The sequence below is a fragment of the Plecotus auritus genome, assembly GCF_963455305.1.
Source record: "Plecotus auritus genome assembly, chromosome: 15".
In the NCBI taxonomy this organism is placed as follows: Eukaryota; Metazoa; Chordata; class Mammalia; order Chiroptera; family Vespertilionidae; genus Plecotus; species Plecotus auritus.
In genome coordinates, this window is record NC_137781.1 from 2,425,204 (window position 1) to 2,646,482 (window position 221,279).

Below are 221,279 nucleotides of genomic sequence, written 5' to 3' on the forward strand. Positions count from 1 at the left end.
CGAACCTGGGACCCTTCAGTCCACAGGCCGACGCTCTATCCACTGAGCCACACCGGTTAGGGCCCATTTATTTTCTGTAAGATAAAATACATCAGTCCAGCCAGCGTGGCTCAGTGGTTGAGCGTCGACCTAATGAACCAGGAGGTCGCGGTTCGATTCCCGGTCAGGGCACATGTCCAGGTTGCGGGCTCGGTCCCCCGTGTGGGGCGTGTAGGAGGCAGCCGATCCAGGATTCTCCCGCACCATCGATGTTTCTATCTCTCTCTCCCTCTCCTTTCCTCTCTGAAATAAATAAAAACAGATTTTATTTTTTATTTTTTTTAAATATATTTTATTGATTTTTTACAGAGAGGAAGGGAGAGGGATAGAGAGTCAGAAACATCGATGAGAGAGAAACATCCATCAGCTGCCTCCTGCACACTCCCCACTGGGGATGTGCCCGCAACCAAGGTACATGCCCTTGACCGGAATTGAACCCGGGACCCTTCAGTGCGCAGGCCGACGCTCTATCCACTGAGCCAAACCGGTTTCGGCTAAAAACAGATTTTAAAACAACATAAAAGAAATACATCGTTTGAAAAAGCCAGTAATTGAACTGTTGATAATTACAAGGCCTTGCACTGCGTCTCACACACCAACCTCGACCCACCCTGTTTCAGGACTCCATGGATGAGGACTGCCGCTTCTCACCTTGGTTTAACAAGCGTACCAACCTTCAGTTCCGGTGTCTGTCGATCGCACTCAGGTGCACCATTCTCCGGAGCTGCTCCAGAATGTCTGGGTAAGCATGTTGGGGGCAGCAGTCTGGTTATACACGAGGCCCAGAGATTTGTCTTGAAACTGCATGTGCACAGCAGACCCAATTCATCCCTGAAAATTTGGACGCTGGTGGGGGTTGGACCCGAATACAGTTTCTGGGTGGTCTCCCCCTCCGCTTCAAAATGGGCCAGGTGGAAATGGGCTATATTCTTCATAAAAGTACACACCGAGTGGCCGGATGATGATGATCTCTGAACGCATAATCATCTGGCCACTCGGTGTCTATCCTATAGAATAAAAGGCTAATATGCAAATGGTCCCCTTGACCAGGAGTTCGACCAGCAGGCAGGCCGGCCAACTGCCCATGTCCCCTCCCCCTGGCCAGGCTGGCGGACCCCACCCATGCACGAATTCATGCACCGGGCCTCTAAAATATATATATATATGTACACACACACACACACACACACACTGAGTGGCCAGATTATTATGCATTCAGAGATCATCATCATCTGGCCGCTCCGTGTATTTTTTTAAAATTTGATTTCAGAGAGGAAGGGAGAGAGAGATGGAAACATCAATAATGAGAGAGGATCATTAATTGGCTGCCTCCTGCACGCCCCACACAGGGGATCGAGCCCGCAACCCGGGCATGTGCCCTTGACCGGGAATGGAACCGTGACCTTCTGGTTCATAGGTCGACGCTCAACCACTGAGCTCTGCCAGCCGGGCGGGCCGATATTCTTAAAACCTGCTTCATAGTTTCAAGGCTCGTCTGTGTTCTCAGGAAGAAATTATTTTTGCAACGACATTCTGCCTTTCTAAATAGAGCACGTTGAAAATGGACCAAGCTTCCTAGCAATGCCTGCCAACAACAGGATTTCTTTCTTCGTGCTAAAAATACCTACCGAGGGTTTTCATAGGGCCACTTTCAGATTCTCCTTTCAACTTACCCTTTCCTTCCCAAGTGTTGTCATTTCTCTGTTTGGAAATCGTGACCGTAAAACCTCGAACATTTATGGGTTATGCAAACAGCTTCCCTTGGTATATTTTTAATAATCTCCGCTCTTATTATTACCAGATGTTGAAATCCCTACGGATAACAGAATGACAAACGTTAAGGGTAAGATTGTGAGCCGGAGAAATGTGATGTTTCTTATTCTGTGATAACAGGTGTCGGGCCTCGGTTTGTTTGAAGCGTGTTTCCCCACTTTTAGCTGAGACGCCGTAGAGAAATTCTCTAATTTCACGGACCCTCTGTGTCTGTGTGGGTCAGAGTACTGCTAGTGCCTTCCTTATAGGGACCTGGTGACAAATGGGAGAGATCATACGTTGTATTGGTTACCTATCGCTGCGTAACCAACTGCCCCTGAAATGTAGCCGCTTGAAACAACATTTAATATCTCACACGGCACCTCGGAGAGAGGAGTCATGGCGGGGCTCAGCCGGGTGGGTCCGGCTCAGAGCCGCTCCTATGCTGGCCAGAGCTTCGGCCTCTGGAGACGCCCGTGGGACTGAGGACTAGTGTCCCAGCTCACCCACGTGCTGGTGACAGCAGACTTCCGTCCCTCACTCCAGGGACCTAGCCATATGGCTTCCCCCAAAGGCTGTGGTCAGAGACACCAGCAGAGAGAGTCATAAGTTGCAGCCTTCTATACCCTAAACCAGGGGTGGGCAAACTTTTTGACTCGAGGGCCACCATGGGTTCTTAAACTGGACCGGAGGGCCGGAACAAAAGCATGGATGGAGTGTTTGTGTGAACTCATATAAATTCAAAGTAAAGGAGCGGAGGGGAGAGCAAGAGAACCCCCCCTGCTCTTTCAGCTCCGCGGGCCGGATAGAACAGCCGAACGGGCCGGATCCGGCCCGCGGGCCGTAGTTTGCCCACGGCTGCAAACTCAGCGGTGACATACCATCCTGACCGCTGTATTCCACTGGACACGCGAACCGCTGCTGATACCGTGTGGGCGGGGACTACCCACGGGTGAAAATGACACAGCCAGGGAAAATGCAAAGCCATCTTGGGGGCGGGCGGCCACCTCGGGATAAAATAGGCACAGTCCTTGCCCTCAAGGGCTTCCGTTCTCGAGGCCCATAGTAGGTGCTCAGAAAAATGTCTTCCACTGGCTGTAAAATCTTAGATAAAATCTTAGCAATATTTTTTATGACCTATCCCCTCCGGCCAGGGAAACAAAGGAAGAAAGACAGAGAAACGGGACCACATCAAACTAAAACCTTTTGCACAGCTAAAAAGGGGCTGAAGAGACACTTCTCCAAAGAGGACATGCAAATGACCGATAGACATACGAAAAGATGCTCAGTATCACTAATCATCAGAGAAATGCTAATAAAACCACAATGAGATACCTGATCGCCGCGCGCCCCCCCACCACTGCCCGCGGCCCTTCCCACCTGCTGTCCCTGCCCCCGATCAGTCCCCCGACCCTGATCAGGGGTGGGGCTGGCTGGCCAACCACCCAGGGCCCCTCCCCCCGGCTGGACCTGCTCCCCATAACCCCCCCAATTGGGGGTGGGGCTGGCTGGCCAACCTCCCATGCCCCTCCCTCCCCCCTCCCCCCGGGCTGGCGTGGCCTCAAATTGGCTCCTTCGCCGGCCCAGCCTGATCAGCCCCCATCGGGGAGGGCCAGCTGGACCCCACCTGTGCACGAATTCGTGCACCGGGCCTCTAGTCATTAATAAGTCAGCAAACAACAAGTGTGGGCAAGAATGGAGAGAAAAGGGAACCCTCGTGCACTGTTGGTGGGAAGGAATGCAGACTGGTGCAGCCACTGTGGAAAACAGCATGGAGGGTCCTCGAAAAGTTTAAAATGGAACTGCCATATGACCCAGCGATTCCACTTCTGGGTATATATCCAAGGAAATCCACGGCACTAATTTGAAAGAATGTATGCACCCCTAATGTTCGCTGCAGCATCATTTACAACTGCCGAGATATGGGTGGATAAAAAAAGTGGTGGGTGCCAAAACCGGTTTGGCTCAGTGGATAGAGCGTCGGCCTACGGACTGAAGGGTCCCGGGTTCGATTCCGGTCAAGGGCATGTACCTTGGTTGCGGGCACATCCCCAGTGGGGGGTGTGCAGGAGGCAGCTGATCGATGTTTCTCTCTCATCGATGTTTCTAGCTCTCTATCCCTCTCCCTTCCTCTCTGTAAAATGTCAATAAAATATATTTAAAAAAAAAAAAGTGGTGGGACACATATACACTGAAATATTACTAGGCCATAAAAAAGAATGAAAGTGTACCGTTTGTGATGACATGGCTGAACCAAGAAGGTATTGTGCTACATGAAATAAGTCAGCCAGAGAAAGACAAACCCTATATAATAAAAGACTAACATGCAAATTGTTCGACCGGGAGTTCGACTGGGAGTTCAACCAGGGGGCGGCCGGCCAGACAACCACCCATGGCCCTCCTCCCGGCCAGCCCTGCCCCCGATTGCACCCCCCACCACCATCAGGGGCTGGGGCTGGGCTGGCCGGACCCCACCCATGCACAAATTCGTCCACCGGGCCTCTAGTGCCATATAATTTCACGCACATGTGGAATCTAAAGAACAAAGTAAATAAAATTGAAACAGACTTATACAGAGAACAGCCTGAGGGTAGCTGGAGGGGAGGAGGGTTGGGGGTGAAAGAAGTGAAGAGATTAAGAAGTACAAACTGGCAGTTACAATACAGTCCTGGGATGTACAGTACAGCACAGGGGACATCCTATATAATAAAAGCCTAATATGCTAAGTGTCCGGTCATCTATTCAACCAATCAAAGCGTAACATGCTAATGATATGCTAAGGCCGCTCAACTGCTCGCTGTGACGTGCACTGACCACCAGGGGGCAGATGCTCTGACTGATAGGTTAGCTTGCTGCTGGGGTCCGGCCGATCGGGACTGAGTGAGATGGGCCGGACACACCCTGGAGCCCTCCCACAGTCCCTCCCCGGCTGGCCAACCTCCAGCGTCCCTCCCCGGCCCCGGTCATGCCCCAGTAGGGTCCCTCGGCCTGGCCTGCGCCCTCTCGCAATCCGGGACCCCCCGGGGGGTTGTCAGAGAACCAGTTTCAGCCCGATCCCACAGGCCAGGCCGAGGGACCCCTCTGGTGCACGAATTTGTGCACCAGGCCTCCGGTAGTCAATAATACTGTAATCACTATGCTTGGTGACAGGCGGGTGTTGGAAATATCGGGGGGTGGGGACACTTTGTAAGGTATATGGTTGTCTAACTACTATGCTATATGCCTGAAACTAATACGCAATAATGCTGACTGTAAGCTGTAAAGTGAAAAGTAACACTTTAAAATATAAAAAAACATTTCGCTGTTTAAAAAATATATGTTCTCTCCCCAGTGAAACAAACAAAAAAATCTTCATAAAAGAAGACTCTGCTGCCCTGGCTGGTGTGGCTTAGTGGGTAGAGCGTCGGCCTGCGGACTGAAGGGTCCCGGGTTCGATTCCAGTCAAGGGCACAGGCCCGGGTTGCGGGCTCGATCCCCAGTAGGGGGCATGCAGGAGGCAGCCGATCGATGATTCTCTCTCACCACTGATGTTTCTACCTCTCTCTCCCTCTCTCTTCCTCTCTGAAATCAATAAAAAAAAAAAAATTAAAAAAAGAAGAAGAAGACTCTGCTAACCAGAGATACAGACACAATCCAAGGAACGCCCACGTGGGAAAGTAGGGAAACCCACCCCAATGAGACAGTTACCAGCTGGAGCATTCTTCGCCATTTCCGGTTCTGAGGCTGAGAAGTCACACTAAGGATCCAGCTGAAGGAACTGCCTGTGAGAAAAGTGTACCAAGCAAATGGGCGGTGTCTGCGGCCACCCAACGGTGGTGATTTCCCCCGATCACTCGCTCAGACCTTGGCTGCACGTACAGGCCCACTCACCCCTTTGTGAAGCGACTGAGGTGGGACCTCTATTCGCCGATGCCTCACCGCCGTCGCTTCTGTTCATGTTTAAAGTCATGTATGTACCGCGTAGGTGACCTTGAGTTTGACCTTGTCTGGCATGCACTCGGACCGTCTCCTGGTGCGCCCCAATTCGTGACAGCTTGCTCTCCGGATGCTGTCCATGCGTTAAAATATTCATATTCCTGCCCTGACCGGTTTGGCTCAGTGGATAGAGTGTCGGCCTGCGGACTGAAGGGTCCTGGGTTCGATTCCGGTCAAGGGCATGTACCTTGGTTGCGGGCACATCCCCAGTGGGAGTGTGCAGGAGGCAGCTGATCGATGTTTCTCTCTCATCGATGTTTCTAACTCTCTATCCCTCTCTCTTCCTCTCTGTAAAAAATCAATAAAATATATTTAAAAAAAAAAAGAAATCAATAAAATATATTTAAAAAAATTCATATTCCAGGCTCTCAGAGGAGACGTGTGCTTCGTGGGAGTAACGGCCAAGGAGCTTGCCTACATTTTCAGATGAACCCTGTGTCCCACGGGCCTTCGTCACGCTGAAGTGAAACTGGAGGTGGACACGCAAACACTGACGTGCCGTTCTGAGCTGGAGGAAACACGCCTGTCTTCGCAGACACCCGCGGACGGGCATGGACGCCAGGACTTTCACGGAGGCAGGTGCCCGAGAGGCTGGCCTTCCCTCCAAGGCCCTTGCCCAGCCTTCGCAGGGCACTGAGGCCTGAGTGATTCGGGAGCTCCTGGCTGAGGGGGCGCTGAAACCACCGCTGGCCTCGCCGATTGAATGAAGGACACACGTGTCCTTGTAGGCTGCTCCTCTATGGGAAAGGGTGGGGGTGATGTCGCTTCACTCAGGGCGTAGAAGAGGGGGTTCAGGTGATGTCCAGGAGGGAGTCCCTAAGAACGAAACTGTGGCCCGGCCGGCGGGCCTCCGCGGCTGAGCGTCGACCTAGGAACCAGGAGGTCAGGGTTCGATTCTCGGTCAGGGCACAGGCCCGGGTTGCGGCCTCCATCCCCAGTAGGGGGCGTGCAGGAGGCAGCCGATCCGTGATTCTCTCTCATCGTGGATGTTTCTATCTCTCTCTCCCTCACCCTTCCTCTCTGAAATCAATTAAAAAAATATATATTTTATTGATTTTTTCTTTACAGAGAGGAAGGGAGATAGTCAGAAACATCGATGAGAGAGAAACATCGATCAGCTGCCTCCTGCACACCTCCTACTGGGGATGTGCCTGCAACCCAGGTCCATGCCCTTGACCAGAATCGAACCTGGAACCCTTTAGTCCGCAGGCCGATGCTCTATCCACTGAGCCAAACCGGATAGGGCTAAAAATACATTTTTAAAATTTTCTTTAAAAAGAATGAAATTGTGCTGAAACCGGTTTGGCTCAGTGGATAGAGCATCGGCCTGCGGACTGAAAGGTCCCGGGTTCGATTCCGGTCAAGGGCATGTACCTTGGTTGCGGGCACATCCCCAGTGGGAGGTGTGCAGGAGGCAGCTGATCGATGTTTCTCTCTCATCGATGTTTCTAGCTCTCTATCCCTCTCCCTTCCTCTCTGTGAAATATCAATAAAATATATTAAAAAAAAAAAAAAAAAAGAATGAAATTGTGCCCTAGCCGGCTTGGCTCAGTGGATAGAGCGTCAGTCTGCGGACTGAAGGGTCCCAGGTTTGATTCCGGTCAAGGGCACAGGCCTGGGTTGCGGGCTCGATCCCCAATGGGGGGCGTGCAGGAGGCAGCCAATCAATGATTCTCTCTCATCATTGATGTTTCTCTCTCTCTCTCCTTCTCCCTTCCTCTCTGAAATCAATAAAGAAATATATATATATATATATATATTTAAATATATTTTATTGATTTTTTACAGAGAGGAAGGGAGAGGGAGAGTTAGAAACATCGATGAGAGAGAAACATCGATCAGCTGCCTCCTGCACACCTCCTACTGGGGATGTGCCCGCAACCAAGGTCCATGCCCTTGACTGGAATTGACCTGGGACCTTTCAGTCTGTAGGCTGACGCTCTATCCACTGAGCCACACCGGTTTTGGCTTTTTTTTAAAAAAAAGAAGAATGAAATTGTCGCTGGTCCCCAGGCATCTCCACACGTAACCACACCCACATGAAACTACGATGAGGGTGCTGGGGCCAAGCGCCCGCTCCAGACCTCCCGCGGTCCCCACGTTTGGGGCTCAGTCCCGCTTCCCCACGTTGCTGCCAGGTTGCCTGCTGCTTCCTTCTCATTTCCAAGACTCCGCCCCCGCGGTTCCCGGCCTTCGGACCGAGATGAAGTTCTCAGCGTTTTGCAGCCAAAATGAGAAAAAGCAGGATGATGTCATGCGTGTTTGACTAAGCCTACCGGGAAGGACTCTCTGTTCGGAAAGCGGGTTTTTCCTCTTCGGTGCTCATAGGTTTCCTGTCCTGTGAAATGATGAGGATAGGTGGGATTGGTTTTCTCCGTGTTTGTGGGGGGTCTCCCTTGGCATCACGGAGCCGTGGCGGTCCCATGTGATGTCCCGTTGCTTTTCTCTTGAATTCCAAAAGTCTGAGAATCACTGTCACGTGAGCCACCACACCCGGGAGGCCTCCCCGGGTCACGCAGGGCTCAATTTGCCTTTCTTTAAAACAAAAATATCAGCCCTGGCCGGTGTGGCTCAGTGGATAGAGCGTCGGCCTGTGGACTGAAGGGTCCCGGGTTCGATTCCGGTCAAGGGCATGTACCTTGGTTGCGGACACATCCCCAGTGGGAGGTGTGCAGGAGGCAGCTGATGGATGTTTCTCTCTCATCGACGTTTCTGACTCTCTCTCCCTCTTCCTTCCTCTCTGTAAAAAAATCATTAAAAATATTTTTAAAAAATAAAAGAAAACAAAAATATCAGTTTGAGTGTTTTCCCTCTAAAGTCAGAGTATAGTCACCACAATTGGTAAATTTAAAAAAAAAAAGTGCAAAGAAGGAAAAAGAAAACTGCTCTAGTCCCACTTCTCAGAGAAAATAAACTTAGAGATGGCCTTCTCCTCCGTTTTTTAAAAAAATGTATCATTTAAGTTTTTCACAAAAATGGAGTTATTTTGGGTAGGCTGTTTGACTAAATCGAACCCTGCCTAGTTCACGGGAAAATCTTCTCTGTGCTCGACTGTCTGAGCCTCACCCCATTGCCTTCTGTGGGGACTGAGTCTGGGCCAACACTTCATCTAGAGCAGTGGTTCTCAACCTTCCTAATGCCGCGACCCTTTTTTTTTTTTTTTAAATATATTTTATTGATATTTTACAGAGAGGAAGGGAGAGGGATAGAGAGCTAGAAACATCGATGAGAGAGAAACATTGATCAGCTGCCTCCTGCACACCTCCTACTGGGGATGTGCCCGCAACCAAGGTACATGCCCCTGACTGGAATCGAACCCGGGACCCTTCAGTCCGCAGGCTGACGCTCTATCCACTGAGCCACACCGGGGCTGCCGCGACCCTTTAATACAGTTCCTCATGTTGTGGTGACCCCCAACCATAAAATTATTTTCGTTGCTACTTCTTTTTTTTTTATTATTAAATATATTTTATTGATTTTTTACAGAGAGGAAGAGAGAGGGATAGAAAGCTGGAAACATCGATGAGAGACATCGATCAGCTGCCTCCTGCACGCCCCCTACTGGGGATGTGCCCACAACCCAGGTACATGCCTTTGACCGGAATCGAACCTGGGACCCTTCGGTCTGCAGGCTGACGCTCTATCCACTGAGCCAAACCGGTTAGGGCTCGTTGCTACTTCTTAACTGTAATTTTGCTACTGTTAATGAATCGTAATGTAAATATCTGTGTGTTCCATTGGTCTTAGGCTCTACAGCAGCGGTTCTCAACCTGTGGGTCGCGACAGACCATCGGAACACACAGATATTTACATTATGATTCACCACAGTAGCAAAGTTACAGTTATGAAGTAGCAACGAAAATAATGTTATGGTTGGGGGTCACCACCACATGAGGAGCTGTATGAAAGGGTCGCGGCCTTAGGAAGGTTGAGAACCAGAGTGAAACCGTCGGGGCCGGGACCACTCCGTAAGCATCGGGCACCCTCCGCTACCAGCCAGGCTCAGCCCCTCGTCATGTTCAGTCAGTGCTGGATGTCTACCAGCCTTTTAAAAAAATATGTTTATTGATTTCAGAGAGGAAGGGAAAGGGAGAGAGAGAGAGAGAAACATCCATGATGAGAGGGAATCATGGATCGGCTGCCTCCTGCACGCCCCTCACTGGGGACTGAGCCTCACAGCAGCAGAGGCAGCGGTTCCTCTTACCCCAACAACCGGGACATGTGCCCTGACGGGGAATGGAACCGTGACCTCCTGGTTCCTAGGCTGAGGCTCAACCGCGGAGCCACGGGGCCGGCCGAGTGCACCAGCCTTTGATGCCTTCTCTCCCTCGCTGTTTGCCGCGGTGGGCACCAGGACTCAAGCTTCAGTGAGATCCCTACCTGGACGGCACGTTATTATTTTGCTCTGAAGGTCTTTACAAGCGTAAGGCCTGCCTAAAGTGGCTATAAATAATTTACACTGCCCATAACTCAAGCCGATCAAAATAGACCTCATCACGGTGATGCGGCAAAATCTGGTACAAGCTGCTTTTCTGCTGCCTCCAAACCAATTACACATTCTGAGATGAAAACCTGACTGGTCCCCTCCCCAATCGGATTAAGGCCCCTCTGCCCTGCCGTCACATCGATCGCAATCTGTACACGATTAGACATCGGATAATCCCGCCGGACAAGGGCTGACAACCCAGATTCTATCGTCTCACTTGTTATCTATTTTTGGAATCTGCTGGTAGCTCTCGCCTCCCTCCAGAAGATGCTGCCGGTGAAAGAGGATCTGTGGTAGGGTCTCCTGAAGAGGTGTGGCCTGAGGGGCTTTGGCTGGAGGCAAGCACGGGAGTTATTTATAATCCCACTTTGTTTCCAGGTGACAAAGGGTCCTCTTTCGTGAAGAAAAACACACATGTTGAGCTTCTTATGAATGTGTGTTAGGAAGCATAAAGGACCTCCTTCTAAACCTCTCAAAGATTCTGACCATGGCCCGGACCGGTGTGGCTCAGTGGGTAGAGCGTCGGCCTGGGGACGGAAGGGTCCCGGGTTCGATTCCGGTCAGGGACATGCACCTTGGTTGCAGGCACATCCCCAGTGGGGGGCGTGCAGGAGGCAGCTGATGGATGTTTCTCTCTCATGGTTGTTTCTAACTTTCTATCCCTCTCCCTTCCTCTCTGTAAAAAAATCAATAAAATCTATTTTTTTTAAAAAAAGATTCTGACCATGGCCCTGACCGGTGTGGCTCAATGGATAGGGCATCGGCCTGCGGACTGAGGGGTCCCGGGTTCAATTCCAGTCAAGGGCATGCACCTTGGTTGCCAGCACATCCCCAGTGGGAGGTGTGCAGGAGGCAGCTGATGGATGTTTCTCTCTCATCGATGTTTCTAGCTCTCTCTCCCTCTCCCTTCCTCTCTGTAAAAAAAAATCAATAAAATCAATTTTTTTTAAAAAAAGATTCTGACCATAACTTTATGAAGAGACACCTCACATTTGAGGATCTAGGATAACCCATCTCCACTTGTTTTAGGATGAGAAAGGAAAGCATCTAATGTTGGTAACGGGGCTGCAACCGGCCCCAAAATCTGCACAACCTAATAACCCCACAACAGTCCACACATCTGTGCCGATGCAGGGAGCTGCCAGACTCCTCAGAGCCACTCCCAGACCAGGCCAGCTGGCCGGCCTCCGCCTTCTGGAAAGACAGGGAAAAGGAAAGTTTATCGGAGGCTACCAGGCACAGCTCCTACCCACGGCCCCTCCTCTCCCAAGATCCAGGTTTGGTGGGTTATCCAGGCAGCTCCCTCCAGCGTGGGATTTAGAAAGAAACAAAGGCATATCTCCCATCTCCGTGGTCGGCAAACTGCGGCTTGCGAGCTACATGCGGCTCGTGAGCCGAGGTTTGCCGCTCCGTTGACTAATGAGTTTGCCGACCACTGTCCTATCTAATAAAGAGGGAATATTGACTGCCCCACCCTCAAAGATGGCAGCGCCCACAGCCAATAAGGAGGGAATATGCTAATTGACTGCCCCGCCCTCAAAGCCTCAAAGATGGCAGCGCCCAGGACCGCCCAGGCTCAGGTAACCAGGGCCGGCTGAGGCTTGCGCTGCCGGCAGTGGCAGCAGCAGAGGTGTGACAGGGCCTCGCCTCCCACCCCTGAGGGCTCCCAGACTGTGAGAGGGGGCAGGCGGGGCTGAGGGACCCCCCTCCAGGGCATGAATTTTCATGCACCGGGCCTCTATACATTTCAGAGAGGAAGGGAGAGGGAGGGAGAGACAGAAGCATCAATGATGAGAGAGAACCATCCATAGGCTAACTCCTCCACGCCCCCAACCTGGGCAGGTGCCCTGACCAGGATTTGAACTGCGACCTCCTGGTTGACACTCAACAACTGAGCCACGCCAGCCGGGAAAAGGCTCCCGTATCTTAAAAGGGGGGATTCATTTTGTCACCCTTGTATAACGACCCTATTGATCCCCCAAGTACAGAAGTGCTATAGACAGAACACACACGGGCCCTGCGCACGGGAAACACACACATGGGGCCCGCGCACGGGAAACACACACATGGGCCCCGCGCACGGGAAACACACACGGGGAACACACACGGGAAACACACACACGGGCCCCGCACACGGGAAACACACACACACGGGCCCCGCGCACCCCACACCGGGGCTTCCAACATGGAGCCGCAGCCGCGATGAGAGCCTCAGAGCTGAGGCGGATGGCGCGCTCCAGAGCGCCAGGGCCTGTCCTGAGCCCCGTGCAGAGGCCGGTTCAGTCCTCACAGCAGCAGAGGCAGCGGTTCCTCTGACCCCATTTCACAGATGAGGAGACTGAGGGAGAGAAAAGGAAAATGAGATGCCTGCGGCCACAGCCCTCTGCGCAGCCAAGCGCACAGATGCGCGCCCCCGGCTCAACCCCGTTGTCCGTCTGTCCGTCTGTCTGTCTGTCCGTCTGTCTGACAGACAAATCCCTTCAGACGCTGCGCTCTCCCCACCCCGACCTGCAGCAGCAGCCAGGAGAGCGCCGGTGGCCAGGGACGCCGGGAGCGGCCTGCTGGCACCGCTGGGACGCCATGCGGAGAAACGGGCCCGCGAGGAGACAGGGGCATCCAGAGGCGCGGGCGGTGGTCAGAAGCCTTGAGCGCCCCGACCACCCCCCCCCCCCCCCCCCGCGTGAGGCCCTGACATAGCGCCGGCGGGTGGGCGCTCAGGGGCTGCGCGGTGGTCACCGCGGAGCAGAGGTTTTGTGCGCAGAGGCCTGGCCGGCTCTCCGCAAAGCTTTCCCCTGCGTCCTTGGCTGCAGCCATTCCGGGCGCGCAGCCCAGAGCTTGAGGCCAACCAGCCTGGGTTTTCGGCACAAGGGCCAGGGCCGAGGGGCCTGCAGAGACCTGGGCGGATCCCAGGTCCGGTGGACACGGTTCAGCTCCGGGCGCTGACCGCGCCCAGCCCAGCGCGCACCGACCCCTCCGCACCCCACTCACGGGCAAACCACAGCAGCCACCACGGGCCGGTCCTCCGAACCCTTTCCGCCCAAACCCACAGCGATTTCTCGGAAGGACATAAATGCCCGCACAGTCGGTCCATTTTCCAGCGTGCCGCGATTGTGTCTCGATTATTTGCTTTTTAAGTTGGGCTGTGAGATGAAACGTAAGAGTTGATAAAAATGGTTCATTCTGGAGGTGGGACACTCATTGGACCCCAGCCTCGTTTCTAGACGGAGAGGGGAATGAAGGGGAGTGGGAGGGGTGGGTGGCGGGGAGGGGATCGGTGTCAAAATACGTCCCCTCCGAGGAAAACGGGCAAGTCCAGGCTCGAATCCGGATCCGGGAGCTTCTCTGGGATTCTGCGCCGCCGCGCACCCCACCCAGGGCTCCCACTTGGATAAGTTTTCCGGGCGCAGGGCGGGGAGTCTGAGAACAGTTTATCCGAACCGGCGTCCCTGACCTCTCTCCCTAGCTGGACCCCGAGGACAAAGGCGCAGGGAGCAGAGGGGTGACGCTGGAGGGTGATGGTCCGGTCCAAGCAGACCCTCCCTCCCCAGCTCTGCTCCCCAAAGAGTGAATTTTTAATTTTAATTGATTGACGAACGGGAGCATTTAAAAGCATTTAAATACCCTCCCCTCCCGGGGATCCACTCGGGCCGCCCCGAAAGTCCAGGCGGCCGTGCAGAGCCGTGGGGGCCGCGGGACACGGGCGCGCGGGGACTGGGGTCGGTCCAGCGCAGACGCCCGGCCGCAGCGCGGAGCCTCCCGGCAGATTTCGGGGAGGGGGCTGCGCTCCATTGTTCACTCCGGCCAATCAGGGTCGCCCCTTTCCGTGCAGCCAATCCCGCGTCGCCCCCGCCTCCCACCCAGCGCGCCCGCCCACCGGCTGCGGGTCCCCGTCGCCTCCCCGGCACCCCGGGTTCTGGGGGAGGCTGGTGACGCCGCAGGTCCCGCCCCCGCCCGGCCCGGCGACGGCGTGCTGACGTCATGCTGCGTGCGGGCCGGTGTGGTCGGTCCTGCGAGTCCGCGGGGCCCGAGTTAGTTCGCAAAGAGCCGGCGGGGCGCGCGACCCTGGTCCTCCGCCCGGCGCGCACGGGGCGCCCGCCGCCGCCGCCTGCATGGTGGATCTCCTTCTCCGCTGTCCTGCCCTGGGTGCTATGGGGGATCCTGCCAAGAGTGAGTCTCCCCGGGGCGTGGGCGTGTGCGCGCTGGAGGCGCGCTGCTCCTGCGGCAGGAGGATGCCGGCCGGGTTCCACAAGTGGCTCGTATTTGACAGGACCCGGGGCGACCCGGAGCAAAACGGACGCCTCCCCCTCCACCCCCCGCAGCGCGGCCCCCCGCTGCTTCAGTTCTGAGCAGTTCGGCCCTGTCTCCAGCTCGCGGGGCTGGCCTCGGGCTGCGGGACCTGCCGAGACCATTCGGTGGGACTCAGGGCGGGGGGCTCGGCTGCTCGCTGGCCTTGGGTGCGTTCGGATGCAGACCGTTTCTCTGGCCTGACCTTGAGGATGCGAGGCGCCGGGCTGAGCCAGTGTGCGGGGTGGGGGGACGGAGGGGGGGGCTGCCGGGGGAGGGGGCCGGGGTCCCGCTCCTGTGGACGCGGTGGGTCCGCAGAGCCCGAGTGTCCAGTTCCTTTCTCCGCACCCACGACCTTAGCCTTTGGCTCCAACACACACATCGATACAACGACGGTCCGAGTGGATGTTTTTTTAAGTTTTGGGGTGCGGGGCGGAGGCGAAACGCCTTTACAAACCCTGTTTTTTTTGTGTGTGAGTTCCCAGTCGCCCGGAACCTTTAGAAAGTCCGCTTCCTTTTTTTCTCGTGGCGCAATTCTCGCCTGAGAGCAAGCGGGCCGGGCCGGGCCGGGCCTGACGGGTGTCCTTCCCGGCAGAGAAGCCAGGCACGGCCACGTGCGTGGGCTGCGGGAGTCAGATCCACGACCAGTTCATCCTGCGCGTGTCCCCCGACCTGGAGTGGCACGCCGCCTGCCTCAAGTGCGCCGAGTGCAGCCAGTACCTGGACGAGACGTGCACGTGCTTCGTGAGAGACGGGAAGACCTACTGCAAGCGGGACTACGTCAGGTGAGGCCCGGCACCCCTCCCGGCGGGCACGGGCCGCGGCCCCGCGCTCACCGCCCGCCCCGCGCCCGCAGGCTCTTCGGCGTCAAGTGCGCCCAGTGCCGCGTGGGCTTCAGCAGCAGCGACCTGGTGATGCGCGCGCGGGACAGCGTCTACCACATCGAGTGCTTCCGCTGCTCCGTGTGCAGCCGCCAGCTGCTGCCGGGCGACGAGTTCTCGCTGCGGGAACACGAGCTGCTGTGCCGGGCCGACCACGGGCTCCTGCTGGAGCGCGCGGGGGCCGGCAGCCCGCGGAGCCCCGGCCCGCTCCCCGCGCGGGGCCCGCATCTGCCAGGTGAGCGCGTCCGCGCGCGCGCGCGGGGTGGGCGCAGGGCCGACGCAGGGACGGGAAGTTGTCGCTTGCGTGTATCTGTGTCTGCGGAACTGCGTGTGTGCGGGGGAAACCGTCTGCGGGCCTCCGGGAGCCGGGACGGTGTGCGTGCGTTCGTGCGCGCGGGGAGGGCTGCGGAGATTTGTGTCCCCGTGATCAGGACACGGGGGACGCGGTTCCAGGAGCAGGAGCAGGAGCAGGGGCTGGAGGAGGAGGAGCGCGGGCCCGGCTCAGGCGGCGCTGAGGACCAGCCACCAAGGAAGAGCGGTGTCCGCGTCGTGTTTTGAGGCCCAGTTTGAGGAAGGACGTAGCCAAAGGCTCACCGGCGGGGCGGGAAGGGGCACACTCCCGCGGGGGACGCCGTGGGTCCTGCGGGGCTGAGTGCGCGGTCGGGGTCCGTGTGCCGGGCGGGGGCCGCAGACCCGAGCGCCGGTCCTGGCCCCTGCGGTGCCGGGAGGCCTGGCCGTGTCCCCGCTCCCACCACCCCGCCTCTGGCCCTCCTTCCCCTATAGAAGGAGCCACCGAGCTGGGGCGGCTGTTCGTAAATATTTACCCAGAAACTCCTTGGAGGGGGGTTACATGGAATCAGGGCGCAGGAATTCGGGGTGCGCAGACCCCGTGGGGACGCGCGAGTGAGGCGGGATGAAGCCAGTTCCGGGAACCGCGCCCGCGGATCTCCCTTTTGTTTGTCGCGGGGCCGCGGGAATCGGGGCCTATTTTCCCGGGTGGGGAGAACGCAGGGCCGGCGAGGGCCGCGCTGGCAGCCGCTGGGCCGGGAACCCTGGCCGCTGAGGGCGGAACAGCACCCAGGCCCGTGTGCACAGCCTGGTCCGAGTGACCCCCCCGAGAGAGGGGGTAGGGCTGGAGGGGCCCGCGGCGCGGAAGGTGAGCCCCCAAATTCGAGCAGCTAGGCGCTGGGGGTCCTCCCCCTCCAGAGGCCTGGGCCCCCCTTCCTCTGCCTCCGAAACGTGGACTTTTCGCGGAGGCGATTCCGTCTCCCGTTCAGGTCACGCGGGCCTCCTCGGTCCAGTAAGTGCAGGAGGCTCGGTCGGGACCACTCCCGCACTCAGGCAGGTCGGGGGCAGCCACTCCCGCACTCGGGCAGGTCGGGACCACTCCCGCACTCAGGCAGGTCGGGGGCAGCCACTCCCGCACTCACTCGGGCAGGTCGCTGCGCGCGGAGGGTCGGGGGCTCGGGAAGGGGCGACCATGCGCACCGCCCTCCTCCGAGTGGGGCGGAGAGAGAGAAAGGGAGGCGAATGGTACAACGAAATCAACGAATAAAAGAGAAACGAAGTCCAGGCGGAGGGCTCGACGGGGCGGGTGCGGGCGGCGGCTGCGGGGGCGCACCGGCCTCTCGCTCACCGAGCCCTTTGCTCCCCGCGCCCCCGGTGCGAGCAGAGCCCGGGTCCGGCAGGCAGCCCGCGCTGCGCCCGCACGCGCACAAGCCGGCGGAGAAGACGACCCGCGTGCGGACGGTGCTCAACGAGAAGCAGCTGCACACCCTGCGGACCTGCTACGCCGCCAACCCGCGGCCTGACGCGCTCATGAAGGAGCAGCTGGTGGAGATGACGGGCCTGAGCCCGCGGGTCATCCGCGTCTGGTTCCAGAACAAGCGCTGCAAGGACAAGAAGAAGTCGCTCCTCCTGAAGCAGCTGCAGCAGCAGCAGCACAGCGACAAGACGGTGAGGGCCGAGCTGAGCGGCGGTGGCGGGGGGCCGCGTCCCGCACCCTCCTCTGGACGGGCACTGGGGAGACCGGGGAGTGGGCCTCTCCAGACGGTCTGTGCTTGGGCCTTCAGAGTAAGGCTCTCCGTGGGGTTCTGGGCTCCCTAATTATTGTATCTGAGCTGGGGTCTCCGCCCCCCAAAAGGCAGATCTGAGTTGGGGGTCCCTGGAGCCCAAGTCTGGCCGGTCGTGTCCTGCGTTCCTGGCGAGGACGGGGACTCAGGCCTGGGGTTCCCTGGCCCTGGGGCTCCCAGCCCTGAGGCCGGGCTGTGGCGGAGGGTTGGCGGGGTTGAGGCCCCCGAGTATTCTCTCTGGGGAAGGAGAGCCACCCCCGTGCGGTCGCGTCAGGCCCCGGGCCCCGTCTCCAAGGTGGAGGGAAACGCGAGAGCGAGACCTAACTCGGAGCGCCCCACGCATCCTCTGCTTGGTCCCCCAGAGCCTGCAAGGACTGACCGGGACGCCGCTGGTGGCGGGCAGCCCCATCCGCCACGAGAGCGCCTTGCAGGGCAGCGCGGTCGAGGTGCAGACCTACCAGCCGCCGTGGAAGACGCTCAGCGAGTTCGCGCTGCAGAGTGACCTGGACCAGCCCGCCTTCCAGCAGCTGGTGAGGCCCCGGCCTGCCCGCGCGGCCGCGGGGCGGAGGCGGCGTTTAGCCGGGGAGCCGGGGAGCGGGGCCTTGCGCGGGGGGGCCGGCGGGGACAGCCCTAGGCGAGCGGGGGGGGGGGTGTTGGTGTTGGGGGGCAGGGGTGCTGCGACCGCACCCCCTGCCCATAATTCGCTTTAAGCCAGGTCTCCCTGGATGAAGGCGCGCGTAGCGGCGGGATGACCCGGCATTTGGGGGGACCGGGCCCAGGTCTCTGAGGGGCTCGCTCGCAGCCAGAGGCGCGTCCCCAGGGGCATCCGACTCGGAGCCCCGACCAGGCGCGCCTTCACGCCCCTCCCTGCGGCCTCCAGGTCTCCTTCTCCGAGTCCGGCTCCCTGGGCAACTCCTCCGGCAGCGACGTGACCTCCCTGTCCTCGCAGCTCCCCGACACGCCCAACAGCATGGTGCCGAGCCCCGTGGAGACGTGAGGCCCCAGCCCGCGGACCACGCATGCTCCCTGCATGAGACTCGCCCGCGCTCAGCCCAGCCCAGCGCCCCCGCCTCCGTAACTGTCACGATTGTTATTTAAAGAGAAGGTTCGCCGCCGAGAGGCGTCCCGAGGGCCGCGAGCCCAGGGCGCACCCGCTTTCCCGGGCCGAGAGCCCCGCTCCGAGGACTGGCGTGCGCTCAGAACCGAACTCGGGGGTTGCCGCGCGTCAGCCCTGCCCTCTCCTCTCCCCGCGGCTGCGGCTGCGGCTGCGGCTGCGGGGGGGCCCGAGGGGCTCCGGCGGGGAGAGGACGGAAGGAAGGCCGCGAGGAGCAGACCTCAGCCCCGCAAAGCGCATGACCGCCGGGGAAACAGAAACGGGACTTACCTTGAACGCGTTTAAATTATCCGTCGACGGAGGACAGAGCGTGTGCGCCTTTGCCTAACAGAACGTAAGTTATTGTTATTTATTGTAAGGACAGTCCGTTCATAGTGGGACGAATATTTTCATCTTAATAAAAAAAAAATAATAACCGGACGCGAAGCTGCTCCCGTGTGTGCGGGCGCCGCGGGGTCGGGGCCTCGCGCCCGCGCCTCGTGCGCCGCCGCCCCGCGTGTCCGCGCCAGGCCGGCCGGGCGGGGATTGGACGCCGCGCGGGGCGGGGCTGCGACCGATGGGGTCCGAGTGCGCGGGCGCGCGAGGCGGGCCGGGGAGCGGCGCGCCCCCTCCCCGGCCGGCGGCGGGAGGGGCGGCCCCGTTTGCGCGGGAAGCTGCGACTCGGGCGGCCGGCGTGGGGCGGGCTCGGGCCTGAGGTTCCCGCAGCCCCTCGTGGGCTGGCGCCCCGGGGCCCTCCCGTCTGCCTGGGCCCCCGCGGGCCGGGCGCTGCGGGTCCCGCCGGTTATTAATTCCCGTCTAGACGGAGGACGGGCGCTCGGCGGCCCCTTATCTGCGCCGGCATCACCTGCAAGCGATACAGCGCGGGAGCCGGGGCCCGCCGCCGCGAGTCCCCCAGAACCAGTCTGGCGTGTCCTCGGTTTATTTTCTTTCCAGACCCGAATGCAGGGGCGGGGATGGCCCGGGTCACTCGGTGTGACATTTCAAACCCTGCCCCTTGTTTTCTTGAAAACTGGCTTTGGAGGTCGCAGGAAATAAGCGAGAGATACCGAATCTCCAGCAGCCCCGGGCGAGCACACAAAACGCAGGCTCAGGTTTTACCCTCGGATCGTTAACCCTTTGGCGGCCGCGCCGGGGGACGCGGGCTGCCGACCGCCAGCCCACCCGCTGCCCTCGAGGAACCTCTGGGTGCCCGTTCCCTGTCCCTCGAGGGAAACGACCCACCACAGACCCTTCCGGCCCAGGGTGGGTTCGAACGGCGGCAGCGCCCCTGCGTGGGGCATGGCCGCCCTCTCGGCTCAGGCAGAGTCTGGCGAGGAGAACTGAGGGGCCCTGTGGTCGCGGGACAGGAGTGGGTGCCTCTGCTGAAGGGCGGGGGCTGCTGGAGGGCCGGAGGCCGCTGTGGGTTGCCCGCGGAGCTGGGAGCACTCCGTCCCCCCCGCGTCCTCCTCCCCGCGAGGAAGCTGGAGGTGCGTCCCCCTGCCCGCGAGGAAGCTGGAGGACTGGCCGGCAATTACTGAAAGTGGGAGGAGGTGTGGACATGGAGCCACATTTCTGCTGCCTCCCGAGAGCCAAGGTGGGGCTGGCACAGGAAGGAGAGAGGGCTTGGGAAGCGGCGCCGCAAACTCGCAGAGGCGGGGGGAGACGCGGGGTAAGAGGACCCGCTCTACCTCCTCCTTAATCGGGGCGATTCTTGGAGGCTTCGCTCCCTGAACTCGGGCCGTTCCCTCCCCAACAGAAATGTACGCATTTCTTTTACCTGGTGGCTGGCCATTGAATAGGTGGCTACACTTCCAACTTGAATCTTACTTTTTAGAAAGCGTCTGATTTATCCAGAATACCGGCTTTTGTCATTTTGAAAAAAGGAAACAGGTTTTTGAATAAAGAATTTCATTAACGGCGGTTCATTAGCTCCGAATTTTTGCTTTTGACAAACGGCAGTGTGGAAACATCCAGTTGCAGCCAATTCTTCCCTTATATCAACTATAATCAAACAATCTAATGCCTGCTTTTGATATTCATGTGCGCCTGTTTGCTTTGAATGTTGGGAAATGAAGGAAGTGGTTACTGTATCAGGTTGCCGGCATCTGCCTGTTACTGTATCAAACAGCGGCTCTTCTCCCCCAGGCACATCCTTTCCCACGTGGGTTCCAGGGAACGCGTTTAACTTGGAGGCTTTATTACAAAGGTCCCTGGTGAGGTGTCATATCTACCGCTCGTTAGTTACATTAATAAATATGTTTTCATGGTTCCCAGGTCATCTTTAAACATCTCCTGTAATACAGTAGGGATTTTCTTGTAAATTAAATTGCCTGTAACAATTACAAGTGTTGTATTTTATGTTTACTCAACTCTTACCCAGTTGTGTAGCAAAAAAGTCAGTTAAGAGGCCATAGGTGCAAAGTGGGAGTTAGTTACTTAACTAGGTTCACGTTAGAATGAGACATTGCCAGAGTATTTATCTAATAATTTGGATAGCTCTCTGAAATTCAGGCAGGAAAGGGATTCCCAGAGTTGGAAAAGTGTATGGCTATTACACCAGAAACTTTAATACGTATTGAAGGACGGCATACTTCTGAGAAATCAGAGCCCCTGAGCCAGTATTCCCAACAAACGTTAATATTTAATGGATTGTGGGACAGAAATCAGCCTTTCAAGTTAAAATATGGACTAGCTTGAATTTTTCAGAGCTGCAAACACTGGGTTAAAGTGAGACACTGTCTAAAGTTGTTCTCAAGAAAACAAGGATCTGCTCCTGCTCCATGGGGGAGGGGCATAGCTCGCCACACATTTCGTTGGCCGTTTCCCATGCAGGCAAGTCCCCGCAAGGGTGGGGGGAGGACACCACGAATGAATAATAAACTATTTGCAGAGACGTTGCAATCAAGCTGTGATAAAAGCAGGAAATTCAGAGTTTATTAAGCTGATGCAAGAAAGATTAGAGGCTTTTAAATGCGGGTCTGATTGATGTAAAGGTAAACTTGCTTGGAGATACAGGGGTTCCGCGCAGTCATGAGGACTGTGTAAGCCATTGCAGACTAGCACCTTGTTGATAGAGGCTGTGCCTGGAGATGCGGACAAATGGAGTCAGACGGGTGATGGGAGAGGAAGGGGCACCAGGACTTGGGTGGGAGGGGGCCCCAATTGAAAAGGCAGGTTGGGGCCCCTCGGCAGTCGTGCCAGGAAGGGCGGGCGCCAGGTGAGCGCAGCCTGCAGGAGGCACCTGCTGGTCAGGCAGGTCGGGAATGCGGGAGCGAGGGGCAGGCTGTTTAGGGGGTGGTTCGGTAGGAAGACAGGAGAACCGAGTTGGGGTGAGAGAGCTGGGAGAGGGGAGTGGTGGAGGACAGGTTACCCAGAGAGGGCTCAGAGCTGGGGAGGGGGGGATCGGAAGAAGCGATCTGAGGGTCTGCGGCTGCCTGGGAGGGAGGGGGGGCGGGGAGGTGAGCTGGGGCCCAGGCTCAGCGGGAGGCCGGTCGGTCCCCGCGCCCGGGGGAGGGAGGAGCACCCTCTGGGGAAGGTTCTGGTGGCTCCGGGGCGGGCAGGGAAGCCATGGATCCCATTTCCTTGATGCGGTCGGTGTGCACGGCTTCTGGGAGGGTAACCGGGCTGTCTCCGTTACGTGTGACTCATTCGGACTAGATGAGCACACGGAAGTGAAAGGCGACTTGCAGCAAACCCTAGCATTTCCCTCTGGGGCCCTCGGTCCGGCGGCACGGGGATGGGGTCGCCTTTTGGTTGGTTTGGAAGCTGGGCCTCCACTTCTTCTCTGTAAAACGGTAAAAAACCATGCACGCGGCAGCTTGGGGACTTCCGCCCGAACGTCCGTAGGGGGGTTTGCTCTAAAAGAGAGAAGAAACCTCTTTCTCAGCGCCCACCCCCGAGTCTAGAATCTGATACATATTCGGAACAATTTTCCAACCGGATCTTGGTTGCTGGCAATGTCCGATCCTTATCCGACAGAAGCGATTACCGCTGTCACTCAGCGCCCGGCCGCGGCCGCGCCTCAGGTGCACGAGCCCCAGGGCAGGAGCCAGGTCAGCGCCTGCGGGGTTCGGGGTGCGTGCGGCCCATCTTCCTGCATCTGGACTCCATTCCGGAGAACAATTCAGTTCGCACTGCCCGGGAGGGAGGCTGTGCTCCGTCTGAGGAAAGTTAGGTGGCGGATGATCCACGCTCTCCATGCACTCCCAATGGCCCCGGAACATGTATGTAATTAGAATGTACCCCAGTCCCTAAAGAGGGGAGTTCAGAGCTGGTTAACTTTAATTAAGTCTTAGAGTTGGAGTTAGCATTTTTCTTTCAAATTTGAATTGTCTTAAGAAAAGCCACCATTACAAACAGAATAAGTTATTTTATTACAAGAAGAAAACAGACTTGCTAATTTTGTGCCTAATTTCACCCATATTACAAATGCAAAGTATGTAAGATGGAAGTTACCAAAATGCAAACTATTGTGCATAAATGAAATAAACTCAACTTACAGAGTTAGCAAGTAGAAGTATCTACAGCCATTATAAATAGTTCAAAGTATATACCATATCTACAGTACGGGGAGAGTATAAACATGTGAAAAAGTTTCTTAAGGAACAATTAGAACGTTTGTTTGAACAATTTAAATTATTAATGAGGGTACTCAAATACAGAACCAACCAAAACATTTTTTATTTTTATTTTTTTAAGAAAAACTGTCGAGCTTCCTCCCAGGCCTGCTGAGGAAATCTGTTAGCCAGCTCAAGATAGTCTTGGGATCCAAGGCATTTTCCTGAAAGAAAAATGGAAAAGAATTAAATGTAAAAGAGTTCTGAGTATTTTGATATCTGACAAAATGGAGACATAAAACTTCAGATAAACCATGACACAATTTATGCAAACAAGGTAATCGATCTACCTATAGTATGAAATATACAATATATTTGAGTCACAATCTGTTTTATGCTTCTAATGTATTTAGACATTAACCGCTACGTAAAACATGGTGAAAATTCCTCTCGGATCCAGAGCAGGAAATAGGGTAAAGTGAGTATAATAACAAAACAGAGCGACAACCCTAATCTGCCCGTAAATTGGACTCGAAAGGGTAACTAGTATGTAACCCTGACACGCTTTCTAACACCGTCGATTTAGTGGAAAACACACTTTCAGTTTACATACAACTCTGCGTGACAGTCACCTATGTAACCGCAGGGGACGTAGGGGCTTCACTGACTGCGGGGAAGCACAGCGGGGAGCGGGGAGCGGGGAGCAGCGAGCACCCGGCACCAGGACCTTCCGCTGCGCAGGGGTGTGCTGCCAGGGCTGCTTACACTTAGGGGTGCACTTGGGCGACCAACTCCAATGACCTGACATGTTTATGGGGACAACAGAAAGCTCCCCTAAAGGGAACAGGTCTCACAGGACAACTCAGTGGGGTGCCGAGGTTCTCGTGTGCTCACGGTTGGTTGTGCGGATTGAACGCACTGAGTGGGAGAGCGTGGGAAGAAAGAAGGTGGACTCCACAGGCCTCAGCCCTCCGGGCAGACAGAGGCAGCTCCTGGGACTCTGCCGGCCAGGCCCTCGCCAATGGTGACTCCTCCTCAGCCGGGAGGAGGGGAGAGAGCGCCCGCCCTTCTCACTGGCAGAGAAACGGCTGTCCAGGTACAAAGGCAGGCACAGATTTCCGTGGGTATCTTCACATCTTCAAACACCTCCAAGTTCTCTCGTGAGAAACAGTAACCAACGATGCTGACTCCCCCCAGGAGCCTCCACGGCTCTCCTCTCTTCAGCTGTGACCGAGTCAGGGCAGAAGGGAACTCGCAGCTCTGGCTTAGACAAACGGTACCAACTGCAATGCTGACTTTATTCTAAAGGGGCCAGCTCTCTGTTTACTCATCCGAGTACCCGAGTCCCTAAACATGACCTTTTTCATGATAATGTTACAAGCTTGGTTATATTTTCATCTTTGTACTTTTCAACACTCACCCACTGTGTGTGTGTGTGTGTGTGTGTGTGTGCGTGTGTGTGTGCGTGTGTAACAATCCAAGATGCCCCCCAGGAAGGACTACTTGGTGGGTGCCCAAGGGGGTCCTGCTGCGAGGGGCCCTGACTGGCCACTTTAAAGACGATCACACTGATGGGAGAATTAGGGTCTCAATCAGAGACGCTGTCTCGACAGTCACAGAGCAACGTGCACCCCTCAGTGACTGTCTAGGTAGCAAAACGTTTTAAAAAGTAAAGATGACTTTAAACTCCATGTCTCTGGCGTGATCTCAGGAAACACCTCAGCAGGAAAACTATAGGGAAAAAACCCTTGTAATCTGACGGCCTTTTCTCCATGGAGAACAACTTTACGTCTCTTACTTCAATTAGAAAAATTCAAGTACTTGAATTTAGGTTCAATGTGGGTTACTATCACTAATAATTTTGTTCTGAACATGTACAGGGGACCAAACCTATGTGATTTCAGTATTTACGTGAGTAACATAGGCCAATATTAATGATCTGATTGTCTCCTGTATTGCTAATTTAGTCATTATTCACCATTTATTTTATCTTGCATGAGGTGAGTATACATTTCACAAAGATATTTCTTTTACTTCCATAGATTTCTCTGTATATTCTTGTGTTTTTTTTTTAGTTATTTTATTTTTTTTTGAGTTTGAGAGAGATTGGAAAAAAGAGGGAGAGAGAGAAACAGTGACTGGCTGCTCCCTGCACGTGCTCCCGCTGGGGATCAAACTGCAGCCCGGGTACGTGCCCTGACGGGAACTGAACCAGCCACCTGGCGTACGGGATGATGTGCCCATCGACGGAGCCACACTGGCCAGGGCTCTGGTACGTTCATGCTGATGACAACACTGTTTTCTCTAGTGACTGAAATACACTTGGTATCTGAATCTCAAATGTTTTAGGCCAAGTAAGAAATAATTTCTCCAAGGTTCCGAAGATGAAGTAAGAAACACGTCCGTTCAGCTAACAACATGACCGTTGGTCTTAAGAGACATACCTCTGGGCTGGTGAGACTGGTTGTCTGCGTGACCGTGGTTCTGTGCAAAGTCCTGTGCAAGATGAGAAAAGCGTTTTTATACCAAAACTACAAGCAGGGAACCTCACTGAGCGCGGCTTTGAAGCTGCTGAATTCAGAGACGACGATTTTTGCACGAATATTTTGGAGCCCAAATATTAAAGCTGAAGAGACGGGTGCCGTGCACTCCAGGTTCTCGTCCTTTTAAACCAGACAGTGACGCCTCTTCGCTTCTGCTCCACCATCACAGGCCCAGGCTGCTGCCGCCACGGAAACGGCAATCTTACTTTATTCTAACCAGCTGAACACTTTGGTCACATTCCCTGTCTTCAACAGATTATTAACGTTTTTAAAACACAACTATTAAAGCTTGTGGGTGTTCAGCTAAATTTTAAAGTCTGCTAATTTTACTTTCACGTGGAAAATGTAGAACATACAGAATTTCAGAAACTACCAGCTCCGACCTTTAATATCACTTTCTAGTAATTATTATTGATCTAAAACACAGGGACCCTGCAGAACCATTTTATAAGCTAAAATCTAATACATATTAGTTCCCTTCAGCACAATTATTTATAGAAAAAAATTACTTGATTTAAGCCCAGCATTTTATCTCAAATAAGCATTCTAAGATATTTGTGTAGCATTTACAGAATTTGTGTTAAAATATATGTGAAATGTGTTAAATTTATATTCACTTACATTTGAATGTGTGTTGAATGTAATAGAGCAGAGTAGATTTAGAACTAGTTGGAGATGAATATCAGATGAAAACAAGTAATATGTTTATATTTACTACTTTAGATTCTGATATCATTTGTATTTTTACAAATTGTTTCCCAAGCAGTTGAAAATGTAATGGATTAAGTTGGGACGGATACAAAATTTGCTCTTTGCTCAACTATCACTGTCTTGGTTGAGGGCCCTCTGTTCGGGCCAAACACTCTGCACCCCACGTCCCTGGCAGCCCCTACCCCTCTCCTGCCTTACTTTCCTGCTCAGCATTAACACCAGCGGGCAAGGTGTCTGTTTTCTGTTGACTCCCCCCTCAGTGAAAAGTCTGTGGGGGCAGGGTGTTTATGTTTCATTCCTTGCTGCGATGCCAGTGCCTAGAGCAGGGTGTAACCTGGAGGGACCACAGAGCACCGAATGGAAGAAGGAACCATCAGCGTTTAAGATCACGGTCTTAAATGTAGTTCCTATTGCATTCAATCCCAAGGTTCTAAGAATATATGTAGAATCCTAACTTTTGCTATGATGGTTACAGGAGACTTCATTAAGACTTTGATTTAACCGTAAGACACCTGATGAAAATTCGTACCTGACCTTCCGATTTGAGTATCTTTGAACACTTTTCCAGAAACTGAAACCCAGGCTCAAACCAAACAACTAAACTGAAAATAAAGGATTTCTAAACGTAATTGACCCAGTTGTGTTATATTCGAAGTAAGATGGAGCGTTTGCAGGAAATAATGGTCTACAACGACAGGAAAACCACAGGCTCGCTATTCACACGTAGCAAAGAATAGCCAACCTGGCTTTTGTCCTGCCAGCGACCGAGTTGGTGTCGATGTGAAAACACCGCTTTGCTTAGCTACACACTGGTTACAGACTAACTCAGTCAGAAACACAGGAGGCCGTTCTTAAAACGTGAAGCTTTTTCTAAAGGCCATATAACAGGTTTTATACACACAGACGTGTGTATATATATGCATAGTATTTATTTAAACATTTACCAATACACTGAAGTTCCAATTGATCTTCCCCAGCAATCATTACCTGTCCCTTACAGCCAGACGAAGTGTGAAGTGAACGTAACTGGTAAAGCCTTAATGAGGCCTGGCCGTCCTTGGAAAACACCTCCGCGGTGTGGCCGTGCCGTTCAGCACTTGGAAAAATGCCCCCCTTTCCCTGAAATGCTCCCGTAGAAACTATACAACACTCAACCCCGTTTTACCTCCCCGACCTTTTGTGAACGATTTCCAAGCACCGAAGTATGTGAACTCCCTAGAAGGCGTGTGCACGGCGCCTGCCCTCTCCGACAGCGGCCGGGCCAGGCGCACGGAGGTACCTGGATGAAGGAGGCCAGCAGGACGCAGCTCATCTCCTGCTCCAGGATGACCTTGTTCTGGCCGTTGTTGTAACACGCGGCGATGAGCGAAGGGAACAGCACTCGGACCAGCCGCGGGTCGCTGAAGTACTGGAAGGGCAGCTGGCACAGCTTCTGGAGCACCGTGGGGTGGCGGCCGGACTGCACGATGACCTGGGACAGAGGAGCAACCAGGTCAGCCGCCGGCCGGCCCTGCCCTCTCCACGGCCAAGTGTCGGGAAGAACCACCAGGACAGCGACAGGAGTGTGAGGAGGAGAGGCTCCGACTCCTGACCTGACCTTAACTTAAGGGACACTGGGAAGGAGCGGACAGGAACCTCACCTCCTGACTCCAGGGAAAGATTCCAGAAGTTCTGCAGCCACTGAAGTTACTAGAATCGTGATGAAGGTCCCGCGGCCGTGGAGGCCTGTGACGTGGGCCAGGACCTGCAGCTGTAACCACGCACCAGCCCACCCCCCCCCCCAACCCCGAAACAGAGCAGCCATTTGCCTTAAACCTGCGCACAGCTCCCCTCCCAAGCAGACAGCCTCTGGCAGCCCTGCCCACTGCAGTCCCTGACCGGCTCACATGCGAATGCGGATAAATCTGTTCCGCGTGCCGACAGCCCTGGAAGAAAAGGGGAGGGTAGGGGAACGAGCAGCTTTGGCCCAGGCGGCGAAGATCCCTCCTCCCACCCGTCCTCCTCGTCTGTGTCCATCAGCGCCGCGGAGACTGAGAGGGGAGCTGTTTAGAGGACGCGGCCGTGGTCGTGACGGGGGAGAGGCTTACAGCTGTGCACGTGCTCGGGAGCGGGCAGTGCAATTAACGGGCGGGTGGGGAGCCCTCCTGACCCACTCCGGGGCCTTCGTGACAAACTCAGAGATGTCAAAATCAGACCTGTTTCACGTAACCCTGACTGGACAGTCCTCACAGATAAAAGGTTAGGGACACTGAAATCCAGGTCGGGACTGTACACTGTACTTGGAAAAACACAATCTTACAGGCACACACCCAGACAGGCCTGCGTGCAGATTACAACCCGAGGGAAAGAGGCAGGAGAGACATAAATTACAGGGATTTACACGTTTTCAAAGCGCCCCTAACAAAGCTTTAGGAACTCGCGCGCAGATGATAATGCAGTCTGGTTTAAGAAGAAAATCAACAAAGCAATAGTTCACATATTTCAGTTCAATAGCTAAAACGACATCAAAAACCTTGAGAGAATGCTGAGAGGGGCTTGCTAATACCTACAAATCCAGCAGGAATTTTAAAGACGCGCAGCGTGACCATTCGGCACATGGCTGTGTGCTGCCATCTGCGACACGGGCTCGGAAACGCGTGTCCTATCGTCCGCTTTATTGATAAAGCATCCACTCACATCTTTATTTAGTCATTAGGTACAAGCTGTGGCACAGCCCGTGGTCCCCACCTTAGAGCTCATGACGACCCGTTACGCGCAGTCTCCCCGCTCCAGCGTTCTCTGTGGAAGGCGCCTCCCTGATGAAGTGCTGTCAGCAGACACTCCCTGGCCGGCCTGGCTGGCACAGGCACAGTGACAAAGACGGCCACGCCGGGCGCTTGGTAAACCACACGGAACAGGAGTGCCCGGCGGGACCCTTCCCCCTCGACCCCTGCCCCTCGCTGAGGTGGGCAGAGCCCTCGGGGCCTGTCAGACCCGCCAGGAACAGGGCAGAGCGGCCGGGGAGGGAAGGCGTTTACAGAGGTCACACAGTGCCGTGCGATGACCTGCCGGCGGCCATGACTTTTAAGCCTCTTGACGGTGTAGGCAGTTACCTGGGGGCGAGGATTCTACCCACAGGGCCACCTAGGACAGACCCCCTGGGTACAGGCCACCTAGGACAGACCACCTGGGACAGACCCCCTGGGTACAGGCCACCTAGGACAGACCACCTGGGACAGACCACCTAGGACAGACCCCCTAGGACAGACCCCCTAGGACAGACCCCCTGGGTACAGACCACCTAGGACAGACCACCTGGGACAGACCACCTAGGACAGACCCCCTAGGACAGACCACCTGGGACAGACCCCCTGGGTACAGGCCACCTAGGACAGACCACCTGGGACAGACCCCCTGGGTACAGACCACCTAGGACAGACCACCTAGGACAGACCCCCTAGGACAGACCCCCTAGGACAGACCACCTGGGACAGACCCCCTAGGACAGACCACCTAGGACAGACCCCCTGGGTACAGGCCACCTAGGACAGACCCCCTAAGACAGACCACCTAGGACAGACCACCTGGGACAGACCCCCTAGGACAGACCACCTAGGACAGACCACCTAGGACAGACCCCCTAGGACAGACCACCTAGGACAGACCACCTGGGTACAGGCTGGGGTGCACGAGAGCGGTGGGAGCCGCACCCCGGCTTGGCTGGGCCAGAGCGGGACATCTGGTCGGCACTGGGCTTCGAACCACGTGTCACACATTGTGGGCAGACAGGGTTTGGAGGTCTGGGACGGGGCTAACGGGCAGCACGGAGACTCGGGCAGACCACCGCGGGGTGAGTCAGGCGGGCTTGTGGCATCAGCAAGCTGCACCGCTGGCGGGACCGGGCTGAGCACCCCCTCGGGTAGGAACAAGACTGGGATGCCAGCACCCGACCCGGATGCTCAGGGCGTGGGGCACCGGGCGAGAGATGCCCGAGAGGCTTTGGACAGGCTGCGGGGCGAGGCGCTCCGCTGGGTTCTGTCCAGTCCCTCCCCCCGGCCACAGGAGGTCACATCCCTGGGACTGCCGAGGCGTTCCAAGGCAGGAGAACGTCCACGGAGAGGCATCGGCGGCATGAAGCGTTGCTGAAGGAGAGGAACGTGCACCGTCAGGGGAGCTCTGTTTATAAGACGCTGCTCTCTCTCTCTCTGCATTCCCGACGGGGCTGGCCTGGCGCCTCTGCTTACCAAGGTGGGCCCTACCCTGAGCCTGGCCAGGCCACTGCCCTCCCTCGGGCACGCAGGCCAACACCAACCCTGAGGCCTTCTCTCAGCGAGCTCTGTGTCGCCGGGAGGGCTGGACGGCAGACCGGGACCAAGATCGGCCCCACACACCGAGAAACGGCCGCTCCAAGTCGTCCACTTCACTCGTCGTGTGATCCTGGGCAAGTTGCCCCAATGCTCTGTGTTTGGAGGTGGAGAATTCCTTCAGAAGTAAACTTTTTAATGACGTATACAAACGATTTTCAACTGGTATGCCACAGCGTTTCTACAACATGCGATACCGGATGTCAGGGCAGGGGCCCTGACCGCTTTTCCCTAAGATTAAAAAAAAAAAAAAAAAAAAAAAAAAAAAGGACAATAGACATCCGGTGCGAATGAATCAAAATTATACTTTTTTTTTTCAAATTGGCAAAATTTAATATATCTTTCGGTGTGCTGCAGAACTTCAGCAGTCAGTGTATGTGTGCCATGAGGTGGGAAAGGTTGGAAATCACTGTCAGGGGTCCTCAAACTGCGGCCCGCGGGCCACACGCGGCCGCCGAGGACATGGATCCGGCCCGCCGAGGACATGGATCCGGCCCGCCGAGGAAATGGATCCGGCCCGCCGAGGACATTTATCCGGCCCGCCGAGGACATTTATCCGGCCCGCCGAGGACATGGATCCGGCCCGCCGGGGGCCGCTGCCTGTCCTGCTTAGCAGCCGACGCGTCCCGGGCCCGCAGTGCGCATAGGAATTTGTTCATCGTTTTTTTTTAAACGACAGTCCGGCCCTCCAGCGGTCTGAGGGACAGGGAACTGGCCCCCGTTTAAGAAGTTGGAGGACCGCTGCTGAACAGCCGCATGTTCACCAAGGGAACATACCTGTTGGCGCCCAAACAAAGAGCAGACAGGACCACGGTGCTGGATCTCGAAACAGACCCTGTCACTGAGAAGGAGATGCCGTGTCTTGAATTTGAGGCGGCGAGCAGAAACTACCCGACTACTGGAACGTGACGGAGCTTCCTGCCTTCGCCGTCCATTCTTGGTCCTTCTCTGGTCGGTCGGTACGACCCCCGGAAGAAGGGGGTCTTTTGCCCAACGCCCTGGTCCTCACCACTTCTGTTAGGATCACGGGGTCGGGAAAGAGAGGGGAGGAGAGGGGGAGAGACACCCCTCCCTCTTCTCTCTGGAGGCAGGGGTTCGAGAACTGGGAGGCTGCATGCTGGCAGTGTGCCGCGGCCTCGCGGAGAGAGGGCCGGGGGACACGAACACGGGCGTTAAAGAGGAATCTGGTTAAAAAAAAGGAGATGGAATGTGGAGTAGACACGCATGCTGGTTCTCTCATCTGCTGGCCCCTGGCCGCCCCGGCCTCTGGCTCCAATCTGTGTGCCTTCCCCCAGGAGCAGGATGCCTGGTGCTCCGAGGGGTCAGGTGAGGTCAGCAGACACTGACCGAGTCTCGGGTCAAGTCTGTGGGGACAGAAGGCCATGACTTCGCTCTCAGGAGACGAAGGACAAGAATCACAGGGGCCTGAGGCATCCGAGAGGGAAGGACGAGGCCCCAGGAGAGCCACGGAGGACTGCCCTTCACGCAGGGAACGCGGACCTGCCTGCAGGGCGGCGTCCAACCTGGCGCCTGGGAGTCTGAGGTCGAGGGGCCGCAGGGCCGGTTCCGGGGAGAGCCTCCTCCTGGGTGCAGACCGACCCCCGTCTGGCCTTTCCTCGCGAGAGCGTGTGGACAGACCGGCCTCTCTCCAAGGCCACCGGACCTGCCACATCAGGACCCACCTCTATGGCCTCACTGGACCTTAGTTACCTCCTAAAAGCCCTCTCGTCAAGTGCGGTCTCGGGGGTTAATGTTCAACACGGAACGGGGAGGGGGGTGCTCACAGCTGTGATTCCTCCTCCACTGGCCAGAGGGACGTCTCACCCGAGAGGCTGCCCTCACACAGCTGTGTCAGCCGCCCCTCGGCGGCCACAACCCCGCCTGCAGGCTCCAGGGGACGGTTAGGCAGCTAACCAACTGGAGCTTCAGGGTCCTTTCTATAAGTGGGGGGGGGGGAGGGGCAGGCTTCAGGGCTTAGATGAGGCACCAACGAGGGCGTCTGTGACCAGAACGTAGAAGCCAGTGCAGCGACGGGCACTGCTGTCTGTGTCCTCTCTGGTGGCACCTGCTCCCACACGCCTGCAGGACCGCGACCCTCCCAGGGTGAGGCCCAAGGTGGGTTTCCATCCTCCCAGCCGCCTCCCCATGAAGGCCACTCGCTGGGCAGATCAGGCAGCCCTGCCCACAGGACCACCCGCCCACAGGACGGAGCTCTGCCCACAGCGGGTGCCGGCCAGGACCTGGTGGGGTAGGACATGTGTTCTGACAGCTCTGAGGAGTCCCAGAAACCAAGTGCAGAGGCTCGGCGGCGGCGTGCTGCGGGGCTGCTGTGCTCACGTGCCAGGGAAACGGAGCCGAGGGCAGAGCTCACAGACGGCGCCGAGGGCCGAGTCCTGCAGCACGAGCTTCCTGTGAGCCCAGGAAGTCTTCCAGGCAGCACCGCCAGAGATGCCTCTCCTTCCAACCAGAGACAGGGCGGCAGCCGCCACACGTCCTGGTCCCGGACGGCAGGGGCCGCGTCTTCCCTCCCGCCCTGTGCTGCTCTGCTGGACGGTGAGGCTCGTCCATGTCACCGGGGGATCAAACCGCATCCTCTCGTGAGCCTGATGGTCTGCCTCCGCCTCCCGGCGCCTTGGCCGGCACAGCCAGCCCTCGCACACGGCGTGTCCAGGGGGAGGGCATTGGGGCCCTGGCGGCTGGGACCAGCTCCTCGTGAAGAGACCCGAGGCTCCCAGGCCTCTCTGCCACGACGCTGTGAGGACAACGAGAAGGTGGCCGTCCGCAACCTGGAGGAGACCCTCCTGGGCCCCCAGCCTGGCGTCCCGACCTCGGGCTTCCAGCCGCAGACGTGAGGACAAGCGTGTGCTGTTCACCCAGCCCCGGCCCCTTGTTTCTGCAGCCGAAGGGGCTGCGACGCCGGCAGGATGGGCCGCACGTGGAACGCTCCGGGCCTGGGCACCGCCGCAGGGCCCCCGGCCGGGTTTACGGAGAGTCCTGGGGAAGAGCCGTCTTGGGTGGTGCGGGTGGACGCTGGTCTCTCTCGTGGAGGCCGTCTCCAGGACACTGCAGGCAGCACCCCCTCACCCGCAGGGCAGAGCCGTCCGGGCACACAGCACTCGGCCGTGTGCAAAGGCCCCTCCCTGCGCCTCTCTCTACGCACTCTCTGTGGTGGGCCGTCGGGGGTGGGTGACCCTCCTCTTTCATAACAAAAAAGATGACGCTCCAAAACTTCAAAAGACTGTCCCATGTCCCCAGGCAGCCCCAGGAGGGGACGCTGAGTGCTGGCTTCCCTCTCACCCTCGGGCCCCTCAGACGCGAGGCGTCCCTCCTGGCACAGGGCTGGCTCTCTGTCGCCGCGCCCAACCTCGTCCCCTGCTGTGCCTGGCCACCAGCCAGCTTCTCGCAGTCTTGCCCATCCAGATGGAGATGAGGATGACACTCCGCCATCCAAACAGACACCGACCGGCGGACACAGATCCACCAGCACGAAGGCCTCCTCAACACCTACGTTCTGCTGGGCTAGGCATCCAGTGAGCGGCTCCCGGCCTTGTCTCAAACGATCAGACGTAAGAACTGAACGAGAGGAACGGAGGGGACAGGGCCGACGCTCAGGAGGGAACTGCTGGGCACGCGACTGCAATGAGCTCCGTCCGGGACCGCCTGCAGTCGGCTGCCTGGGGGTTTGAGTGCCTGCAATCTGGCCTGACGCTTCCGAAACAAACACTGCCGTGTACAGCACACCGATGATGCTGATCTGCGGTAGGACCGGAGTACTTTTCCTAACAGCTACACTGAAGGAAGAAAAGGGGAAGTGGAGGTGACGTGCCGAGTAGCCGTAGGTCTGGTCTGGAGGTGCATCAGGCCGGGGAGAGGGTGCGGATCACACGTCTGAAAGCGACGACGCGCACTCGCTTCCTGGGACCGCAGGCCTGCCGAGGTTCTAGAGGCCGTTACATCAACGGAAACCGCCAGCCTCTCCTCGCCCAAGGGGCCTCTCCTCCAGCCGTGACCCGCCCGCCTCTCCTCGCCCAGAGGGGCCTCTCCTCCAGCCGTGACAGCCTGGAGTGCTGCCAGGAGCCAGGAAGGGAGCGAGCAGACAAACCATCCATTCATCACATGTTTACCGACCCGTCTGCTCCGGCCAAGGGGGACGAGGCACCTGGAAAGGGGTGGTGACAAGCGAGAGCCATCCCTGCCCTCGAGGAGGACCCAGTCTTCCCACAAAGCCCATCTCCACTCCTCGCAGGGAGTTCTGCAAGCTCCAGCTCAGTCTACCGATCCTCATGTCAGAAACACGGCTACAGAGGTGAGTCCATTTCCCAGTCGCTCGCTGTCAGCTCCACGGGGACGGCCACGTCCTGTTAATTCCCCGCTGGACCCTAGGACCTCGCATGGTGCCCGTCGCCGTTCCTGCAAAGAGCAGGTACTCATGCCTGTGGGGAGGGAAGGGATGCGGACCCCGCTCAGGTTCCCAACCTGCCGCCATCCGGTGCTGCGATGGCCATCTTGGCATTTGCAAGAACAGCTGGCTGGCTGGGTACCTCGCCAGCACCCCATCGCATCCCAGGCTCCTGGCACTGCGGTCCGAGAGCAGGGCAGCTCCTCCCGGCCAGCCCTGCGAGCCGGCCTCTCCACCCTGAGGCCACACAGTTCTGTCGGTCAGTGTGGCGGGGCCAAGTCAGACAGAATGTGTACAGACAGCTAAATCTCGCCGAGGCAAAGTCTTTATGCCCAAGAATTCTTGTTTTGTTTTTCCCTTTTCTTGTCAGAGACAGGATGTCCTCAGCCAAGGAGTACAAGTAGGTGTCTAGACACCTGAATTCACGGAGAGAGACAGCGAGAGGGTCCGCAGGTCATCGGAACAAAGCATATTTTTGTAGCCGAGCAGAGACAAAGTCGCGCTGCATTCCTTCCGCAGAACAGGTCCTGCAGCAGAGCCCCAGCGAGGGTGGCCAGCCAGCGCATCGCTCCTGACAGGTCTTGTCGCACCTGAAGCCCGGCCGGGCCTGGCAGCAGTGACCTTCATGAATCACGACACACACGCACGCACACACACACACACACACACACAGACACACACACACACCCAGCTTCTCTAATCAGATGCCCTGGGGGCAGGGCAGGGAGCGTGCAGAAACGGCTTCGTTTATAATCGCAGGAGAGACATCTGGAAAGCCCGTCCACTTACAGAACCCAGCCCGGCAGAGAAACGAGGTCCCTGTGGCTGGCACTGCAGCGGGTCCCTCCGCGTTTCCGGCCGAGCCCAGGGCAGAGATCCCGGCGGGGTGGGCACAGCTCAGGGAGGGAGCACAGCCGCCCGGCCGTGGGCACGGCCACAGGCTGAAGCCGGAAGCAAGGGCTTGGCCTCTCAGGCGCTGGAGAGCACAGGGGTCCAGGGAGCCGAGGGGGAGTGGCTGCCCCGTGAGCCCCGGGCACCTGGGTGGAAGGCCAGCCTTGCCGCTCTCGGCTTCCTCTGGGGAACGGGCTGTGAGCTGGGACCAGCACAGGGAGGCAGAGGTGGCCCCTGGCAGGCCCCCCGCCCGCCCTCTTCTGTTCAGCGAGGAGAGTGACCACGGAAACGGAAGCACGTTCCCAACTCCCTTCCCACACGTCGTCGTGCAGCACGAGGAGGCTGGGCGAGATGATCCCCAGCACTCGCCTGTGCGAACGTCAGGCTCTGTCATTTGTCCGGCTGGACACCAACCCTGTCCCCGCGGTGACTCGTGTTTGAGAAAGAGCCTCGGAGCACGGGCCTTGGCCACGACAGGCTCGCCGATCACCACACGTCTGAGGGACTGCTCTCTTTTGGGTTTTCTGTTTATTTGCACTATCTGTGTCCCATCCACCACAGGGCGGGCTGGGAGGAGGGAGGGCTGGTCACAGAAAGCCTAGATCATGTGTCGAGAAATACGTGCTCTCAGCCATGAGCACCTTGTGCTGCCTCCGCCTGCACAGGTAGTACATTTACATGGGGTGAGAGCATCACACAAGATGCCCCGAATTCTTCACGAGCAGCTGTTCTCATCCTCTATCCCATGTTCTTAGGCAAAGAGGACTCATGCGTGCACACACACACACACACACACACACACGCACACACGTGTGATGCCGGGAGGATTAGGAACGCTATGACAGGACCTGTGGGCAGGAGTGGGTGGAGGGGGAGCAGACCTACTATGCCTGAACGTGCCAAGATTCCCAGGGGCTTTGGTGAGCTGGTGCCCGACCCCCTCCCATGGAGCCCTGGGGTGAGCGAGGGTCATCCACGCACGCCTGGCGGGCCTTCCTGGCCACCTCCCAGCAGCAGGCGGGGAATGTGGATGCATCCCCGGAGCGCTTACCGGCTCCCCACACTCGTCTCTGACCATTTTATTTAATCTTCAGGATATAAGAGCAGTCACATCTCTTTGTAGTTCCGTTTACTGCTTTCTCAAGTGAAATAAATGGTCTCTCGGATTTCCCCGCTTTCATCTCTGCTCTAAGCACAGGAGGATAAGGTTCCAATTAGGGACCATGAAAGGGGCCCCGTGATTCATGCCCGGCGTTCCCGGCGCTCCCTCACACCATCTCAGAGCACCCCTGGGCTCCGTGGTGGGTTCAGTGAAGTGTTCCATGCAGAGAATTCCTCGGGTGTGAGGTCTCCCTTCCTCCTCCTCCTGGGCCCACGGTGCTGAGTGGAGACCCTCTCACTGCCTTCCCGACAGCATCTGGTGAGCACCGGGCAATGTGTCCTGCTCAACGAGGCGTGGCCCTGGGAAGGAAGGGGAGGGGCGGGGGCCGAGCAGCCGCCCAGGGACCCCACAGGAGCCCCGGTGCTCCTACAGCTTTGGGCCCCGCGAGGCAGGGCTGGGGCGAGAACCGTGCTGCCTCGGGCACTGTTTGCTCACAAGAGGATTTTCCAAACACTGAACAGACGTTTCCTTGGTTCTCAGAACTACTGGCTCCAGCAAAACAAAACTAAGGAGTTTCTCTTAGAATAGATTCGAAGATAAGTTATAGCGCCAGAGAAACGGCTCCTACGTTTTTAGCTAAAAGTCAGTTCAGGAGGTTTGGTTGGTGAAACGGAAGTGCGGTATCTTTCAGAACCTGGGGCCGCTGTAGCCTCTTCTGCAGTATCAAGCCTCAGGGTGACGTGTCATCTTCCCGTCGGACCATCACTCAGCAAATATTTACCAGGTACTGCTGCGTGCGTGGCACTGCTCCCGGCACCGGCATGTAGTGGGGTGGCTGGGAGTGGGGAGACAGAGTCAACAGGGAGGGGTCAGGGGCGGGTGACACCAGGGGGAAGAGAAATGGAGCGAGGTGAAGAAGCTGACCATGGCCGACAGGAAAGGACGGCCCTCCGGGAGCAGGACAGGTGGCAACCACGTCCCCCACCTGCTGGCTTCTGAGGGAAAGGCGTCCCGGGGAGAAGGCAGCAGGGACAAGGCTGTTTGTGGGTCAGCAAGGAGCCCAGTGGCCGAGAAGTGAAGACGACTCCACGTGTCTGCGTGGGCTGGGCTGGCCGTGACCGCCCACGCGTCTCACGTGGCACATTCATCCTCCATCAGAGCGGCAGGGCCCAGGGCACCAGCCTCACGCTGTGCAGACAGGAAGGCAAAGCCCAGAGAGGGAGTGACTCCCCACGCACCCAGCTGTGCAGCCGGGACAGGACCCAGGGCCCTGACGGCCGCCCCACTGGCTGTCCCACGGCATCGGCTTTCAGTGACCCCGGGTTTTACGCTCCCTTTCCCATCTCAATGATGATTAAAAAGGCCCCTCTGTACCCTGGCCGGTGACTCGGCCGGAGAATCGTCCTGTACACCCGAAGGCGGCGGGTTCGATTCCCGGTCAGGGCACAGACCTGGGTTGTGGGTTTGATCCCCAGTCGGGGCACATATGGGAGGCGACGGATCCATGTCTCTCTCTCTCTCTCTCTCTCTCTCTCTCTCTCTCTCTCTCTCTCTCTCTAATTAATGAAAGCATATCCTCCTCGGGTGGGGTTAAGAACAAAGGCGCCTCCACGGATGAAGACTAAGGCAGCCCAAATTCAGCACGGGTCAGGAGCTCACCTCCGACAGAGCGGTCCTTCTGATCTCATTTCCTGTGCACGCCCGACGCGCCAGGAGAAGGTTTCCCGGTGGGCAGGGACGCGAGGCCTGGCACCCCTGACCGGAGCCTGTCCAGAGGACCCCTGGGAGGGGGGCAGGCCGCTTCCCCGTGCGCCTCCCGCCGCTCCGCCCCGTCTTGTGATGGAGCTTCACGGCCCGTGGCGCAGGCAGGCCTTCTCTCGTGCTCTTGGTCTCACAGCCACCGCGGAAGCAGCTCCGTGGACTCCCCTTTCTCAGTCCACCTGAGATGAAGGTGGCTAGAGTTCCCCCTCACGGCTCCAACGCTGGGTCTTTTGACAGTGTTTACTGGGTGTTCGGAGTGTGAGCGGCTGGGGAGGCCGGTGAAGGAAGGATGGCCGATCCGTACAGCCCTGAGCATCGCCGGCGCTGGGACTCCGGTGGGGGGGGGGGGGGGGGGCTCGGTGCCATGGAGCTATGATGCAGGGCGTGACGAATGGGCAGCAGCTGCCTCCCGGGCATCCCTACGCCTGCCCCACGCACTCCACACTGCACCTGGGTGTCGTGGCCGCGTGGCCCTGCTTCTCAGGTGAGCAGACCGAGGCTCGGCGCTCGGGAGCCCGGCCAAGGTCACAGTGCTGGCAGCAGAGGGCGTTCCAAGCCGCTCACCTCAGAGCCCACTCCTGTCCTCCGTGGCATCTGACGTTCAGTACGTCAACCACCAAGTTAAAACTTCAGCTGCAGACGGATTCAGGCGATGACTGCCTCAGGCCCTGAACTACTGCCCCGTCCGCAGGCAGGAGGGTCTGTGGGAACACGGTGCGGGTCAGCCGCCGGGGAGAATGCCCCTGTCTCAGCCAGGTACCCCAAGGGCACTGCCAGTGCTGGTCCTGGGAGGTGCGGGCTCCGCCGAGGCGGCGTCTGCTCCAGGGGATCGGGCCCGGCGCCGCAGGGTAAAGCGTGTGGCTCCCGACAACTTGCCGGTGGTCTGTGCGGTAAAAAGGGCACCAGACGTGAGCACGTGTTGGGAAGTTCACCAAAAAGATGAGGGAAGTAAAAAGTGTCTTCTGTTTGGATTTGGTGATATGGGTGACGTTCACTGCCATCAGCCAAAATTGCTAACTGGCAAATGCCACTCTCACACCAGCCAGGTCACTCACTAAAAGTCTTAACATAAATATTTAAGCAAAACTTATTTTTAATTAGGAAATTTATTGGGCAACTGATTAAATTTTACTTTTGAGGGGGGAAACACCCTATTTTTCTCTGTGCTGTAATATTGAGAGTAACTCCAAAATGGTTATATTGTTGAAATTCTTAGGCTCATCCTTAGACATGATATTAATTTCATAAGAGGAAGTGTATGTGCCACTCAGAGAGAGGACATACAGAACACCGGATGCCAGCGTGACAGCTACAGAGCGAGCTGCCCACACTCACTGTGAGAGCAGAAAGGCCTAGGACCCGGGGTCCCCTCTGAGCCCACAGGGAATCCATTCATGGGCGACGGGCTGGGGCGTGTACATAATGGGCGTGACCGAGGAGCCGCTCCTTTGAGAACAACAAACAGTAAGAATGTCTGAGCAGGACGTGGGCTGCACTGGAAGCTCGGAGCTGGAACCGGCTGGAAAGCAGTGCCCTGGGACGCACGGGTGACGACGGGGAGCAGCCCGCTCTCGTGTGCGGGGACACGGCGGAGGGGAGGACGACAGACAGGTTTGGGGATGATTCGCCAGTTAATGTTTGGGTTTCTGACTAAACCACCAACTCCCACAAGACCTGGAAAACGCAGGTCACAGCTCAGGCCGGTCTGGTTTCAAGCGCCTCACTGTCTGGCTCACGGCCGCTCTCCCCGGGAGCCCGCGGCACGTGCAGGGCGGACGGTTACGTGACGGCACGGCCTCCTCCACAGGCCCTGACGGGGACGTTGGGCCAAAGGGACCCTTCCCCTCAACGCTCATAAGAGACCCGGGCTCTGGCCGCGGCAGTCTCTGGGGTCTTTCCAAATGAAAAGCCGGTCACTAACGGAAATGAACACGCAACGGTGCTCACTCCCCACGCGGCAATATGCAGGCAGTCCGATCATCTGTCACGTAGTTAATTCAATTATCAGGGCACATTTAATCATCCCATATAAAATGCAAATAAGGTGAAGGGCCCGCAGCACATGCTAATTGTGTTCATTATCCTAATTAAATGGGAAGAAAGTTAGGAAGAGTCCTGATGTGCCACACAATGGATGGATGCTTCTGACTTGACCCAACATTTTAATTAGAGACGGCGACCCTTCGGAAAGATGGCTGCCCCACGCGCGGGGCACCACGTCCACGCAGGTTGTCTGCGGGAGTCGCCCTGAGCGTGAGGGCTCGGTCCTGCCAGCTCATGGACTGAACGGGTGCCGGTCCTTCAGGCAGAGCCGTGAGCTGACAGCACAGCTGGGCCTGGCTCACGGGAGATCATCAGCACCATCCACGTTTTCGAAGCTCTTTGTTGTGGCAAATACATACAACGTGGACCTATTCCAGCCATTCTAGGCCTACAATTCAGTGGCTTTAAGTATAGCCACAATATTGTGCAACCATCACCGTTATCCATTTCCAGAACCGATCTACCACTTAGTGGAGCCACGGAGTTCCAGCCCCAGAGGGAGATGCTTCTTGGAGATCACACAGCCGTGACGGAGCGGGTCGGCTCAAGGCTTGTTTCCTAGCCTGTGGTCCCTCTGGTGCTCATAAGGCACGCACTCACAGCTTCCCGGGACCTTTGCGGCTCCGGAGACAGGCACACAGATGTCCAGAAGTTTCCAGGCAGCAAGGACTCACAGCGTGGCAGCGTCTCCATGCCTGGGTACCCTCCCCGCCTGGGTACCCGTCAGGGATCACCAGTAGATGGGGCTGTGGAATCTGGTTTCCTTAAGCAACATGAAATGAAATGGAACGTACACGGGGTGCGCTTTGCAGCACCTGGAATCTAGTCCTGGTCTTAGTGGTTCTCACGTCACCTCAGGGCTGGCATCACTTCAGAACCCCAGTTCCTCACTGTCCACGAGGCAGGATAATTCCTGCACTTACAGCCACACTCAAGGGCTAAGGGTGTCCCGGAGCAGCAGATAGGAAGAATTTATAAAGAATTCTGCAAATATCAGGGATTATGCTTAGAAACAGCATTGCATAAGGCCCAGTGTCTCAGTGACGTTACTATCATTTATATTTCTGGTGATTTCTGATTTCTGCTTTATTTTTATCTTATTCTTTCTTCTCAGAGATTGTTGCATTTCAACCACTGCCTTGGGGCTGAAGTGACTTCTCTGACCTCCCCCTGAATCGGAAGTGGATGTCCAGGTTCGTGTTCAGTCCTGGGAGGCAAGGGGTTGACACTGGATGTCCCACCTTTCCGATTTCTTCCTCACAGCGGCTCCCTCTCAACAATCATCCGCCAACGGCACCCGACCGGCACCAGGCCTCTGTGGCCTCGCGTTGCTCATTTAATCTGTGTGTTCTTGTTCCCGTGTGCTCACTCGTGCCTCTGCCGCAGGCCCAGGTCGGGTGTCACATGCCACCTGCAAGCACCACCTCCCCGACCCCATTTCCCATCCTGTCTGGTGAGCCCAGAGACTCAGAGCAGGTGTTTATCTGCAGGAGAGGATTAGTCCGTGACCAGCATCAGCAGTAAACTCTCGGAAAGCTCACACAATTCTGAGTTCCGTAGTTCTTCACCACAGAGTTGGTTTAGCAGAGCTAGAAACTATCCCTCAACTTGGCTGCTGTGAAGAAACCGCCTGTGCAATGGAGTCGGGCCTGAAGGGGGAGTGCTCAGCACCACCCAACATCAAGCACACACCCTCAGTTCCAGCAAGAAGTGTCTCTACCACAGCAGCAAGAGGAAGGGGTTTTCTCCTCACCCAGCCACACACCAGCCAATGGGAACCTGGCAACGCAGCCAATGAGACGCATCACCACCATGAGCGCTCACTCTCCTCCAGTGGACTTTTCTTCAAAGCACCCTCTGGTCTCCTCCCTTTTCTCTATACAGTAACGTTCTCATTTGTTTTCTGGACTCACCTATATAGTCTTTTGCTATAGCATGCTTATCTAGAATTGCAATTATCTGCTATTTCCAAATAAACGCATTTAAAAATATTTTTTATTGATTTCAGAGAGGAAGGGAGAGAGAGAAATAGAAACATCAATGATGAGAGAGAATCATCGATCGGCTGCCTCCTGCACACCCCCTACTGGCCATTGAGCTTGGAACCCAGGCATGTGCCCTTGACCAGACTCGAACACGGGACCCTTCAGTCCACAGGCCGACACTCTATCTACTGAGCCAAATCAGCTAGGGCTAAACACATTTTTGCTGATAAAATAACTAGCAGTTTTATTTTTAAGGTCCACAGAACTGAACGTTTAGCTGTTGGACTAGACACAGCCAATGTTATCACACACACATCACTCGCCTCTGTAAGTGCAGCAGGTGGTATGGTAACATGTAAACACCTACAACAGGACACTGTTCGGTCACCCACGAGCTGTCTACACAAGATACAGCCATTCAGACATTGAAAACGTACTTGTAAAGAACGGCTCTGTTATAGGGTAAGTGTCTAAAGCAGGGCAGGAGTCTATGAACGGCATGACCGCAGCTATGTAAATACATTCATAGAGGGGTGACGGGTGGGGGAAAGGTGCGACCTTCCGCTATACGATGAAAAAGAGAGAAATGAGGTTGTCAGGAATCACTATGTGGTATGTTATTTATGCCACAACTCTGGTTTCAAAAATAAAGTGAAATACAGTGCTTTGTTATTTTTTCACAAAATCTGTAACAGAAACCTCCCAACTCCTTAAAGCAGCAGAATCTTATTTACAAATGAAATCTTGCTCGAAAACCAAATAATCGAAACAATTAAAAGCAAAACTACAGGAGCCTGGCCCAGGCCCCCTCCACCACCAGCGGGCAGGCCGCCGCTAACTCCGCCGGGTGGGAGAAAAGCACCGGGCCAGGAGCAGCGTCCGAGAGCACTGGCTGGAGTGCTGGCTGCGCCGTGCCCAGTACAAAGAGGCTCTCTACCTCATCGCCACAGGAGGTCTGCGGAGAGCACCAGAATCCACGCGGTACGAGGGCAGATGCTGCTGTGTGGCTTACAGTATTTCATTAAAATATGTTAATTTTGCAGCTCTGCAAGAGGCCCTGTTAATCCAATGCTGATCCAATCTCTGGAGAGAAGTCAGACTTCCCGACTTCCCTGGGGCTGCTGGAGGCCCTTGCCCAGGCCAGATGGGTCCCAGCAGCCAGCCTGCCTTATCTCGCCCCAACACCCACACTCGGTGCGGCGGGGGGACGGCCTCAGGGGCTTCCCGGGCCTCTTACCTGGTTGTCCGGGTGGTTGACAGTGAAGTAGCCCACGCAGACGATGACCTCGTGAAGCAGGCTCTCGCAGGAGACGTGGCTGCAGTGGCCCAGGAGGGAGCTGGCGATGTGCCGGAACGCAAGGGACAAGCCCTCTGCCCCTACGATGGACTGGCAAAGGCAAGGAGCGGTTAGCACGCCCCCAGCGGGAACCGGTGCCGCGCCGGAGAAGCACGTACAGCTTCTGGAGCACAACGCTTAGCAGCCCCCTCGGGGTTCTTGTGCTAACAAGTGACTAACAAATGCAAGGTGTGACCTGAGGAGGGACAGAGGACAGAGCAAGCAGACCAAATGCCTGTCCCACACGGGTCAAGATACCGAAAGCAAGGTTATTTCTTCCGTTTTAAGGGAGTTATTTTTTCTCATTGTACAAATAGTCTCACTGTGAAAAATTTGGAAAAATATCAAAATATGAAAAATCGCCCGGAAATCTATCATTTAGCTAACTTCCAATACTTTTTTTCCTGGAGAAAACATTTTCTTGTACACAGGGATACAAATAGAATTCTAGTTATTTACTTATGTTCAAATAGAAAGGAAATATAAGTAACTAATTATTATTCAAATACACAGCTCTGTAAACCCAAGGCTCCCAAAAGAATGTAAAACACCCAGCCATCAGCCCCTGTCCCCCAAACCGCCCCCCCCCCCCCAACTCCGAGGCTTGCAGGGCCTCCGTGCAGGGCTCAGGGCGGTGGGCACGCGGGAGAGCCGGGTCTGCCTGCACAGCCGGAGCTTCTATTTAATAAACATGTCAGACAGACAGAGTGACAGGAGGGCAAAGGGGAGAGCGAGCCCGCAGCAAAGGCGCGCAGCCCACACCGAGGGAAGCCCCACTGCGGGCTGCGGGGAAAGGGGCGCTTTAGACGCAGCTCGTGATTGGAGGTCTTGGCCGCCTTGAAGCAGGCCGGTATGTGGCGGCTTGGAAGTTCCCATGAACGCGCTTTGCCCGTTAGCAGTGAACAGCCCTGTTGGTGAGTGCTGTCGGCACACAATTGCTGCTAATGTCAGAGTCTCTGTCTCGGTGTCACTGCCCGGAGACAAAATGTTTCCGCCCAGGGAGACTTCGGAGCCTCTGCCCTTTAAATCAGCAGTGACATCTTCGCGCTCAGCCCTACTTAATTAGCTGCGTCCAGCAGGCTGCGGCCCCGTGCCCTCCGTTTAACCTTCACCGATAAGTGCAGGTCAAGGGGCACCTAAGTTTGAATATAAAAATTAAACCAATTTTTCAAGGAGCCTATATTTCCTTTTCAGCCAGAATTAACTGCCTAGTCAGTACATTGATTTGTTTCTTGAGACCACCTTCAATTGTAAAAAGTGTCAGACTAGACGATATACAATATCCGGGACCTCAGGGCCATCTGTGCCAACATGAATTCAGAGCGAAACCACACTCTATTCTGAAGGGATAAAAATATTTTGACAGCCTTATTAGTATACACTGAGATGGAAACTGGAAAATATTCTAATGAAATAGGAGGCTCACACAATAGCGCACAGCTTGGCCGCTGCAACACTGAACTTCCCACATAGCGTGTGACTCGGCCCTTCATCTCCACAAGCTGTGTTGGTCCGCATTTCTCGAGGGCCTACTGTGTGCTGGCTCGCAGAGCCCTCCGTGTGGCCCTCAGGCTGGTGAGTTATCGCTTTATCGTAGTTTATCCCTCATGCCCAGTCCGGGAGACCCTCACCTCCTATCTACACTGGACACGAACTGGTGGTCGGTCACCAACGCCAGCCAATGCTTCGTACCTGAAAAGCAGGCAGATCAAGAGCTGCGAAGCTGTTGAAGAAACGTAAGCTCTGAATGGCCACCTGGACCGTGTTCTGAGAGTAACTCTCCTTGGGGCTGGCGGTGCCGGGGTCCGAGATGGTGCCGTGGAACAGGATGCAGTAGAGCATGTGCAGGACCCCCGCGAGGTCTGTGGCCTGAAGGGCAGCTGTCAGTCCTGTGAGGTCCTGGCGATTGCTGTCAAATATGCTGTACGACCTGACAAAGAGACATCCAGCTCGTTACCTCTGCCTCCAGGGTGGCGGCGTGTTCACCGGTCGCACGGAGCACACCCTCTGCGTTGTGATAGGAAGCACGAGCCCTCGAGGCATCCCTGCCGCTGTGGACACAGCACACGCGGCCAGGCTGAGGTCGAAGCCGGGGTAGCCCTACTCTGTTTAGGCTCCAGGTCTGGACAGGGGCCCCGAGCACTGCTGGCACCCAGAGACCCACACCAGCACGGCCGCCTCAGGATGCACCAAGGGACCCCGGGAGCAGCTCTCGGGCAGCAGAGGCCTCACGGCCAGGGCTGTGCTGGGACCCTGAGGGGGGCAGACATCGCACCCCCTGGGGCAGTTTCCTCCTCAAGGAGCCGGGCAGGGCAGGGCCAGGCGCCCGAACGAGCCATCTGGGTGAGCGTCATGCCAACGACGAGGAAATCGCTGAGCAGCCACAGGGCACAGGGCAGCACGTGGGGGGCCAGAAGCAAGTGCTGGGAAATGAACTCCTGGAGCCAACGTGAAGCCAGGCTTTGCACACCCACCTCACTCCTCAGCCGGGTCCAGGAGGCACCACTGACCACGACCCTGTGGTGCCGGTGCCCATGGCTGCCACTCCTCCCTCCCCCTCCCCCGGGAAACGGCACCCAGACGCTCCCTGAGGAGGCACCTCTGAGACCTAGTGACTAGGTGGCATGCTCTAGGTCCGTGGTCGGCAAACTGCGGCTCGCGAGCCACATGCGGCTCTTTGGCCCCTTGAGTGTGGCTCTTCCACAGAATACCACGGCCTGGGCGAGTCTATTTTGAAGAAGTGGCTTTAGAAGAAGTAGAAGTTTAAAAAATTTGGCTCTCAAAAGAAATGTCCATCGTTGTGCTGTTGGTATTTGGCTCTGTGGACGAATGAGTTTGCCGACCACTGGCCTAGGTCATACAAATGTGCTGGTGGCACGGGCAGGGGACCCCAAGGGCTTTTAAGGAGGACCTCTTCCTTCCCCTCCGTGCCTCCTCCTCTGACGTCAGATCTCGGACGAACTGAACACGGTGAAACAAGTACACAGGCTGAAATGTCACCTTGCAGCATCGTGGAGAAACACTTTCTATCTCACGGACTCAGTGAAAACAAAAAGTTAAGAAATCGCATCTGTTTGCTCCTGGGCACCTCGGAACCTTGACGCTGTGAGCGTGTGTCCGCGGGCCCTTCCTCCCCCTACAGCCAGAGAGGTGGGGGTCAGACCCCGACGGGAGACGGAGCGCAGACTAATGCGTCTGAGTTTATTATATAGGTTCCAACAAGGGGTCTGTGTTTGTTTAGCACCGACTGCCGCTGAGAGCCAGTGACAAGTCAGAAGACATTTCTCCCTGAAGCCTTGGGGATGACTGACATTACCCTGCTGAAGTCCTGCTGCTGTGAACGAGAAGGCTGCCCCCCGCCCCGTCTCCACCCCTCCCTTACTGCTGGCGCTGGTTTTAAAGGGACCGTCAGAACGTCCACATGCAGACATTCAGGAATATGGCTTTAACATTTAAGGCGCCTTCATACCTAGACTTTCCAAGAATTTTTCAAGTGACATGGATTCACTGCTATTACTTTTTTCAAAAGAATAAGTATAAGAAAAAAAAAGTCAGTAAAGTCATCAGAACACGTCCCCCTCTCCTTACCCCACTCCATTATTTAGGGAAACCCTAATCATAGGTCATAAAGAAACACATCCCAAGATCTTCGGCAACATTCTCCTGATGGACCGAAAACCTTCATTCAGAAAAATCCGTCCAGTGAGCGTCCAAGAACTCAGACTGAACGGGGACGGCTGAAGGCAGACACCACTGCCTCCTGGAGAGAACTCCTCCCTGCAGGGCGGAGGGCCAGGCCGGCTGCGCACGGGTGTCCCAGGCCTGAGGGGACGCGAGAGCATGTTTACTTCTGATTCAGGCTGAAATGCAGATCATTTGTCCACGAACAGGCCACTGGCTGCTGTTGGTCTTAACTGTCAGCTATAATCACTTTAAGCCTGAATGTTTATAATAAAAAAGGTAAAAGGCCTCATTCATATCGGGCATCAAGTTTTCTTTTAAAAATACATGGAAAACCTAAAAAATCAGATCTGAAATGTTGTATATGACACGCTGAGATCTTCTCAATTTTATCCGATTATATTTTTTTGTTGTTATTACTCACCTGAGGACATTTTCCCATTGATTTTTAGAGACAGTGGAAGGGAGGGGGAGAGGCAGAGAGAAACATCGATGTGAGAGAGACACATCGATTGGTTGCCTCCCGCACACGCCCCGACCAGGGCCGGGGATCGAGCCTACAATGGAGGCCCGTACCCTTGGCTGGAATCGAAACCGGGACCCTCCAGTCCGCGGGCCGACGCTCTATCCACTGAGCCACACCAGCCAGGGCTGGATTTTAAAGTGTTTTTGTTTGGTCTCTAGGACTAGAGATCTCAGTGGCGTAGTCATTTCTGTTCATTAAAAAGCTAAGTTCAACTAGGAGGAGCTGTCAACACGCCTGAACAGAACCTGAGTGCCTTAAAGGACAGCGCAGCGGGGCGAGAGCTGCCGTCACCTGTGAGGGCATCCACCCCGCCTGGTGTTCAACCACAGCAGCGGTGACAGCCCCTCCCGCCTGTCCCTGGCCGCTTGCTGTTGTCGTCCCCCGGTCCCTGGATCTCCTTCAGTGCGGGGACCTTCTCGGCTGCTCGCCTAGCTTCTTGGATTGGGGCCTGTTCACTCCTGTGGTCCTGGAACCCCGGAGGCAGCTGTGACCCTGCCCTTTAGCCCGGACCCCGGAGAACTCCACTCGGAGGTGTGCCCAGGCGGGCGTGGTGGGCCAAGTCACAGGTTCTCCCAGCGATGCATTGAACTCCCCTGCTCCAGGAGCAGTGAGCTGTGGCTCCGGGCGCCGAGTACTGGGTGTTCTGGAAAGCGAGCCGCATGCTCTGAGGAGGTGGGAGAAGGAGCGGAGGTGACTGGCAGGTGCGGTCCTGGGTCGGGAACCTCAGGGCAGGCTGCCTCTCGCTGGGTGTCTGCCTCTGTGGCTTCAGCGTCCTCACAGCCCCTGAAACAGCCATGGGCTGGGCCGATTCTCCTCGTCCTGCCGCTGTCTGGGCCTCGCCTACCTCTGGGATTTGGCCGTGCGGCTGAAGGAGCTCCGCGTTGCTGCCAAGGAGGCACCTGCCCCCACTGGGCGAGCATCTGAGGAAACGTCACGTGGGGGCTGCCTGGTGACGCCTCCACCTGTCTGCAGAGCAAACGGGAGCCCCTCTACTTTTAACCATCAGGATGCCACTCGCCTGCTTCAGCCCCTCCAACGGCTCCCCATCCACTCGGAAAAAATCCAAACTTCCGATCTCTACCCTCGTCCGGGCCTCCTCTCCGACGCCCTCTCTGCACCGCCTTTGCTGCGCACCGCGGTCGGTCTGCCTCCTGTGTCTGGGGCGCCCCACGGCAGACGTGTGGGTGCCGTCAGCCCCCTCTGCTGCTCGACGGGAGCCCGGTGCCCAGGGTGTTCCCTGACTGAGTCCATCTCAGCTCCAGGGTTGCCTCCCCCGAGGGGCCGTCCCTGCCCACTCCACCTACAGAACAAGCCTGTCGGCAGCTCACACATTCCTGGTGCATTTCCCGTCTCATCTGAGCCTCGTAACAGCCTGGGAGGCACGAACATCGAAATCCGGCTGAAGGAAGTCCTCCAGTTCCTCATACGTTTCTGCTTGATGTCGTTACGTTTTCTTCTTTGCTCCTTTTCAGCTCTGAATGTTGCGACCCTTCCTGTCTTTCCAGGCCCAGGTTAAACTCTAGTTGCTCCAGAAAACAGTTAATTCCTCCCCCTAAGTGGACCTCTCCTCCTCCGAACTCCATCAGCGGCTCTGCACTAACGGCAGTGTGCTGGGCCCGTGGGCCTCAGCCTCTGCAGCCTCTCCGACTCACACCACGGGTAGCGGTCTGTGACTTCCTCCCCTTCTAGCTTACAAGGCCCTTGAGGGCAGGACAGATGTCTGAGTCATTTCTGGGTTCTGCACGCCTAGCTCAGGGCCTGGCACAGAGAAGTGCTCCATAAATATTTATTTAGTGAATGAATGACTCAGTCAGGCAGGCGGAGTTACAGTTTACCTTTGCCGGAACAAACGGTTTTCAAGCACCCTTAAACACTTGAGAGGCACTCATTTACCCCCACCTAACTAATGGGCTAACTTAAAAACCATCCCTACCTTTTTATGACAGGTGTCCAGGGATCTTGGGTAGAACCCATTTTGTTACTGTAGTTGATGGATATGAAAATGAAAACCACAAATACACGTAACGACAAACATCTTTCTGTGTGAAAATGTTCCAGAATTCAGAACAGTCTTCACCAGCCAATTAGAACTGGCAGGGGTCAGGGCTGTGCCCCCGGGACCAAGGACCCCCTGCTCCCGCCCCTCGCTGCGGAGCCCCTGCCGCGGTGAGTCTGCAAATGCCTGCCGACTAGGTGGAGGCCGCGTGGCTGCACTTCACCATCGCTCAGGACTGTTCTGGTGCTGCCAGCTGGGCTCAGGAGCCAGCGCCTGAGGCCTCAGTGAGCCCTGCTGGGATCTGAAGACCATCCTTTCCTCTTGGACCAGAACGGAAAATTGGTAGCGGTGCAGGCCAAAGAGACGGGCGTTTCTGAAAGCCCTCTTACAGATGGCTGAATTTTGTTTAAGCGATGAAGAATGGTAGTTTGTGAACACGCACTAGTAAGATTCTGGAGCAATCCTAACGTGAAACCAGTCCTTCTGCGAGAAGATCACAATTTCCATTTTTTCTTAAATGCAGTTCCTTTTCACACCCAGCAGTGCTTGTCTCCCCGCCCTGACTCGAGGGCTGGCCGAGCACATTCTGACACCCAGGCGGCCTCCCAGAGAGCCAGGTAGAAATGAGGAGATTAAGGGCACAATGGCAGCAGGCTCAGGCCCACCTGCTAATCGCCCTCCCACAGGCGGCCACCAGCACACCCAGGCGTTGACTGAGGCCTGTGCTCTCATGGGCACTTAATTATCTCAGGGCACCGCCCCCCCGCCCCCGCCCCCCCCGCCCCCCGCCCCCCTCCCACCGGCCCCCACAGGAGGCCTCTGGCTCCTTTGTCTCTGATTCCTGCTGGGCTCTAAGGTCACACCTTCCTGGACGCTGTGGCTCCTGCAGCCCAAACAGGCGCTGGGGAACGACCCCAATCACCGCAGCCACACTCGCTTCGGACACGGCTGTGACCTCGCTGACACTCTGTGTCACACACGTAACCAAGTGCTTTCAACAGGCTGCTGCAGTTTACAGTCTAGAAATATAATTTCCATAAAGGGGGGGAAGTAGAAGGACATGGTCTGTAAGTGTTAGAGGCACTGGTGGTGCCAGAAAACGCTGGGGATTAAAGGACGGGGTCACTGCTAAGACATTCCTAGGAAATTTAAATCAGGAAACCACCTGGACCTTTTTTCTAGAATAATCTGCTTTTGCAGCAAGGCTTACTAATAGAAATTTGCTGAGTAATTGAGTTTGGAGAAGAAAATTATATTGGGTAAAATGTATTAGGAATTCTTAAAAACCACCAAGAGCTAATCACGAATTTATTTAAAAATCCAGTTGCATTAAGTACGTTGAAACAATTGTACTTCTCTCTGCACGCGTGCACACGCACACACACACACGCACACACACTTGGGTTTTACATACAAACTTACACAGGGACTTGGGTCTGCTGGGACAAACCTGAGACACGTCTCGGAGACTCCGTGGGAAATGCTCCCACTGCCTAAGCTGGGACTATGCCATCTACCACTCAAAAACTTCAAGTCAGACCCCTGAGTCATTGGGGACCCTCCCTTCCTTCCTCCCCCCTCGCCATCCAAGCCAGGCCCGTCCCTCGCTCACTGTCCCCACAGGCCCCCCAGTCCTGCCACTGCTAGGCTCCTGCCACCCGGTGACTCATGCACCTTTCCGGGCAGGGGCGGGGGGGGGGCGTTTTAGCAGAAACATGGTCCTGCCCCCCCCCCCCCCCCGGAGACCATCCAATCCCCAGGGCTCCCACACCTCCCGCTGCCTCCCTTTCGGTGGCTCACGTGTATGGGGCTCATTTAGTCCCTCACCTGCCACTCCCTCAAGCCGAGACAGTGCTGTGCACACAGAAGAGCCAGGGTCAGGAGGGGTCCCTTGGGGGAAGGGACAGCACAGGGGCGAGTGGGGGGCACACAGCCTCTGTGTGGTGTGTGGGCACCTGCTCTCCGGTCACAGACCCACAAACAGCACTCCCTGCGTGCCCATCGGCTCAGGAAGGGAACAGACTGACGGAACACTGGCTGCAGGCCATGCCTGGCTTCCCGACCCTCCGTCCTAATCTTCATGGAAATGTGACTGGGGTGGGGGAGACTAAGGAAGAACAGGTGGGCTTAGGGGTCCTATGCACAACACAAAAAAGGTTGAGAAGGTTCATTTTAGAAAAAAATCCTGTCTTTTAAAATATTCTGAATAGAGTCAGTGGCATTCTGTGTACACTGAATATGGATGGATAATATTTCTTTGTGTGTAGACTTTAGAAGTCTCCATAATTAGTTTTATTCTTTTTTATATGTTTTTATTAATTTCAGAGAGAGGAAGGGAGAGGGGGAGAGAGAGAGAGAGAAACAGCAACGATGAGAGAGAATCATCGATTGGCTGCCTCCTACATGCCGCCAACTGGGGATCGAGCCCACAACCCAGGCACGTGCCCTGACCAGGAACTGAACTGTGACCTTCTAGTTCATAGGTCGACGCTCAACCACTGAGCCCACAGCCGGGGCAGTAATTAGTTTTATTCTTGAAAAACCCCTAAAAAATACTTGGTATGCAGTGCTGCTTGTGATTTAATTGTAAGGAAATTATTTTACTGAAAGTCCTCCGTATCCCAGGAGGCAAGTCCCATGGCCATCAGAAACGCTGCGTCACCACTGCGGTGGGTGCTGGGCCTCCCGGAGGAGCGTGCACAGGGCAGGGCTAGAGCCAAGGGCGGCAGAAGTCCTGGCACACCGCTACCATCATGACCCGGGTCACGTGTGACTTCAGCAGCTACTGATTTTGGACGGTCCTACCCTTATTCACGGGGATCCCGTGGAATTTGGGGCCAAGGGGAGAATAAACACCCCTCGTGGCTGTGAACACGGTGCGGCACCCCAGGGCTGTGCCGTGCCGAGGACCTGCCTGATCTGGGCGTGGCTTTGCCGCTGATGCACTGACTCCCCTGGACCTGGCTTCCCTCCCGGTCTTTCCCATCACCGGGTCAAGTTTAGGACACCCGCCAGGAAAACAGACTCTGACAGGAGGCCGTCACCCCTTTCAACACGGAGCCAGCAAGGACGGGGCAGGACCACAAGAAGAGGCCAGGATGGCCACCCGCCTCCCTAGGAAAGGACCCCAAACTCCCCAGAACGTCAGAGACGTTCCACAGGTTCAGTCCAGACGGACCTCAAGAGGCACTTACCTCCCGGTGAGAGCCCAGCACAGCGTGCAGGCCCCCTGCAGGAGGCCGGCCGCGTGCTGCAGAAGCGAGGCCAGCCTGGGGTTCTCGTCCACTGGGCCTTGCACGGACAGGAAGCAGCCACACAGCTTGTGGATCAGGCCGATGCTCACCACGTAGCTGCAAGGCGGACAAGCGTTAGCCCCGCACGGCCGCCGCCCCTTCCCTTCCAGGTCAGCCTGACCCAACAGAAGTTTAGATCCTCACACAAGCAGACAGCACACGTTTGAGTAAAACTTCCCAAGTGATTTCGTCCTGAACAATGAGCTATTTCTCTAAGTGGCTCTCTTCTCTCTGAGTGCCTCTGACACTGGCTCTCCAGAACGCGATCACCTGGCCCTCCGTGGGGCTGGAGCCGGACAACAGCTGGAATGCTGTGTGATGACCTCTGCCCTCGAGGTCAGTGCTCCTTACACTCGGATGCTGCCCACACACCCTGTTCAAACTGAACCCCTGCTGCCAGCTGTAGGTTCCCTGTTTCGAAAACCCTAACCCTATTAAGCACAGAACCAACAGCGAGATGCTCACCGCTTCCTGCTATGAGAAGTGCCACCCTAAGAGCTGACACGTGAGGCGGCCCCGGCGTCTTTCCCGTCCCCGGCGGTTCCAGAGCTGCTCAGCACAGTGGGGACAGCAGCAGCTCTTGTAAGAGCCCTCAAAGCGGCAGTCACGGAAAACAACACGTGTGAGACCCTAACGACCTCGCAGACCCATCACCTCAGCTTAGACGTCTTATGCTGACTCGGTGCTGCTGCATTTCCATGCATGAAAGGACAGAATGTGATGTAGCCATTCTGAACGTCAACACGCTAACTTCCAGGGAAACGTGTGAAGGAGTCGATGCGTGTGCTCCTCGGTGCATCCCCATCACCTCTGGGTAAGGAGGCGAGCCTGAGGAATCCTTCACGTTTGGAGCCGCTCCCAAGTTTACAGAAGGCGCAGGATCCTGGATGTCCGCCTTTTCCTGTGACACCAGGAGTGTGTCCCCAGGCTACGAGCAGCTGCTCATTTCGACAGCCACCAGCCCTGTCCTCTCCTAACGAGGAAGACTCACAGGCCGCACGAGCGCGCACGGAGGGTCACAGGATAACCTGATCTAATAGAATCAGACCCTGTATCCGTACAGAACGTCCCAATTCAGAAAGTGTGCTTGCCTGGACCGTCCCAGTGAACTACCTCCACAGCCCACAGGGAGCAGGCCGTGGCCGCTTGCTTCTGTCTGCCCAGCGTGCCCCTCTCCACTCCCACGTGCTGGTGAGCGCTGTGCCTCCTGCACAGCCTGCTCCAGGATGGGCTGAGCATCGTCTCCGTGGCAGCAGGGGAGGTCCGGGTGGGCCATGACCTGCGGGGGACCCTGCAGCATCGTTGGGGAAACTGGCTATGACCACGGGAAGAATCTCTTCCCACTGGGCTCTCGGCTCCGAGAGATGGGAGTCTGGGCTGGTGGCCCCTCACCCGTTCCATGCAGCGCCCCGCTGACAGAAACAAGCAAGCAGAGACAGCACAGGAGAGAAAAGAGGCTCAGTCTGCAGAGTCAGTGCAACGCCAACCCCTTAACGAAAAGGCCAGCGGCGTTTCTCACAGATACGGAAAGCGATCGCCTGGGACCACAGACACACCGGACGGCAAAGCGGTCCTGAAGGCCTGACAAGCAAGTGGAGCTGGAGGTGTCACTCGCCGAGCCCCACCGTACGCAGTGCGAGCTGCGGTGCGAAAGCAGGTGGTCCTGGCACAGACGGCCGTGGACGTCGGCATCGTGGTGGAGGGTCCCCTGACATTTGCAGCGGGCAGGTCACCTACAAGCCGACAAGGGTTCCCCCGATCAGCACGCACATGTGGGGCCTATGAAGGCAGGTGTATTAGACGCGGAGGGGACGCAGGGCAGGGAGGACAGGAACGTGCACACAGCTCGGACGCCTGGCTGCCAGGGCTGAGCCAGTGGCCCCGGCGAAGGAGGCAGCCAAGGAGGAGTTTGGAGCAGCCAACACTCTGACCCGAGGAGGGTGAGGGGCAGCAGCAGAGGAGGAGCTGGCGCTTCCAGCTTCCGTCAGAGCACCGCAGAGCCAATGGCCACAGGGAACGGGGTAGCAGTGGCAGGTTCACGAACCCAGATGCCCCCTGCCCTGGTCATGGTGGTGGTGCTCTGGGAGCCAAACGACCCGACACAGGACATAACCTCCACCCCGCTCTCCGTGCGCAGGCTGCCACTGCCTCACCCACAGCTACCCCCGCCCCTCCTCGTGCCCAGGCTGCCACCGCCTCACCCACAGCCATCCCCGCCCCTCCTCGTGCAAGTAGCTCAGGTAAGAGAAAACAAAAACTTGGGCTATAGCTCCATCTACTGGAAAACAAAAGAAGGACTCGTAATTTTCAACCTGCTCAACTGTTAGAGTCAAAACAGTGCCTTTCTGAGCATTTGCTCACCTGCAGGGCTGCAAAGCCTCCACTCAATACCTTCCACAAAACGGGTGCTCCACATGCTCCATAAATGGTAGCTGTGGTGATAGTTTACGTCTGCACCCAATTTATGGACAGAGATGATCTGGGATGGAAGGGTTCTCAGGAATTCTCTGAGTTGAAGAGCTGATAGCAAGAAAGCTATAAAGCCTGGGACACAACGTAGTCACGTATTAAAATATCTAAATATCAAGAATGACAGATGGGTACCAGCTATAGTCGTTCCATTAACAAGTGTTCCTTCTCTCCACACGATGCCGCGTACCCTCTACCAGGAACGAGAGGATGGTGTTGTGAGAACCACTGCCATCACACGGGCCCAGCGGTTTAAATTACCTTAACTTTTTTTTAAACAAAGAAGAAAGTATTTTAAAATCTACCAGCTTTACCTGATGAGGTCCTGAACGCGACTGTGAAAGGCATCGCCTTGTGAGGGTTTGCTTTTCGTTTCTTCCGTCAACGCCTTCGGGGTAGCTGGCCGGCCGTTTCCATCTGGTCGACTGGCAACCAGGCAGCCAAAAACCGCAGAGCTGACTTTGAGAAGTCCAGTTGTCAAACCTTCAAAAACTTGCTTATTTGTATTTCTTCCCAAAATAGCATTATTTTCATCTGGAACATGAACCTAGAAGGAAGTGAATACAGTAATTATGTTTAAATAGAATCACCAAAATGGACAGAGATGATGTGGAAAATTGCTGGAATCATAAATAATTCTGAAATTCTGGAGCTGGCTATCTGAACGTGCGAGCGCTGGTTGTGAAGTCCGATTGCTGAGTTCGAAGCTCAGCTTTGCCTCGCTAGCTGCATGACCCTGAGTAGGTCTCCCTCCAACCTTCCGTTCCCTCCTTTGTAAAACAGGGCTAACAACCCTACCTAAGTCGCAGGGTTTCTGTGAGGGTGAAACGAACTTGCACCCATGAATGTTTAGGTCATGCGTGGACATAGAGCAAGTGTTCAATAAATATCACTTATTCATTTGAATAAATTATATTAAAATATGTATGAAATAAAAAACAAGCCAATTGGTAAACTGACAGCAGTATCGAATCTAAATTCCTCTATTAGGATGACATTTATACGTCTTATGACAAAACAGTTTTTCCTAATACACTGGGTCATATTCAGATCTCTGTCACTAATGGCACCATACGTGACACTCACGTTATCCTTATTAGTTAGACACACTCGCCTTATGCTCCTCTGAAGTTATTATTAACTACAAGTCAGTGTCACCGCTTATGCTCAAAATGAGAACATCGAGATATCAAGAAAAGCCGGGCCATGGTGGCTAGGTGGTTGAGTGTCCTATGAACCAAGAGGTGGTTGAGTGACCTATGAACCAAGAGGTCACGGTTCGATTCCCAGTCAGAGCACAGGTTGCGGAGGGAGGTGAAAATTAGTCACAGGCCAAACATTACCTTTCTGATGTCTCTTCCGTTAAAAAAGAAGGCATTCCATAAGAGCTTTATCCTTGGCTGAAGGACAAGAAGACATTGTATTGGGGTCGCTGGGATAGCTCGGGGTGAGAATGCTTATCATTTGGGCACCAGGGTCCTGGTGCACGGACTCGTGCCCACGGAAACGGAATGAACAAGAAGGCGGCCGGTGGGCAGGACTGGGCGAGAAGGGGTTGGAGCAGGGGTGGGCAAACTTTTTGACTCGAGGGCCACAATGGGTTCTTAAACTGGACCGGAGGGCCGGAACAAAAGCATGGATGGAGTGTTTGTGTGAACTAATATAAATTCAAAGTAAAGGAGCGAAGGGGAGAGCAAGAGAACCCTCCGCTCTTTCGGCTCCATGGGCCGGATAGAACAGCCAAACGGGCCGGATCCAGCCCACGGGCCGTAGTTTGCCCACGGCTGGGTTGGAGACACCCTGGAGCCAACCTCTTGCGGTCCCTTCCTGGCCGGCCACACCCGTGGCTCGAAGGGCGCCTGTGGAGTGAGTGGGGCCCCTGGCCTGCCCTGGGGGGATTGGGCCTAAACCCACTCTCCAACATCCCCCAAGGGGTCCTGGAGTACAAGAGGTCACTCTGCAAAGTTGCTGTCGTACAGGTTGTGGAACGCAAACACAGGTGTGCAGTAACCCAGATTCGGGGCGACAGTGCCCTAGCAACAACACAATCCATGGCCGAAGGTGGAATCGTGCGGCCCCGCGAGGAATTGGGCTCCCTCCTCTCTGGTTTCGGGGTGTGTCACCCGAGAACCACCGCTGCCAAGTTACTGCAGCTCGGCAGCTCCTGCGTTGAGCGTCTGCCCCCTGGTGGTCTGTGCATATCACAGTGACCAGCTGGGCGGTTGGACACTTAGCATATTAGCCTTTTATATCTATAGATTATAAATGTCACTTCTTTATCTGCCCCCCCCCCCGCAAATAAGATCAATGTAAAGCAAATCGGGTATAAATATATATATATTTAATCCTCACCTAAGGAGTGAGGAAATTTTTTCCATTGATTTTTTAGAGAGAGTGGGAGTGGAGGGGAAGAGAGGAGACAAAGAGAGAAACATTGATATGAGAGAGACACACTGATTGGTTGCCTCCCCCACGCACCCCAACTGGGGGTGGGGACTGAACCTGCAACCTGGGTACGTGCTCTTGGCCAGGAACCCAACGCAAGACCCTCTGATGCACAGGCAAGTGCTCTAACCGCGTGCACACCGGCCAGGACAAATTGGACCCATTTTCATACTCGTATTCTCTGTCCATAACTGATTGCTTTTTTTTTTTTTTAATCCTCACTTGAGGATATTTTTTCCATTGATTTTTAGAGAAAGTGGAAGGGAGAGGGAAAGACTGGGAGAAATACTGATGTGAGAGAAACCCATGGATTGGTTGCCTCCTGCACGAGCCCCGACCAGGCCTCAGGTCAGGGAGGAGCCTGCTACTGAGGTACGTGCTCTGGATTGGAATCGAACCCGGGACCCTTCAGTCCGCAGGCCACGCTCTATCCACTGAGCAACACCGGCCAGGGCTAATTCACTATTTCATTGGGGCTTTCAGCCCCATGTTATAAACACATTTTGGCCGTTTCACAGAAAGTACACACAAACTGAAAAGCTTCTCGGACAGCCTGGCAGTCAGACCCAGAGCCCTGTGGCCTCGGGGGACAGCCTGGCAGTCAGACCCAGAGCCCTGTGGCCTCGGGCTGCTCAGGTTGGGGTGAGTCGGGGCCTGGGGCCGCCCTTTCCTTTCATCGTGATTCTATTCCCAACCGTCTAAGTCAGTCTCGCACTCAACTCAATCACATCATCCTGGTTTTCCACATCTTTTTTTTTTTTTCCTAATTTACTCATTTAGTGTTGATTCTTACTGCTGAGAATGGAGTTTTCTTTTGCTTATTTCATCCAGGAAAGAATTTCAAAAGTGCCTGAATTAGTTCAAGGAGGGGCTTATGTTTAGTGAGACTGAAAGTTCTTTCTAATCTTCAAAAGGAGATTCGAGACAAGGAACCGTGGAGAAGCTATCTGCCCTGTGCAGGGTGTCTGTTCAGGCGGGGCTCTGCCCTCGTCTTCTGCCCAGTTGGTATCATGGTCACTTGCGGGGGTGAGAGGACCCTGCGCTTGGGGACACCAAGTGGTGAAACGCACCCAAGCTCTGGTGTGCTCAGACCAGCACTTGAGTTTGCACTTCCTGCCGCACAGCTGCCAGGGAGGGGCGTTTAGGGAAGGTGTGCAAGCCCAGCTCCTCCCCGCCAGCCCAGCCCCACCCCGGTCTACCGCACACCTGGCCTCCCCGAGTCTGGAGCACGTTCCCTCCGGGGTGGGTAGTCTATGGAGGGCCGGGCTGTGACCCTCCCAGCAGGCGCAGTGCTCGGAACTACCCCTGCGGGGAAGCACAGGCCTGGCCGGGAAACACAGCTATGAGCTTCGCTCCTGGGAACTGGCTGCTCGGGCACAATGTAACACCACAGCCTCCGTCCTTGGATGAAAGGCATTCCCTTCGTAGATTTATGCAGAACACACTGGTACCTTCATTGTCTTGCTCTTAATGTACCAGCAAACCATAATTTGATTTCACGAGTGTATTCTTATCACAAAATCTTCCCTTTCAATCTTTTTTATTTCTCCATCTTCTACTGAAGGAAACCATGATCCAAAGAAGTCACTGGGACTCGAGTAAGTGCTACGCACTTATTCTAAATCCATTCCGCGGAGAAACCCAATATTTATGGGACCAAGCCCCTGAGGCAAAGTGTTTTAGCAAAATTAAATTAAAGCCATCATCGCTTTTAAAAGACAAGCTCATATTCTTCCCCCCCACTACCTCCTACCACCAAAGTGGTTTCAGAAACATTCTAAATTCTCTTTTGCACTACAGAAAGATGCTTTTATTAGCGGTATAAATCCATCCTCTGTAACACGATTCCATGAGAGAGAAATTACCTTGGTAGTCAGTGGTAATTCTACCCAACTGATTTTTAGCCTTGTGAAGTCGGGTCTGCCTATTTTTAGTTGTACGGTGTGTTCACAAGGGTCAGAAGATGAGTTAGGTCCACGGAGAACCAGCAGGAGACTGGCTGTTTAGAAAGCTCCTGTCAGGACACGGCGAGTTCAGGGGAAAAGGAAAAGCACGCAAAGGGTCCCGGCAGCGGACACAGGCTTGCACGCTGTGGTCACTACTTTACGGCCTTCAGCAACCGTCTTCCCGCCATGCTATGTCATAGAACGTCTATGCTCGGTCATGTTGTACATAAAACACAGCTCGGGACAGATATTAACCAGGATGATCTATCTCCTTGGCTTGAAAGTATCAAAAGAAACTGATTGGGAATGGCTAATAAGTTTCCAATATTATCTTTGTAAAATTTCTACAAACAATACCAAAGAGGACATAATGTTTTATCCCAAGTGTCATTATCCTTTTAAATATATTTAGTATGCCTTCCAGTCTCTGTTTATATATTTTATGCAGTCAAAGTCCTAAATAATGTAATTTTAGCCAACGTTACGGTACACGCCTTAGTAGTCACAATGGTTTCAAATTCCTTTGTCATAAATGCTGAATCAGATTCTTCTGCTGGCGTTTTCCTCTCTTGCGCAGCAAAAGCCCCAAAGCTCATAGAGCCAACGAGGCCCTTCCCGACCTGGACCTGTGCACGGCCCATCACCTCTACAGCTTCTATACCACTCGCTGGCTCTCTCCCTGAACCCTCTCCCCAGGCAGTCTCATGACCCGCCCGCGCCCGCCCCCTTCCTCCAGGTCTCTACCGAATGCCAGCACACCTAGAAGCCTGTACACACTGCCTTTCCTTTTAAAAGATGTCAAGCTGCCAGAAGAGCCAAGGAATAGCACACAATGAACTACCCTCTCGTACAGATTCGTTAGCTGATGTCATTCAGCCACATTTGCAAAAGCGTATTTTAGAAATAAATGTTGTAAACCACCTGCTTTTAAGTGTGTGCATTAATAAATTTGCCGGAAGGAACGTACCCGTGTAAGAACCACCAAGACCAAGAAACAGCACCTTTTCGTCGCCCCAGAAGTCCCCTGTGCCCCTTCGAAGCCCATGTTCTCCATCCCCAGGGCCCTGGGCAACCACGCGTCTGCTTTGTCTCATTGCAGATTAGGTTGCACTTCCTAGCACTTCATATTACGGACCCATAAAAATAGGTAGACTGTTCAATCTGGCTCTCCCCCCGCTGAATAATGCTTCCATGAATTATGAATAACTCACCCATGTTGCTGAGTGTATAATAGTTCATCCCTTTTTGTTGCTAAATATTATTCCATTGTATGGATTACATCTGTTTGTCATTTCACCTGCTGGTGGACATGTGTGTTGTTTAGGAATTTAGTCATTTATCAATAAAATAATATCATTCTTGTGCCATTTTTTTTTTTTTTGTGGGGAAATGTTTTCACTTTTCTTGGGTGAATAGCTAGGCGTGAGATTGCGGGGATGCAGGGTAAGGGTGTGCTTGTAAGAAACTGCCGAACCTGAAGCACACTTTAACACACAGGAACTGGTTACACGGTATCATCGAGACTCAAGGGAAAGCAAGTCACCATTCAGGGAGCCTACCCCGTGCAGGGTGGTCTCCACGGAGACGCCTAATGTTGGTGCCGCCCTCTCTGGGCAACTGCTCCTCAGGTGAGGACGACAGGCAGGAGCCGAGGCCACCACGAAGCACGCGGCTCGTCCACGTCCCACCTCCCATGAACCCACGAGGGCTGAGCTGCCCGATGACCCTCTCAACGTCTGGTGTGATGCTCTTCCACTGACTGTAAACCAGAGCCCCGGGTACGGATGTGAAGGTGCCGCACGCAGGCTTCAGGAGGGCAGGCAGCCAACGCGCTCCTGCAGGTGCTGGGAGGCCTGTGTGGGCCCCTCTGCGTCCCTGAGGTGTGGGCTCCTCTGCGTCCCTGAGGTGTGGGCCCCTCTGCGTCCCTGAGGTGTGGGCCCCTCTGTGTCCCTGAGGTGTGGGCCCCTCTGCGTCCCTGAGGTGTGGGCCCCTCTGTGTCCCTGAGGTGTGGGCCCCTCTGTGTCCCTGAGGTGTGGGCCCCTCTGTGTCCCTGAGGTGTGGGCCCCTCTGTGTCCCTGAGGTGTGGGCCCCTCTGTGTCCCTGAGGTGTGGGCCCCTCTGTGTCCCTGAGGTGTGGGCCCCTCTGTGTCCCTGAGGTGTGGGCCCCTCTGCGTGCACCTGACCCAGCAGCCCTCTCCTGTCCACTGTCTCCGCCCCGGCCCCTCCTGTCTGTCTCACTCTCCTCCCAGGTCCCCTCTCGTCCCTGCTTTCTGACGCACGTGCACACGGGTACGTGGAGGAGTCTCACCCTCGACAGGTTTCTTCACCTCAGGCCTCCTCCCCTCTGCCAGACATACAGGGAAGAGACTGTTTCCTTCGATGGCGGACGGAAACCTCTGTGCCTCTCACCTGCAATGTTCTTCCTGCAGCTACGTTTTGCCACCGAGCATCTTGGAGACCACAGGCTCCATCTGCACACCACGATCGCACCCTCTCCTGCATCTCTATGTGAAGTGACAGCACACCGTGTCCAACTGGCACAAATGTACATCGCACAGCAGTCATCACCTTTAAGGAGTTTTAATAACTTAAAGCGCTGTTTTAAAAATTCCTCTGCAAGTACTTTATAAAGGTGCTTCAATTATAAAGCTATAGGTATACAGTCCACAGTGAAAGTTTCACTTTCCTTTCAAAAGAACAACCATTTTTCCAATGAGGAAATGTTTTTAAGTTCAAGGCCATATTTAAGCCCTCAGAAAGATGCCCTGTGTTTCAGCTACTGAGGGCCACGCATGTAGCTGACTGAAACCACCTGACTGTATAAATCATCCTAGGCTTCTAGAACTTTTATTTCTGTACTTTAAAAAAACTGTGTATAGAATCTTAAATTCGGAGAAGCCGCCAGTACACTTCAGAATCATGCTGCATCGACACATCTGGGGAATTCCTCAATGACTCCTTGACCTTTCGTTACTGGAGACTGAAGACTGCAGGTTGTTGTGAAGAATGTCCCACTGTGGTCAGCTTGACGCTGCAGGTCAGTCCACCATGCATCCCTGGGGGAGCTTCAGAGGCAGTGCTGGGCTCCCGCCGCAGCATCAGGTGGAGCAGACACCGGGTTTGTGCATCACTGGTGAAGTTCACTTTGACCCCTCGACAAGGTGGTGTGAGTCGTTTTCCACCATAAACGTACCCTCACTTTGTAATTGACAGCCATGGTGCAGGGATGCCTTTTGTGTGATGGAAATGGACCCTTACCTGTTTTCCCTCATTTCCCAGACTGCCTTCTCCCTTCGCCGACGGCCTCCTTTGCTGTAGAGCCTTTAGTCTGACACAGTCCCACTTGTCTGCTGGTTTGCTTTGCTGCTTGTGCTTCAGGTGTCATTTCCAACAAACCGCTGCCAGAACCAACGCGATGGAGCTTTTCCCTCGTGTTTTCCTCCAGGAGTTACGTCTTCAGTCCACTCTGACTTAATGTTCGGGGGATGGTGTACAATGAGGTGTTGCGTCATTGTGCACGTGGCTATCGAGTTGTCCCACTGCACCTGCCGAGGACACCATCCTTTTCCTTGTCTGCATCCTTGAGCCAAGGGTTAGATGAACATGGTGGGTTATTTCTGAGTTCTCGATTCTGTTCTGTGGGTCTGTTGGTCTGTTTTTATGCTAGTTTTCTCTAATTTTATTTTTTGAGGTTTCCACAGTGATTTATTGTTCATTATTTTAACAACGTTTTCATGAAGACTGTTCACATGTTCGACATCCTCAAGCACTTTTGCCAAAATGCTTGCTTTTTAAAAATAACTGATGAACCAGTGGCAGCAACTTCCCTTCCTGATGAAGGCTGTGGGTGCCGGTGGCACTCCGGTAACAGTCCCATTGACAAATGTTCTTGGCGGTTCTCTCGCCAGTCATCTGTCAAGCGCGTCCTGAAACCGGCTTCCACATTCGAGCATGTCTAGTGCCACCGCTTGGTAGTTCACATTCATGCCGTGAAAAAGCTTCTTTGCCATGTGACAGCAGGAACAGGATGTCTGAGTAAATCACCACGTTATCAGAAATGGTTTCCTGGAGTCTTTCCTCAAGCCCACCCTTGCTGAACACCGTGTCCTTACTCTGAGAGAGGCAGTTCCCTCACAGGGTCTGGCATTGCCGTCACATACAGCTGTGCGGGAATACTGGCTGATTCACGGGAGCAGCTGCCGGCTTCCCCAAAGGCGATGACGTGCTGTTCCCCATCATCAAGGCCTCCCCGGGCGAGCCGTGTCCCCACAAGGGCCGCACACCATGGTCCGAGCGCAAGGCCGCGGCGAACGGAGGGGACACAGGAAAATGGACCCGGGAGAGCCCGCCTCCGCTGGCAGGCCCCGGTTTTCTCTAATTGTCATTCCTTCCTTCCGTATGCAATCCCTGAGCTTAGTTTGTCTTTCCATAGTTACCGGCTCCTTGAGGCGTAAAGTTAGGTGGTTTGAGACATGTCTTTCTTTATAATGCAGGTATTTATTGCTATAAACTTCCCTCCGAGCAGTGCTTTTGCAGCATCCTGTAAGTTTTGGTATATTATATTTTCATTTGACTCAAGGTACTATTTAATTTATCTTTTAATTTCTTGAACCCATTTGTTTTTCATGAGTGTATTGTTTAATTTCCACGTATTTGTGAATTTCCCAGTTTTCCTTCTGCCATTTATTTCTATTTTCACTCCACTGTGATCATAAAATACAGTTGGTATGATACCAGCCTTCTTAAATGTACTGACTCATTTTGTGTTTCTGTATGGATTTCTTTGGGTTCATCCTAGTTGGAGTCCATTAGACTTCTTGCATCTAGACATCCATTTCCTTCCCCAGACAGAGAAATTTTATACTATTATTTATTTAAATACACTTTTTGCCCTGCACACGCATGCTCTCTCTCCCCCGCCCCCTCCTTTTGAAACTACCTTTATGCATATACTAGAGGCCCGGTGCACGAAATTCGTGCAGGGTGTGTGTGTGTGTCCTTCACCCCAGCCTGTACCCTCTGCAATCTGGGATCCCTCTCACAATCCAGGACTGCTGGCTCCCAACCGCTCACCTGCCTGCCTGCCTGATTGCCCCTAACCACTTCTGCCTGCTAGCCTGATCACCCCCTACCCACTCCCCTGCCAGCCTGATTGATGCCTAACTGCCCTCCCTTGCCAGTCTGGTCACCCCCAAATGCCCTCCCCTGCTGGCCTGGTAACCCCTAACTGCCCTCCCCTGCTGGCCTGGTCTCCCCCAACTGCCCTCCTCTGCCGGCCCGGTCACCCCTAAGTGCCCTCCCCTGCTGGCCTGATTGCCCACAACTGCCCTCCCCTGCAGGCCATCCTGTGGCAACCATCTTTGACCACATGGGGGCGGCCATCTTGTGTGTTGGAGTGACGGTCAATTTGCATATTACTCTTTTATTAGATAGGATTGGTCTGTTTGGTGGTATTGCATAAGCCCTGTAAGCTTTTGTCACTCATTTTCATTATTTTTTCTTTTAGTTCCTATGACTGGGTAATTTCAAATGACCTGTCTGTCTCTAAGTTTACTGATTCTTTCCTCTGTAAGATCAAGTCTGCTCTTGAACTTGTCTAATTTCTCAGTTCAATTATTGTGTTCTTCAGCCCCAAAATGTCTGTCTGATTTTTTTTGAAAGGAGGAAATAAATACTGATCCAATAAAATGAACTATTCTGTAAAACTTATTTGAATTTTCCCATCTTTTCACTCTTGTCTTTTTTCTGGTCTAAAATTCCACATTATATGTAACTGTCAGATCTTCTAAGTCTCCTCCAATCTGTGATAGTTCTCCGATCTTTCCATGTCTTTCATGACATTGACACTTTTGAAAAGTATCAATCAGTTATTGTGTAGAATGCCGCTTAATTTGGGTTTGGAGTCCTGGGTCTGACCCTTGGCTCTGTGATTTACTAACTACATAGACCTTGGCAAGCCAACCCCTCTGGGACTCAAGTTTCCTTATCTGTAAAATGGGATAATAATACTGACTTTATGTTTTAAAAATTAAATGAGGCAATATATATTAAAATGCCTGGAATATAAGGCCACACAACACTAATAAGTCTTTTCCCCTGGTCCCTGCTTTTTAACTATTTCTGATAGAATTTTGTGCCAAAATGTCTTGCCCATATTTCAATGCCTTCTTTTATAGATAAAACCATATGTAATTTAGCCTCAAGTGATGAGTATGTGTCAGCACTATAAACAGCCACTGTTGTGTGTGCAAAAACAGTTCTGCGTCTCACTGTCAGGATGCCTGCATGTAAGGGCTTCATCATGCACTTTCTGAGTTTCGGCTGGAGGCAGGTGGGGACCCATTTAACCACACGTATGTTCATCACCATGTACTGACTCTACAGGCCCTGGGTTAGGGTCTTGGTGACAGTAATAAGTCCTTGCTGATTTTATGGCTAGTAGGGGAGACGGACAAGTAAATGGGTCATTACGATTCAATGTGATTGATTCTACGGAAGACGTATGCCGAGGCGTACATGAGAAAACCTAGCCTGGGCCTGGGGAAAGCAGTCAGGGTGGGGAAGGTTTCAGGAAGAAGGGGCCATTGTGTTTCGGTTAAGGTCTGCAGAATGTGTAGAAATTAACCAGATGGGGGAGGAAGGAGAGCAAAAGGCATGCCGCCTGGAAAGAACGCTTACAACTATGTGCTGAGCACAGCCCATCGGTCCTGAAGAATCAATCTCCTGCTGTAACTCACAGCGTGAGCGCGGCGTGTGCCGATACCTCCGGGACTCAGAAACCTCACCCGGAAATTTCTGGCCCCAGGGCTGTGTTCTGAGACATAAACCTTGGACTATCACACCGAGCTTACCTGTTCCAACATCTGTGAACTGAAGTAAACGTAAGTTTACAATTGGCCGCTTGTTCCCATTTCAGAAGTAAAACTGACAGAGGCATTTCTTGCTTCAAAAAATAAACGTTAATGGCCATCAAATATTCCTTTTTGCACTGACCCTTCTGACTGAGCTGGCAAGAGGTCTGGAGGCCTTCCCTGCTCTCCCTTCCGTGGCACTCGCTGCTCCTGGGGCCTCACAGGTTTGGCTCTGAGGCCAACGGACTCCACAGCCCAGGCTGACCAGGTAAACGCGTGGTCTTGGCAGTGTTGCAAGCGTACTGCCATTCCCTGTGAGCTGAGGGGAACCCACGGGGAGATTTCAAACAACGGCTTCTCTGCTGGCCCCCGTGTTACTCCCCCAGTCATCGCTGCTTTGTTTCTCATCTGGAGAGCGAGTGAGTTCTTTTCCTTTTCTCCACAGGGAATGCTACTTCTCAAACCTTAGCTACTTCTGACCCAGAGCAGCCCTGTCACATACCGTCAGCTGGTGGATCAGGAGGTCCATCAGGAAGGTGATCTTGTTACTGAACAGGATGTCCGTGCAGTTCTCCAGGCAGTTGCTGCAGGTGAGGTTGTAAACATGGACTGCATGGCAGAGAGACCTAACGGGAGGAGAACACATCTCGCATGAAACCTCAGCAGCTCTTCTCTGAACAGTTAAAATACGTACAACGAACGGTACCAAGCAACAGGCGTGGAAGGAATTCTCTAAAAACAAGCCGAGAGTTAGGGGTGAGGCCCACCACCACCTGTGAAAGGCTGCAGCTGTCATCGGAAGCCCCGTGTTCACGAGCACCTGACACAGGCCTCCCACGAATTCCTCACCTGCAGTAGGAGACCATGGAACACACCCACCAGCGTATCTGATAATGTCTTAACTATCTTCCTAGTCTGAGGTCAGACAACACCCAGGAGCTCTGGGGTCTGAATGTCTCTGAATAACACCCAGAAAAAGGACCTGCCGAAGCTCCTGCTGCCTCTAGTTAAACATTTTTATTGGAGGTTTTTATCTCTTTCTTAACGATTCATGAGCATTCCCTCGTTATAACTATAACGAAGAGTCAACACGTGTTCGTAATATTTTCTCCGTTTACCTAATGCCTTCCATTTTGTTTAGATCATTTCCAGGTACTTTTATGTATGAAAGCTACACATTTTTTCCTTTAGAATTTCATTTTTTCTTCCCTTCCCTTTGTCCTTTAAAAACTTCTTCATTATGATACATTTGTATCCAGCCATTTGTATTTATTTTTTCTTAAATTTTATCACCATGTGTGATAATTTTATGGTTTCATAATTCACTACCAAACCATTTAGAATCTACTGTGGCATGAGGCAGAAGCCTAAATTGATTCCCCACATTAAAAACACTATTGAATAATCTACCTTCTCTCTACTGGTTTGAAAAGCCACCTTCATCATACCATTCAGGATATACTCCCTGGTTCCTAGACTAAGTGGTAAGTGGTCGAGCACTGAGCCGATGTCCCGTTGTTTTGTGCACTGTAAGCTCCACAGTAGAATTAATGTGAAACTGTAGATCCCTAGAGCCTTAAAAAGTGAAGAACTACATTAGAATGGCACGTGGAACTTTGTAGCTTAATAATCGTATCCTATTTTCCCTTTGGTTTTGACCTGTAATTTGATGGCCTTGATTTTTTAATTTCTATTTCTCTGTTTCATTCCATACAATCCCTAAAACTTGTCCAAGATCTTTTGTGGAAAATCACAGGCATAAATAAACATACAAACATAAAAAAAGCGAAGAACGCAGGGTGTGGGATTTTGTCCTCATCTCCTGTCCCGTGTGCTTTACGTGGAGGAAAACACTCGGTGGTAACGTGTGCTTTATGTGGAGGAAAACACTCGGTGGTAACATGTGCTTTACGTGGAGGAAAACACTCGGTGGTAACGTGTGCTTCACGTGGAGGAAAACACTCGGTGGTAACGTGTGCTTCACGTGGAGGAAAACACTCGGTGGTAACGTGTGCTTCACGTGGAGGAAAACACTCAGTGGTAACGTGTGCGGCGCCACGTGCATCTCCATAAACTCACGCTCACAAACTCTCCCAAGAGACGTCCACAAAGAAACTATTTTCTGATGAGAAAAGAACGGGCAATGATCTCAAGGTCAGGAAAGACCTGTCCACTCAGCAAAACCTGTTTGAAGAGCACCTGTCTCAGAAAGATCACTTCTTTGACCCAGTCTGGGTGGTCTGCCAAGCAGCCCTGCCTGTAACTTAAGACTCAAAGGCCTGGAAGCCATTTCTGTAACATCAAACAGAAAGCCCCAGGTTTTAAAAGTATCTTCTCAGGAGACATTACAATCTTCCTGTCCGTCCTGTCCAAAGGGCACCGTGCTGGGGCTGAGACAAAGGCTTTCTGCCCCAGCCATCATGACAGCACCGGTGAGTCTCATGTCAGCTCCGTGTTCTCACCGAGCAGGTTTCCTCCGAAACCGAGGACAGGAAAGGCATCACAAGCTGGTACTTGGGCAGTAAGAACAGGAGCGTATTTAACGCGAACAGGACGGCAATGGGACGCACCGCACCTCACGTACTGGGCCGAGCACCAAGCCTTTACAAAGCGGCTCAGCGGAAGAGCCCAGCTGGTGGCCGCCCAGGAGGGTCTGCCAGGACAGCGTCGTGCGCACGCGGTTTTCACCCAAGGCCGTTGGCAGCAGGTGAGACTTATCAGGAGACACCGTCCACCAAAACCACCGTCTTACACTGATGTCAAGAGAACAGACAATTTAAAGCAACTGCCACGGGCACTAAAAATCCAGAACCCCAGTCACATTATAACTTACCAAGTACCCCGGGCTTACATTAAGCATTTAACAAGTGGACTGTAGTTTACCTGCACTATCATTCTCGAGTCATGGTTTGTCTTTGTAAAGCTCCCAACTAACTGGTACAGATACACTGGACGCACCACGTGAGCTGGGCGGCCCTCACAGAAGGGGCCGGGACCCAGGCCGGGGAGGGGCCCACAATGCCACAGCCCCGCCCGCCCGCAGGGGAGGCGGGTTCCAGCTGCTCCGAGGCTCGCCTGGACGCCGTAGTGCGGCTGGGCATTTTAAGTAATTTAATAGGCCCGATGAAGTCTCTTACTGCAGTTTTAATTTGTACTTCCTGATGACGTTGAGAGCTTTTCATATGCTTATGGGCCATCTGTGCATCTTCTCTGGTGAAGAACCTATTCAAATCTTCAGCACATGGATTAGCTTTTCGTCTGTGAGGGAACCGCAGCACCTAGAACAGTTCCTGGTCGTGGCAGCACTGACGCCCACTGACTGGCAGGACGCATGCAGGTGATACTCTTCCGCACCTCCACGAGGTCAGGGAGTCGCTCTACCAGCTCAGAGGACATGTGGGAAGTTTGCAAACACAAAGCACAGGGAAGGACCTGTCTCTTGGCTCATGTCCATACAAAGTAGAAAGACTCCGGTATGTATTTTTGAAACAGTGAATTTCGAATGCTAGAACGACCTGAGTTCTTAGAGACTGCCACCAGAGGAGTGTTATCTGATTATGCTTGTAAAGTTATCTGTCGCAGGGAGAAATGTTTCCAGTGGAGTCTCATTTTCATCATGTTCAAGGGGTCTGCTGCAGCAAATAGACTTTAGATGTATAATATTGGTCAGAATAAAATATATTGAAAAAAGGAGAGAAAAATAGTGCTTGACATGGAAAATGTATTTAAAAGAAGTTCTATATGTGGTCTTTCATATTTGGGAGTCTTTTAAAACTGTTACTATTTCATTTATAAAGTTAGAAGGTGTTACATAGTACAGCTAGACCCGTGACAGAATTTGCTTGTTGCTCTGCAGTGGACATGAGACATCTGGGCAGCGTATGCTGTGGGTAAAGAGGACAATGCGTATCGTATTCTAAAATGTAACATTTTAATAATACCAAAATTAACTTTAGAATTAAACAGTTTTCATCATTATAAGGACACCACAGTAAAAGGAGTAAGAAATCTTCAGCTAGATGAGTTATTTCAAGGGTTTTTGTTTAATTGGTGAATCTGGAACAACTGGAATAGGCAACTTAATTATGCCACAGAGACACATTCTGATTTTAGATCGAAAATCATATATATTCTAAGCACCAGCCTACCTAGCCTTTCTGCACTTCCTAAAATTAACCTCCCCTTGAAATGCTATGTTTCAAAGATTATAATAATGGAATTAAAAATGTAGGGGAGCATAAAATTAAAACATTGCTTTGAAACTCCAGTGCTGAACTCTGTTTTGTCTAGTGACAAGGCAGTCACGGCCAGCATGCCTTCAGCGAGGTCTCAAGCGGGCCCTGGCCGTGCACGTGTGAACCCACATCAGCACGCCAGCTCCGGAGGAGACCAGGTGGTCCGCAGTGCCGACCAGCAGATTAAAGGCGACACGACGCATTTCTCTGCTTTAATCACGTTAGTGGTGCCGCAGCTGTCAACTGTGACCATCTCCGTGCAGCTTTGAGACATAAACCAAGCGCCACAATAAGTCAGATGGGAAGAGCATTTATCAATCACTACGGCTAATTAGCTGGGAAACAGTGTTTTACTTTTATTGTAGGAGAACGCTGTTCGCTTTTAGTAAGTCTTGATCTAAAAATAGATATTTAAAATTATATTAGAATAATCCTGCCTACAAACAAGGACTTGTTTAACACATGTTATTAACATGTGCTGGGGCCTTGGCCTGGTGGACATGTGAGGTGCACGTGGCTTCACTCCACAGCATCCACATGCTCCTGACAGGCCGCCTGACTCCATCCTGATGGCTCCTGACTCCATCTCTGCCACCTGCTTTAGGTTCTGAAGGGCGTTTGAGGCAACATGGAAACGCTGTAGTTCTTTTTCGGACTTCACTGCAGTCTTCCGGAACTTTCTGTCTCATCCGTACAAGGAGTTACAGTGGTTTGTGCTCACTTCCCCTTCTGATAAGGACAACAGCTCTCGTGGGTCAGAATACGCACACAGGCTGGACTGCCGGGTGGACTTTGTGCACAGGAATGCCCGGCGGAAGGGCACCTACACCTTCTCTCATTCACCTCTACTTGGTGAGTACAGCAAACCCCAGGCTTCAGTACCAAAGAATTTCTGCACAGAACCGTCACCAAACGCCACAGAAAGCAGACACAGAGTGGCCACGGTGGCAGAACCGTCACCAAACGCCACAGAAAGCAGACACAGAGTGGCCACGGTGGCAGAACCGTCACCAAACGCCACAGAAAGCAGACACAGAGTGGCCACGGTGGCAGAGACGCCACAGAAAGCAGACACAGAGTGGCCACGGTGGCAGAGATGCCACAGAAAGCAGACACAGAGTGGCCACGGTGGCAGAGATGCCACAGAAAGCAGACACAGAGTGGCCACGGTGGCAGAGACGCCACAGAAAGTAAACACAGAGTGGCCACGGTGGCAGAGAGCTCATGCCCGACCGACAGCACGGTCTCGAACCAGGAAAGAAGACGCTGTGGCCTAACCTCTTTAGGGCACTTCACAGTTTGCCAGGACTCTCACAGCGCTCCGACGACCCGCAAGCCGCATGCCAGGTGGATACAACCAGCCGCGTGCCCACGGCAGGAGACACGCCACCGGGCTGAGGCACCGGCCCACCTTCTCCCCGCGGGGAACTGGGGCCCAGCTTTGTCCGACGCTAGAGCTGGTGCTGTTTCTATTTTACCAAAATGTCTCTCAAGAAAAAAGATAACATGTTTTGGGAATTTTTTTTCTGTTTTATCCCATGCACAAATGGAGCACTCACTTTTGTTGGGCTAACTAAATATTTAAAAGTTTTCTTAGTGATATAAGTAAGTTTTTATGGAAACTTCTCACTGAAACTCTGTAAATGTCCAGAAATCGTGCATGTTACCACTCAGGAACGCCAGCCTTCTGAGGCACAGCCCTCTGCCTCCACCTCCCCGAGACCAGGGGGTCTGGAGAGCAGAGGGCAGACCGAGGTTCCCGGCTGTGCAGGAACCAGATGGCCACGAGCACTTTGCTGTTAAAGACCCAACTGCGCCTGCGTCCGAGCGACTGTCCGAGCGACCGGACTGGGACTCTGGATGCCAGCAGCCCGGCCTCGGACGGTCTTCCTCCCCCTCGGGCTTTGCTAACGCACTCACACCTTGGTCTGGAAGCAGCCCGGCCTCGGACGGTCTTCCTCCCCCTCGGGCTTTGCTAACGCACTCACACCTTGGTCTGGAAGCAGCCCGGCCTCGGACGGTCTTCCTGTAGGCGAGGACGTGGCCTCCCCCTCGGGCTTTGCTAACGCACTCACACCTTGGTCTGGAAGCAGCATGGGAAACCAGCTTTCTCTCACTGCTATGCCTCTGGCTCCGTTTCTGTAAGCAGCTACAACTGCCCAGAAGTTTATCGATTCTTCTTGACTGAGGGTTAGAGAAGGTTGCAGACCCAGAGATTCCCTTTATACGGCTCAAGGCTCCATCGGAGTCACGCAGGGAAGGCAAGCACCTCTGCTTTTCTCCCGAAGGGGAGTGTGAGCTTTTGCTCCTCAGGCCTGAACACATGTACCGTGTTCCTGTGGTCTCCCCTATGGGAGCCGCAGGGCAGAAAGGACTCACAAATGGAACGTGGAAGGCAGATGAAAAGACTATACTCACTTAGGAGGGATTCGGGACACGGTGTTCACGTTTGCGGCTGGGACCACTCCCTGAAGAATGTGTTCAAGGGCGGTTAATCCACCGGCAGCTTGAAATGCAATCTGGTCGGCCACATTCTAGACAAGAACACAGACAGAAATTAGCTCAGCTCCCCAAGCACAAGGTGACGACCACACGGAGGATTTACTTGAGTGGGACACATTCTGCTGGTTCAGTTATCCTGCAAATATTCATCCAGGGCTTGGGAGGAGCGTGGGTCCAAAGTGTGAGCACAGAGGACACGAAGCTCGAGGTGCAGCGGTGAGCGCGCGCGTCCAATGCCTGTAACACGACGGTGGCGCCGTGGTGAGCCCTGAAGAAACAGGCACGCGCTGTGGGAGCACGAGGGGATGGCAGCCAGCTCGGGTTCCTCTGACAAAGCTGAGGCTGAAGTCGGTGAAATAGGAGGGAAAGGAGAGAAGCGCGCCAAGCAGAGGGGAAACCATTTCATACAGAAATTGTCACGATACCTTGAAAAGGCAGATCGCTTTGTAACTGTCACTACCACCTAACAAGACAAGTTCACTTCCACAGAGATTTCTTCTTCTAGGGTTTTCCTTCAGTAATGTAATCTAATATCTAACCATTTAGCTATATCTCTTTTTTACTACTTCAGCCGTTTTAGGAAGTGTGGTTTAATAACCACTTTGAACCAAGCCTCTGATGGTTTCGGTGCGTTCTCTGAATGGTTCGCAGTGCCGGTGGGAAGAAGCTCCTCTAAGTTCTTGGCATCCCTCTGGCATGCGGAAGGCACGCGCGATTCCGGGGGCAGGTATGAGTTTTTAGGGCTGCACAGAGCCACTGCGTCATCTACGGACTAAGCAGGACAGCAGCCTGCTATGGGCTGAGTCATGTCTCCCCGCCCACACTCTTACGTCGGGTCCCAACCCCTAGCCCCTCAGAACGTACGTGTATTTGAGGACGCCGTCTGTAAAGAAGTGACTAAGTAGAAAAGAGGCGGTTAGGGTGGGCCCTAATCCACTGGGACTGTGTTCTGACAGGGGGAGGAGGAGGCGCCAGGGGGCACGTGCACAGAGAAGGCAGCCACTTCAGACTGAGCACAGACGCCACGTGGCCCCGCTCTCGTGTGCCTCTGTCCGGCATGCACCTTGCCTCCTGGAGGGAACGGTCCTCTTTCCATCTTGGTGTCCCTACGACGCCCAGAGCTCCGTGGACTTCCTCACCGAAGCCTGGCGCGGGGACAGTCTCAGGAAGCGCTCAGCCTCTCCGCGCTGCGGAGTCCGTGTGCGGGGCACGCCCACAGACTTAAACTTCCACGGGATTTCAACCGTGAAGACACAGGCAGTTACTCCTCCCGTGGGGTCCCAGAGCACAGCCCGATTCCTGTCTGGCACGTGCCTCGTACAAGAGTTTCTCACTGGGATTGAGTTTCATGCCCCAAAGAATGAAACCCAGTTTTTCAGGAAGAAGGACGGACGTGTTCACCGTGAGCCTCCCTGGGAGCCTCAAGCTGAGCAGGGAGGCGTCGACGGGGAAGGCTTTACACGGGAATGCAGTGCGACGGGAGAGTCTCCTGCTTCCCAGCTGGAAACAAAGGCGCCACGCCTCAGCCGGCAGGCTCCGCTCTGCGCTCTGCGGCCTGCGGCCTGCGGCCTGCGCGGAGGGAGCCCAGCAGACTGCCCTGTGAGGCCTTTCCCACGCGGAGAGCGGCCAGCACGGCACGGGGGGAGGGCTGAGTGAAAGCAGACGTTCAATGTATACATCTCGCCTCCAACACAAAACAAAACAAACCTCAAAGCTTTCATGCGGCTCCAGCAACATGGACGTGACCTCTTGAGAACTTAAGACACAGGCTCGCCAAGACATTAAGCAGGAAAAAATTAGCCATTTCAGGAGATAAAGGCCATTCCAAGCCAGATTTTTATTAATGTACTACTGAAAACATTTGGATTTAACATGTGCAGCTTTTCAAAGAAATAAAGCAAGTAGCAAGATCAACTGTAAAATGAAACCTCACACATCACCTGCCCCTGCCGCCGAGAGGGCTCTGGTGTGGGGAGCGTGGGTTAGAGATGCAGCAAGTCACCCCTGTGCTCCCCGAGTGGGGCCAGACGGAAACCCTGCGCAGTCCCCACCCCAGGGCCAACGGATGGACGGGGACTCCACAAAAGGGCCAACAAGCGAAAAGATTTCTCAGCAACAACGTCCTGTGAGGTGAGGCCGATGAGCAGGAGAGAGGCCTGTGAGCTGACAGGGACCCCACGCCCTGTCCGCACAGAGGCGGAGGCACAGTGCTCTACACCCTGCGACGCTCCCACCTCAGGGGGCAGAGAGGGAAAAGCAAGTGGGCTCCGCGATGAGCTGTCCAAGCGTTAAGTTAAACCACTTCTCAGGCACGCGGCGTTAAACAGTCTACATCACAAGAGGAAGAAGAAGAACAGGGACGTCACCTCACGGTCCCGGAGGAAAGGGAGCGGCTGGCCCTGGGTTCCCCTCCCGTCTATCGCACCACAGACGTCTCCTGCCCATCACCTGCTCTCTCGATGCCCGGCTGCCCTAATGCTCCCAGGAGTCAGGAGGCTCCTCGAATGCATCGCCTTGTGCTTGTCCCCCTCCTGTGAGTGGCTAGAAAAAAAGCAAGTACACCAAAAATGCTTAACCATAATTATTCTCTCCACCCTAACTGCCACCTTCTCAGCGTGCCGTGTTCAAATGCCCTCAGTCCTGGGAGACCCGACTCACAGGCTGCCTCTCACGACTCCTTCCTGACCCCTCAGCCAGCCAAGTCTCTGCATGAAACTGCCCCCGTCCTGGCGCCCTCCCCACCTCCTAATTATCCAGACGCATCTGTGCTCACGCCCCGCACCGGAAAGCCCCCGCTCCCCTCTGGGTCCTTCACCGGGCAAGCTCAGGACGCACACGGCCCAGGCACCGAGCGGCCCGCTCAGTGAACGGAAAGGTCTCATCTGGAAAGGTGGACTTCCTTCCTCCTCCTACCCCTTCCCGAACACTCTGCTCGGGCACTGACACTGGAGCTTCCGTAAGGGCTCATCATTCGTATGGAGTGAGAAAGCACCTCGAAGGCGGAAGGCATGGCTTTACCCGGACGCTCTGCCTCCCACCCCGTGAGACTGACACTCACTAACGGGCTTCGCAGCTCCATCCCAGTAGCTCTGCCTCCCACCCCGTGAGACTGACACTGCCTAACGGGCTTCGCAGCTCCTCCCAGTAACCCAGCTGAGCTCACGGCCAGCGCAGGGGACAGTCTCAGGAAGTTTAAGTCTGTGGGCGTGCCCCGCACACGGCCAGCGCAGGGGACAGTCTCAGGAAGTTTAAGTCTGTGGGCGTGCCCCGCACACGGCCAGCGCAGGGGACAGTCTCAGGAAGTTTAAGTCTGTGGGCGTGCCCCGCACACGGCCAGCGCAGGGGACAGTCTCAGGAAGTTTAAGTCTGTGGGCGTGCCCCGCACACAGCCAGTGCAGGGGACAGTCTCAGGAAGTTTAAGTCTGTGGGCGTGCCCCGCACACGGCCAGGCCAGTGCAGGGGACAGTCTCAGGAAGTTTAAGTCTGTGGGCGTGCCCCGCACACGGCCAGCACAGGGGACAGTCTCAGGAAGTTTAAGTCTGTGGGCGTGCCCCGCACACGGCCAGCGCAGGGGACAGTCTCAGGAAGTTTAAGTCTGTGGGCGTGCCCCGCACACGGCCAGCACAGGGGACAGTCTCAGGAAGTTTAAGTCTGTGGGCGTGCCCCGCACACGGCCAGCCAGCGCAGGGGACAGTCTCAGGAAGTTTAAGTCTGTGGGCGTGCCCCGCTCACGGCCAGGCCAGCGCAGGGGACAGTCTCAGGAAGTTTAAGTCTGTGGGCGTGCCCCGCACACGGCCAGCACAGGGGACAGTCTCAGGAAGTTTAAGTCTGTGGGCGTGCCCCGCACACGGCCAGCCAGCGCAGGGGACAGTCTCAGGAAGTTTAAGTCTGTGGGCGTGCCCCGCTCACGGCCAGGCCAGCACAGGGGACAGTCTCAGGAAGTTTAAGTCTGTGGGCGTGCCCCGCTCACGGCCGGCGCAGGGGACAGTCTCAGGAAGTTTAAGTCTGTGGGTGTGCCCCGCACACAGCCAGTGCAGGGGACAGTCTCAGGAAGTTTAAGTCTGTGGGCGTGCCCCGCACACGGCCAGGCCAGTGCAGGGGACAGTCTCAGGAAGTTTAAGTCTGTGGGCGTGCCCCGCACACGGCCAGCGCAGGATGACAGTCTCACTCCCACTGCACGTCCTGGGAACCCATCCAGTTACTAACTGGAGTGACTGCCACCACCTCTTCCAATCGGGGAGGCAGCTGTCACTCTGTGGTGGCCCAGAGGCTGGTGGCCTCTGTACCTGACCGCCCCGCAGGCAGTAACTGTGCGCTTTGCGATGAGGGAGGAGGCCGCCCAGCCTGCTGGCGGCGGCAGATGGGGAAGTGTGCGTGTTCCTCAGATGGAGAGGCGGGCCCTGTCCTGAGCGTCTGGTGGCACCTTAAGACCCGTTTAGAGATACTCGAGTTGGTTTTAGCAAATCCCTAAGTTCAGAACGAAGATGAGAAGGTCCAGGGGTGAATTTTTTTATGGTGGGTTTTTCCCACATGGGAAACCCTCCTGACACTTCAAGGGCATCATCTCACAAGTCTACTGTCTGCCTCGGCTGTAGCTTAACAGAGGCAAGCACACTGCCTTTCCCTTCTAGGTCTTCCTGTTCCCACAACCCACACCAATTCTAGCCTCCGCTTTGAAGCTGTCGACACTCGCACCTGAAAGGATCGGTTCTGGGGTCGAGGATGCCACAGGACGTTATAAACGTGTGGGGACAGGAGTGAGGTAGGTGGAGCTGAGGGGGCCGGAGCGGCCTTCTCCGGAGGAGAGGACAGCCCTCTGTGAGGCTCATCAGAACGCAGGCCCTTGGGCAGGCTCTCCCTGAGGGAGCTGCTGGCCCCGTGCACCTGTCTACCTGAGGGAAGGCAGCGTAGGAGGGGGTGCAGGACACAAGGCCTACGTGCTTGCTCCTCCTCTCTGAGCCGTTAGGCGGCAGGTGGCCAAAGGCCCGTGTGGAGTTAATACAACAGAAGGCACCGGGAACGCATTTTGATCTCCGCCATCCTCAGGCTCCACAAAGCTGCCCTGTGGTGGCCAGGCCAGCACTCAGCAGGGCTGGGAACCTCTTCTCTGCCCAGGGCCCTCTGGGTATTTATGACATCATTCTAGGGCCATACACAATGTTCGACTTAAACATTAGCCTGCTATATTTGGTCAAACATTTAATTAACTCACCCCTAATGCCTTGGCAGGGCCAGACCAAGTGATTTCTCAGGCCTTATACAGCCCTAGGGCTAGACGTTCCCACCCCTGACTTAGAGCGAGAGCGAGAGCGAGAGCGAGAGCGAGAGAGAGAGAGAGAGAGAGAGAGAAATGCAGTGTGTGAGACAAGCACACACTGAGGGGTGTACTAGGAGACGCGTGCACGGAGCAAGTGGATCCTGTGACAGTTCTTCAGGACACAGGAGTCCAACATGGAGGGTTCCTATCAGATTAGAAGACAAAGGACCCACGTAGGAGGTTCCCTCAACCTCTTCCCTCTCCCCCTTTCCCCACTTGCTGGCTATGGGCTACGGTTGCGCAGACTTGAGGGGTCTCACAGAGCAGTGCCCCTTTCCTCCTGGTTCCCGCATATTTTGAAGTTGGGCAGCAAAAGAAACGCGGACCATGAGACCCAGGAGCACATGCTGGGGCCACAAGCCAGCACCACGGACAGATCCCGGTGGGTCCAGTACCCCATCTCAGAGGCTCCTCTCCTCCAGCACTGCTCCCGCCCCTCGGAGCCCAGGCAGTTCTGGACCATTCCTTGGTTAATTGACGGTAAACCCCATTGTACGGATTCTCGTTGCTGGTTTACGAAGTGCACGGTGCGAGCTCTCTGACAGCTGGGATTCCACTTACACAGGGTCGAGCAAAAACCAGCTGTTCAATAAGTAGTTGCTGAATCAAAGAATAAAAGTGCATTCTATTTCCTGGGGGTTGTAACATCAGAAATTCTCTCTAAACGGGAGAAAACGCATAAATGCACCACGAGAAAGGCTTAGACACACCCGTGTGCCTGGGATCGTCAGGGCCCTGGTCGGGGGCTCCCTGAAGGGGACGAGCCCAGGAGAGGCCAGAGATGCGAAGGCCCAGTGCAGAGCCTTTGCCAGCCGTCTCTGCTCTTTTCCGCCTTTCTCACTTGGCATCAGTGTTTGCCCAATTCTCAGAGAAGGAGTGACCAGACCTTTACGTCCTAAGGAGGGAGGGGAGCACGTTTTTAAGAAGAGACCTCAGGCGGGAACAGGAACCCGAACGGGCTGCTCCCCCGAGTGCCGTCCAGGAGGCTGGGTGGTATCAAGGGCTGACCATGCGGTCGCCCAGCTGCCGTCGCGTCCACGCTCTGACGACACCCCGTGAGGTCGGGCTCGTCATCCCGTGACAGAGAAGAGAACACCATATACATGGTCTGAATATACTTACATGGTATGAGTGTACAGGAGATATATATGTATCTTCCAAGCTGCAGTTTAAAAATTACTTTATAGTCCTAGTATCTAAAATACTGCCTGGCACTGACTGAGTAGGTACTTTGGTTGGATTAATAAATGCATGTTTCAGTCCTAAGAAAAACTCCTCCAAGCATACAAAGGAATAAACCAGAGACCACAGGCCCTAAAAATGTGAAAGACCAAGAGGCACAGCTGCCGGGAGAACCACATCTGTACAGAGCGCTCTGCCCTGTGCCATCCCACCAGGCCGTACAGTTCAGGGCACGGTGTACACGGACGCGCACAGGTGGGAGGTAACCGCTCAGAAACCTTCTCCTGGACGGCGGCGACAGAGCCAGCACTGCCAGTGGCCCCAGGAGCCGGGAGGCACCTTCCCTTCCTGGCCCTCAGCTCTGGTGCGGGGCTGAGAGGAACGGAACGCCCTCTGGATTCCATTGCCTCTTCCCTTTGCTCCTCCAGCCTGTCCATAAATCCTTGTTTTAAATTCCTCTTTTTTGAAAACACCCAGAGTAGTCGCTATTTTCCGGACGGGATGCTGTGCCAGCCATTAATGACCAAGTCCTTTAGCACGTGCCGCCTACTGCCCACCGGCACTTAACCCTGTCACTCACTCACTCAGCAATCATCACCAAGCGACCACGACGCCGCGGCAGGTGCTGGGACAGGTAACACAGGCAGGTACGCACCCCCACGGTGTTTACGGCCTAGCCTTCCCGTGTGGTAGAGTTAGTTTCCGCCCACAAATGTGGATGGATTACAAGCTCAGTGAAGGTAAGGCTATTACCGACAACTCAGTTCTCGCTGGTGAATGCTCTAATCACAAAGGAGCTCTAAGACTAAGTTTATTGATCCAAGTTAAGCAAAGTGTAAGAGTCACTGTTATTATGCAGCAGATCAAAGCGGTAAGAGGAGCTTACCCTGCAGTTACACCTCAGGCACCACAGGAACGATACAAAGTATACATATCTCAGAGCTACAGCCTCCTCTAGATCCACCCACGTCCTGTCTGAATCGGATAAAAGCATCTTTACAATCTGTTTCTCGGTCACTCGGTAAAGAGACAGCAAGTAAATCTGTAAGCCCTCTCTCTACGGAGCGGACGGAGCTGCCTAAGGTGCCCCGGACACGAGTCCACCTACCAGCCTGTTTATCGCAGGTCCTGACTGTAAGGCTCTCATGTATCACTCACACGGACATCACACAGTTCACTACTCATCCACAGGGGTTGTAATTCAGAAACCGCTGTGTGCCAGCCGGAGTTCAGTGCAAATTACACGGATAAAAAAATCATTTCATGTCGTTCTGACAAGCGATTTACATAGTATTTCTATCCATCAAAATGGCCTATTAGTGAATAACATAACTTGTCATTCACACAGACTTTTCTATTCTGAAAAAAGTACAAACACTTAGTGACTAACTTAATTTTCTTATAATTGTCTAAATCGATGAAAAAAAACTTAGGTCCAGAAGTATGAATTGAATACACATACTCCAAACTACAAGAGAGAGACTCACCCAGTGCTACCTATTCAAACCTGTGGAGAGATCTCTCTTAAATCACCACACAACCACCCATCGAGTCACTGGTAGTGAGCCATTCAAAAGACTGCGGATTTAAATCCTGTCAAGAAAGCAATAGTTGCTCTCCAAATAATACTCATTTTTAAGTTTTATACTTAGAAAGAAAACAAGTAAAATGCTATTTTCAAATTACTAAATTTGGAGCTCATATAAACATACAAAGTTATGGTAAGTTGTGAAAACCTGGACGGTACAGAGAAATAAATAAATGGTTGAAATACACACACACACACACACACACACACAATGTGAACCTTTGATTTTTATACTAAGACAAGGTAGGAAATAAGTGTTTCAATCGTAAGTGTAAATGTTAACAAAATGCTATGAGATGGGGACTGGGAATAATGACTAAGTGGGCAGAGTTTCTTTTGGGGGTGATGAAAATATTTTAAAATTGATTATAGTGACGGTTGCACAACTCTGTGAATATCCCCCCAAAAAAGTGAATTACACACTTTAAATGGATGGATTTTATGTTATGTGTTTATATCTCAATAAAGCATTTAAAAATGTTAAGAAAATGGTTTAATTAAAAAACAGAACTTATTGTCCTGGATGGTGCGGCTCAGTGTTTGGAGCGCTGGCCCACACACCGAAGGGTCACATGTTTGGTTCCCGGTCGAGGGCACGTACCGAGGTTGCGGGTTCAGTCCTCAGTCGGGGCACCTCTGGAAGGCAACCAATTGATATTTCTCTCTTACATTGTTGTTTCTCCCTTCCTCTCTCTTCAATCAATAAAATAATATTTTTTTTAATTTGTATTTAAAAACACAAATTATTGAAATATTTTATAAAAATATTTTCTACTTTACAAAAGGTTCAGACTCAGTTGACAGGACCAGAGTTATAAAGTCTTAAGTAATAGATCCGAATTATATATTTGCACAAAATGAGGAAAACTTGGTATCAGACAACAGTCTGATTCCAGGTTCTGATGGGGACTGACACATTTCTCTCTCTCACAGAAGCCAGCACATTTCCAAGATGCAGACCAGGAAGTACGGGGTGTCTGGGGTCCGGGACAGTCACTGATTACCCTTTATGGAACTCTGATATAGAGCCAACAAGTAGTCAACAAATTCAAAATTTATGTACTTCAGAAAATGTGAAATGTAAACAACCCCTCAGGGACTCCTTCCTTCCTTCGTGCCATAAACACTGTGGGCAGCACCCGATGGGAGGAAGACCGGGACTCACAGGAGGAGTCCCAGAAGTGTGGTCAGAGGCTGAGAGCACCGAGGAGGAGAAACTGCTGTGCACTTATTTTTTCAAAGGAAACACGTGTGTTATAGACGGGACACAACAATCACAGCATGTTAACCATGTGTGCCGAAGAGGAGGATATACTTTCTACTTCAGTGCCTTAGTCACTGAAAAAAAAAGTGAATAGATCAGCCATCAAACCCCCAATTGCTGTGTGTGTTAGGGTGAATTCACTTAACCTCTCCCACCTCACTTACCTCACTTACGCTATCAATGCCTGACTCTCATAAGACTGAAATGACTGTCAGGACTTAAATAAGACCCTGTTATCTCCCCTAGGGTTTGAAACTCCTTCAAAACATCAATACAATGAGCGTCACACAAATCTTACTTATCTTAATGGCCCAATTATTCAAACACAAACTTTACCAGCAAATCTGTAAAGATTTCACAGCTTAGCAAGACAACATGCAGCGACACACTGTGAACGCTTTGCTGTTAGTGAGAGAGAGGAAAGCTCAGGCCCCGGAACAGCCGTGCACGCCCGCTCTGGGCCGTGTGCAGACCACCAGCCCCCCGTGAGGACAGAGCCGGGAGCGAGGCCTGGGGAACCAGTGTCCACAGGAGGAGGTACCTGCCAGACAGGTGTGCGCTAAGGCTCCAACTGGACCTTGTCTGTGAAGGGTGCGCTAAGGCTCCAACTGGACCTTGTCCTGTGAAGTGTGCGCTAAGGCTCCAACTGGACCCTGTCCTGTGAGGGGTCAAGTGCGCTCACAGCCCAAAGAGGAGAGACCATTACTCCTGGGAGGTATTTCCATTTGGATTACCAGGTTTTCTGTTGGTGGTGGTGTTGATTTTGTTTTGTTTTTTTTATGAATCCATTAGAAACAAGACCAACACATATCTAAGTGAATACTTTTAAAATATATTCACTTATTATTTATAACTTACTGCATAATTATTCTCCCCTCTGTACCTAGGTTGAACTTATTTGTTGCTAAAATTGGATTTTCTACATGTACTTAGAAAATAGGTATTCCTTATCTAGGTGTCTCTTTTCATTCACCGCTATTAGAATTTTACCGTTAATGATTTTCAAGGCTACAGCAAGTAATTTCATCTTTGCCTTAGGACGTCATTGGCCTGATGTGTGATTTATCCGATACTGAATCCTTCATCTGGAATACAAACTATGACACTATTCCTGTACAGCCATTTCCATTCACAGGAACAGCCACCTAACGAGAAACTCTTCTTCCCTGAAGGCCTATCTTACCATTCATACCCTAAGGCCCTTGGCCTATTTTAACCCCATTTATATACCCTCCTCCTGTTTTATCATGAACTAAGGGGTTAGTTTTTCTTCCTTTTCCCTTTTAAAAAAAATAAGTAAAATTGTAGTTTTCAACGCTGTCCGTGGTTAATGACACAAACGGATGCATTTTCACAAGTTCCAGGTTTACCACGTTTACATGCCCCGTGCCTGCGCACTGGACTCTCCTTCTTCTGGCTGCCGTATGTCTTTTAATGGTTCTTTCAGTGAGGGCCGGCTGTGGTCCCATTCCTTTATCTGTGCATGTCTGAAAATGTTTTCATTTTGCCTGAATTCTTGACTCACGTTTCACTGGGCACAAAATTCCTGGTCAATGTCACTCGTTCTGAAGACCCTGCTCTGTTCTCTTGGACACCCCTTGCTCCTGACAAGAAGTTTGCTGTCGGTCTAACTGAACTTTGTAGATCATCCGTCTCTACTCTTAAATACTTTCTCCTCTTTGATCTTCTGAGGTTTCACTATGATATCAACTCATGCCTCTTCAATTCTTGAAAACTCTCAGGAGTTGGTGTCAAACACTAACTCCACTTTTCTCTGCATTCTCTCCTCCTGGAACTCCAAATAAATGCATGGAACAAACCCCAAAGTCCACTTTCTATGATTCTTAACCATTCTTTCACTCTTTCCATCTGTTTTTCTGCTGTGGGTTTTAAGTACATTCCTTAACAGTAATTCTCAAGCTATTAATTCTCTCTCCACCTTCTTGGAGTCTCTATTAAATACTGTTGAGTTTATTTTCAATTTCAAAAAACTATATTTTTTCCTTGATTTTAGTTCTTTTCATATTACCTATTATTTCCTCTGCCTATTTTTCATGCTTTCCTGCTGTTTTTAAATGGATATTTTCATCTATCTCCTGAAGTATACGAAATATATTTCTTTAAAAATCTTTCTCACGCCCTGGACGGTGTGGCTCAGTGGATAGGGCGTCGGCCTGAGGACTCAAGGGTCCCAGGTTCGATTCCGGTCAGGGGCATGTACCTTGGTTGCGGGCACATACCCAGTGGGGGGTGTGCAGGAGGCAGCTGATCGATGTTTCTCTCTCTCATCGATGTTTCTAACTCTCTATCTCCCTTCTTCTCTGTAAAAAATCAATAAAATATATTTTTTAAAAATAAAAATCTTTCTCAGATGATTTTATAAAATTTTATCTGCTATAAATTCTTATTCTATTTTTAAAAATGGTTTCATGGCTGTCTTTCCCAGCATCTGACTTAGTGACGCCTGCAGTCTTTGTTCGTAGCACCTGTGGAGTTAGAGGTGTTCTGTCCTCCTACACTGTCTGTCCTTCTGTGCCCCCTTCTCGCAGCTCCGTATTTGCTCCCCTGGTCACTCCAGCCACACACACGAGCTCAGAGCTCAGCGGCGGGAGCTCCAGCAGGAACGCGGGCGACATTTCAGACCCAGATGCTGAGCTGGCAGGTGACTGGGACTTATCGGCCTGTGCTCTGCTCCTGCCAGGCCCGGAGCTTCCCCGGAGCGGCTGGCAGTTCTTACTGACCCTCCTTTATGAGCGGACCTCGGGTGGTGAAGCCGGCTTCCCACGGGGCACCGGGCCCCTGTCGTCTGCAGGAGCCCGATCCTGGCTGCCGGAGCACTGTGGACGGGGAGCGGCCAGAACGCGGCTTCTGCCCTTTTCACCACTCGGAGGTCCTCTTCATCCCGTTTCTGGGCCACAGGAATCCCAATTTTGTTCCTAACCTGGCTATATCCTGCGTTTTCTTTTAAAGTATGTTTTACTCCCGTTAAGTATTTGACGCAGAAGAGAGGTGCCAGTGCATAAGCTTACACCAGCATGACCGTCTCCCCAGCTGAACGCCCGTCTTTCCCCGGCTGACTGACAGCTCTTCTGATTTTCACCATCCCTCTCACCGCATTGATCTCTGCCTTTGAAGGCTCCTTCTCCTCTGCCAGAATCGGGGTCAGGAAACTTTTTCTTGGAGGACCAGATAGTGAAGATTTTAAGTTTTCAGGCTAAGAGGCAAAATCCAGGCTATGATGTCCACTCCAGCCATCAATCAACGTGAAGGCCATTCTGTTTGCAGGCCATTAAAAGCATGGCAGTGGGCCAGCCTCGTCCGGGGCTGTAGTTTGTCAATCTCTGCAGTAAATATTGCTTCTCCTCGGGGTTCTCTCCTCTGGTCTATCCTCTCCTTACTCCACAGACTGTTACCCATTTCTACTGTTTTCCTGGCTGTAGCTAAGCTGAAGATCCCAAACCTGTCTCTCAGCCCAGGTGTCTAAGCCCCATGTCTTCACAGCTAACTTTCTACTAAGAGCTCATGCACCATTTGGATGGCCCACAAGCCTATCGACGGAATTTGTTATTTTTCTCTTTTACAAACCTGATCCCAAAGTCACCATCACCCACTCCATTTTCAGCCTGTTTCCTCCTGGGCTGGAGAAACACTCCCTGCCACAAGGTGACTTGCTCAGACAGAAACACGGCTCTGCAGTTATGGCTACGAGAGTGTGAGGACGTCCCACGCTCTCGACAGTCACTCCAGGTACACGAGCAGGCGAGCACGAGGCAGCGGACGAAGGTCCGTCTGCTCGGTCGGTGCACTGCGGTGATGAATGGCATGGACTCCGGCATCCAAGCGCGTTCAAAGCCTGTCCACCAGTGACTGGCTGTGGAGCGAACCTGGGACAAGTGTCCCAGCTCACTCATTTGTAAAATGGGGCTGAGAAGAGGAACAGGCTACCGGGAGGGTTAGACGTGTGGCGATACGTGAGGAACTCAGGACGGTGACCGGCACAGAGTGAGTGTTCACGGTGACGACCGCCTGCACTGCTTTCCCGTGTTCCCGGTCTCCTGGCTCTGGGCAGTGGTGGCCGGCGGCACACAGCGCTGCTGGCCCGTCACCGTGAGTAACGGCACTGAACCGCGGACGCCGTGTCCACGCTCTTCTCCGCGGCAGAGGCCCGCTGCGTCGCCCCGGGCGCGGCAGGAAAACACCGGCATCTCATTACCCTGGAGCCCCAGCCCCAGCTCTTCCTCAGAGCAAGCCGAACACCCGCTCTCCCACCTGCCGCCCTCCAGGCACCGTGGTCTCCCTGTCCTCAGTCCACCTCCTACAGACCGCGAGCTTTGGTCTAACTTCTGTAAGAAGACGTACTCCTAGGGCAAATAGAGGGAAAAGGGTTCTCTGGAAACCACGAAGCGGTCTGCAAATACCAGCATTAGTCCTGTTACTACTATAGGGTTGGAGAAATAGAGCATCTATTCTAAGATCTCACCAACTTCCACGATTCTGCTTGCTGGAAACTTCCTACTGCATAGTCGGCTTTTCTACGATTGTGATTTGCGGCAAACAGAAGAAAACAAACATTTGAGTTCTCTTTGAATGATTATTTCTTCAAACACCACACTGCCGGGCCCTCTAGTCAATGACCAAGATGCCTCAGCAGGAGGGGGTCTGGGGGGGCTCAGGCCACCCATGAGGTTCAGTCAGCCTCCAAACAGTTCCACCCACTTATCTCCACTCTCACTTATCTCCAAGATCCAAGACCGGAGAGCGGAGAGCGGAAGAACCCTCCGGACCACTGCTTCCTGGAGAAGGCAGGGGAGGAGACACGGAAGGAAGCGCACTCCGGGAAGAAGCCGAGGCGTCTCACTTCCATGCTGCGCTCCTTGTCAGAGAGACGACTACACTACCAATAAGATGGAAACACGACAAGGCATCAAGCCCGTTCGGATGATTTCCCCATCACTTACTTTCCTTTGTTTACCTTTAGTTTTCTTTTAACTGTGCAAGTGAACGTTGACTTTTCGTTCATCGATTTATCTATCACTCTTCATTTTTCCCAGTACGTTTCCTGAGGGCCTACCCCACTCACCGTGCTCTCTAAGGCCCCAAGGACCGAATTAATCCTAGGTTTTCAAAGGAAATGCGTGGTGAAGAAAACAGCAGACACAGATAAGCAGAGGACATGGGGGCCTACGACAGGAGCAAGCTCACAGGGAGCGCAGAAAGGACAGCGGTGCAGGTGGGACGGAGGACCCATCCTCACCAATAGTGAGAGAGACGGCCCCCGGGAGGCGGGGGGCAGGAGGCCATGAACGCTGGGGGTCTCGAGCAGGAAGGTCGTGTCCGACATTAAATGACTCAACCCTTATGTAGCACCTACCAGGTATGCACACACCTTAAGCAATATTACAGTCATTTCTACACTGCCCCTCCCCTCCTGCTCAAGAAGAGACTGTGGGAAGCCTGGAATTGAGGGCAGCTTTGCCTGGCCGTAGAGCTAACAGGCCCACGGTGCAGCACAGGGCACCCCGCTCTCTGAGAGCTCCTCTGTGTGCCGGTCGCACTCCCTCCCGACCTAACCTGGAGCAGCTGGGAGGGGCTGTCACCAGGAGCTCCCACCTCTCCCTTTGGAAGAGCAATGCTATCGCTTCCAGTGCTGGGACGGCGCCTTCTCGACCTCACCATCACCTATAAGACACGTTTTTTGAAAACGTACATGGCGACCAGGGCAGAAATCCCGTGCTGGTCCTCTTCTCGTGCTGCAAGTGGTCGCTACAGTGAGCAGGCCTGACAAACGCAGATTAAAATATAAACGCTGAGCTCGCCTCCGCTCCGCTGAGGCCAACCATTTCTGACAGTCTCTGCAACGTGATAAATACCGTCTGTCTACAGTTCCCCTGTATTTGAAAGTTACGACAAACATTTTGCTGAAATGTAAACAACTGACATCATGACTGGTGAGGCAGTGGGCTGCAAATTTATCTAAAATCAAGAAAACAAAGATCTTGTTTGACACTAGATAAACCATTAGTGGTCACCAAGGGAGCAGCTTTGGGAGGTCATAGTGTTGTTTGTCATCAGTCTTCACAGCATATGCACCAAAGATACTGTGGCAACTTAGTTGAGGCAAAAATAAGTAATATGAGAGACAAAAGCATTAGAAACCTGTCGAAAAAAGGGCAAAATTTTCTCTTTAAAGGACAATTTCTAATTGGAACAGAATTTTAAAATGTGTTAACCTTGTGTGTTTTTTCAATTATTTTAAGTGGCAAAGTTTGGAATAAAACTTGTAACTCCAATCCCATTCCTTCAAGTCCTCCATTCCATGGGTCATGACTGTCATGGCCTCTGTGCACAGCTTTCCTGAGAAGGTGCACAGTCATTTATTCAAGTCCAGTCCGGTCTTTGGAAGACGTGACGTTATCTTTTAATTAAGAAGGCACTGCAGAACAAATTCTATTGCTTTATAATTATAAATTACACAATTAAATTACTTTGTATTTATAAATTATTATGTTAGAATTTTGCTGGCTGAATTTTTATGACAGTCTATAAATGTTTACAGTTCCTACATTTGTATTCCTGGGCCTCATATACTGAGAGCTTAACGATGACTTGTGACATGAAGGACAGATAAATTAATTTTTTAATTTCTACATATGTAAATAAGTGATTACAAAATGGAAGGGAGGTCATTTTGAGACATGGTAACAAATATATTAAATCAGAGGAACTGGTTTCTTACAGTCCATAATAAATATCAATTACATTATTTTATACATTTTATATGAGGCAATGCATACTAACTACACTATATGAGAAATTAAAGTTAATTGTTTCCACTGAATTTACTATGACCTTCTTTGTCATTCTGCCAACATTCTGAATATGTAGAATACATCGCAAAGACCTTTTACGAAGATTGCAGAAGGGAGAGAGTTCTACTATTCCAATGAACACAAAAGAATCTGTTTTATTTTGAACATTGTCAGCTAAAATAAAAACTGACCTAACTTCAATCATATTGTATCATTATATTTTAATTCAAAACCACGAGATTCACTCTGTGAAACATGCAATTATAAAATCAAAGACAACAGCATGAATTTGCATACCGAGCTTAGTTCTTGCCACTGGTAGCTCAGTGTTGTTTTTCAGAGATAAGTTAAGCCCTCTACAGTTTCTTTTAAACTACCAGGCCTGTCCCCGAACACACCCCACATCAGGAAAAGAGAAAGCTCAGCAAGTCCAGTCAGTCCCAGCCTCAGGCTACCTTATTCCTTGACCCAAGGTGCACCTGCTGCCTCCCGGGTAGAGCGAGCCTTGGAGCTTTAGCTTACGTTTCTGCGTGCCTGTGCCTCTGCCTCTGCCTCTGCCTCTGCCTTCCGTTAGGATGCTCAGCTCCACTTCTACACCTAGGACCCCAAACAGACTAGAACAGCTTCATGTAAATACTTTATAGTCTTAGTCGGCTCACCCTGAGACCCAATTATTCTAACTTTTCTCACCAACTCTGTCCTGGCCCAACGGTCTAGAACCACATATCATGGGTGACTTTGGCTTAAGTCTCCAGTGTGCAGGGGAACGCTTCTAGCTGCCATCGTATGAAAGGAGTCCACACCCTTCGTACATCATCTATTGACATTGTCTAGTAACCTTTATCGGCAAAGAAATCTCCGTAACACAGTCTATGAAGTTGTGCATTATGGCCCATTTCTCATTCTCAAAGAAGGTAGAACAGTGTATCTTAGACCTTTTTATAACAAACCTTTTACATATACAAACACCATTAGCTTTCTCTTTATCCTTTTCCTGGCTGACTGAACAATCTCATCCATTCATTAACCTTGTGGTTTCTTCACTAAGTCTTTACTGAGTACCTAGTAAATGTCAGACTCTGGGCTTACTGTTAGGGACACAGACACAAAAGGATCCTCAAAGACTCCACAATCCGATGAGAAGACAAACTAGCAAATGAACTGTTAGGCAGAGCAATGACTCTCAACCCTGGCTCAAAATTACTGGTGGAGGATTTTAGTGAGGCAGTCTGTGGAGGTCCCAAAGCATCTTTTTCTTTTTAATTTTTGTATTGAAAAAACAACAACGTAGAACACGACAAAAAAGGAGACAAGATCACGCAGTCATCCATCCGCATTTACTTTTTAAAAACCGGAAGTAGCTCCGAGGCACAGGGTGGAAGCATACAATGTACTAACCAACAGCAGATGCGTGAGAGGGACCACGAGTGGGTGCCGAGGAAGCACCGTCGTGTGAGGAGACGGGACAAGGGAGTGAGAAGCCTCGCAGAGGACAGGACTCACACGGGGCCTTTAACAATGGAATTCCCAACCCTTTATTCTGCCACAGAGAGTTCCGATCAGAAAACAAGGGGCCTAGTGGGTTTCACTGCTACAACCCTTCCCCCTCCAGCCGGTTGTCCCCTTCACGGCTTGGCTGGGATTCCTTGTGCAGAGGTGACCACAGCCCTCCCTCGCCACTCGCCACTCGGCCGAGCAGCACTTCACCCTGAACTAGGGACCTCAAAAGACAAGCCAAGAAGAGTGTCTCACCATAGGCTGGATGCAACATGCATTTTGTAATTCTACTTCTAAAATGTGTCCTACACAAATCCTCATACAAGTACTCAGCGAGGCCTGCAGATCATTTCTATCCCACAGAGTTTGCTGCTCACTAACATTTTCCGGTCTAGGAAAAATTTAAGAACATAAGGTAAAGGACAGCTTTTCCTGTCTGGAAGTGCCATGCCAAAAAAAAACCATCATCTTGTGGGATGAAGTATGTGAAAATTCAAGGCAACCCATAATTAAGAGTGTTATCAAACAAACATCTGCAGAAACTATGGCTTAGAAAGTTGGTGTGTGTCTGTCTCGTTTATGTCTGAACACCACCTGTAAGAGTGAAGACAAACGCAGGTCTTAACTAGTGCTCTGAAAACATGCCACAGCAGAGACATTCAGTAGGTCCACAGAAAGGGGACCACGGTATCTTCTAAGAGTGCAGGAAATTCCCATTTCAATCTACATCGCTAATGCCTTTACAGACTTGAAGCATCAGCACATTTCATTCACATATTTCACAAGAGGATGAGAGAGTTGGCTAAATACCTGTGAAGGTTACTTAACTTCTAACATTCTCTTCCACTAATTTGTAAAAACAGAAAAGTACCTTGTAGGCTCAATATAAACTTAATGAATAAATTTTACAAACCATTCTGGAAGTTTAGGTCATGAAACAAAAATATATTTCGTATACTATAGATACTACTTCTGTATTTTGCCAGAATGTTTTAACTTACTGTGTGGATATGTGGCATTGAAATACGAAATACCTCACTCATGCAGTAAACTTACTATGCCAAATAAAAATTTCTTAAAAAATTTTTTGGATCTTTGTCACTTATGGTGTGACCTTGGCCAAGTTAGTGAATCTCTGTGTGTCTTGATGTCTTTATTCTCAAAATGGGGATAACATTACAAAATTACTATGATGAGTTAACAAGATTAGCAAGTTTACAAGAGTAGATGCTCAATAAATTCTAGGGTTTTGATGTTGTTGTTCACTGACAAACATTTTCCAGCTTTAAAATGCATTATGGATCGATAATGCATAATGTTGGCAAGGAGGAATGGGAAATGCTTGCAAACCAGACAGGCATATGAATTAGTAGAGTACAAAGCCCTTCCATCTGCACCTGACCTCCACTTAGCCAAGACGATGGTGTAGGGGGCACCCTTCGTCTCCCTATAAAACATGCAGACTGATGCCTACATCCCAGTGAACATTCTTCTTCTGCCTCTGAGTATTGTATCTTTCCCCAGACAACTCTATGTCCATTGATTCTTCACTATCTTATGTAATTTAGATTAATGTCAAGTACACTAACGACATACTAGGAAGAAAGTTCCTATGCAAATGAAGTTGAATGCTTCAGGAAGATTCAATAACAGCAGATGCTATACAAAATTGCCTGCAAATCAGGTGTGAAACAAGTGAAAAAACTGGGGGGGGGGGCCCTGTAAAAATCTCAGTTGTTATGTCTGAGAAGAGGGGCTAGGAGGGGAAAATGAGGGGCTTTCACTTATTCTATTATATATTTCTGTATTGCTTAATTTTGTTTTTAACAATGAACATGTATTATAGTAATTTAAAAAATACTCTGTAAACCTAAAGTCCCCCAAACAGAGGAATAGCCAAATAAATGATAGTACTCTCATATGATAGAATACAGTGTGGTCCTTACATCATGTTCACAATAAATGAGAAAATGTTTGTGCTGCACTTTTTCTACAGCACACATTACTCTAACAGACCTACAATGTTTGTTTAAAATATTCAAATATGTATTTTTTGAAACACTGGTAGCTGCAATTCTGAGTCTTAAGTGAAAAGAAGCTGCTGTAATCAACTTCATATTTCCTAAGGCCATTCTGTGTCTACCTCCAGCCATCAGCAGAGGAAAATCAATGCAACCAACTCACACGTACTGGAGACTTGAATAGATTTGCTCCTTCTCCCCTTCCCCCCACAGGATGGTATATATTTGCTCTCGTAGGGAATTCAATTAGCAATATGAGTCTCCTCCTCTGTCAGTGATGGACACCAGGGAGACTTTCCTGACCACCTGAAGACATGTCAGATGGGCGTGCTGATTCCCTGGCTTGCTAGTTAACAGGAGAATTACTGCCCACTCCCATAAATGACTCCATATGCTTCTTGTCATAAACACAGTGGCAGCTCCTGAAATCAATCTTTCATGACCTTATTGATTAGGACATTTAGAAATAATGAGACTTCACTGGTGGCAGAGTAATGCTTGAAAAAAGAAAAAAATACTCCAGTGAGGGCTTGCCTATTAACACTGCCAAATCTATCTTCCGCCTGCCCTTTTCCCAATCTAGACATTCACCTAGAAACATACATGATAAAAACTTAATTTTGTGGTTCATGCGCTTGGTCTTAATATTTGCTGGTAACGTATTTTAAGTTTACAAATTAAATAGATTTAAAAACATTTTTTGGGTAATCAAAGTACAAAGTCGGTTCACCAGCTAAGATTGAAAATTATAATATGAATTGGAAAAGCTTAAGAGACCTTTATAGGACATACTTTGTGGTCATTTAACAAATAAATATTAAAAACAGAATTCTCAAATTTATGATTATCTTATATTTATATTAAATATGTTTAATTATAAAGAAATAAAAATAAAATTTTCACTATCTTCCTACCCTGTAAGTATATAATTTATACCTGGGTTTTTCTGAGAGTGATTATAGAATAAAACTATTTTGGAAAAGTCTAAACATTCTAGAAGAGAGAAGCTTTAAAAACTGTTTCACTCATCTGAATATCTCTGCTTACAGGATCTGCATATATGACGTGTTTGAAGCAAAACATCACATAATTTTAGAGGTGGCCAGGGCCCTAAAGATATTCTAATTCAATCTACTTCTTGTATTATAAAGAAATCATAATCTAGGGGAGTGACTTGCCTCGGAATATACCCAAACAGAGCCAGGATCAGGATCCAGAACTCATCTGATATGTTTCACAATTGTCCACAAAGTGAGAGGGGTAGGTAGAGCTTATCTGGTTAAAGATAAAGAATTTCGCTTTTTTAAAAACCCTCTATATAAGTTTCTAAGACAGAGTTAGGACGCAGCCACGTTTTACTTAAAATGTGGGCTCATACCCCTGACCGGTGTGGCTCAGTGGATAGAGCGTCAGCCTGCGGACTGAAGGGTCCCGGGTTCGATTCCGGTCAAGGGCATGTGCCTTGGTTGCGGGCACATCCCCAGTGGGAGGTGTGCAGGAGGCAGCTGATCGATGTTTCTCTCTCCTCAATGTTTCTAACTTTCTCTCCCTCTCCCTTCCTCTCTGTAAAAAAGTCAATAAAATATATTTAAAAAAAAAAATGTGGGCTCACAGACAAGGATCGCACCCTCTGCACGCGTGGCAAGGCACTCAGTAAAAACAGGCATTTTCCTGGGAGAATGAATCTGCCTCTTGGTTTGTAACACCCTAACTTCACGGACCATATCGATCTCAAAATAGAACGTTTTTTAGTTGATACGTATACAGAAAAACTTATATATGCACTAAACTCAGTGCATTTTAACTACAATGATATGCAAGTTGAATTACACTCCAAATAGAACTCGTGTAAACAAAATATTCACATCAATTGTACAATGTTTAAACAAATTACATCCTAACATGTGTCTATTACTTAAAAAACAGCATTTTACTGTGTTTCCGTAGTTTAGAAAATGGGTTTGAAACGGACAGGAAATGCATTTTCCCTCCTTTAAAATGGGAAGCAGCTCGCCGTGAGCGTTCCCTGCACAGCCGTGCACCTCAGGACGGGCTCCGGGTGCTCAGAGGGAGAGCTCAGAGCCGACGGGCGTGCACCTGCGGGCCCAGCACTGCGGACTGTGATGTTTCGGCCGCTTTAAGGAAACCACCAGAGAACCTGAGAATTTATTAAGTAAGGAGGACAAAAATAAGAGGTCCCTAGGACTGAATGTTTCCCATTTCCTCTCAACTGAAGAATTCCAGCTGAAGTAAGAGAAGGGCACGTGAAACCGTGAGGGCTAGCGGACAGGCAGTGTGTCTCTCTAGCGGGACCCGAGCCTCAGGAACCGAACAGCCAGGCGGGGCAGCCCTCAGGGATTACCGTTGTTCTTTACGGCGAGGCGTGCATCGCATACCCGCCCCCTCACTTCCCGAAGCTGGGGTCCCGGGGGAAGGGGTGTGGGGAAGGGTGTCTACCTTTCTGCCTTCCACAGTATCTGCTGGAATTTTCCAACATGAAAACACCAGAGCAAGCTTTGCCTAGCTACCACATGTCATGTGACATGACATCTCTGAATTCATTTCAAATTATGAATGCAGCCAGCTATGTGGTTTGCTTATTCAGGTTCAAGAGATTCACAGCTGAATCTCTCTTAAATTTGGCAGGATTCTAAAAACTCATGAAAGGCAACTGGAAAAACTCCACGTCCAATCCATCTGCTTAAACTGTTTACTTATAGGAACAGCACACACGTCTCATGTTTCTGATAATCCACAGAATGCTTCTGGGATGCTGTTACTATTCAAACTTAAAGGTAATGTTGATCATTACAGAGTAATGAGGAAAGTCAATGAAATCGTATCATGCTCACTTGGACCAAATTTAAAACCATGGCATGAATGAAAAAAGATGCTTGTGCATGTACAAGAACACTTAGAAACTCTTATTTGAAATAATTAAACATTTCTGCAAGGAAGGGACCTTTGGAGAAGACACTGTTTGATTTTATTTAAATTTTTAAATGTGTGTTATTGTGAAATATAAACAGAAAATTCAGGAAAAAATGAAAACATTTAAGTACTATTTAAAGAATAACAACTTGAACACTGCAATTGCCATCTGATGAAGAAAAACTAGAAGCACTCAAGAAACCATCTCTGAACAATCCTTTTCCTGAGAAGTATTTTTGTATCTTCTTTATAGTTTTATCGTCTAAGACAATATGGCACTTTTGCCTGTTCCTAAAATTTATGTAACTGGACCTATAACAGTACATATGTATGTCTGCATTTTTTTCATTTGTTCTGCTCACTTAACACTGTCAGATATATCCATGCTGTTACCCACAGCAGCAGTTAATCCGTTTTTGGTTGAATAATATTCCATTACATGGACATACCGTAACTCATGTATTTGGCTGCGGGTGGACGCTTGGGCTGTTTTCCACATTTGGTCATTCTAAACAGCGCTGCTGGGACACATCTGTGCACACGTCTCCGGTGTACACATGCACTGGCTGGCTCCTCTCGACTGCCGCGGTCGCCAGCCGGTGGTCCGTGAGGCCCGAAAGGTTGGCGACCGCTGGTTTAAGGAAAGCTCCGGAGCAGCGGTCGCCAGCAACTCCAGCTGTCACGGGAGACCGCTTTCTACCGTGGGGCACCCACGTCTATGCTCACAAACTGTGAGCGTGCCCACTGCTGTGGATCTCAGCCGGCGCTCGGTGTCTCAGTCTTTAACACCTGCCTCTCGGTAGGTAAGGCACAGTACCACACTGAGCTTTTCATTTGAATGTTTTTCTGATTATTAAACAGATTCTCTTTGCATTTATTAATTGGCTACTTGGATCTCTTCTTTTGGAATACTATTCTCTTGACCATTTTCCTACTGGATTGCTTTTCCCCCATTAAGTTGTAGGCGTTCCTTCTGTACTCTGGATACCACTTCTTCCTGGCTTATAAATATAAAGATCTTCTCCCCTCCTGCTTTTTGCCTTTGTATTATTTTCTTGGTATCTGCTGATGAATATAAATTTCTATTTTTATGCAAATTCACCAACACTTTCCTTTATGGTTCATGTCTTTTGTGTCCCTTTCTTGCCCAGACAAAACCTCAAAGTCAAGATATTTTTCTATGTTATCTTCTTTTTTTTAATTAACTCAGAATGTATTAAAGATCTAACATAAGAACCAAACTATAAAACTCCTAGAAGAAGCCCTAGCTGGTTTGGCTCAGTGGATAGAGCGTCGGCCTGCGGACCGAAGGGTCCCAGGTTCAGTTCTGGTCAAGGGCATGTACCTTGGTTGCGGGCACATCCCTAGTAGGGGGCGTGCAAGAGGCAGCTAATGGATGTTTCTCTCTCATCAATGTTTCTAGCTCTCTATCCCTCTCCCTTCCTCTCTGTAAAAAATCAATAAAATATATTAAAAAAAAAAAAAAACACTCCTAGAAGAAAACACAGGGGGAAAGCTTCAGGACATGGCACGCGGCAATGATTTCTTCGCTGGAACACCGAAAGCACAAGCATGAAGACCACAGACAGACAAATGCGACTACAGCAAACGTGAAAACTTTCGTGCATCAAAGGTCTGCGTCGTCTTCTAAAGTTTGTTTTCTCTTTTTACATTTCGGTCGACCGGGGATTAGTTTTGTGTTTCTGACAGGAGGTAAGGTCAAGTTTCATTCTCTAAAAATAAGGATACTCAATCACAAAATAAACCCCCCTTTTCCCCGCATACACATAAGCAAGTGCCTCACACGTGGTGCACGAAGCATCACATTTGGGTAGGACAACTTATGAATTCAATTCTGTTCCGTTCGTCTTTTCCCCACCTTTGTATCTAAATTACTGCAGCTTCACAATAAGTTTGATGTCTGGTAGAGCAAACCCTCCCATAGTATTCTTTTTAAACAGTGTCTTAGCATTATTGGTTCACTGAAAGTCCATATTTTAATTTCAGAATCTCCATTTCAACTTCCACAAAATAGAATTTTAATTCGCAACGTAAAGGATTTTAATAGGGCTCTCTCGTCCTCTGCCATCGGTGTGTGAAGCTGACTCTTCCTCACTGTGTTTTCTCGCAAGACTTTCAGAATCAAGAATTTCCCGGCCAAGAAACAAAAGTAGCATCGGCCCACGCCCCAGTGGATGCGGATGAGAACTGGTAATAAAATCAGGTACAACTCCAAGAGGAGACACTGGAGCAGCAGCAGGCTGGGCCGACGAGGACTTGCACTCGAGAGGCTCACGTGCTGGTGTGTACCGGGTGCCTGCCTCTGACCTATCACTGAAAAGATCACTGCCCTCTGGACAGCTGGGCGTGTGTCACTGGGAGTTTACTGGGAAGTGGCATTTCTCTGTGTTAGTATTTTTCTGTCCTAGTATTCTGGTTCAGTAATAAATATGAGAAGACTTTAAAAAAAAGGAATTTTAACTGGGACTGCACTGAACCTATAAATCAGATGGGGAAGAAAAGAACTATTTAATACAGTGAGTTTTTCAATCCATGAGCATGGCAGTTTTACTTCTAGATACTAAATACTTTGATATTATGAACACAATCGATTTTATTTACTATCCTGGTATCTAGTACCCTCGTTAAACTGATTTATTAGTTTTATGCTAGCTATACATTTTTTGTAGGTACAGTTTTTCAGATTAAGGAAATTTCACTGGGTTCCTAGTTTCCTATTATGAAGTGATTTGATACTGATCTTACTAAATGCTTTTGCTGCATTTTCTGAGATGACCATATGCTTTCTTTTCTTCTTTGAATATGATGTAAAAAGCTATGACTGATTTTCCAATGTTAAGCCAATCTTAAATATCTTGAATAAACCCAACGTTGTTGGGATACATTATTCCTTTTATACACTGCATGATTTGGTTTGCAAAAACTTTATTTAGAAATTCTGAATCCAAGTTTGAGTTAGTCCAGCTTCTAATTTTATTTTCTCCCGTTTCAGTATGATGTCTGCAGTTTCACTGTTTTCCCTTCTTGAAGCTGTGGGAAAGTTCTAGATGATAATCACTTCAAATGCTTTTCTGCCCTGTTCTCTTCTTCTTAGCCCTTTGAACAACTTCACGTGAACTAGGCCTTTTCACTACATATTAATGCCTCTTAGAACCTTTTCTGTATTTTCCAACCTTCTTTTCTCCACGTTTCAGTCTGAATTCTTTCATTTTTATTTTTGAATTTTATTTTATTTTTTTATTTTACTTAGGTAACACTAGTTTACAACATTATGTGACTTTCAGGTATACAACATTATAATCCAACAGTATATTACACTGCACTCACCTCCAAAAGTCTAGTTCCCATCTGTTATTACATAATTACCTCCTTTACCCATTTTGGATTCCTTCTTTTTTTAAAAAAAATATTTATTGATTTCAGAGAGGAAGGGAGGAGAGATAGAAACATCTATGATGAGACAGAATCATGGATCGGCTGCCTCCTGCACGGCCCCCCACCCCCAGCCCTCACTGGGGATCAAGCCCGCAACACAGGCACGTGCCCCTGGCCGGAATCGAACCCGGGACCCTCCAGTCCGCAGGCTGACGCTCCATCCACTGAGCCAAGCCGGCCAGGGCTTGGATTCCTTCTTATGGCCTACCTTACAGCTCACGATTTCTCTCTTCAGCTGGTTTATTCTACTGTTATCTCACATACTTTTTTCTTAATTTTGATTACAAAATGTTCAGTTTTCAGATTTCTGTTTTCTTTCAAATGTTCTATCACTTACAAAAAGTGAATACTTATATTCTTGAACTCAGTAAGCAGAGTTCTGGAGACCTGTTGGTCAATTTTTATTGGTATTTTATCCTCGATGTCTTGTCCCGTTAGAGGCCTAATTGCCTGTCTCTGTCGAACAGTCTCTGAAAACTGGTTTGAGGCTGAGGCTGCTAGTCCCTTCCTCCGAGTGGAGCTCCCAGGTGCTTCTGCTGCGCACCTGGAACGTCAGGAACTCACGGTCCCTTCACCCTTCTCAGTGACGGGGACCCCCAGCCGCTGGGTGACGTGAGGTCGAGCGGCAGTCTGTGCAGTACTGGCACCTTCCTGTCGAACCCCTCTCCTGGCACCTTCCTGTCACACAGGAACTCCAATCTTAGAGTTTTTGCTGTAATCCCTGGACTCCAACATTCCCCCACCAACACAATAATGTCTACAGTAATGTCCAAGGTGCTCTTCGGCTTCTTACCCACCACTTTTGGATCACCAATCGTGCTCAGCCCTGAAATGCCATCCTCGCAGATCTTGGCCCAGGGATTCTGCACAGCCTAGTCAGCAGTTCAGTTCTAGCTCGATTTTGTCTAGCTTAGTGCGCATCAGGGGGACGACTGTTCTGAATGACCTACTCTGTCACTACCGGTAGGTCCATAATGACAGGCATTGTAAGTTTATCTTTTATTTCCTTAAAAGAGTAAAAAAATATAATTTTAGGCTCTGTGACTAATATTTACAAGGCCCTGCAGTTCCAGTTTCTGCCTGCCCTTACTCATAATGAATTCTGTGCTTATTTTTTGTTTGTTTTGTTTTTTATTGATTTCAGAGAGGGGGAGAGAGAGAGAGAGACATCAATGGGAGAGAATCACTGATCGGCTGCTTCCTGCATGCCCCCTATTGGGGATTGAGCACGCAACCTGGGCAAGTGCCCTGACTGGGCATCAAACTGACCTCCTGGTTCATAGGTTGATGCTCAACCACCAAGTCACACCATGTAAAATGATTTGAGAAGAGCCCTAGCTGGTTCGGCTCAGTGGACAGAGTGTCAGCCTGTGGACCGAAGGGTCCCAGGTTTGATTCTGGTCAAGGGCACGTACCTCGGTTGCAGGCTCCTCCCTGGCCCAGGCCCTGGTCAGGGTGCGTGCAGGAGGCAACCAATTGATGTGTTTCTCTCACATCAATGTTTCTGTCTTTCCCTCTCTCTAAAATCAATGGAAAAATATCCTTGGGTGAGGATTTAAAAAAAAAAAAATGAAGTTATCTGAGGCTTAGGATAAAGGTGTTTTCTTCCAATGGGGACTTGAATATCCTTCTGTCAGGTTCTTAGGGACATCACTGATCAATCAGGCAGTACTTTAAACTCAATTCAGCATCTGAAATAACAGAGCGATATGAATTTGGGCAAGTCTAACCTGGGGTGAGTTATGGCTCCTCACTCTGTACGATGCCAAGCGTGTCTGTGGCTAAGTCGGGGAGAAGGCTCTGGTGGCCCTCTCTTTGGAAAGGAAAACTCCTATTAGATTTCAGCACGTGGGCACTGCTGCTGTCCCCTCACTCCTGAGGCCTACAAGTCATCCCTCACATCTGCCAAATGCTCTTAGGGAATGCAGTTATAAGCACAATTTTCACAATTCTTGCTTTTTCTTTAACCTGGTAATTATTTAATTTCTTCTTAGCTCTTTGATGCCTTTAAGAAAATTAACGTTTTGCAGCATTTTTAGATGTTTTTGTTTGTAGAGTTGGTGCAAAGCCTACACCACCACATTTCTTACAGAAGTGGTTGAAGTTTGCTAAAAGGGGTCACAAACACAACAGTTTACAAACTTTTTATTTCTGAACAGATTCACAGAACTCAAAAGGCCGGAAGGAACCTAGGCTTCCTCGGTGTTCTGATCTCTTCTGCTACAGGAGTGTTTCTGTGCACCACCAGTTTAACCCACTTGCTCTAAGGCAGGTCTCAGAACTTCCTGAACACTACCAAGGAAAACGGTATCCAGCAGCAAGAGGAAGCATATTGTGCTGAGGTCTGAGTTAAGAGGCAAAGCCCTCAAGCCCCGCCTCCCACCCTTCCTCAGTGAGTGCTGCCCACCTCCCACTGGCCACTGCCAGGCTGTCTTCAAATCCTTCACTGGGTGCCTGACTCTGGCTCTGATGATTCTGCACTCCAGGCAGTTTTCCAAACAAAAAGAAGTGGTGATTTACAACCCAAACTGAGATCATAAGTATCATTAGCTGAGCTTCACAGAAATGTCAGTATAACTCTCCCAACAAAACCCCACGTAGAGGGAGTCACCTGGGCTAGGTAAAAAGGGCTGGTTTTAGTTATCAAAGTCAGAAAAGGGCTTTGGGTTCGTTTAGACTACTGGGTGGTCCTGCAGTGCATACTCTGAGGACAGCTTTGCAGCAACGTTTCTGATACAGACCATTTAGACTGGGATCCAGACTACATTTTTCTCCCCAAAATTATAAGGAATCAGTGGTATTCCAGTAAATTGCCCCTTTGTGAATGAAATAACTTTAGATTTTCATAATGAATACCCTCCTTATAAAGATCATTTTACTTTTTCCTCAAAAATTCTGTGATTACTTCAATCTAAAACAATATTCATGAGATAAGGTGGTATTTTCAAGCAACTGCCTTTTAGTTCAAAGTGTAAGTAACCTTTATAAAAACACTTTATAATCATTTTACAATAGCTATGGAGATTTTTCCAAGGCGTAGCAAACCTCCAAACACCACGTCTGACATCAACCAGGTCCTGAACCCTGGCCCTCAGCGTGGAGTCTGTGGTCCTGCCAGTGCCACGGCCAACACGCTGTCTCCGCTCCACACAGGACCATTGTCTGGGCCCAAACACAGCTGAGCACCACCTTGTAAGTAAAGCTGGTCATAATTCCACCCCCGGGCACACGTCTTGAGCAGACCAGCAGCAGTGTCACCTGGGAACTTGCTAGAAATACACAGTCTTGGACCCTCCACAACTAGTGAACCAGAAAGCCAAGGGTAGCCCAGCAATCTGGGCCTTAACTAGTCCTCTGGGATTCTGACCCAGACTAGAGTCTGGGTCCCCTGCTCCAGAGCATTCTCACGTGTTCGCTCTGATACAGGAATGTGCAAGCAGCTCTCTCTCTCTCTCTCTCTCTCTCTCTCTCTCTCTCTCTCTCTCTCTCCCTCCCGCCCTCTCTCTCTCACATACACACACAAATCCAATTCCTGAAAACAAATGTTTATGCCAGGAGGATGGATTAAAAAACTGTCGTATTAACACAGTGAAGTATTCACTGTGTAACAGAGAAAGTAAGTGCAAAACAACTATCCTGATAAGCTTAAAAAAACTTAGAACCATAATTTGAATGTTATAATTCACAAAAGTCTAGAGTATATTTTATAAAGGTCAAATACAAGCAAGACTAAGTAATATATTATTTAACAATACATTTATGTGATAAAATAATAAACCTATTTTTAAGAAAACAAAGAAAAGCCACCCCTTTAATTCTGTGCAGTGTTAGCCCGGAGGGAGAAGCAGTGTGTGAGGCAGGATCACTCTGGGAAGAGTCTATTCTTACGTTGGGGTGGTGAGTTCACAGCTGCGGGTTGCACTTACGTTACTTTTATCACCACCGTCTTTTAAAGTATAAAATGTTATATATTAAAGTTTAAACCCAGAAAATAAGAAAAAAAAATATGGCCATTACCTTAAATTAGGAAAATTAGAAACCACCTAAGATATAAATTGTATAAACTGTGATACATTTTTTGGTTAAAAAAAAAGTTAAAGACATGAGAAATTATTCATGATAAAATTTGACAGATAAAAAATTTAAAAAATATGTATAGCAAAAGGATTTTAAAAAATATAACAAAATGTCAACAGTGGGCATTACAGGGAGTTTTATCTCTTTGTACATTTAAAATTTTCTAGAGTGAATACTAAAGACTTGTAAAATTATTAAGGATATTTTCAACTGTCATCGAAACATTTAATGATTGTAAGTCATTAAAGAAAACGGCCAAATCTGCTGGTGGAAGAAAATTGGTGTTTTGTGGAAATCTATGATCTATGAGCTTTATGACTCAAAGCTGTGTATTTTCTGCTATAAAATTGTATGTCTTTATGGATATGATTCCATTTACAATCATTTCATTCTGTTTATTGGAGAAAAGTGTGACTGAGGAAGCCATGGCCTGTGGAACATTGGTGTTATTGAGGACGTCAATGAAAACAGCGGAAAACAAGGTCAAGTTATTAAGAACAAAGGACATCGTCCATCCACGAAGGTGACTGGCTTTTGGAAAGGAGAGAAATGCACACGCCAGCCTCTGCCTGTAGCCGTCGAGAGAAGACCCACAGAGACAGGGCGAGGCCAGAGGCGGGCGACATACCTCTTTGTCCAGGATTCTGGCGATCTCGCCGAGGGTCCGGTCCAAAGCAGAAACCTTGTTGTGTGCCCACGACCCACTGTCCTGGACTTGCAGCTGTTTGAGAAGGTCTTTGGCCAGTCGCTGAAGCCTTCAACACAAAATGAAATGGGAAGGAAGGAGTGAAAGGGGATGACGCCATTCACGAGTGAGACTGCAATATCGCATTTTTCTAAACTTTTTGAAACAGAAGTTACTCCCGTTATTGTGTCAGAAACTGCTTCAGAGAGCACGTGGGGGAGAAATACAAGATACCACTCCCAGGGCTGGTACAGCTTTCTGTTCACCAACAACAGTGCAGTCCTCAAGCACCCAGCAGAAGTGGGGACGACTCAGTCTATGCACAGGGTGGGGGAGAGCGGTTGTGGCTGTCACTACCGTGAGAAAATCAACCAGGACAGAACTGGAGATGCCGAGCGTGAGTACAATGGCAGAGAACGGGAGTGAAACAACCTGAGCGGTTTTTCTGTCGTCGTTAATCCTCACCCGAGCATATTTTTCCCATTGCTTTTTAGAGAAAGTGTGGGGTGGGGGGAGAGAAAACAGCCATGTGAAAAAGCCACATAAATACACACTGATTGGTTGCCTCCCGCACGCGCCCCAATGGGGGCAGGGAGCGACCCCAATGAGACACTGGTGCACGGGCCGTCACTCCAACCACTAACCTACACCGGCCAGGTCAGGTTTTCATACTTTGACTTAAATCTTTAAGCTGGCTTGGACATTCCGTTATTAGCATTGTAAACTCTCAATGTCAGACTCCCCATGGTCCAATTTACGAGCAATTTGGGATTGCCTGCCGACTGCTCATGTCATTTACTTAGACCAGAGCCACATGCGGCTCGCGAGCCGTGGTTTGCCGCTCTGTTGACTAATGAGTTTGCCGACCACTGACTTAAGACAATCAAGCAATTATCTGCATTTCACCAGGAAATACTACATATTACTTAGATGCTGGGGTTCTTTAGTAAGGGGGCTCCTGTCATATTTCTTGAGGCCCCTACTTCTTCTGTTTCTCTGTTGAAAGGGCGGGGAGAGACCGACTCCATGTTCCCTTTGTTCCATGTCCTCCACCTCGTGGAGTCAGGTTCCCGCCCTAGAACCTCTCCAAGAGCCCAACCCACACTTCTGAATTAGCCAATAGAAATACAAGAGGAAAGTAAGCCGTGCCCTGCCCCCATGTGCAACCTGACCCCAACCAATCAGCGGAGGCCACACTACCTCACCCCTTCTACCTCTCCCAGGCCCCCTATAAATCAGCGCGTTTGGGGCCTGGGGCTCTCTCTCTGCCTCCTGCCGCTGCGTGGGTGAGTGTGGTGGACGGGGAGCTCGAGCTAGCTCGAATAAAGGCTCTTTGCTTTTGCATCGGACTCGGCTCCCTGGTGGTCTTTGGGGATCACGAAATCTGGGCATAACATCTGTGAGCAATCATTTCCTTTCCACTCACTTGCTGCAGCATCTCACCAGCTGACACTCACTAGACCAGCCGTGGGCAAACTACGGCCCGCGGGCCGGATTCGGCCCGTTCAGCTGTTCTATCCGGTTCTCTTGCTCTCCCCTCCGCTCCTTTACTTTGAATTTATATTAGTTCACACAAACACTCCATCCATGCTTTTGTTCCGGCCCTCCGGTCCAGTTTAAGAGCCCACTGTGGCCCTCGAGTCAAAAAGTTTGCCCACCCCTGCACTAGACCCTCGCCCCGTCTCTCCAGTGTCCTCACTCATGGGCCCCGTTGCCGCCTCACCTTCACCTTTACCGGTGATGGATTCCAGAGGCCGACGTTATAACCACGTTCCTGTGAACATGCTACCTCCCTCCCGTTGTGTTGTTACTCCTCACACCACCCCAGCAGTGAGTGACCATCACTGTCCAGCTCTCCCATGGTCGGTGCCAGGCACCCACTCATCTTTTCAGCTGGATTGGTAACTATCTGCCAGTCTCTCCACTCCGTGCAACAGGCTGGTCTGACGATGACGTGGCATCTTGCCCAATCTGTCAGGCTGCCCCTGCCCATTCTCCACAAAGACTTGCTTCACACATTCCCCAATCTCCTCAAAACCCCCCTTTCTATTCTCCCTCTTGCTTTCATAAGATCTTACATTTCACAGAGCAATGGAAGCTATTGCAACGAACAAGAAAATCCTCTTTCCTCCACAAATCTTCAGGCCTCTCTGCATGTCGCCCACACTCTCCTGTTACAACTGAGGGGACCGACCCCTCCCGAGTGGGCTAATGCACCACAGTCCACGCACCGCGCTCTTCCGGGATCTGTACCCTCTCTTCTTCCTGCTTCAGTGTCTCTGCAAATGCTCCCACCTCATCATCCTCTAGAAAAGTCCTCCTGATCCCTTATCAGCGTCAACATTTCTCTGAGGTGACTAGCCCTGACCACTCATCACACATCTCTCCCTCCAAGAGCTTTACAACAAAGCCTCCTGCGAGGAGGGGAATGCTCCCCATCTGGACTGTCCAACATGGCGGCTGCTGAGCCCCTGAAACAGTCAGTGTGACCGAGGAACGGAAATGTAAGCCGCACTGAATTTTAATGTTGAAATATAAACAGACACGTGGCTGGAGGCTGTCATGCCGGACAGTGCAGAAGGCAGGAGGAACTCCAGGAGAGGGTCCTGCCTCCTGCTCGCTGCACAGCCACAGCCCAACACGCTGCCTCAACACACGTGCCCTCGGCACACCTTCAGTGAACGGCCCCAGAAAGTGTCTTCTTACATTCTTAACCCTAACCACAACCCAGAGGTTACACAGCACTGTCATGTACAAACCTCACTTAATCCTCTGAGAACACTGGCCCTTAGCATGATCCCTGTCTGAAAAACAAAGGAACTACGGCTCAACAAATCAGGTGACTTCCCAAGACCTCCTAACTGGTAGAGGTGTTACTGGGACAGAAATCCAGGCACTCGATCTTTCAATCCCAGGTTTTATCTCTATACCATATCAGTTAATTCAAAAAGGACATTTATTCGCAAACTAGTAATATCCTAGAATACAATTTCATCTATAGCTGCATTTATGCAAAAATTTAAAATTTCTCAAAAAAAGCAACAGCAAATGCGGCTGGAAAAGGACACTGGTGAATTCCAGTTTAGCCCTGAGCTGCCGTGTGCAGGGACTTTATATGCGGAACAACGACCACAACTCCAGTCAAAACTGCCATGCCTGACACCTGGCTCCAGCACAGACCACGTGTGTCCGCCCGGGAAGGTCACGTTACTCCTCCGAAGCTCACTCCCTTCATCTTAACGCAGAGGCAATGCACATACGTTTCCATTCCAAGCTTGTGAAGATCGCAGGTAAATGATGCAACACACCGAACATCACTCACTGCAGTGGACATTCAGTAAATGTTCAACTATTATTACTATTCATTGACAGAACGTTCTCAATCTAACAAAAGTGGGGGGGGGGGGGGCGGGCACCAGTAAGAGCAACGTTCTTTTTTCCCTCTAACTGAATGTGGGCTGGAGTCCCATCCGATTACAGTTACCGCCCTTATCACGTGGAAGAACACTGGCAGCGAAGCTCACTGTGTGACAGATAAGTAGCCACTCCAGCTTTTGGCCGAACAAAGCCTGCGCACCGTGTAACCAAATACCCAGCCCGCGATGAATGCACAGGAATCCAGCAGCGTTCTTACCAGGAATGCTCACGTTCCACGGAGCACCGGCGTTACTCAGGGAGGCACAGGGCCACTCTGATTCACAGAACACAAGGGGCTTGTATTTCACCCCGAGGTAAGTCCGATCTGGGACTCAGGTGAGCCTACCCTTCAAGGAAGAACGCCCAACCCAGGGGACGCTGGAGTAACACGAGCTAACACCCTGCTCCACGGCCTACCTCCCCAAAAGCACCCCATAAAACTGCCCGTCTCCGGAACAAGTGCCTCAGACCGCGATCCATACTATAAAGAATCATAGAGGGTCGCAGCACTAGGCTACATTTTCCCTACAGGGCAAACATAGGAGCTGTTTAGAGGGGGCAGTTTTTAACACAGAAAATGTTACTCGGATTACTTCTGGCAGGTAATTTTTCTAGCATGCAAGAGCGGAGGCTTCGTAACTCCGGGGCTAAAATATGAGAAGTGTCTGTCAGGTAAATGGTTTTGTGGAGAATGTTGTACGGTCAGATACTTTCTTCTCAAAACTTGAACAAATTCCAACAACAATTCTAAGTTCCCATCTGTCACTGGTGCACGTGAGATGCAGGAGTGTCTCTGGAAGGAAGCCTAATGTTACCCCAGGGAAATCTGGGGCAGTTTGGTGGGGTCGCTGGGAAGGTCTGCACAGGTGTAAGAAGAGACGGGGTCCACTCTGGTGTGCGGACAGAAAGACAAACACTTCATCTTTTCTTTTTCCACCTCCTCCATTTGAAAGGTACATGGTCTAAATTTAGGGCTATTGGTTACCCTTCTATTTTTAAACAATATGATTAACCTATATTCTTAAATATAAGAGCTCAAAAAATCCCTACGTAATCCATCAGTGACTAGCTGTTTAAAATCATGGGATGGAATGGGAAGACCGAGGGAGTAATCCTCTGTTAGTAACAGTCATGTTAGAGGTCAAGAGGAGGACCGAGGACCAGGCACAGGTAAGTGAAAAGCAGCCTGTCCGTGAGCGGACAGCCAGAGCACGCTGGGCAGCCTGCTGCCACACGGAAGCCCCGGACTGTCTCCCTGCACGGGGCTGTGGCCATGGCCAAGGGGCTTGATGGGCGTGACACCCGTGAACACTGCGGCAGCATCCTCACCAGAGAAGCCAAGCCAGCTCAAGAGCGTGCTGAAGGGACCGAGTGACCCCCTTCTCCAGGGGCCGAGCGACGTCCTCACGGCAGTCATGGGAGCGAGGAGAGGGGGCTGGGGCAAGGTGTCTGCTGTTCTGAGGCCCAGGCTCAGAGTGGCTTCTGCCGAGTCTGTGGGTCAAGCAGGTCGAAAGGCGAGAGCACACCTAAGAGGAAGGGAAAGGAGTCCACCCCCTGATGGAGACGTGGGCGTGTTACAAAGACAGGCCTCCAGAACCGCCCCCTTCCTCTGGGCGTCTTCGCAAACGCTGCACCAGTCACCAGTCGTCTATTAACTGTCCGCAAATTCTTGGCTCTATTTCTAGATTCTTTTTAAAAATCTCTTCCCATCCATATGTATTATTATTTATGTGCCAATGAAAACCTGTTTTAACTACATATCTGTTAGCTTGGTCCTACTTCATTCTCCTTCAAAAAAATTTTTTTGTAGAAATTCTCATTTATTTTTCCATATGTTCTTTTTCCAAAAAATTCATCTTTATTGTAAAAAGCGTTACATATGTCCCCGTTTCCCCTTGACCCCCCTCAACCCCACCTTGCCCCCTCAGGCCTTCACATGGATTCTACCTCCATTTTTTAAAAGGCTGTTAGGTAACTGGAATCACACTCCATGTGCAGGAAAACTTAGAGAATTTACCATACTGTGACTTCCATCCAGGCATGTGATCGTCCTTCCATTTACACAGTCTTCTTTATACTCCTGACAGCATGTTAAAGTTTCATTTTTACACAGGCTTCATACATGTCTTGTTGCGTATATTCTTAAACAGTGCATTTTCGCATCGCTATTGTAAACGGTGTTTATGTCCTCCAACGGGTTATCAGGAGGAAAAGCCACCGATGTTCACGTCCTGGGTATGCTGTCGGACCCTCTCCAGGCTGAGTTTCCCTGACCAACAGCCCTGCGCTGCTGTGAGGAATGACTGAGTCCTCGCCAGTAAAGAGCCTGGCGTAAGGTAAGCGCTCAGTAAGCACCGTTATCAACACCATCACGTTCCTTTGGTAATCAGCCCTTTGACTGACTTCTCGTTTCTACTGGTTCTTCACTCAATTCTCGGGGTTTTCAGATACACAGTACCATCATAATCTTGGTAATTCCGTTCTCCTCTGTGGAAGTTTGTATTTCCTTTTTCCCTTTTAGAATGGCAATGGCTAATAGTTCCGAAAAATAATAAGCAAAAGTGATTATCTGGTGGGTGTCCTATTTCTGAAAGGCGGTAATATTTCTGTTCTGAATGTCTGAGCTGCTACATCAAAACGCTTCAGCGTCTCCTCACCACGCAGTTACAGACGGAGCACAGATGTGCACTGAAGTGTTTCGTGACCCTTTCCACGAGTACCTACGCCGTCTTGTATGTAACCATTTGGCACGTTTGGCACGTTTCCCTGAGCACCATGAAGCCTCCCGTGCGTGTCCTGAGCCCCAGGTTCGCAGGCCTGGCCTACGGCCACAGCACCTGCGCCCGTCATCAGGGAGAGACCCTTCGCCCCGCACCTCTGTGGGCAGCAGGTCCGAGAACAGCTGTTGTGCCGTTCACTCACACCGTGAGGGAGGGAGTCTACACCCTCCTCTGTCCAAAGCGACCGTCACGAGACTCCCCCCACGGGGGAGACCTGAAAGAGACCCCCACGGCAGGAGCCAGCCGTCCTGCCAGAACCGGCTCTGTCAGGAGCAGTGACGTTTAGACGAGGTGATTCTTGGCTGAGGGCCTGCCCTGGGCACTGAGGACTGCTGAGCAGCACCCGGGCCTCCACACACGTGGCGGCAGAGCACCACTGACCGCGCTGTGACAACCAAGAAGTCACCACATATCCCAGACGGAGACCGAGGTCCCCTGGGAAACTGCCCCCAGCTGGACACCACTGTGTTAGGAGAACACAGTTCTGGGCATCAGACACACAGCCTGTGATCACAGGCACACGGTGGTGGCTCAGGTCACTTTGCTGCAGGCGGAGACTAAAGAAACGGAGAGTAAAATGTAGGGTAAAGTACTCACTTTGCTTTATAAGGCGAGTCAGAGCCAGAACTTTTTGTTTCCATTAAACTTTCATATTCCTTGGCCCTGACAAGACAAAAGCGTGATCACTGTTCGTTATTTTGCTGCTAATTTTTTATAACAACAAAAACCCTGGCTGTGCTTTTCCTCTTCCAAAACTAGGGACGTTACCCATTAATTTTAACACTCTGATTTCTGAAACTGCTTCTTCAGAATACTGTACATGCTGTCAAAAAAGACTTAAAAATACGTATTTCTTTATGGATAGAAAGCAGATTCATAAAAACACTACTGAATTTAAAGATGCTAAAATCAAGATTGTCAACTTTGAAACCATATTAAGTTTCTATCAAGTAGTTGAGGTGGCTGAGTACCTATGAACTCAAAGGCATATAACATGCAATATTAAATATAGGTAAAGAGGATGATTTAATGTTAGAAATACTTTCAAAGCCAGTAGAAACAACTGGACCAGACACTCAACGATCCGCTTTGCTTTGCTTGTGCTTTTCATACGGACTAACTGCCCAGTGTCTGCAGACAGCCACCGTCTCACTCGGCTCGACTTGCCTGACCCAGGTAGGTGACAGCCGCCAACAGCCGTCACCGCAGGTGTCACCGCAGCAACCCATTAATATTGCTTAATCTGCCGATTTCTCTTTGGGGAGGAAAAAGCTACTTTAAGTTTTAACTGCTCACCCAAAGGGCCCTCCCATCAAAGAATTAGTGCAACAACCTATGAAAGAATTAGTCACAACGTATACCAACCCAGACAGCAATGGCAGGTGGGAAACTAAAGAAGACACAAATCACAACAGGCCCAATAAGGAAAAAGCAAACTAGCACAGGTGGTACCTGGGAACTAAATAACTAAATCGGAATTAAATTTAAATTATGTATAATTTAAACCTACAGATGCTCAATGCTATCAGCCAAAATATTAAGACCTATCAAAACGGGGAAATAACCCCTTGGTAGCTGCAGGTAACGATGACCTCGGGTGAAAGGTGGGAAGTGAGTGAGGCAGGTGAATCTGTGCCCAGCACCGAGCGGGAGCTCGACACGGCACCATCCCATCTAGCAGAGAAGAGACTGCGGCTCCGGAAGATGTCTGTGACATCAAAGCATACACTTATCTGGGGCTCCAAGTGCAGCAGTGAGGGCGGGAAGAGCTAGCGTGCACACCTGTGGGAAGGGGACCCCTGAGGTTCTGAGCCAGGAAAACGACATGATCTGACGCACATTTCCCGCCGCTCTGGCTGGAGTGTTTACACAGACGGAGGGGCCAGGGCGGAACCAGGGAGAGCAGCAGGGCCTCCTGCCACATTCCGGGCGAGCGAGGGGGCTGGTGCAGGGCCAGCAGTGACGTTCGCTACGGAGACTCTCAGGATCTTCTGAAGCAAAGCTAACATTATTTGCAGTTGGACTGGATGTGAGGTTAGTGGGGGGAAGGGGAGGGCTGTGCTGGGGAGGAAAGAGCAGGGCCTGGCACTTGGAATACACTGGAGACATAAAGTGGCTACGCAGAGGCTGTTTGCAGCCACAGGCCCGGGCGGGCGCGAATGAGCACGCAGAGGAAAAGGAGTCCAAAGGGCCCACGCTTCCCAGCGGCAGGAGGTGGCAGGCTCTTCGCATAAACGAGGAACGGAGGACTAGCATCCCTTGAGTTCGCTGCGGAACTACGTTTAGACACTGGGAGGGACCCCAAAGAACACAAGCAAAAGACCTCTCCTGCCCTTTGCCTCAACGACCGCTCTGAGGCCTTCGTGGTTCTGTAAAAGGAATGGAGCCTTCCGCTGATTACAACCTGAAGTTGGAAACCACAGCGATGACCACCACTCAACGTTATTCCAGGCCCACGTCTCCCTGTTCCCACGGGTCAAGCTTCTCCACCTCTCGAGGTATTTGGGAACAAAGGTATGACAACACGTTCAGACTACCTTCTCTCCAATTATCTGCTCAGGAGGCACGGCCCTGTGTCCTCGAACAAGACTCATCCGTCATCGGGGGGTGGCAGAGCCTGTGAGGTCACGCTGTCACCCAGCTACCTGGGCCCCAGATGTCACTTCAAGGCTGATGATAAACTACAGGTCTGACAACTCACTTTCCATTTCCAGATATTTCTTGAACTTTTTCTTGTTGTGACAGGCAACCAAATTGATTAAGCCTAGTCATGGGATTTAACACTACAGCCAGCAGACTTCTATTTGTTGATTGCTATTGATTTTCTTTAATACTTCATTTAAAAATCAATAGCTGGAAAGAAAAATAGGCCTGGTTTACACATCCTGGACATACCACTGCATGCTGGAGGAGGCACAAGCTTGGCAGGGCCTCTGCATCAAATTATAAGAAGAGCTCTTAGCAGGTGAAGGCCAGGGCTTTAGATCGATAGGCAGTTTTCTTTCTCAATCACAGAAAGTGGCTATAAATTAGGCTCATCAGTGTTATTTTCGAGGCTTTCCTGAAGTAAACAACTTTAAACTTTTTGTGGGGGTTCGAGGGTCTTCCTTGAATTTACATTAAGAAGAATACATCACTAATAGGTTTTCTTTTGTTTTGTTTTTAAGGATAGTTATGGTACCTGGAGTTCATGCGGGCTTTTATCTTTTTGGCTTTTTTTTTATTTTTTTGCCGCTCTTCTCCGTCTTTCAAAGGCTCTGGTGGAGCTGTACTTTCGACCACAATGTCAATAATGTACTTCTTTAAGGAAAGATGCTCCTGCAAAATAAATCAAATGATAAATATGATGACAAATAAAAAATAACACAGCACTGCTACATGCTTACAGTAAGTATAACAGATTACGTGGCCCAGCAGGCGTGGCTCAGTGGTGAGCGTCAACCTATGAACCAGGAGGTCACAGTTCGATTCCCAGTCAGGGCACGTGCCTGGGTTGCAGGCTCAATCCCCAGTGGGGTGTGCAGGAGGCAGCCGACCAATGGTTCCCTCTCATCACTGATGTTTCTATCTCTCTCTCCCTCTCCAAAATCAATAAAAATGTATTAAAAATAAAATAAAATAAAAATAGCTATCATGAAATGGTATCTAGGATTGACTTCAAAGCATTACTTGGGGGGTGGGTGAGATGCCTGTCGGTGTGGCAGAACTTTCCACAGATCACCACTGTCGGGGCTCAGCGATGAGTAAGTACACGGAGGATCGTCACACTCTTCCGTCTACTCGGGGGTGTGTCTTAAATTTCCCACAACCACCAGTTCAGAAAACACTTATCTTGTATGAAAAAGTAATTTGCACACCTGAATCTTAAAATTCTGCTTGGCTTACCAAAGTAAGTGAAATAACAATACTCATCTCCCTCAAGCATCTACGAGCCGAACCTAAAATGAAATTAACACGTGTGCGCACCACTCAGGCGCTGAAGTGTGCGCTGCAGGTGTGAATCTGCTGCAAGAATAGAAGACGACCTCCTGCAGAAAAGGAGATGTAGACCGAGGAGGCGCTTTGCAGGAAGAAGCATGATGTACTTTATTGGCCAATCACCTTCCTCAGCTAGTCTTGTTACGTCTGATGCTATGGGACGGGGCCCAGGTGAAGTGGCTGTTATCTTGGCCTAGAAACAGTGCTGACCAAAAGCAGTCAGGCTCTGCTGACAAAGGCGTAGACAGGAAGGGCCCAACGCTTTTCACTTCACGCCGCACCCCGAGCTGTGCGGACAGGAAGGACACCAGCAGAATCTGTCCTGACACTGATCTTGCTGCACAAGGTCTGGCATCAGGACACCGGAGCAATGCTTGCACACCTGCGTACACAGGCCAGCAGCCTCCCTCTCCCTCCAACCACCCTTAGCAGGAGTACAGTCCATACAATTTGGTTGCCTAATTGTTTTTCCTCCCTAATCACTGTTCTAGATTCCATTGTTCTAGATTGTTCTCGATACGACTTGAGCCCTGCCCTGAGCCGTAGAACCTAACCTCTGGGCTCCAACCCTTGATGACATCATTTCTTAAAACCCAGAGGAGCTGGCTAGGATGAGAAAACACACAGCACCCCAGCCATCTCACATGACACGGTGCTGCTTCCAGTCCTCTGCAGCGCTGGCCTTCGCCAGCCGCTCTGTTCTCTGCGAACAGCCAAGAGGCTCAGAGCCCCAGGCTGCTCAATAGTTAATGAAATGCTCAGGCCTGTAAGTAATTTCACTTTCGTAGTTATCATAAAGAAATAGAGAAATGCTAAAATCTCTCTCTGTAAATTTACTCACTGTAGTGAGATTTACAACAAATTATTAGTAGTAGGGATCTGATTACATAAATTACGGCCCATGCATCAGTATGAGACTGACAATCAGATTTCATGGCTTTTAAACAACAGTAACACTGACAACATTCATCGTGTAACAACCAATACAAATTCAGGACTCATATCTATGTAATACAGTTTACACAGCTATAAATAAGATTTATATTATCAAAATGTTAACAGTAGGCGTTATTCTTTCTAAAACATTCTATAACGGGGTGGGCAAACTTTTTGACTCGAGGGCCACAATGGGTTCTTAAACTGGACCGGAGGGCCGGAACAAAAGCATGGATGGAGTGTTTGTGTGAACTAATATAAATTCAAAGTAAAGGAGCGGAGGGGAGAGCAAGAGAACCCTCCGCTTTTCGTCTCCGCGGGCCAGATACAACAGCCGAACAGGCCGGATCCGGCCCGCGGGCCGTAGTTTGCCCACGGCTGTTCTATAATTAATATCCTATATAATAAGAGCCTAATATGCAAATTGTCCCCTCAGGTGGTTGTTCGACCAGGAGTTCGACCACTCGCTATGACATGCGCGGACCACCAGGGGACGGCACGGAACATGGCGGGCGTTGGCAACATGGCGCTGCCAGCGGGCGGCAGTGAAGGCACTGCCAGCCCCGATGGGCCCTGACAACAGCGGGACCGTGGTGGAATGGTGGAGCACATGAGCGAGCGGCGCCAGGCCAAGGTGGGTGCAAGTGGGGGCCCAATTGCCCCACCAACTGCCCCGCATACAGCGACCAGCGGCAGCGGCGGGGGGGGGGGGGGGGGGGAGGGGGCGGGGCCACCACCCGGCTCTCAGGCGCTGAGGGAGCTGGGCAGGCGGCCTGGCCCCAATTGATCGTCCCACAGGCGGGATGGTGGAGCAGGTGGTGGGATGGCGCCAGGCACGGCGGGATGCCAGGTGGGGCTGTGGGGCTGTGAGGCTGGAGGTGCTAGCTGGGCCCGATCCCTGCAGCCCCCCCCCGAGGGACCCCACCCGTGCACTAATTCGTGCACCAGGCCTCTAGTATATTAATATTTTTGTTGCAAAATTAATAAGAAAATGCAAGGAAAAGCAAGCTCTTTAAAGAAAAGAAGGTCAATTTGTGTAAGGGCACAGCTCTAGGCTTACCTGTGCTGTGGAAGAATGGGTGTAACTGTGTAAAAATATACTCATCTTCTTATATTTACTCAAAATTCTAATTAATATGCCACGAGCACAAGAAAAAGCAAAATACACTCTTAGTCTTTTTCCAAATATGAATCAATCAGGACCAAAAATCCTCCAAAGGCCCCTGATCTCCTTCCTTCCTAATCCATTTGAAAACACACACTCCTGCCCTCACAGAGTCTTGCTCTCCTACCAACAAGTTGGAAGGCTCTTAGTAAAGGGGAAGTAAATGGTAATGGAAAGTGACATGACTTGGGGTGGCAAACACACAATACAATGCACAGATGATATATTACAGAATTACACACCTTAACCTATTTAATTTTATTAAGCAATGTAACCCCACTACTACTACACACACACACACACACACACACACACACACACATATACACACACACATATACACACACACACGTGTATATACTAGAGACCCGATGCACGAAATTTGCGTGCGTGGCGGGGGGTCCCTCAGCCCAGCCTCCGCCCTCTCGCAATCCGGGACCCCTCGCTCCTAACCATCTGCCTGCTCGCTTCTTACCGCTGGGCTTGCTACTCCTTAGCGCTGCTGCAGAGGCGGGAGAGGCTCCTGCCACCGCCGCTGCGCTCGCCAGCTATGAGCCCGGCTTCTGGCTGAGCGGCACTCCCTCCTGCGTTGAGCGTCTGCCCCCTGGTGGTCAGTGCGCGTCATAGGGACCAGTTGTTCTGGTCATTCTGCCGTAATGGTCGCTTAGGCTTTTATTATATAGATACAAATCTTATTTGGCCATTCCAATGGACACTGTTCATTCCACATAAGCATTAAGAGCAGACAGTTTCCCTGCAGGCACAGAGCGCAGACTGACACACTATAATAATCTATAATAATAAAAGCATAATAATACGCTAATTAGACCGGACGGCCTCTGGGCAAAGCCAGGGCTGTGAGGGAAGCCCAGGTCCCGGGTGCCGGAGGGAAGCCGGTGCCGGCAGGCAGCCGGGGGAAGGCCTAGTCCTGCATGAATTTCGTGCATCGGGCCTCTCGTTAGAAAGAACACTGAACTGTACGTCCAAGCGCAGTGTTATTTATTAACCAGGATAAATTCTGCAGCGCTAGTAAAACAAAGGCATTGGACAACAAATTCTAAAGCGCCCCCTTCATAGCAGTCTAAGAATCAATGTGAAAACACCAACAGGTAATTAAGGATGGCTAATTCCACACACGCACACTAAAAAAATGTTAGGTCTGGTTTTTAAGTCACAATTGTGACTTCTCATTTAAGCATCGTTGCTACAATATGAAATACTAATAAACGTATGTTAGGAAACTAATACTATACAGACATGATCTCATCAGAGTTTATACCCCTCTTATTCTTTTAATTACCTTTTATGGCATACGAGACCAAAGCTCTGGCCTTTCTAACATAATTTACTATATTAAATACGGAGGTTTATGATCCTGATATTCCATCTAACTCCTCCTAAAGGTTCTCATAAGTACTGATTTTGTAAAAGAGACATGAAAAAATTAAGCTACAGACAGGTTCATGATCTTTGGGAAGGAATGTAAAAGTTCTAAAAATAGGATATATAGGGAAATATGAATGACACAATACAAGATTACTTCCATTTTAGAGGTCTCTCAAGTGTTACCTCAGAATAAACACATTTCATAAAACGTGGCACATCGATACATCGAAGGAAATAATCTGCTTCCCATTATTTTGAAATACTATCATACGGACTGAGAATTGTTAAGGATGTTATTCTTCTTAGATCAAAAGGGTTTAAAGATCTCCTTTGAAAAAAGGACCAAAGCTTCATTACAATAATAACAAATATATTTTAACTTGAAAATTAAAGTGTTTTTTTTTTTTTTTAATAGAAATACAATGTTATGCTCAAGAGGCTTATTTCTCTGGAGGCAAAAGTTTACTTTCAGGAGCAGGGTGGATGCCAAGTTACTAATGAGACGAGAAAACAACGCAGGGTTTTAACACTCTGTTTGGAAAACTCATTTTTCTCTCACCATCATTCTGCACTTTCTCAACTTACTATGGGCCAAGGGCTTGTGATAACTGCGTAAGTTAAAGAGGGACGATTCTCTGGATGTCACAGTTTACTCAGAAGAAGGCCAAAAGACTGTGTGGTAAACGATTATTTTCGTTGATATCAACCCTTCATGAAACTATTCCAGCAGATTGTCCTCCAGACAGTCCAGAGGAAAGCTGGTGTGTAATTACTGATTTTCTGGATGGCATTAGCCATATCAAATAAAGTATCTACATATATTATCCAAACGCTGCTCAAAAATTAAGCCACCATATATAAAGCTTAGTCCACTTATGTTTAAACAAGAGTGTTCAGACTCGTGACACTCTGAGTTTATCAGACAGCACGACTGAAGAGGCAGCGCAGGTGACAGTTTTACTATCTGCGCTTCTCAGGCCCCTGGAGGAACGCAGAATGCACACGCAGGTGCCGAAGAAATGCTTAAAAAATAAAACAGAAAGTTTGAGAGTTCCATTATTTTTAAATAAAATTCAAAATTTCATCAAACAGTAAATTTGAGACAATCTGAAACATAATGCCTTTTATCAAAACTGGCCCTTGGTGTGACAGCACCATTTTGAAAAATTAAACATATGTACCAACAACAACTTTTCAAACTTTACCAGCTATTTTAATTATTCAGAGGATTCAACTGTGCTAAGTTCTCTTTCTATAGTTGTAGGAGATACACTTACGTTTTTATATATTATAATCTATGGATTGTATTGCTGGGAATGACAGATGAGAAAGCGAAGCTAATGAAATACTGTGAAACAGACGCCATGAAGAGAAGAGGCCATCTTCTGATAAGGACGCTGGTCCACCATCTGTCCCCCTGTCGCTCAGTGACAATTACAAATACTCCATCAGTTCTCTGATGGGTGAAGATGATAAATGAGGGAAAGACGTCTGCAGATTCTGATGTTCCTTTCTGATCTAATCTGAGGTCTAACAGATAACTCAAAGCAAAGCTCAGAGTACAAGCTGATTAATTGATTACATACAGCACTGTACCTTTTTATAGAAGAGAAAATAACTAAAATGAAAGTATATTTTTAGGGATAAACCTAGATGCAAAAATAAAACTATGAAAGGGACAGCAGAGAAAGGGAGAGAAGGAAGAGGACGTATCAGGCATCACCAACCAAAACGAAGTCTGCAGTGTTGGTACCATACAAAAGTAATGTTCAGAGAGAGACATTAGAGAGAAAAGAGAGATGGTTCCTATTCCTAGAAGATAAAATTCATTAGTAGGATAAAATATGTAAATAGTTATGATCATGATGATAAAACTATGTAATATATATAACCAAGAAATGTATACATGGAAATAATAATAATGATATGTTAGCAGTCTTTCCATTTTTGAGCAAAGGATATTAATGAGCACAAAAAAGCATTAAAAGAGTAATAACATTTGTGTAACAATGAACAAAACTGATCTAATATATGAAACATACCCAGAGAGAAAACATATTATCCTTAAAATTTTATAATGTATTAAGCTATAAAGAAAATCAATAAACTCCCCAAAGCACAACCCATCTAGCCATACTCTCTGACCATAATGCCATAAAAGTTGAAATTAAAAACAAAGAAGAGTGCTCATTTTGGTAGCACGTATTTCAGAATCGAGCAATGCACTGGAGACCAGCCTGGCCCCTTGCAAGACCTAGGTCATATCCATGAGTCACGTTTAAACACGTTCACTCAGACACATGAAACCAAACAAAAGGCATCACTGCCCTCTCGTCTACAGCCTTGGAAACATCTCTTTGTTTAAAAGGAAATAGAAACTCAGAATACCTTTAAGACCCCTCATTTAAAGTAAGAATAAGTCTGTAAAAAATACTTAACAATTAAATGAAGAAAACTATACACTTTACTAAATGATAAACACACACATACAAATCCAACCAAGACTTGAGTAGACCAATATGTTGCTGTATGGAAAGAATTAATACTTAAAATAGATCTACTCTTATTAATTCAATCTAATTAAATTTAATTTATAATTTCAATGCGATCCCAATCAAAATTCAAACCATTTTCTTAGCTTCAGAAGTTAATTACAAAGGTCATGTACCAAGTGACAAGCAGAGGAATAGGCAGGCAACTCTGAGAAAGAATAAGGAGGAACAAACTGACCCTATCATAGATGGAAGCAAAAACACAACAACAGAAAATACCTGCTCCATTCTTGAAGATAATAACTGTCAAGCTACACATCTATACCCAGTGAAACTTTTACAACAAAAGTACATAAAAACAAAGACACTCCAGAATTTCCTACAGGCGATCTCTAGCCTGAGCGATGGGGACATAAATCATTGTTTTACTATTTTTCTACTAACTATATACTATACTATACACCTAGTGCTCTTAGGTATTTATAATGAATTTCACCAAAATACTAAAATGTAGGCCTTCTGTAAAAGCAAGGTGGCACAAGGGGAACTTTTAAAAAGCGGGGATACTTGTATCTATACTACTGTCAAACAAAACAGACTTTATGTAAGAAATGTTTCAGTTAGAAAATACCCCAATTTGTTTGGGTGAATCTATTATGAATTTTACGTTAAAAACAAAAAGCAACAGCAGAAAAAAGGAAAACTATTGATTTATAACATTACTCATGCTAAAAAGAGTCATTCCACATAGCAAAAGGCTGAATTCACTAGGAAGACACACAATTTTATCTTTCTCTTTTGGTTAATACTCACAAGATGATATTTTTTTCCCATTGATTTTTAGAGGCAGTGGAAGAGAGGGAGGGAGGAGGTGAGAGAGAGGGGGGGGAAGGAGGGAGGGAAGGAGACGAGAGAGACATTGATGTGAGAGAGACACATCCATCAGTTGCCTTCTACACATGACCTGATCTGGGCCAGGGATTGAACCTGTGCCCTTGACGGGGCATCGAATCTGAGACCCTCTGGTGACCGGGCTAGCGCTCTAACTACTTAGCGACACTAGCCAGGGCAGAAGATACAGAATTTTATTTTATATATTTTTTGTTAATTCTCACCTGGGAATACTTTTTCCATTGATTTTTAGAGAGTGGAAGGGAAGAGAGAGACAGAGTGAGAGAGACACATCAACTGGTTGTCCCCTGCACGTGCCCCAACTGGGGATCGAGACTGACCAAGGTACATGCCCTTGACCAGAATCGGATTAGTGACCCTTCAGTCCACGGGCTGAGGCTCTAACCACTCACCCAAACTGGCTAGGGCAGCACAGTTTTAAACTTGTAAGCTCTTAATAACATAACCTCAAAATAAATAAGCAGGAATGGACAAAACAAGAAGAAACAAATGGGATATTTTAATACCCTCCATCAGTAACTGTAAAAATAAACAGACAAAAATCACTATGGATACAGAATATTATAATCATAATTAATATGCTTGATAGGATAACTGGAAAATATACGTTCTCTTCAAGCAGATAGAACATTTAAAAAACTGATCATGTGCTATACTAAGACAGATTTCAAAGAATTTCAGACTATATTCTCTTGCTCTTACTGCAATTAAGTTAGAAATCAACAGATAAAACTTCTCTGTTTGGAAATTTCAAACCAACCTTCTAAACAACTAATGGGTCAAAGAAAAAAATTATAAGGAAAATAAAAAATACATAATGAATAATAATGAAAATACTTTGCGTGAAAGAAGACCTTAGAAATGAATATCTTTATGCACTTCACATTAGAAAAAAGGCTGAAAATTAATGAGGCAAGCATTCGCAAAAAAGAATGGCAAAATAATCTCCAAGAAGTAAGTAAAAATGAAATATTAAAGCCAAGAAATGACATCAATGAAATAGAAAATAAAAAAGCAATAGATAGGATTGACAAAACCAAAACTCAAAATCTTTTGAAATACTAACAAACATCTTGCAAGAATGATCACAAAGAATTTGTCCTTCTAGCACCTCTTCCCCTACTTGGACACACAGTTGGTCACCACCAAAAGACTCTCTTTTGCCTGATGAAGTTTTGAGTGTATTGGGTTAGACTGCCTTAAAAATGGCTGTACCCGAAAATAAAAGAGTTTCTTTGGAAAGGAGCTTCATTCCTGGGAGGTGCCCAGCTCTGCAGGCGGAATCTGGGACCGTGGAGACCAGAAGCTCCCGTCCTTCCCCCGCCTCTCCGCAGTTTGACGCCAGGAGGAGGAGGACATGGTTAAAACGCTGTGATGAAACAAAGCTGCACACTGAGAGGTTGCTGCCAGCACTGTTATCTTCATGGTTCTCCTGAGTTTGGGGGAGAAATAATCCAAAGCTGCATGTGCAAATGGAGAGTAACATTTTCCACTTTGCTAATAAGCAGTCAAAGTAGGGGAAGAGGTGCTGGAAGGACAAATTCTTTTCTAAACTTTAAAGGTTGCACACCCTCTCCTTCACTCATCGTTAATATAAGGGATCACCACGTAATTGAGCAATCTGTCACCTCTATTTCTTTGGCTCAAAGATGCTATCTGCTAACCAGATACCTTCCAATGTGGCCGACCACCAGATAGCACCTCCAGTTCTTTTTAACCTCTTCCCAGCTTTCCAGTTCAGAATCTCATGAGCTAGCTGGCCTCTGGGGCTGCTATTTCATATTGTCTACCCTCCCCCACTTTAGGATATTATGCTATTAAGCAATTCTCTTTAGAGATGGCAGAGTTACCCACCTTGCCACACACCAAATCTATAACCAATGAAATCCAATACAGTTTTGCTGACCCACTACGATGTATAATACTTAGTTTTAGGCAGTGTGATGAAGAACAGCCTGCATTTTAAACAATAATTGTAGTCGTCATAATAATAGCTATTTACTCTGACCTTGTGTGCCAGGGATCATAACGTGCCTGGACATGTGACACAGCATGACACTACGTGATGAAGAGCAATGTGGCTTCTGCTCTCTGACAGGCCGGGGGTCAGCTCGAGGCCCTACCACTTAGACCAGTTTCTTATCCCTTCTTTGCCCCGGAATCCTCACATCTTACACAGTTCTGAATCCCCAGCCTGGAGCAGCACCTGCAGAGGGGAAGTTTGTTTGCTGAATGGACGAATGATTAAAGTGATTCAAATAAAGTAACAATAGTTAAGGAAAAAAAGAAAAAAGAATGATCACAAAAAAGGCACAAATTTTAAAAAAATGTTTAAAAATAAAAAAACACAGAGAAGTCACTAAAAATCACAAAGAATACTACGAAAAATATTTTTGGTAAGACTTTTGAAAACATAAGAAGAAAAGATATTTTCCTAGAAAATTTACCAAAACAGATGTCATAAATCAGAAAATTGAAATACATTCAAAGAGATTAATTACTAATTTAAATGTGACCAACCCAGAAGGATGGCTACTATCAAACAAACATAAAGTAACACTGTTGGCAAGGATGTGGAGAAATTTGGACCCTTGTGCACGGCTATGCAAAGTAAAATGGTGCAGCTGCTGTGGAAAACAATGTAATGTTCCTCATAAATTAAAAACAGAATGACCATATGATCCAGAAATCTACTCCTGAGTATATATCCCAATACTTGAAAATAAGCACCCAAACAGATATCCGAACATTCATGTCCACAGCAGCATTATTTGCAATAGCCAAAAAGTGGAAGCAACCCAAGTGTCCAACAAATGAATGGATAAACAAAATATGGTATTGGAATATTCAGGCAATGAAATATTACTCAGCCTTTAAAAACATCTAACAGGTGCTCCAACAGGGTTGAACATTACGACAAGTGAGATAAGCCCCTTACAAAGCAAGAAATAATGAATGATTCGACTTATTGAGGTGTTCCGAGTAGTCAAATCCAGAGACAGAAAGTTGAGTAGTGACTGCCAGGCTCTGGGGGAGGGACAATGGGGGTCACTGTTCAAAGGGTACTGAGGCTCCGTTTTGTGAGGAAAAGATTTCTGTGGATGGATATGGGTGACGGCAGCATAACAAGGTGAATTTACTTAATGCCACTGAACTGTACACTTCAAAATGGTTTAAATAGAAATTTCAAGTTATATGTATGTCACTACAAATAAAAATCAGAAAGACCATTTCCCCAAAAAGCACATACCAGGAAATTACAATTTTATAGACAGATTAAACAAACCCTTCAGAGAGATCATTTCTATTTTATGCTACCCAGAAATTTTTTAAAAAATAGGAAAAACTAGTCAATTTATATTATGAAACTAATATAATATTAAGAGAAAGAAAAATTAGGAAAATCCTAAATATTTGCATAACAAATGCAACTGTGTTTTAAAATCATGACCAAAATAAGTTTATCAGAAAAGCCATGAATGTAATACATCACATTAAAAAATTAAAGGATAAATCAACCTTTTCATAAGATACAAAAAAAATTCAATACCTGTTTATTATTTTTAAGGTCTTACAAAACTAGGGATCGAAGGGAACTTACTTACCTTGATAAAAGCCATTTATAAACCCCTGTAAATTAATTAAAATTGCAAATGATCTGTCTTACCTTTCTTTTTCTTTTCTTTTTTTTTAAATATATCTTTATTGATTTCAGAGAGGAAGGGAAAGGGAAAGAGAGATAAAACATCAATGATGAGAGAGAATCATTGATTGGCTGCCTCCTGCACGTCCCCTACTGGGGATCAAGCCTGCAACCTAAGCACGTGCCCTTGACCAGAATCGAACCTGGGACCCTTCAGTCTGCAGGCTGATGCTCTATCCACTGAGCCAAACCAGCTAGGGCTATCTTACCTTTCTTATTAGCATTTTGCCTGACTCAGCCCAGGAAGACAGAGAGGTGATTAGAATTTGTTCTGATAAATACAAGAAAATGCTATCTATAACAGTCAACTTTAGATATGCAAAACAGATATATGCAGCAAGACAACAGGTATCTAAGCCAAGCTAATACTCTGAGATTTAAAAAAAATTGTACATATTGATTTTGAGAGAGATGGAGAGATATCGACCCATTGTCCCACCCACTGATGCATTCACTGGTTGCTTCTTGTATGTGCCCTGACCAGAGATCGAACCCACAACCCTGGCGCATTGGGAAGACACTCCAACCAACTGAACTACCATTATCTTGTCCTTCAGCATGTAAAGAATCAAGTCTGGAAGGTTCCAATTATAGCATTTACTCCAGGGTATAAGGAAGGTTCCCTTTTCCAACCTTATGGCAGTTACTGGGTCAGAATAAAGAGGAAGAGGAGGTTAAAGCAAATTTTATCTCTTTTCAGCCCAAGAACTTTGGAAATGAAAAAAGGAAAGTAAGAAAAACTCTGCAACCCTGGCCATCATCTAGCATACCGAAAGACTGCTGGCTCCATCCCCAGAAGGGGCGTGCAGGAGGCAAGCTGATCAATCATTCTCTCATCATTGATGTTTCTATCTCTTTCTCTGTCTCCCTTCCTCTCTGAAATCAAGAAAAATATACTAAAAAATAAATCAATAAAATACGTATTTTTTAAAAAGAAAGCATCTCTTAGGAATTATCTATTACATCCCAGACTGCCATCAACTCTGGAGCCATCTATTACCTCTTCCACTTCAATGCCAAAGAGATCAACTTACTATTTCACTGAATACCGGGATGTCTTTGTGGTTTTACCAATTTAAAATTACTTTTTTTCTTCAATCACCTAATTAGCATAATTTTTCAAAGTTGTATACTAATTTGGGATTTGTAAAACCACCCTTAGTTGTAAACATCCAATAAGTTATAATTTAAGATCCTTCAGGAAACTCCTTTCCATGAATTAAATAAAATAAATTATTATTTTCTCTATATTTATGTACACAGGTTAACAAACAGAACTTGTATAATTTACATGCTTTTAAAGCTAAGGAGTCTCAACAAACAGAAATACATAAATTCAAATTTTAAAAACACACAAAAACTTTTTTACTTTTTCTCTATATAGAATTAAATGTACTTCACACAACTTCCACGAAAAGCATTATCAGCTTCTTTAAATGAACTAAATTCAAGCTAAAAAGAGATCTGAGTTTTAAAATAAATTTCATCATTTCTCTAGCATTGCACGAAAAAAAAGTAAATATAGGAATGTATTCAAACTAGCACCCATTTGTTTTGACCTTGAAGAATCACGTACCTCTATCATTTGGATTCTAAGATGATGAAAGAGAAAAACATCAAACCTTTTTTTGTGAAGGCTCAAGAAACAAAACATTTTAGGCAGCTGCCCAGCAAGAAAGGTTTAGTGTTTTGTGTTTTTATTTTAATTTGATCAGGAAATGTTTTGTTTAACAGGCTTAAAACAAAATGTTATGTTTAACAGGCTTAAAACAAAATGTGTCAAAGATCAAGAGTAAGTTATCTGATATGTCAAATGCATAAGGTCAAAGGTACAATTTTATTAGGTCAGAGGTGGTATAAATAAAATCTTGTATGTCAAAGCAGGGTCACAGACCAGATGTACATAATATAAAGACATCACAGCTGACAAGTAATATCTTTAAGTAGAACAAGTATGTTTACTATAGACACCTTCACTGATTAAAAATGAAACTTCCATGTGAGGAATATAAAGCTGCCTTTCTGTACCAGATAACTCCTGTGCCATACTGCACACTTGTGTTTGTGAAGAAGGGGCTGTAACTAACAATAACTACAGTCAGAGACTCGCTTAATGACGGCGACACGTTCTGAGAAACGCAGTTAGCCCGTCACCGCTGTGCGAAACCCAGAGTGAGCTCACGCTCACGCACACCTAGTGATGCAGCCGCCACACCACTGGCTGCGTCGGACGGCCTCCAGCTCCTAGGCTACAGGCTGTGCACACGTTACTGCACCGAATACTCGAGGCAACTGTAGCACAATGGCAAGTACTTGTGTATCTAAACACAGAAAAGGTACGGTAAAACGTGGCATAAAAGACAAAAACGGCACACCTTTCAGGGCACGTACCACGAATGGAGCTTATACAGGACCTGCTTATACCAGATTAATCTTTCAGCTCCAAAAGCCGCACCAAATATACAAAACATCTATTTGAGGGCATTTAAAATCAGCCAACACAGCAGGGCTTGAGAGATCATGATCCCTAAATGAGGGAGGCAGCACACGAGGTGAGCTCCACATGCGTTCCCTGCCTTTCCTCGGGGGCTCGTGCCGGCTTCTGGCAGAGGACACTAGCGCAGCCTACAAGCAGCAGTCTTACCGAGCCGAGGAGACAGGATATGGCTTGGAGTCGTCCAAGTGGTTGGAGCTTGAGAGGCAAACATCAGACAGACGTGAGCCCAAACAACCGCAATTTTCCCTCCAAAATTGGTCAGGCCCAGACACTCAAGAGAAAACAGTAGCTCCATTCCTTCTCCCTCTTCATTAAGAACCAATGACGGAATTACCCTGCTTCCTGGCCGCATCCAATTCAGGGCAAGCCCTCTGTCCTTGAACCATCCCCTCCTCCTGCCCCAAATCACCCGGCACAGGCCCAAGTCCCGGAGTCCTTCCTAACACCTTACTGAGAAGCCCATAGCACCCCGTGGCATTTCCCCCTTTTTAAACACATCGATAAACCCAACTTTATTCAACTATACCTTTGGTTCTCATGGGCTTTGCCTGGAGGGCATTGACAGAAAGCTAAGAAAAAGAGTGAACTGTACATCACTTCACATAAACATTAGGGACCCTCTCAAAGACCTCAGGTTGAGTGCAAGAAGCCCCACACAGAAAGTACATCCTCTATGGTACCATCCAGCACACCAAGGACTGGCAAGACTACCTGATGGTGCCAGTACTCACAGACCGGTTAGTTACCTGTTGGGGGTGTGACTAGGACAGGACATGAGGAAACTTTCTGGGGTGCACGAAATTAACTAACACTTGTTACGAGTGGAACAAATATAAACATTCATTAACCTAGACATTTGAGTTCTGTGTACTCCAATACATGCTTATGCTTCAAAAAAAGGGTTAAACATACATGTGCATCTACATCCATTATGGCCCTCAAAGAACCACAATAACGTTAAGAGATGCAAGACAAATAGGAATTTTTCATCTTTGGGAATTTGTTATACCAAAAAATAACAAGGAATTCATAGATTAGCAATGCCATCCATGTCTCAGTAACAGTAGGAAGAAAATATTTATTAAAATACTTACATAAATCTAAATTCCAGGTAAATAATAATTATAGGTATATAAATAATGCATTTCCAAAATTTTCTAAGTCGTATACTATCATTTAATTAGGATATTATTATATATACTATCATATAAATCCCACATAGTTTTATATGAAAAAAAATTTTTTATTTGAGAGAGGAAGGGAGAGGGAGAGGGAGATAGAAACATCAATGATGAGAGAGAATCACTACTGGCTGCCTCCTGCACGCTCGCTCCCCACTGGGGATCAAGCCCGCAACCCAGCCATGTGCCGTTGACCGGAATCAAACCCGAGACCCTTCAGTCCTCAGGCCACACTCTATCCACTAAGGCTAAGCCAAACCGACTAGAGCTGAAATTTTTATTGTCAACTGTTTTCCACGAAATGTAGAGCATCACTAACAATTATTTTCTTATATTATCTATAATAATAAAAACGTAATGTGCAAATCAACGAATGGTCGAACAGCTGAATGACAGTCTGGACAACCTTCCGGACGAAGCCGGGGCTGCGTGGGCGAGGCAGCCGGGGCTGCGTGGGCAGAGGCAGCCGGGGCTGCGTGGGCGAGGCAGCCGGGGCTGCGTGGGCGAGGCAGCCGGGGCTGCGTGGGCGAGGCAGCCGGGGCTGCGTGGGCGAGGCAGCCGGGGCTGCGTGGGCCAAGCCTCTTGCACAGATTTTGTGCATCGGGCCTCTAGTTAAAATATAAAAATACTACAATTTTATACTAAAATTATATTAAAAACAGTATTAAATTCTTACTTTTATGTTCCTATGTACACTAAAATAACACGTTTGTATACTATTACAGTAGCTAGTAAGTGTTACTATAGCGTTAAACAATCACAGAACTCCCCGGAACCTGGGCTTCTCCGTGTAAACGTGTGCGAAGGAAAAGGGAGCTCACCACTTCCTCGTCCGAGAGCTCTCGCCCTTGGATGCTGCTGCTCTCCCTCACGGCTTGCTGGTGCTTCCTTCCTTTGATGTGGCTGAACAGATACACCTCTGACGAGATCTAACAGCACAAAATCAAGGCAATGTAAGTAACCCAGACTGAACGTCTCATCTTCATGTTACACAGTCAGCCCAGCAGACTACATGCGACTGGAGATCACTCTTGCATTTACACTCTAGGCTTAAAATGTTTTCTTTAGAACGCCTGGGACTCCTCTGGTCAGAAAAGGCATCCCGTTACAGCCACCTCCGACAGGGCATCACTTCCCCTGGGTATCGAAGTTCAAGTTTCAGCCCCGAAGACATCCCTTTTCTTTTTTTGGTACCAACACCCAAGCACAGTGCCCCGGCTACACCACGCAGGTGCACTTCCACTCCAGCGTGCTCGGCACTCTGCACTCCTGCTCCCAAGTGCTCACCTACACTGTACTACTCACTTGGTGTAACAACGAGGAAAGAAATGCATGGTATTCAGCAGATGCCTTTGTGTGAGGGTTAGAAAACAGGGAGCGTACATTTTCATACTTAAACTCTAGTGACAAGTTCTATCTTCACAATATTGATCGTGACAACCCACCAGGACACTGCACAGAGAACACTGCTTCTTTCTCTCGTAAGGGGTCAGTTTGGGCGCATAGTCGGTATTTGCGTGTCGTCCACTGCTCAACTCAGCAGCCTTTTCTTTCCTTTGTTCAATCTGCTCCATGTGCCTTCTAATGCTTTCATCATGCTGCAGAGGACGTCAGAGAGCGAGAATGTAAAAAGCTACTCAAATTATACTGATAACTGAAAAAATATTTCTATTAAACCTTCTAAGATAATAGCAGAATGTCATAATTCAATGTTAACGTGAACACGGAGGACATGAATTTACATAAAGACCTTTAATATCTCCTGCACGTATAGTTAAATTTTCTCAATGTGCTCCATGGAGCTACATGGGATATTACTAAGTGCTTTGTGGAAGAGGTTCCATGGTCAAATAAATTTGGAAAACAGGAAGTGAAAGCTAAAAAGGTCTTTAAAATGTGACTTTATGTAGCCTGCAGTATGTCCTTGTCTGTGAGCGATGACTCAATAAGCAACGTTTACACACTCATTGAGAAGCACTTCCCGGAACACACAGTGGGAAATGTTGACCACAGGTAAAGAACAAGCTGATCTTCAGCACATCAGACCTCTGTCCACACCAACCACGCTGCCAGCTGTCCTACCCCCCAGTGGCTTCCCAGAGAACAAAAACAAACAAGCCACACGACACTACTTCAGACTTCTGACGAACCCTCACACTACTTCATACGGCTCAAATGGCACCCACCTCACACCCATTCCCCCATACCTGTGACTCATCTTTCTTCTGAGATTCAGCTCGGGAATTACTTTCTAGGATTACCTCCCTCACCCTTCGTGTTGGACTGAGTACCCGCCTCTGTACTCAGCAGCACTCTGTGCAACCTTCGTCCACATGGAAATTGTGTGCTCGGCATTGGAAGCTCACATTAGAGTATGAGTTTCTTGAAATTTATGGTCATGTCTTACTCATCTCTATTCCCATGCCTACCACAAGGCTCAATAAATATTTACTGCATTAAATGTAAATGAATGATCAAGTTCTAGGACGACACAAAGAGCCAAGTGTGGTGTCTCCGCACAGAGTCACTGTCTCCGTGAGGAGCCAGCATGTAAGTAGCTGTGGCAGGTGTGAACTATTCATACTGCATAAGCTGCCGTACCGATGGTGACGATTTTCTAGAAAACGTAAGTTTATCGTATCTCCAAACTACAGACATGCAGTTCCTAAGCACTAAAACCAAGTGAAACTACCCTGTCCTATATAGTAACAGGCTAATATGCAAATGGTCCCCTCACCCACAGCCCCTCCCCCTGGCCAGCCCCGCCCCAGATTGGATCACCTCCTCCCCGATAGGCCCCCACCCGTGCACGATTTCGTGCACCAGGCCTCTAGTTTATAAAATCACTGCTCAGTAAAAACAAGCAATGTTAAAGTATGGGGTTTTTTTTCCTCAATTGCTTACTAAAATAAATTTAGTTTTCAGATAGTTGAACTAGCCAATATGATAGCAGCCAAATCATATGTCTCGTTATCAAAAGATTAGGAATACAAATTAATTCAATTTTCTATACAATTAATTCAACAAGTACAAATTTGATCTCATGCTCCATGACAGCTCAAAGATTTCACAGTAAGACACGTAAAAGCCCACCTTGAGCTGTATTTTTTTCTGCAGCTCCTCCATGGCCTCCTGCTGAGCAGCCGTGAGGGCGGCCAGCCGTTCTTCCCTGTCTCTGGGCGAACCCAGTGGAGAAACAAACCGCAGGGTTAAAAAACACGATTAGGGCTCACAGGCTGGTATATTCCAGACCAGCGTCACCATCCGTGTGGCCCTCACGGACCACCAGCGGTCCACGGACCACCGGTTGGCAACCGCTGTTCTAAAGGGTTATGATTTTTTAAAATTATTTTTCTAAGTGCCTGTTAAGTCCCAGACATACTGTTCATTAAGTGCTTGGAAAGCAGCAAAGGTTATTAGCTATGAAATAGGTTTCTGGACCCAGGCAGGGGTTTAAATATTAGCTCTAGGACTGTCACTTAAATATGCCAGTAAAACCACAACAAAAGAATAGAAAAGGCATGAACTCACACAGAGGATAGGAGGAAACAATCCCAAACAATGCTTGGGGAAAAAGCAGTCAATCGAACTCTCTGAATGAAGTCATATGCTGGAGTTAGCAGACAAAGACGGCAAACAGCTATTGTAAACATGTTCAGATAATTAAAAGTATGCCAAAATAAAGAAAAATATTATGACAATGATTTAACAAACAGGGACTCTCAACAGAGAAAAGAAACAGATTAAAACAGCATTCCAATAAAAGGAACGAGGACCCTTGAACAAACGGCTGATTCCGGGGGTGGCGCACGGAGAACACGATGCGTCTGGAGCGCCGTGCAGCGTCGGAAAGTAAGGCCGTGCCAAGAAACCACTGAAGTATGTCAAGGGGACACAGGGGCCAAACGAAAGCGCTGCCAGTGTCCAACGTGGAACAAGTGAGCGAGAAAACGAGTAACGTAAGACTGGTCTATAACTGAAAGTACAAAAAAGATCTAAAAAAGTCCACACGACACATGAATGAATGAATGAATGAATGAATGAATGAATGGGAGAGGACAGACCAACGTCCTTACTGCAAATAAGCCATGCTGTGATTCTTCTTCCAACGAGGGGTGGGCATGCTCAGTGGCTGCTTCCAGGGAGGACAGCAGAGGGCGACTTTCAAAGTCACGACACAAGGAAGAAGCCTGACCCTCTCCTCACCAGGTGACCCAGGTTACAAAGTCCAAGGCAAGGCCAGTGGACAGCACGAACCTCTGACATGTTCAGAATAGAAATTTGCACTTAGCCCTGTGGTCCTACTGTCAGAAACCATAACCCTACTCTAACCATCAGAAACACATCCATTAGATCCTAACTGAGCCACAGTCCATGAAATACCTGACCACTCTCAAAACTGTCAGGGTCATCAAAACGAAGGGAAATCTGAGAAACTACTAAAAACTCAGAGGAGCAAATAAATACCTGGAGAAATAATGGCCAAACACTTCTCACATCACAAAGAGAACCAACCTCGACAAATCACAGTCACAGAGGAATGTGAAAGGGCCAAGGCAGTCCTAACAGCATTAGACACCAAAAACTATGACAGCCCTGGCCGGTGTGGCTCAGTGGATAGAGCGTCGGCCTGTGGCCTGAAGGGTCCCGGGTTCGATTCCGGTGAAGGGCATGTACCTTCGTTGCTGGCACATCCCCAGTAGGGGGCGTGCAGGAGGCAGCTGATCGATGTTTCTTTCTCATCGATGTTTCTCACTCTCTCTCCCTCTCCCTTCCTCTCTGTAAAAAACCAAAAAAATACATTAAAAAAAAAAAAAAACTATTACAAAGCTTTGATAATTAAATCAGAGGATAAAGAAAGTAACCACCAGACCAGAGGACAGAGCCACAAACAGACCCATGCATCCAGGGAAACTTGATTTATGTCAGAAAGCTCTCGAGATCAGTAGGAAAAATTTAATGTTTCAATAACATGTATTAGAACAATAGGGTATTCACATGAAGAAAAATAAATTGTATTTCTATCTCAAACCATACAATAAAATCAACACTTTGTAGATAAACATTTTACTATTATGGAAAAACCATGACATTTTGAAGAATATTTTATGACTCAGGATAAAAAAGGATTTCATGAACCAGATCAGAAAGCACAAGTCAGTTTGTGCAGTTTTACGACACTGCAATCAAGGGTTGTGCTCATCAACACAGATAAAAAGAGTGAACAGGCAGGCCCAACCTAGTGGATGTATTTGCAATATGTGAGCTGATAGAGAATTAGCATCTACTGCACAGAAATAAAACAGATCCCAATACAGAATGGACAGAAAACTTAAGCAGGTATTATGCATGAAAAAAAACGTAGGAGCTGATAAGTATGCAAAAAGTTACTCAGCCTTGTTATTAGTCTTGGACAGTACATTTTTACATACACCAAAGGAAAGTATATTTTCACACACACCAAAGGAAAGTATATTTTCACATACACCAAAGGACAGTATATTTTCACACACACCAAATTTGACACAATTAAAAGGTCAGAAAAAAGTCACATGTCAGCAAGGTATACACCAACCAAAAGGGACTTAGGCTTGGCCAATTAAATGCTTTTTCCTGGGCCTTTAAATCTTAAACAACCGATTTTAAAATGAAGGGACGGCCGAAGGTCATGTGTCACAATCAGAATGACAACGGGATGACCAGACCGTTGCTGCCCGAAGACCATGGCCGTGGCTCCCGTGGCCTGACCTCGGCGCCCGACCGCTCCTAAGCCTGGTCCTCTACGCTCCTAGCACTTGTGCTGCCAACACGTCCCTAAGAATCCCCTTTGCTAGTTAAGCAAGCCAGAATCAAACTCTACTTCCTGCAAACCAAAATTTTTTGAAATACCATGTTTTCCATCCAACAGAAATGTTAAAAAGGTTTTCACTTTAACATGATGCTATAAAGCCTGGAAATCGACATTTCTGTACCTGGACTATTTCTAAGTGTCTACACGACAGAAGTGCCTTTGAGACTTGATCTGAAGACGAACCCACTGCAAAATGTCTGTCAGGCTCAAATCACAACAGGTACCTCGCTCTTTCCCTGGCGGCATCCTCACGGGCTTTTTCCTTTTCCTGCCTCTGTTGTTCAATCCGCGCTTCTTGTTCTTTCCTCTTCATTAACAGTTCTTCTACCCGGGCCTGCCGCTCCGCCTCCAGCGCTCTCTTTCGTTCCTAATGCCAGAAATGTTTTAAAAGATGTTACATTTATGTGAAAAAGGAAAATGACGCAGCTTTGACATAAACGTATGTATTAAAACCATGGAGATCCCTGGCTTGTCATTAGGTTTGCTTCACAGAACTTAAACAAAAATGAAACATCAGCGATATGTGGTTTTCATGTAATTTACCAGTGTTACACATAATGATCAGAATAAATGCTATGTTCAGCAGATACTATGTTATTCATATTCTAACAGAACCTAATAAGTATTTTATGGTTAATCACTTCTAAAGCCCTGTGTTTAGAAATGGTTCTAGAAATACCAAAACATCATGAAGAAAGCACAGTTAACCGATTTTATATCTGGACCAAGCTTTCATAAAGGAATTAGTGGAGAAAAGCTTGCGGCAAGGAGAAAGAGGCATTATATGCTAGCATAGTGGTTAAGAGGTGGTCACTGGGTCCCCTTATTTACCAGCTGGGTGACCTGGTCTAGTTACGTTATATCTGTGCCTTTGTTTACTGAGAGACCAATCATCATCATCCACATGAGGGCGGAAGATATTCATGGAAACAGGGTAAACGCACTGTGGAACACTGTGCCCTGGTGCCTTTCTGCCGGGTGGGGGCACTTTTGCTAATTCTCACCGTATTACTAGTTGTGCTGGTGCATTTGTTTTCCAGTTCACCTCCATTTCCAGGTAGCTCACAAAACCTCCCCCACCTTATTTTTTTTCTACTTTATTTTTATTATTGACACTATTACAGCTACTCCCCATTCCCCACCCCCCACCTTTGCCCACCTCCCCCCAGCCCCCACCCCCTCCCTCTGGCCATCGCCAACACTGATGTCTGCGTCCAAGGGCTATGCATACAGGTACGTTCTTTGGCTAATCTCTTCACCTTCTTTCATCCAGTCTCCACCCTCCCACCCCTCTGACGTCTGTCAGTCTGTTCCATGAATCCATGCCTTGGTTGTTAAGTAACGGGAATGCACTGCTCTAGGACCTTGGTCAGAGGGAAACTTCCTTCTCCACGAAAGCATCTTGCACAGGGAGGGATTCCATAAATATGTTGATAAAGGAAGCATGACTCTATAAAGTGAATCTATATGCTTACAAATAAAGAACATAAACTATGGCCAAGGAATTAGAACGGTGTCTCCTCACTCTTACGCCTTCTGAAACCTCCTGGAACCACAGTACTTGGTCTCACAGTTACGCACGTTATGGCAGCTTAAGGAAGAATCTGGCAACCCCGCCCCGCTTTATGCCTACGATGTGGCAGGTGCTCCATCAATGCTTGCCAAATAAAATTCTACCTGGACAGCTTCATCACGTGCTTGCTTTTCTTCCTGTCTTCGCTGACGCTCTTCCTGTAACTCATTAAGCCTCTGCTCATATTCCTTCAATTTGGATAAAACATCATGGCGTTTATTCTGGGCTTCAAGGGTGTTTATGAAAGCAATTTCATTTACCTTCAATAAAAACAAAAAGTGAATTTCAAATAAAGTTAATTCTAGGGTATGCCACAAAAATAAACTTAACAGTCTTTATATTATAACGTAAATCAGTGTAAAAGCATAAAACCAAAGTGTAATAGTCTATGAGTGTTTTCTTCAATATTTACCTCAAAAAATGGATAACAATACACTTATAAAATAAATCCACAGACCTCAGTAAGAACTGATGTAAAATAAATAAAGGTCTGCCACAGAAAGTATTTTAAGTCAATAAATAAATTAGGATTCTTATAGAGACCATCTTATAAAGTTCTACGTAATATCCTTATAATCTGCAACCATACAAATTACATTAAGATTAAAACAATTACATATATGTATTCTAAGGAGTTTGGACAAACCTTAAGACAAACCTTAAATAACAAATCATTTTCTTCAACATATACTGAGTGAATGACAATTAGGTATACTGCACCCTCAACTTCATATATACTGATTCTGCAGAGTCCAACAAAGCTTGACAACAGTGTTTCTGAGTAAAGAGTAGCTAATGAGAAAGCTGGAAAAAGTCAGTGGGGTTGAACCTTTCATTCTTTTTTTTTTTTTTTTTTTTTAAATCTTCACTCGAGGATATTTTTCCATTGATTTTTAGAGAGAGTAGAAGAGAGAGGGAAAGACAGAGAGAAACATCCATGTGAGAGAAACACATCGATTGGTTGCGGGCCAGGGAGGAGGGGCCTGCAACCGAGGTACAGCCCTTGAGTGGAATCGAACCCAGGATCCTTCAGTCCACAGACAGATGCTCTATCCACTGAGCAAAACTGGCTGCGGCAGTGGTCGGCAAACTCATTAGTCAACAGAGCGAAATACCAACAGGACAACGATGGAAATTTCTTTGGAGAGCCACATTTTTTAAACTTAAACTTCTTCTGATGCCACTTCTTCAAAATAGACTCGCCCAGGCCGTGGTATTTTGTGGAAGAGCCACACTCAAGTGGCCAAAGAGCTGCATGTGGCTCGCGAGCCGCGGTTTGCCGACCACGGGGCTAGGGCAAAGTTTTCATTCCTTAAAGCCAGAAGAATACAGAGAAATGGGGAAGTGAAGGCTGAGCTACGCTCTTTGACAGAAGCAAAGACTCCAGGACCCGTCACCACATGTGCCACCTCAGACAGACAGAAGCAGCCCTGCACACACAGCCCGCTGCTTTTCAGCAAGGCCTTTCAACATATAAAGGAAAGGATTTCCAACAGCTGGTACTGAAACATTAGTTATCCACATGGTAAAATGTCTTCTTAACCCTCGCCTTCACCATATACAAAAAATAACTCAAAATGGAATACAGACGTCATTGTAAAATTAAAAGCTTCTAGAAAGAAACTTGAGTAAAATCTTAGTAACCTTAGGTTAAGGTAAAGCTTTTAAAATAGGATGTAAAACTCACCAAGTATAGAAGAAAAAAAGTCAACATTTTGATTTTATCAATGTGTAAGACTTCAAAAGGTACTGCTACAAAAACGAAAAGGCGTGGCTCAGTGGTTAAGTACAGACCTAGGAACCAGGAGGTCAGGGTTCGATTCCTGGTCCTGGCACAGGCCTGGGTTGCGGGCTCGATCCCTAGTGTGGGGCGTGCCGGAGGTAGCCGATCAATGATTCTCTTTCATCGTTGATATTTCCATCTCTCTCTCCCTCTCCTTTCCTCTCTCTCGCTCTCAAAACCAATAAAAACTTTATTTTTTAAAGGCAATCCACAGATTGAGAGAAAATATATGCAAAACACAAATCGAGCCCTACTGGTTTGGCTCAGTGGATCAGTGTCGGCCTTCGGACTGAAGGATCCCAGGTTCGATTCCGGTCAAGGGCACACGCCCAGGTTGCAGGCTTGATCCCCAGTAGAGGGGCATGTAGGAAGCAGCTGTTCAATGATTCTCTCTCATCATTGATTTTTCTGTCTCTCTCTCCCTCTCTCTTCCTCTCCGAAATCAATACAAATATGTTTTAAAAAACACACAGATTGATTTCCAGTCGAGGGCACATACCTGGACGGCAGGTTCAATCCCTGGCCCTGGTTGGGGAGCATGCAGGAGGCAACCAATCAGTGTGTGTCTCTCACATTGGTATTTCTCTCTCTCTCTGTCTCCCTCCCTCCCTTACAGTCTCCCTTAAAATCACATTCTCTGGTGAGGGTTAACAACAGCAAAAGAAGTTAAACATGAACACATGAACCTATCATGATCCATTCTCAGGTATTTACCCAGGAAAATAAAAGCACACATCTGCACACAGACTGGCACATGAATATTCAATGCAGTTATATCTGAAAACAAACGTCCATCAACAGCTGCTGAATTAACAAATTATGGTAATTCCATTCAGTGGTATATACTTCTCAGCAATGAAAAAGTAACTGATATACACAACAGCAGGAATAAAATCAAAATAACTACGCTGAGTGAAAGACACCAGAGGAGGGTACGAACTGTATGATTCCATTCATGTAAAATTCTAGAGAATGTTTACAGCCACAGTGACAAAAAGCAGGTCAGCAATTGCATGGAACAGTTGGAGGAAGGAATGAATTACAAGAAAGCATGAAGAAACTTTTGAGGGTGATGGAATTGTTTATAATCTTCATGATATGATAGTTGCAGGAATATATACATGTCAAAACTCATCAAACTGATGCTTTACATATGTGCTATCCATTGTCTGTCAATTATACCTCAATAAAACTGTAAAAAAAAAATATATATATATATATACACATCATAGGATTATTGTAAAGACGAGATACTGCACCTAATAAGCTTAAAATGAGCCTGTAAAAATGCTCTGATATTCTGGACAGAATAGACATTTGGTAAACGTAAGTTTTTAATATAACAACTGTGAAAAGGACTTGGGTAACTAATTCAATGCTCAAAGCACCTAAGATACAGGTACTTACCTTCGCTTCTTCCTCTTGTGCTTTTTTAACAATTGCTTGTAGCTGCACTTCTCGCTTAAATTCAGCATGAAGCAATTTCTCTTCCATCATCCTACGTCGCTGATCTAGCAATTCTTCCTTCCATTTCCGGACATCTTTTTCCTGCGTATAGTGAAGTACCGCACCCTCACTTTCAGCACACACAGTCATTTAACAGAAGTGCAAAGTGATGAACAGTTTAGGACTTACAAGTGGAAAAGTTAATGGAGCAGACTACAGAGACAGACTGCTCGAGTTCATAATCTAACTTATTGGCTTGTTTTCAAGATTGAGCCAATATAGGTACAAATCTTGGAGCTGTGCATTAGACATGGCTCAATCGAAATACCTGCTGTCATTATACTGCACTACGAGTAAGCTTCCATTAAAATGAAAATAGTGTGTATTTGTTAGCCTCATAAACCTAATGTCTCTAGTAACCAAATTCAAGACAATTAAGTAATTTTATCCTTGAGAATGGGAAATGGTGATAAGTCTGAAAATTTACATTCATTTGCATAAGAAGGAAAAAGAGCCTCCAGAAGAACAAAAATAGATATAACAGTTTCCTTTAATTCCTTAAAACAATATCAAAAAGGAAGAGACTCTGCTCTAGGAAACCCAATCCAGCACCAATGAGAGTACGTTATAGAAAATCAGATGTTGGCTCAACATGAATGAGCTACACAACTGTGTGTTTAAACACCTAGAAGAGTGTGACGCAGGAACAGCATGGACAGACTCCAGAGGACAGGTCCTTAAAGCCCTAAGCAAGGGGGTGAGCCGGAAGCAGCACTTTGCCTCTCCTACATTGTCTTCACACCCGCAAAAATGGGCTCAGTACCTGCTGAATGCTGTATCTCCCACAGTTACTATGGTGATCAGGTGAGAGCATGTATGTAAGTGTTGAAACGATACCTTTTATGCAAATGCAAGGTGGGATTTATCAATAAAAGTAATGGAAGGGATACCTACATGGATGGGAAAATTAAACCAGAGAACCTCTAATGCACAATCTTAAGAACTGATCTCCCAGTAAGTGGAGCTGTATCATATACTGAGAAAAAGATTATAAACGTAGTGCAGCTTCCATTCGGGCAGCTTACTTGCTCTTCCTTCCTCTCTCTCAGACACTTTCTTGCGGGGAGCTGGCAGCCATGTCATGCAGAAAGGGAGGCAGTGAGGTCTCCAGCCAGCTGATAAGAGGACCTGAAGCCTCGATAACCTCAAGGGAGCCTGGAGGCGGATCCGTAAGCTCCAGTGACTGCTGCCCCAGCCGACAGCTTGACTAACCTCGTGAGAGACTCTGAGCAGAAAAGTCCCTGGGCAAGCTACCCCCCATCGCCATGCCGGGATGTGTGCTGTAAGCCGCCAAGTTTTGAGGGCATTTGTTACATAGAACACATAACTAACATGGTACGCACCTACATTGCCACGTGCAGGTAACAGTAAACTGAGCAACAGCCAACAGCCATCCTAGAAGTGCTACTGTTTACACACTTGCCACATTTAATCATCACAGCAGGTTAATAATTACAGTTTCATGTTACAGATAAACAAACTGAAACCAGTATTGTTAAAGTAACTTGCTCCAGGCACCGTATCTTAAGTAGCAAAACCAGGACTTGGCCTGGTTGGCCTTCTAGGGTCCGTGTTCCTTCCATTATGCCACACCGATCAGAAGAACACTGCTCTAAATACTGTTAAGAATCTCGCCTATAATTCTCATCACTGCCCCACTTCTTCAAACTTCACAAAATGAGGCTCAAAACTGTCCCACCAAGTCTTCTACACTTTGCACAAGACTCCCCAAGGAAACCCCGCAACGAAAACGGCAAACATAGTCCATGCCAACGCTGCAAAACAAGAATTTACGAGCTAAAGCAGGAATTAAAAATTCTTTTCACAGGTAACCTTCTGTAATCCAACAGACAAATACTTTGTTTCCTAGAATATTTCATTGTTTTTATAGTTCTTTTAGCTTCTCTCAGACCATAAGAAAAGTTCAATTTGAAAAGAAGCCCATCAATTTAAGGCTATCATAATTTCCTAAATATTAAAAACTCACCCTTTCTAACAATTTCTGAAGCTTTAGTGTTTTCTCTTCACGTAACTTTTCCCTTAGCTGCTGTGCTTTCATCTGTTTTTCTTCATGTTTCTTCTTAGATTCTGCAATTGTTCTATTAATACAAGCAAATAAACAGGCGACACGAATGTTTACATGATAAAACCAAAAATATTTTCTTTTGTCTTCCAAGTTCTAAAAATAAATATAAAAACTACACAAAAATAATTTCGGTCTAACATTTCAGGAAAACACTGTCACTTGTCAAAGAATCTGAACTGTGCTGAGTCACGTGTCTTAAAACGTTACACAGCAACTCCACCGAGCAGTGGAGCGGCTCGTCTCCCGCCCGTGAAATATCTTCAATCAACGCTCTGCGGCCAGACCTTTTGCGAGACGGGGAGGAAAGCTTCTCATGCATGTGAATTCCGTGTCCTGGAGGTCTCGCAGGCTCCTCCTCTACAATGTCCCCCCAGGAGGTATTCTGGCGCCAAGACTCACGAGCTGTTCATTAAAAAGGAAACCACTGTTACTGTTTAAGCACATAGTTCTAGAAGACTAACAATTGAGAACAGACTTTTAAAAGGCATCAGCATTCTTACTCCAAATTTTTTATTTTACATAAAAGTTCGTGTAATAAGATCATCTACTTTAGAGCCCTCTACCTGTACACAACACACACACACACACACAATACCTTCATAATCCGCAAGGACATCATTCCAGTCCATAGACATACCACAGAAAAATACATTTCCACTGCCCATGCTGGCCTAAAATGTAATAAGGAAAATTCAAAAACAAATATTTGAACACAATTATAACCTTAAAAAGTAAACTGTATATGAAATTTTCCCAGCTATGCTAGTCCATTTCATTTAATAACTAGCTCAAAACTAGAACAAAGCACATACCTCTTACGTTCACCATAATAACCAAGTTAAAAATGCCATAGTGTAAACATTTTAAGAGGAAGACAAATCTACTTGCCATTTAATAGCAGAGACAAATCAAGTGAATTTAAAAGAAACCAGCCAGCGTGGTTAAGCATCGACCTATGAACCCAGAGGTCACGGTTCAATTCCAGCCAGGGCACATGCCCGGTTGTGGGCTCGATCCCTAGTAGGGGCCTGAAGGAGGCAGCCGATCAATGATTCTCTCTCTCTCCCTCTCCCTTCCTCTCTGAAGTCTATAAAAGTATATTTTTTAAAAAGAAAGAAATCCCTCTCATCAACATACTTGAGTATGCTGAGCACTTAGTGACAGCAAAGCAGCTTATCGTTTGCTTTTGATTAGAATAAAAACAATAAAATACCTTAGATTCTTCTTCACTCTCTGCAATTAGAATCTGAGTAATGCCAAGTTCTGACTTTTTGAGATTCAATGTCTTGATTTGTAAAAAGAAAATAACTTCTAACCTGTCAAATGCATTGTATTAAAAACTCTTAGTAATGTTAAAGTGCTAAAATAAGAATTGCTATTATTTATTGTTTGTCTTAATCACACAGAATGATAATACAGTTATTGAAGATAATTTTAAAAGTCGTTTTAAATAGGACTGGATGAACTCTAGGTCCCTCTGGCCATAAGAATTTTATTTTTGAATATACTTTTTTTGAACAATTATAAAATTCTAAAGGCTCACAGAAAAATCACTGTCGTTGTCAGTTTCAATATTAATATCATTGTTTTCTTCAGCTTCGATTTCTCTAGTTAATTGTTCTTCTTCAGCAATAGCACTAGCAATGGCTTCTTCATTGGCCTTTTCTAGGCGATCTGCTAGCTCTTCCTTTTTAGCAAGGACTTCTGCCATGGACTACAAGTTAAAAGAAAACAGCATGAAAAGTCACCACTTGACTGGCAAGTTCAGTAATCATCTCACTCTTTATATTCTAATCACACACTCAACAGTACACAGAACTCAGCATTGTTCTAGAATTATAAAACCTCAGGTCCAGTATACGCTCAACCACTCGCTAGCTGTGTGACTTGAAAGTTTCTTAAAAGCAAGAGCCCGTTTTGTATTTCATAACATGGTACAATAATCCATGACTTACCTTCTTTACCAGACTGCTGTGTATGAGAAACTGTGAAGTTGCATAAATAACAGGTATTATTATTAATGACAGTGTCAATTTCATTTGCATGCAAAAAATGCAAAAGTTATAGATAAAATATCTTAAAAATGAAGGAAAACCATCCTATATAATAAAAGGCTAATATGCAAATCGACCAGATGGTGAAATGACCAGTCGCTATGACACGCACTGACCACCAGGGGGCAAACGCTCAACGCAGGAGCTGCCTCCTGATGGTCAGTGCGATATCCAACTGCAGGCTTAGGCCCACTTCCCGCGGGCCTAAGCCGTCAGTCGGACATCCCCCAAGGGCTCCTGAACTGCGAGAGGGCGCAGGCCGGGCTGAGGGACACCCCCCCGCCACCCTGAGTGCACGAATTTCGTGCACTGGGCCTCTAGTTTTACAATAAAGGAAACAGAGAAAGAATTTTTGTAATGCTGATGATACCTAACTTATATATATGTGTTACAAGTAATATAGATTGGAATCATTAATTTATAAATCCTCATATAGTAAGCTAAATACATATACAAATATAGCTCCACAGTTATATTCAGATATTTCCGTATCCCTCCGTTGAGTGATAGAACAAGAACCAAAAACGGGCATAGACATAGGAGACCTGGACAATATTATCTACAAAATTGACCTCATTGTTTTCCCAAGAGACATGAAAACATGTGTTCCAAACAAAGACAAATGTTCATGGCACCTTCGTCACAGAGAACCCGGGAAAAACTCAAACATGTCATCAAATGGATGGATGAATAAATATACTGTGTTACATGCATACAACAGCGCAGGCCTAAAGACAATAAAAAAGAATGAACTAATACACGACTACGTGGATGAAATGCGAAACGAGTATGCTTGAGTGAAAGAAGCCGCACAAAGATTACATTATTCCACCAACATGAAGTTCTGAAAATACCGATTAATCAATAGTGATAGCAGGAAAACGATGACCTGGGAAGGGGTACAAGAATGGCAGAAAGGGGGCATGACAAGGGGGGATGTGGACACTTTTAGGGCAATCGGTATGTTCATTATCCTGACTGCAGAGATGATTTCATAGTTATAAACATATCAAATTTATCCTTTTATATGTTTCAGATATGGGAAGTTTACTGAAAATCAATTATACCTCAATAAAGGCATTTAAAAATGCAAATGCTTGAGCCCCAGCTCAAAAATGATTGGGTGGGAGTAGAACCCAGGCTCGGCTATCTCCCTGAAAGCTTCCCCTCCTCCTCGCCACCTCGCCGCTCTACCCTCTGCCGCGTACAACCCGACTCTCCCTGGGAATACAATGGGATGAGGGCGTTTAGATGAGAGTCTATTTCTTTACATCATGAAGTTTTTCTCTATAAACCCTAGAATAATACAGAAGCTGACTGCTGTTATGTCCCACACAGACATTACAACTAACAGCAATTTAAAAATACAAATAGTAAAGCTGAAATATTTAACGTCACAAAAAAGGACGTTCGCATATGAGCCCATTTCCTCAATTGTATCTTGCCCCAAGTACATTTCCCTGTAGTCTCCGAAGACCTGAAAAGACGTTACATACAAGTAGACCTTAAGGATTACGTGGTGATTCCATTACCCACATGTAAGTTTCACTACTTTCACACTGTGAATTTCAAATAAATATCTGCATACATCATTTTTTAAATTACCAAATTTGCAATGAAAATTGAAATTTTAGCTGTCAGTCCGACATCCCCCGAAGGCTCCCAGACTGCGAGAGGGCGCAGGCTGGGCTGAGGGCCCCCCACCCCCCGAGAGCACAAATTGCGTGCACCGGTCCTGTAGTATATCTATGAAAAGAAAAAATATAAATATGACCAATTTCTACCCCATATATTAAGTCCATTACTTATAATACTATAATGATGTTCAACCTTTGAAACCATTTACACTAAAAAACCCAAGTTAAAAAAACCAAATTATTCTTTATTCCTTATTAAAGGAATCTAAATATTTGTTTTTCTTGTTACTATCAATCTTATTTCTCCCTTAAACAACCCATACGGTTTCACCTGTATCTAATGCTATTCTCTATGAGAAGTATAATTTGGCCTATATCATCTGCTGACAGCATCTTGCAATATAATGAGGCACTGAGGTGGTTTTTTTTTTAATTTCAAATATATTGTTTATTTCAAATTTGACAGCCATAATTTTCCTGCCTGAACCTAATAAAGAGCTAATGAAATTGGCCAACATGGGCAAAAGATTAATATGAAATAGATCTTACAATATTTTAACACAGAGACAATTCAATATTGAAACTATTTTCATTTCTATCTTAGTCACAAGAAAATTAGCAGTAAGCAAAACTAAAGGTTTCTTTTATTATTTCTGAATAGGCCTGGGAGTTAAAAAAAAGAAAGTAACATAAGAGACAACGAAATGACCTAGCAAGTGTTTGACTGAGATAAGTTATAATACTTCTAAAATTTTAAAACTGTCACTTCCTTGTTAGAGCTGAAAATAGCTCTTACAAATTGTTCTTCCTGATGCAAATCCACATTAAACTTTGTATGTTAACACAATTCACTCAAAACAATTCCAAACGAGTACATATAGACTCAGAGGAAATTAAGTAACGAATAATACTAGCTGTCGACACAGCATCTAACCCAATTTAAATGAGGGTCTTATCCACAGAGAGCTACCTGAGGCTTTCTCTTTCCTTCAGTAAACTCAGTGCTCACATGCCAATCCCATTTAACAAATAAGGGTTCTGCAGCTGTGAGGTAAGAATCCAGAGACTCGGGATTCCCAGGAATTATGAAGGTGAGTAACATGTAATTTGCAATATGCATATAGTTATAAATAAGAACATTTACAGTTTATTACAATGTAAGGCAGTATAAAAAAGTGACTATTCAAAGAACGGGTAGGTTATTTTTCATAGAAACGATGAAATCTGAGTTGATGAGAGAAACTTCTTTGGGGATAGGTTTGGGAGTCCGCGATGTGTTTCAGAAGTTGCTGAGGGGCGCTTAGGAAGATCATCCTGGTGGAGGGTCCGTTATGAGAGAAGTCAGGGAGAACTGGAAGCTCCTGTGGACTCAGGGAATGGCCAGCTGAGAGGAGTACAGGGTAGGAAAGACGAGGCGGTCAAGGTGAAATGGCATTATGGAGGAAAGTCATATCGTAGTAAGTAACAGGGTGTGAACTTAATCTGTAAGTAATAGGGACTCTGACCATTATGGGACAAGAAAGTAATTTAACTAAACCTGTGCTTTGCACTGACAACTATCATGACAGTGACCTAGGGGAATTTGAAAGTGGAGACAGATACACTAGTTAGGATGTCAGTTAGGTGGGGCCATGTATTTAAGGTTGGGCCAACAGATGCAAATGGGAACAGCCTGGAGGCACTAAGTTTTTAGAGAAGTTACAGTATACGAGAGGCCTGGTGCACGAAATTCCTGCACTCAGGGGCAGGGAGGTCCCTCAGCTCGCCCTGCACCCTCTCACAGTCCAGGAGCCCTCAGGGAATGTCCGACTGCCACGGAGGCGGGAGAGGCTCCATCACGGCTGCTGCGCTTGTCAGCCGTGAGCCCAGCTTCTGGCTGAGCGGCGCTCCCTCTGTGGGAGCGCACTGACCACCAGGAGGCAGACGCTCAATGCAGTTGCTGACCCCTGGTGGTCAGTGCACATCATAGCGACCGGTCGTTCTGCCATTCGGTCAATTTGCTTTTCAGCCTTTTATTATATAGGATAGGATGGTGGCCATTTAGAAAAGCATATTTGAATAATTTTTCTCAACAACTTTTTATATATGCTTCTTTCTCCTGGAAGTTACTTTATAAACAAAACTAGTATGACCTATTCTGGATTATCCTCACATCTAGTGTGGGAAATAGGAAAACATGAGCAGAAGTACTCATCGAAAAATATAATCCTATATATAATCACAAATCAATGCATTTTTAAAGAATCTACAATGGCAATGATACACAGATTTCATCTTCAACACCACCTCCAAGCACTGTCTGAAGTCTGTGAAGAGAACTTTTAACACTCATCCCAGTGTGCACCATTTCCCACTTATCAGAGAGCTGCATTTGCACGCAAGACTTGCTATTGACTCAGTTCCTTAATGCTAGACTGAAAAACACATACAAACTGAAAGATTTTGAGCAAGTTATTTAACTCACACATTCTCATTTTCTTTCTCTACAAAACAAGAAGTTTGATAAAAATAAAACGTTAAAATAAAATCATACATACAATGCTTTGTAAAAAAAAAGTGCTTTGTAAATTGTAAAATAATACATAATACAATTTATCATTATTGGGGTTTATGCCTCAATAATAGGTTATTGCTTTAATGTATTCACTCATAATTCTGATAAGTTGTTCTTACCAAGTTAGCAGCACTCACATTTGAAATATCTGAAGAGTCCATTTCACTTTCTATCCTTGCTTTCTCTGCTGAAAATCTCTCTTCATTTGTATGCAAAGGAGGTGGGTCGTCTTGCTGATTAATGGAAGCACACACTGTATCCTCCTGAACAGCAGGTATTTCAGAACTTCGCACAGAACTGTCTGGTAAGATACTACTACTGCCAGAGCTCTTGACGTCATCCAGTGTACTCGCTGTGAACTAACAAAATATATTCACAGAATGAGTCCGAGACAGTAAGAAATACTAACGACTGTACTTTAGGAGCAGTTGGTAAGTGGCTGGCAAAACTTAAGACTCATCTTTTTTTGTATGTTTCAAGTATAAACAAAAAGGAACCATTAAGCAAGCAGCCACAAATTTTATTCGCATACCAACTATGTATAGGGCATTGAGTGCTTTAAAAAATTAAGCAACACATATTGTAATTATATTTTACTTTAGTAGCTGTTCTTGGTGAGTACTTTAAGATATGCCTCACAAAAGAAATCTAGTCACAAGTATAATATTTTGTCTTATATTCAAATAACTAAAGGCATTTACATGGTTTTTGTGAAGACTGTCTATTATAAAATAAAGGCACTTTTCACCAAAATATATACTTTGAGGGCATTTTACTAAAAAATACAAAGCATACTCTCTTTGGATACCATTAACACAACCTCTAAGCATCTTTCATGAAGCCCCAACATAGCACCTAATACCAATTCTCAGATCTAAGAGAAATACACCGTAATAGTACAGTATATGTAAGCACACAGTTTCAGTATGAAGTTCATATTCTTTAGATTTCGACACCCTCCCATTCCCCTTTAAGAATATCTAACACACTACAGGCCCGGTGCACAAAATTCGTGCATAGGGATGGGGGGGAGGTCCCTCAGCCTGGCCTGCACCCTCTCACAATCCAGGATCCCTCGGGGGATATCCTGCCTGCCTGATTGCTCCTAACCACTCGCCTGCCTGCCTGATTGCCCCTAACCACTCGCCTGCCTGCCTGATTGCCCTTAACTGCTCGCCTGCCTACGTGATCGCCCCTAACTGCTCACCTGCCTGCCTGATTGCCCCTAACCACTCGCCTGCCTGCCTGATTGCCCCTAACTGCTCACCTGCCTGCCTGATTGCTACTAACTGCTTGCCTGCCTGCCTGATTACCCCTAACCGCCTCTGCCTCAGCCCTCACCGCCGCAGCTCTGTCCGGAATGACGTCCGGAAGGTTGTTTGGCTGTCTGGTCTAATTATATTACGCTTTTATTATTATAGATAAGTAACATAATGTGAAAACAACTGGATTAGGCCAAATACATATTCATTTTTTAAAACCTGTCTATTCTAGTGAATAGAAATAAGCTTTTATTTTCACCTCAGAGTACAAAAAGGAAGCAGCTGTGTTTTCCAATTACATTCAAGAGTAATGAGCTCCACACAGAACTGAAATCTAAAATTTTGAATTTAAAACTTACATTGCTACTTAAATACACATTAGATAAATACTGCAGTGGCCATAAAATTCTGAGTTTGATTAATTATTTATCTAAATATTAAACTTGGCCAAGTCTTATAAACTACTTTAAAAATTCTATTGGTCAGAACTTAAAAGTGTCCCAAAGTGTTGATTTTAGCATAAGCATTATTTAAATTGTATCCTATTGTTTATATTACTATCAACATTATCTATACATCAGTCACCATGGTTTATAATCTTCTTGGCAATATTTATATTAGCATTACTGATGCTTATAATACCGTCAACACTGTTTATGAAAAAAATCAATATAATTTATATAACAAAAAAAAAGCCTGACTATAAAGTAATGTTGAAAAAATATATAAATATGCTAATTCCATTTTTAGAATGACAGTGGAGAAAACAAATATTATGATTAGTTTGTCCACCATCAACAGTGAACTTTCATACTGAAATATTTTAACAACAGTTTAATTATTCAAAAGTTTGATGTGTGGATCATTCCTAAAATTCTAAAATCATGTCAATTCATTACACAAAACCAGCAAAATTTTTATATTGTTAAATTTTATAGTTAAAATGCACAATAGCAAAAATGGTAGATGTTTGCTAAGTGATATAAAAAGTAATTTCTTCATCAATTTTACCTACGTTAAAAAGTTTCTTAAAGTTACATCCAACAAATATCTACAGATCACTTCCTATGTATTTAGGACTGCTCCATTTGGTGGGAGATTAAAAGTCAACGTAAGATACTGCCTGCAAGGAGCTTGCAACCTCACATGGGCTACAATTTATGTGCATCAAAGAGTCACAGAGCATCACGAACAATGTAGGGTTAAGAGTCGTGATTATCATTAAGAAGAAAACATGGAAGTTGAGCAGTTTCTAATAAAAGTAAACGTCCTACAGGTAAAAGGAGGAAATTTTAAAAAGCGGATGCCATTCTGGCATGAGAACTATCACAACTATTTTATAACACTTTTACTTAGCCCCTGTATATCAAAGAATACCTCTTATATTTCATTAGTCATTTCACATAAAATTAAACTCATTGAGCATGAATCTTTATGCAAACAAATATCTAAAAAATGCATTCCTTCATCAAATAAGTAAAAAGAAATTTAAATGTACTAACACAAAATACTGGGAATATGAATTGTAAAGAATTACATTAAATATTAGCAAATTACTCTATATCTGAATTGCAGGAAGTAAAAGTAGAAACAGGTTGAAAATAATCCTTACTTTCCTCACCACTTTTAGCAACCTCTGAGTGCAGTAGGAGGACAGCACTTTAACCACGTAATCAAAGTTAACAGCTAACTTGGGCAAATTGTTAACATATGCCTGTAGGAACGACGCTAAAGACAATTGCTGGATTTCTGTCAACTGTGTAATGTAAGGATACAGCATAGGGAATATAGTCAGTAATCTTATATAATAAAAGGCTAATATGTAAATTGTCCCCTCGACCGGGAGTTTGACCAGGGGGCAGGGCCAGCCGGCCAACCGCCTGTGGCCCCTCCCCCTGGCCGGCCCAGTCGGCCAGCCAGACCCCACCTGTGCACAAATTCATGCACCGGGCCTCTAGTACTGTAATAACTGTGTATGGCAGCCGTGGGCAAACTATGGCCCGCGGGCCGAATCTGGCCCGTTCGGCTATTCTATCCGGCCCGCGGAGCCGAAAGAGCGGAGGGTTCTCTTGCTCTCCCCTCCGCTCCTTTACTTTGACTTTATATTAGTTCACACAAACACTCCATCCATGCTTTTGTTCCGGCCCTCCGGTCCAGTTTAAGAACCCATTGTGGCCCTCGAGTCAAAAAGTTTGCCCACCCCTGGTGTATGGTGTCAGATGGGCAGGAGACCTACCGAAGGTCATTTCATAAGGTATATAAATGTCTAATCACTATGGTTGTACACCTAAAACTAATATAATATTGTATGTCAACTATAATGAAAAAATTATTTTAAGTTTTTAAAAAGTGCATAAGCTAAACTCAATAATCAGTAAACAAAGTAACCTAAGAAAACAGAAACACCAATCAGAAAGGATATATGCACCCCTATGTTCATCGCAGCACAATTCACCATAGCTAAGATCTGGAAACAGCCTAAGTACCCGTCAGTAGATGAGTGGATTAGAAAACTGTGGTCCATCTACACAATGGAATACTACGCTGCGGTAAAAAAGAAGGAATTCTTACCATTTGCAACAGCATGGATGGAACTGGGGAGCATTATGCTAAGCAAAATAAGTCAGTCAGAGAAAGATAAATATCACATGGTCTCACACATTAGTAGAATATAATGGTCCAACCTATGAGGGAAGGGAAGGCGGGGGTGAGGGGGTAAGAGATCAACCAAAGGACTTGTATGCATGCATGTGAGCATAAGCAATGGACACAGACTGGCGGGGGGGTGGGGCGGGGAGGAGGGCACGTGCTGGGGGATGGGGACGGCTGGGGAGAGGTCAATGGGGGAAAAAGGAGACTTTTGTAATACTTTTAACAATAAAGAATTAGAAAAATAAAATAAAGTAAAAGGCATTCTACAAAAAAGAACTGCAATGTATTCTTCATGAAAGACAAATACAGGCTGAGAATTGTTCTTGGTGAAAGATATTAAAGAAACAAAGCCAAATGCAATGTGTGATGGATTGGATCTTGGATCCAGGGGTAAAATTACATCAAGAACTTACTGGGACCTGGCTGGCGTGCTCAGTGGTTAGGGCACCAGCCTGCTCTAAGGGTCGTGGGTTTGATTCCTAGTCAAGAGCATCAACCTGGGCTGCAGGTTCGTTCCCTGGCCTTGTCTGGTGCCCCTGCGGGAGGAAACCAACTGATGTGTCCCTTTCACACTGATGTTTCTCACGCTCTCTCCCCCTCCCTCCTTCTCTCCCATCCTCCCTTCACTCCCCCCCCCCCAAAAAAAAAAACTATTGGGTCCTGGCGGGTAGGGCTCAGTTGGTTGGAGCGTGCTTCTATACATCAAAAGGCTGCGGGTTCAATCCCCAGTCGGGCTGCATGTGGGAGGCAGCCAATCGATGTTTCTCTCTCACGTCGATGTTTTTCTCTCTCCCTCTCCCTTCCTCTCTAAAACAAATAAAAACATATCCTTGGATGAGGACTTTTAAATAAGTATTGGGACAGCTGAAAATTTCTGAATATTGACTATAAAATAGGTAATAATATATAAATGTCAAATTCCCTCAATTTCATAATTATAATATGGTTATGTAAGTTTTTTCGTTGGACCTAGCCAGTTTGGCTCAGTGGATAGAGCGTCAGCCTGTGGACTAAAGGGTCCTGGGTTTAATTCCGATCAGGGCACATGCCCGGGTTGCGGGCTCAATCCCCAGTGGGAGGCGTGCAGGAGGCAGCTGATCGATGACTCTCTCATCATTGATGTTTCTATCTCTTTCTCCCTCTCCCTTCCTCTCTGAAATCAATAAAGAAAGTATTTTTTAAAAGTTTTTCTTTGGAAAGACATGCTGTAGAAGGTGGATGGTTATGATATATGCACACATTATTCTAACGTTTAGCATACAATGTTTGTGTGACATAAATATACATAGAAAACAATATGGCAAAGCATTAACCTATGAATCTACATAAAGGACATCGGAGGGTTCATTGTTCTATACTTGCAACTTTTCTGCAGATTTGAAATTTTTCACAACAAAAAGTTAAAATGAAGGAGAAAAATGAGACATTCTGCATATACACATCCCTTGTAAAAATTCACTACAAGGGTTTTCAGAGTGTACTACCTGGGTTCTTTCAGCCAGAGGATGGTCACATGAATGCGATGAGTCTTTGGGCCGAGCCTCTATGGCGTTAGAAGGTCCATCTCCAACTTCACCTTTCTGTATGCTTTCATCCGGCAAAAGACGTACATTTTCTTTATCACTGTCATCCTTTGACCTTAATGCCTGTGTTGAAACTTTTGGCATCACTGCTGTTGATCGTGAGCGAACAGCCCTCCCTCTCTGAACAGTCTCCCATCCTTCAGCATCTTTCCGTTCTGTGCAATTAAAGGAAGAAAATAGTAAATACTTCTGCAGATAATAAAAAATTTAAAAAACCTATAAAATAAAAATAATTCCAATCTAATTCCCATTAAATATAAGTCATGTACAAATTTGACTCTATTATACAAGGTGTCTTGTGTGTATGTGTGTGTGTATACACACATACACATACACATATACACACGCATAGTCTCTAATTCCTATAACTACACATTGTGGTAGGGATTAATCCTACCCCACCAACATTTTCTTTATTATCCCTAATTTACAAATAACAAAACTGAGACTTAGATTAAGAATGACTGAAGGCCAGCCACATGGTCAGGAAGTATTAATAACCATTTGCATAGAGCATAGGTACACTATGTGGTAGCACTCTTCTAAGGGCTTTACATATAATAACACTTTTAATCTTCACAACCACCCTATAAGTACCATCATCCCATTTTATCAGTAAGGACACTGAGACAAAGAGAGGTTCAGTAATTTGCCCAAGGTCACATAATTAGTAAGTTTTCCAAGACTTAGTAAGTCCAGGCAAATTGGTTCTGGTGTTCTTGTCCCAATGGCTAAGTAAAAGCTGCCTCCCAACTTCCAGAATCCAAAGAGTGTGATTTAAGTTTTCTTCTTTTCTAATACATGTAATTGAGGCTAGAAATTTTCCTCAAAGCATAGCTTTACCTTAATCCCACAAGATTTTAAATGTTCATTTTAACTCAATTTACATTTTCTAAATTTCATTTTGATTTCTTCTGACTTATGGAATATTCAGAAATATACTCTAAAATTCCAAAAACTTGAGAATTGTATGGTTATCTTTTTGTTACCGGTTTCTAACTTAATTCCACTGTGTTCAAAAGAAACAGAGTAAGTTCAATCATCTGAAATTTTTTGGAACTTGTACAGCCATGACAAAGTAGCCTATATCAAAATTAACCTTCTTTCCTACAAGCACACCTATAAAAAGCTGGACAAAACATCTAAATGAACTGCTTAATGCCACTGGATAGCAAGCAACATAGGCGAGATTTGAGGAACTACGTTCCCTGAGAAGAGGGAAGGACAACAACATGAGATCCACCTTCACCCCAAATTCTCCCTCAAGACATTTGGAATTCACAGTGCGGGGAAGTGACCCCATAGAAACCCGCAGTCTTGTCCAGCTGAGACAGACACTGGCGTTCAGTGAGTCTAAAGCAGCTTGGACTGCAGAGGGGCTAACTGCAGGGAAGTGAGCCAAAGAGTCTGCATTCCATCTTCCCTGAAGAAGTCTGACAACGGTTAAGCTTTGCATACACAGGCCAAGACGCCAAGGCACCCCAGAGAAAGCAGCAGCTGGGATGCTAATGAGCTGCGAGATCTTGTAGTAACTGCAGTGCTGAGGAAACAAATGCTGGAAAACAGGAAATGTAGTGGCCTTGGCAAACACCCCAGGTTTTCAGTTGATACCCGAAAAAGAATAAAGACAAAACTAAAACTATCAACTTTAATAACACCTCAAACCAAGCTTTGACAGAATTAAGGTGATCTGCTAGTACTCTTATCTTCTTGCCAAAAGAAAAGTATTTTTAGAAGGAACCTCTACAAGTTTTAATATACTTTATTAAACATTTAATTAAATAGTATGTGGTTTGCTGTAAAACACGATCAAGTAAATGAAAACCCCACAAAAATGTTTTTAAAAATCTACAAAGTAACAAACACACGGGTAGTTTAGATAGTTTACTTTTTGGACACAGACTTTAAAAAAATAACCATTATCCATATATTTAAGAAAATATGGATTCATCATATAGAACAGAGAAGACATATCAATAAAATGTTTCCATAGTGAAGCATCCAAAGAAAAAGAATGGGAAAGAATAAACATTATTTGTCAGGTATTTCAATTATGTCAAGTTCATTAATCAGGCTGTGTATATCTTTACTGATTTTTCTCCACTTGTATTATCAGTTGTTGGGACAGTTATGTTAAAATCTTCCAGTATGAGTATATATTTTGAAATTTCCGCCCTCATTTGTCAGGTTTTACTTTATTTCTCCCCCTTTCCCCGTGGGTGGTATGCAGGAGGCAGCCAATCAATATTTCTCACACAGATGTTTCTATCTCTCTATTCTTCTCCCTTCCTCTCTCTAAAATCAATTTTAAAAAAAAATTTTTTTTAAAGAAAATAGCCCTAACCGGTTTGGCTCAGTGGATAGAGCGTCAGCCCACGGGCTGAAGGGTCCCTGGTTCGGTTCTGTTCAAGGTTACGTATCTTGGTTGCAGACTCGATCCCTGGCTCTGGTCGGGGTACGTGCAGGAGGCAACCAATCAATGTGTCTCTCTCACATCGATGTTTCTCTCTCTCTCTCTCTCTCTCTTCTCCCTTTCTCATTCCCTCCCTCCCACCCTCCATCCCTTCTACTCTCTCTAAAAAGCAATGGAAAAATATCCCTGGGTGAGGATTAACAAAACAAAACAAAAAAATAAAAAAAGAAAAGAAAAGAGATGTCTGAGCAAAGATAAACACAGAACACTACTTTAGTATAAAAAAAATGTTCAAATACTAATAAAATGAAATAGTGGCATGCAACTTAAAAGCGTATACTGCGTAGAGAAAGGAATGACTATTTTTTTCTTTAAGTCAAAGGAGTTATAAAGGACCTACATTATAAATGAATTGACAAACCTGAGACTAGAATGATTTCCCTATGCTTTCATACATTTTTTAAGATTATTTTATAGCTTTAAGTAGGGCAGGTGAATGTGATGTAAAAGATAACTATATAATGCTGTTAGCTCCAATTTCAAATAAACAAATATTTCCATCCATGTCCACTTGTCTGCCACATAGAAAGGAGTGAAGCCACTTGCCACTTCTGCAGGAAGTCTTCTGCACTGCCATTGGCGGGCAGGACTGCGCAGGCGCTCCATCTGAAGAAGCCGCAGGCCCTGAGTGATGGGCCTTGACCTTGTCAGCCCAGCTAACACCTGCGGGAGCCACACGGGGAGCAGCCACTGTGCCAGGTGAAGCCCTGGGAGAAAACGACGGCTGCGTTAGTCAATCAGTAAATACGGACGTTCAATATTAGGTACACACTCAATAGGTTTAAACATCGAATACGTTATATTTGGCCCTGGCCGGTCTGGCTCAATGAATAGAGCATCGGCCTGCGGATCAAGGGGCCCTGGGTTCGACTCCAGTCAAGGGCACACGCCCAGGTTGCAGGCTCGATCCCCCGTAGGGGGCATGCAGGAGGCAGCCGATCAATGATTCTCTCTCATCATTGATGTTTCCAACTCTCTCTCCCTCTCCCTTCCTCTCTGAAATCAATAAAAATATATATTTTTTAAAAATAATAATTATTATATTTGTGTATGTGTGTGTATCCACAATGGAGAGTAACATATCACAGCAATTTAAGGCAAAAATATTAATAAATTTGTCTTGGTCAAACACCTCATTAATTTAATACAATATAACATATATGGGAAGATAATACAGAAGCTCTCCTTAGTTCAGTTTAGAAGGAAATTGCAGCTAAATTGGAAATCTTAAAAAATATGCATATGAACCTAAAACCTTTTATTTTCATTTAAAACTTGTACCTTTTAAAAAAATGAATATGCATTAATTTGCCAATCTATTGATACAGGCACTATTAAAAGAGGCTTTCTACTTGTGTACATTTCTTTCATGAAACACAAGCATGATGCATCATTGTCATTGACAATGTCCAACACTGGTTTCTTTATAACGGAGTAAGAAATTAGTGGCACCTATCAAAAAATCTAAGTAAACAATCTTCTCAACCTGTGTTTTTGTTTTGTTTTGTTTTGTTAATCCTTACCTGAGGATATTTTTTTCCCATTACTTTTCAGAGAGAGAGTGGCAGGGAAGTAGAGAGGGAGGGAGGGAGAGAGAGAGAGAAACAGAAACATCGATGTGAGAGAGACACATCAACTGGTTGCCTCTGGCATGTGCCTGCTCCAGGGATGGGGAGTGAACCTGCAACCCAGGTACATGCCTTGACCAGGAATCGAACCCGTGAGCCCTCAGTGCGCGTTCCGGTGCTCTAACCCAGCTGTGGGCAAACTACGGCCCGCGGGCCGGATCCGGCTGTTCTATCCGGTTCTCTTGCTCTCCCCTCCGCTCCTTTACTTTGAATTTATATTAGTTCACACAAACACTCCATCCATGCTTTTGTTCCGGCCCTCCGGTCCAGTTTAAGAACCCATTGTGGCCCTCGAGTCAAAAAGTTTGCCCACCCCTGCTCTAACCACTAAGAAACACTGGCCAGGGCTCAACTTTAATACTATTTCCTCACTCTTTCATAGCTGTGCTATCTACACCTCATTTAACAGCAAAACTTTATTTTAATAATTCACCTTTATCAAAACCTTCAAAAAATTTGTTTCAGTTTTCACTGAAACAGTATCTCTTTTTTGCACCATATTTCATAATTAATCTTTAAATCATGATTTAAAAGAATGAAAACAACTTGTGTAAATAAGTTTGGTAACTAACCACGTATGTATTCTGAGTAAGCCTTTAATTAAACCAGTAAAAGTGAGTAGATAGATATACTAAAGTTAACCTTTGGGCCACAATTCTTTAGCATGCTGAGAAAAACAGTATGTTTTGATAACAACAATGTGATAATAAAGTGTCAATTAATCCAACGATATGAGCAGACAGGGATCATTGTAAGAACTCTGCCATTCATTAAAGGCTTCCAATGTTAAAGTAAACATGCACTGCACAACACTTTGAACCAATGACCAACGGAATACATTACAGGGGAACGTCCCTTAAAATGGTGCTTAATATGCAGACGTTTGGTTTCATCAATTATTAAAAGGTTCCAAAGTCTATCAAGCTTCACCTAAACTCTCTGATCATCTCAGTTGAATGCACCACCACGAGAACCAACATAGGTAGTGTGGGATTCCAGGAGGAGGAGAGAAAGGGCAGAAAGAATATTTGCAGAAGTAATGGACACAAACTTCCCAAATTGGATGAGAAACATTTATCTACTCATCCAAAAGGCTCAATAAACCGGAAGTAGGTTAAACTCAGAGATCCATGTCTAGATGCATCAAAGTCAGACTACTGAAAGACAAAGACAAAGAAAGGATCTACAAAGCAAAAAAATCTACAAAGCAGCAAGAGGAAGTAGGGCATCCCCTAAAAGGATCTCCAGGCCGGCCAATGTCAGACAATGGTTGTGCGTAGATCCGTGAACCAGGAGGTCACGGTTCGATTCCAGGTCAGGCCACGTGCCCAGGTTGTGGGCTCGATCCCCAGTAGGGGGCATGCAGGAGGCAGCCGATCCATGATTCTCTCTCATCGTTGATGTTTCTCTCTCTCTCTCTCCCTCTCCCTTCCTCTCTGAAATCAATAAAAAGCAAATAAATAAATGTCCAATGACAGTAACACTTGATTTCTTATCAGAACCCATGGAAGCCAGAAGGCAGTGAGAGGACATATTCCAAGTGCTGGGGGAGGGGAGACTTTACACCAAGAATTGTATGCACTGCAAAACTGTCCTTCAAGAGCTAAGGAAAAATTAAGATATTCTCAGATAAACAAAACTTGAGGAAAACTGTCACTAGCAGACATGTTCAACAAGTCATGCTACAGGGAGTCCCCTACAGGCTGACAGTAATGAGAGAACACTACACAGTAACTTGAATCCACATGATGAAATAAAGAACACCGTGGAAGCTCCTACACAGGTAAATACAAAAGACCATGTAGATGTATTTTTTCTTCTGTAACTCTTTTCTTGTCCTGACTGAATAGACAACTGCATAGAACAATGGTTATAAAACTATGCTGGTGAGACTAACATGTACAAAGACATAATTTATATGACAATAACACAATGATAATATGTAGATCTATCTTTTTGAAAGAACTGTCAGTTCATGCTATGAGTCATTTAGCATGGAGAATGTTTATGGGTTTAGATTTTGTGAACCTAATTATTTCTGAATGTTACATTTCCTAAAGTTAAACTGTACTGTCCTGGGTTTTCAAAGAACATTTTATTCCAACAATTTCGAACAGATACACAGACATATACATGGGCATTTTTATAACAGAATATCTGTTTTATAATACTTTCAGTGTGTTAACCACAGAAAATAATTCACTGTAATGAAAGCCTCAGTAGTTTTTTTTTTTTAGTTCACCTCACCCAAAATTTAAGCTTCTTCGAGCATTTGATGTTACACTTATTCTATCTGTTGATGGACTTGGAATCATATGACGTCCCGGAGACATCTTCTTTACCTCCCACGCCAATGAAGTTGGTCTGCCAATTCAAGACATACAGGTTAAATTAACAGAGAAAAGAGAGGAGAAACCTACTACTTGGTAGAAGTTACTAGTGGGTGGAAACATAATCAGGTCACCATTTCTTCCTGGAGCACTGCTGACCAGGAGGTGACTATATTAGCAGGAGGCACTCACAGATGACGCATAGTCAGGACTTTCCACGCAGTTAGCACAGCAAATATCCCTCCTTAGATAAGAAAGGCCATGAGTACGAAGACATGAGATACATGGTACAGTTATGCTGTATAAGCCTCCACACACCCAGCTAAAAACTCACTTTAAAACGTGCCATGATGGCTCTGGTGGGGTGGCTCAGTTAGTTGGAGTGTCATTCCGTACACCAAAGGTCATGGGTTAGATCTCTGGTCAGGGCGCATGTGGGAGGCAACCAATCGATGTTTTCCTCTCAGATCGATGTTCCTCTCTCTCTCTCCTTGTCTCTCTCTCTAATAAAAACATATCTTCTGATGAGGATTTAAAAAAAAGAAAAGAAAAATGGCTTCTTCATAAAGAAGTAATACAATGGCATTGATTCAGGCTACCTGTGTCTACTGTCCTGGAGAACTACTGTAAGTGTGTGGTACCGGGATCAAGACGGAAGGGCAGTGAGGAGGGTGAAATGAATCCCCAGGGAAGCACGAAGTCTCCTTTCCCCACCTGCTGATCACCCATGTGAGTGGACGCATAAACACTCTGCTCTTTGCTGAGAAAGCTAACACCTCCCTCCTCACAGGCCCACAACCAATCAGCTGCACAATCTCCACTGAAAAGTTTTCCTCCAGCAAAGTGTTCTATACTCGATGCCTTCAGTCACCTCCGTAACTCCCCAGAACCTCTGTGCCTCTTACTCTCACTCAATCTAGTGATTTTGATTTTTTCTTGCAATGTAATACGGATTGTTAGAAAACAAGGAAATTCAGATAAAGGATTATGCAAATCAAGTCTAAAGCTTCTGATAATTAACTGCCAAATCACCTTTCACAAAGGCTGTAACATGTGACACTTCCACCAGATGCTAAGTGCCCGTTCCCCTGGGAGCTGCCAACAGCCGAGCTCTTCTCTTAACCTTTCCGCGGCCGTGAAAAGACAGCACTGCCAGCGAGCCTACACACGTACTACCTGGCACGTCACAGAAAGTGTTTCCTGACTCCTGTGACAGAGCTTCAGTCTTGTAATGACGTCTTTTTCCTACAGGAATTTCAGTCAAGGTTGTTTTAATGTTTAAAAAAATGCTATTTGTGTTTGTTTTTCAATTTTTTGTTTATGATTATCATTTCTACTTAGGCTGAACGTTGTAACAACCATTTGAATTTTTATTTTGGAATTTGCATGTTGGTACCTTTTGCCCATTTTTCCCCACTGGGATTTGTAACATTTTCTAATTGATTTGAAATCATTTACTACTACTACTACTACTATTATGGCAATAAATCCTTTGGGTTAGATCAGTGGTTGGCGAACTGCAGCTCTCGCGAGCCACAGTTTGCCGCTCTGTTGACTAAGGAGTTTGCCGACCACTGACCTAGACTCTCGATTCCAATAATTACAGACTGTTGTTGTTCCTTGTGATTAAGCCCCTATCCCAGTGGTCAGCAAATTCATTAGTCAACAGAGCAGCAAACCACAGCTCGCAAGTGGCTCGTGAGCCGCAGTTTGCCGACCACTGGGTTAGATGATGTACCTATTTCTCTTTTAATTTTTTATGTATAATAACATTTTTTCTTCCTATTAAATCAAGCCTATCAATATTTTCTTTTGTGGTTTCTTACTTTGTCTTACAGAGTCCTTACCCACAATAAGAATATGTAAATATTTATCTACTAGAGGCCTGGTGCACAAATTTGTGCACAGTTGGGGTCCAGCCAGTCTGCCCCAATCAGGCCAGGCTGGCCAGGGGGAGGGGCCATGGGCAGGCCGGCCCCACCCCCGATCGGGTTGCAGCGGGGGGGAGAATGGGGGCAGGGCTGGCCCAGGTAGGGGCCGCGGGTGGTTGGCTGGCCAGCCCCGCCCCCTGCTCGAACTCCCAGTCGAACTCCCGGTTGAGGGGATAATTTGCATATTAGCCTTTTATTATATAGGATAGAACTAGAGGCCCAGTGCATGAAATTTGTGCATGGGTAGGGTCCCTAGTGGCTGCCGGCTGGGGCCTCCCTTCCTCGGCTGCTGGCTGCCAGCTGAGGCCTTCCTTCATTCCGCACCGCCCCCTGGTGGTCAGCGCATGTCATAGCGAGTGACAGAACTCCCAGTCGAACTCCCACGGGGACACTTAGCATATTAGCCTTTTATATATATAGATATTTTCTTCTCTAAGTAAGTACAATCTCAGCTTTTATATTTAAGTCTCAAGTCTAGGTGAAATTAATTTTGATGCATAATTTGATAAATGTAAGCTGAATGATGCCATCTATAGGGTATTTAAGGTTGCTCTCTATATCTGAGAGCTGCCTCGAGAGGCAAAGAGGAGAAATGATGTTAACTGGTTACGGTAAGAAGAGATGCTCCAGGTGTGTTTTTGAACCATGAGATAGCTGTGAAGGTTGAACTTGGCCTCAGAATCTTTCTCAATACAATCCTCAACACAGCCACCACTGGCTGACTGGAGTTTGCAAGCAAGAAACAAAAATATAATTAGCTCTTCATATGCACTGGTGGTTACATTATAGAAACTCCATTGAGTTCAATAAAAAAAGAAAAAAAAAAAGAAAAGAAAGATTTGTTGTATATGAACTGTACAAGGTCAAGGACATCCAAGGGGGGGGAACTAAAACCAGGGCTTGTGAGGATTAGACCTGGAAGAGACAGGCTTTGAAGCCAACACTTTTAAATTCTCCAAGACCACATGATTTCTGCCATCCCTCCTTCTCTCTGTACATCTATTCCATTTTCCTTGAACCCGCTTCCCTATGCTTATCTTCACAAGGACAACGTAGCCACCAATCCCAAGTCAGCATTATAATCTCTTAACCTGATTCAATCCAGTGAAGAAACGCACCCCCCTACACACACCAGATCTAATCACATATTACAAGAAGTAAGGGCAAAACTGCATGGTACAAAGACAGCTCAGCCTGACCCACCCAGGAACTGTGGGTAAAGCAGGCACGCGCGCACGCACACACACATACACACACACACACACACACAATCAAAATTTTTACTGTGAGAAACAAAAATTTTAAAAGGATCAACACATCACGGTTTCCCCGAATTTGGTTTCCTGTGAAATCAAACCTTCCGGATCTGTCTCTTGGGATCCCTTCTCTCTCTCGGTTCCCCCACAGAAGAGGCATTCTCTACTGGCTGGCTCCACTTCCTGAGGCTGAACCAACGTTAAACCCCAGGAGAGGCAGCCTGGCCTATTTTCTGTGGGTAATGGGCATCATCGTGGTGCATGTGACCCACCCAGATCAAAAGGGATCAGGTTTCACTTAATAACAACCTTTTATGGCTCAAAATACAGTGTACCGTTTTATCATGTCTACAGAGCCCTACAGAATCTGGTTCCAGCCTACCTGTCTAGCTCACCTTACGCTCCGCTTCCCCTTGCTCGCCTCTCTCCAGCCCTGCTCACTCTGCATTCCCGACTCCACGGTGCTCTCTCCCACCTCCTGGATGTCACGGACACCATCACCTCCAATGGAACTCTCTTCTCTCTTTGTCAGGGTAAGTCCTACTTGATATTCTGTCTCACTGAAATAGGACCTCTTTGGGGAAGCCTTCCTGGACTCCACAAACCTGCTGCGGGAGGGAGGGAGCCCTTTCTCACGCTCCCAGCCCACTCTGTGCTTCTTTTTGATGCCCCTTGCACACTGCTAAGTGCCTGACATCACTCTTTCCTGTGAGTGCACACATTTCCTGAGGGCGGGGACTGAGTGTTTTCTTCACCACCACAGTCCCAGGGCCTGGCACAGAGCACTCAGATGTCGTGTGCTGGTTCCAGGTGAACATTTGGTCTCTCTGTCTGGAACAAAGGTGGCTGTGGTCTCTCATTATTCCCCAATTAAAAACCACCCATTTTCCTTACTGTCTACTACATCAAGAAGAAATACTATGCCTTTCCCTACACGTCTTTCCCTCCAGACAAGCTCTGCACTTCCATGGCTGTCTGTACTTACTCCCTTCATGTGAAAGGCCAACCACCGTTAAAATCCATCCCACCCTTTAAACACTTCTGCTGCCTCCATGAATGTTTTCCTAGTCTTTCCCCAAAAAGAGATATGACCCTGTCCTTTTCTGAATAGCTGGGTTAGTTTTTTTACATTAATATGTTCTATTGTACCCTTCCCTTAGACTACAAATTCATGGGAGTAGTAAATGTATCATATTCTAGCAGTTAAATTTCTGCACTGGATAAATGGGACTTGCACTAGTAGGTACCAAATAAATATTTGTTACTCAATTAATGAGAAATGCTGAGGTCAAGTTCATTGTCAATTTCAATGACTGCTTTAGAAAATGCTGGCAGCTACAATTATAAAGGCCAGAGTTCATTACCTGCTCTGAGCATCAGTCTTCTCTAGCTTTTCCTGTAGTTGAATCCAGTCAATCAATGCTTTGAAATCTCTTACATAATTATCCAGCATCATCAGCACCTCCTAATTGAAAAAATCAACAAACATTAAATTCCATTCTTAGACTAAAAAGTTAAAAAAAAACCCAACACTTCAGAGTGAAGGACTTAAAAATTAATAATTTCTACATTATGCTCCTTATTGAGGAAGCTACAAAATCTACCGATCTAGATTTTTGGTTGTTGTTTTATTTTCACTCTTACTGTGTGGCAAGAAATTAGTGAAGCTGAGAATCTAAAAACCAAGAGATGGTATTGATATTCCTCTCTAGAGGAATGGATCTCTAGAGTGACCATTCTTTTTTTTTTATAATATGTTTTTTATTGATTTCAGAGGAAGAGAAAGGGGGGAGAGATAAAGAAACATCAATGATGCCTGACCAGCATGGCTGAGTGATTGAGCGTCACCTATGAACCAGGAGGTCACAGTTCAATTCCTGGTCAGGGCACATGCCCGGGTTGTGGGCTTGATCCCCAGTGTGGGGCATGCAGGAGGCAGCCGATCCATGATTCTCTCTCATCATTGATGTTTCTATCTCTCTCTCTCTCTCTCCCTCTCCCTTCCTCTCTGAAACCAATAAAAAATATTATTTTTTTAAAGAAAAGAAAACTCAATGATGACAGAGAATTATCAGCGGGCTGCCTCCTGCATGCTCCCCATCAGGCATTGAGTCCATAACACAGGCATGTGCCCTGACCGGGAATTGAACCGTGACCTCCTGGTTCACCGTTTGATGCTCAACCACTGAGCCACACCATCTGAGCCAGAATGCCATTCTTTTAACTCTCTTTATTGTGACATTAATAAACAGAAAGTTCACAAAACACTAATGCACAGATAAATCCTTTCAAAGCCAAGCCCCAAGCACCCAGGACAAAAGCATAACTATGGCAGTCTCCGAAAGTCCCCTGGGGTCTCCTCCCTACCACAGCTCGTGTCTTTCCAAGGTGACCAACCGCTGCTTCAATCTGTGACAGTTCAATGCTGCCTTATTTCAAAATCCATAGGAATGAACTCAGAGTGTGTGCATTATTTTGTGGCTTCTTTTTTACATCTGTTTACTAGGTTCATCCATATTTCACAGTGTACCTGCAATTCATTTATTGCCGATGTCCAAGGTCACTACTGAACAATATTCTTTAAATGGATATTTATTTATGAAATCAACTGTTGAATTAGATGATTTCAAATTCTGGATATTGTAAATTATATACTGTTATTTATGTAGATGCCCTCTACACCAATGTATGCATTTCTGTTGGGTGTAAGCCCAAGAGTGAAACTGCTGAGTCACAGGGTAGGTGTATGTTCCACTTTAGTACACAATACATACTGGTTTTCCAAAGAGGCTGGCATCCCACCAGCAGTATACAAGAGTTCCCTTTTCTCCACATCCTTTCCAATACTTGTTATTTGTCTTACTGGTAATAGCCATTCTAACAGGTGTGAGGTGGTATCTCATTGTGGTTTTTGTTTTTTAAACACATTTTTATTCATTTTAGAAAGAGAGGAAGAGAGAGGAAGAGAAACATGGATCAGCTGCCTCTTGCACACCCCTCACTAGGGATCAAGCCCGCAACCCAGGAAGACCGGGAATTGAACCAGTGACCCCTTGGTTCATGGGCTGACCACTGAGCAACACTGGCCAGGCTCACTGTAGTTTTGATTTGCATTTCCCTTATAGCTAGAATTTTTTCTTATATCTATTAGCAATCTGCATGTCTTCCTTGGAAAACTATCTATTCAGGTCCTCTGCTCATTTTTTAAAATATGTTTTTATTGATCTTTAGAGAGAGAGGAAGTGAGAGAGAGATAGAAACATGGATGAGAGAGAAATATCATCGATCAGCTGCCTCCTGCATGCCCCCTACTGGGGATCGAGCCTGCAACCTGGGCATGTGCCCTAATCCAGAATCGAACCGGTAACTCTTGGTTCATGGGTCGACGACGCTCAACCACTGAGCAACACGGGCCGGGCCGTCTGCTCATTTTTGAATCAATTTTTTTTCGTGTTAAGTTGTGTGTGTTCTACAACAGCCAGGACATGGGAACAACCCAAGTGGCCTTCAGGGGGTGAACGGCTACAGAAGATGGGGTACGTATCTACAAAGAAATACTACTCGGCCATAAAAAAGATGAAATATTCCCAAACGAGGTAAGTCCCATGGAAAAGGACAAACAACACATGATTTCACTCATTTGTGGGATATAAAACAAAAAGCAACAAAAGAACAAACAAAACAAACAAAAAACAAACACTTAAATAGCAACAAAACGATGGTTACCAAGGAAACGGGGGTTGGAAGAATGGAGACAGTAGAGGGGGTCAAACACAAGTGAAGGAAGGAGACTGGATTGTGGTGGCCAGCACATGACAGAGCAGACAGGTGTTGTGTTACAAAGCTGCACACCATGAAATGCATATTATATCGTTAACAATGTGACCCCAATAAATTTAATTTTTTAAAATGATAATTTGTTCTATAAAAACATTACTTTTCCATAACTAAATTTTAAACTGACTTTATAGTATCAGTGGTACTCAAAGACCTCAAAAGCACTTTTCAAATATAAATGCTTAAAAATTTTGGCTACACTTTGGAAATTAGGCCCAACACTAACAATAAACTACACCTAATTACTCACAAACAAAATACAGCACCAACCTCACTGTAGTCACTTTGAAAGACCCTTCTGAACAAAGAAGTACTGTTTATCTCCTTTCAAAGGTAATCCGTAGTGACAGATCACTGGTAATGGTCTTCCACAATCAGGAAAAGGGGACATTTTTTATTTAGTTGGCTTCCTTTTCTCAATTCTACTAATATAACTAAAACTAGTTAACTGAATTCATTCAACTTAAATCACTCAAAGATTAAATTCAGAATAATTTATTGCATAAGTTTTCAGAATTTCGCTTTTAAAAGGAGAGGAGGAGGAGGAGGAGGAGGAGGGGGAGGAGGAGGAGGAGGAGGAGGGGGAGGAGGAGGAGGAGGAGGGGGAGGAGGAGGAGGAGGAGGAGGAGGGGGAGGAGGAGGAGGAGGAGGGGGAGGAGGAGGAGGAGGAGGAGGAGGGGGAGGAGGAGGAGGGGGAGGAGGAGGAGGAAAAACAATCCTCTACAGGACCGGAATATAAGCAGCTATACCTCCGATACCAGCTGGCACAGAGAAAGCACATTTGGTGGCTTAAACAGCCCATTTTAGGGGATGTTTAGCTCCACGTTATCAGAAGCGATCGGAGTGGAACCATGCCGCTGTAACCCGAGTCGTGTTTTACGAACAAGGGAACACAAACAAGACAAGCAGCTGGCGCAGCCTCAGCCAATGATGCACATCTTTCCCGCACAGCCATGAAGGCCATTTTGTCAAGCAGGATGGAACCGAACAAAAGTGCCTCTGAAAGTAACGTTACAGGCATTCAGATAAGTACGTATAGATGTACAGCTAAAATTACCAATTACTTTACCAATTGGCTGCAACGGATTTGATTGGTTTGTAATTAATTCTCGTTACTGGCGCACAGTGCAGGACGGTTGGCGCCATCCCTTTGTCCTGCTGACACCTAATCCCAGTGCACAGGCCCCCTCGGGCCCAGGGCATCAATACAGCCTCCGGTTCAGCTACAGGAGCGAGCAGTGCTCAGCCCAGGGGCGATGCAGGGGTGAAAACAGGCAGACATGAGAGGTCGGTGACAAAGGGAACCTTACTGAAGAAAGCTTCACCGGAAGTGAGACCAGTTTCACAGAGCTGGTTTTTAAGGCCGGCGTTTTAAAAGCTACTAATGGAATAGTTCATGGAAAGCATCTGAAAGCAGAACAGCAGATAAACCACTCTCAGTAACGCGAACAACATCACTCACAGTTGTCCTCACAGGCAGTTCAGCCCTCCCTCAGACCCTTGTGAGAACAAGCTGAGAGGATGGCTCCCACCTTACGACCTGCGCCCTCTCCCCACCCACCCACCCTCCAGGCCCTTCCTAAGGGAGAAGGGGAACGTCGTGCTGAGGGTGCATCCAGTTTGGTTGGAATGTCAGTGCCTAACAAGTCGTGCAGAAGCGGCTGATGGCACAACAGGCACATCGTCCAACTGAAAAAACGAGAAACTTAGCCTCTGGATTAGAGGTGGGCCCTAGTCCACAATCCTGGCTGAAACTGAACACATTCCTTTTACTATCATGTTATACTTATCAGTGAGTCATACAATACAGGTTTTATTAACTGCAAAAACACAAAAACCACAAATAACAACAAATCTTGTCAATGCTTCTGCAAATCAGGGGTTGACTCCACCTGTCAGATGAGGGAAAACCTGGGTTATGTATCTCACAAAGGCACTAATCAAATGAGATAATGGATAAAAGAATTTAAAAAAGAAAACCTCTAGGTAGCATATACCCAGCACATGTTTTGACCAAATGCTATGTTGTGCATTTTTTGCCCCCTCCTGTAAGTCCTGGATGGGGAGAATAGTAGAGCTGAGTATGAAAATACTTTTAAGCTCCCACATTTTATTTCTAAGTATAAGCCTCTGAGCATCTTGGCACAGTACAAAGAATAGAGACCACACCTCTCTCTACTCTCACTTTGTCAAAACCTCCATTGTTATAACCTACAACTTGAACAACAAGTTTCTATTACTGTTAAACTGTCCCCAAGCTTTGGGTAGATGACTGACAGAGCCAGAAATAAAAGCCACACTGTCTATGGCCCAGTCTAGCCTCCCCGATGCAGTATCAGGGAGAGGGCAAGAGTTTCCTCAGCTCGGCACAGACATACTTACAATCGGACAAACCCACTTCCATGAAGAAGTGCGCTCTTTACAAACAAATTTTATTTCTTCACTCAACCTTCTGTTATTTTTCATCATAAAAGCAAACAATCTGCTCATGTGACTGATCTCTAGGGCTGACCTAGAGATTATCTAGGCCCACATACTCATTTTACATAAGGAAATATAACTCAAAATTAAGTCCAATAGTGTTATCTACCACAACATGCTGACTCATCAAACTCTGCGGATATGACTTTGCGCCAAAATATTTTTTTAAATGGAAGAAATTTCATATGCCGATAGTAACAATATTGTGACAATCAAACCATAAATTTGGATGATTTCAATTACTGTTCATTCTAAACATCTGCTTCTGATGAATCATAATTTTAAGCTAATCTAAAGCCTGTTTTGGTTGTTTCCAATTTCAGAGGAAAGGCAGCTGCTGTCTCAACACGTAACTTTCCTTTGACCCGACATATATTTCAGAGGTCAGTAACCAATGCCAGGGTTCTCAACCCTGCTCACTGTAGAAACAGAAGAAGCTACCTTCGTAATATGTCTATAAAGATTTATCACTCTGGATTTTCTCAAATTAATTTTATTCAGTATAAAGTAATATAGTATACAGTCTGTATTTACTAAAAAGCCAGGCTTTGTAGTGAATTTTTAGAGACGCTGTGTGTCTGTTTAATATCCTATTACAAACACAAGGTTATCTAAAAATAGAAACACGCCTCACCGATGACATGCCATTCCCACCCAGGATGGTTTATGGGTAGCCATCAATCTCACTTTTCCCTACCCAGAGTGAATTAGGAGAGTGATAAGTATCTCAACGAAAAGGGAGCAATGTCTAATTAAAGACATTAAACATGAAACCAAAGAATGTGAAAAATCTCACTAGTGCCACCTACAGTATCCAGGGAGAATGAAGATAAGAGATTTTTAAAAATGTGTGTGTGTGTGTGTGTGTGTGTCCATTCCTTTGACTTCTTGCCCAGGACTATATATCAAGACCGCTTTCTACCAAACCTTGCACACGATATGAAAGTACATAATTAGGTAACGCCAAAAACCACCACCAAAAGTACCCTTGAAAAACCAAAACAAAGAAACACCTGCAGCATTCATAGGAGCAGCGAGTGGAACAGTGGTTGCAGGGGTGGGGGACCAGGGAGAGGCTGGTTGTCAGCGGTAGGAGGAGCACGTTCTGGGACCCGCGGTGCAGCACGGAGCTGCAGTTCAGACGCGGAGGTAAATGACCAAGTCAGGTGTAGCAGAAATTGGAGAATCTGGCTTCAAATGGATTGCAAAGCCTCCCAGCAAAACTTACCTTGCATTCCACCACACTCTGATCTGATTCACAAGTTACATAGATTTCATCGACTGCCCGGCGGAGATTGTCAAAGAGAAATGCCCAGTATCTAGCTCTGAGATCAATCTTGCGAGGGTGCCTTGTTTTGGTGGGACTTTTATCAAAGTGTTTATCTCCAGTTGCAGGTGTTAGTTTACAATCTACCGCAGTGTTCTGGTGAAGTAAACAAAACATGAAGAAAATGTTTTGAAAATCCTCCACGGATTGGATTATTATATAAAGCACATTTTTCAACATAGATACTTGAAAACATGACATCATTCTTCTCAGCGTATATCACAGCACATTGAAATCACTTAAACAAAGCTTGTCATCTTAAACGGAAGCCACAGGTTTATAAAGTTAATTCTTATTTCAGACATGTCTCATAGGAGGTATTAGGATGACCTCAACTGTGACGAGACCCTTATTCAAAAAGGAGCACTAAAGAGGCTCCTGATTTATTGGAACACGTGTATGGCACATTTACATACACTGACAAATATAAAGAGCAAGGTCAACGTTTTAAAATAGCTTGCATATATTCTTTTCATTGAAAAAACAATAACATACACTACACAGTTCTATTCAGTTGCTTAATGGTATTGTAAACCATTTTCCAACTTAAAGTAAAAATTAATATGTAAATACGAAACAACAGACTAGGAGAAAACATGATGGATTACTGTCACCAAGCACGTGCAACTCCAGCCTCAGCCCCAGCAGCACCTGCAGCCACAGGGTGCAGGCCTCACAACACGGGTGGCAGCACCTGCGGGCCTGACAACCCCAGAAGCAGTGTAGGTGCCCACTCCCCGAGCTCCCCCACCCACCCACGCAACCCCCATGCCATGGAGACACTGCCCAAGACCCACAAGACCCTAGACTCAGCGGGCACTGCCATCTCAGTGGCAATACTGCAACAGCGGAGACCCAGGCAGCAGCAAGGTACCAGCGACCCCAGACCACAAACAGCAACAAGGAGGGCGCCTGTGACACCTCGGGCAGACACCTTGGAAGGCAGACAGTGCTGGCTATCAATTCTAACCGCTCAGGTAAGAGAAACCAAATACCTGTCCTATAGCACCACCTACTGGAAAACAAAAAGGCCTCCAATTACCAACCTGTTGAATTGCTAGGCAAAAATAGCTTTACCTAAATTAAGAAAGTTGTTCACTACCGCAAATTCACTGACTGAGGGAAAACCCATCAAGCACCATGAATAATCACAGTAACACAGTGTCACACACACACACAAAAGACAAATCGCCAGAAACCAACCTTAAAGTCATGGAAGATGGTGATCAAAATGATCGAGAATTCTAATTGGCCAGGGGGCTCTGGTGGTTAGAGCCAGACAAGAATAATTTATCCAGCAAAGTTATGCTTCGGATATAAAGGAGAAATAAAGACTTTCTCCAACAAAAAAAACCTGATGGAGTTCACCACCATAAGACCTGGCTTCTGCCCCAGCCGGTTTGGCTCAGTGGCTAGAGCATCGGCCTGGGGACTAAAGGGTCCCGGGTTTGATTCTGGTCAAGGGCACCTACCTTGGTTGTAGCCTCTCGATCCCCAGCAGGAGGCGTGCAAGAGGCAGCTGACCAATGATTCTCATCATTGATGTTTCTATCTCCCTCTCCCTTCCTCCCTGAAATCAAAAATATATTTAAAAAAAAAAAAAAAAAAAAAAGACTTGGCTTCTAAGATGTTGAAAGGAGCTCTTCTGCCAGAAAGGAAAAGACAAAAGTACACAAAGTTTGACAAGGTGATAGGGGTTCTCAGAATAGAGTGTTAAAAACCTAATTATTGCATAAAGGTTAAAGGGGGAAATCATTAAAAATAACTATTGCGCCCTGACCGGTTTGGCTCAGTGGATAGAGTGTCGGCCTGCGGACTGAAGGGTCCCAGGTTCGATTCCGGTCAAGGGCATGTACCTTGGTTGCGGGCACATCCTCAGTGGGAGGTGTGCAGGAGGCAGCTGATGGATGTTTCTCTCTCATCGATGTTTCTGACTCTCTATCCCTCTCCCTTCCTCTCTGTGAAAAATCAATAAAATATATATATTTAAAAAAAATAACTATTGCTACTTCAATTTGGTAATGAACACATACCATAAAAATAGACAATTTGCAACAACAAATACATAATAGGGGAGTAAGTAAAGGATGAAACTTGTATAGGCAAGTAAAGATAAGATGCTACCGGAAGAAAAAGGACTAGTTTAGACGAACTTCTTGAGAGCCACAGAACAGAAACCTAGCCCAGCTGGTATGGCTCAGGGTTGAGCATCCACCCATGACCAGGAGGTCACTGGTTCAATTTCCAGTCCGGGCACATGCCTGCCTTGTGGGCGCAATCCCCGGTGAGGGCGTGCAGGAGGCCAACTGATGTTTCTCTCTCATCAATGTTTCTATCTCTCTATCCCTCTCCCTTCTACTCTCTAAAGAAGGAAATTAATAAAAACAGAAATCTCGATCAGAGATACAAACATAAAAAAGAGAAAACGAAGACAATCATCATAGAAAATCACCAAATTAAAATATCAGTCAGAAACACAAGGGAAAATAAACAGTGGAGCTACAGAGCAATCAGAAAACCAAAAATGGCAAGAGTACGGCTTCATACATCAGTGTCACCTTAAATGTAAATGAACTGAACTCACCAATCAAAAGGCACAGGGTAGCTGGATAGATTAAAAAACAAGACCCAACAGTACACTGCCTTAAAGAGACTCCTCTCAGTCCCAAAGACAAACACAGGTTCTAAGTGAAGCTGTGGAAAATAGTGCTGCAAGCCAATGGTATCCAGAAGAACGCCCATGTAGCCATACTTCTATCACACACAAACACGGACATTATATGTATGGGCATTATGTAAAGGAGACAACCAAAAAGAAAACGCAACGTTAATATATATGCACCCAACTTAGAAGCAAGTAAATATATAAAATAATTATTAACAGACCTAAAGGTATATATTTACAATAACAGTGGGAGACTTTAGCACCTCACTTAGACAGAAAGGCAAGAAAGAAATATTGGCCTTAAATGACAAGAGTCCAGATGTCCTTAAGCAGATATATACAAAATATTCCATCCAGAAGTGACAGAATACACATACTTCTCAGGTGCACATGGACAGACCATATGTTGGGACACAAAGTAAGTCTCCATAAATTTAAGATTGAAATTATGTCAAACATCTTTTCCTATCACAACAGTATGAAACTAGAAATTAGCTACAAGAAGAAAAATGGAAAATCACAAATATGGGGAAATTAAACAACAAGAAGTGAACAACAAATGGGTCAATGAAGACATCAAAGGAGAAATCAAGAAATACATGGAGACAAATGACAATAAAAATATGGCAACCAACATCTATGGCAGGGGTAGGGAACCTCTTTTCTTCCATGGGCCATTTGGATATTTATAACATCATTCAAAGGCCACACAAAACTATCAACCTAAAAATTAGCCTGCTATATTTGGTCAAACATTTAATCAACTCACCCCTAATGCCTTGGCAGGGATAGACTGAATCATGAAGAAACAGAAAATCTGAATAGACCCATCACTAGTAAGAAAATTGAAATAGTAATCAATAACCTCCCCCAAACCAAAAGTTCAGGACCAGACGGCTTCACTGGTAAATTCTACCATCCATTCAGATTTAATACCTCAATTTCCTCATTCGTAAATGAAGACAGTAATAATGCCCACGTCAAAGGGTTATGATGATCAGCAAATAAATTAATATTTGTAAAGTGTTCAGTACAAGCTATGCACATGGTACTACGTAAATTTAGTTTCTTAGCCCTGGCTGGCATTTCTCAGTGGTCAGGATGTTGGCATGTGCACCGGAGGGTCTCGGGTTGCATTCCTGGCCAAGGGCACGTACCTGGGTTGCGGGTCCGATTCCCACCCCGGATCGGTTGGGGTGAGTGTGGAAGGCACCAACTGATGGATCACGTCGATGTTTCTCTCTCTCCCCCTCCTCCTTTCCTTTCACCCTCTCTAAAAAACTAATGGAAAATAGATTGTATTTTATAACTAAAATAAAAGGTAAGTAAAGAGTTGCATACGCTTTACCTGTTTAGTAGTTTTATGAGTCCCCTGAATTATCCTCTTTGGTTTTCCACCAGTTTGAAATTTAGATTTTCCTTCAAGGCAAGAACAGATAGATAAATATACAGATCAACAAACAGACAATAGAAAACTGAACTACACAAATCATTCTGGCATATTAACACATAATCTCCTTCTAGTCATAGTCAATCGGAACTACAACTGTAACGAAAAACAAATTTCCAAGATCCCAGAGACTGTTTTCATGCAACAGCTTCCTCACAACAGGAGTAAATCAACTCCTTAAAGAAGTCAGATTTTCCAACAATTTAAAAATCAGGTCAAATAAAAAAATTCTGCAAAAAAAAAATTGTTCCATGAGGGAATAAATGAATAAAAATAGATTTTAAAAAGATCAAGTTAGTGATACTTCTCAACTTATATATATAGGTCTGAAAAACACTTATTTGAATTCAAATTATATTTCACCAATAAAATTAGGAATACATTTTTTACAACATAAAACTCAGTATTTTCTGTTTTGATTAACTTACCTGATGTATGACATAGTTTCATTTTGAAACGGGAGGTTTTTTAGTTGTCTGTATTTTTGCAGTCAGACATATCTCTCTTGTTCTTTTTTTAAAATATATTTTATTGATTTTTTACAGAGAGATGAGAGAGAAACATCGATCAGCTGCCTCATGCACACCCACCACTGGGGATGTGCCCGCAACCAAGGTCCATGCCCTTGACTGGAATCGAACCCGGGACCCTTGAGTCCGCAGGCCGACGCTCTATCCACTGAGCCACACCGGTTAGGGCTCTTTTGTTCTTCTTTACGAAAGACACCACCTACTGCCCTGACCAGAGAGCTGGCCGTGCACCGAAGGGCTGCAGGTTCATTCCTGGTCAAGGGCACATACCTGGGTTGCAGGTTTGATCCCTAGCCCTGGTCGAGATGCATGGCGGGGCAAACAATCAGTATGTCTCTCTCACATGGCTGTTTTTCTCTCTCTCTCTTTCTCCTCCTCCCTTCCACTCTCTCTAAAAAAACAAACAAACAAAAAAACACATTGAAAAAAAGATCCTTGGGTGAGGATTAACAACACCAACAAAAGAATAATAACACTTTCCTGAAACCATTTGCATATTAGATAAAAAGGCAATGAAAAACTACTTATTTAATTTATACTTATTAGCCTGAGAGTCCTAATTATAAGCAGTTTTTAGTCTATCTACTGCTCAGGAATAAATATAGCCTTCTAATTTACAACAAAATGAAACTTATTTTTAATATATATCATCACTGTCCTGAGCAGTGGTTAGTGTCAGAGCACAGACCTAAGGGTCTCGGGTTCAAATTCTAGTCAAAGGCATGTACCTGGGTTGCAGGTTAGATCCCCAGCCCCAGCTGGGACGCGTGCAGAAGGCAGCCAAGCTGTGTGTCCCTCTCACGTTGATGTTTCTCTCTCTCTCTCCCTTCCTCCCTCCCTCTCCATCTCTCCCCCTCTCTCCCTCCCTTCCACTCTCTCTAAAAATCAGTGGGAAAAATATCCTTGGGTGAAGATTAACAACAAAAAACATACATACCATCATCATCTTTGCTTTCTAGTGGAACACTCCAAGCTATTAGATTTCTTGCTGTGCGACCCTCCTCTGCAACTATTCTCCTTACTTTGTCATGGCTATTGGAACGCTGGAATGAAGCCTATGTACAGAAAAGGGAATATTTATTACTGAATTGTTAGTCAAGATATAAAATATGCATTATTTCTTATGTTTCTCAGAAAGAAAACACACTCTATTCATTTTCCATAATCCTATTCTTATAAAAACATAACTAGTAACTTAAGTAGAATAGTTTTAAACATTGTAATCTAAGTAAGCATCAGGGTTTGAAATACAATAAATGAGTCTGAGATACTTCATAACATTGTGTGGATTTCTATTTCAAGCAGTATTTTAACCTGGATTCCTTTCTTCAGGAAGACTTAAAACGCGTTATTTTCATCCAAAGTCACAATGTGCCACCTAGGGCCACATGGAGACTTTTACAAAGGTTTGCTCCAATATTAGATGTTTAAAAAAAGCAAACACCGGTTTCAAGTGAAAGTTCTCATATCCAAGCCTCACAGTGTACAATCCAACCAAGCAGCTGTTCGCAGCGTTCACCGAAGTGTCTGCGGATTTCTGAAGCTTGTTCCTAGGCTGGGGAGAGGTCGTTTCGCTCACCTCTAAACACTCTCTGCTTGCAGCGACTTCACTCAGCATCTGGAACTGGTATCGAGCACTGCCTATTACATTCTTATGTCTGTGCCTACATGCAAGTATCTCCTTCACACAGGAATTAAGAGAGAGGGATGCACAAACTGAACGGGGACTCCCCGAGGCCACACAATGAGGGGATGAGAAGGAAGGAGGTAAAGTACAGCCGGGGTGCTGGGAAACCAGAGTAAAAACATCTAATTCTGTTTAACAATGGCTACCCCAAACCTCCCAAAGGGGGTTTCCAGGAAGACTGGGCTCCCCTATAAACTTCATTCCCTCCTCTTCCTGGTGTGAGTGGCATTGCTGAAGAAGATACTTAGAACGGCCTGAGAATCTCGAGTTAGAAAGCAAAGTGCGGGGAAGGGGACCTGTCATCCAGGCCCTCTGGGAGTTTCACCACACGGATCCCCATCCCAGATCCAGGGAGCGGCCGGCCCCCCCTGCCCGCCTCAGGGAGAGGGTGGCTTCTCTAAGAGCTGGCTGGGTCCTGCGTAGAAAAGCAGGTCAAGCTGTTGACATGGATTGATTTGTATCTTTTTAAAATGAAGACCAAAGGAAGCTGGCTTCCACCTGTTTATCGGCCCTAGGTCCCCCAAATGGCAGGAGTAGGGCTCTCAGGTGGAATACTACAGTCACAGTTGTTTATGTTATTACTGTGCTTCACAACAAAATGTTCCCCAAAGAAACTTGTATGCAACAAATGTTACATCAAAAAAGATAATAAATACAAAATACGTTGGCCCATCCGGTGTGGGGTGTGGCTCAATGGTTTGAGCCTCAACCCTGGAACCAGGAGGTCACCGTTCGATTCCCGGTCAGGGCACATGCCTAGGTTGAGGGCTTGATCCCCAAAATGGGACATGCAGGAGGCAGCCGATCAATGATTCTCTCTCATCATTGATGCTTCTATCCTTTCTCCCTTCCTCTCACTGAAATCAATAAAAAACATTTTTTTTTTTTTTTAAATGGGTGGGCTGAAACCGGTTTGGCTCAGTGGATAGAGCGTCGGCCTGCGGACTGCAGGGTCCCAGGTTCGATTCCGGTCAAGGGCATGTACCTTGGTTGCGGGCACATCCCCAGTAGGGGGTGTGCACGAGGCGGCTGATCGATGTTTCTCTCTCATCGATGTTTCTAGCTCTCTATCCCTCTCCCTTCCTCTCTGTGAAAAATCAATAAAATATATTGTTTTTAAAAAATGGGTGGAAGAGCCCTAACCGGTTTGGCTCAGTGGATAGAGCGTAGGCCTGCGGACTGAAGGGTCCCAGGTTCGATTCCGGTCAAGGGCATGTACCTGGGTTGCGGGCACATCCCCAGTAGGAGGTGTGCAGGAGGCAGCTGATCGATGTCTCTCTCTCATCGATGTTTCTAACTTTCTATCCCTCTCTCTTCCTCTCTGTAAAAAATCAATAAAAATATATTTAAAAAAAAATGGGTAGAAGAAAGAAAGGAAAGAGGGAGGCCAAAAAAAAATAATTAAGGTTAGTGTTTGAGGTAGTTTGATCACTTACCATCATTCTTTAATTCCTTTCTATGCCAAGAAGCTCATTTATCAAATAAACCCATGGGGTATGACTCCTAGAATTAAAAAAAACCACACAATTAATTATACACACACACACACTAGTAGTCATAACATTGTCAGGAAATCATATTTATTCATAAAAAAGATAAAAATCTCATCCCAAGTTTCTAATTAATTTAACAACAAAAAGTTGCTCCTTTATACTGCCTGTTTCAATATAATATAGCATGTTTTAAATACTCCATGTTCTCCAAAAAATACGATACAATGGGACAGTGTTAATTGTAGGAGTAGCCCACCCTAGCCCAACCCAGAGGCTTCCGTTTTTTTTTTACTGCCATCTATAAACATACACACAAGCACTCTGTATCCTGACTCAGTTTACACACGTTTAACTAAAACAAGTTCCATGAAGTAATCTTTATCCCTGTTATGTGAGATGCACTCTGATATTTCCTTCTCCATTCTATTTTTTTTAATTATTGCTTTCACTTAATTGGTTTATGACCCACCACTAAATCCCAACCCAGTACCGGGAGCACTGTGAACTCCTCTTAGAGGCGCTCTCCCTCCAGGGAGCATGCTGGGGCCTTTTCCTCCCTCTCCCCTGTCCTCTCCCTCCCATACCCTCAAAAAAAAAAAAAAAATCTTCTGAGAAACTTTCAAAAAGTGAGATTTTATCGTATGTTAATTACCAATTATATAAGACTCTCCATAGAACAGACCCCACTTTACAGGAAACCTAGTTAATGTGGCCAGACCTTTATTCAAAGAAATCCAAAGCAGAGGAACCAGACAGAACACAAAGGGACAGGGAAAGTGCTGGAAAGAATGGCCTAACCCTGTAAGAAGAGCTAATGAGCAAAGAAAGGAAGCAGCAACTGGAACCAACACTTTTGGAATGAGAGCCGAGACCTTTTATCCTCTGTCACGTGAATTTGCTCCTTTTAAATGCAGCACCTCCAATGAAAACATATGTCCAAACAGAAAGTTTATATACAAGCATTCGTAGCAGCATTATTCCTAACAGCCCCAACGTGGAAATCACCCAAGTGTCCACAGTTGACGGATTTTTAAACAGTAGTATATCCATCAATGGAACATTAGTCAGCCGCGAAAAGGAAGAACGTGTTTATACATGCTGCAACATGAGCGAACCTCGAAAACATTAGCCAAGTGAAAAGACCACATATTACATTTATAGGGAATGTCCAGAACGGGCAGTCCATAGTCAGAAAACACATCACTGGTTGTCTGGGGTTTCTTCTGAGGATGATGCAAGTGTTTTAAAGTCATCATGGTGATGGTTGCACAGGTCTGAAAATACTTAAAGAAACGCGTGTTAAAGGGGCTCGCATGACATGTAGCTCAGGATAGCTGTTGTGTTTTTTAAGGGCAGTGCCTCTGCTCACAACTCCCCAAGGCCTGTCGGTCTTACTCAGAGTAAAAGCCAAACTCCACACAGTAACTCGCACACCCTCCACTTCCTAGCTCCCACACCCTCCACTTCCTAGCTCCCACACCCTAAACTTCCTGGCTCCCACACCCTCCACTTCCTGGCTCCCACACCCTACACTTCCTAGCTCCCACACCCTCAACTTCCTAGCTTCCACACCCTCCACTTCCTAGCTCCCACACCCTCCACTTCCTAGCTCCCACACCCTCCACTTCCTGGCTCCCACACCCTACACTTCCTAGCTCCCACACCCTACACTACCTAGCTCCCACACCCTACACTTCCTAGCTCCCACACCCTCCACTTCCTAGCTCCCACACCCTCAACTTCCTAGCTCCCACACCCTACACTTCCTGGCTCCCACACCCTCCACTTCCTAGCTCCCACACCCTCCACTTCCTAGCTCCCACACCCTCCACTTCCTGGCTCCCACACCCTAAACTTCCTGGCTCCCACACCCTCCACTTCCTAGCTCCCACACCCTCCACTTCCTAGCTCCCACACCCTCAACTTCCTAGCTCCCACACCCTACACTTCCTAGCTCCCACACCCTACTCTGCCTGGCTCCCACACCCTCCACTTCCTAGCTCCCACACCCTCCACTTCCTAGCTCCCACACCCTCCACTTCCTAGCTCCCACACCCTCCACTTCCTGGCTCCCACACCCTCCACTTCCTAGCTCCCACACCCTCCACTTCCTAGCTCCCACACCCTACACTTCCTGGCTCCCACACCCTAAACTTCCTGGCTCCCACACCCTACACTTCCTAGCTCCCACACCCTACACTTCCTAGCTCCCACACCCTACACTTCCTGGCTCCCACACCCTAAACTTCCTGGCTCCCACACCCTAAACTTCCTAGCTCCCACACCCTCCACTTCCTAGCTCCCACACCCTCCACTTCCTAGCTCCCACACCCTCCACTTCCTAGCTCCCACACCCTGAACTACCTAGCTCCCACACCCTACACTTCCTAGCTCCCACACCCTACACTTCCTAGCTCCCACACCCTACACTTCCTAGCTCCCCTACCTCTCGCACCACCTACTCCTGTCCTCCCTGATGTTCATTCCACTCCAGCCACGTTGGCCTCTTCACGTTCCCCAACATACCAGGCACACTCCTGCCTCGGGGCAACCCCATCTGGAACATTCCATCTTTGGCCTTTCCAAGCACTATTTTAAGAATTGCAACCCATTTATGCTGATTCCCACCACCTGCAGGTCTCATTCCACTTCTGCTCTAGAGCACTCCTCACCTCCCATTATTTACTTGGTTGAGGTAGCGGCCCATCTTTCCCAGCAAGAATGCAAGCTCTATGGTGTCTCTTGGGTTTCATTATTGCTAGAGCCTCAGAACACAGAACAGATCGTGGCCCTGAGAAGGCCCCGATTAAATGTGTACTCATGAATGAAACCCATGCTAAGAAATCTTTGCTCGCCATGTTCCTTTCCTCTCACATGCTGCACATCCAAAGCCTGCCAATTCTTCAAGGCCAGTCCAAAAGTGATCTTCATAAACCCTACTCTGACATCCCCAGCTGAGAGAGATCTTGGTCTGAATTCCCAGACTTTATCCGAATTCTTTCCATCTAAAAAGCGTGGGAAGGCATGACACAGTGGAGAGACTTTAAGGAGGCACCGAGTGCACCAAATCACTGTGATTTTGAGAAGTTATTTAACCTCTTTGAGTTTCAGTATTCTCGTCTCTAAAAATGAAGGCCCGGTACTTACCCAACAAACAGAAACATATTTTCCACAACAAGATCTGTATACAAATGTCCAAAGCAGCTTCACTCATAATATACCACAACTGAAATCAACCCAAATATCCATCAAGAGAAGAGATAATCAAATTGTGATATATCCATATAATAGAATGAACCGATACCACGAAGAAGATAAACTTCAGACATTACGTGTGGAAAAAGAAACCGGACACAGAAGCGTACGTACTGAATGACTCCATTTATATGAAGTGTAGAACATTCAAAACTGATCTTAGGTGAGAAATATGGAGGGACGGCTGCCTTGGTTGAAGGGGAAGCTTGGACTGAGAAGGTGTACAAGGGGACTTCCTGGGAGAGGGAAGTGCGGTCGTGGTTCACAATTATATGTAAAGGGGCTGAAATGTATTGAACTGTCCACCTAAAAAAGAGAGTGCACTTCGGCCCTAACCGGTGTGGCTCAGTGGATAGAGCGTCGGCCTGCGGACTCAAGGGTCCCAGGTTCGATTCCAGTCAAGGGCATGTACCTTGGTTGCGGGCACATCCCCAGTAGGGGGTGTGCAGGAGGCAGCTGATCGATGTTTCTCTCTCATCGATGTTTCTAACTCTCTCTCCCTCTCCCTTCCTCTCTGTAAAAAATCAATAAAATACATTTAAAAAAAAAGAGAGTGCACTTCGCATGTAAATATACCTCAATAAAACCGATTAAAAAAAAAGGGCAGATAGCTGAGGGGTGGAAAATGCAGGCTATCCCTAATTATAAAGTTGCTAGAAGGATTAGATAAGAAACACATATACTGAAATAAGTATGAACAGTGAGAGAGTGCATACTGATGTGGGACCGAATCCCAATCTAGCCAATTCTTACAGCTACTAGTTAGTTATATGGCCTTGGGCAAGTCATGTAATCTCTGGGAAATGAAGCCTTCGCTTCTGTGCAGACAACAACATCTGCTTTGCTTAAATGGTGGCATGCTAGAGATCTCCAAGTTAACACAGCATCTGACATGGAACAGGCACCCAGATAATTTTCACGTAATACAGGAAACCTGCGCACACAGGTGCTCAGTCAGTGCTTTGTCCTGTATGGGTTTTCTTCAACTAGGGCATGTGGAGAGAAGGAAAGGGTCAGTATCTGAATGATCTCCTTCACCTTCCCAACATGCCTTACCAATGGCAGGCCCTCAGCAAAGTTTGGAAGGAAAGGAAGAAAGCTGAATGGCTTGATGATTAAGAGGGATTAATAAATAGGCAAAAGTGAGCATTTTTAGGGCAGTGGAAGTACTCTACGCGGCATTATAATAGTGAAGCCCTGGGAGAAACATTTTTTAAAGTCTATGTTGAAAACGCTCTATCTCTTGGGCCATAGTCCACCAAAGTTATGTATAAACGCGTCTGCATAGCAACACGGATGATGCTTCCACGCATGATCCAGCAGGTGAACGGAGCTAAACCGGGAAGTCACCGTAGATCAGAAAATAAAAAAATCGCAGCTCAAGGGAGTGGCAGGAAAGGAGGAGGGGACCAAGCCTTCGTGGAGGGCTCGCTGTGGACGGTTCTGTAGCTCGCTCTGCAGACTCCTCGACGACCCACTGCCAACCAACTCACGAGATGGAAGAAAAATACGTTCCCTCGTTTACAGATGAAGCAGCCCGAGCCCCGGGGAAAACTGACCCATCCGCCGAAAGACAGGTAATGGCGCTGGGGTGCCAACCACCCTCCGCCTGCTTTTTCGTCAAATCATCTTATCACACGCTTCCTCCCGCAAAGACAACTTGTCAAATCATGAAAAGCGGGCTCGTTGACCAAGTAAAATCCGAATTCCTTCTTGGGTATGTATTATTCAGGCCATCTCCATAGGTGGCATCAATACGCACCCCGCACATGGTTAAGGGAAGTCCTCATTAGCAGGAAAAACAGAAAACAAAACAAAACAAAAAAACAAGAGCCAGAGCATAAACCGGAATGTAAACCAGAGGTCCGACTGCCGGCTTGAGGTCAGAAAGCTTGACCCCGGGCCTACCACGTGCCAGCAGGTGACGGGACCACCTCTCTCGGCCTCCGTTTCCCCCATTCTTCACCCGAGCACAGCGCCCACCCCACCCTCCTCCCGCGGGCGGTTCAGCAGCATGAAATAGCGTTGCTGGGAGCCATACTGTAAACCTGTACAAAGAGGAACACATCGAGGCATTCCTCGTCGGTGGGACGCCTCTCCCAGCAGCTCTTCCACGGACAATAACCGGGCACCCACAGCAGGAAGGCGGCCCACCGGCCACAGAGCGCTGCCGAGGCGGCGGAGGCCGTGGGCAGCAGGTGCGGCCCCGGCCAGGCGTCGCCCGCTTTCTCCCCACCGGTGTGCAGACGGCGGCGAGGCGCCGGGAAGGGGGCACGGACGTGGTGCGCAGCCCTGGGGTCTCCGCGCCCCTCGGGCCTCCGCGCCCGCCCTGCCTCCCCGCGGAGCGCGGGGAAAGCGCAGATAACCCGCTGACAAGGAGCCGGCGGCGGCCATCACCTGTCAGCGAAGGGCCGGTGCGGAGGCTGCTTCAGAAACCCCGGGCGGGGAGGACGCCCCGGGAGCGAGCCCCTCAGCCCGCCCGTCCCGACCGCCCCGCCCACCTCGCCCGCAGGTCCCTCAGGGGACCGACCCCCTGGCCCTCCCCGGCCGCCGGCTCCCCTCCCCCAGCCGCGCTCCCGGCCTCTCCACCCGCCCGCCCGGGTGAGGGGAGGGGTGGAAGGGCGTACCCCGCCGCCACTGCGTCCCCGTGGGCCCCGCGAGGCGCTCCGCCGGCGGCGTCCCCGCCCAGGCCCGCCCGGTCTGAGAGGCGGGCGCCCCTCGCGGACACTCACCGCGGCCTCCCAGCGCGCGGGAGGCGCCGAGCGTCCCGCCGGGAAAGGGGCGTGTCGGTGCGCGTCACGTGACCCGCCGGGGCCGCCGGCGCGCGTGCGCAGTCCGCTCGCCTTGTGGGGGGGGCCGGTGACGGCGGGCGGCGGGGGGACGCAGCCGCCAGCAGCCGAGAGGGGTTTCCTTTCCTTTCGGGGGGCTGCGCTCGCACTGCCGCGTCTGATCACACAGCCCGCGCCCCGGGAATCGGCCCCTTCCCGCTGCCTGTCCCATCCCCACAGCGATCCGCGCCGAGGAAGGACCTGTCAACGCGCTTCAGAATGGACGCGGAGTCCTGCAGGGAGTTCTGGTCGGCCCTTGGTGGGAGCCGAGCTTGCATGGCTGAGTAGACACCCGGCAGAACACAGGTTAAGGAGCTTAACTGCCCTGAAATCACAGTTCTGGGTAAAGGAGGACCGAGACTCTTGCAGACCGTTCTTCTTTCCGTCCAGCTGGGAGCTCAGCCTCTTCACCCTTCCCTCTCCGCCCACAGCAGGTGGGAGTCATGGAATCTGAGGGAGTCGGCCTATCAGACCGTCAGCGTGTGAAGACTGTCAAACGGAGGTCCTGTCGCCGTCTCTGCGCCAACAGGAGTCCCCGTTTTAGGGCGAGGTGACTTTATGGGTGGAGACAGCCCAGCTCCAGCCTGGTAATAGCAGTCGTCTATGCTGAGAACAGAGACCTACGCGGAGAAGGGTGCCCGCCCCGTCCCTGATTAGTCCGTTTCTATAAAAGTGGGTCTGGATGGGTCAGAGGGGAGTCACCCTCCTTGGTCCGTGGAGATGCAAGTGAGGATTTAGCTTCGATTGGATGAGGAAAGGATTAGTCCAATTTGACCCATGCACCAAGACGGCACCGGTTCGATTCTGGGTCAGGACACATACCCAGGTTGTGCACCCGGAAACACCCCCCCCCCCCCGTCAGGGGCGTGGAGGGGGCAGCCAATCGATGTTCCTCTCTCTTTGATGTTTCCCTCTCTCTACCTCTCCCTTCTCCCTCTCTAAGATCATATATATATATATATATATATATATATATATATTTTTTTTTTTTTAAAAAGTGTTTAGCCTATTCTATGGATCAGACACTTACGGAGAATATTTACTATACTCCTCACACCAAATTTATCGGACAGATTTTTATTTCATATTTTTACATCGTTTTAAGTAAATTAAGTCATTTATTCCAAGTTATATAGCAGGCGAGCTACTGAATCTGAAGATCCAAACTAGATGCGTGTGGGTTCTTTCATGGCAGCGTACTTACTTCCCACAGGGTAGAAGGGCATATGACCAATAGTTGTAAATGCTGTACGATGCCACCTAAATAAAGTTCAAGAACAGGCAAAGCTTACATTGCCCTAGTTTTCCTTAGTTTTGCGAAGCTGCCGGCTAAAGCATCTTTTGCTTTTCAACCTGCATGGATGTGAAGCTGACATTGATCGAACACTTTACCATATATGTCAGCTACTCGTCTAAAGGCATTATACTATTTAACTTAATCTTCACACTCTTCAAGGCAGTCTTATTCCTACGCCCATTTTATTTTTAAAAAATATATTTTATTGATTTTTTACAGAGAGGAAGGGAGAAGGATAGTTAGAAACATCGATCAGCTGCCTCCTGCACGCCCCCTATTGGGGATGTGCCCGCAACCAAGGTGCATGCCCTTGACCGGAATCGAACCTGGGACCCTTCAGTCCACAGGCCGACGCTCTATCCACTGAGCCACACCGGCTAGGGCCCTACGCCCATTTTATAAGTAAACAAACAGGTTTCCAAGGGCCAAGTACCTTGGTCAAGATCAAAGAAGTGCAAGCCACAAAATGGAGCATCGGATGCAAGTATCTGGCTTGAGCACCTGCGCGTGTGCATCCTGCCCCGGGGAAGTAAACCAGCAGCGATACACTGAAGACTGGGAAATGGACACTGTCGGTTGGTTCTCCAGGGCACATTTTCCCAGCTTCTGTACTTTGTTCACCAAAATTTCCTGCCTTCCTCGCTTAGGGGAAGCGGGGCGGACGCTTGGCGCGGTGGGCAGTTTCTGGCAGGAATATCCGCGGATGCCAAGAAGGTTCTCCCTCCAGCGGCCCCGCCCCCTCGCCACGGTTTGCCCCGGCGCCGTGCGGACCAATCAGCGGCGCGGACTGGCGCCCCGCCCCCCCCTCCGGTTATATAAGTTTGGCGGGAGCGCCGCACTGCGCAGCCGCGGGCTATGCTGAACTCGCGGGACTGGCGACTGGCCCCCCCGCCCCTCCGCGCTGCGTGCCCCCACGTACGCCGCTCCGCAGAGCGCCGCCCCCTCTCGCCTCCCGCTTCACTCCGTGACCGCGGCGGCCGGCGCGATGCGGCTGGGCCCGAGGCCCGCGGCTCTGGGGCTGCTGCTGCTGCTGCTGCTGCTGTGCGCTCCGGCGGCCGGCGCTGGGGACGCGCAGGGCGAACACCGCACCGACTACGACCGCGAGGCGCTGCTCGGCGGCCAGGTGAGTGGGCCGGGCCGGGGCTGGGAGGGGCAGTCCCGGGCGGCCTGTGGACGCTGGGCGGGACGCCGCTCAGTAGGGAATCCGGGGGCCTGATCCCTTCTGCCCTCCCGTACGAGGCAGGATCCCCGAGGCGTGTTTAGGGACAGGGGCCTTGGAGAGCAGGTGTGAATTACCCCAAACCCTCCACTGCAAGGCTCTGCTCGCCCTATTTTTCTCCCCCATTTTGCTCCGCTGATAATAATGCTTGACCCCCCTGTGTATCGCTTACCTTCCAAAGGAAGAAGTCGACGAATATGTTAAACTCACCCCCGAGGAGCAACAAAAAAGACTGAAGTCAATCATAAAGAAAATTGACTTGGACTCAGATGGCTTTCTCACCGAAAGTAAGGACGTCCTACACAGCTAACTAACAATGGACACAGAAACAAACATTTAAGACGGGTGGCTGTTGAGGGTACATTGCTAATGCTCCAACAAATTAGAGGTACTTTGAGAGGGTATAAAGGACCTAGTGAGTAGGTCTTATACCCGAAGATCTTTATTTTTTATATTAAGTTTATTGGGGTGACGTTGGTTAATAAGATCATATAGGTTTCAGGTGTGCAATGCTATGATATTGCATTATGTGCCCACCACCCAAAGTAAAAGCTTCAGCCACCGTATATTTGACCCCTTTTGCTACCCCCTACCCCCTTCCCTCTGGTATACTTGGAAGTCTTTAGATACAGGATCCTAACTAAAACTCATGCTCTCTCTCTCATCCTATATAATAAAGAGCTAATAGGCAGGTGCCAGCGGGGAGCCCCCCCCCCCCCATCACCCTGCTGGTCACCCCACAGATTGGCCCTGAATGCCGGCCAGGCCTAGGGACCCTACCCATGCACGAATTTTGTGCACTGGGCCTCTAGTCCTATATAATAAAGAGCTAATATGTTAATAGTCATCACTCCCTCACACCATCCTGCCATAGCGGCTCAGACACTGGGGAGAGAGGAATGGGGACCAGCCAGGCTGCGGCCCCAGAGAGGGACAAGCTGCCTGCCCCGGGGTCCCGGGCGTGTCCTGGGTGCCTGCAGCTGTGGCCCAGGCGAAGCTGCCCGCCCACGGTTCCCTGCGGCTGCAGCCGGCCCAAGTGAAGCTGGCCTGGGTCCTGGGTACCTGTGGCCAGCCAGAGAGAGGGAAGCCTGGGTCCCGGGTGTGGGGCGAGGCAGAGGCAGTTAGGGGCAGTCAGGCCAGCAGGGGAGCAGTTAGGGGCGATCAGGCAGGCAGGCAGAGGTGGGTTAGGGGTGATCAGACAGGCAGGCAGGTGAGCGGTTAGGAGCCAGCGGTACTGGATTGCGAGAGGCAGTCAGACATCCCCCGAGGGGTCCCGGATTGGAGAGGGTGCAGGCTGGGCTGAGGGACCCTCTCCCCCCTTGACTCAAATTTCGTGCACCTGGCCTCTAGCCTACACTAATAAAAGAGAAAGATGCAAATTGACCGTACCTTCGCGATGCCCACCAGCCAATCAGGAGTGAGTATGCAAATCAACCCAACAAAGATGGAGGGTGAATTTGCATACACAGGCGCCAAGCAGCAGGGGCAGGACACAGGCATTCCGCACTGCCCTGGCCGTTCCAGGCCTCTGGGCAGCATGGGAAGGAGCAAAGACGGAAAGGCGGCTTTGGGCTAGAGCGAAGGTGGTGCTGGCAGCCAGGGAAGGAAGGCCCATTCTTGCACGAATCTTCGTGCACTGGGCCTCTAGTAATACATAAACACCATTGGCCCTACATGTGTTCGCAAAGCACACCTTGGGCAAACACCTGTTTTTCATCTGACCTTTATCAGTGTCAACAAAGTGATTCATTTTAGAGATAGGCCAAAACCCAATTTAATATTTTAAATGTTTTTTAGAATTGTAAGAGTTTGCTTCTTTTTACAAGCAAATAGAAAAAGACTTGTTGCATATGAATTATGTTTATGACAAATCATTACAGCTAATAGAGGCCCTAGAATCATTTCGTCCCTTCCTTTGTAGAGATGAAGAAACTGTAGCTCAAAGGGGTAAATTAAATGCCTTTCTCAACGGAGAGGCAAAGCCAGGACTGAAATCCAAATCTGATCTGAATTCAGTTTTTTTAATATCTTGCACTTAAAACATATCTGAGTGCTCTTGGGTAGATTCTGTCGTTCGAAATGAAATGTACAGATTATTAGAAGAATATTTTAATAATATTAAATAGAAGCTAGTTTGCTGTAACCTGTTTTAATGCGGCTCAGCATCTAAGGAACAAAATTGCTGAGAGAATATCACAAACGGATAAATTTAAGATTTGTTGTCAATAAAGTGTCCACATTGGTGCCTTCTGGAATATTGAGGTTTTGGTTCTTTCTACTTAAAGAACAAGAAAAGCTTACACTCTGATAGCCAGTGAGCATGGGTTCATCTTTGGTTAGAAAGCACACAGCACAAGTTGATTTGGAAGACTTTGTGGTACCTGTTTGTAAGGACCTACATGTACTCAAATATTTATAGTAAACATTTCAAAAATGTAAAGTTAAAAGGAACTTACTCCCAATGTTCATTATACAGAGAAGAAAACAAACATCCGCTTGTGGCAAAGCTGAAGTGAACCAGTGTTTCTGGTCACTGTGCCATTCTGCATTCTGTTGTGCCGTGGTGAGCTCCAGATAAACTAGAGGAGACCCTCATTCTTGAGGGCCCTTCAGGAAATGTTGCTAGTTTGCACTTTATGGTCCAGGACTGGACTCAGGTTCTTGAGAGACAGCAACGACCAGTGGCAGGAGTTTGTGCTTTGAAGCCAAAGGTAGTGTTGAATGTGCACTCGATTACTTACGAGCTGTGAGTCCTCAAATCGAAACCTCCATTTCCTGAACTTTAAAATAGTGGTTATAATTGCCTTGTTTTGAAGGTTAGAGACAATGTATGTAGACAACCTGTTACGTAGTAACTAGAGGCCCGATGCACGAAATCCGTGCAAGAGTGGGCCTGCCTTCCGCTGCCGGTGCTGGCTGCCGGCACTGGCTTCCCTCTGGCACCCAGGACCCAGGCTTCCCTCCTCCTGCTGCCGGCAGGCACCCGGGATCTGGGCTGGCTTTGTCAGGAAGGACGTCCAGAATGAGGTCCGGAAGATGTCCGGTCTAATTAGCATATTACCCTTTTATTATTATAGAGAGATTGTTTAATACATGGATGCTCTCATTATTATTCTGATTTAGAGTTTCAAGGGAGACAAAAAAAAAGTGTCTTATATTCACCTGACCTCCCCTAAATCAGTAGAAGAATACCACTCTTAAACCAAGTGGCATACTCCTGCTATCTATGTAAATATTTGTTTTCTCCTCCGCTTTTTCTGTAATGCGTTGTATTAAAAACCTCTATGAATAGATCTTTAATAATTGATCTGAAAGTAGATATTTGAGATTTAGAAACTTTTCAGGTACCTAGTTAAGACAGACAGCTGTTGCAAGAAGCACATAAATCATAATTGCTAACCATGTTTGTGTTAAAGTCTCCTCCAGATGTTCTATGTCCTGGTTAAAGGGAGTATATGTGACAATGTTTCTCAACTTCAGTCACTTCAAGACCATTTCACAATTTAGGCCATATCTACTTACCATCTATTATTTTCTTAGTATAGTTTTGATTCAACTCAATGTTAACTTTATTTTAAAGGAAAATTTTATGTTACTTTTGTAAATGGAAACCATTTTTTTCTAATACTTATTAAAACAAATGGATTCAAAGATTTGTGCTTCATGATAGAATTGTGATGGTGAAAGTTACTTGCAGTTTTAGGGATAATTTTTTTTTAAAGCATTCTTTTTTTTTTTTTAATATATTTTATTGATATTTTACAGAGAGGAAGGGAGAGGGATAGAGAGCTAGAAACATCGATGAGAGAGAAACATCGATCAGCTGCCTCCTGCACACCTCCCACTGGGGATGTGCCCGCAACCAAGGTACATGCCCTTGACTGGAATTGAACCCGGGACCCTTCAGTCCGCAGGCCGACGCTCTATCCACTGAGCCAAACCGGTTTCGGCGGGATAATTTTTTTTTAAAGTCACGTGCCATTTTGTCCGATTGGTTAATTCATTTACTCAGTACTTATGGAGTCAGGGATTCCTAGGTATTTGGAGAGCCTCCCTGAACAAAGCATGCACAAACTCTGTGTACCTGAGGAGCTGGCTTCTCTTTCAATCCCGTTTTATAACCTCTGAGACTCCAAACGCTCTCCCCACCTCCCCTCATATTTCTATGAGCACTACTAAGTCTGCTCTCATTCCGTACTTGCAAACACTGAATTTTGTGTGTGTTTTTCTTTTAGAGATGGTCTAGAAACCCTCAAAGTATGAGGATTACTGTTAACATCTATTGTGTTCTGGGAAATTCTCGTAGGTGAACTCAGCTCATGGATTCAGATGTCTTTTAAACATTATGCTATGCAAGAAGCGAAACAACAGTTTGTTGAGTATGACAAAAACAGTGATGGCCGTGTGTCGTGGGACGAATACAACATTCAGATGTATGACCGCGTGATTGACTTTGACGAGAACACTGCTCTGGATGATGCAGAAGAGGAGTCCTTCAGGCAGGTGAGAGCATGTGCACAGACTGCCTTTTGAACGAGAGAGTGGAAGGGAGGGGGAGAGACGGAGAGAGAGAAACATCGATGTGAGAGAGAGACATCGACTGGTTGCCTCCCGTGGGTGTTAAGACTGGATCGTACTCCAGTGCAGGTGTATGCTGTATTTTGCTTATCCATTCGCCTATAAATGGACACGGGTTTGCTTCAACTTTTTGGCTGTTATTAATGACTAGAGGCTCGGTGCACGAAATGCATGCACGGGTGGGGTCCCTAGGCCTGGCCTGCAATCAGGGCCATCTCGCCCAGTCCCGAACTGAGCCTGCCTGACGGGGAGGGACCGTGGGAGGTTTGCTGGCCGGGGGAGGTTGGCTGTGGGAGTGCACTGACCACAAGGGGGCAGCTCTTGCATTGAGCATCTGCCCCCTGGTGGTCAGTGCGCATCCTAGCAACTGGTCGACCAGTTGTTCTGGTCCTTGGGTTGTAATGGTCGCTTAGGCTTTTATATGTATAGGTAGATGTGGCTGTGAACATGGGTGTGCAAATATCTGTTTGAGACCCTACTGTCAGTGTTTGGAGGGCATGTATCCAGAAGTGTAGTTGGAATTGCTGCATCATGTGGTGATGTTATTTTAATGTTTTGAGGAACTGCAATACTGTCTTCCATAGTGGCTCCACCCTTTAAAATAACTCATTTCTGAAGATTCTGTATGACCGTAGTTCTGTTGTGTCTCATGGTTTAATTTGTTTAAATACATGCTGCTTAAGCAGAGCCGAGGAAGACAATATTTAGGAAACATTTATTCAGTAAGTAGAACTTTTCAAGACAAATGACTGTTTTCTTCAGAAATTGCTGTTTTAAGTACTTTTGTATTTTAAATTAATTTTACAGTCTTTTTCTTAAAATGATAGTTTTTCTTACGTGGAAAAACATAAAGCCAAGCACCTAGCTGCAAACCGTTATGTCCCAAGATATTATTTACTAGTCAAGGGTATTGGGCAAACATTTGAGCCACTTCAGATTCCTCCCCTTGCCCGTTATGGGTGCCCACCGTTAGTCATCGTGGCCATAGGTCACCGCTGTCCGTGTTGTTTGCTGTAGAACTGCGTGGGCCGCTGGAGCTCTAGAGGCCGTCCGAGCTCAGAGCTGGTCGTTGCTCGGCGAGTGACTGTGCGTGTGCTGGGCATTCGCCCCCAGAGCAGGGGTGAAGGGCTGCCCGCCTGCCTGGCTTTCCACCAGCTGCCCCACTGACACCTACGCAGCTTTGGGTCAGTTATGTAACCACCTCACACTTCAGTTTCTTTATGTCTGATAATGGGCTGACGATAGTACAGAGGAATAGTAGCAGTTCTGTGTTAATGTAAAGGAATATTGTTGGAGAAAGCACGTGCAGTTCACACTTATATATAATATTTATCTATAACTAGAGGCCCGGTGCACGAATTTGTGCATCATTGGGGTTCCTCGGCCTGGCCTGCGGGATCATGCCGAAACCGGCTCTCCAACATCCCCAGAGCGTTCACGGATTGCGAGAAGGTGCAGGTCAGGCCAAGGGACCCCACGGGTGCACGACTGGGGCCAGGGAGAGACCGCGGGAGGACTCCAGGGCGTGTCCGGCCTGTGCTCAGTCCCGATCAGCCAGACCCCAGCAGCAAGCTACCTACTGGTTGGAGCGTCTGCCCCCTGGTGGTCAGTGCACATCATAGCGACTGGTCAACCGGTCGACTGTGCCCCGTGGTGGTCAGTGCATGTCATAGCAAGTGGTTGAGTGGCCTTAGCATATCATTAGCATATTACGCTTTGATTGATTGAATGGATGACCAGACACTTAGCATATTAGCTTTTATTATATAGGATCAGCTTTTTAAAATACTTGAGGCATTTGTTAACTACATCAGCATTAGGTTAGTTAGGGATTTAATTAATTCACAGAGTAAAAATATATCTTTTGTTTTCCTTTTTCTTCCTTATTTGGGTGTTAGTTGTACAGCAGACTGGAGAGTATGTATCAGTTGTTTCACTTCTTAGTGCCTAAGAGCAAACAAAGGATGATACAGTGAGGTTTGAGGTCTGTCTCTCTACTAGGTGTTCTCTCTTACCTCCTTAATATTAACTTATCTTAAAAAGCATCATTCATTGCCCTAGCCAGTTTGGCTCAGTGGATGGAGCGTCAGCCTGCAGACTGAAAGGTCCCAGGTTCTGTTCTTTTTTTTTTTTTTTTTTAATGTATTTTATTTTTTTAAAATATATTTTATTGATTTTAGAGAAGAAGGAAGAGGGAGGGAGAGATGGAAACATCAATGATGAGAGACAATCACTGATTGGCTGCCTCCTGCACGCCTCCCACTGGGGACCGAGCCCACAACCCAGGCATGTGCCCTTGGTTGGAATCAAACCTGGGACCCTTCAGTCTGCAGGCTGACGCTCTATCCATTGAGCCAAACCAGCTAGGTCCCAGGTTCTATTCTGATCAAGAGCACGTGCCCGGGTTGCGGGCTCGATCCTCAGTGGGGTGCGTGCAGGAGGCAGCCAATCAATGATTGTCTCTCATCATTGATGTTTCTATTTCCCTCTCCTTTCCTCTCTGAAGTCAATTAAAAAAATACACACACACACACACACACACACACACTTAAAAAAAAAAGCATCATTCAAGTTCTGACCCTTTACTAAAACCAGACCATTGTGTGATGTGACTTACTTGCCAGGGAACAACAGAGACGTTAAATACAATATTTAACTTACTATAATTAGGTTCTAATTGTATTCTTTCTTTCTTTCTTTCTTTTGGAACCCAAAAGATTTAATTACTACTCATCACAATATAAGAGATGTGTTTGTGTGTTTTTAAAAAGATTATATTCTTGAGAGGGGGTGATGCAATAAATGATGGTGTTGAGAAGAAAGGCTTCACTTTGAGGAGATAAGTGACGATTAATATAAACTGCAGTGAGCAGTTTTTCATTGAAAAGGTGTCTGGCTCTAATGCAGACTTCCTCACCCACGCACTCAGTAATGTGGATTATAGTCTCTATCTTTTAAGAATGAATTAGCCTAGCTGGTGTGGCTCAGTGTTGAGTGTCAACCCATGAACCAAGGGGTCACTTGTTCGATCCCTGGTTAGGGCACCCGGCTTGTGGGCTCGATCCCCAATATTGGGCGTGCAAGAGGCAGCAGATTAATGTTTCTCTCATTGATGTTCCTTTCCTACCTCTCTTTTAAAAAATCAGTTGAAAAGAAAACACTTTTTAAGGGTGAATTAGGGGGAGATTAAATGAATACTTCTCAAAGAATTCCTATTGGGTAGGTATTCTTTGATAACCCAGGAATATGTCTCTATTCTACTGTATCAGAATTCGATATAACTTCCTAAAAGCGGAATAGCCCTCTGAGAGCGGATGTGGTATATAAAGATGAAAGAGTTGCATTATTTTTCAAAATACAAAATCAGTGGTGAAGAGTCAGTCAGCCCTAAAGTACAGACTAAACATTATTCCATGAATAAGTCACAACAAGCAGTGGGCTCCCAGTGGTCCCACTTGTGGGAATATTCCCTAAGAAACCCGAAACGCCAATCAGAATGCATGCCCCCTATGTTCATAGCAGCACAGCTTACCACATCTAAGATCGGGAAACAGCCCAGGTGCCCGCCAGCAGATGAGTGGGTAAAAAGGCTGTGGCACGTGTATACCGTGGAATACTATGCAGCCGTGAAAAAGGAGGACCTCATGCCCCTGAGAAAATGTGGAGGGACCTGGAGAGTATGATGCTGAGCGAAATAAACCAGTCAGAGAAAGACAAGTATCACATGATCTCACTCACGTAGAATCGAAGGCACAAAATAAACTGATGAACACAGTGGATCCAGAGACACGGAAGCATGGAGCAGACTAACCGATTTCAGAGGCAGGTGTGGGGGAGATCCGCTGGGCAGCTTCTGTGCATAGACACATGGCCCCTGACAGACAGGAGTGCAGGGCAGGCCTGGGCGGGCGGTTTGTGGTGCAGGGGCCGGTGGGGACAAGGGGGACATCTGGGATACTTCCAACAATAAAGATAAGTCTTTAGAAAAGTAAGGGGCTGTCTAAGATAATTTTTTCTGTATGGTAGTCTGTTAAAAACAATTGAATCCTGAGTTTATGTTCTTTTTAATGTCGAACATAGCGCTAACCGGGAATAATGACCCTCAGGCTGTGAAATGCCTGGGAGGCAGTTCTTCACGGTGTGATGAACAAGTACAGTCAGCACCTTGAAGCAGGACCCCTAACGCTTGGGTCCTTCCTGGGAAAAGTTCAGTTCCAACTTTGAAGGCCAGCTGCTGAGTGTGCATGTAGGAGCGATATTTGTTTATGTTCGATGTACTCTTACATGGGGCAAGTCAGAATTTTTAGGACCTAGACTTCTGGTATCACAAACTGTATCTTCATGTAAAATCGTTAGCCTACCCAAACATGGCAATTTTGTTCTTCACAAGTTTCTGTTACAGTATAAAAACAAATGATTATTGTTTTCACTACTGTACATGCTGTTTTCTATCATCCATTAGAATACAGGGTTTTATACAGAAGAAGAGAGGGAGTGTGGAGGTTTAGGGAAACTAAGAGTCTTTTGTATTACCTTTAGAAATTTGCCACAGAAAAAAAGTCTTTCTGTGTATTGGCTTCTTGAATATGAGTTGCACTTACATTGTGTTCTTCAAATGACCATGAATGGCTTTTTGTTTTGTTTTTAAAGAAATCTCAGTTTGTTGAAAGAAATCCTTTCTTTATAAGCGAATTTGGCCAAATTCAGCTCCCTCTGGTGAAACATGGACCTTTTTGTCCAACTGGAAGGGTTCTTTCGTAAGGAGAGCTAAGCACTCAGCATTTAGAAATGTGGTTTATTCAAAAAGAACTTGATTGACTCAGCAAAGTACATCAACTTCTTGTTTGTCTATTTTTGCCTGTTAAACCTGAATATAAAATGTAAAATATTTGGTTTAGTTATTTAACAGTGTGAAAGATGAAGATAAAAGCAGCTATTTGGAACCTTTTTTGTTCCCTTTCATTTAAGATTTGGTTGAGGATAGCTAACTGTCCAGTGGAATCCAAAAGTTTAGAGATGAGTTCTTTGGGGGAAGAAGTCAGTCAGTTATTGTAGAAGAAGCGTTGTTTCCGTGAATCAGTGCTACCTAACTTGCCAGTGAAACACATGAATTAAAAGCTTCTAAAATATTAGAAATTGCGATTTTTTTAAAATGTAAAGTTTAATAATACAATCAGTTTATTAAAAGAAAAGTATTCGCCCTAGCTGGTTTGGCTCAGTGGATGGAGTGTCAGCCTGCAGACTGAAGGGTCCCAGTTTCGATTGCACTCAAGGGTGCATGCCTGGGTTGCGGGCTCACTCCCCAGTGGGGGACATGCAGGAGGCCGCGGATCGGTGATTCTCATCATTGATGTTTCTGTCTCTCTTTCCCTCTCCCTTCCTCTCTGAAATCAATAACTATATTTTTTTAAAAAAGAAAAGTATTCTCATAAGAAGACTGTTTCTGAAACCTGCGAATATAGTTTTGAAAAGTCACTTTGAAGACCAGAAACAATTTTCAAGTGGCATAGTAATCCCTCTGGTGTGTCCCTGTGGGGGAGCGTGGACCCATGAGCCAGGAGGTCACGATTCAGTTCCAGGTCAGGCACATGCCTGGGTTGCCAGCTAGATCCCCAGTAGGGGGCGTGCAGGAGGCAGCCAATCGATGATTCTCTCATCATTGATGTTTCTCCCCTTATCCCTTCCTCTCTCTGAAGTTAATAAAAAACACAAAATACATAGTCTAAATTTATTGCTTTTTGGGGATTCAAAAAAAATTGAGATCAATTATTAAAGAAGAATGTGTAGTGCTGTGGGAAGAACAGAATGGATCCAAGTTCAAAATATTTTAGCTGTATTTCTGACATCCCTTTCAACAAATCACTTAATCTCAAGTTTTTCAATCAATAGTCGTTTGTCACATTTAGTAAATGTTTATTACTCAAGGTTTACTAATTGCTTAATGGGACTCAAATTCCAATTGCTTAATAGACATTTTAGTTTTTAAATTATAAGTTGTTCAATGTATTTAAACTAAAAAAAAAAACTAGTTTACCTGTTTCTCCCCCCTCCACCACCCCCACCCCCACCCCCACCCCCAGCAACCACCAATCTGGTCTTTGTAGGTATGTGCTTGGTGTTTGTTTCTGGGTTGTGTTTTACTTTTTTCAGTTTCCACGTACGAGAAGGGATCGTCCAGTATTTGCTTTTCTCTGTCGGATGTATCACACTTCGCGTAGCGCCCTGAGGCCCATGCATGTTGTCCCAGTGCCAGGATTTCGTTTATTTTACTGAATGATATTCCACTGTAAATACACTCTGCAGTTTTTTATCCATTCAGCCAAGGATGAACACTCACATGTTTCTATATCTTGGCTCTTGGGAACAATGCTACGGTGAACATAGGGTGCATGTATTTTTTGGAGTTAGTTCTTTTTGTTCTCTCTGGATACATAGAAATGGAATCGCTGAATCGTATCATACTGTTGTAAATCTTTGAGGGACCTCCATACTGTTTTCCGTAATAGCTGCACCAGTTTGCAGCCCACCAACAGTACACGAGAGTTCCCTTTTCTCCCATCCTCACCGGTGACCGTGTTTGGTGACTTACTGAGGATAGCCATTCTAGCGTACGTGAGGGAATACCTTACTGCTGTTCACTCTGCGTTTCTCTGGCGATTAGTGGTGTGTCGAGTATCTTTTCATGGTCTGTTGGCCATGCGCATGTCTGGGAAAATGTCTATTTAGATCTGTTGTCCGTCCTGTATAATAAAAGCCTGATATGCAAATTGTGCCCTCGGGCGGTCGTCCGACTAGGAATTTGACCGCTTGCTATGACGTGCGCTGACCACCAGGGGGCAGCGCGGAACATGGCGGGTGTCGGCAGTGCGCTGCAACGTCTCACCGGCTACCTGGGGGTGGGGGTGACGGGGACGGGGGTGTGGTGAGAATGTAGGGTGTCTGCCCAGCTCGCTCTCACTCCCCCTGCTACCCTCCCGGGGACGCCAGGGCTCACGCGCCGGGGACGCCCCCGCACTCAGGTGCCGGGCGCCTGCGAGGAGCCCGCCCGGTACCCACACGGCGTCTTCTGGGTGAGCTGGGCCGCAGCCGCCGGGACCGCAGGGGCCCGTTGGGCTCCCCGTGGGTGCACGCAGGAGCCGGTCCGGAAGGCCGGCCAGGAGGCCCACGCTGCGCCCCGGCCTGACCGCGCTCACCGCATCTCCCCGTGGGGACTCGGGCACCGTAACTCAGGTGGAGGGGGCGGGGGGCCAGGTGCTGCCTGGGGCCCAGAGGTCAGCTGGGACCTGCCCTTCCACGCCGGACGCTCGCACTTAGATCGCCAGCCAGGCCTGGGGGCTGCACCCGTGCACAGATTTTGTGCCCGGGCCTCTGGTTTCTTAATAAGATGGATGTTTTGTTTAGTTTTTTCGCTGGTGAGTTGTATGAGTTCTTTATGTATTTTGGATATTAAACCCTTATTAGATACATAATTTGCAAATATTGTCTCCCATTCAGCAGGTTGCCTTTCGTTTTGTTGATGGTTTCCTTTGCTGTGATGAAACTTTTTAGTTTGATATAGTCCCACTGTTTACTTTCTTTAAAAAGGTTTTTTAGAGAGAGAGGAAGAGAGAGGTAGAGGGAGAGAGAAACATCGATGTGAGAGCATCATCCATCAGCTGCCTCCTGCACACCTCCTACTGGGGATGTGCCCACAACCAAGGTCCATGCCCTTGACCGGAATCGAACCCGGGACCCTTCCGTCCGCAGGCCGACGCTCTATTCACTGAGCCACACCGGCCAGGGCAGATTGTCCCCATTTTATAGTTGAGGAAACCAGGGGAGTGAAGCAGTTTGCCGGAAGGAACAGCTGGTAAGTGGCATTGCTGGAACCAGTCCGGGTCGCTCTGACTCCAGTGCCATCACTACTGCGTCTAATAAACGTCATTTGCCCAAACAACCTTCGAGGGATGATGTGACGATGAAATGACGCATGAAAATGTGCTTTAGATTGCGCATGGTTTGTACGTTTGCAAGTGTTGTTGGTGATTATATATTGTGATGAGACCTTTAAACATGTTCATTATCTGATTCTCCCAGCTTCACCTAAAGGACAAGAAGCGATTTGAAAAGGCTAACCAGGATTCAGATCCTGGTTTGAATCTTGAAGAATTCATTGCTTTTGAGCATCCAGAAGAAGTTGATTATATGACGGTAAGGAAGAAAGTTTTTAATTAAATTGTTGAGTGACCAGGACTTAGGACCTGTTTTACTAAGTGATTAAAAAGAATTGTGTGCCACCAGGATTGTAAGAGACAGGAAGAGCTCCCCGTTAAGCTTTGGACTGGGAAGGAGGGTGCTTATTGGGAGGGAGAAGGACAAGGACTGAGTTTTTAAAAAATCTCTTTAATATGTATGAGCAGCATATATATTCCCTGGCTTTCAGACTTTTCTCTGGTTTTTCTGTATTAAAAACATTAAAACTTCCTGTTGAGTTTACAGCATCACTTGTGAAAACCCTCCGTCTGGAAAACGTGTCGCGTTCGGATCTGGTTTCAGGGGGGGGGGGGGGGGGGGCGCCAGCACAGCTGCTGACGACGGACGATGCTCTTGGTGCTTCAGGCAGAGAGTCCTGTCGTCCCTGTGGCGCTGGGAGGAATACCAACTCTTCAGACCTTCCTTGCGCTCCCGGTTTAACCCGGCAAACGACTGAGCACCGTTAGCTCCACTTCTCCTCCCGCTGTGTGTGAGGCTTTGGCTTCTCACTGGGCTCAAAGTCATGACCGAGTTGAAGAGCCGTGCTGGGCACCATTGGATCGATGCCCAGATTCCGGGAGACCAGCTCCTTCCGCCTGTCAGGGCAGACAGAGCGCTGGGTCTTGTTTCTCTGGGAAGGGAGGAGCAATGAAGATTGAGACGGGGAGGACCAGACAGTGTGGGCATTGGGTGTTTGGTCTGGAATTCAATGTGGCAGTGAAAGGAAATAGAACGATCCAAGTTAGAAGCAACTGTAAACAATGTTGTGATGGAATAAGTTTGGGGAGAGAAGATTCAGATGACGGCGGCTCTGAGCTTGTACAACAGTCAGCGAAGGGCGTGCCAGGGGCAGGTGGTGGGGATGGACTGAGCCGGACGGAAGGCAGCGTGAGGTGTGGGACCAACCAGCAAGCGAGGCCTCGCTCAGCAGCGTCGGTGATTCCTGCTTACTTCCGTTGTTTTGTGCCCTTCTTCCCTCGTGGGTAGGTTAGACAGAGGAGAGGACAAGGGTGCAAGATCAACGACATGATTCTACTCGGCATTCAAAGTTAGAATTTAAAAGAAATAGCCCCTCATGTATGGCCATTAATTGCTGTAACCATGGCAACATAACTGCAGTGATGTTGTTGCCCAAGAGAATCACCTGAATGGAGTAATAGTTGTTGTGATCAGTTCTTACCTGTACGGGAGCACAGCCTCCTTTACAACTGACGCAGACTGTGGACTCTGGCAGAAAAACCACAAATGCTCAGGCACACCAGTTGCTGGATGGCAATTTCCAGAGATTCTCAGATCTTCCCTCTAAAAGTAACCTTGGGATCTCCAGGTTAAGATTTCTATATATAAAATCTGTAATACTAAGTTCTAGATGAAGCCTTTGGATTTGGATAGAGTGGGAGACTTTCGGGAATATATTTTCATTACAGTTGTTATTCTGTAATCCAGAAGGAAAGGTACCAGCAAGTAGTGAGGAAGTGAGACAGAAGCTGTAACCTGTGAGGAGCTGGGCCCGGAAGCCTAGACACCCTGAGCACTTTTACGGTGCAGCAGCGTCACGGGACGTGCTTGTGCCTGAGAGCCGAGCCGGAGCAGAGGGGCCCTGGGAGGCCAGCGCGAAAGGCGGCTCTCCGGGAGTGAAGGGTGGGGCCAGGAGTTTGAGGTTTTATGGGGCCCCGATACATTGCAGATCTGGAGGTAGAACAGCATTCTATGCAAAGAGATGTAGGACGAAGACTCGGAGTTCTAATGGGCTGGGTGAAAAGTGGAGTTGAAGAGATGTCCTTCTTGAGAAGGAGGACAATGTGAGGTCAGCGGTGAGGGGACCCTAACAACAGGCCTGAGGATGCTGGATTCACCACGTGGTGGTGATGTGTTCCTGCTTCCAGTTCCAGCGTTTGCAAGCGTAGACCATCAAAACGATGGTTCCTGACCATGTTCTGTAGTAGGAGTGACCCGGCTGGTGGAAGGATCGGAAACGTGGTTACTAACTTGTTTCTGTAATAGGAATTTGTCATCGAAGAGGCTTTAGAAGAACATGACAAAAATGGTGATGGATTTGTGAGTTTGGAAGAATTTCTTGGCGACTACAGGCGGGACCCAGGTACGTGGCGGAGGGGTGTGGAAGGCGGGGCAAATGCACCTGAAAAGAAAGAAAATGGAACAGGAAGCACTTGCCTGATTTATACCCGTTCTGCCCAGTGAGACGAGCAAAACGAAGGGACGTGGGGCTTATCTCAGAATGCTGTCTTACTCACCTTCGTACCACGTCTGGATTCTAACATACGTCTTTCTCTTCAGACAAATACAATGTGATTATCAAATCAAATGAGGGAGGAAGTAAAGGTTGATATTTTTAAACAAAATCCTGTATCTCTTGATGTAGATCTCAAAAGAGAAATAAATATAAATACTGTGAATACTGGTGTGGACTGTGGAAGGTGACTTATGGTTGTTTGAAATTTGAGGAGTTTGTATATGTCTTTTCTCAGAATTTTTTCCAGAATTGTTGCCTAAAAGCACCCCTTACTGTGCATGTCCTTTGAAGTTACACGTAGCATTGCTCTATAAGAACACGTAAGAAGCTTTTATAGCCACATGATACACAAAAAATTTTACCCAGATCAAATTTGGGAAAAGTAGATAAGTTGTTTAGACCTGTGTGTCACTGTTGAAAATTACTATATAGTTTGTATTTATTTTAGCACTTTTCAGTTAAGTATTTTTGTTTCTTTGGACATTTTTTATGTAGTAGGTTTTGAATTTATTCCCTTTATTCTAGGGATATATCAAACTTCTCATTATATACATGTGATATTCTTGTGTGAGTATTTGTTGTTGATTTCTTTTAATTTAAAGCTGCAAATGAAGATCCAGAGTGGATACTTGTTGAGAAAGATAGATTCCTAAATGATTATGACAAAGATACTGATGGCAGGCTGGATCCTCAAGAGCTGTTGTCTTGGGTGGTACCCAATAACCAGGGCATTGCCCAGGAAGAGGTGAGTGCCAGAGTGACATATCTCCCCTGCATGTTTGTTACTGTTGATAGGAAAGGAAGTTCGAATTTTTAAGCCAAAGAAAGAAGCAGTTAAATTATTTAGGATCAGTGCATTGGTATTTCTTGATTTAAATCCATGAACTGTTTTAGATCATCAAGGGGACGAGGAAGTTAAAAATCGCATCATGTATTAATTTGATAGGACAGTTAGAATAATAAATTTTGTATTTGCCTGTAGGGGCTCAGAATGGGTTATGTTCATGTTGCTTAACTTTGAGATATCCTGAATCAGATTTGAGTTTACAGGAGGCAGAACCCAGCGGAAATTAACAAAGGAGATAATGAGAGAAGCCAGAGACAGACCCAGTCACACGGTGTAATGTTTTCATTTACCGAAACAATGAGTACTTGAGCGGAGCAGTAATCATTTTGATCAGGGATTCTGTTATTGCTCACAGGCTCCTTTAAAAATGTGCAAACAATAAATGAATAAAAGTAGGAATGGTTCTGACAAATCCCCATTGAAATGTGAACATCTTGTTGAAAATATTAATTACACCTGACACATTGAATTATCTTGTGTTAAAGGCTCTTCATCTCATCGATGAAATGGATCTGAATAATGACAGAAAGCTCTCGGAGGCAGAGATTCTGGAGAACCAGGACTTGTTTCTCACCAGTGAAGCCACAGATTACGGCCGACAGCTTCATGATGAATATTTCTACCATGACGAGCTGTAATCACGAGTACCGGCCCCTTTTACAATGTATTACCAGTGTTACTTTTGTGAGAAAATACTGAGGAGATTATTTTCCACTCTGAAGTCTTACAACAATCAGCTGTTCTTAATGTAGATGATAACTCTGGCCTTTTAGGAGAAAAACAAAACCCCGATGTGTATTTCAAAAATGTATTGGAGAAAACAATATTGTGCCGTATGACAACAAAGTCTTTCCTATGACTCCTTCTCTCCAGGACTGTACTGTGGAATATTTTGAGTTCTAGTTCCATCCTTGAAAAAATGGAACATTTCAGAGATCCTGAACAATATTAAAGGAGTATGTGACTGAGCTATACATTTTTCTTTAAGTAGCATTAATTTGAGAGCTGACGGGAGTACATTGTTTTTAGATTTAGCGTTTTGTTTTAAGAACCTTTAAAGGAACCTGTAGAAGAACTTATACCTCACACATAAGTTGAGAAGTTCTGCTTAATTTTAAAATGGTTTCTATCGAGGGTTTTATTGTATGAAATAGAACTTTATATTTTTGCATACTTATAGATAGTAATTATATTTAATGTGTAACTATAGCTCTATGGTATGTGGAACTTGAGATTGTTTTGAACTCTTTTCTCTTTTGACTGATTAAAAATGAAATGTCCTATCTTTTTAAATGTTTGTTAGTTTTCTGTAATCTTCTAGGTAAACCTTGAATTTCACATAGGTTTTGTCTTATTATACACTATCCCACCTTATCCATTCCTGTATTTTGGTAGTGAGTGTTCCAGAACTCTGTTAAATTATTCTTGTTTCATACTTGTATTTTTTTTAAATAAAAGAATATCATAATTAAATGTATACTGGATGCATTTCAGTTGCTTTTGTAGCAAATATGGTCATGCTGTTTGGGGCTAGAAATAATTGTAAGAATTATACCAGTAGAGCTCAATATCAGTTATACTAAGTTAAAATCATATTTGATAAACATTTCTTTATACCAAAACGGTCAGTTTGTGTGTGTGTGTGTGTGTGTGTTTGTTCATCCTCATCCGAGGATATTTTTCCATTGATTTTTAGGGAGAGTGGAAGAGAGAGGGAAAGGCGGGGATAAACATTGATGTGAGAGAGACTCATCGATGGGTTGCCTTCTGCACGTGCCCCAACCAGGGCCGGCCAGGGAGAATCCTGCAATTGAGGTACGTGCCCTTGACCAGAATCGAACCTGTGACCCTTTGGTCTGCAGTCTGACACTGTATCCACTGACCCAAACTGGCTAGGCCCCAAATGGTCAGTTTTGACCTTATTTAGCAGTTCAACTTACTACGTTTGGGGGGAATAAGAAAAGTGAGAAGGCGAGGAATTCATGTTTCCATAGCTCTGAACCACAAATAGTTTTCTCTCAAATTTTTTTATTTGTGGGTGAGCATTCTGTTATTTCTCCTACAATTTATGAAAAAAGTATAACAAGTAATTTGCTTCATTTCAACATTGAGTTTTTGCTGAGTAGATATTTACATTCCCTGTCTGCTATAAAATTTTTTGTAACTGATATCAGGGTTTATCTTAGAGTGAGCCTAGTGTCAGGGGTCTGGAGTCTCATTCTACTGCCGAGTTGGCAGGAGCCTGAGGAAAGGTAATGTTCTCCTGCAGCCTCTAGTGTGCATCTTGGGAATAACACCTGAGTGACGTAAGGAAAACTATTCTCTGCTGCCATCTCGTGTGCATCTTGGAAATTACATCTGAGGGGAGATCAGCAAAAAAAGCTAATTTTTGCTGCCATCTAGTGTGCTGCTTTGGAATAACATCTGAGTGGAGGTTACCCATTCAGAAATGACCATTTGAATAATTTACTTTCAATCTTTCTCCTGCAAAATGTATTTCTATACATCATGCCTTCTATTATTAAATTTACACAATGTATCCCAACTTGATTTGAGGTTTTAATTCTTAGAAACCTTAATTTTCCAATACTGACCAAAAACAACCAGCATTTCTTAAATTGACATTTATGAACACACTTTAAACATACTTTTTATTTTCAAGAAACACACCTTTAACAAAGCACAAGACATTATGCCAACAGTTCCGAATCCACTTTATAGACTTTCTGCAATGAAAGCTAAAAGCAGGTGAACTTAAAACTTGTCTAGCCCTAGCCAGTGAGGCTCAGTGAGTGTCAGCCTGTGGACTGAAGGGTCCCAGGTTGTAGGCTCCATCCCCAGTAGGGGGCTTGCAGGAGGTAGCCAATCAGTGATTCTCATCATTGATGTTTCCCTCCCTCTCAGAAATCAATAAAAATATATTTTAAAGTGTAGAAATCAGTGTTTCAGGATTTCATGTTAAAGTAATAGATGTTTAATAACTTTTATTATTTAATCCTGCAATGCTTTTAAAGCTTTAAGTTATTAAAGACTTTGAAAAATTGTGATAAAATATTTCTTTATACCAAAATAGGCATATATACTTACTGCTGAAAAGCTTTATCCAAAACCCTTCATTTCAGTTATATGTATTTATTCTTAACAGCTCTGAGATTTTAAAGCCACTTACTATCCAAGCCATTTTCCTGATAAATGTAACAGATAACCTGACCTTGACAACCTTTAGGAGGTTGGAGAAGAAGGGGGGCGGGGAGGGAGCTATCAGGCCCCCACAGCTGTTCCCAGGGCTGTAGCCACGCCCAGAGCCTCCAGCTGCTTGAATTTGAAAGTGCCATCCTCTTACCTTTACCAAGGCCAGTGGCCCCTCTCCTCACAGCTCCTGGGCCTGACCAAGGACATTGCCACAGCCTCCGCCCTCTAGGAGAATTTGGAGTTTTAAAATATTTACTTCCGTGTACTTTTCTTCACATCTTACCCAGAGGCTCAGAAAGGCATGAGTAAGGGAGATTCCCGAGGCTACAGGTGGGTTGAGTGAAATAGGTGAGGAGGCCCATTTACCCGGTGATTAAACAGGTTTCAGAAGAAAGAGGTCCTGGTGAGAGAGCAGAGCAAGCAGCTTCCCCCCACCCCATCCTGTCTAATAAAGAGGTAATATGCAAATTGATCGTCACTCCAACACACAAGATGGCCACCCTCATGTGGACACAGGATGGCCAGCAGGGGAGGGCAGTTGTGGGCGATCAGGCCAGCAGGGGAGGGCAGTTGCGGGGGACCAGGCCTGCAGGAGAGGGCAGTTGGGGGCAATCGGGCCAGCAGGGGAGCAGTTAGGCATCGATCAGGCTGGCAGGGGAGTGGTTAGGGGGTGATCAGGCTGGCAGGCAGGCAAGCGGTTGGGAGCCAGCAGTCCTGGATTGTGAGAGGGATGTCCGACTGCCCGTTACATCCCTCAAGGGGTCCCAGATTGGAGAGCGTGCAGGCTGGGCTGAGGGACACACCCGCCTCCATGTACGAATTTCATGCACCGGGCCCCTAGTGTCTAATAAAATGTAATGGCTTACCTGCCACGTCGAAGGTCAGGTGGCTCCTTCAATTTATAGGTGATGTTCTTAGTGGGGGCCAAGTGGAGGATGGGCCCCATCGGTTCAAGGCCATTGTGTGGTTAGGTTCTTGTCTCGGGGACCCTCCCGCCCCCAAGACAGCCCTGCTTCCTCCAATGGCTAAACTTAGACAGGGGGCCCAGCCCTTGAAGTGATGTAGGACTTAAAACTGAGTTGTTCGTTTGTATGGGATGGCCTTCTTGTTGTTAAAAACTATGGAAATTATTTCTACCAGTTGCTCGGGGGGGGGGGGGGGTGGCGGCTGTGTCTGGGGTCCTAAGGCTAGTTTTTATCATTTTCATTTGATGTGTGGGGCTAGCTGTTGGATAAAATGCATCCCCAAAGTGCTCGGTCCTGAACAGATCTGACAACCCATTCAACGGGCTCCCTGTGTATCACTGTCCTTAGAGAGAACATGAAGGTTTGGGTGATAATGAGCTCCACTCCTGATGGTGGCAGGATTCAAGTGTTTGCAGTTCTGCCAACAGGGACCTGCAGTTTTGTAGCAAAGGAAAGGTTAAGTGGCAGCGGCTGCTCTTTGCGAGGGAGGCGGTTAGCTGAAAAAAAGGCAAAATCAGGGGTTTCTCATGGTTCCAGGGGCCTGGAGGTGGAGGTATAAAGGATGTGCCAGGGGGGCCAGAGTTCAGGGTGGTGGTGGAGCTCAGAGGCCTGAGCATAGGGAATCTCGGCCCATTTGCCTAGGTGGCGGCAGTATCGATCCAATTGGAGAATGGTGCTGTAATTAAGAGGCAGCAATGACTCTCGAGGCTGAGATTGTTCTCAGGAGGAGGCTGAGACGAGCTTTCGCTCTTGTCCCACTGCCTGTCCGCTCTAGCCTCCTGTGGCCCCTCTGGCTCCCTCTGTGCCCCTCTAGCTTCACTCTGCCCCGCTCTGCCCTCCCCCCCCACCCCGGCCCCCTCTCTGGCCCCGGTTCCACACACTGACCGGCAGGTGCTGCGGAAAGAGCAGAGTTGTGCGGTGGACCTGCAGGTGTGACTCCATTGCTGTGTGGTGGTTGCTCTGGACACAGGAACTGTCTCTTCTTACCAAGATGCATTTTCTGATTATTTGATCGTGAGCATGGATTATCTCATCTGTAGGTTTAGAATCAGGCCCCTCCAAGGCAGGGATGCTGACCCTTGTAGCAAAGGTTGGGAGTAGACTGTTCATAACTCTGTGGAGGTGACTAGGAAATATCTATTTGAGATGTGAACACACATGACATTGGCAGGGCCTGTGTCTACAGGAGGTAACCCCAAAGGGATGCTTATACCTTTTGGGCAAACGCCTGTGGGTACAAGAGACTGGAAACAACCGGAATGTCCCCACTCCGCACGGATGAGGAGCTCTGGGACCCCAGCACGCTCTGAGAAGGACTAGGCCCGTCTGTCAGATGAGCTCTCCACAAGCATGGCACCGGGGAAAAGAGGCGGCATCTACAGCTTCGAGCTGTAAGCCTCTTCCTCTCTTTTTTGACGGATAACCAATCACTTCGATTTATTTTAGGAAATAACATACCTTTTAGACCCATGGATGATGCTAAATTATATAGCCATAGGGTATTTTAGCAAAGACAGGTTCTAAAAATCATACAAGCAGATAGATTAATGATATACATATCAAGATTAGATTTAAAATGTCTAAAATAAAATAAAATGTCGGTCATGGTTCTCATTCACTGTCTTGGCGTTCAACATGTTATAAAGAAAAAAAAAAACCACCAAATATCCCAATATTTACAGACACAGATGTTGTCAAAAGGTCTTTTTCTCACTTTAGCAAAGAGAAATCATCCAAATTTTATTCTTTATTTGATTTAACTCTAATACATGTTATACTGCAGCAAGTTCTCATTTTCTCAAGGCCTTTTCTTCAATTTTTCTAGAAATAAAGTATCATATTTCCAACCTTCAAATTAAAATGTTATCCTCAGAGATGTTATGTACCAGGTGGTTATATCCACTTAGCTGCTTTCCATATTTCAGGCTCAGCAAAGACATGCATCTAGAGATCTACTAATGTTAGTAAAGCAACAGACAATCCAACCAAACATCAAGAGAAATTATGACCTTTTCATGCAGTGTTGGAGACTGAAAACATTGATTTGGACATATCTATTTTTATTCAAATACCATTCTGTTCACTCATGGTCCAAGAACATTCAAATCATAAACCAAATGCCCTAGCTGGTTTGGCTCAGTGGATAGAGAGTCGGCCTGCGGACTGAAGGGTCCCAGGTTCGATTCCAGTCAAGGACACCATTCCCGGCCTGGGTGGGCTGCAGGTGGGAGGCAACCCATGGGTGTGCTTGTCTCCTCTTCTCCCTTCCACTCTGTCTTAAAAAATCAATGCAAATATCCTCCCGTGAGGATTGACTACTAAAAAATTAGCTAGTGGCAAAGCTTTTTCCTGGTGGAGGGGCGGGGCCAAGATGGAATGAGGAGCGGGGCCGGGCTTGAGGCTGGGGCTGGTCCCGGACTTAGGGGCGTGGCCTGGCTGTGTGTCCGAAACCAAAAGACCTGCGGGATGTGCGGGCCCAGTGGGAACGGAGGCAAGAGGCCCTTGAGCCTGAGGGAGCGGAGGTGTGGACCTGAGGAGAGGAAGGTGGCCCAAGTGGAGCCACCCACACAGGGTTCAGGGTACGAGGCAGGCTGCTGGTGGATCTGAGGCGAGTGGTGGCCTGGGAGCCGCCTGGACGGGTCCTTATTTGTGAGGCGAGCGGCTCAAAGAGAGGCCGGCGGGCGCGAGGCTGGGGCTGAGGCTGAGGCTGAGGTAGAGGCTGAGGCTGAGGCTGGGGCTGAGGCTGAGGTAGAGGCTGGGGCTGAGGCTGAGGCTGAGGTAGAGGCTGAGGCTGGGGCTGAGGCTGAAGTAGAGGCTGGGGCTGAGGCTGAGGCAGAGGCTGGGGCTGGGGCTGAGGCTGAGTCTGAGGCTGGGGCTGAGGCTGAGGCTGGGGCTGAGGCTGAGGCTGAGGCTGAGGCTGAGGCTGAGGAGAGCCGTGCGGGGGACGTGGGAGGCTGTGGGCGAGGCGGGAGGTGGCGCAGTGGCCGGGCAGGTGGCGGGGCCACAGGGCAGGCAGCTCCGGGCGGCTCCCCTTTTCCTTTTTTCTTTTCTTTTTTTAAAATATATTTTATAGATTTTTTACAGAGAGGAAGGGAGTGGGATAGAGAGTTAGAAACATCTATGAGAGAAAAACATCTATCAGCTGCCTCCTGCACACCTCCCACTGGGGATGTGCCCGCAACCAAGTTACGTGCCCGCAACCAAGTTACGTGCCCTTGACCGGAATCGAACCTGGGACCTTTCAGTCCGCAGGCTGACGCTCCATCCACTGAGCCAAACCGGCTTCAGCAACGGCTCCCCTTTTTCGCTGCGACTTTTATTTCTCAGGAGCCGCATCCGCCCTCAGGTTCTCCTGGGGCTTCTTCTGTGCTGAGCCCTGGTGTGTGTCCCATTCCCCAGCGTGATGGACCGTCTCTGAGGAGGAAGATGCGCTGTCGCTGTAACAACATGGCTTGTGACGCGTTGCGGCTGTGACCCCAGGTCCGGCGTGTCTGGGGCTTCGCTATCTCCTCCCATCCTCTCTAAAGTCAGTGAAGAGGAAAGGGGGGAAATTTGTTGATATTTTAAGCTTGGAAGTTTGCCAAGACTACAGATTTAGCTTCTGATGTAAGGCTTTTATGTACCGTTCCAAAGGTGTGAATGAAGAGGACCACAGCTTGGCATTTTGCATGTCGATATTGAACTGTTAAGTTACAGAAGAACCTATAGTTCTCCCCATTTCTTCCTAAGATATTTCCTTGGTTTTAGGAGGGAATGTGGCCTCAAGGCCTCCGCTTCCGGCATTAAGGCTGCCAACAGCCGAAACCGGTTTGGCTCAGTGGATAGAGCATCGGCCTGTGGACTGAGGGGTCCCGGGTTTGATTCCTGTCAAGGGCATGTATCTTGGTTGCAGGCACATCCCCAGTGGGGGGTGTGCAGGAGGCGGCTGATCGATGTTTCTCTCTCATCGATGTTTCTAACTCTCCCTCTCCCTTCCTCTCTGTAAAAAATCAATAAAATATATTAAAAAAAAAAGGCTGCCAGCAGGAGCCTGTGGACACCCCCACCTGTCCATGTGCTAGTGCTGTTGGTTTTATTGTTAGAAAGTCTGTAACCTGTGTAGTGTGCCCCACTTTCCCTAAATACCAGCCTGCGTCACCAGTTCCCAAAACGTTTCTATTCCGAACACCTAACTGCCTTTCGCATTCACTGTCATGTACATTAATGGCACAGCGTAGCAGTTTTAGTCAATGACCCAAACCATCCTTCCATCTTGTACGATGAGGAAGATGTCTCCTTAGATCATTGTCGTCCACGTGCTTCGTAAAATGCATGGTTTTGGGACCCGGTCAAACAGTAGGTCACAGACAAAGGACAACCAGGAGGAGTGTTTCCCGATTCGAGAGGCGGGCCGAGGTTAGGGAGCCTTTCCTGTGGGACCCACCACTTTTGAGGAGCACGTCCTGCAGCAGAACCACAGCGTGTGGAGCAGCGCTTCCCTGTCCGCTTACTGAGCTGCGCGGTCCCACCCTACAGTCTTGTTCTGGCAGCAACGAGTGTTCTAAGGGACGAAGCAGGAATGTGGCCGGGCCAGTGTGGTCATCAGTTAGAGCAGCGGTCGGCAGAGCCAAATATCAAGAGGACAACGATTGAAATTTTTCGAGAGCCAACTTTTTTAAACTTAAACTATATAGGTAGGTACATTGTTATTAACTTAATTAGGGTACTCCTAAGCTGGCCTCTAAAAACTCAAGGGGCCAAAGAGCCGCATGTGGCTCGCGAGCCGCAGTTTGCCGACCACTGAGTTAGAGCGTCAGCCTGCATCCCGAAGGGTCCCATGTGTGATTCCCAGTAAAGGGCATGTGTGTGGGTTGCAGGTTTCATCCCCTGCGTGTATGGGAGGCAAGCAATCATGGATGTCTCTCCCTCACAGGGATGTTTCTCTCTCTCTTTCCCGCTGCATCCCTCCCTTCCGCTCTCTCTGAAGGATCAAAGAAGGAAATACCCTTGTGTGAGGATTAGCTAAATAAACAAACAAACAAACAAACAAACAAACAAACAAACAAAGGTTCCGTGTGTGAATTTTACAATTTAGAGAACGAAGACCCCCGGAGGTCTGTGTTGTTCCAAAGAAGAGAGCCTGTACATGTCAGAGCCAGGCTCAGCTCAGGTAAATTCCAGGGAGGGTGCTAAAGCTTGGGAGTGCGCTCTGTCAGAACTGCTGGGATTGCGCGCGAGGAGGCGCAGATTAATAAAGGAGCTATTTTGGGCTAAACACTGTCAAAGAGTTTTTATTCTCTTTGGACTGACAAGACACCAGGCTTGGTTAGATGAGCAAACGTCCAAGGACGCTCTGTCAGGCAATCCCTGCGCAAAGCGATCCTCTGCTTCCCTCTTGTGGTCATGAAAGGAGTAACATGCTGTGTCTCTGTCCTTGGTGCTGAAATTCTAGGTCCCAAAAAATCTCTCCAGAAAAAACCCCCAAAACAACCAAAACCAAAAGCAAAAACCCGGAAAATCATTGAGGCTGTCCAGGGCGGCAATCACTCCGTCGCTGAATGGACTGAAGTCACGGGTGTAGATTTGTCACCTCTTTCCGCCCCAGCGCTGCCAAGGGAGGCCTTGGAGAGTGCTGCGCTGGCATCGTGACCCGGTGCGGTCCGGGTGTGAGCTCGTCACCTGGAGGCGCCCATTCTTGAGGCAGTCAGTCCCCAGGAGGCCGCCATTCTGCAGCAGTCGGTCCTTACAGCGAGTCGTAGGGATATCCCGAGAACATGTTAGTACCGTGATCCTCAGCGAGAGGCGGCCACTGTTGAGGCATCCAGTAACCTGGGGCGGCCATTATCGAGGCAGTTACCTAGTGCAGGGGAGGGGAGGCTGTCCATGCTGAGGCCGCCGTACCCAGGAGGCCGCCACTGCAGGGCAGTCAGTACCGGGGAGCGGGGGGCGGGGGGGGGGTGTGTAGAGATGTTCTCTCTCTTTTCCGCGTCCAGCACGGAAAAGGAACAGGTCCGGTTCCTGAGTGGAGGAGCTGGGGATTAAGAAATGAAAGAAAGAAAGAGACCAGATAGAAAGATAGAAACAAAGCTGGGAGCCAGGTGGGCCGCCATCCTCTCTGATGGAGAGGCAGCGACCCCGGAGCCCACGCAGCGCATTTATTTAATACCCCCAAATACCAGGAAGTATCACCAAAACTTAGGATCAAAGGAGCTTATTTGCATTCTTGAGTAGGCCCTAGCATTCCTGGTGCTTGCCTGGACCTACATATCAAAGCCCACTCCCCGGCACCTGGACAAAGGTAAAAAGTCAGTACTGATAACGCCCCCCACCTCTTTGGGGAGGGCATAACCGAGACGCGGCTCTGCCAGTCGCCTCGGGCTCAGCTGACAACAATTTAAAGAATGTCCATGTGCCTTCCCAGGCAGCCCTCTACACCTCTTCTTAATATTACCTTACTAGAGGCCCAGTGCAGGAAATTTATGCACAGGTAGGGTCCGTAGTGGCTGCTGGCCGCCAGCCAGGGTGCCTCCCTTTCCCCATCCGCCTGATGCCACTGACTCCACTGGCGGGGGTGGGGGGTGGGGGGACTCCCTTCCCCAAGCCGCCTGCTGCCGCCGGCCCCACCCCTTGGTTGAACTCCCAGTCAAACTCCCAGTTGAACTCCCAGTCGAGGGGATAATTTGCATATATAGGATTGTCTTTGGTATTCATTTGTATGTGAGTTTTCCTTGTGCATGTATTACATGTGGTACATCTCTTGTTAATTTGATCATGTTAATTTGGTTATTAGCCCAGCTTTTAGAATTTACAAGGTATGAGGCAAATAATTACTTTTTAAATCTCCCACAGTTGTGAAGAGCCGACCTTGTGAAATTATCGGCTGGGACACGGCTAACTTCTGACACTGTGGCAGCCGCGAGATCATGGATACCTGCCAGCAAAGGGGTAAGCATTATCATTACTCTTTCATTCTGTGAGTCTGATGTGTGTGACACTGCAGGGTTTGGTAGAATTGTGAAGTTCTGGAATTATTTTTTTCTCTCATACATTGACATTGGCATGAAAAGAAGTATTTGTGAAACTAGTTGCTTGGATTTAGAGTGACATGGGTTCTCCTTTATTGAATCACGGGTTTGTGTGCAAGTGAGGATCTGGTTCAGTTCATGCATCTGGGATCTGGCAACTGAGCTCTGGTGTCTGTCTCCAACTCCGGATTGTGGCTGTGGCATCTTAGTCATAGATCCCTGCTATATGTCCAGGGTCTGTGGTTTCGGGTCAAATACGTATTCGGGTGTGTGTCTGGGGTTTTGGGTCTCTTTGGGTGTGGCTTTGTGTCCTGGGTTCTGTGTTGGGTCCAAGTGCAGCTATAGATTCAGATTCCGTGTGAGGAATCTGGTTTTAGGATTCAGCTGTCAGTCTCTGGCATCCGGTTTCTGGCTTTTGTGCTGCATAGTATGCTGGATTCAGGGGAATCTCTTTGAGTTTGAGTCCCACGGCCCGGGGTCCAGGTTTTGGTCTGTGGTCCACTGTAGGATCCAGGTTCTGAAGTCCAGCGTGTGTGTCTGGGGTCCTGATTATGGCTCTGGCATCTGGTGTCTGTCCACTGATGGTCATTGCATTGAATTCAACACTAATAAGAGTCCCCAAGTGTATAGAGTTGTGGCAGGTTATGAAAAAGCTAGGAAAGTCTTTGGCAAGTGGGGTGGAAAATCTGAGACTCTAACAGGGCCTAGTGATTTACAGGCACAACTAACAAATCACAAGAATGTACCTTCCCTAACCTAGGATGCTTAGGAGCAAATGCGTTACATGTTCTAGACCAGGGGTCCTCAAACTTTTTAACAGGGGGCCAGTTCACTGTCCCTCAGACGGTTGGAGGGCCTGACTATAGTTTAAAAAAAAAACTATGAACAAATTCCTATGTGCACTGCGGGCCCGGGACGAGGTGGCTGCTAAGCAGGACAGGCAGCGGCACCCGGCGGGCCAGATAAATGTCCTCGGCGGGCCACATGTAGCCTGCGGGCTGTAGTTTGAGGACCCCTGTTCCCCGGGCAGATCCACCTTGGTTCAAATCCCTTTGCAGTGACATTTTTAAAGGTGAAACTGATCAGAGAATGACCCTGATCACTGTTTATGCTCATAGTAATGCATCAGCATATCAAAGGACACACCTGGAGAGTTGATGAATATTCTATCTATATATTCCATTGACACCTGTCCTAAAAGTGCCACCTTTAAAAACCAGGTAAGCCCTAGCCGGTTTGGCTCAGTGGATAGAGCGTCAGCCTGTGAACTGAAGGGACCTTGGTTAAATTCCGGTCAAAGGCATGTACCTCAGTTGCAGTCTCCTCCCTGGCCCCGGCCCTGGTTGGGGCTTGTGCAGGAGGCAACCAATCAATGTGTTTCTCTCACATTGATATTTCTCTCTGTCTTCTCCTCTCTCTTCCATTCTCTCTCAAAAGCAATGAAAAAATATCCTCGGGTGAGGATTAAACAAACAAACAAACAACAGGTAAAACCTTTGCCCTAGCCATTGTGACTAACTTGGTTGAGCGTCGTCCCATGTATCAAAAGGTCACCTGTTTAATTCCAGCTCTGGACACATGCTCAGGTTGCGGGTTCAACAAGAGGCAACTGATTGATATACTTCTCACATCGATGTTTCTCTCTTTTTCCCTCTGTTTTCCTCTCTCTCTGAAATTAATAAGAATGTATTTAAAAACACAAATAAATAAAACAGGGAAAACCCTTAAGACAAAGGTGTGTGTTGTTCCTCACTCCTATGTCTTCCCTTCTGTCATTTCCTATTTTTACTTTGTTTCTCCTAAACTCTAAAGGTCCCCGCGAGACTCGCCACCAGGGGAGCAGTGGGCAGCAGCAGTTCGTCCAGGCTAGCCCCCTGAACCTGTCTCCAAGGGTCCCTTGATCTTGTCTCTTCTGTTTAATCCCTTCCTTTGTTTCACTCTATGGATGAAAACCGGCCACGTGCTAACCTGACAAGGTTAAGGGTTGACAGAACCCAGGCTATAAGGTGAGTGAGGAGGAGAAATGGGTGGCTGGTTTTTAAATTTGGCTTTTCAATTTGAATTGTTTTCTGAGAGTCTGAGCAAATGCCTTTGCTGTATAAATGAGAGCTGAACTAGTTCAGCTCCGAAGATAAGGGGCATGTCCTCCCTCCAGTCCAAATGTCAGTTGCTCTTAGGCGACTAAAAATCTTTGTGGAGGTGTCAGAGGTCATTGCTCCTGACCTGTCAGGACCCCACAGGGAACCTCCAACTCAACTGTAATTAAGGAATTGATTCATCCAGGGATGCACAGATAAAGGTTGGTCACCTATCGCTCCGAGTCTTCACGGCTGTATTAGACAGCTGAGGAGAGAAACCGAGGCACATAAGAGGGTTGAATGCCACTCAATGGCTGAGAGCCTCGAAGAGCTCAACCCATAAGCAGCAAACTTCGACCCATTACATAGCCTCCCTAGAGAATTTGCTCAGACTGCCAATGTTCAGAAAGCCCCACTACAATTTACATGGGAAATTGTGCCTCCAAGGCCGGAAACTCCCAGACCCCAGACCTCAATAATACTCCTGATAAGAATCCTATTACTGGCAAGCGCTGTACAGAAATAAGATGATTTCACTGGAAATCTCATCTTAAAATGGCCATAATGCAGAGGTCTTTGGGTGCCTAAAATTAACATAAAATATATTAATACAAGTCCATGTAGGCAATAATGGTTGCTTAATTTTTCATTATCATTAAAAATTCAGGTTTCCAAACACTGAAGATTCTCATACACTAAATTACTTTAAATAAAAAAATATAAAATATGGATATACATCCCTGGCCGGCATTGCTCAGTGGTTAGAGCCTCGTCCTATGCACCAGAGGGTTGTGGGTTTGATTCACAGTCAAGGGCACTTACTTGGGCTGCAGGTCCAATCCCATCCCCAGTCAGGGCATATGTGGGAGGCAACCAATAGATGTGTCTCTGTCACATCAATGTTTCCCTCTCTCCTGCCTCTTTCTCCCCCCTCCCTCTCTCCCTCCTCCTTTCCACTCTAAAAATCAGTACAAAAAATATTCTCACTCATGGTGAGGATTAAAGAAATGTAAAAATACATATTTATAAAAAAAGGTGAGTTATTCTTGAATTATGTATATGATCTGTAAATATATGATATTTGTATGATACATATACATCTTTGTATTATGTGCTGTGCATTTTCTCCCTCCATATGGCATTATTAGGATATAATCTTTTATGGGCCTAAAATATTAAATACTTGTAAATTAAACAAAATCTTTTAGTCTGGATGAAATATTTAATACTAACACTATTTTTACCCAAAGTTACCCAGTTTTTACAAAATTTATGCCATAATATTGAATTATCCTTAATTTACAATCTTTTCAAAGTTTAAATTGTAAGTAATGTTATAATTGACCAAAAAATGACTAATTTATTTCAATGAGCCCTGAAATACCTCAACAATTTAATCCCTATCTTTATGAAAAAACTTTTAAAAGTTATTAAGACTAGCCCTAGTCGGTGTGGCCCAGTGGCTAGAGCTTCAGCCAGCTGAATGAAGGGCCCCAACTTCAATTCCAGTTAAAGGCATATATCTGGGTTGCAGGCTCAATTCCAGTCAAGGGCATTTGTTACCTGGGTTGCAGGCTCGATTCCAAGCCCTGGTTAGGGAGCATGCGGGAGGCAATCAATGAATGTGTCTCTTTCACATTGATGTTTCTCTTTTTCTCTCTCTCCCCCTCCCTTCCGCTCTCTCTAAAACTTAATGAGAAAATATCCTCAGGTGAGAATTATCAACAAAAAACAAAGTAATTAAACATGTTTATCATACTTAAAAAAATATGATATTAATATCTATATATAAAAGGCTAAGTGACCATCCGACCGCCTGACCGGTAGCTATGACATGCAATGACCACCAGGGGGCAGATGCTCTGACCAGTAGCTATGATGCGCACCAGGGGGCAGATGCTCAACACAGGAGCTGCTGAGCTGTGGTGACTTGGCAGCAGTGGTTCTCGGGTGATGCACCCTGGAACCAGAGAGAAGGGAGCTCAATTCCGGGGTGCGTCACCCGAGAACCGCCCTCTCACAATTTGGGACCCCTTGGGGGATGTCGGAGAGCCAGTTTCAGTTTCAGCCTGATCCCCGCAGGCCAGGCTGAGGGACCCCACCTTACGGAGGGACCTGCTCACTCTGCAGATGCCCTAAGAGCTGCAGTGCCACCCCAGGTGCGGCCGGCTGGGGAGGGACCATGGGAGGTTGGCTCCAGGGTATGTCTGGCCCATGTCTCCCAGTCCCACCCCACCGGCCACTTCCTAATTAATTTCCTTTCAGTGTTCATGAATCCATGCACTGGTGCATGAGTAACATAATAAAGTAATAATAATATTAATAACAAAAACGCTAATATCTATGCTCTATTTATAGACATTTAGTTTTTATTAAAATGTAAAAAATTCAACCTGCACTAAGAAAAAATTTGCAAAATTTCAAAGAGAAAGGTCCACACAGCGGAAGGTTATGGATTGTTTCTAATGCTCAGTATGCACTTCTGATCGGCCATGGTCAATGTTTAAAATCGTAGATATTAGTTGAAGTTATATATTAAATCTGAAAAAAAAGGACTTTATATTATTCTCTATGTCGTTGTACAATAGTCATCAAAAAGCAAAGTTTTTATCAATTACTTTACTAACAAATCTATAACCATGCTACTTTACATTTGGCATTTATAGAATCATTGGTTTACTCTAGTACAGTTTCACATAAATTACATCCTATATAATAAAAGGCTAATATGCAAATCAGCTGAAAGGCGGAATGACTGGTCCCTATGACATGCACTGAGCACCAGGGGGCAGACTCTCAACGCAGGAGCTGCTCCCTGGTGGTCAGTGTGCTTCCACAAGGGGAGCGCCTCTCAGCCATAAGCTGGGCTCACAGCTGGCTAGCGCATCGGTGATGGCGGGAGCCTCTTCCACCTCTGCAGCAGTTCTAAGGATGTGTGACAGCTGTCAGTCGGACATCTCCTGAGGGCTCCCAGATTGCGAGAGGGCTCCTGGACTGCAAGAGGGCTCAGGCCAGGCTGAGGGAGCCCCTGAGTGCACGAAATTCGTTCACCAGCCCTCTAGGCTTTGATAAAATTCATGAGAAGGAGTGGTTTACTCTAAATTACAGATTTCTAAACAGGCCATATATTTAAGTAAATATTTATGTGACTCTAACAAATACCTGAATTCATAAAAATGCTGGCAAATCAAAATTAATAAAAATTGATTATAGGCTAAATAAAATAGAAATGATTATTCTTATTACTGTTTTAAATATTGTTAATTTTTATATCTCACTATTTTTCAAATAAAAGAAAATCCAAAAGGAGACATTCTACATTATTATCAAGGGCTCATTAACCAGGTTACAGGGACTGATAAATTGACAGCATTAATGTCACAATATTCTCCCAGAGACAAAGACCACGACTTAACACCAGGACATTTTTGTTCATTTACAGAAACATTAATTAAAGACTCACCAACATTTTGCAATGAACCTTATCAGGTTCCTAACCACTAATGGACATCTGCCCTGGCTGTGACACCTCCATCTACAGTGGAAATTAAAGGCTTTTCAAGGAGAGAAAGGACAGATATCAAAAACAGCCAGCCATCCTGAGTCACTGACAAGGCCTGTATACCTACAAATATTATTAAGAATGAGAGGCCCGGTGCATGGATATGTGCACCATCAGGGTCCCTCAGCCTTGCAATCCGGGACCCCTCGGGGGATGTCGGAGTGGTGGCCTGCGGGGATCGGGCCGAAACCGGCAGTCCGACATCCCAAGGGATATAGCAGTGCATGAAGTGGCAGGCGGCTGGGCACTGCTCCCACTCATCCCGGCCCCGCTGTGCCTGCTGCTGCTGCCACTGCTCAGCAGCATACTGCTGCGGAGGTGGGAGAGGCTTGCGCCACCACAGTTGTGTTTGCCAGCCATAAGCCCAGCATATGGCACCCGTCGGTCAGCTGAGCAGTGCTCCTGCTATGAGAGTGCACTGACCACCAGGGGGCAATACCCGTATTGAGCATCTGCCCCCGGTGGTCAGTACGTGTCATAGTGACCGGTCGTTCGGTTGTTTAGGCTTTTATATCTATGTATATAAAAGCTAAGTGACTGGAACTCTGGAATGACTGGTTGCTATGATGTGCACTGAGGCTGGTCAGCCAACCTCCCGCGTCCCCTCCCCTCCACTGGCCCAGCCCGATTGGCCCCCATCAGGGCAGGCCAGCTGGACCCCACCCATGCATGAATTCATGCACCCAGCCTCTAGTTATAGAGATAAGAATATTTATACGCCTGGTCAGTGTGGCTCAGTGGTTGAGTGTCAGCCTATGAACCAGGAGGTCATGGTTCGATTCCCGGTCAGGGCACATGTCTAGGTTTCAGGGAAGGCTTGATCTCTGGTGGAGGATGGGCAGGAAGCAGCTGATCAGTGATTCTCATTAT

General features: G+C 47.9%; 3 protein-coding genes across 12 annotated transcripts; 2 read left to right on the plus strand and 1 right to left on the minus strand.

Moving 5' to 3' along the window:
• Window positions 1–14,265: 14,265 nt before the first annotated feature.
• On the plus strand, window positions 14,266–19,002 carry ISL2 (ISL LIM homeobox 2). The gene is made up of 6 exons (XM_080651685.1): window positions 14,266–14,419; window positions 15,132–15,321; window positions 15,393–15,652; window positions 17,090–17,373; window positions 17,852–18,019; window positions 18,370–19,002. Exons 1-6 carry the CDS (start codon window positions 14,362–14,364, stop codon window positions 18,484–18,486), a joined length of 1,077 nt encoding a protein of 358 aa, XP_080507811.1. The 5' UTR covers window positions 14,266–14,361; the 3' UTR covers window positions 18,487–19,002.
• Window positions 19,003–21,490: 2,488 nt separating this feature from the next.
• On the minus strand, window positions 21,491–185,400 carry SCAPER (S-phase cyclin A associated protein in the ER). 10 transcript variants are annotated; one of them, XM_080651534.1, is made up of 33 exons: window positions 185,383–185,400; window positions 179,042–179,108; window positions 176,856–176,973; window positions 175,287–175,357; window positions 171,175–171,369; window positions 164,993–165,093; window positions 160,359–160,475; window positions 157,030–157,190; window positions 153,912–154,165; window positions 148,651–148,872; window positions 144,224–144,253; window positions 143,812–143,982; window positions 142,864–142,939; window positions 142,553–142,670; window positions 142,170–142,281; window positions 140,084–140,224; window positions 136,998–137,153; window positions 135,545–135,687; window positions 132,563–132,644; window positions 130,915–131,067; window positions 130,291–130,398; window positions 114,401–114,537; window positions 111,817–111,882; window positions 104,966–105,092; window positions 74,112–74,227; window positions 67,961–68,084; window positions 56,532–56,764; window positions 53,650–53,805; window positions 45,945–46,182; window positions 44,154–44,303; window positions 27,672–27,863; window positions 25,583–25,634; window positions 21,491–23,362 (listed from the first exon to the last, which is right to left on the minus strand). In XM_080651534.1, exons 2-33 carry the CDS (start codon window positions 179,045–179,047, stop codon window positions 23,268–23,270), a joined length of 4,221 nt encoding a protein of 1,406 aa, XP_080507660.1. In that variant the 5' UTR covers window positions 179,048–179,108; window positions 185,383–185,400; the 3' UTR covers window positions 21,491–23,267. The 10 variants fall into 10 exon arrangements, with proteins under 10 accessions (XP_080507660.1, XP_080507656.1, XP_080507658.1 ...); XM_080651530.1 differs by lacking the exon at window positions 185,383–185,400 and adding an exon at window positions 185,086–185,137; XM_080651532.1 differs by lacking the exon at window positions 185,383–185,400 and adding an exon at window positions 184,981–185,050.
• A 1,918-nt stretch (window positions 185,401–187,318) lies between these two features.
• Window positions 187,319–205,085, plus strand: RCN2 (reticulocalbin 2). Its single transcript, XM_080651540.1, has 7 exons — window positions 187,319–187,601; window positions 187,879–187,984; window positions 192,004–192,200; window positions 200,352–200,465; window positions 202,512–202,608; window positions 203,364–203,506; window positions 204,094–205,085. Exons 1-7 carry the CDS (start codon window positions 187,464–187,466, stop codon window positions 204,244–204,246), a joined length of 948 nt encoding a protein of 315 aa, XP_080507666.1. The 5' UTR covers window positions 187,319–187,463; the 3' UTR covers window positions 204,247–205,085.
• Window positions 205,086–221,279: the final 16,194 nt, after the last annotated feature.

Bases quoted from the DNA above. Each gene is read 5' to 3' on its own strand.
- ISL2 (XM_080651685.1), top strand. From the start codon at position 14,362: ATGGTGGATCTCCTTCTCCGCTGTCCTGCCCTGGGTGCTATGGGGGAT. The intron at 14,420-15,131 runs GTGAGTCTCCCC...CCTTCCCGGCAG, and splicing joins TATGGGGGATCCTGCCAAGA to AGAAGCCAGGCACGGCCACG. The intron at 18,020-18,369 runs GTGAGGCCCCGG...TGCGGCCTCCAG, and splicing joins AGCCCGCCTTCCAGCAGCTG to GTCTCCTTCTCCGAGTCCGG.
- SCAPER (XM_080651534.1), bottom strand. The intron at 131,068-132,562 runs GTGGGCTTTTAC...CGTCCTCTGCAG, and splicing joins AGAAAAAAATACAGCTCAAG to CATGATGAAAGCATTAGAAG. The intron at 46,183-53,649 runs GTAAGTGCCTCT...TCTCTTTGTCAG, and splicing joins TGCTGGGCTCTCACCGGGAG to GTCGTACAGCATATTTGACA.
- RCN2 (XM_080651540.1), top strand. From the start codon at position 187,464: ATGCGGCTGGGCCCGAGGCCCGCGGCTCTGGGGCTGCTGCTGCTGCTG. The intron at 200,466-202,511 runs GTAAGGAAGAAA...TTTCTGTAATAG, and splicing joins AAGAAGTTGATTATATGACG to GAATTTGTCATCGAAGAGGC. The intron at 202,609-203,363 runs GTACGTGGCGGA...TTTAATTTAAAG, and splicing joins CGACTACAGGCGGGACCCAG to CTGCAAATGAAGATCCAGAG.